The 241120-nt window shown below is 39.8% G+C and overlaps 4 protein-coding genes across 5 annotated transcripts; 1 reads left to right on the top strand and 3 right to left on the bottom strand.

Annotated features, from left to right (window-relative positions):
* Positions 1-4928: 4928 nt before the first annotated feature.
* On the bottom strand, positions 4929-118740 carry LOC311290789 (uncharacterized protein). The gene is made up of 43 exons (XM_084409497.1): positions 118561-118740; positions 118372-118486; positions 117664-117789; positions 115357-115461; positions 111205-111309; positions 102067-102171; positions 101770-101886; positions 100496-100574; positions 99617-99812; positions 97701-99525; positions 90896-91066; positions 57230-57403; positions 48608-48781; positions 48299-48460; positions 47067-47237; positions 46610-46783; positions 45201-45371; positions 41677-41850; positions 41280-41450; positions 40775-40948; positions 40463-40627; positions 37997-38167; positions 35372-35563; positions 35067-35237; positions 34686-34859; positions 34439-34609; positions 25761-25934; positions 25390-25560; positions 25051-25224; positions 24585-24758; positions 24127-24300; positions 23807-23977; positions 23552-23719; positions 23252-23425; positions 22676-22849; positions 22346-22513; positions 10698-10871; positions 10213-10389; positions 9895-10065; positions 9335-9508; positions 6283-6453; positions 5958-6131; positions 4929-5860 (listed from the first exon to the last, which is right to left on the bottom strand). Exons 3-43 carry the CDS (start codon positions 117720-117722, stop codon positions 5671-5673), a joined length of 8304 nt encoding a protein of 2767 aa, XP_084265623.1. The 5' UTR covers positions 117723-117789; positions 118372-118486; positions 118561-118740; the 3' UTR covers positions 4929-5670.
* Positions 118741-134040: 15300 nt separating this feature from the next.
* On the top strand, positions 134041-145183 carry LOC311290793 (SS18-like protein 2). 2 transcript variants are annotated; one of them, XM_084409502.1, is made up of 4 exons: positions 134041-134270; positions 140137-140151; positions 144434-144510; positions 144588-145183. In XM_084409502.1, the coding sequence occupies exons 1-4, from the start codon at positions 134217-134219 to the stop codon at positions 144697-144699; spliced, it is 258 nt and encodes an 85-aa protein (XP_084265628.1). In that variant the 5' UTR covers positions 134041-134216; the 3' UTR covers positions 144700-145183. The 2 variants fall into 2 exon arrangements, with proteins under 2 accessions (XP_084265628.1, XP_084265629.1); XM_084409503.1 differs by lacking the exon at positions 140137-140151 and having other exon boundaries at positions 134041-134273.
* A 15399-nt stretch (positions 145184-160582) lies between these two features.
* On the bottom strand, positions 160583-166371 carry LOC311290810 (ribonuclease inhibitor-like; the record flags this gene model as incomplete). Its single annotated transcript, XM_084409523.1, has 7 exons — positions 160583-161540; positions 163096-163269; positions 163594-163767; positions 165428-165598; positions 165790-165963; positions 166143-166313; positions 166364-166371. 7 exons carry the CDS (start codon positions 166369-166371, stop codon positions 161537-161539), a joined length of 876 nt encoding a protein of 291 aa, XP_084265649.1. The 3' UTR covers positions 160583-161536.
* Positions 166372-234184: 67813 nt separating this feature from the next.
* Positions 234185-240281, bottom strand: LOC311290791 (ribonuclease inhibitor-like). Its single transcript, XM_084409500.1, has 8 exons — positions 240001-240281; positions 239707-239877; positions 239354-239527; positions 238991-239161; positions 237163-237336; positions 236610-236783; positions 235815-235988; positions 234185-235665 (listed from the first exon to the last, which is right to left on the bottom strand). Coding segments are annotated over exons 1-8 (1215 nt in total). The 5' UTR covers positions 240003-240281; the 3' UTR covers positions 234185-235490.
* Between the last annotated feature and the right edge of the window lie 839 nt (positions 240282-241120).

The following is a 241120-nucleotide window of genomic DNA, read 5'->3' as shown; positions in this document are numbered from 1 at the left end:
TTATATTTATTTAAATTCCAGGGGATATGTGGAGGTCTTTATTCGCAGATGATGGTGGCTATATGGAAGAAAGGTAGAAATGTTGAGTATATTTTAAAGAAGATGCAAGAAGTAATTGATCAAGTTGAAAATGGGGAATAAAATGGGGATTCAAGTTCTCAGTGGAAAAATCTAAAGTAATGGTTTTTACAAATAAAAAGAAGGGCAAGAAAATTAAGTTTAGAGAAAGTAGAATGTTTTTGTTTTTTGGGATTATATTTTGACACAAAACTAACATGGAGAGAACATATAATGTATACAGTTAACCCTCTGGGGTCTGAGGTGTTTTCTGGCCCTGGAGGTGTTCTGACATGCGCTGACATTTGTGCTTATTTCTGTTACTTGTGACAATTTCATGGCTAAAGTCTGATTACACTGTATTCAGCACAAACTCTGCTACAATAATATGTCAGCAGCATGTATGTAAAAATTTGTAGTTTTGAGATAATGACATTTGTGCGTGGTTTGTGAAAATACAAAAAAAATTGTCACTGAAATAAGGCCATGAAACCCATACCGATTATTTTTTCACAAGACTTTTGAAAATTGTATCACGTAGCCTAGAATATTTGCTTCAAAACTATGTGAAAATCATCCTGACTGCTCATTCAGATAAGACAATATATTGAATTAAAATTTGTAAGACATGTTTTGTGTGAGAAAGCTTTATGCGGGTGTGTGATCACCTCATTAATATGTATGTTTTTCACACCTGAGAAAGACAAAGACCCTCCCTAATGGCCTATTAGGAGCTATCAGGCCCTATCATTCTGAGCAACCTTGCACAAAGAATGAGGAGATTTAAAAAAACAATGGCTTTTTGACTGTTTGGATTTATTTACAACACAACATAATCCAAAGATACACTACAAATGACAAAAAAGCACATTATTGAAAACAATAATCCAAAGACAGAGACCTTTGTGCCATTCCTAAAAACATTGTACATACCTTTCATTTCCAAGGTGTTTGATTTTCACTTTACCATGTTCATATACAGAGACTCATGTGAATGTTGAAGTCAGCAGGACTCATTAGTGCAGCATCTTGGCCCTGAAAAAAAAAAAAAGGTGAACATACTGATATCAGTATTTTCTGGTTAAAATTGCTTTTTAAAATTCACAGAACACACACACACAATAATAACAATAACCTATAGCAGCCTATAAATCTTCCAAAAGATTTCAGTAACAACTACGAGAAAAAATGTATTGATTATCATATGTTACTTCAAATGTTTCCATTCGTTATGATGATATGAAATGAGATCATAGTAAAAACATGAAGCCTTATGTTTGGTGCGTTTTGCTTTTCAAACAGGATCGCGCTCCAAAATATGAAACATTATGGTTACCATATACATATCTATGTTTGAGCAGATATCCACAAACACAGTAACAGTAAACACAGGTCTAAATATTATAATATTCACCATATATCTAGCAACAGTTCGACTGCAATGTGAAGTTTATGCAACAATAACATAAACTAATAAGAATTTCTTACCTTACATCTTTCTTGTCTTCAAATCACGTTCTTCTTCTGAGGTAAAGCCAAGCTCATGGCGTGTCTTCCAAACTCGACGAAAAGCAGAGACTTGAAGTTTTTTGGTGCTTTGTTTTTGAGGTAATGAGCGCGTTCGCGTTCCATGTGGAGATTTGCATGTGAATCTCTTTTGCGCGTGTGGGCGTGGTCAAATTAAAAATAATTAGCAAGCGTGTGAGAAGCTGGACATCTTGTTGGTTTTATACAAATTACTTAAACAGAGAATATTTGTTTTCAGTTTGAATCCGAGTTGAATTTAAAAGTACACACTTAAATAATTATAAAGGTATATGGCTCATAAATGTGTGACAAGTATTCGCTGAGTTTTGTTTCAGTTTATAGACGTGCTCAAGAAAAAAAAGTTCACCGCGACGGAGAGGCAGAACGCACACCCTGTTTATTTTCTTTATTTTACAAAAGCACAATGTTTTGATTTGATTGTAAGTGGACACATACAAAAGTAGAAATATCACAGATTAGTTTTTTATATTTCTTTTTTCTTTATGACCATAAATGACGGAGTAATTTAAGTTTATTGTGCTACAATGTGAAGAAAATCCAGCAAAACGCGTGAGCGCGTTTGTCGACCCCAGAGGGTTAATGTAAAAAAAGTGCTAAGTGGGATGAGGTGTCTTGCAGGGTTGGAATTGGGAAAAAGTGTTTCAGCTTTAAAGAATATCTACATTGCTCTAATAAGATTTAAATTAGACATTGGACATTGTGCAAGTGTGTGCTTTAAAGGAGAACTCCGGTCAATTTTAACATTGAGCTAATTTTTTTGTTAATTTGTGGTCGAAGTCCACAGTAGTCGATTGTCGAGTTCACGCGCGTGATCATAGGTAACTAAGCAACAGTGGAGAACTCGACAATCGACTACTGTGGACTTCGACCGAAAACAGGAAGTAAATAGTATGTGCACTGGCTGAATAAACATCACTTTTATTAATATCTTTCACATCTACTGCAGTCAGATTCACCGTGTTCACTCTGAAGGAATCACTCACATGGCTGGTGCACTTGTAATGACACATCAAGGATGTTAAGAGGCTAAAAGCAGGTTTAAAACTTGCCCCGTTTAAGTCAACAGGGTGCAAAAAAAAAAGAGGATAACACGTGTAGGCAACACCGATTTTTGTCGTTGTTCTCTGTACTGACAGCACTCCAAATTTACAAAAAAAATGAGCTCAATGTTAAAATTGACCGGAGTTCTCCTTTAAGAATATGCTTAGGGGCAATCAAAACTTCCCCAGTATGTGCACTTCAGGTTGAGGGACGTGAAATGCCATTATGGCTTCGACGGAAACAATTGGCAACAAACTATTGGCTAAATCTTAGAGGGCACGAGGATAGTAATCCAACAAAAAAGGTTTTACAGAAGTGTTGGGAAAAGGAGAGAAGAAAGAAAGAAAGAAAGAAAGAAAGAAAGAAAGAAAGAAAGAAAGAAAGAAAGAAAGAAAGAAAGAAAGAAAGAAAGAAAGAAAGAAAGAAAGAAAGAAAGAAAGAAAGAAAGAAAGAAAGAAAGAAAGAAAGAAAGAAAGAAAGAAAGAAAGAAAGTTTTGGCTGGACAGGCGATTTAAATCGCAAAAGAAATGGAAATGTATTATAAAAGATTTGCTAATACTGTGGTATGGCCTGTTAAACCAATTTGGACTTTGGAAATTTCTAAGGTTGATCTAGAGCTTTTATCAATTAAAGGATGAATAAAGTAGGCATTATAAGAGAGATGACAAATAGAAGGAAAGAAGTTGTAATGAATAGACTCAGGATGGAACTCTTTGTATGTTAGGAAAACATCCCACAGGTCGATGCGATGAATGTCAAGAGGAGGAAACAGTTAGGCACATTTTTATGTCATGCAGGAAATTTACACACGAAAGACAAAAGTTGAAACATTATTTAACAATGATGTTAAATCAAACGGCAAAAAAAAAAAGCTCTCTCTGGCTGCCCCACTTAGTATCACAAATTATACATGTCTGCCGGAGCCATTTTCTAAATTTTAATATATCCTGCTTACTTTACAACTTAAAACTGTCAAGAAAGTCCCCCAAAAAAAATTTGTTGCAGAATGCCAAACACATTTACAATTAAACGTACACTCGTACAGTATGGAATTTTTCGCCGCTAGGGGTCGCTAACCTCTTTACAATAACAAAGGCGTAGTTTGATGACGCAACATTTGCTAAGAATTATGGATCTTGTCGTCAAGCCGACCGATCTAATAATGTTTATGGATGACTGAATACATCGATGCTTTTATCATGACTGTGATATGAAGCAGTTCGGGATTGTTAAGAGACAGCTATCAGCTCCACACGCGACGCGGATATAAAAGGAATATGGACATTTCATTCTACCGAACTACACGCAAGTGCAGAATTACAACTCACAGGTCAGTTTATTAGACAAATTAAACTTGTGAGGTAACGCAGCGCTGTTTCATTTGGTCTAACATTACACTAGCACACTAAACTGCATTTGAATGCGTTGAAATTAATGTGTTAGTTTGTCTGTATGAGACTAGCAGTAAGCTAGATCAACATCAGAATAACATACAGATCATGTTCTAACTAGGGCTGTCAAAAGATTAATCGCGATTAATCGCATCCAAAATAAAAGTTTGTGTTTGCATAATATATGTGTGTGTACTGTGTATAATTATTTTGTATATATAAATACACACACTAGCTTGTATATATTTAAGAAAAATGTTGATTTTTGTATAATTTTTATATAAAAAAATTATATTTATATATAATATAAATTATATATAAATATATATGTATGCAAATATTTCTTAAATATATACAAGCATGTGTGTGTATTTATATATACAAAATAATTATACACAGTACACACACATATATTATGCAAACACAAACTTTTATTTTGGATGCGATTAATCGCGATTAATCTTTTGACAGCCCTAGTTCTAACATTTTATCATTGTTGAACTATATTTCATTGATTAGTTTTATGTAAATGTGCTCACCTGTTTAATAAAGTAGGCTACATGTAGGAGCGGTCGAAGTCTCGGACGTGGAGCTCTCGTTTATATACTGTCTATGGGAGCTCTCGACATCTCAAACACCACGCTGATATTGATTCTCGTTTTAGTTCTCCTTTTTTATCCAAAGTCTGCTTGCCATGGTCCATAATGTTTGAACGAAACAACAACAGCGTGCAGATAGACATTGCGAACTACACAGTTGTCCACGTCTGTCGCCTTGGTTACTATCAGAGGGCTCTGGTTCATAGCTCTGGTTGCTATGGCAGTACGAGCGGAAACCAGGGACAACGCGGATATGACGCCATTGACAGCGACAAAACGGAAATAAAGAAACGGTCCATGTCTTCGAATTAAATTACAAATTTCTCCTGGTTTGAAAGTTGTTGGAAACAGTCGGGATAATGTAAGTACACAACTAAAAAAAAATATATAACATAGATATAGTGATTTTTGCTATTTTTAAAGCAAAAAAGTTACATATTGTGCCTTTAAAGCTGCAGTCGGCAAGTCTGGCAGATTGAGGGGATTTAGCCACAATTTTTAATGTTTACAACTCTCATGCCCCTCCCCCACTACCACCAAGCACCCTCCCATCGAGTTCGTGCTCGTCAGTGCGTGTGCACCAGATTTTCTGTGAACGCACCTGTCTCTTCAGCATCGAAGCATCATTTTCTTTTGGACCTCCTAGCTCTGGTTGTTAACCGAGGAATTGGAAGCTTGTTAGTAGATTTTCTCTCCGCCATCACGCTTCGTACTTCAGGCGTGTGCATTTGATATTGTAACGTGCGCGAGAGGGGAGGGGGGATCTGTGGCGTGTGCACGAACTGTGATTGACAGTCAGATCTCACACAACCCTACGCTGATTAGACCAGAAGAACCGGGAGCGGTGGCTTTCTGCAAAGCAAATAACAGGCTCCAGGTGGAGGTAGAAGCGCTTTTTTGTAGGCCTGTGGTACTATTATTAAAAATGATTGTTTAGGTAAGATTTAGTACATTACCCCCTACTTGACGTATAGAGTGTAATTTCGGACCTGTTCACAGGCCAGTTTTGGCTATCATACTAATTTATGTTTAGATTAATCAAATTCAAACCTGAGTATCTGCAGTGTACACTGTGAAGTTCCTAGTAGAGTAGAGATTTCTGTTACTCCAGAGTTTCCTAGTTTATTCTCACTCAGATCCAGCTCTATCAGGTTTGAAGGGTTTGAATTAAACGCTGAAGTCAGAGCAGCACAACCTTCTGCTGTAATACTGATGCATTTAAACCTGTAGAAGAGAAAATATAGTTTCCATAATGATAAAGACAAATAATATCAGTTTTCTTGCAGAACTTGGCCTTTAACACATTGACTAAAATACTTGCATCAGCTTTTTCAGTTGACACTGTTCATTCTCAAACAGAGTCGAGAAGATCTTCATTCCTGAGTCTCTCAGTTCAGTCCCACTCAGATTCAGCTCTGTCAGATTTGACGGGTTTGAATTTAAAGCTTCAATCAGAACACGACAGTCTTCATCTGTGATTTTGCTGTTATTCAGACTACATAAACAGACAAATATTTACTTGAGGATGATGACATTACAAAAGCATCCAATGATTATTAAGTCAGCACTGTCTGGTAAAAGATACATAAAACAAACCAAGCAGCAAGTTCACAAGTATTAAAAGGTGTAATAATGATCTAACTTACGTCAGTGTATTTAGTTTGTAGTGTTTATCCTGCAGTAGAGCAGCGATCTGATTAACTCGTGTGTCTCTTAGTTCACTTTCACTCAGATTCAGTTCTCTCAGGAGTAATGGGTTTTTACCCACAATTCCTCTCACATACTCACAGGCTTTATCTGCAGTAGGACTCAAAAACCTGCAGAAGAGAAGATAAAGCAGGAATTAATTCAGTTCTGGACTAAACATGAGGGAAAAAAGCATATGACTTAGATGAGAAACAGTGTGACGTGGTTTATCTTGAATTTACTTTGATACATCAGCGGGGCTGAGTGATAAATCAATATCTATATTTATTGGAAATAATAAATCTATGATGTTGATAAACTTTTAATTTTCGATTTTTAGCCTACATCTATACAATCAGATGTATGATGCTAAAAAGTCTGCATGTTCTGCTTGTCTCTGTGTGAAGTAGTGAAATTAGAAAAAATAAAGGTAGCTTACTTTGTGGTGTTTGCTAGTTAATAAAGCAAACTATATTTAAATGTTTTGATGGTCAAACAAACGTGGAACATTTCCTTCCCCATTAATACTATGAACTAAATAGATATCAATATTGAATGCTATGGGAAAATATTGCCAAGCCCTATGCATTAGACTGAATTAGTAAAATAAATTATCTGTAAAAATAGCATTATATATAAACTGGCCTGTGAACAGGTCCAAAAATGCACTCTATACACCAAGTAAGGGGTTATGTACTTAATCTTACCTAAACAATTGTTTTTAATAATATTACCACAGGCCTACGATTAGTACTGAAGTCCTCTGGTTTCATTTGACAGTAAATGCACTCTATAACTAGGGTGAAGATGATAGCAGTTGGGTAATAAATAAACGAGAGAGCACGGTGGTGGGATACAGCTACGGTTTGTCTATGGGCAGGTGGGTCAGAGCCCCACCAAAATATTAATCCGGAACAAAGACCTCTATATAAACTGAATCAATAATAAATTGTAAATGTGTTTGGCATTCTGCAACAAATATTTTTTTGAACTTTCTCCACAATTTTAAGTCGTAAAGTAAGCAGGATATATTAAAATATAGAAAATGGCTCCGGCAGACATGTATAATTTGTGATACTAAGTGGGGCAGCCGGTCTCTGAGCCCTCCCCCAGCTCTACAGCACCCCACAATTTTCCAATGTAAATTTGTGGTGAAAAATGGAACTGCAGCAAGCTCTAATTGATTTTAATTGAGACAATTGAGAATTATCTGTGAATCAAACATTGGAATGTCACAATTTACCAATCAGAGTGAAGTATTCCAGAGAAGTCGTGTAATAAACAAACGGTAAATAAGGCTCAAGCAGTCAGTCTTGTAATTATTAATATGCATGTCATGAAGAACCTCTGTTAGTTAGTAATGTATTTTTATACAAAAATATATATACAGTCATGGTCAGAATTAATGGCACCCCTGGTAAATATGTTCAAATCTGGCTGTAAAAAATAAATCTACAATGTTTATTCTTTTGATCTTTCGTTCAAAAAATGTGCAAAATTCTAACCTTTCATTGAAGTAAAAGAATTGAAAGTGGGGAGGAAATCACATTATGAAATAAATGTTTTTCTCCTAAACACAATTATTGGCACCCTTTTATTAAATACTTTTTGCAATCTCCTTTTGACAAGATACCAGCTCTGAGTCTTCTCCTATAATGCCTGATGAGTTTGGAGAACACCTGACAAGAGATCAGAGACCATTCCTCCATACAGAATCTCTCCAGATCCTTCAGATTCCCAGATCCATGTTTGTGCTTCTTCTCTTCAGTTCAGCCCACTCATCAGGTCAGGGAACTGTGACGGCCATGGCAGAAGCTTCATTTTGTGCTCCGTAACACATTTTTGTGTTGATTTTGATGTTTATTTTGGATCATTGTCCTGATGGAAGATCCAACCACGGCCCATTATAAGATTTCTAGCAGAAGGCGTCAGGTTTTGATTTTTTATCTGTTGATATTTGATAGAATCCACGATGCCATGTATCTGAACAAGAAGTCCAGGACCTCCAGCAGAAAAATATGCCCACAACATTAAAGATCCAACGGTATATTAAATTGTAAACATGGGGTACTTTTTATCCTTGTGTTCACCAAACCCATCTAGTGTGTTTGCTGGCAAAAAGCTCTTTTTTTAGTTTTATCTGAACACAGAACCCTGTGCGGTTTGAAGTTCCAGTCGTGTCTGACAATTGAATTTGCTGGAGTTTGTTTTTGGATGAGCGAGGAGGATTTTTCTTGAAACCCTCCCAAACAACATGTGGGGATGTAGGTTTTTTTTTTTTTTTTTTTTTGGCTTTCTGACCCCAAGACTCAACTAATCTCTGCAATTCTCCATCTGTGATCCTTGAAGAGTCTTTGGCCACTCAAACTTTCCTCCTCACCGTGCATTAAGACAGTATAGACACACGTCCTCTTCCAGGCAGATTCGTAACATCTTTAGTTTATTGGAACTTCTTAATTATTGCCCTGATGGTCAAAATGGGGATTTTAAAATCTTTAGCTATTTTCTTACAGCCACTTTCTATTTTGTGAAGCTCAACAATCTTTTAATGCACATCAGAACTATATTCTTTGGTTTTACTCATTGTGATGAATGATTAAGGGGATTTGGCATTTGTGTTTCCTCATATTTAAACTCCTGTGAAACACGAAGTCATAGCTGAACAATTTCATGTTCCTAGTCACCCTGGTGTGCTAAAAAAAGTAAATATTAATGGGAATATACTTCAGAGATATTTTACTCGTAAAAAATTCTAGGGGTGCCAATAATTGTGGCCAACGTGTTTTGGAGAAAAACATTTATTTCATAATGTGATTTCCCCCCCACTTTCAATTCTTTTACTTCAATGAAAGGTTAGAATTTTGCAATTTTTTTTAATGAAAGATCAAAAAGATAAACAATGCAGATTTAATTTTTACAGGGGTTTATCATATTTACCAGGGGTGCCATTAATTCTGACAATGACTGTATATACAATTTTTATTTTTGTTGTATTATTTCACCATGTCTCACCTCATTGTTGTCAGTGAACACTTCTGATCCTGTAGTAAATCATCGAGCTCCTTCACTCCTGATTGTCCAGGATCATTTCCTCTGAGATCCAGCTCTATCAGGTGTGAAGGGTTTGATCTCAGAGCTGAAGCCAGAGCTTTATAACCTTCTTCACTGATACTGCAGTCTGAAAGTCTACAGAAGAGAAGAGAAAAATGTATTTCATCATCTGATAGAAACTTGTTTACTGGAGTAATTTAACTCTGGACAAAGAGTAAAGAGAAATGTTATTTTTAAAGCGGCACTATGTAACTTTTGGCACTTCAGGGGTTAATAAACAAAACTGCTTGCATCTGGCAGAAGAACATTGTAACTGAAGCTACTTCTCTCTTTTTATGTCTATGGTGATTCATGCAGGTAAAATAGTCCAAATATAAGCACTTATTATAGTGAATCAGGATAAGACAAAAACATGGTTTGGAAAAAGGATTCATGTTATACTCGCTCATTATATACATTTTGAACACAAAAAAAGTTACATAGTGCAGCTTTAAAATCAAATAATGGTTCATTGAACTCACCTGAGTCTCTCCAGTGTGCAGTTTGTATTTTCTAATCCGTTCTGGAGTTTCTTCACTCCTGAATCCTGCAGATTATTGTTGCTGATGTCAAGCTCTTTCAGACTGGAGTTTGATCTCAGGACTGTAGCGAGAGCTGAACAGCTTTCCTCTGTTAGACCACACTTACGCAGCCTAAAATGATGAACAGAAGAGGGAGAATTTACAAACACAAAGTACTTGATTCCCACATTAAATGATCACTGAGAATTACATTGTTTTGGTCACCTGATTTCAATAACATACTTAACATCTACAGTAACATATGAACACAATACTCACATCAGTGTGTTGAGTTTACAGTGTTTATCCTGCAGTAGAGCAGCGATCTGATTCACTCGTGTGTCTCCTAGTTCACGATCACTCAGATTCAGCTCTCTCAGGAGTAACGGGTTTTTATTGCAAAGAATTTCAGTCAGATATTTACAGGCTTTATCTGCATCAGGACTTTGTAACAACCTGGACAAAGGAGAAGTATGCTGACATTACTTGCTAAGTTGCTATATAGTGATTTATGCTCACAATGTTGTAAAAGGGCTTTAGACATTTCGAAGCTTTGATAAATGTCTTTTTGGCGGTTAAATTTTTTTGTAAAGATAGGACAGTATAGAATGGACAAGAAGTAAAGTGGCAGAGATGGGAGGACGGGATTCGGGAAAGGTCCACCAGCCATGACTCCAACTTAGGACGCCCGAAGTGCAACGGCACTATAACAGATTAATTATTTTCCAGCTAAAATTACACTTTATTACTTTAATAACACTCACCTCAGTGTCTTGAGTTGACAATTCTGATCCTTTAGTAAATCACTGAGCTCCTTCACTCCTGATTGTCCAGGATCATTTCCTCTGAGATCCAGCTCTATCAGGTGTGAAGGGTTTGATCTCAGAGCTGAAGCCAGAGCTTTATAACCTTCTTCTGTGATACTGCAGTCTGAAAGTCTACAGAAAATAAAACTATAAATTAATTTCACATTATGGTTTAAGTTACTTCATTACTGCACAATACGCTGAATACTTTATCAGATGTACAGCTAAGCCACTTCTGACTTTATTAATGTGTGGATTGATTAATAAATTATAATTCATTATTGGTCAGAAAGACTCCAAAATTTGATCATAAATGTAGGAAAAAATTAATTGTAAATTTGGTTTTTATTAGTTGGGTATCTAAAGACACAGATAATATGCATTTTCTGCATGTAGAAAAACAAATTATTCTATAGATGGATGAAATTTACACTCAATCTATTCATGCGTCTCAAGCAATCAGATTGTTATCTTAAGAGTTTATGTTCCATTCACAAAATGTGCCCTGGAAATTAATTCTTGTGCCTCATGGAAATTCAGTGGAGTTCACATCCCTAAAAGCAACAGAAATGTGCTGCATTTTATTTATCATCAGCTACCTTTAAAACCAAAACCTCAATAAGAAAGAGAGAGAGCGACATCAGCAATGGTAAGAGAATGATTGGGTGTCGAGTTTCAGGATGCAAAAGCAATCAAGTAGTTTGTTTTTTGTTGGACCCCACTGACTTCCATAGTATTTTCCTCCCTACTATGGAACTCACCGGGGACCAGCAACTGTTTGGTTTCCCACATTCTTCAAAATAACATGCTGTATAAGGTCAACAAAAGAAAGAACATTTTTGGCAAATTTAGAAAATGTTTGTCTAAAAACCTTTCTTGTTAAGGTTTGTATTTTGTGTGCACTGTATAGAACATAATGTCCTTTGTCAGTCCCATGCCTGTTTAAGTCACTGCTTGTGGTTGGTTTCATAGATGGTAAAGGATGTTTTATACTTGTGCTACAATTGTGTGGCCTGTGCAACAAAACTTTCAACCTCTGTAGCACCAGTGCTATGTGCAAAAAAAGTTAAAGCTGCAGTCGGCAGTTTTTCCTCTTTGTCAACATCTCTGTTCGAGTTATTTGCGGAATTATTAGCTTTACGTGGGTTGTGCTTCGGCACGGCACAGAGCGGATGAATCCAATGTTTTGAGGAGAATGTGTGGCTGTCAGTCGCCGCCGGTATGGATCCTGGCATTCACAATCACAGATTCTACTTTTTGGAAGTATGACCAACATAAGAATTTTCACCGGGAAATGTCGTCTGAACAAGTAACATCCACTTTTGTTCTGACCAACTAAGGTGAAAAAAGCATTGCAGTAAATCGTGCCGATTACAGTAAATCTAACGATTATCATATCACGTCAAACCGTGCAAATTATACTTTGTTCTCAAATTGTTAATGTTTACAACATCAGCATTGCGTGACTACATTTAATGCCTTTCCGATATTTATCCTTGTTTTCGCATGGGCCGGTTGCAGTCTCTTTTTTTCTCCGAAGTCTTTCGCGGTTTACGACGGGTAAATCTCCAGTTGTCACTGGTGATTGTCATTTGAACCTTTCTGGATCCACCATCAAATTGATAAGTTTAATTATATCAAGTGCTGTGAGAAAAGGCTATAAATCTCCACCTCCAGCATCCTCACACTCATAGCCGACTAGCCGAGACTCTTCTTTATGTGGACAGATGTGACGTAATGATGCAAAGACATGCTCTAATTTCAGTGTCATAACTAGACATCAGTGTAAAAACTATAAATGTCTTTTTTATATAGGCCTATAGTAACTCACCTACAATACTCACCCTACAATAAATCCATAAAACGCACCCTGGACAAAAGATAACAAAGACAGAGCACAGGGCACTCCTGTCCAAACGTTTTCCCATCCCCTATCTCTGCATCCCCCCTCCACAAGCCACTAAAAGGTCACTAAGAATGTCTTTATATGTATCTTGTGAATCTATTGTTTTTCCTTTTCATGTTTGGTATCATTTTAAGTATCTCTGCTCGATTTGTTAAAATGGTCTTAATTTTATTGCAGTCATTGGTTTAATGAGAAAGATTAAGAACTTAGGAGAATCCTGTGCTCCTCTCTGGGTGATGTCTCTGCAAGATATCTCTCGAAACCAGGTGCTACCCCCTGGGGTACATGAACTGACCCAAAACAACTCTAAACAATATTTGTATAACCCTTTTGTTCTGGTCTTTAAGGCTGGGTGACAGAGCAGTCTGTGGGATCCTATACCAGAGATATCCCCCATACAGAGGTGTTTCAGTGTTCTCCTGTTGGAAAGCGCTGACACACCACTGTATGTCTTTGTCAGGAATGCATTGCTTGCTTTTAGAGTCATCTTTGAGTAATTGATGTCATGTATTTATTATTTCTGAATTGGCTTTTAATCACTTCTGTAATTGGCATGATACATTTTACCTGACAAATAAATGTTACATCTTGATTTATTCTGCAATTTTCAGAAATCATTATTTTAGTAGATTAAAGTGCAGTCTGGTGTTTCCGCAAAATCCCTGTCCAGGATAGATCACACCTAAGGCACTAATGAATGGAGCATGGGGCACATCCTTAGACCTTCTGATTTCTGAATATCCCTGAGTTAGCATGGTGTACGCTGTAACTATTATAAAAAATGCTCGAAATAATCAAAGATCTAAATTAATTCATAATCAATATTTATGATTATTTTCTAATCAGAAACAGGATCTAAATTTGATTATTATTTGAAATTGGAGTCCGATTACGCATAGAGCTAAAGTAATATTGAAACTAAATTCCAATAAATTAAGTGAACCTCACTGGAGCGCTGAAAAGACATACACACATTATTCCTTCGCCCACCGTTGGATTCCGTCGTTGGGCCAATGGGTGATCTATTCTTACGTAATAATAAAAGTTAATGATAGTTGATGACAATAACAGTTTATTCCCCTAATATTGACATGGATGTTTACAGAGCAGAGGTCAACTTTCTATAATTCCAAGAGTATTTTATTATTTTGTAAAATTATTATTTTGTGCTGTACTATTTCAAAAGGCAGCAATAAATAACACTTTAAAATCTAAAAGTGTTCATGTGATTTTATACATTGCCGTGAAATGAATGAATGCATAATAATCGTGATAATCGTGAAACCATGATTATTCCTCAGACTATAACCGTACCAACAAAATCTATAATCATTGCATCTCTAATGGTAATAGAGATTGGCATGGTAATGGATATGGCAGTGTTAATGTATTTGGTCTTGGCGGAATAGATCTGCTATGCTGCTGCTGCTGCAGAGGAAGTATTGAGACTTGCTACTGCAAATACCTTCACAGACATTGCTGTGAGCATTTAAGACATGCTGCTGCTGCACATGTAACATACATTTATTAATCCCCCCAAAAATCAGGAGACAAATGGCATAGCACTCTTCAACACAAACTGATCATTTACAGGTTGTGCACCCAATGCCAATAAAGCTGTTGTGCAACAGCTGAAAAGAAGACTGTTGCAATACATTACACAGCAATGTTTTACCCTACACAGTTGCACAGGGTAATGGAGAAACAGACAATATAAGTTCTATACATGTGCTGATGAGTAATAAAAGAAGCGCTGCATTGGCAGATATGCATATAGCTGCACAACGATGACAAAGACAGGAAGGGATAGAGCCAAACTTTATATTATTTATATATTATTTACATATTTACATGATATTTTAATGGTTTTGTTTTGGTTCATCGACATCTACACTGATATGATAACGATACTATATTAACACAAGCATGTTTTTCACAATGTAAATTCAAAAGTAAAAAGTTAGGGGGGTTCGGGGGCATGCTCCCCTCAGAAAATGTGAATTTCTCTGACCTACATATGTGCAATTTAAAACTTTTGAAGGCCAAAAAATGGATAATATCTTTAAAACCATGTCAGAGGGCATTAGATTATTTGTCAATACCTGCTCTCTCCTCATCTTCATCTTTCTTTTTCTCTCAGTCTCCTTACCCTGCCCTATTTCTTCCTCTCCTAAAGCTGAACTTTGACTGATAGTCTTTTCATTTTCATCTGTGTCAGTGAAGAAAGTAAACATAGGCTTAACTGATATGTATATGTTTTATTAATAATTAATTTACTCAAGGCTACCAGGAAAGCTGTAGCCTAAGTCAGTATTACCAATAGGAACCTTCTACAAGCTTTGGAATTTGAAGACATCTGTTTTTAAATGTAATTAAATAATGTAGATTAGATTAGATTAGATTAGATTCAACTTTATTGTCATTACACAAGTACAGGTACAAGGCAACGAAATGCAGTTTAGGTCTAACCAGAAGTGCAATAGCAGCAAGTGCAGGATATACAGTGGTTCCATAAGTGCAGAACATGGATATGTACTGAATAAATATAGAGTTGAATACTATTATAAACAAAAATTTACAGATAGATTGTCCTATGAATATAATATACAGATAACTATTACTGTGAACAGAGTTTACAGCTAGATATGTACTGAATATAATAATATACAGATGGCTATTACTATAAACAGAATGTTTACAGATAGATATGTACTGAATATAATATACAGATGGCTGTTACTATAAACAGAATTTTACAGATAGATATGTACTATGAATATATATACAGATGGCTGTTACTATAAACAGAATGTGAGCATAATATACAGATGGCTATTACTATGAACAGAATTTAACAAATAGATATATGTATAAGTTAGGCTAATGAGCAGTATAACAATGGATTTAAAGTAGTGCAAATAAAGTTTGGACAGAAGCTATCCGAGTGAAAGTGCAGTGGAAAGTAATTGCATATTACAGTTAAGGTACGATATTGCAATGTATATATAAACAGTCGGTACTGTAATAAACAGTCGGCAGTGCAAATTGAGCATATTCCAGTCAAGGTAGTAGTGCAAGATGCATATGTAAACAGTTGTTACTGTAATAACAGTCAGCAGTGCAAATGAACATTATAGTATTGCAAATAACAAAATGGAGGCAGGTGTGAGGAGGGAGAGGAGAGTCAATCAGTATATGAGGGGAGTGGGATCAATGAGGGTTAGAGTTTAATAAAGAGACAGCTCTGGGGAAAAAACTGTTCTTTAGTCTGCTGGTCCTGGTCCGGAGGCACCTGAAACGCCTGCCGGAGGGCAGGAGAGAAAACAGTCTGTGGGCTGGGTGAGAGGAGTCCTTAAGGATGCTGCGAGCTCGATGCAGACAGCGTTTCCTCTGGATGTGCTCGATGGCAGGTAGTGGAGTCCCAGTGATGCGCTGGGCGGTTTTCACCACCCGCTGCAGTGCCTTGCGCTCTGCAACAGAACAGCTCCCATACCACACTGTAGCACAGTTGGTCAGGATGCTTTCTATTGCACAGCGATAGAAGTTCACCAGGATAGTGGAGGAAAGCTGATTCTTCCTCAGTGTCCTCAGGAAGAAAAGGCGCTGGTGAGCCTTCTTGACCAGGCTGGAGGTGTTGGTTGTCCAGGTCATGTCCGCCGAGATGTGGATCCCCAGGAACTTGAAACTGGAGACACGCTCAACAGCCATTCCATTGATGTGGATGGTGTCGTGTGTGCCTCTTGACACTTTCCTGAAGTCCACGATGAGCTCCTTCGTTTTGGTGGTGTTGAGGAGCTGGTTATTTTCGGTGCACCATGTGGCCAGGTGCTTGATCTCCTCCCTATAGGCAGTCTCATCGTTGTTGCTGATGAGACCAATCACCGTAGTGTCGTCCGCAAACTTGACGATGGAATTAGATCCGTACACAGGCTTGCAGTCGGAGGTGAAGAGGGAGTAGAGGAACGGGCTTAGCACACAGCCCTGTGGTACACCAGTGTTGAGTGTGATGGATGTGGAGCAGTTGGAGCCTGATCGAACATTCTGGGGTCTGTTGGTCAAGAAGTCCAAAATCCAGTTGCACATGGAGGTGTTGAAGCCCAGGTCTCCAAGTTTGGCTATTAACTTAGTTGGGATGACAGTGTTGAATGCTGAGCTGAAGTCAACAAACAGCATGCGTGCATAAGTGTTCTTATTGTCCAGATGTGTGAGCACAGAGTGCAGTGCCATGGAGACTGCATCCTCTGTGCTCCTATTGCTACGATAGGCAAACTGGTGTGAGTCCAATGTGGATGGTAGAGAGTCTTTTAGGTGTGCCAGGACCAGCCGCTCAAAGCACTTCATTACGATGGGTGTGAGTGCTACAGGGCGGTAGTCATTAAGGCACTTCGGGCTGGAGTGTTTTGGCACTGGCACAATGGAAGTGCATTTAAAGCATGTTGGTACAGCTGCTTGGGCAAGAGACAGGTTGAAAATGTCTGTAAAAACCCCAGCGAGCTGCTCCGCACATGCCCTGAGTACGCGTCCAGGGATGTTGTCTGGTCCAGCAGCCTTGTGCGCGCTGATCCTGCTCAGTGCATTGCAGACATCTGTGGAGGAGAGTGTGATCGGTGGGTGGTCAGCTGAGGATTTGAGCTTGGTGGCAGTTTCTCTGTTGTCTCTTTCAAAGCGAGCATAAAAGTCATTTAGCTCGTTCAGGAAGTTGACATCAGTGGCTGCGGGGGTGGAGTGAGAGGGTTTGTAGTCACTGATGGCCTGAATGCCCTGCCACATGCGCCGAGGGTCAGCGTTGGAAAAGTGTCCCTCTATCTTAAGCTTGTAGCAGTGCTTGGCCTCTTTGATGCCCCTTTTCAGATTTGCTCTGGATGTACTATAGGCTTGTGCATCTCCTGATCTGAAGGCAGTATTGCGTGTCTTCAATAGGAGTCGCACTTCCCTGTTCATCCATGGCTTCTGATTTGGGTATGTGGTGATCTGCTTCTGGGTTGTAACACTGTCAATGGTGGTATTAATATAATCCAGTACAGAGGAGGTGTAGCAGTCAATGTCCGTGTGAGAGCCACTGGTGGCTTGAGAAGCAAACATACTCCAGTCTGTGTGTAGAAACCTTTCCTGGAGTGAGAAATCTGCCCCCGCAGGCCACACCTTGATGGTCTTCACTGATGGCTTCACGCGATTGATCAGAGGTGCATATTTGGGGGTGAGGAACAAAGAAAGGTGATCTGACTGTCCCAAGTGGGGGAGGGGTGTCGCGACGTAAGCTTCAGCCATGTTTGTGTAAACATGGTCTAAGGTTTTGTTTCCTCTGGTGTGACAGGAAACATGCTGGTGAAATTTCGGTAGCACTGACTTTAAGTTTGAATGATTAAAATCACCCGCAACAATAAACGCAGCTTCCGGGTGAACGGTCTGTTGTTTACTGATGGCTGCGTGAAGTTCTTTCATAGCAAACTTGGCATCAGCATCCGGGGGAATATAGGCTGCAGTTATAATAGTGGAAGTGAACTCCCGCGGTAGATAAAACGGTCTACATTTAACCATGAGAAACTCAAGGTTAGCTGAACAATGTCTCCCAACAATAGCAGAGTTTGTGCACCAAGCTTTGTTAATGTAAATGCACAATCCACCACCTCTGGTCTTACCGGAGCCATCTAATGTTCTATCCGCCCGGAATGTATGGCGTCCCGCTAGCTCAATAGCGTTGTCCGGTATTCCGCTGTTTAACCATGTTTCCGTGAAAATTAGAACATTACAGTTCAAAAGTCTCTTGCTGTATGTGATGTTGAGTCGAATCTCCTCCATTTTGTTCAACAGCGACCGTACATTGGCAAGGAAAATGCTGGGTAAAGAGAGCCGGTGTGGTGTTAGCTTTAGCTTAGCTCTTAGTCCTCCGCGCTTCCCCCGCCTTTGTTTACGATCTCGCCGGCGCCTGCGAGCACTTCCGCCCGGCCGGGCAGAGTGCATAGCCTCGGGTGATCTGGCGATCTCAGGAAGGAGTCGAAGGTTGTCCATAAAACTGTCGGAAATTCGCAAACCAATATCCAAAAGCTCACCTTGGGTGTACGATGTTAAGGCACAACTGTTCTGGACGAACAGACCCGAAATGAGCAAGAAAAATACTGCTAAATTACAGAATCTGGAGAGACCGCGAGCCTCGCGATGTACTCGCGCCGCCATCTTTGGATCTTGGATCTTTTACAAATAATGTAATGTAAGTAATATTAAATAATACAAATTATAGGCTGTTTACTGCAGTTGGTGTAATTGGCAGACGTTCCCTTAGACATCATGCACTGTGGAAACGCATCAAAGCATTCTCAGGTATAAATATGCAAGCATTTACGCACATAGGTGATTTTGAATTAATATTTCATGTCGATATACAATGGTTAAATAATTTTAAAACGAATCCTGCTATTGATATCTTTGTACTCTATTAATTCAGAAATTCACTGAAAGTCCACCGAACAACAGTGCAACGTGCATGTTCACATTTTCAATTGTCCATAACAACCCAAAAACTTGCCTGCTTGCCTTGCACATCTAATTAAAGGGCAAAGTTTTCCGACTATTTTTCTTACCTTTTTTTTTTTTGCTCTGGATGTTATTGAGCTTGTAGAAGTTTAGCTCTTGCGTTCTTCTGAACATCTCACGCTGCCATTGCCCAATGTCATTTCTGAGTCATAATCTGTATCTCTTTTAAATGCCTAGTGGTAGGCTACAATGACTGGCTGTTTTAAAATATTAAATATTACTAATAAAATAAAACTAATATCGAAACAAAATAACCTAGGCAGTCTCATCTACGAGATGTTTAGGCCTCCTCCAATACTGACAGCTGGGTTCATAGCTTGCAGGTTTGCTTAGTGGCAAACTTTTTTCATTTGATTGGTTCAACCGCCACCCGCCCGAATTTAATTAAAATATTATTTTTCGTCACGTCATCCTCCCAATCCGTGATTTATCCGCGGAGTCCGTGGCTGTAACTGCCAGCTGTGCATCTCTAGACACACATTGATTGCCAGTTTTAAGAGGCTGGTTCCTCTAGTAAATTTCCTGCACCCTTGGGAAGCGCTACCAAACATCTCATATCCCATAGTTCCTGAGGTTTGCATTCGGGGGCGAAGCATACCAATACCAGGTTCTTATATTTGGCCTAGCACTGTCCCCACGCATCTTTACGAAATGTATGAAAGCAGCCTTGGCACCACTCAGACTCCAGGGTTTAAGAGTTCTCAAATATATAAGCGATTGGCTGATACTAGCTCTGTCTCAGGAGATGGCAGCACGGCATTGAGATGTCAAGCTCAACCACACGAGGCGCTTGGGGCTGAGGCTGAATGTGAAAAAAAAGAGCATGTCACGCTGCGGGCACAGCTTTCTCCTGCATGTATCGAGTCGATTTTGGCCATGTTGTCCAGAATAAAGCTAGGCCAACGCATCACTGTAAAACAGTTCCAGAGACTGTTAGGGCTCATGGCAGCAGCGTCCAACGTGATACATTTTGGCCTGCTACACATGACACAACTTCAGCGGTGGTTCAGGACCAAGTGGTTTTCCCAGAGGGGAAACCTGTTCCCCACTATCAAGGTTAAGCGCAAATGGCTTCTTTCCCTGATCATGTGGAAGAAACCTTGGTTCCTAGCTCAAGGCCCTGTGTTAGGAGCACCTTGTCACCGAAAGATACTGTCGACAGATACATCCTGCACAGGGTGCGGTGCGGCCATGGAAGGCCGCTCGACCCAGGGTCTGTGGAAAGAACATCAACTCTCTTGGCATATTAATTGCCTAGAGATGTTAACGGTACTGCTAGCCTTGAGGCATTTTCTCCCAGACCTCAGAGGTCATCATGTTCTAGTGAGAACCAGCAATATGTGGGTGGTCTCGTACATAAACCATTAGGGGGAACCCTCTGTGCAGAATGGCACAGCAGACCCTCCTATGGTCCCAAAAAAAGCTTCTCTCTCTGAGTACTTTACATCCCTGGGCACCTAAATGTGGGAGCAGACATCCTGTTGAGGCAGGGGCTGAGTTCAAATGAAGTTCAAATGAGAAATGTAACTCTTAACACATGCATCCCCAAACGTCTACAATCAACGTTACTCCAGCAAGTCTACTGTCGACTTAAGCCGAGTTACCTAACAATCCTCTAGCGAGTCTACCGTCGACTTCAGCCTAGTCTTCTAACTCTAACTTTTCTGTTTGCTGCACAGCAATAATAAACGGACAGACTCCAGAAAATGCCTTCGAATATGCTTTAATCACGGCCGGGAGAGTTCTTAGACAAATTTCAAAGAGAATCTCACCAGCAAAATTAATACAATAGTTTGTTATAAAATAAAAGCATGGCGAAAATTACATGATACATTACATACTTTCCCTACAATTGGATTGGTTCTTCATAGGCAAAGCCTTCTTTTACTAGGTAGAAGCAAACTCTGTTTTCTTGATTGCTTCACTTTGTTAATCACAAGTTTATAAACCTAGACATCTGTCTAGTTTAATTTCCCCTATTTGTTATTTTTGCACACAGAAACTCAAAGTCATGAGTTTTTGACCAAAGGGTTTGGAAACAAAAAAAATCTAAACACATTATAAATGTTAGAAATGTATTGCTAAAACACATTACAAAGACTGTCAACTGTGAAGTACTGAATTGTAGAGTTAGACCATTAAACACTTTTTCACCATTGCTGTGTTCAGGATTGTTTGGGCGGGGCTAAAACGGTGGCTTGATGACGCACTGAAGCCGCTGAGCTCCTGGCCCCGCCCCTACTGTCGACGACGCACTGAAGCTGCTGAGCTCCTGGCCCCGCCCCTACTGTCGATGACGCACTGAAGCCGCTGAGCTCCTGGCCCCGCCCCTACTGTCGACGACGCACTGAAGCCGCTGAGCTCCTGGCCGCGCCCCTACTGTCGACGACGCACTGAAGCTGCTGAGCTCCTGGCCCCGCCCCTACTGTCGATGACGCACTGGAGCCACCGAGGCTGGCCCCTCCCAGCGAACTGTCAGTACTATTAGTTACTACAGCCTACAGTTTGTTAACTAGCTATGCCTTCGTCATGGAAATGCGTATTACCTGGATGTGATCACTTACAAAACAGATCGGTGTCCTTATTTAAATTTCCGAAAAACTATCATATCAAGAAGAGGTGGATTTATTTTGTAAAGAACCACCTTGATGGAGAGCTGAGGATCACCACCAACAGCCACCTCTGTAGTGATCATTTTACACAGGATAGTTTTATAAACGCTCGTCAGAGACAACTGGGATTCACTGATAATCCGCTGTTACTGGTGGTGAATGGGGCCGAACCGACTATCTCCTGCCTCGGCCTTCATCCTCCCGTCTCACCGACAACTGGTGCCATCATCGGCAGTGCGTGCCCATGAGTCAACTTTCCCACGAGTCGGTGTGGTTTCAGCGCAGCCAGCGGACCCGCCCCCAGGGTTTGAGAGCAGAGAATACTGCTAATTTTTTCAAGATTTTGATAGCTTATTTTATTTACTTTGGCGGCTTTTTTATCATTCAAATTTAGCTGGGTGACTAATAACACATTTTTCTGTGGTGTGACAAACTGAGAACACATACTTAATTTTGAATTTGCAGGGACTTTAAGATTCAAAAGCATATGAATGTTGTTCCTGCAAGAAAAATAAATGTATGCTATGATTAATTAAAAAATCCATCACAGTACTCACTTGAGTATCTTTAGCTCACACACAGGATTCTTCAGTCTTTCACAGATCTCTTTGACTCCAGAGTCCAGCAGATGGCAATTTTTCAGGTTCAGCTCTTTCAGGATTGTTTTGGAGAGAACAGTAGCTAGAACTGAACAGCTTTTCTCTGTCTGCTCACAATTATTCAGCCTAAACACAAAAACAACATTAATTATAATTCTGCACATATTCAAAGCACATTAGATCAAAAGCTCTTCATATCTGCTCACACATGACTGACAGTAATTTAAAATGAAAGAACAAAACAAAAAAAACAGAGAAGTTATAATATATAAAATCATGTATACTTACTTGATTTTCTCCACTTTACTATGAGAGTCCATCAAAAGAGCAGAGAGCTTCTCCCAATCCAGATCTCCTAATTTATCTTCACTCAGATCCAGTTCTGTCAACAATAATGGACTTTTACCCAGAACTTTAGTGAGATACTCACACGCTTCCTGTGCAGCATAACTTTTCATAAACCTACAGGAAGGAGAAGAGAATTTATATTAGATAATCTTGTTATAATGTTTATGGTGTTCCCAACTCAATCTTTCTTATGGGTCTAGTGTAGTATTAAAGTTATAGTTATAATAACTGTCTCCAGTTTCCCTGATAAAAATATCTAATGTACATATCAGCAAGAAAATCTGAAAACAGTCATTTACAAAAATTATTAATATAATAATTTATATTTTTTCTTCATTATTTTTGTCACAAAACCCATGAAATTCAGTTGTGTAAGTGGTGGATTGCTTTGAACTGCAATTCTTTAAATTCCTCTTCGTCTTAATAATGCTGTACCGACTCGTTTATTCTCTCTACTTTCATATAGATTATATCATATCTATGTCTTATTTTTAAATATTTGAAGACAATTATGACCTGATGTGCTTTAATTTAAAAGAGTCATCATGTAGTAATTCATCGAGCTCCTTCACTCCTGATTGTCCAGGATCATTTCCTCTGAGATCCAGCTCTATCAGGTGTGAAGGGTTTGATTTCAGAGCTGAAGCCAGAGTTTTATAACCTTCTTCTGTGATACTGCAGTCTGAAAGTCTAGAACAGAATAATCAGTTACTCCACAAATGTCCTGAACAATATTAATCCATACAAAAAGGGATAGCTAAATATGGAAGGAAACAACAGGCCCAAAGACCTTCAATATATTAGTCATCAACTAACCTGAGTCTCTCCAGTTTACAATTCTCTTTCAGTCCATCAGAGAGCAGCTTCACTCCTGAATCCCGCAGATTATTATTGCTCAGGTGAAGATCCTCCAGGTTGCTGTCTGAAGAAAGAACTGAAGCCAGAGCTGAACAGCTTTCCTCTGTTAGATCACACTTACTGAGCCTACAAATAATGCAAAATATTATCAAATGCATCATATTCCTGTGATTTATGTAGTGTTGAATGTAGCTGATGGTGAAATGTACTTACTTGAGTATCTTCAGCTCACACACAGGATTCTTCAGTCCCTCACAGATCTCTTTGACTACAGAGTCCAGCAGACGGCTGTTGTTCAGGTTCAGCTCTTTCAGGATGGTTTTAGAGGAGAGAACAGTAGCTAGAACTGAACAGCTTTTCTTTGTCTGCTCACAATTATTAAGCCTAAACACAAAAACACCATAATTTATTATTCAGTACATATTCAACACACATCAGATTAACAGCTCTTCATATCTGCTCATATGTGACTGACAGTCTTTTATAATACACAACAAACAGAATTTATAATGAATAAGATCACATTGACTCACTTGATTTTCTCCACTTTGCTATGAGAGTCCATCAAAAGAGCAGAGAGCCTCTCTCCATCCAGATCTCCTAATTTATCTTCACTCAGATCCAGTTCTGTCAGTAATAATGGACTTTTACCCAGAACTTTAGTGAGATACTCACACGCTTCCTGTGCAGCAGCACTTTTCAAAAACCTACAGGAAGTAGAAGAGAATTTTAGATTAGTTAATTTTACAATTGTAAACATGCTGTTGATCCATACACATTATTTTTTTGGAACAGATAGTGTTTACTGTTTAAAGAAAAAGGAAACAATTTAAAAGTTTTGTGCGGTACATGTATCCCAATTGTTTGAAATGCTGTTAATACAATGCTTTTATCCGTTGATCTAACATATTATATATGATGTTTTATTGATTATTGACATTGCAGCATTGTTGGAGAGCCGTTAATTTTCAAAGTAACATTTTTAAATCACCTCATGGTCTTTAATGTACAGCGTTCATCCTGTAGTAAATCACTGAGCTCCTTCACTCCTGATTGTCCAGGATCATTTCCTGTGAGATCCAGCTCTATCAGGTGTGAAGGGTTTGATCTCAGAGCTGAAACCAGAGCTTTATAACCTTCTTCACTGATACTGCAGTCTGAGAGTCTATTTAAAAAAAAAAAAAAAAGTTTGTATATTCTTTGTTAGAACACAGATTATCATACTAGCACTTTATAATAACATCTGATAAACCACTTAAATCAACATGATTTAATTCTCATTTACATAATACTTTACAGTCAGTCACAGTATATAGTCAAATAAATAGTGATACATGTACTGAAATTGAAATTTCAGCCAATATAGAGAACTTCAGATAACTTTAAGTTCATCTATTCAAATAGGATATTAACAAATGTATATTAACATACAGAAATGTAGATTTAAATATACACACTTCAGTTTTTCCATTTTGCATTGTATATTTTCCAACAGAACACATATCTTCTTTATTCCAGAGTTTCCGAGTTTATTCTCACTCAGATCCAGCTCTATCAGGTTTGAAGGGTTTGAATTAAACACTGAAGTCAGAGCAGCACAACCTTCTGCTGTAATATTGTTATTATTCAGCCTGAAGAGAGAGAAAACAAAGACAGGAAACATTCTTCAGTTTCTCTCAAAACCTTTTTTAATGAACAACAATGATAATTTTAATCAAAAACAAGGTACTGAAAATATGACAACAAAATTATGTGAAATATTTTACACATTAAAGTATAAAACAGGAACTACTCACATCAGTGTGTTGAGTTTACAGTGTTTATCCTGCAGTAGAGCAGCGATCTGATTCACTCGTGTGTCTCCTAGTTCATGTTCACTCAGATTCAGTTCTTTCAGGAGTAACGGGTTTTTACCCACAATTCCAGTCACATATTGACAAGCTTCATCTGCAGCAGGACTCAAAAACCTGTAGAAGGGAAGATGAAGCAGGAATTAACTAAATTCTCAACATTTATAATGTAATGGAAAGTACAAAATACTGTTAAAAACCTATTTTTTTAGTTTTGAAATCTATAAGTTTGGTACAACAACGACATACTGTTTTATAAATCATAATATTTTTATAAATAATTTTCCTGCATATCATTTATTTTGATCATGTCTCACCTCAGTGTTTTCAAGGAACAGTTCTGATCCTGTAGTAAATCATTGAGCTCCTTCACTCCTGATTGTCCAGGATCATTTCCTGTGAGATCCAGCTCTATCAGGTGTGAAGGGTTTGATCTCAGAGCTGAAGCCAGAGCTTTATAACCTTCTTCTGTGATACTGCAATCTGAAAGTCTACAGAAAAGACAAAAACATGAATACAGTTATTACACAATATATACACAAGTGTATTATAAATAGGGGTGGGAATCTTCATTGGTCTCATGATTCGAATCGATTATGATTATCATGTCAACAATTCGATTCAATTCAATATCACAATGCGCTGCATCCTCAATTTTCAATATTACTGCACATGGCTACATTTTTGGCAATGAATACAAGCAGTCAGATATATGAACTCCCTTTTGGTTTATCTACTCCAAGAAAGTACACTTTCTGAATGTAGCAATCATCAAACAAAACTTAAGTCTGAACCAATGTTCCCTTTAATTTATTTTAATTAACTCTAATTAATTTATATAAGGAGCAGTCTTAAATTAGATGAATAAAGTCTTAAATGAACGTAAAGAGTTGTAAGAGCCCCTCCTTGAACTGCCACCTTAACGTGGTGGAGGGGTTTGAGTACCCGAATGAACCTAGGAGCTATGTTGTCCGGGGCTATATGCCCCTGGTAGGGTCTCCCAAGGCAAACAGGTCCTAGGTGACGGGTCAGACTAAGAGCGGTTCAAAAACCCCTTATGAAGAAAACTAAACAGAGGACCGTGACGTCGCCCGGTATGGCGCAGCCGGGGCCCCACCCTGGAGCCTGGCCCGGGGTTGGGGCTCGTATGCGAGCGCCTGGTGGCCGGGCCTCCCCCCACGGGGTCCGGCCGGGCTCAGCCCGAAGGAACGACGTGGGGCCGCCTTCCCGTGGGCTCACCATCTGCAGGAGGGACCGTAAGGGGCCGGTGCTAAGAGGATCGGGCGGCAGTCGAAGGCGGGGGCCTCGAAAACCCGATCCCTGGACACGGAAGCTAGCTCTAGGGACGTGGAACGTCACCTCGCTGGTGGGGAAGGAGCCTGAGATTGTGCGTGAGGTTGAGAGGTTCCGATTAGAGATAGTCGGGATCACCTCTACGCACGGCTTGGGCTCTGGAACCACACTCCTCGAGAGAGGATGGACTCTTCACCACTGCTGGAGTTGCCCATGGTGAGAGGCGGCGGGCTGGTGTGGGTTTGCTTATAGCCCCCCAGCTCAGCCGCCATGTGTTGGAGTTCACCCCGGTGAACGAGAGGGTCGTTTCCCTGCGCCTACGGGTCGGGGATAGGTCTCTCACTGTCGTGTGTGCCTACGGGCCAAACGGCAGTGCAGAGTACCCGGCCTTCTTGGGGTCTCTGGGAGGGGTGCTGGAAAGTGCTCCAACCGGGGACTCCGTCGTTCTACTGGGGGACTTCAATGCCCATGTGGGTAGCGACAGTGACACCTGGAGGGGTGTGATTGGGAGGAACGGCCCCCCTGATCTGAACCCGAGCGGTGTTTAGTTATTGGACTTCTGTGCTAGTTACAGTTTGTCCATAACAAACACCATGTTCAAGCATAAGGGTGTCCATCAGTGCACGTGGCACCAGGACACCCTAGGCCGTAGGTCGATGATCGACTTTGTGGTCGTTTCATCTGACCTGCGGCCGTATGTCTTGGACACTCGGGTAAAGAGAGGGGCGGAGCTGTCAACTGATCACCACCTGGTGGTGAGTTGGATCCGATGGCGGGGGAGGAAGCTGGACAGACTCGGCAGACCCAAGTGTACTGTGAGGGTCTGTTGGGAACGTTTGGCCGAATCTCCTGTCAGAGAGATCTTCAACTCCCACCTCCGGCGGAGCTTCGACCGGATCCCGAGGGAGGCTGGAGATATTGAGTCCGAGTGGACCATGTTCTCCACCTCCATTGTCGAAGCGGCCGCTCGGAGCTGTGGCCGTAAGGTCTCCGGTGCCTGTCGAGGCGGCAATCCCCGAACCCGGTGGTGGACACCGGAAGTAAGGGATGCCGTCAAGCTGAAGAAGGAGTCCTATCGGGCCTGGTTGGCTTGCTGGACTCCCGAGGCAGCTGACGGGTACCGACAGGCCAAGCGAACTGCAGCCCGGGTGGTTGTGGAGGCAAAAACTCGGGCCTGGGAGGAGTTCGGTGAGGCCATGGAGAAGGACTATCGGCTGGCCTCGAAGAGATTCTGGCAAACCGTCCGGCGCCTCAGGAGAGGGAAGCAGTGCCCTACCAACGCTGTTTACAGTAGAGGTGGGGAGCTGTTGACCTCAACTGGGGATGTCGTTGGACGGTGGAAGGAATACTTCGAGGATCTCCTCAATCCCGCCGTCACGTCTTCCATTGAGGAAGCAGAGGCTGGGGGCTCAGAGGTGGACTCGTCCATCACCCAAGCTGAAGTCACCGAGGTAGTCAAGAAACTCCTCGGTGGCAAGGCACCGGGGGTGGATGAGATCCGCCCTGAGTACCTCAAGTCTCTGGATGTTGTGGGGCTGTCTTGGCTGACACGCCTCTGCAGCATCGCGTGGCGGTCGGGGACAGTGCCTCTGGGGTGGCAGACCGGGGTGGTGGTCCCTCTTTTTAAGAAGGGGGACCGGAGGGTGTGTTCCAACTACAGGGGGATCACACTTCTCAGCCTCCCTGGGAAAGTCTATGCCAGGGTACTGGAGAGGAGAATCCGGCCGATAGTAGAACCTCGGATTTAGGAGGAACAGTGTGGTTTTCGTCCGGGCCGTGGAACACTGGACCAGCTCTATACCCTCTACAGGGTGCTGGAGGGTTCATGGGAGTTTGCCCATCCAGTCCACATGTGCTTTGTGGATTTGGAGAAGGCATTCGACTGTGTCCCTCGCGACGGCCTGTGGAGGGTGCTCCGGGAGTATGTGGTCCGGGGTCCTTTACTAAGGGCTGTCCGGTCCCTGTACGACCGAAGCAGGAGCTTGGTTCGCATTGCCGGCAGTAAGTCAGACTTGGACTCCGGCAGGGCTGCCCTTTGTCGCCGGTTCTGTTCATAATTTTTATGGACAGAATTTCTAGGCGCAGCCAGGGGCCGGAGGGTGTCAGATTTGGTGACCACACGATTTCGTCTCTGCTCTTTGCAAATGATGTTGTCGTGTTGGCCTCATCAAACCAGGACCTTCAGCATGCACTGGGACGGTTTGCAGCCGAGTGTGAAGCGGCTGGGATGAGAATCAGCAACTCCAAATCCGAGGCCATGGTCCTCAGTCGGAAAAGGGTGGCTTGCCCACTTCAGGTTGGTGGAGAGTTCCTGCCTCAAGTGGAGGAGTTTAAGTATCTTGGGGTTTTGTTCACGAGTGAGGGAAGGATGGAACGGGAGATTGACAGACGGATCGGTGCAGCTTCTGCAGTAATGCGGTCGATGTACCGGTCTGTCGTGGTGGAGAAAGAGCTGAGCCGCAAGGCGAAGCTCTCGATTTACCGGTCAATCTACGTTCCTACTCTCACCTATGGTCATGAGCTTTGGGTCATGACCGAAAGGACAAGATCCCGGATACAGGCGGCTGAAATGAGCTTTCTCCGCAGGGTGGCTGGGCGATCCCTTAGAGATAGGGTGAGAAGCTCGGTCACTCGGGAGGAGCTCAGAGTAGAGCCGCTGCTCCTCCACATCGAGAGGGGTCAGCTGAGGTGGCTCGGGCATCTGTTCCGGATGCCTCCTGGACGCCTTCCCGGGAAGGTGTTCCGGGCGCATCCCACTGGGAGGAGACCCCGGGGAAGACCTAGGACACGCTGGAGAGACTATGTCTCCCGGCTGGCCTGGGAACGCCTCGGTGTCCCCCCGGAAGAGCTGGAGAAAGTGTCTAGGGAGAGGGAAGTCTGGGCATCTCTGCTTAGACTGCTGCCCCCGCGACCCGGCCCCGGATAAGCGGAAGAAGATGGATGGATGGATGGAGTTGTAAGAGAATGAGGCGCGTGTGAGATCCGCGTCTCGGTCAGCAGCGACAGATCTTAAAGTGACAGCAGCCACTAATGCTGTGTGTCATTAGAGTTAATCAAAGAACAAAGGTAACAATGAAAATTACTCACTGCTCTTGATTAAAAAACTTTTGTAGCTTTAATAAGGATAATTTATTATTTATGCAGTGCAGACTGTTAGATAACTTTATTAAATTTCTGTATATTTCACAGGGCACAGGTAAATATTATATTTATTATGGGTTTATGTAATGATTGTTTTAAGTTCACTTAAATTAAAAGTTTTTATATTTTTTGAAGCCTAATAAATGTTTTAAAAAATAGAGAGCTTTCAATACACTTTAATGTTGAATGTGTAACATGTGTCCTGGGTCTGTGTTCATCAATAGACGCTTTCCGACCAAGTAGTTCTAGGAACTTAGTTCTAGGAACTGTCCACTTCTAAACAGTTCTAAGAACTACTCTCCCCCAAACTCGGTTTTGCTGTTTGCGTTCGCACTGGCCAAGTGGCCATAGGAACTGGTAGGAGGGGTAAGGGAGTGACGTAAGCACGGTGACTTTTATTTTGACGGCGCGACGGACCTTTATTTTGGCGGCGCTGAGAACGCCAGAGCAAACAATGCTCGCATTCTCTGTGTTTATTAGTTAGCAATCTGTCTAACAGTACTGTTTAATATCTTATTAGATAGAACTGTTATAGAAAGTAGACAGTATATGAAAAAAGGTTATTAGCCTATGCCGTGTGGTTGATGTCCAGTGTTGCAAGCTGGCCAGATAAACATAATCATGTTTGGCTGGGTAATCTGTGTGTTTACATATAGCTGTTTTAAAAATGGCGGGTGCTGGTGTTCCGCGTGCGTTCGGTCAATCAGCGTACACTAACGTCACAGATAGTTCCTATAGTGCTGGTTTAGACCCTACTCTGAAGTAGGACCTAAATGAGTTCCTACAAATGGAGTTCCTAGAACTAAAATCGTTCCTAGTTCCTGCGGTGCGAACACGCCAACATCCGGGTACTTTAGCCAATAGTTCTCGGAACCGTGAAAAGGTTCCTCCGGTCGGAAAGCGGCTTATGTCGTCTTATGGACTCCCACAATTTCCCACAATTCCCCATCTAGGTGATCTAATCACACACTCACACCTGTTTCCCATCAGTGACTCTTTATATTTATGTTCACATTCTGTGTTATTCTTGTTTCCTTGCTCTAAAGTTTGCTGGTGATTGGCCTACTGGCTGTTTGACTACGGTCTTCTTGTTAATAAAGCCTGCAAGTGGGGTCCACAACTTCGTTGTCACGCTCCCGAATGTAACAGAATGACTATAATTAATGTTTTAAATTGGGGGAGACATCATCAAGACATCAGTAGCAGTATTAGTATCAGTAATACTGGCCTTCATTCATAAAAATATGCCATTAAACTTAATTTAAATAGAGTGTCTTTATGTTGCTTCTACATTCATTTGGAGATTAACTGTGAAATTATTACATTATAAAATATATTAAAAACGTATAAAAACATGTTTTTAATTGTGATTAATCACGATTAATCACAGAAAAAAAATTGTGATTAATCTAGTTAATTTTTTTTATCAATTGACAGCACTTCTTTGAAACCCACTAAAAATTCTGAGGTACTATATGTACCTGATGTATTTTGAGTTTGCACACTAATACACCTGTGGTGCATGTGTAGTTGTAAATTCTCTAAGTTTTGTTACTTTGCTGTGCTCATCATACATTATTACCAGCAATCAAGCCACTCTTCTTTAAAACATGATGACGTTTTATTTCACGTCTTTGCATTTTACGTTGCCTCTCATATTGAGCTACTTGGTCTGAAAACATGAAAGTATGCCTAAAGAGACTGATTCGGATGATCGGATCTCTGCCGCTCACACACAACCACATCATTCTTTTTCTATGGAACCTGTAAACCGCATTCATCGATTCTAACTCTATAGCAAGACAAACTCTATGGTGGTTAACCAAAGCACTGCAATAATTTCCACACACCTTGTGCGTCTGTTCTCTGCGCAGCGTTTTATTTTTTCTTCTATGCGCGGCTAAGAGGGAACATTGGTCTGAACACAGCAGAAAACCACTATAAAACATTCCACCTTCTTGAGAAAAAAAAAAACAGAGTTTGCTTGAACTATCCTCGAAGTTAACCTGTGTAGATTTAGAAATTGGCTCTGTGCTACAGGCCTATGTACACATATGCATTTAAAATAAGCAATGTCCACACACAGACAAATCATTTAAACATAAATGGCCTACAGCAATTTATAGCGGAAGCTGTTTGTAGGAACTTCAAAAAGTAACCTAAAGACCCCCTGTGGTGAAAATCAAGTTTTTATATTTCAGTGTGGTGTTTTTAATATGCTTTGACACCACTGCTGATTATTTTCCCTTTAAAACTACACTTTACCAAAAACAAAAACGAGGTTTGAAACTGCCCTTGTTCTCTATGTCAGAAACATGCTGTAACCAATCCTGTCAGCGTATGGGGAGCTTTAGCATATCATTAACTATGCTACGGGGCAGGAGGTTTCAAGAGGATCCAGTTTATCCCACTGTATTTTTCTGTTGATAAGAAACATCGGTGACATATAGCGGATGACTTATGTATTTTAAGATGTTATGATGAACTTCATGCCTTTCTCCACTGACTTTCTATTAGGGATGCACCGAATATTCGGCCACCGAAAATTTTCGGCCGAAAATGGCCCAAAAGTGCATTTTCGGTTTTCGGCCGAAAGACTTTTATCACCGAAACAATACGGCCGAAATGTTGTGATGACGCAAACAGCAGACACCGCGACCTGCACGTGCTTGTCTGAAGCAACATTACATATCTGCGGTGTGGACGTATTTAAATATATCTAAGAGTGACCCACGGACAGCGATTTTCAAAACACAGACATCCCAAGTCTTCCGGAAGTTCCGGGAGTCTCCCGCGTATTGATACCGGCTCCCTAATGCCCGCAAATTAGTTTAAATCTCCCGGAATCGCGAGCGAGCATGAGCGCGCATACGTAGCGCGCGCGGCAGAGAGAGGGAGCGAGAGACCTTTGCGTGTGTGTGCAGAGCAGCCGTCATTTCTCAGAGGTTTACCTGAGCTGTTTATGGTTTTTGCAACTCACGTCCATGAGCATATAACTGCAGATATTATTTTGGGCTATGGCAGTATTGACCTAAATGCACTTTGTTTTTATGAGAGAACATTTCATTTTTAAACCTTTCTCCAGGCCAGTAGGCTTTTACATTATTATTTAATGTACACATGAGTGGGGTCAAGTTAAACATTTAATTTTATACTTTGCAAATGCTAAATAAATATTTGCATAAAATTTTAATGGATTTATTCTTTGAAACTTTAATATTAATTTATGCAATTGCAATGCCTTGATTTTAGTAAACTTAGTACACAGTCATAGCCATAAATGCAATGGTACTAACAATAATTGGCATAATTTCTTTCGGTGTTTCGGTTTTCGGTTTTCGGCCTTGGTTTCCTCTTTTTCGGTTTTCGGTTTCGGCCAAGAATTTTCATTTCGGTGCATCCCTACTTTCTATGGTATTCAAAGCGTTTGTTATTATGCTGATTTTAAGAAGAAAGCTGTCTGACTCTGAGATGGTGAACAGGAACATGGTTTGTGTAACATTAACAACACATTATTAGCTGTTTGATAACGTATTCAAGCCAAAGCCAAATCATAGCAATTACTGTTATGTGACCGACATTGCAGAGAGCGATACATAAAACACATTACCATTCTGAAACTACCACTGATACTAATACTACTGAACTAGTAGATGACCCTATGTAATTTGGTCTTCCTTTTCTTCTGAATCAGTTTCAGGATAAAATGTATATGGATTATTTAAACCAGTATTTACACTTGCCATTGTGTCACATTTACTACAGTAAAGTTGACCAAGTGAATCAGGTAGGTCTGAGCTTGTGTCACAGCGTGGAAGCGGGACTGATTAGCATATTCATGAATCCATGTATAGTAAATGAGGCAAGGGTGTATAATTACATTCAAGCTATTTTAAGACATGAAATTAATATCACAAAAAAATCCATATGTATATCTCCACAAAACTCCTTCGGGGAAGAATGTGGCTTCCGCAGCGTTCTCCTTCCTAATGGAAAGAGCACGCTTTCCCAGTGTTATCCAAAAATCTCACTGTATGGGTTACCACGGAACAACAGTGACAGACACTCTCTGTGTAAGCCCTCTCCTATCGTCCTTCCGGGCAAGAAGGGGCAGGAGGCTTGCACAAGGCACTGGAAGGGGGCAGCAGCTGTGGCGCTTTGGAAGGGATTCCTATTCATCGGTCACGACGTACGCCGAGAGTGACCAACTGATAGGGAACGTCTCTGTTACATATGGTCACCCTCTGCGAGGCAGAGCAGCTGCTTCAAATCATTGCATGCCAATGTTCATTGGCTCGTTTAGTTACACTCTAATTAGATTGGCCTCTCTAGTGAGATTCCTATTCGTCTGTCATGACGTACGATTCTGTTCCCTCCTTCAGGGAACGAGGATTACCATATGTAACCGAGACGTTCTCCTGTGGTTTATATTTGGATTAAAGGCTATTTGAATCTTCATCCATGTGCGCTTCCTACAAGCAGCAACCGTGACAGATAGTTTTAGTCCATACCAGTTAAATATATTTTACATGTTAAGTATTAAACCAAGGGAAATACTCACATCAGTGTGTTGAGTTTACAGTGTTTATCCTGCAGTAGAGCAACGATCTGATTCACTCCTGTGTCTTTAAGGTCACGTCCACTCAGATTCAGTTCTCTCAGGAGTAACAGGTTTTTACCCACAATTCTTCTTACATAATGACAGGATTCCTCTGCAGCAGGACTCAAAAACCTATAAAGCCATTAGTGAAATAGCATTTCTGTTAATTATTCATATAAATTTTTGGTATTATTTCATCACGTCTCACCTCAGTGTCTTGAGTTGACACTTCTGATCCTGTAGTAAATCATCGAGCTCCTTCACTCCTGATTGTCCAGGATCATTTCCTCTGAGATCCAGCTCTATCAGGTGTGAAGGGTTTGATCTCAGAGCTGAAGCCAGAGCTTTATAACCTTCTTCTGTGATACTGCAGTCTGAAAGTCTACAGAAAAGAGATTTAAAAAATAAAAAAGTTATACAATACAATTAAAATCACTTAAAAAAATTATATCATAAAAATCATCAAATGCCTTTTCTCTTGTAAGTAAAGAAAATAATTTGACAGAGGCATGTTTTTTTCCTGTTACTTTAATTCACTAGAGTAACTTAAGTTTAATATTTAAAACAAACAATGGTTCATTGAACTCACCTGAGTCTCTCCAGTGTGCAGTTTGTATTTTCTAATCCGTTCTGGAGTTTCTGCACTCCTGAATCCTGCAGATTATTGTTGCTGATGTCAAGCTCTTTCAGACTGGAGTTTGATCTCAGGACTGTAGCGAGAGCTGAACAGCTTTCCTCTGTTAGACCACACTTACGCAGCCTAAAATGATGAATAGAAAAGGGAGAATTTACAAACACAAAGTACTTGATTCCAACATAACTGAGAATTGTGTTTTTGTCACAAGATGTCTTTAACATAATTTAAATCTACAATACTAAATGTACAATACTCACATCAGTGTGTTGAGTTTACAGTGTTTATCCTTCAGTAGAGCAGCGATCTGATTCACTCGTGTGTCTCCTAGTTCACGTTCACTCAGATTCACCTCTCTCAGGAGTAACGGGTTTTCACCCACTATTCCACTCACATAAAGACAGGCTTCATCCGCAGCAGGACCCAAAAACTTGAAGACCAGTCTTGTAGTCCTAACAAAAAAGTGGTTTACTATTCTGTACCCTGCCTAAACCACCATTAAAAAAGTGTTTTCATGTTGTTGTTCACTGGTAACATATGTTTAATATTAAAATAAATAATTAAAAATAAAAATACAGTGCATTCTAAAAATTGATCGACAGATTATTTCTCAAGTAGCCTAGTGCATGGCTGAAGTAGTTCCGCATTAGGTTTGTTGTCTGCATTACAGTTCTATATGACTATAATTAAAATTTTGCTTTGGAATTACATTAAGTGTGAAAATACACTATATCAGTGATTATATCAGTGATTATATATATATCAGTGAGCGGCTATTTCTGCAAATCACGACTCCTGGAGGAGACAGACCGAGCCCTGGCTTTGCTCTGTCCCGTCCACGCTATGTGACTGTACGGGGACAGAACATAAAGCCTTCGGACCTCAGACCAGCTCTTGGTCTGGCCAGCAGAAGGGAAAGGCTGTCTCCAAGCAGAGGATGGCCCACTGGATAGTTGATGCCATCACCTTGGCTTACCAAGCACAAGGCGTGCCTTGCTCGCTCAGGATGCGAGCTCACTCTACAAGAAGTGTTGAATCCTCCTGGGCGCTGGCACGTGGCGCCTCGCTGACAGATATTTGTAGTGTTGCGGGCTGGGCGACACTCAACAGAGCCGGTATCCTCCTGTGTTCTCACCTCAAACGGGTAGAAGTACCGAGAGGTACTCTATGCTCAATATTGTCCTGCTGCACCAAAATTGCTCCAGAGAGTCCCCTATGGGCAGACCCTGTTGAGTCCCGTCACTCATGGTAGCCGGATGTGGCGGAGTGTCCGGCACCAGGCCTTTATTCCGCTGTAAACTTGAGAACCGGGTCTAGGCTGGGTGCCATATGTGTGACCCTGAGGGGATCCCATATGTGTACTTTTCCACGGTTGCTCCTAAACGGAAGCCTGTGTCTTTCCCTTGGGAGAACCCATCTCTAACGAGGTTATAGTCACCCTAGTAACTTCCATATGTAGTACAACCCTACAGGGTTAGTCCATATGTATATCTCCACATAACTCCTTCGGGAAAGGATGTGGCTTCCGCAGCGTTCCTTTTCCAGTGGAAAGGGCACGCTTTCCCAGTGTTATCCAGTAGTTTATGCGGAACAGCTGTGAATGACATTCTCTGTGTAAGCCCTGTCCCATCATCCTATTAGGGAAGAGAGATCAGGAGGCTTACACAGGGCACTGAAAGGGGGCAGCAGTCGTGGCGCTTTGGTAGGGATTCCTATTCGTCTGAAAGGGAACATCTCGGTTACGTATGTAACCCTCTTTCCTTGAAGGAGGGAACGGCGACGCCACGTCGCCACAACTGCTGTACCCCACTGCGTGGCCGGGTCACAGGCTCGGCTCCTCAGCGAAAAGCTGAAGATGCGATGCACCTGTTGCTCATTATATACCCCCGCTGTGAGGCAGAGCAGCTGATTTCAATTATCGCATGCCAATGTGCATAGGCTCGTTTTAGTTACACTCGAAGTAGATTGGCCTCTCTAGTGAGATTCCTATTCGTTGGTCACCAGAGTGACGTTTCCGTTCCCTCCTTCAGGGAACGAGGGTTACATACTGTACGTATCCGAGACGTTTTGCATCATGGCTGCAGTACCACTTGGGGGGTGCTTTTTATTCTGCTTTTCCTAATATATATTTATTTTTTTATTCATTTTACCTGGCAATGCATCAGAGTGTCTTCAATCACCACCATATTTCCTTATGTCGTTTTTAATGCAGAGAGAGAGGTGCACTCAAAGCATCGAGTGGAACTGACGGGAGTCTGAGACAGTTTCCCTTATGAAAATTAACTGTTTGGGGTATTGATTACCATTTGTATAACCATAATAATACCATAGTTAAACTATAGTTTTTGTAGCAAAACCATGGTTAATTTGTGGTTACCATGGAATAACTACAATAACATGTTTTTGCTTGTTTTTGTAGTAAAACTATGGTTAATTTTCATACGGCAGAGTTCTCTTGTGAGTCGATGATGGGCGGGAACAAGCAGAATGGCAGAAGTGCCAATGCACCAATTACAACAAACAATCGTGAGTTCACGCAACAGTTTTGGACACACAGTTAAAGGGGCAACTAAAATGACAACAGCTTATGGACTTTTGAAGGAACAAAACAAGTGGGTACATGCAAATATTAATCCTTAGAAGTCGTAATACGAAAACAGTCCTTGGCAAAAAGTAAGTATATATCGTATATATGCGTATGGCCCCGACTACACCACTGCTGAAGATAGAGGAAGTACACTGATATTACCTGCCATATAAAGATTTCTTTCATTGAAATGACTAAAGGACCTTTAAAATACTAAGCTTTTATAATTTTTTTGCTTTTTGACCGTTTAATTCTCTTCCAGCTAAAAACTATTGCATTTTATTGTCTTAACATTCACCTCAGTGTTTTCAGCTGATTCCACCAACTCTGTTGTACATCATCGAGCTCCTTCACTCCTGATTGTCCAGGATCATTTCCTCTGAGATCCAGCTCTATCAGGTGTGAGTTTGATCTCAGAGCTGAAGCCAGAGCTTTATAACCTTCTTCTGTGATACTGCAGTTTGAAAGTCTACAAAACATGAAACTTTAATTAAATGTAACATTGTGTTAAATTAAATTATCAGATGAATTATAACTTAAACTGAATCAGAATGATCAGTGCACATAGAAATGTTCATCAAATACAATATTTACAAATTGTCTGTTTTAGTTTTTTGAGTTTTGAAGTTTTCTTCCCAGTAGACATGTGACAGTATCAAAATTAAAACATTTAAATACTGTTTGACTTCCTTCTCTGTGTCAGGAAGATGTCAAACAAAAAGCAGAGTTTTGTTTACGGAGATGCTGTTCCGCCAGCGCAATCCACTGTCAGAGAGTGAATTTGCTAATTCATTCAGCCCATCTTCTTCATTCATTTATGCTTCTCCTCCATGTTGGGGTTGTTTACATCAGAGTGAGCATGCCTCTTTAATGCAGCAAATTTTAACCAGGAAATTAAAAAAATCTAAATTGATAATACAGAAACTCTCTTTAAAAAAGTTGCAAACATTTTGAAGAGCCTACAACAACAATTATGTGCATGTTCATTACCGTACACTTGCACATCTACTTCCCACTTCCCAGTACATTTTGTTTTTGCACTTTATGGTTAATATATTAACAGATAATGACATTTTTATTAAGGCTGTTACATGTAACACAGTAAACACGTTTACAGTGGGGGAAATATTTATTTGATCCCCTGCTGATTTTGTAAGTTCCCCCACTTACAAAGAAATGAAGGGTCTATAATTTTTATGGTAGGTTTATTTTAACGGATAGAGACAGAATATCAACCAAAAAATTCAGAAAAACACATAAATAAATAAAGGTTGTAAATTGATTAGCATTTGTTCGAGTGAAATAAGTATTTGATCCCCTACCAACCAGCAAGAATTCTGCCTCCCACAAATTGGTTATGTGCCCATGTGAAACACAGATTAGTCCTGTCACTTTAAGAAAGTACTACTAACACAGTGGACACCTGTCCACAGAATCTGTATCTTGATGACCAACTACAAGAAATGTCTTACCTCTGTGCTTGCCAACAAAGGTTTCTCCACCAAGTACTAAGGCATGTTTTGCTTGGGGATCAAATACTTATTTCACTTACTGAAATGCAAATCAATTTATAACCTTTATATAATGTGTTTTTTCTGGATATTTTGGTTGATATTTTGTCTCTATACGTTAAAATAAACCTACCATAAAAATTATAGACCCATTATCGTCCCTGTCAAGTCGTGACTCGTGAAGCTCTGTCAAGTCTAAGTTAGTCGTGGACGTGGAGCTCTCGGCATCTCGAAAACGCCACATCGATATTGATTTCCGTTTTATTTCTGCTTTTGTCCCAAAGTCTGCTTGCCATGGTCCATAATGTTCGAACTAAACAACAACAGCGTGAGCGTGCCGCTAGATATAACGCAGTTGTGCACGTCTGTCGCCATGGTTACTATGGCAGTACGAGCGGAAACCAGGGATAACACGGGTATTACCTCATTGACAGGCGACGAGTTACAAGGGACGGGCACTATTTAAAATTGTGAATATCTCTGAATTTACAAATTCTTGGAAACATTTAGGATAATGTAAGCACACAATTGAAAGAAATATATAACACTGTGCAAGTGGTTTTTGGATATTTAGATACTTAAAATTCTTACATATTGTATCTTTAAACACACTTTTGTGTATTCATGTTTGATATAATATATTGTTTATAAAATTAAACTATACACAATTTGACTTAACTTTAAACTTAATTTGTGCCGTTTTTGTGTCTACTTTTAAAGTCATAAAATATTTTTCAGTTTAATTCAGGTATTTTAGTTTTTTCCCCAATTTTTCTTACCAGTAACAAAAATCCTTTAAGTTTTCATTTTAGTTTTTGTTAGAGATAACACCACTGTTATGGGAAAAAGGTTAGTTCAGGGTAGTTTAGTATCCAATTCTCATTATTAACTAATAGCTAATTACTAGTTGCATATTACTAGGATATTGGCTGTTTAATAGTACTTATAAAGCACATATTATTGCCTTATTCTGCATGATCTCATTCTACATCCCATAATCCTACCCATACCTAAACTTAAATGCTACTGTCTACAACTACCTTACTAACTATTAATAAGAAGTAATTAGGAGTTTATTGAGGCAAAACTTGTAGCTAATAGTTAATAGTGAGAATTGGACTCTAAACTGCTTGACCAAAAAATTGGTATTCGTCCATTTTTTTGCACTTCAGGAGGCAAGCAGATTCAGTAAATATATAATATCCCTGTGATTACTGTGGTGTTGAGTGTATCTGATGGTGAACTGAACTCACTTAAGAATCTTCAGTGTTGATTTCTTCAGTCCCTCACAGATCTCTTTGACTCCAGAGTCCAGCAGACGGCTGTTGTTCAGGTTCAGCTCTTTCAGGATGGTTTTAGAGGAGAGAACAGTAGCTAGAACTGAACAGCTTTTCACTGTCAGATCACAATTATTCAGCCTAAACACAAAAACACCATAATTTATTATTCAGTACATATTCAACACACATCAGATTAACAGCTCTTCATATCTAATCACACAAGTGACTGACAGTCTTTAATAATGAATAAACAGAAGTTATAATGTATAAATTATGTTCCCTCACTTCATTTTCTCCACTTTACTATGAGAGTCCATCAAAAAAGTAGAGATCTTCTCCCAATCCAGATCTTTTAATTTATCTGCACTCAGATCCAGTTCTGTCAGTTTTATTGGACTTTTACCCAGAACTGTAGTGAGATAGTCACACGCTTTCTGTTCAGCAGCACTTTTCAAAAACCTACAGGAAATAGAAAATTTAGATTTGATAATTGAAAAAAAGAAAAGAAAAAAGGATAAAAGACAAAAGCTAATTTAGATAGTATAAAATATATATTTAAATGATGTTGTTAGAATGTCATGCCTTTTGCAGCTCCCATCCTCCTTATGGATCCAGTAAAGCAATAAAATATGGCAACGTGTAGAATGTGTTGAAGTCATAGTTTTGGTAATTTGTAAATTCCTTTTCATGCCATTCTAACTCTGCATTGGCCATTTGTCACATCTGCTTAGCTGCACACCTCTGACTCTATGTCTGTGGCTTATTTTGAAAAATCAAAGGCTTTTCTCACCTGATGTTCTTTAATTTACAGCTTTCAAGCCGCAGTAAATCATTGAGCTCCTTCACTCCTGATCGTCCAGGATCATTTCCTCTGAGATCCAGCTCTATCAGGTTTGAGTTTGATTTCAGAGATGAGGTCAAAGTTTTATATCCTTCTTCAGTGATACTGCAGCCTGAAAGACTATACATATACATACATGCAAAAACATATACATGTTAAGTACTGCAACCAATGCCTTACTGACAACGCCTGCTTCATTTGCATTTCTAAATGTTTCATAAAATATTTTAAAGTTTTCAAACTGAAATTGAAATGAATAACTGAAACATATTTTTTTAGTTAATCTAATCAAATGGACATATATAAATCTGTTATCATGCAGAAATGAGGATAAATTAATACACACTTCAGTTTCTCTAATCTGCATTGTGTATTTTCCAACAGAGGACAGATCTTCTTTATTCCAGAGTTTCCGAGTTTATTTCGACTCAGATCCAGCTCTATCAGGTTTGAAGGGTTTGAATTAAACGCTGAAGTCAGAGCAGCACAACCTTCTGCTGTAATACTGTTATTATTCAGCCTGAAGAGAGAGAAAAAAGAAAAAGACAGGAAGGTCTCTTCAGGGTTTTTTTCTGCCAAAAAACACGTCAACAGTAACGGAAGGGTTTTCATGGTCAAAGAGAGTGGGCCCACTTTCTTAAAGAACATGCATTTCAATAACAAAGCAAAACTAGCAAAATGTAAGTAAAACCTTCTTATGCAATTAAGTAAACAATCAGTGTAAAATCTAAAGCAAATCATGAGCAATGAGACAAACACACCAGAACAGAGACGTTTTTTTTTTCAGGTAGGAAATACTACATGTAAAAAATAAGGTAAAGAAATACTACAAAAATTTAATCAAATCATAAAATTAAAAAACAGCATAGTCTGCATGAATTAAATATTGCTACAAAAGTTTTTCAGTGAGTGATTTTTTTAATTTAGTTTGGTTAACATTAAGGACACAGAGAATTGTGAGATATAGAGTCAGAATTGCGTGATATAAAGTCACAATTGTGTTATAAAGTCAGAATTGTGAGATATAAACTCAATTCTGTCTGATTCCGCAATTCTGTCTTTATAGCACAGCAATTGCGAGTTTATATCTCGCAATTCTGACTTTATAAGACGCAATTGTGAATTTATTTTACGCAATTCTAACTTTATATGCAATTCTAACTTTGAACGCAAGTTTCTCTGGGAAACGCAAAGGTTTTGCGATGAAAACCAACATTTGCGAGAGAACACAAAAGCACTGACTTGTAATTTTTTTTCTCCCATCTCTTTTTTTTTTACCACCATGTCTCTTTAAGGGCTCCGTAGAAAGTAGTATTCATCTGGAGAGGTGGCACAGGAAAAAAAAAAGAGACAGACCTACTTTTTTTTTTGCTAAATACAAAAAAATAAATATAAAAAAATACAGTGTGTTGGGGTCTGTCTGCTGAATGTGACCCTCTGATTCTCCTCCGTGGCCATATGGGAAAGTGTACATTTACAGGTATATTAAGTTGTCATCTAATGCACAGATTCAATATATTGATTTACATCTGATTTTACAACTGTTTACGCTCACTTAAGACATAACCGACTAGGTTTACCTGGATTACCAAGTCATGCATTTAGACAAACAGTGTGTATTGTAAAACTATACGGTACTATTGTATTGTAAGTGTGTACTGAATGTTAATGATGGATGGATTTTGGGAATCTATGTTTTGATCATCATTCTTAATCTGATCCAGATGTAATCTTAGGGCCTGTTTACACCTGGTCAGTTCTCTGATGTTTTTACTGATCGGATATCTGATTTATCAAAACGATAAATAATATTTTGATGTTTTAAACATAAAATGCTGAATACTGATATTTAAAAAAAAAAAAAAAAAAAAAAAAGATACTTTAAATTGTGAACTGTTAATGAGTGATACATTGCAATTCAATCGATTCATTCAAACTGGTGATTCATTCAGACATACAGCGCACAGTATTTTTTTGTTATTTAAAGAGTGCGTTAGTAATGTGCGCCTATAGGCGGGTCCACAACGCGCGTACACTCTGCTTATTACACACACAGGGCACACAAACAGCAACAGCACACTAACATGCCAAATATTAAAAATAAAAGGATTACAATGTAAAATATTAATATTGTGTTCATAAAGATATGGTGGAATCTGACTTGTCCCGTAGATGGTCTGCTTGCGTGCTTTAACCTCATACACAAGCAGATCCGTTTGCTCTCTGGAGACGCATTCAGTCTTTCCGCTTGCAAATTCCGCCATTTAAATAGCGCATCCGCCATGATGCGAGCGCAACTGGCTTTTAAAGGAAATGGGAAATTGCACTCTGATTGTTTTTTTTTTGCACTTTGCGCCCAAAACACACCCATTACTCATTAATAGACTAGGGACAACCCTTTTAGACCATGCGCCGGGCACGCCGACCATTTTTCCCATCGTTAAACTAGCAAAAGTGGATTCGGACATGCCCTAAGTGTTCTTGCGTTGTGCGCTTTAGACCAGTGATTCTCAACCTAGTGAGCCTAGGAGCGCTGTCTGGTGGGCCGTGTAGACTACCCCAAAATAAATAATTCATTTTCTAATTGACAAATCTTGTTATTTTCTAATTATCTAATTGTTCTTATGATATGATCAAAAACACTGAAGTCAAGATGCATTATCCAAAAGCAAATTTATGTTTAAATATCGCAACACCAATCATGTCACAACGCTGAACATTTGTTCGATCAGATGCAGTAGCAAATTACGTTACTGTAATATGGATTGTTTTGTGAAAAGAAAAGCAGATGTGGGAGACAGACCTGTGCAAGCAAAAGCTTAGAAGTGTGTGGTGAGAAAATACGACACTGAATACATTAAATTTGGTTTTATAAGGGCAGTACTGAGAGTATAGGGGGTTGCACACTGGACGAGAAGCGCAGCATTGTGTCATGTCTGGAACAACTCGAGGTATCGCACACCAGACGCGCACTTTCTCAGTTTATGGCCAGCAATATTGTTACCGGTATGTTTAAGGACATTATGAAATTAAGATAATGTCTGTACTGTTATGATTGTACTATGCAAACTAAATACAATCGTTGCTGAGTCTGCAGTCTGAAAACTTTACCTCAGGATGTACATTAACTGAATTAATTGAGAATCACACCTGAAAATCCAATCATTTTCATCTACGCAGCTGATTTCTGTAAATGAATGTAAAACTAAATGTATCTTGCAGCACAGGGTGAAGTCAGTATACATTAACGACGATTTGAGACAAATATAATGTAATCTAAAACTACGTAAATGGCGCTCTGTGGTGCAACAGGATTTTGAACAAGGTCCTTCACCGTAGCTGGGCGCCGCTGACAGTTGGCGGATGGTGCTGCCGGTGTGTGTACACTCATAGAGAATAATGTGCTCAATTTTAAAGACGTAGTGCTGCGTGATGTGACGCGGCAAAAAGTTGAGAACCCCTGCTTTAGACGATTCTCTTAGATTATTAAAATAGGGCCCGATGAAAGTGTTTCTGTTGTGGCCCTGTGGCCAGTTGCATGAAAATAGCTGCTAAGTTAAAACTGTGTCTTAAAACTAGTCTGGTCAACCAGCAATTAGCTATGGCTAATCAGTCTTAATTTTCAGAATTAGACCAATCTGCCTTTTTATGTAACTCGCTTAAAAAAATGATCAGTCTTAAAGAAACAAATGAGATGACCAATTTGTAAAGCTAGTCTAAGCACTTTATGCAAGCGGCTGAGTCATCACTTTATGATGGCTCAGTTAATCTTAGATTAATCTACAATGTCAATATTTTGAAAATGTAATTTTAAATAGTATATTGTTTTAAAGATGCTTTGTTAAGTATAAAACAATGTAAAATACTCACATCAGTGTGTTGAGTTTACAGTGTTTATCCTGCAGTAGAGCAGCGATCTGATTCACTCCTGTGTCTCCTAGTTCACGTTTAGTCAGATTCAGTTCTCTCAGAAGTAACGGGTTTTCACCCACAATTCCTCTCACATACTGACAGGCTTCATCTGCGTCACGACTCAAAAACCTGTAGAATGGAAGATGAAGCAGGAATTAATTCAGTTTTTAACAAACCATTGTATTTTTTTTTTTAATAGTCTAATGTTAATCCTTGTTAACTTTGACAACAACAAAAAGTTATGCAGTTTACTGCATTTCTGAATTTACAGCCACTTTTCTACTTTTGGGCCAAACTGTTCTAAAAACAATAAGAAACCGTTCCAGTAATATTTCCAATTGATCCTGGTGTGGCACAGCAGAGAAACTGTTCTCAGGCTAGAATTCTCAGCACGATTGGCTAACTGTGCTGAACCATGCAGGTAGAATGTGGGTAGTGACGTCAGCACTCAGAATTAACGATTCGCAAAGACCCGCCCCCTTTAGTTACTGTTGCTGTATCCGACAAGCCATGCCACTCTTACGCCACACATTATGTTCTCAAGCAGTGAAAAATACATCATGGAGCAGAGAGGACACTGAAAACATACCAACAAGACAGGACAGACCAGGTTACTTTCTATATGAAACAAAGTCTCATCTTTCAAATTTAGTAATTTTTAAAGAAATTTAAACAATAAATACCATTTTATGGCTCTTTAATCTTTCGTGACAGATAGCAGTAGCGCCTCAGTTAAAGCTGCTCGTGAACCGATCATCTTTTCCTTCTAGTTATTTTATAGCATCAAATAAACATGAATGACCATCAGAAGGAATGTTGTTTCAACTGCGGAAAGCCGTCAGTACACACCATTTTTCAAGTTCGAATCCACAGACGTTAATCTATTAACTCTCCTGACTGCTTTTTTGGCGGACAAAATGGCGGATTCAGTGGATGGTGGATTATGATTGGTCAGATAGCCTGTCAATCAAACTCCCGGCGAAGGGTGAATTGGACACTTGTCTGTCGCATGGCTACCAGTTTCTCTGTGGTTGGCAAGGCGCGCTATTTGATTGAAGTAAACAAGTAAATAATCAAATTAAAATCCTCCATCCTCCATAAAGTGATCCCTATTTACATCTAATGTCATTTGTAAACTCTTGCATTACCAAGGAAATGACTACTGCAGTTGTATTACATTCGAAAGAGCTCTGCTATCAGCCCCACAATGGAAAATTAAATCACATTCGTACAAGCTGGGCCAGATCGGCAAGGAATAGAACGGTTAAGGCTAGGATAATGGATTGGCTAGATGGTGGAAAAGAGGCATACATTTCTCTTAATTCACCTGTATGTCATTTATTTTGTATTATTTCATCATGTCTCACCTCAGTGTCTTGAGTTGACAGTTCTGGTCCTGTAATATATCATCGAGCTCCTTCACTCCTGATTGTCCAGGATCATTTCCTGTGAGATCCAGCTCTATCAGGTGTGAAGGGTTTGATCTCAGAGCTGAAGCCAGAGCTTTATAACCTTCTTTTGTGATACTGCAGTTTGAAAGTCTAGAACAGGAATGAAAATGTAACTTGATTAATTTATTATTATAGAATTTCAAGAAAAGATAGTTTACTTGTAAGTCAGATTACTTTTTTTCATGCAATGAATAAAATAATGTTTTACTTTTTAAATTCAAAGCAAACTATCAGAGTTACTTTTTTCAAAAAGCACTTTACACTGTATTTTGTTATTTGTACAAATAATATGCAAACTAAACTTAGTTTCAGTCAAAAACTGATGACTAAATATGTAAACAAACTAAAGGCCCAGTGTTGCACATCATCTCACCTGAGTTTCTCCAGTTTACAGTTATTTTTCAGTCCATCAGAGAGCAGCTTCACTCCTGAATCCTGCAGATTATTATTACTCAGGTCAAGATCCTTCAGAATGCTGGAGTCTGAACTGAGAACTGAAGCCAGAGCTGAACAGCTTTCTTCTGTTAGATCACACTTGCTGAGCCTGATAATAATAATAATTGAACAACATCAATGATGAAGATACCATGAAGATAAAAAGACTACCATGAGAAGTTGACCAAAATGTATGGTGTTCCAGCCCTAAACAAATAAATCAGATGCTAAAATCCTGAAATGATTATGCACTTACAGCATCAACAGAATCACTGTTTTACACACAGCCACCATGCAGTAAATTCAGAGTTAAGATACAGATCCACACAAGGTGATCTGGATACTCAAATCTGCCTTATAAACTGTTACATGTATATCTTTTCCATAATTCAATTAATTAACTATTTACAGTGAGCTGTTACATATTTTTGTTTTCAAATAATGTGTCTCAGTCATTTCCAGTGATGTGATATTTTTCATGTGCTGTGGTTACCTAGTTCCTTAAATGCCACATAAAAATCTGAATTTTTTAGAGATAGGAGAGTTATTTATGGAGTACACAATTGTCCCAGCACAATGGAACATGTTTTAATTTAGTCCAAGCTGATTTGAGAAAGCAGTGGCTTGTAAACATTCGATAATATTTCAACTCAGGGCAGGGCTGTCGCTAGAGGGAAGAAAGGTGGTGATGATTCTTGATAAAGTCAAAACATTATTCGCTGTAAAAAAATCTGTCCTCATGAGTGACTGTAACATAAGTGCACTGAAAGGAAATGCTTGAGCCTTTCTGAAAGGAAATGAGCAGAACATGGAAGTACTTGAGCAAGTTGTCCATAACTTTTTCTTTAGGCCTTACTAGAAAAGGTATACAAGCATCTCTTTTACATAAACCTCTGTTTACCACCTTTCTGTGGACAACAATAATGCATTGTAAATTAAATCCAGCAAATAACACTGAAATTTGTACATCTGGCAGATTTTATATTTATATTTTTAAATACAAATATTTGTATTTATAATAGTAAATTAAATCAAATCTCAAAGTTGAATACAGGCTTTTGTAAAAAAATGTTTTGACAAAACAGAAAAGACGGGGAACAGAATACCCGGTGTGCCATATTCCTGTGATTTCTGTGGTGTTGAGTGTAACTGATGGTGAAATGTACTCACTTGAGTATCTTCAGCTCACACACAGGCTTCTTCAGTCCCTCTTTGACTCCAGAGTCCAGCAGACGGCTGTTGTTCAGGTTCAGCTCTTTCAGGATGGTTTTGGAGGAGAGAACAGTAGCTAGAACTGAACAGATTTTCTCTGTCAGCTCACAATTATTCAGCCTAAACACAGAAACACCATAATTTATTATTCCGCACATATTCATCACACACCATACCAACAGCTCTTCATATCTTCTGACACGTGACTGACAGTCATTTACAATCAATTAACAGAGAAGTTATAATATATAAATCACATTGACTCACTTGATTATCTCCACTTTGATATGAAAATCCATCAAAAGAGCAGAGAGCTTCCCTCCATCCAGATCTCCTAATTTATCTTCACTCAGATCCAGTTCTGTCAGTAATAATGGACTTTTACCCAGAACTTCAGTGAGATAGTCACACGCTTCCTGTGCAGCTGCACTTTTCAAAAACCTACAGGAAGTAGAAGAGAATTTATTGGACAAATTTTTGGACAAAGGACATTGTTTTGTTTCTGCTGCTTTGTTTGCAATCAGTTCATTTTAAACCAGTAAACTCCTGGAGATTTTTTAGTCCAAGAATCAACTAAGTGAAAGCATTCAAACAGTCAGTCCAAAACAGAGCTAAAGCAGAGAAAACCCAGACAATAGTGACTCGCGTCCAGATTTCAGCAAATCACTGTAACTGTGTATTTGGCTTCAGAGCAGCCCAAAACGTTTCACATTGTGCTGTGTGAAATACAAACTGCAAGCATTTTATAATAACACGGTCAGAAGTGGTACAGCAAAAGTGGCTAGGGGACTACGTCTCCGTTCCCTCCTTCAGGGAACGAGGGTTACTTACGTAACCGAGACTTTCCCTTTCGGTCGGGGAAGTTGACGTGTCGACTGACTGGGATCCTACTAAGTCGCCACTAATGCTGCCACCTTCCAGTGCCTGAAAAAAAAAAACACCTAATCCTTCTGCAGCTTTTTGGGACGGAAAGGAAAGGGCTTTGGACCATGAAGTCACTGCTGTTCAAAAAAAAAAAACATTCAGTAGACTTGGATAACACTGGGAAAGCGTGCCCTATCGAAGGAAGGAGGGACACTATGGAACCCACTACAGCACAAGTTCCACTAGCTTACAAGTGGTAGGCCTAGCATCAGACGCTCCGTCACGTCCAATGCCAATTTTAAGGGTTGTGGAGGAACTCACAGGTTTTTAATAAGAATTCAACTGGAGCAAGAATGGCCCACACATCCGGTTCAAGGAGGGGAATGGCGCAGCAAGCCGACATATCGAGCGTGTTTACTATGCTAACTGGCTTCTATGCGAAGAAAGCACACGGGAAGCAATTGGCTCGACACTTAGGCTATAGAATCTAGCGAACGTGTTAGGTGTTGCCCAGCCTGCAGCTCTACATACATCTGTCAGCGAGGCACCCTGGGCCAACGCCCAAGAAGCGGCTACACTTCTTGTGGAGTGAGCTCTCAGTCCCAGGGGGCAAGGTGCATCTTGGGATTCATACGCCAAGATGATAGCATCGACTATCCAGTGGGCAAACCTATGCTTGGAGACAGCCTTTCCCTTCTGATGACCTCCCTAACAGATGAAGAGCTGATCTGAGGTTCTGAGGCTTAGCGTTCTGTCCACAAATATCCGCAAGGAACGGACGGGACAGAGAAAAGCCAGGGCTGGGTCTGCCTCCTCCAGGGGCAGCGCTTGTAGGTTCACCACCTGGTCCTGAAAGGGAGTGGTAGGAACCTTGGGCACATATCCTGGTCGGGGTCTCAGGATAACGTGAAAGTTAGACGGCCCAAATTCCAGGCACGATTCGTCGACCAAAAAAGCATGCCGGTCCCCTACCCTCTTGATGGAGGCCAATGCAACCAGGAGAACTGTCTGAAACGACAGAGTTTTTAACTCAACTGACTGCAGAGGCACAAAGGGAGGTCTCTGAAGTGCGGTCAGCACCAGAGATAAGTCCCAAGAGGGTATGGAGGTGAGACGAGGCGGATTCAATCTCCTCGCTCCACTAAGGTACCTGATGACCAGATCGTGCCTTCCTACGGATTTCCCATCCACTGCATCGAGATGTGCGGCAATAGAGGCAACATACACTTTAAGGGTGGAGGGAGACAACCTTCGCTCCAACCCCTCTTGCAGGAAAGAGAGCACGGTCCTGATCGAACATCTTCGGGGTTCAATCGACCAATCAACAAACAGGTTCCACCTCAAAGCGTAAGCCTGCCTGGTAGAGGGGGCTCTCGCAGAAGTGATGGTGTCTATGACTGATTGTGGTAGATCACCTAGAACCTTCGCGTTCCGTCCAGGGACCAGACATGAAGTTTCCAGAGGTCTGGGTGCGGGTGTCATATGGTGCCCCATCCCTGAGAGAGAAGGTCCTCCCTCAGAGGAATGGGCCAGGGAGGGGCTGACGAGGGGAGCACAAGTTCCGGGAACCAGGTCCGGTTAGGACAATAAGGGGCAACTAGCAAGACCTGCTCCTCTTCCTCCCTGACCTTGCACAGTGTCTGTGCAAGAAGGCTCATTGGGGTAAACACATTTGCGAAAGCCACGGGGCCAGCTGTGTGCCAGTGCATCCGTGCCGAGAGTGCTCTCGGTCAGGGAATAAAACAACTGGCAATGGGACGAGTCCGGAGAGGCAAACAGATCGATCTGTGCAGCTCCGAAGTGGTCCCAGATCAGCTGAACCAACCTGAGGGTGATGTCTCCACTCTCCGGGGGCCACATGCTGTCGTGAGAGCTTGTCGGCGGCACAATTGAGTAGGCCGGGGCGAGTAGCACGAAGCGTCCTCAGATGCTTCTGACTCCATAAAAGGAGGTGGCTGTGTACGTCGCAGTGTTGTCCGTACGGACCAGTACATGCTTGCCGAGCAGCCGTGTTTTGAGACGTCTCAAAGCAAGGTGTACTGCCAACAACTCGAGGCAATTAATATGCCAATGCAGATGGGGGTCTGTCCAGAACCCAGCTACTGCATGTCCATTGTACGTGGCCCCCCAACCAGTGATGGAGGCATCTGTGAAGACCACAGAGTGCCTAGACACTTGTTCTAGGGGTACTCCGGCCCGGAGAAACGAAGGGTCCGACCACGGGCTGAAGGATCGGCGGCAGGCTCGAGTGATTGTCACCCTCAGCCAGTGCTGAAGTGGTCTCATATGAATCAAGCCGAGTGGCGTTACTGCAGCTGCCATATGCCCCAGGAGCCTCAGAAAAAGTTTTAGTGGGACTTTTGAACATGTTCAGGAAGTTCAGCACCGACTGGACAAGTTCCTCTGTGAGACGTGCCGTCTGACAGTTTTTTTCTTTTCACAGTTGACCTGAAGACCCAACTGGCTGATATGTTGGAGCAACAAGTCCCTGTGTTCGCACAACTGTCCCCGAGACTGAGCTAGTATCAGCCAATCGTCGAGGTAGTTGAGGACACGAAACCCACGCTCTCTCATGGAAGCAATGGCCACCTCTGCGATCTTCGTAAAGACGCGGGGTGACAGGGACAGCCCGAAGGGTAGGACCTTGTACTGATACGCTCGACCCTCGAACGAGAAACACAGGAATAGACAGGATGGAGACATGAAAGTTAGCATCCTTGAGGTCGATCGCTGCGAAACAATCTCCAGGACAAATGCATTCGAAAATGCATTTCTGCATTAGCATCTTGAACAAAATCTTGTAAAGGGCCCGATTCAAGACACGCAGGTCCAAGATTGGTCTTAACCAACCACCTTTCTTGGGAACAATGAAGTAGGGGCTGTAGAAGCCGTACTTCATTTCGGCTAGTAGAACCGGCTCTATTGCATCCTTTGCCAGAAGGACTGCAATTTCCGCACGCATGACATGGGCTCTTTAGCTCAACACCGAAGTGAAACGAATGTCTCTGAACATGGGCGGACGCCGGCTGAACTGAATCGTGTAGCCGAGTCTGAAGGTGCGGAGAATCCAGCTGGACGGATTGGAAAGCACTTTCCAGGCTTCCAAAAACCGCTCCAGGGGAACCAGAAAAACCACAGATGAACCAGTGTAGGGCAGCGAAGTGGAGAGCAGGGACCGGGCTCGGAGGGCCCGGGGGCGGTCCAGAGCGGGGTCTGAGTGTGCAATGCAGCACTGACCTGTTTCCACTGATCGGCATTGGGTACGGGAGAATGTGTAATCGGATCCTCGAACCGTACCCGTCTGCCAGCTGGCGACACAAGAGAGGATCGATGGTTGCAAGGCTTTACAGGGTCGCACACCATCAATCTGACCCTCTTGGAACCCAGGAATAGAGGAATTTGTTCTTCTGACAATTCGGGAACCACTGGACTCCGGAGAAGCCGGCGGTGGAACAGAAAGTATCTGAAAAATCCCTGGGTGGCCTGTATCAGGGACGCTTAGTCTTGCTCTTGCCACCTGGTTTGGCAGCGTCTGATACAGGCTGGGCGGCCTGTCTGTGGCTAGCTCTCCGATGAGGCCTGAGTGAAGGCTGCTACGGTGGCCCAGCGGGAGCTTGAGCGATGGCAGGGGGGGCGACCTCGGCGACGTGCAGGTGGATTTATACAATATAAATAACATCAGTAATACCCTCTTGTGATTTTTTTAAAGCTTTTACTTGTCTTGTAAAAAGCAGTTGCTAACAAGTGAACTACAGAGATTGGAACTACAGAGATTGTTGGGGAAATTAAACATCATCAGCCGAACAGGTAAACTCATCTACTCACTAGTCCATTTTCACAGCCTAGTTAATTGCACTCTTGCGAACTATTATAGATGTTAGACTTGTAGGAAGCTTAGTGATGGTGTCATTGAAGTCATGTGTTTAGTGTGGCCATGGTGTATTTAGTTTATAGCCCACATTTATCATTTGACTTCTGCAGATTGTATTTACGCTTCAAAATTCTTAATTTTTGAAGATTATTATGATGAAAAATCATAAGCTTTTGTTAGTCACAGACTTATTTAATCCAAAAGCCAAAGGAAAAAACTATTCGGTTTTTGACAAGTTAACCAAGGTGATGCTGACTTCTGGGTTGGCCTACAAAAATATGTCATCCCTGCAACACTCTATAGCGAGAGGTTTGGGTGTGCCATACTAAACTATCTGGCATTGGGTGCACCATACACTCAGTGTCGTAATCATACTTTGATCTAATATTGTCACATGGAATCAATGTTGATGCCGTTGAAATTCTGTAGCAGAGCGAAGACAACTCAGATCATTATCTAGTCTCGTGTATACTGCATTTAGCCAAGGCTACAAAGTTGACTCTGTGTTACAGATATGGTAGAACTATCACTTCTAACACTAAAGATTTCTTTACAAATAATCTTCATGATCAGTTTCATCTCCTTAGCATCCCAGATAGCTTAGAAGAACTCGATGTAGCAACAGAAACTATTGACTCTCTCTTTTCCAGCACTTTAGACACAGTTGCTCCTTTGCGCTTAAAGAAGATTAAAGAAAATAGTCCAACGCCGTGGTACAACGAGCACACTCAGGCCCTTAAGAGAGCTGCCAGAAAAATGGAGCATAGCTGGAAGAAAACAAAACTAGCCGTTTTTCGAATTTCGCGGAGAGAGACCATGATTTTGTACAGAAAGGCTTTAAAAAAAACTGCTAGATGTGCTTATTTTTCGACTCTCTTAGAAGAAAAACACAACCCTAGGTATTTATCTGATACAGTGGCAAAATTAACAAGAAATAAAGCTTCTACTTCTGAAGTTTCCAAAGAGCATTGCAGTAATGACTTTATGAACTTCTTTACTTACAAGACTGATAATATTAGAGAGAAAATTATAACTATGCAACCGCCTACTACAGTATCGCATCAGGCAGATCTGACATATCATATAATGTCCCTGAGGAAAAATGTAATTCATTCGTTGCAATAGGAGAAGAAGAATAGTCTAAACTCGTTAAATCATCTAAATTAGTGGTTCTCAAAGGGGGCGGTACACAAGTGTGTGTGTGTGTGTGTGTGTGTGTGTGTGTGTGTGTGTAACGCTGATGTTCTGCTCTGCAGTTTCTGGACACGGTGACGGGCACCTACAGGTATTACCACTCGCCCACCAACCGCGTGCACCTGTACCCTCCCGAGGTCAACGCGCCTCAGGGCCCGATCCAGCCCAGCTCAGCCGGAGCCCAGCCGGAGCCGGAGAGAGAGAGAGAGACGGAGCGAGAGAAGCAGAGAGAGAGGGAGAGAGAGAGAGATCAGTCTAAACTCAAGCGCTCGTACTCATCTCCAGACATCAGCCAGGAGCTCAACGAGACCAGCAGCCGTGCCCACTGTCAACAGAGAGAACAAGTACGAGCACACACACACACACACACACACACACACACACACACACACACACACACACACACACTCGTGCCCACTGTCAACAGAGAGAACAAGTACGAGCACACACACACACACACACACTCGTGCCCACTGTCAACAGAGAGAACAAGTACGAGCACGCACACACACACACACACACACACACACACACACACACACACACACACTCGTGCCCACTGTCAACAGAGAACAAGTACGAGCACGCACACACACACACACTCCTGCAGCCGTGCCCACTGTCAACAGAGAGAACAGGGGGGGGGGGGGTTGTTCAGGGACCTGGATATTGGATAGGGGGCGCTGGCCCAAAAAAGGTTGAGAACCACTGATCTAAATCGACAACATGCATGTTAGGCCCTATACCGATTAAGCTACTGAAAGAGATGCTTCCAGAGGTCATAGATCCTCTCCTTAATATCATTAATTCATCTTTGTCACTAGGGTATGTACCGAAAACTTTTAAGCTGGCTATTATTAAGCCTCTTATTAAAAACAAAACAAAAAAAAACTCTTATTGAACCAATCTCGAGTCTACCCTTTTTGTCAAAAATACTAGAAAAGGCAGTATCCTCTCAACTATGTTCCTTTTTAGAAAGAAATGATATCTGCGAGAATTTCCAGTAAGTATTTAGATCGTATCATATTGCTGAGACCGCTCTCATTAGTGTAATGATTTGCTCTTATCAAATGATTATCAAATGACAAATGATTTGCTCTTATCATCCGATCGTGGTTGTATCTCGCTATTAGTGCTGCATTTGACACTGTCGACCACAACATTCTTTTGAATAGACTCGAAAATTATGTTAGCATTAGTGGAATTGCTTTAAAGCATATTTATCTGACCATTATCAGTTTGTAGTAGTAAACGAAGATATGTCATTTTGATCACACGTTCAGAATGGAGTACCACAAGGCTCAGTACTAGGACCGTTGTTGTTCACTCTGTACATGCTACCCTTGGGAGATATCATTAGGAAGCATGGGATTAGTTTTCACTGTTATGCTGATGATCCTCAGCTCCATGCTGATGATCCTCAGCACCTAAACTTCAGAACAGTCCTCCTAACATTGTCCGGGAAGCAGACAAACTCTGTCAGTTTAAATCTAGATTAAAAACACATCTCTTCAACCTGGCATACACAAAGAACACTATACATTCCTATTATTAAAATCAGTTAAATGATTATTAGGCTGCATAGATTAGGTCAGCCAGAACCTGGAACACTTCTTATAACACTTATGTACTCGCTACATTATAAAAAGAATGGCATCTTCGCTAATGTTAGTCTATTTCGAGGTTAACTGTAATCAGCTGGAACCGGGCCGTATCCAGATCAGATGGTGGAACCTCGCCTAGACACGACCACAACGCATCCCTGAAGTGTCAGCAGAGGTTGTCAACTAGGCTCTCCCCTGTGAAGGCCTCATTGACACGACAGCCATCGGCACTGATCCTCAACAAACTCGTCTCTATACGCGCAAGATTACTCCGATCTTCAACCAGATGGAACTGGATAATATTCTGAATGTTCGAATCTGACTTCTGACCTGTAATGCTGCCTGAATCATAATCATACACTGTTCGTTCGTTGGCCAGAGGAGAACTGGCCTCCCGACTGAGCCTGGTTTCTCCCAAGGTTTTTTTCTCCATTCTGTCACCTGATGGAGTTTTTAGTTCCTTGCCACTGTCGCCTTTTTCGCCTTTCTTCGCCTTTGTTGCCATTGGTTTTTGGCTTGCTTAGTTGGGGACATTTAATTTATTATTCAAAAATATTATTGATCTGCCTGCATTGACACCATAATATCAGAACTGAATGAACTGAGCTTGACGATGACATGGCGGTTTTCTCCAGAGTGGCTATATTTATATATACACATACACACACACACATATATATAAATTAACTAAATTAATAACTTTTTGTTTCTTTTCTTTTCGTTTTTTTTACAACAAAAATGAATCTTCACTGAGCTTACTTAAGCTGGACTGTGACGCTATTTTCTTCTGGAAACAAACTTTGCTGCATTATTTTCCTGTTATCTCTGTAAAGCTGCTTTGAAACAATCTGTATTGTAAAAAGTGCTAGATAAAGAAAGGCGACTTGACTAAAACCATACTAAAGTTCAAACAACAACTTCCAGTTCAAACACTTTAAGGAAACATTAAAACTGTGTACGGCTTGCATCGGTCATTGGTGGACCATAAAGCTGAGTTTGCTAAGTGTGTTCCACACGCAGCCACTAGATGGCAACATTAGCTTGTGAAGTGGTGTCGGAAGTAATCTAAACACAAAATAAATGTAGCCCATTTAAAAATGCAGCATTTTGCAGATTGTTCAGTAACAGTTTAAAGTCAATTCGGAATTCATGTGGGAAGTACTTCTCAGAAAAACACAAGAATTACATCTTTGTGTTCTGTTAAGACAATGTAATACAATGTTCCAGACAATCATAACCTTCCATATTTTGTGATGTGATTAAATAAACAATAAATCAAAAGAAGACATATCTTCCCAACTGATTTAGCATTGCATTATGGTTGCAGAAAGTTAAAGTACAATGATATTTCTTCACCTGATGGTTTTCAATCTAGAGTGCACATCCTGTAGTAAATCACTGAGCTCCTTCACTCCTGATTGTCCAGGATCATTTCCTCTGAGATCCAGCTCTATCAGGTGTGAAGGGTTTGATCTCAGAGCTGAAGCCAGAGCTTTATAACCTTCTTCTCTGATACTGCAGTCTGAAAGTCTGAAAAAACAAAACAATATTATGAATTCTTTGTTGAGAGATAATTTATCATACAAGTACTGAGCTTTACAAATAATTCTGACAAACTAACAAAAATGTATGCTAAACTTGTGTGCTTTTCTCCAAAATGATCTATACTGTATATATACATTACCAAAACCTTGATAATAAATGTATTAATTGAATCAACTGTCCAAAATAACTGACTTATTCAATCAAAATGATTTTCTTCAGTTACACACAAAAGGAGATGTTAGGCAGAATATTAGGCTGTCACAGTAAAACTGAGGTGAAAAGAGTCAAATTATAGCCTTCATTTTCATCATGTTATCTAATCAAACATAAATGTATATAGAAATGTGCAATGATATAAATACACACTTCAGCTTTTCCAGACTGCATTGTGTATTTTCCAACAGAACACAGATATTCTTTATTCCAGAGTTTCCTAGTTTATTCTCACTCAGATCCAGCTCTATCAGGTTTGAAGGGTTTGAATTAAACGCTGAAGTCAGAGCAGCACAACCTTCTGCTGTAATACTGTTATTATTCAGCCTGAAGAGAGAGAAAAAGTCAGGACACATTCTTCAGTTTCACTCAAAACCTTTTTTAATGGAAAACAATGATAATTTTAATCGAAAACAAGGTACTGAAAATATGATTTATTATTTTCTGCCACCACAACAATAATAAAAAAGAATAATGGTTCTTATTCTGCAAACCCTTTAAAGAAACAGCAATGACAGTAAAATGTAAAAACTCACATCAGTGTGTTGAGTTTACAGTGTTTATCCTGCAGTAGAGCAGCGATCTGATTCACTCGTGTATCTCCTAGTTCACGTTCACTCAGATTCAGTTCTCTCAGGAGTAACGGGTTTTTACCCACAATTCCTCTCACATACTGACAGGCTTCATCTGCAGTAGGACCCAAAAACCTGAAAAAGGGAATATGAAGCAGAATTCAATTCAGTTCAAAACTAAACTTGATCTCATGAAAATAGCATCTGATTGTCTTGAATTTACTTTGATGCAACAGATCATTTAGTCAAGTTGTGGTGACCCACAAGGAAGTCTGAAAGAGACATTCACCAAGGGACTGTACCTTTAAGGAGAGGGGGGTTTAGACGATGACGAGTTCCGGTTTTGACGTTGTGTTTTGTTTTTGATATCACTCGCTGTACTGTGTGATAGATTATTGAAGTGGATAGTAAAGTTGACTCGACGCATCTCCGTCTCTTGTCTCCTCACTTACCGCACTCCACATTGGTGACCCCAACGCGAGTTGAACACGGCTGAATTATGTCACACAACGACGGTGGTGAAAACGCTGCGGCCGCGGGGCCGGCCGCTGCTAGCGGCGCGGCTAATGTCGGCGCGATCTACGCAGCCACCATCAAGTTACCGGACTTTTGGCAGCACAATCCACGGCCGTGGTTTCAGCACATCGAGGCACAGTTCCAGCTGAGAGGAATAACACAGGACGTTACAAAGTATTTCCACGTGGTGGCGGCCTTAGATGCCTCGACGACGGCCAGGGCTATGGCGCTGTTAGAGGCTCCTCCAGCTGACGGCAAGTACGACGCACTTAAAACGTTCCTGTTGAGCCTCTTTGAACTGTCAGAACTGGAGAAGGCAGACCGCCTGCTGTCCCTGAACGGCCTTGGCGACAGCAAGCCGTCCGAGTTAATGGAGAGGATGCTGGCGGTGCTGGGCGCGGCGGATCCCTCATTCCTTTTCGCCCACATATTCCTGCGGCAGCTTCCAGCACCCGTGCGTACCGCACTGGCTAGTTCCCCCCTCCCTTCCTCCAGAGACTACCGAGCACTGGCTGTGGAGGCAGACAGGATTTTCCTCGCCAACCGGCAGCAGTTTGTCCATGCACTGCTGCCCACCCAGCGCACGTCTGTTCCACCCTTGGAGGACGACCCAGACACTGCAGCTGCTGTGACGGCCCGCCGACAGCGTGAGGACGGGTGGTGTTATTACCATTCCAGGTTTGGGGCCAAAGCCAAGCAGTGTCGTCAGCCTTGCAGTTTTGGAGCCCAGGGAAAAGCCAGGGCCGGCGCTCATTAGCAGCTATGGGCGCTGGCCGTGACTGCAAGCTGTTGTTCATCACTGACACCTTGTCCGGCCGGCGGCTGCTGGTCGATTCTGGGGCTCAGCGCAGCATCCTGCCAGCGCAGCCTGTGGACACCATGCCTGGCGGGCACGGCCCCCCGATGGACGCCGCTAACGGCACACCCATTCGTACCTATGGCACGAGGCATGTGGAAGTGTGTTTCGGCGGGCGGCGTTTCGGCTGGGACTTCGTCATGGCTGCTGTGTCTACGTCGCTCCTGGGGGCGGATTTTCTCTGCGCTTATAGACTGTTGGTGGATGTTACAAACTGCCGCCTGATCGACGCCCTCTCTTTTGCTTCGTACCCCTGCACGCTGGGAGGGACAGGGGCGCTTTGTCTGTCAAACACGCTGGCCAACGGGGACCTGTATCAACGCCTACTTGCTGAGTTCCCTGACATCACCACGCCCACGTTTTCATCGGCGGTGGCTAAGCATGGCGTGGAGCACTACATCACCACGGTGGGCCCCCCAGTCTACGCACGAGCCCGTCGCCTCGACTCTGCCAAGCTCGCTATCGCCAGGGAGGAGTTCGCCACCATGGAGCACCTCGGCATCGTGCGCCGCTCTAACAGCCCGTGGGCTTCCCCCCTGCACATGGTGACCAAAGCTGATGGCGGATGGCGTCCCTGTGGAGATTTCCGTCGCCTGAACGACGCCACCACACCCGACCGTTACCCAGTGCCGCACATCCAGGACTTCTCCGCCCACCTAGCCGGCGCCACCATTTTCTCAAAGGTGGACCTGGTGCGCGGTTACCACCAGGTGCCTGTCCACCCGCAGGATGTCCCCAAAACAGCAGTCATCACACCCTTTGGCCTTTTCGAATTCCTACGGATGCCTTTCGGCCTCAAGGGGGCAGCGCAGACGTTTCAGCGTCTCATGGACTCGGTGCTGCGAGATATGCCGTTCATGTTTGTTTACTTGGACGACATTCTCGTGGCCAGCGCGTCCGCAGACGACCACCGGACGTATATCCGGCAGCTGTTCGGCCGGCTCAGTGAGCATGGCCTCATCATCAACCCGGCCAAGTGCGAGTTTGGCCGGTCATCCATCACTTTCCTCGGCCACCACGTCACCCCACAGGGGGCAGTCCCCCTCCCTGCTAAGGTGGAGGCCGTCGCCAGTTTTCCACGCCCACGCACTGTGAAGTCCCTGCAGGAGTTCCTGGGCATGGTGAACTTCTACAACCGTTTCCTCCCCCGTGCGGCCCAGCTCATGCGTCCATTGTATTACGCCTTGCGGGGTAGGAGACCGGCGGACGTGTTGGATTGGTCCCCAGAGATGACTGATGCGTTTGATGCTGCCAAAACTGCGCTGGCCAACGCTGCTCTGCTGGCGCACCCGTCTCCGACCGCCCCAGTTGCTCTTACTACGGACGCCTCTGATTATGCCGTGGGGGCTGTGTGTGAGCAGTGGGTGAGCGGAGCCTGGCAGCCGCTGGCCTTTTTCAGCAGGAAGCTCCGGGACAATGAGAGGAAGTACAGCGCCTTCGACAGGGAGCTCCTTGGTCTTTTCCTCGCCACCCGTCATTTCCGTTTCCTGTTGGAGGGTCGGCGGTTCACGGCTTTCGTTGACCACAAGCCGCTGACGTTTGCTATGGCCAAGTCTACGGAGCCATGGTCTGGTCGACAGCAGCGTCAGCTCTCGGCCATCTCCGAGTTTACCACTGACATTCAGCACGTGGCTGGCAAGGACAATTTCGTCGCCGACTGCCTCTCCCGGGCGGTCGCTGGTTCCGTCCACTTGGGCCTCGACTATGCGGCTATGGCTGCGGATCAAATGGCGGACTCTGAGGTGCAAGCCTACAGGACGGCCCCCACGGCGCTGCTCATGGAAGATGTGATGTTTGACACGGCGAACTCTACACTCCTCTGCGACGTCTCCACTGGGCAACCTCGCCCCATGGTACCTGCTGCCTGGAGGCATAAAGTTTTTGATGCCATCCATGGTCTTTCCCACCCGGGGGTGAAGGCCTCTACCAAGCTGGTGGGGGCCAAGTTCGTCTGGCCGGGCCTGCGGAGGGACGTCAGGGCCTGGGCGGCGGCCTGTGTGGCGTGCCAGCGCGCAAAGGTGACTCGTCATACCAAGGCTCCTTTGGCACCCTTCAAAGTGCCAGAGAGACGTTTTGATCATGTGAATGTGGACCTGGTGGGCCCACTTCCCCCCTCCCGTAGTTACACCTACCTCCTCACCATGGTGGACAGGACCACCAGGTGGCCAGAAGTAGTTCCCCTGTCCTCCACTACATCAGCGGAAGTGGCCCGGGCGTTCATTATGGCTTGGGTGGCCCGTTTCGGCACACCGTCCGACCTCTCCTCGGACCGGGGCCCGCAGTTCACATCGGAGCTTTGGTCTGCGGTCGCCGAGGTCCTTGGGGTGAAGGTCCATCGTACCACAGCCTATAACCCACAGAGCAACGGATTGTGCGAGCGGTTTCATCGTGACATGAAGGCCGCGCTCAGGGCCAGCCTTACGGGCAGCGACTGGGCTGACCGCCTCCCATGGGTTATGCTTGGCCTTCGCTCCGCCCCCAAGGACGATCTTCAAGCCTCATCGGCCGAGCTGGTGTATGGCCAGCCTCTGCGTGTCCCGGGGGAGTTTCTTCCAGATGCCACGGCCCTGTGGTCAGTTGCCTCACATCGGGCTGCGTCTCGGGACATTGCAGACGCTTTTGTTCCTATTCCAACGTCTCACCATGGCCTTCCCCGGTCCTACGTGCCCAAGGATTTACCATCAGCCAAGTATGTTTTCATCCGCCACGATGGCCATCGGACACCGCTGCAGCCCCCATACGATGGGCCCTTCCGTGTCCTGGTGGGGGGGTCTAAGAACTTTGTTGTGGATATGGGGGGCAGGCCTGAGCGGGTGGCTATTGACCGTCTCAAGCCTGCTCATGTGGATATTGGCGAACCGCTTCAGCTGGCCCTGCCCCCGCGGCGAGGGCGCCCACCTGCGGCAACCTCGCCCCCTGCCCCTGCCCCTGCCCCGCCCCTTGCCCCTGCCCCGCCCCTTGCCCTTGGCCCCTCTACTGTTAGGCGTAGCCGGTATGGCCGCCCAGTCCGCCCCCCTGTACGTTGACTTTGTTGAAGGGACTGTTATGTACTGGACTGTTCTGTTTTGCACTAGTGCATAGTGTCACATGTTCTATTTGGGGTACATGTTCGGCCTGGCCCTGTTATTATGGGTGAATTCTGGGGGGGCCTGTGTGGTGACCCACAAGGAAGTCTGAAAGAGACATTCACCAAGGGACTGTACCTTTAAGGAGAGGGGGGTTTAGACGATGACGAGTTCCGGTTTTGACGTTGTGTTTTGTTTTTGATATCACTCGCTGTACTGTGTGATAGATTATTGAAGTGGATAGTAAAGTTGACTCGACGCATCTCCGTCTCTTGTCTCCTCACTTACCGCACTCCACATAGTAATATTTATATTAATAATTCATCTGCGCTAGGGATGCCCTCGACTACAGAATTTTCTGATCATCTAGTTCAATTAGGGCAGGGGTGCCCAATCCTGCTCCTGCCGATTGACTGTCCTGCACAGTTCATCTCCAACCCTAATCAAACACACCTGTAGCAATCAATTAAGGTCTTCAGGATCACTTGAAAATTAAAGACAGGTGTGTTTGATTAGGGTTGGAGATGAACTGTGCTGGACAGTCGATCGGCAGGAGCAGGATTGGGCACCCCTGAATTAGGGTATTTAAGTAGCTTTCAAAAAGTTCTCCTAGAAAGAAAACATTACTGGTGTGCAGCTTGAGACAAAATAATGGCACTGACATATTTTAAGATATGTCAACGCAAGTTGCTTTCAGTTAAAACAGCTCAAACATGCATTTAGTCTAGGACTAACTTAAGCCTTGTCTGTGAAACTGGGGGGTAGTCTTTAATTTAAGCAAATAGTTGACTATTAATTAATAAACCATGACACATAATTATGGGCCTTAATAATTATAGTCTATAATTGTCAGGGTTCTCCTCTGGCAATTCTGTCAGTCTTGTCTTTGTTTAATGTGTCTCTGTTTGTGTTGTGTTGTGTTCTGTCCTTGTTTGTGTTGGCCATGTGCTCCTGTGTTCCTGCCTCCTTGTTTCCAATTACCACACCCTTTTGTTTAGTCATTGATTAGTCCTAGTTTGTCTGAATGTGCTCACCCTTTCCTCATGTTCTCAGCTCCTCGCTTGTGTGAGTTGCTCACCTGTTCCTTGTCTGAATATTGTCACCTGTTCCTTGTGTTCTCTGCTTCCCTTTATAATGTGTGCTCTTTCCCTCATGTTTCACCAATTTGTTAAACATTGTGCCTCTGTGTACTTTCCTAGTACTTTTCTTGTTGCTACATCTAGTCTTATTTGTACAAGTTAATTCATTTTGCAGTGCTTTTGTTTTGCCGTTGGTCCTGTCTGTCTTGTTTTTTCCCTGTGTCTTTAGATCCTATCCTGTCCGGCAAGCAGAGCTTCCCTAGCTGTTTACTCTCCTTGCATAACAGCAAGCCTGGTGTAGAGCATGAGATACTGGAGTGCATTGGCCGTTGTACTTGGGGTTCCTGCCTGACCATCGCTGGTATCCTCTGGTCTTATTCTGCCCTGCCAGAACTGCTCTCCAGGCTACCGTCCTCTTGAGCTAGTTACAGTGGTTGCTCTTTCTGTTTACCTGTCATCGTGCCCCGTTCCCTGCCTAGTGTTTGGACTGTTATGCCCTCCTCTTCCTCACTATCGTGTTTTTATTTTGTGCTTGCACAAATAAAATAAGCCCCTATACAGTTTTGAATGATGTATTAATCTTACCTGTATGACCAAAAGTGACAGACTATCTTAAGTTAAATGCAAGTGATTGCACCGGCACCTCCATGTTAAAGGGATAGAATATGCACCAAATAACATCACACAATTTTTCTATTTAGCATTTGAGCGAGCTGTACTATAAAGCTGCTAATACTTAATGTGATAAAAATGTGATGAGACATATGAGGACAGTAAATGATAGGCGAGCATTTGGATTTCCTGCCCAACTGTACAGCAGACTTGCCCTGAAGAAATTCCCCCCCCAGCGCGCACACGACAGCCCACCGCCAATGTACGCTCCACCGTTGCCCACCCACCAGTGAGAAACCTCTATAACCAATATTTTTGTCATTATTTTGAGAATGCGAGACGCACACAAACACATGCCTATCTTCATAATTCTAGTTTTGAATTCAAAGTTTCAATACTGCTCAACACCATTTTTTATTCATGAAGATATTGCATTGCATATAATCCTGGTCAACTAGTTTAAAATTTAGAAACCCCTAGAAAACAGTAAAAAAAAAAAAAAAAAAAACAGGAACTTTGTGTACTTGTGATTTATTTTAAATTGGCTACTTAATTTATTATTCCAATATCCAAATATGATACTAAATCCCACAGGGAAAAGAGGATTTTCTATTTGTGACGTGCTGACTTTACATTTGAACATTGCACATTTTAAACAGGACACGCATTAGCTGAATAAACGTTAGCCAATACAAACGTATTTATAGAAAACAGTTGACAATGAATAGGCAGGAGTCCTGTCACATGACCCAATAATAGCAAAACGAATCACTTATTCTAAAAAGAATATCAAGTATCCTATAAGTTCGAATAAGATGAATACGACATATGAGGGATGTGTTAACGGTAAAGCTTAAACTTAGCGGTAAAAATTTAAACTTAGCCCGTCAATTTTCATTTTACAATTATCTTCTCTCTCTGTGTGCGCGTGTCCGTGTTTGTGAGAGAGAGAGAGCGCAGCACTGAGACAGCGGTAGCCTACTTTTAAATCCATAACTAACGCTCTAGTTTTCATACAAAATAAATATGTAACATAAATAGGTATTTAGTTATTATTAACACAATAACGTAACATGCAGGCTACGTTTCTCAACACTGAGAATGAATAAATAAACACCTGTTTCTCGAGATTTGCACTTATCAGTCATCCACATATTACAGCACTTTCATAATCACTAAGCCATAGCGATTTCAATTTTATTTAGATTTATTGTTCAGGGTTACTTGAGCATTTTATCATTTGTATGGCTGATGATGTCTTCCTCTTATCTGAGTAATCATGATAATTGATAATTGAATCCAGATTAAGATAACTCATGCTGCCTTCACGTGCTATGGAAAAGATGATATTTTCCACTTGTGAACTGGTATTTACCAGTGTGTTGTGTTCAAGTGCTTTTGTTGTCGTAATGTAGTACCCGCAAGGTCTGTGTCAGTAGAGTATCTTTTTTATCTTTACAAAAAAAACAAAGACAAAAAAAAAACGTAAATGTGGTGCTTTCTGATGATTAAAACATAATTAATAATAAAAAATAAAAAAAACATGACATAAAATGATTAAATATGAACCAAGGAAATTGCGGCGAAGTTGAAAATTGAGTGTTAACGCATTATATTACAATCGTTAATGACACAACATTGTATAGGCTACAAAAACTATCTTCTAACAGTATTCATGACTCTTGCGTTGCTCTCCGCCATTTTGAAAAGGTCAAAGGTTATCTCATCTCGGCAACTCGTGCATCAAAATATTCTACGAGTTGCCCAGTGGAAAATACCACATGAGGGGGTGTTCATGTGAATTTTCCATGTCGGCTTTTGGTATTTACCATAATTACCATAGCACGTGAAGGCAACATCAGTACAATATTTCAACTTTCCACATCCACCCCCAGGCCGTTTACCTTCAGGACTCAGAAGTACCTTGACTACTGTACTGTCCTTTTAAATCAGTCAGACGGAGGGCCGTGGGAGTGGAAGGGGGATCTAGCGGGATTCTTTACTGCTGTCGATTTTCTAGTCTCTTTTTAATGATAGGCCTTACGAATCTGTCAATCATCACCGCTTGCTATTTGGGAAATGAACCCAGCGCTATGATTGGTCAAACTCTTCTTCTTTTGCTGTTGCTTTATTTGAGGACTCCGCATGCACAGAGGCGTCACCAGGTTTTTGCATAGAGTGAAAAATCGTACCAGCGTATTTTGAGGTCAAAATGCGTATCCGCTACGCAAAATGCGTTGGCAGGTCTGGTACAGTAATTACCACAAGGACCAGCCAATAATCATCTATCTGTTGTGGACTGCGTGACTTGCCACTTCCTGTGGAGTTTTTTTTTTCTTCTGCGATTTACTAACTAATACAATTTTGGTCAACTAAGACTCTTCTCGTTGACTAGGCTACTAGGGTGCAGCCCTAATCTGTACATTATTTTCATTTATTTTTCATCATGTCTCACCTCAGTGTCTTGAGTTGACACTTCTGATCCTGTTGTAGATCATCGAGCTCCTTCACTCCTGATTGTCCAGGATCATTTCCTCTGAGATCCAGCTCTATCAGGTGTGAAGGGTTTGATCTCAGAGCTGAAGCCAGAGCTTTATAACCTTCTTCTGTGATACTGCAGTCTGAAAGTCTAGAGAAAAGACATTTATAACCACTCAAAAAAAAAAAAATTATTTACATGGAAAAAAATCAAATCAGAGAATAAAAAATGTGATTAGTAAAATAAAATAATGGTTCATTGAACTCACCTGAGTTTCTCCAGTGTACAGTTTGTATTTTCTAATCCGTTCTGGAGTTTCTTCACTCCTGAATCCTGCAGATTATTGCTGCTGATGTCAAGCTCTTTCAGACTGGAGTTTGAGCTCAGGACTGTAGCGAGAGCTGAACAGCTTTCCTCTGTTAGACCACACTTACGCAGCCTAAAATGATGAACAGAAGAGGGAGAATTTACAAACACAAAGTACTTGATGCCAACATTTAATGATCACTGAAGATTAGTGCTTGTGACCTCTGTAGGGTTCACCCGATTTAAGATTATTTAAATGTCCAATAAAAATGTTAGAAAAGTTCAACTCACATCAGTGTGTTGAGTTTACAGTGTTTATCCTGCAGTAGAGCAGCGATCTGATTCACTCGTGTGTCTCCTAGTTCACGCTCACTCAGATTCAGTTCTCTCAGGAGTAACGGGTTTTTACTCACAATTCCTTTCACAAACTGACAGGCTTCATCTGCAGCAGGACTCAAAAACCTGGAAACAGAGTAATAAGTACATTACATGCCATTTCATTTGGGTATCTTCATAATCTTGTGAAAGGGCCTTTAGTCTTTACAAAATCTAATTTATAAATGTGTTTTTGACAGTTGAATTCTCTTTTGGCAAAAACGATATTAAGACTATTGAGTCTTGTTTTAATAGTACTCACCTCAGTGTCTTGAGTTGACACTTCTGATCCTGTAGTAAATCATCGAGCTCCTTCACTCCTGATTGTCCAGGATCATTTCCTCTGAGATCCAGCTCTATCAGGTGTGAAGGGTTTGATCTCAGAGCTGAAGCCAGAGCTTTATAACCTTCTTCACTGATACTGCAGTCTGAAAGTCTAGAACAAAGACATTTATAACCACTCAAAAAAAAAAAAAAATGTGATTAGTAAAATAAAATAATGGTTCATTGAACTCACCTGAGTCTCTCCAGTGTGCAGTTTGTATTTCCTAATCCATTCTGGAGTTTCTTCACTCCTGAATCCTGCAGATTATTGTTGCTGATGTCAAGCTCTTTCAGACTGGAGTTTGATCTCAGGACTGTAGCGAGAGCTGAACAGCTTTCCTCTGTTAGACCACACTTACACAGCCTAAAATGATGAATAGAAAAGGGAGATTTTACAAACACAAAGTACTTGACGCCAACATTTAGTGATCACTGGAGATTAGTGCTTGTGAGCTCTGTAGGGTTCACCCTAGGGTTTCAAGATTGTGAAAGGGCCTTTAGTCTTTTCAAAATCTAGTTAATAAATGTGTTTTTGACAGTTGAATTCTCTTTTGGCAAAAACTATATTAAGACTATTGAGTGCTGTTTTAATAGTACTCACCTCAGTGTCTTGAGTTGACACTTCTGATCCTGTAGTAAATCACTGAGCTCCTTCACTCCTGACTGTCCAGGATCATTTCCTGTAAGATCCAGCTCTATCAGGTGTGAAGATCTCAGAGCTGAAGCCAGAGCTTTATAACCTTCTTCTGTGATACTGCAATCTGAAAGTCTACAGAAAAATAAAATTTCATATTAAATTTTACTTTGTACAGTAGTTATGATTTATTAAAGCTGCCGTCGGCAAATTTTTTTTAATCATATTCAGTGAAATCGACACTATAATCCGACAGAACAACATAAATAAGGTGGTTTTAGATAAAAACCCGAGCTTCTAACTCCACCTGGAGCGTGTTATTTGTTTTGCAAAAATCCACCGCTCCCGGATCATCGGGTCCAATCAGCGCAGGGGGGTGTGAGATCTGACTGTCAATCACAGTTCGTGCACACGCCACAGATCCCCCCTCCCTCGCGGCTCGCGCACGTTACAATATCACATGCACACGACCTGAGGACCTTAGGTCACCTGATGGAGTTTAGGTCACCTGATGGAGTTTTAGGTCACCGTCAGGTCACTTGATGGAGTTTTTCGGTTCCTTGCCACTGTTGCCTTTGGCTTGCTCAGTTGGGGATATTTTGGGAATATTAATTTATTTTTATCAATCAATAAATTCCACTAGAAACAAACCTTGTTGTATTATTTTAATTTAATACTGTGAAGCTGCTTTGATACAATTTGTATTGTGAAAAGCGCTATACAAATATACTTGACTTGACTTGACACGACACGCCTGAAGTTCGCCTGAAGATTGTACGAAGCGTGATGGCGAAGAGAAAATCTACTAACAAGCTTCCAATTCCTCGGTTATTGCTGTCTATGGGTAGATTAGCCAGGGCAGCCTACCTCCGAGTCCATGGTGTCGATCGATGCTGAAGAGACGGACGCGTTCACAGAAAATCAGGTACACACACACTGACGAGCACGACCTCGATGGGAGGTGCTCGCTGGTAGTGGGGGAGGGGCATGGGAGTTGTAAACATTCAAAATTTTGGCTAAGTCGACGCAATCTACCAGACTTGCCGACTGCAGCTTTAATTATGAAACAATAGTCTGAAATCGCAAAATATGACAAAATCACACTATATCTGAACACCTAGATATGAGTAATTGTTTGCAGCAATGAGTAAAAATGTAACTGTAAAAGTTTACAGCATTTCACTACATTTGCAGAAGGAAGTATTTGTAACATGTTTGTAAACTTTAAAGAGAATATAAAAATCTACACGCTAAAATTAAAAGCTTGACAGTTTAGCTCTTGCAAGTGAAGAAATCAAGAGATTAGCAATTTTACTACTGTACTGTGAACCTCCATTTATATATATTTTTTTATTTTACAGTGCAAATGTATTAAAATAGTAACATACTTCTGTGTTTATTATTATTATTATTATTATATTTAAATGGTTTGGCTTACTAAAAACACCAGTGTGTGTTCAATTGTGTCAAGACACTAGAGACTTTTGGAGGTGACCTGGATCCTGAGCCTGTCCCCACATGATGAGAATGAGTTTAAGGTAGTCTTCCTGTGCAGCTGGTAAAAAAATTCAACCAGGTACCAATAGTACCCATCGCAAATTTTCCCGACATACCTCTGCCAAAGAAGGCTGAGCCAACTAAACCTGCCATTAAGCTTGCACAAGCCTAAAGCTATGCCATAGAGGTTGGCAAGAATGCACATGCCTTGTCCTGCTCAGTTAGTTCCATCACTAACGGGTAAGACGAAGCTTCGCTTAGAGAGGAATGTAAAGCCACAAGCATGTGGGGTAAAGAATTAGAAACACGGCCAAAGCATTGCTGTAAAATTGTACACACGGGACAGTAGCTCATCAGTGCATCTGTACTTGACATGGGGCATCGCACGTTTTCCCAAAGTGCCTCATTCAGGCAAATTTTCCATAGCTCCTGACGTTACCGGAGTAGCTGTAAAAAATAATAAAACTCGAGGTAGCTACTGACATCACATCTTGTATGCATCGTCGGCTACTACATTACTGGTGTGCATCTTGAGACAAAACAATGGTACTGACATTTTAAGATATGTCAGCGCAAGTTGCTTTCAGTTAAGCCTCGTCTGAGAAACCGGGGTATAGTGTTCTTGTTCTTTTTTTCCATTCTGAAATACTTTAATTAATAATTAAGTAACAAACATTCCGATCCCAAATTCTAGACCTGCCAGAAGCGATTGATGCACAGCGAGTGACATTATGGAGGATTCTGCTCTATACAACTCTATTTTTGGAACAAAATCACAAACCTAAAGATGAAGTAGAATTTCATTTTGAATGTGATAACACCAAACACAAATTTAAATCAACAAAGAATGCTTCAAGAAGCAGAAAAAGTTGAACAACATTTTGGTCCAGTCAGGGCCCAGACCTAAATCAGATCAATAACTTGTTGAATGACTTGAGGAGACCTACAGACAGGAGATCCCTCTGAAATTTGATTAGCTCTTAACAAACTACCTGGAGCTAACCTATGAAATGCTAATCTGATCTATATGATTTAAAAAGTCCAGTGAAGGGGAGATTCTCAGCTTTTCAGTGGTATCACATTTGTCTCGTTGGACATTCAGGGACTCGGTAGTGAGCGTGGTTGCATCATCAAGTTCTGCAGCATTGATTCATCAAGGAAACACATTAACTTAGTTCCTCTGGGTCAAACAGCAAGGTTTTGCTGAAGTTTTGGTATTTTAAACAACCAAATTAGCCAAAAGTAAAAGTAGTTGTGCGTGCATATTTGCGTGCATGAATACAAACACAAAATAAAAGATTTGCATAAGAGCACTCTGGCAAAGCACAGCAAACCATATGACACTTTGGCATTTGCCAAAATTAAATTTAAATTTAAGTCAGAGGGCTAAAATCAGGGTAGAATATGGCCATTTATTTCTAAATTATTTTCAATGTAAAAACCAAACTAACATTATAAGTGCACCACAGGAAACATTCTCTGAGCCCTATTTTAATGATCTAAGCTCATGGTCTAAAGCGCACGGCGCAAGTGCACTTACAACGTGTCTGAATCCACATTTGCTAGTTTAATGGTGGGTAAAATGGTTGGCGTGCCTGGCACATGGTCTAAAAGGTTGTCCCTATTCTCTTAAAGGTCACTAATTATGCCCCTTTTTATAAGATGTCAAATAAGTCTCTGATGTCCCCAGAGTGTGTATGTGAATTTTTAGCTCAAAATACCCAACAGATAATTTTTAAAAGCATGTAAAATTGCCTCTTTTGGGGGTGACCAAAAACGTGCCGTTTTTCTGTGTGTATCCCTTTGAATGCAAATGAGCTGCTGCCTCTGACCCCCTTTCAAGAAGAGGGTGGAGCTTCAAGAGCTTGCGCTTCGGTGTCAGGACCTTTTTTTACAGTCTATGGTCAGGACAATCTCATCTCACGGAATAATAACCTCAGAACAGAAACTGTCAGAAAGAGTCGGACAATAATGCCTACAGAGCCAGATAATATATGCTGTATGGAGATAGAAAAGGTATAGATTTGTTTATTACAGTTATAACTTATTTGTTATCTTGCTTATATCCACTAAATCTATACTGATTAGTTTTATGAAGTTTATTGTACTTCACACAAAGGATGAAGCATCCATTTCACTCCAGAAAATCACTGTAAGAGCTAAATAAAACAGTACAAAAAGTGTGCTTTAAAGTCTTATCCATAAACACTCTCTCCCTTGCATTATGATCAACATACACATCGAATTACACAAAAAAACTCGTTAAAACTAACAGTAAACAAATATGTACAGAACTTTTCAATTGAGTTACTTAATAAACTGGTAAACTTTATATCCATAAAACGACTTGAGCTGTGATAAAGTGCGCGCTCTCCCTTTCATTACTGCTGTGACCAGTATCGATCCGGAGACTGTGAGCTGGATAACGAACACAACAGTTGGTACTGATCCATCCTCGAGCAACAACTTTTTAGCAAAGCCTGCTTTGTACTGACAAAGTGCACAAAACAGTCTGGTGTAAAATGATATGCGCAAACATAAACGCATTAAGGTAGATTGAGGGGCGCATTCCCTTCAAAAACAAAAGTAATCCACTGCGTCTTCAGCAGTTCAGATGTCAGGAGTAAATGATGACTGCTACTGTATGTTCATTCTTACATCCAACAACAAATCACCTCAATCGCTAAGGAGACATTCTTGCCTACAGCTGCTCCGGGGTCGAAACAATGGCGGACTGTGCACAGCTCACTCAGGGCGGGTCTATGCTAAAACTGCAGTGTCAGTCAACAATTGTGGGCGGGGCTTGTGCAAATCTACGTAACTTTGCCAAGAAATCTGCGAACGGCTTATTCTGAGACAGTGCTTATGATTTAAGGGGATTTTTAAAAAGCACTGGGTGGATTTTTATTATTATAGGATGGTTGAGTACACACACACCATGTTCAATGTTTTACGTTCAAACACCATGTAAAAGTGAATTTTGCATAATGGGTGCCCTTTAATGAGTAATGGGTTTGTTTTGGGCATAACGTGCAATTAACAAATCAGAGTCTCATCTCCCATTCCCTTTAAAGGCCAGTCACGCTCGCGCCATGGCGGATTCACTATTTACATGGCGGAATTCGCAAGCAGAAAAACTGAACGTTTCTCTAGCGAGGAAACGGATCTGCTCGTGCGCGAGCAGACCATCTATGGGACAAAGTGGATGCAAGTCGTCTGTAGGCGCAAATTACTAACGCGCTCTTTTCAACTTCCAGCCAATCAGATTTGAATATTTAGACAGACCACTTGTATAATTAATAACAATAAACCTGTATACATTGGGTTGATTTTAATAACTTTAATGTAGTTGAAATGTGCACCTAGCACTAAGAAAATATTAGTATTAGATCAGCACAAAAAAGTTATCAAACATTCTTAAAATGTGGTGAAATGTACTCACTTGAGTATCTTCAGCTCACACACAGGATTCTTCAGTCCCTCACAGATCTCTTTGACTCCAGAGTCCAGCAGACGGCTGTTGTTCAGGTTCAGCTCTTTCAGTGTGGTTTTAGAGGAGAGAACAGTAGCTAGAACTGAACAGATTTTCTCTGTCTGCTCACAATTATTCAGCCTAAACACAGAAACAGCATTTATTATTATTCTGATTGTACTTCAGCACATATTTAACACACATCAGATGAGCAGGTCTTCAAATTTGATTGCATATGTGACTGATAGTCTCTTATAACCAATTAACAGAGAAGTTATAATGTATAAATCATGATGACTCACTTGATTTTCTCCACTTTGCTATGAGAGTCCATCAAAAGAGCAGAGAGCTTCTCTCCATTCAGATCTCCTAATTTATCTTCACTCAGATCCAGTTCTGTCAGCAATAATGGACTTTTACCCAGAACTTTAGTAAGACACTCGCATGCTTCCTGTGCAGCATCACTTTTCAAAAACCTACAGAACATAGAAGAGTATTTTAGATAATTCTGTCACAATGGAATTTTTTTGCACCTCCCACTCTTTCAAGCTAAGCAAATACATGATACACAATGCGAAAACAGTAAAAAAAAAAAAAAAAAAGTACTGTATGTTCAAATATATCAAAATTAAGTGAGGAACCTTGATTAAAAATAATTAACTGAATACAGTTAGAAATAATGATTTCAGTCAGTCACTTAGTTGACAATTACCAGTTTATTCCAAAATGCATTAATAGATTGGGTGGTAAAAAAGGAGTGGACTATGGCAGGGCATCAACCTCATCAAGTGGACCTGCTTGTACTATAACTAATCAAAATACGGTTCTGGTTGCATGTGTCTTCCAAATGAGCAGTAATGTTTCTGATGCAGTTACGGTGCATTTTTGTGAAACAGGATTTTTGGTGCTTATGGCCTTTTAAAGACAAGGTACAGCAATGTGGCGAATGTAAGAACCAGTCTCCACCTTAAATGGATATCTATACCTTAGGCTTGGTATCAAATCCGTTCAAGCAGATCATTTTCAGTTGACTGTGCTTTTCCAAGTCATTTCAATTCACACACAACATTTTTTAAAACATGACATTATTTTATAAAATTTTCATGGAGCTTTGTGGAAGCTTATTTCCCAGAATGCTATATCAACTTTTAGGGCCTTATTTTAACGATCTGAAACGCAAGTGTAGCCTTTTTTAAAATTCAGGGCTATAAAGAAAATAAAAATGCACACTGGCAAAATAGTGAGTTTTATGCTTGTAGTTTTTTTTTTCCTTTAGTATTTTTTTTATATTTTCTTAAAAAAAAAATGTTTGTTTAAAGGTTTTGCCAATGTAAGCTTTGTAACAAGAGTGTACCTTTAAGTTCTGTAAAAATGTTGCAATTGTATGTGTCTGTTGAACCAATGAGAGTTTGTGCTGCAGGGGTTTTGGGAAAAATTCCCTTTTTGACAGAGGGGGAGTTCGGTGAAGGAGAGAAGGGTGCGTGATCATTTTTTTGGTTGGATGAGCATTACGCTGGACAGAGACTAATTCTTCTCTGCTGTCTGAACTGAGTTGATGAACAGTTTTGTTTACGATTCGTTACGAAATCTCGAGCGGTGAGGAGAGGACTGGATCCGAAATCTCGAGGGAGAGTGGAGGACTCGTTTGGAGCTCCTGGCGGAAATTCACCCACGGCCTAATGGAGGACTGATTCATTGGGAATCGTTGATTTGAGATTGCTACCTTCTGATTTTTCTTTTTTTTTTCGGTTTGAAGACATTTGGGACCTTGGACCACCATCGCGCATTATAGCCTTCATGTTCATGCACATGCAGATGAGTGAGTAACTTACACTTGGACTGAGCTTTGTTGAATCTCAGATCGTTTGGAGGAAAAGTGCACCAACGGTTCATGGAAATTGTACATGTACTGGTTTAGTACATGAAATTGTTTATGTACTGACTAAGTTTGTGGGTTCTCATTTTTATTATTGAGGTATTGTTTAAAATCTGTTCTCTTACGAGAGGTTCTCTCGTATTGCGTAAGTTGCTTACGCTACGGGTAAAGTCATTTTTTCTCGAGATATGAAGCCAAAAAATTATCCTTAATTTTGTATTTATTGTCAACGCATTGCAGCAGCAAGCAGACCTAGAGCGGGCTAAGTAGCACGCTCATTGGCTGCCCTGCGGCAACTGAAGCACCCTGCGGGCTCGACATATTTTGTTCGACGCTGAAGCTGTTACTCCGCCTGTCTCTGCTGGGCCATGCAAGAAGAAGCACCGCTCCCAGAGGCCATCGGAGCCCGATGTCGCCTTGAAGTGCTCGCCGGAACCTTCCCCTCGAGCCTCGCTTTCTCCTTCCCCGCGCTCCCTCCTGGACGCGCAGTTGCCGGCCACCGCCCTCACTGCCGCCGCCTCAGGGGATGAAGCGGATGTGGACGCCATCGGTGACAGCTGTTCCCTCCTGGCTGTTCAGGCCCTGCTTCGCTCCAGGAGTCCGGCCAGACTCGGGCCAGTGTGGACGCGGAACTTCTTCGACTCCTCACCAAGGCCGTCGCCCAACTCGGCCTTGAGTGGTCACCGCCTGAGGAGCCCGCACACAACAGGCTCGATGGGTGCTTTCTGCCTAGCCGCCAAACGCCCGCCTCTAGGTCAGCACCCTTCCTGCCAGAGCTCCACGCTGAGCTCTCTAAATCGTGAAATGCTCCATTCTCCGCGAGACTTCGCTCCTCTGTCTCCTCAACGCTCTCCCAAGTGGACGGCGCCGCAGAGAAAGGATATAAGTCTATTCCTCCAGTCGAAGAGGCGGTAGCAGCTCACCTTTGTCCGCCCTCTGCGGGATGGTGTTCAAAGGCTGCCCTCCCGTCTAAAGCTTGCCGGGCCACATCAGCTCTCGTCGGCCACGCTTTCGCCGCTGCTGGACAGGCTGCTTCCGCCTTGCACTCGATGGCAGTTCTCCAAATCCTGAGAGTGGGACGAGAAAGGCTTGGACCAGACTGTCATCATGGATTTACGGAGCGCGACGGACCTTTTCCTTCGCGCTACTAAGTCCGCGGCCCAGGCTATCGGGAGATGTATGGCCTCGCTCACCATCACGGAGAGGCTCCTCTGGTTGACACTAACGCACATGAGGGAAGCTGAGCGTGCCGTGTTCCTCAACGCCCCGCTCTCCCCTTCAGGCCTCTTCGGACCAGCGGTAAGCGGAATCGTCGATCGTTTTTCTGAAGTGCAGAAAACGACGCAAGCCATGAAGCTCTTCCTGCCCCGACGCTCGAGCTCAGCTGCAGGCCGCTCTCGAGATCAGCCTCCTGCACGAAGCTCTGCACAGCGTTCACCCCAGCCTCCGCCGCGGCGACGGCGCCCGCCCTAGATCGCGCTCTTCAAGCCGTCACAGGCCGCCTCCTTCACGGGGACCCCGGCCCAAGATCTGCCGATCTCAGCTGAAACCTGAGCCTGCGAAGACCTCCTAGCAGTGTCAAGGAGGAAAAGATGGTTGAGTCCCGCCGCGGCACCCAAACGCCGTTTTCACGGCGACCCAGAGAAATCTCAAAAAGAGTGTAATGTCTGGTTATCCGGCTCACGACGATGGTGTTCTGAGGGTAGAAAATGTGCCCGCTTCCCAGTATTCACCCCTACACACAAGCACGGTTTCCCCTGTGTCACTCACTCTCACAGAGACCACTCTCATAAAGCAGGCAGGTGCCGCTCGAGTGTCAGATGTAGGAAATGTGCCCACGATACAGTGCCCACACCTACTCACTGCCCGCTCTGTTACATCCCAGGGGACAACACCCATAAAGCCGCCACACACCAGCTATGTTGTAAATGTAAGTCCTGTGTCCGCTCACGAGCGCCCACGCTTACTGATAAACACATCACTCCCGGCGCCGCACATGCGTCCCGGGTTTCTCACCACGAAATGTTCCCCGTCCAAGGCGACCGAGACATTACATGTAAACCGGCCAGCTGTCGCTTTCAGCGAGCCACTGCATAGAGAGCGCGCTCATCGCGCGGATACCACAGATTCAGGTTCACGAGCCCACGCAGTGCGGCGATCGGAACCAAGAAGCCATTCTACCCCTGGCTATGCATGCAAAAGTATGGGAAGCGATCCCAGGAGTGTCAGAATGGGTGCTGAATACAGTAAAGCAGGGCTATTCGCTGCAGTTCGCCCGCCGCCCTCCACGCTTTCTAGCACGGACTGAGACGAGAGTGAATCTGGAAGTAGCTCCTCTACTTCGCGCAGAAATAGCAAAGCTGCTCGTGCCCAAGGAGGATGGAGCTCTAAGACATATCTTAGATCTGAGATATTTGAACAAAGCTCTCATGAGGCGACCCTTCAAAATGCTCACGACCAGACAAATCCTCGCGCAAATTCGCCCGAGGGACTGGTTTATTTCTCTCAATCTGAAAGACGCATACTTTCAGATTCAGATAATACCCCGTCACAGGCCATTCTTGAGATTCGCCTTCGACGGTCAGGTATATCACTCCCGTTCGGCCTGTCTTTAGCGCCCCGTACATTTACGAAGTGCCTCCCCTGAGAGATCGGGGTATGCGAATTTTGAACTATTTGGACGACTGGTTGATTCTGGCGACTGATATCTCACAGAACGATGCTTCTCAGCCACCTGGAAAGCCTGGGTCTCACGGTCAACTGGACCAAGAGCTCATTACTGCCCAGTCAGACAGTCTCTTTTCGGGGAGTGACAATGGGAGCTGTCTCGCACCGGAAGGTTATCTCGACAGACGCCTCCAACCTAGGTTGGGGCGCTCTCTTCGAGGGCAGACCAGTCTTTGGCCAATGGTCAGACCGAGAGAAACGCCTTCACATAAACTGTCTGGAGATGATAGCGGTCGAGAACGCACTGAAGCTCTTCCTCCCTTACTTGCGGGGCCACCATGTACTGGTCCGCACGGACAACATGTCAGTGGTGGACTACGTGAACCGCCAGGGCAGTGTCAGATCCAGAAATCTCCATGCTTTGGCGGAACGCCTCCTCGTTTGGGCCCAGCACTCTCTGCGCTCGCTGAGAGCCGCGCATGTGCCTGGCCACCTGAACGATGGCCCAGACAGACTGTCCAGGGACAACGTTCCCCCGGGAGAATGGTCCCTGCATCCTCAGACAGTCCAGCGGCTGTGGCGCCTTTTTGGCAAAGCGGAAGTCGACCTATTTGCGTCAAGAGACAACGCTCATTGCCCAAGGTTCTTTTCGAAGAACGAGGACGCGCTGGCCCAAATCTGGCCCAGCGGCCCACTGTGAGATTTGGTTCCCAGAGCTGATGCGGCTGTCAGACTTAGCCCCATGACCGATTCCGGTAAGAAGGGATCTCCTCTCTCAAGCCGGCGGCTCGATTTGGCATCCTCATCCAGAGCGGTGGTCTCTGCATGTATGGATAATCAACGGGTACCAGTTACCTTGCCAGAAGGGGTCGTGAACACGATCACGCAGTCTAGAGCTCACTCTACGAGACGGCTCTCGAAATGGTCTGTGTTTGTTAAATGGTGTGCCGACAAAAATCTAGACCCACAATCTTGTGGGGTCTCGTGGGTGCTTTGCTTCCTTCAAGAGCTGCTGGACATGGGCAGGTCCCCCTCCACGCTCAAAGTATATGTTGCAGCTATTGCAGCGTTCGCTGAGTCGACGCGCGGCCAGTCAATAGGAAGGAACGAGCTCATCATCCGCTTCCTTAGAGGAGCCAGAAGGATGAATCCCCTGCGGCCCCTGTCGGTTCCTATTTGGGATCTTTCCTTGGTCCTGGAGGCCCTAAAAGCGCATCCCTTTGAACCCTTACAGACTGCGAATCTGAAAGACCTTTCGCTCAAAACCATTTTTCTGATAGCTCTGTCATCAGTCAAACGTGTGGGTGACTTACACGCATTATCTGTTAACTCCGCATGTCTCGAGTTCGGACCTAATGACTCTAAAGTCATTCTCAAACCGAGACATGGTTATGTCCCCAAGGTGATTGGCACTCCCTTCAGAGCGCAGGTCATTTCTTTATCGGCTTTACCGGCATCCGGTAGCGAGGTCGATGGTAATTTCCTCTGACAGGGCCTGACAGGGCGTTGAGGGTTTACGTCACGCGCTCCGCCGTTTTCAGGCGCTCGGAGCAGCTCTTTATTTCGTTTGGTGGGCGCACCAAGGGTCTCGCCGCCTCGAAACAGTCTGTCCAGATGGATAGTGGACGCTATTGCGGCAGCTTATGCGTCTAAAGACCTGCAGTGCCCTCTGGGCGTCAGGGCTCATTCCACCAGAGGCATGGCCTCATCGTGGGCTTGGGCCAGCGGGATTTCTATTCATGACATTTGTATGGCGGCAGGCTGGGCCTCCCCCTCTACATTTGTTAGGTTTTATAACCTGGAAGTTCCCGCCTTGCAGGCTAGACTTTTGTCAGTCTAAGTCGTGTGTATGTTCTGCCCAGATTGTTCGTGTGCAGGCTACTCTCACTTGATTTAGCTCTCCTGGTTGAGCGGCACTATAAGGGTTGATATTCTTTCTGTACGGACCGGCTGCGCCGCTCTGTATCCCCTACTGTGTGCTTATGTACATGTGCTGGCCCACTATGTTGGCCGCCTTATTCCCACTTATCTGTGTTCCCCGGGCGTTCCCCTGGGACCTATGTGGTGGATGCTTGGCGCGCACGGCGTTGACAAGGGGTTCCCGTAGCGCAAGCAACTTACGCAATACGAGAGAACCTCTCGTAAGAGAATGTACTCGGTTACCTAACGTAACCTCGGTTCTCTCTAGAAGAGGGAACGAGTATTGCGAAACCTGCCATGCTCGCGCCACGAGCTGATCTCGCTTCAGTCGATGAAAACCAGGTAAGCAGCCCCCGAGCCCGTCCTTTTATACGCTAAGCCACCCCCCATTCTGGCGGGCTGTGACGCGTGAGGGCGCGAAGCGTCATGCAGGGCTCGGTGGTAGGCTGCTGCAGTTGCCGCAGGGCAGCCTATGAGCGCGCTAGTTAGCCCGCTCTAGGTCTGCTTACTGCTGCAATGCGTTGACAATAAATACAAAATTAAGGATAATTTTTTGGCTTCATATCTCGAAAAAAGATGACTTTACCCGTAGCGTAAGCAACTTACGCAATACTCGTTCCCTCTTCTAGAGAGAACCGAGGTTACGTTAGGTAACCGAGTACGTTTTGACACATGTGAAGGGGATTTGAAATGAGTGAACGGATTATCAAAGAATCAATTCAAGAGTATTCTGATTACGAAGGAGTCAATTTAAGAGTCATTTGATTACGAACGAGTCAATTTAAGAATCATTTAGTTATGAACGAGTCAATTTAAGAGTAATTTAATTATAATTGAGTCATTTTAAGAAGGAAATTTGAGTTATTTTGGTTTTAAACGAGTAAACCAGTCCTATATGTTTAAATAAGTATTAATTGTTGTTAATAAGTCATTTGTATTTGAGGTAACTGTTTTTTTTGGGGGGTCTGACTATTTTAAGTCTCTGAAGTACTGAGTTTGGATCAGTTAAAGGGTTGCACTATTTAAATGTGGTAACTGCATTTTTGGTTTCCTGAACCAGTTAAGATTCCATCACTGTGTAAGCCAATTATTCAGTAGTTTCATATTCCTGTCATTTGTTTCTTTTTCTTTGTTTCTTTTTGTTTGTTTGTTTTGTTTTGGGATTATTCAATAAACCTCAGGGTTTATTATAACTTTCTTATGCTCAACCTTTTTATTTTTTATTTTCAAACCCCTGAGAATATATGTTTATTAATTGGAGGCACCGCACTATAGAACAAATTATTATTGTAGTATACTTGTAGCTAACTGTTCATTCTTCAGGGGAAGGACCAGACATTACCCTTTACTACTGCTGGGTAGATACCAGGGCTCCTGTAATAGTATTATCCGAGTGTACCCGGCTGGGGAGGGTTACACAAGTATAAAGCGCGAAACGCAAGTAACTTTGTGGGCGGGTCTTGGGCGCTGTTGCTATTATACCGGCGGGATAAATGACTGTTGCGCCCGACGCAAATCTAAAATGGGTTGGTCTGAAGTAGCTTCATTATTCATAGGTGTGGTTTGGGCGTAACGTGAAATAAACCAATCAGAGAGACATCTCACATTCCCTTTAAGAGCAGGCACGCTTGTTCCATGGTGGATTGCTATTATAACGGCGGATTTGCCAGACGCACGCCAGGAGCGGTTAAACAGGCGTATAAAAATTTGGGTAAATGTGTAAGCTAGATTTATGGCTATTTTTTCACATTTTCATGGACACAACAATGATTTCCCTCATGTGGAATTTTTGTCCTTGTAATAATGTATGGTTTTCTAAATATGAGAACTCCTGCGTCTGTGTTGATGAGAGAATCAAAGTGTATGTGCGTTGTGCACACGCTACATTATGGCCAAGCATACACCCTCAAAATAGCATTTGAATTTGTTTTTTAAACCTGCAAAATAGCACCAGGGAACGTTTGCACCGGAACAAGCCTCCTCTTTTCGCTGAACCGCCCCCGGGAGCGCAAGTTCATTCACTAATGGGGCCCATGGTGTTAACTGATTTTCATATTAGTTTGGGAGAAGTCTAATCAGAAAGTCAAAGTTATGCAATTATGTTTTGTCACAAGGTTCGTGTCACAAAATATAGTTGTGACTGTTGAATTTCAGTAATAGGTATGCTGTAAATTCCTCTACCTTTAATTGCAATTCCTCTCCAATTACCAATCCCCTTAGTTTCATATAGCAGATATCACATTTGTGGCTTATTTTGAAATATTTTAAGACATTAATCACCTGGTCTTTAATTTACATTGTTCATCCTGTAGTAAATCATCAAGCTCCTTCACTCCTGATTGTCCAGGATCATTTCCTCTGAGATCCAGCTCTATCAGGTGTGAAGGGTTTGATCTCAGAGCTGAAGCCAGAGCTTTATAACCTTCTTCTGTGATACTGCAGTCTGAAAGTCTAGAACAGAAAGGAAAATGTAACATTCAGACGATTATTCAGTCATTCTACAATTTATCAGTGCATGTTCTACACCAGGGGTGCCCAATCCTGCTCCTGCCAATCGACTGTCCTGCACAGTTCATCTCCAACCCTAATCAAACACACCTGAAGCAACCAATTAAGGTCTTCAGGATCACTTGAAAATTAAAGGCAGGTGTGTTTGATTAGGGTTGGAGATGAACTGTGCAGGACAGTCGATCGGCAGGAGCAGGATTGGGCACCCCTGTTCTACACTAAAAGAACAAGCAAACTAAATTTCACATTTTCATATTAAAATCATGAAATTTAACCAATAATAACTTAAAATAAACTTATTAAACTGAATTTCTTATTAATACAGATCTACATATTAATTCATTCATACAGTGCTTAGTACAATATAATATTTAATAATACTGCAACTAATATTTTAGCCTTAATAATCTTCATAATTTTCAAGACAGTTAATCTGATAACATAGTCATTTACAAATATTACACACATACATACATACATACACACATATACACACACATATATATATATATATATATATATATATATATATATATATATATATATATATATATATATATATACACACATACACATACATATATATATATATATATATAAATATATATATATATATATATATATATATATTGAAATGTGGATAAATAACAATACACACTTCAGTTTCGTCAATCTGCATTGTGTATTTTCCAACAGAGGACAGATCTTCTCAATTCCTGAGTTTCCTACTTTATTCTCACTCAGATCCAGCTCTATCAGGTTTGAAGGGTTTGAATTAAACGCTGAAGTCAGAGCAGCACAACCTTCTGCAGTAATACTGTTATTATTCAGCCTGAAGAGAGAGAAAAAGGAAACACTCTTCAGTTAATCTTAAAACTTTCTTTATGAATAATGACAATGTTATTTTTATAGATATTTTACATGTCAAGTATTAGACCAAGTAAAATACTCACTTTAGTCTGTTGACTTTACAGTGTTTATCCTCCAATAGAGAAGTGAGCTTCTTCACGTTTGTGTCTCCTAGTTCACATTCACTCAGATTCAGCTCTCTCAGGAGTAACGGGTTTTCACCCACAATTCCTCTCACATACTGACAGGCTTCATCTGCAGCAGAACTCAAAAACCTAGAGACAGAGGAAGAAAATTGACATTTCGTACCTGTTACAATATTATGTGACACTAAGTTGTGCGACTTTGGTGTTTCTAGTTTCTTTTGTATTGTTTCTGCCGCTGTCCGTTTTTTTTAACTTTCTCTCTCGCAGGCAATGTGCTGATCGGTCGCCTGATTGGCTGTCAACCATCTGAGAGGAGGGTTCTGGCGTGCTGACGTCTGCAAGTGAGATCCAGTCATATGGTTACCGGAAATCCGGGAACCATAAAAGGAGTCACGAACGCACTAGACGGCGGCGGCCTTTTTGTTTGTGAACTTGACTTTGTGCGCTCGGCATTTTTCTGTTAAGCTTGATTTGGTTTTGCTTGTTTTCAATTTTTGGAGAATTTCTCAAGCTCTGTTAATGTGCTTAAAATCGGTCATGTGAGATCTCGTTGTGTTGCCGTCCTATTCTTCTTATCTAAATGTTTGAGAGCGGTAACGCTGTTTTTGGAATGGTAAAGGAAAAGGGACAGGTAAGAGATGTCACGTGACGTACATTGCACTTAGGTTTATTTTCTCTTTAAATACACTAGGTTAAGGGGCATGTGCCATTCGTTATAATTTTGTTTGATAGTTAGAGTAGGGAAGTAACTTATACGACGTCTCGGACATCGAAGACTTTTCCTTTCTACATTTTTCTTTTGTATTAATTAGGCTAGTCTAAACTCTTTTCTTTGAGTTGGCACTGTCCAGTTATTCCCTTTTCCCCTCCCAGGTCTGGGATAATGATATAATTTGCTGGTTTGTTTGATTTACTTTTGATTGTAAACAACTTTAATTGTTTCTTTATCTATCTATCTATCTATCTATCTATCTATCTATCTATCTATCTATCTATCTATCTATCTATCTATCTATCTATCTATCTATCTATCTATCTATCTATCTATATATAAATCGCCTCCTTCCCTTCGCGAAGGTATTAACAACTACCCTCTTCTTCCTCTTTCCCCCTCCTCACACAATATCAGGCCCTAAAGGTGCTGGACCAATGATAACATTCCATTTGCTGACTGTCTGGCTTGGGTCTTTTGTTTGTGACCAATCAAAATGAAATTGTTTTGGCTAGAATATAGTGAAAAACAGCTCCCAGTAGCCTGTAGTAGTTGGCACTCTTAGCCTCCTTCAGTTAAATAAGTAGAACGTAGTCAGGCAGTTCCCCTAAAAAAAAAACTAAAAAAATTGTTTTCATATATACACAGTAGGGAGAACAAGTATTTGATTTGAAAAGTATTTGAAGTATTTGAAGTATTTGATCTATTGAAGATGCAATAAAATGCAAATTAATTACTTAAAAATCATACAATGTGATTTTCTGGATTTTTGTTTTAGATTCCGTCACTCACAGTTGAAGAGTACCTATGATAAAAATGACAGACTTCTACATGCTTTGTAAGTGGGAAAACCTGCAAAATCGGCAGTGTATCAAATACTTGTTCTCCCCACTGTATATATAAATATTTGTGGAGCTGCTACAGGAACTCTGCCACTACTTTATCCCAGTATATCTAGTGATGGCCTACAGTAGGGCTGTCAACTTTAGTCGTTTAGTCGACTAATTGGTCGATGCCGTCTTGGTCGACTGACATTCTCATTGGTCGACCAGTCGCATAATTTTTTTTTTTTTTTTTTCACCAAAAGACATTTTCATTGATTTACTCCTTGATATTTATTCATTTATAAGCAGTATATTACTGTATTCTAAATATAATTAGCCTATGTTTTATGCTCAACTTTAAATGCTTTAATTTAGGCTATTTTGTAACAGCGCCACAGTTTAGCGCACCACATAGAACACTCGGGAACCGCACCTGTGGCTGGCTGCACTGCTGCTTCGCGCTCAGTAAGGAATATAGGTAGTAATCTCTATGTGTCTGTCTATCCGTTTGCATTTTGATTATTTCGAGAACCGTTCATCCAATCAACTTTACAAGGGAGTGCAGTGTCGCATTTGGTGCAATATAGAGACGCGACACGTTCAGAATTAATAGTAAACTACAGGTAAAAATCCAGAAATCACAATGTATGATTTTTTAACTATTTATTTGTATGATACAGCTGCAAATAAGTATCTGAACACCTGAGAAAATCAATGTTAATATTTGGTACAGTGGCCTTTGTTTGCAATTACAGAGATCAAACGTTTCCTGTAGTTTTTCACCAGGTTTGCACACACTGCAGGAGGGATTTTGGCCCACTCCTCCACACAGATCTTCTCTAGATCAGTCAGGTTTCTGGGCTGTCGCTGAGAAACACGGAGTTTGAGCTCCCTCCAAAGATTCTCTATTGGGTTTAGGTCTGGAGACTGGCTAGGCCACGCCAGAACCTTGATATGCTTCTTACAGAGCCACTCCTTGGTTATCCTGGCTGTGTGCTTCAGGTCATTGTCATGTTGGAAGACCCAGCCTCGACCCATCTTCAATGCTCTAACTGAGGGAAGGAGGTTGTTCCCCAAAATCTCGCAATACATGGCCCCGGTCATCCTCTCCTTAATACAGTGCAGTCGCCCTGTCCCATGTGCAGAAAAACACCCCCAAAGCATGATGCTACCACCCCCATGCTTCACAGTAGGGATGGTGTTCTTGGGATGGTACTCATCATTCTTCTTCCTCCAAACACGTTTAGTGGAATTATGACCAAAAAGTTCTATTTTGGTCTCATCTGACCACATGACTTTCTCCCATGACTCCTCTGGATCATCCAAATGGTCATTGGCAAACTTAAGACGGGCCTTGACATGTGCTGGTTTAAGCAGGGGAACCTTCCGTGCCATGCATGATTTCAAACCATGACGTCTTAGTGTATTACCAACAGTAACCTTGGAAACGGTGGTCCCAGCTCTTTTCAGGTCATTGACCAGCTCCTCCCGTGTAGTTCTGGGCTGATTTCTCACCTTTCTTAGGATCATTGAGACCCCACGAGGTGAGATCTTGCATGGAGCCCCAGTCCGATGGAGATTGACAGTCATGTTTAGCTTCTTCCATTTTCTAATGATTGCTCCAACAGTGGACCTTTTTTCACCAAGCTGCTTAGCAATTTCCCCGTAGCCCTTTCCAGCCTTGTGGAGGTGTACAATTTTGTCTCTAGTGTCTTTGGACAGCTCTTTGGTCTTGGCCATGTTAGTAGTTGGATTCTTACTGATTGTATGGGGTGGACAGGTGTCTTTATGCAGCTAACGACCTCAAACAGGTGCATCTAATTTAGGATAATAAATGGAGTGGAAGTGGACATTTTAAAGGCAGACTAACAGGTCTTTGAGGGTTAGAATTCTAGCTGATAGACAGGTGTTCAAATACTTATTTGCAGCTGTATCATACAAATAAATAGTTAAAAAATCATATATTGTGATTTCTGGATTTTTTTTTTTTAGATTATGTCTCTCACAGTGGACCTGCACCTACGATGACAATTTCAGACCCCTCCATGATTTCCAAGTGATAGAACTTGCAAAATAGCAGGGTTTTCAAATACTTATTTTCCTCACTGTATTTACCCACTGTAAGGCTCGAAATTTTGGTCCTGAAATTGAATCTGTGCAACCTAAAAATATATTTGGGAGCATTTGTGTGAGTGCAAATAACGGTTGTGGTGCGACCTGTTTTCATTTCTCTACAAAACTTTCGCAAATTACTGCACAGTGTGTACCTAATGTGCGCTGATACGCGATGGCCGGACCATCATTCTATCCAACGTTACATAACCAATCAAACGTCATCCTTACGTTCTTAACTTTGAAGCAGATTTTAGATTGGTTAATATTAGCTGTCAATCCCTTTCACAGTGCTCTGTTGTCACGTGACCGGGAGCTGACTACCGCGCAAAATTTAAAAGGCTGATTTGACGTTTACTTGACTGACAGGACAGCTGTTTCGGTGGTTGCCTAGCAACATAAAAAATGCAGCGCACTAAAGAGGTGGAACATGCCAATGCTGATGGTGAGGATGTTTTTTTTTATATATATACTTTTTCATTAATATTAATACATAGCTTATTTAGTATTATATCAATATATGATTAATATGATAATAAATACTTTGCTTGTTTCATTAATGGATGAATCAGCGTTTTTTGAAAGAAACTCTTGAATGAATGATTCCATAACAAATACATTTAAGTCACTTGTCGCCACCTAGTGGTGTAACAATGTAATCGATACAATATGCTCTATGCACAAACACTGCTGACGTATTTCAGGTAGAATCTCAGCCAGCGTCTTTACTTCCGCAGCGAAGTGTACTAGCGGCAACATTTTCACAAAATTTATTTTCTCAGAAACGGTGACAACGATTTTAGAAACCGATTTGCTAGTTGGATTTCGCATAATATGAGAGAATACTTACCTGTAGCTCAAATATATAATTTAAAGCCCTTCTCTTTCTTACTCTTAGGTGTGACAGCTAACTACTGCCTCACAAAATTGTTAACATCATTCACGTTAACCGCTGGAAGTTCTTGTAAACAGAAAGTGTAATTTACCATTATCTCCACCTTATGCAAAAACGGCTTCTGACGCAGCACCGGATGTAACTGGGCGGGCTGAGAAAAAACGCGGAAGTGATCGTGCATAGAGCCTAATAGGTTATTAATTAAGCTTTAATTAAGTATTGATTCTAGTTCCAATTCAAGCTCTTCTGTGATAATAAGAATATCTGTAACACAAAAATAACAAAACTGTGTAGTTGAATATAGGCCTACTCTCTGGGTCCTTAATTTTTGGTGGGTGCTCCTAAATTTTTACTGGTGCTCCTAACTTTTTGAAGTTGGGGGCACCAGTGCTACCAAGTAAAAAAGTTAATTTCGAGCCCTGTATATATATATATATATATATATATATATATATATATACACACACACATATATATATATACAGTATATATATATACACACATATATATATATACAGTATATATATATATATATATATATATATATATATATATATATATATATATATATATATATATATATATATATATATACACACACACACACACACACACACATATATACATACATATATATATATATATATATACACATATTATATATATATATATATATATATATATATATATATATATATATATATATATATATATATATATATATATATATATATATATATATATATATATACACACACACAAACACATATTATATATATATATATATATATATATATATAAAATATATTATTTTTTAAATTGCAATTTTAACCATAAAAATCTAACATGTATTCCCAAAATCGTGCAGCCCTATAGTTTCTCTTGATATCAGCATGTTCACAGTTGTTGAAAAATCAAATACCATAGAAATGACAGGTATGTACTATGTTTCAGGAATGTCTCTGTCTTTAGATCAGTGTGTTCAATAATGTGCTTTTTTGTCCTATGTTGTGTATCTTTGGATTATTTTGTGTTGTAAATAAATTCAAACAATCAAAAAGCCATTCTTTTTTAACCTGTTAAGCGTTGCCAGTGCGTCGGCACACTGAAGCGTTATTTATTTATTTAATTCAAAATTACTATCAGATTTAATGTTATACCTTGACAAACTATACATAATTAAAAAGATATAATACTCAAGTTTCAGTATTTGACCACTATTGTATTCTGAGAAACTCATAGTGACAGTTATGTCTTAATTTGTGTCAGGAGTTATGAAATGAAAAAATTAGTTGATACCTTTAATATGAATTATGCGCGTCAGCCGCTTTCATTCATAAAAAACTCTGTGCTGTCGTCATGACAGCGATACACAAAACAACGTGCCTCAGGGCTTTAGCTCAAAAATGTGCAGATTTGGAGAAATATTGATAGATTCTCATAGATTTACATCATATTTCTATAGACAGGAATAATATTTATTGAATTTATACCCAAATGCGTCGATGTAATCTTTATGAGCGTTTGGTATTCTGATTTACTGTGTTTTTAATTCATACCAACAGCCTGAGGGCGCTATATGCACAATAATAGTCCATATATGGAACATGAAGAAGAGCCATGATCATGTGACATTCCAGGACGTTAAAAATAAAGTCATTTGACATGGTCTTGAAAAACATTGAACTAAATCCAGAGTTTTGGACTTATTATCTTCAGATTTTAAACATAAAATGTTTAGACATGTGGCTTTAGCTATAGTGCATTTCTAGATTGCTCCAGTGCCAACTTCAATTTTATTTTCATGAGGATGTTTCATAAAAAATAATTTCTAATAACTTTACAAAACTTTGAAGCTATTTATAACAATTTTTTTCATTATGACAATAATTAATTCTACATTTACAATAAACTGCCAGGTGTCAGCTTTCAAATGAGATCATATTTGTGCTTTTAGTACAAAGGGTTCATGAACTGTATGCGTTTCAGTTTGGGTATGTCATTTCTGGGGATTTTTCAAAAGTGGGGTTGCAGCTTAACAGGTTAAATCTCTCCTCATTCATTGTGCAAGGTTTCTCAATGATAGGGCCTGATAGCACCTGACAGGGCCATTATGGGAGGGTCTTTGTCTTTCTTAGGTATGAAACACAGCAATATTAATGATGATTCATGCCTCCTCACATACAACTTTCTTACACAAAACATGTCTTGTAAATTTTAAATCAATATATTGTTTTATCTGAATGAGTATGCAGGATGATTTTCACATAGTTTTGAAGGAAATATTCAAGGCTACGTGATACAATTGTCAAAAGGGCTGTCTGCACAGTACCTTCAGACAAAGAAGGGGATGACATGTTCTCTAGGCGCCCTTTTATACTTCCTGGTCGCACTATTAGTGATGTCATGGCTGACGCCAGCCAATACGATTGTCGTGATTATACAGTACTTCAGTCATCAGTAACGCTCAAAGTGTCTCAGGACGCAGTGTCTCGTTTCCTGTTCTCAGGGAACAAGTGTTACAGTCATAACCCGAGATGTTATTTTTAAATTGACGGATTAATAATATTTTTTAACTAACTTAAAACATTTTTATTTAAAACTACTGCAAATTATTTAAAAAAAAAGAATAACTCACCACAGCATCTTCAGTTGACAGTCTGGATCCTGTAATATATCATCAAGCTCCTTCACTCCTGATTCTCCAGGATCATTTCCTCTGAGATCCAGCTCTATCAGGTGTGAAGGGTTTGATCTCAGAGCTGAAGCCAGTGCTTTATAACCTTCTTCTGTGATACCACAGTTTGAAAGTCTACAACAGAAATGAAAATATAACATTCAATTTATTAATCAATTATTCTTAAATTTACCTGAACAATTTTAAGCCCTAAAAGGATATAGGAAAAAAATAGGATATAGAGGCAAACAAAAGACCCAGAGACCTTTAATATGTTAGAAATCATCTGACCTGAGTTTCTCCAGTTTACAGTTATTTTTCAGTCCTTCAGAGAGCAGCTTCACTCCTGAATCCTGCAGATTATTATTGCTCAGGTCAAGATCCTTCAGAATGCTGGAGTCTGAACTGAGAACTGAAGCCAGAGCTGAACAGCTTTCCTCTGTTAGATCACACTTACTGAGCCTAAATAAAATATTACAAAACATGATGAAGTTACACAACTGTACCATTAACTGTAGGAAGTAGAGAGAAGATTACAACCTGAAAAGACTATTTGATCGTTATGAATTTTACTTTCCAGCTATTAGTAATACTGCTGTTTAAAAGTCTATAAAAAAACTTTAATCTCATATAGTTGCTGTTTAAGTTTGTCCTGAATGAGCCAATTGTATTAAAATGAGTTGTCTAATCAGTGAGAAGTATTCAAACCTTATTTAAGACAATTTAGAGTGACTGTTAAAAGTTCCATTTTCTAGGTCAGGGGTCAACAACCTTTTTGTCATGAAATGTCATTTTTAATTTTCCTAGTTAATCACTGTGCGACAAACACATACTTGCTACGTACACACACACAACACACACTGCTGCAAGCATGTGAGTAATGCACGTTTCTTAGAATTTATAAATGATTACGAGGTCAACAAGGACCACATTGAGTGTGTGTGTGGCAGGCCTCCTCTTCTCGAGAGTCATTCTGCTGTGGCCTCCGCTCCCCATAGCCCTGTGGAGGCGCTATAGGTGTCTGTTTTGGAGACTGTGGTCAGATTCACTCTTGAGAGAGCGCTCATAGAGCTAAACGACATGCTTGCTGACACTGACATGCTCAGGTCGAGCTAACTTTACTCCAATCGTTCTAGAGAGCCATTTTGCAGAGTATGTTGCTCCCTAGAGACTCTACGCACAAGCCAGAGGATATGCCCTAGATATCCTTGGATGTTTGCTCTGAAGAAAAGAGCCTCCTGAGAATCAGGAGGAGAATCCTGAGAGCCATTTGTATTAAAATGAGTTGACTAATCAGTGAGAAGTATTCAAACCTTATTTGAGACAATTTAGAGTGACTGTTAAAAGTTAAATTTTCTAGGTCAACGGTGAAGGTGTGTTTATTAGTACCAAGGGTATACTCAAGTTTTTACTGAAGTAATTGCATTGAATTAACGTTACAAAGTGATGTTGCTTTAGAGTTTAGATCCATCTTTCAGAATCAACTTTAATGCAAATTATGTGTTTTACTCACCCTAATGTGCAAAGTAGTCTGGTGTAAAATGACTGTCACATACTGGTATATGAATTTACTTGGACACATTCCCTTCATAAATGAAATGGGAGTTTATGGAGACTCTTATGTTTATTATTACAGCCATCAACAGATCAGTTATAATGTTTACGTAGCTGAGACATATCACAGGCTCACGGATGGTCAGTCCTGAATGCTGCTGTCCTGCAGAGTTTTGCTCCGACCCAACTCACCTTCCCTTCAAGTAGCTTTAATAATCCTGAAGACATTCAGGTGTGTTTGATTAGGATTAAAGCTAAACTATGCAGAACAGCTGCACTCCAGGACCGATGTTGTCTATCCCTGCACTAGCTGCTCTAACAACAATATAACAATGGCGGACTCTGTGCTTCTCACTCAGGACTGTGTCTATGCTAATAGGAGATCGTCACCAGTGATTGGGGCTCTCAAAAACAAAAATAAAACATTCTCTCAAAACAAGCGATTCCAGATTTCATTGACATCATTGTACGGAGAAATCTGGAAGGATTGGGTGGATTTTAACCATTATAGGCTGGTTGTTTACACACACTGTGGACACACATTTGCATAATAGGTCCCCTTCAATGAACAATAGTTTAGCAACCAAATGTTACATTGCGAATATGGAATGGTTTGTATTCTTTCTGAGCTTAGGCTAATGCCGATTCGGTTTCACTGTAAATAAATTAATTTCGGCTTGTTTGCCTAATTTGTTTTTATTTATAATTTTATATAAATTTATAGCAATTTTTTTCCCAAAACATTCTTGTTTTGAATAGGCTACCATTTCATTTAAAGGGGACCTATTATGCAAAATTTACTTTTATTAGTTTGAACACAGGTGTTTCCACGTTGTGTGTAAACAACCAGCCTATAATGGTAAAAATACACCCACTCCTTGTTTTATAATCCCCATAAATCATAAACAGCATAGTTTATCTCCAACCCTAATCAAACACACCTCAATATCTTCAGGATTACTAAAGCTATGTGAAGGATGGTGAGTTGGGTCGGAGCTAAACTCTGCAGGACAGCACCACCTACAATCCGTGAGCTTGTGATATGTGTCAGCTACGTACACATTATGTAATAATAAACATAAGAATCTCCATAAACTCCAGCATCTGAGCCACTAAGTACGCAGTGGTGTAATTTTATTTATGAACGGAATGTGTCCAAGAAAACAGGTAAATTTTACATTATGTGCATGTAATTTTACACCAGACTGCTTTGCACACGAGGGTGAGTAAAACACAGGATTTGCACAGAAGGTGATGGAGATGTATGGAGAGAGAATTGTGTCTTTATTACATGCAAGAAAATAAATGATCTGAGAGAGAAAAAAAAGTTTGAGAGAAAAAGTTATCACACTGATAGCAAAAAAGCATTTTATGAGAGAAAAAAAAAATATTTGAGAGAAAAAGTTTTCATACCAATAGCAAAAAATAATAATATCTGAGACTAAAAAAAGTTTTGAGAGAAAGTATTTTCTCAGAACAAAAAAATATATAAATTTGATTTTTTTTTATTTATTATTTCTGAGAACAAAAAATCTCTCTCAAAATACTTTGAAAAAAACTCTCATATATATATTTTGCTATCAGTGTGAAAACATTTTCTCTAAAAAAAAAAAAGTGTTTCTCTCAAAACGCTTTTCTTTGCTCTCGATGCAATTTCTTGCTCTCGTGTCAGGATTCTGCTTTGACTGTGAGAATTGTGTCATGGGCGGGGCCACGATCCTATTGGCCAGTCGGGTGAGCATCGTCTTGTCTTGGGAGTCGAACTGAATCATTATACCATTGTTCGGTTCACCGGCATATATGCCGCCTCTGCCTTAGTAGTTGAGCACGGACACTCCAATGTTTGGGTAAGATGATGAAGTAACTACTAAATAATAACTGAAAGTAGCCTACTGTATTACTGCCTGATGAACGTTATTGTAAGCTCGTTCATTCTGGTGTCTGTGAACGTCACGCTCTCTCAGTTTAACTTCCTTCAACAGAGTGCCAGATTTCTATAGAGCTTTCCAGGCGAAACCCCGGCATAACGGTCCTTGCTCGGTTCCGGTGTCGTGGCGAATTTTGACTCCTGCCAAATTATTACCCCCCTAGTATTGGTAGGTTTAGGATTAGTTGTGGGGGTGGGGTTAGGATTAGGGGTGGGGTTAGGATTAGGCAATCAGGTACTGACTTCAACGAGGGGGTAATAATTTGGCAGGGGGTCGAAATTCGGCACAACACCTGGCGACGGGTTCCGCCAAGAGTCACTATGTGAGTCAGAGTGAGTGCAACAGCGAGTGTGTGTGTGTGTGTGTGTGTGTGTGTGTGTGTGTGTGTGTGTGTGTGTGTGTGAGTGAGCGACAGTGAGTGAGTGAGTGAGTGTGTGCGTGCGTGCGAGAGCATTTGTTTGTGTGCGAGTGAGCGATTGTGTGCGCGAGTGAGTGAGCGAGCTACAGTGTGTGTGAGTGTGTGTGCGCGAGTGAGTGAGCGAGCTACAGTGTGTGAGTGTGTGAGTGTGTGTGTGTGTGTGTGTGTGTGTGTGTGTGTGTGTGTGTGTGTGTGTGTGTGTGTGTGTGTGTGTGTGCGCGCGTGAGCGAGCACAGTGAGTGTCTGTGTGTATTTGAGTGAGTGCGTGTGTGTGTGTGAGACGGCTCGCGGTGACTGGTCGGAAAGCAACATGTAGTCTGACATATTTCTTGTCCATCCACGACATGACAAGATTTTTAGGAGTCAAAATCGTGTAATCTGACACCGTGACTATCGTAACAGACACAAAATTCTTGTAATCTGAACCAGGCGTATAATCACCGTGAATCATCTTACCCAAACATTGGAGTGTCCGTGCTCAACTAGCAGAGGCGGCATCTATGCCGGTGAACCGAACAATGGTATAATGATTCAGTTCGACTCCCAAGACAAGACGATGCTCACCCGACTGGCCAATAGGATCGTGGTCCCACCCATGACACAATTCTCACAGTCAAAGCAGAATCCTGACACCAGAGCAAGAAATTGCATCGAGAGCAAAGAAAAGCGTTTTGAGAGAAACACTTTTTTTTTTAGAGAAAATGTTTTCACACTGATAGCAAACATATATATATGAGAGTTTTTTTCAAAGTATTTTGAGAGAGATTTTTTTTTCTCAGAAATAATTTAAAAAAAAATAAAATTTATATATTTTTTGTTCTGAGAAAATACTTTCTCTCAAAACTTTTTTTAGTCTCAAATATTATTTTTTGCTATTGGTATGATAACTTTTTCTCTCAAATATTTTTTTTTCTCATAAAATGCTTTTTTGCTATCAGTGTGATCATTTTTTCTCTCAAACTTTTTTTTCTCTCTCAGATCATTTATTTTCTTGCATGTAATAAAGACAATTCTCTCTCCATAGAGATGGATCGATACCAACTGTTCATGATCCAATTTCATATTTATTTTGTGGTATTTGCAAATTGCCTTTCTGAAATTTGTGTTGCGTTAGCACATTGCCTGTTGTTTCTTACTGTATTCACGGAGACCAGAGCCATGCTGTTATTTTATTTTTTTACACCAAAATGCTCAGTCTGTATAAATCATAAATGCATCTTCATTCTTATTAAGTCTCTCAAACAGTGTGTAACTTCAGCCATGTTAACCGTGCAGTATGCCATCAAGCTAATTCAGAATCGAATGTTCAGCAAACATCAACAAAATATATGCCATACCTACATGATGTTTTGTAATGATCCATTTTGAGAGTTATATTTACTGTGTGAGCTTCTCCTGCACTGTTTATGTCAGTGTATAGACCCTTTTAATGCCGACATCACAATTACGTCACGGCACTAGCTGGAGGCAAAACATAAAGAGCTTAAAATGTAATCTGTGTCAGTGCCTTCTTCTTGCATAAGGATGTAGTGTAACAATGAATTATTATTTTTTCCGAAGTGTTGACAACTTAGTGTTAACTAATCATTGTTATAAACTGGTACTACCAACAAAATATTAGTGCATTGCTGGAACTGGGCGTCGTTACACTACATCCTTATGCATCGCTTTCTGTCAGGACTTTTACGTGCTTTTCCCTAATCACTGAAGTGACGTCGACGTCCGGGTTAGCAGTAGCATGAGTTGTCAGGCAAGTGTTATTTAAATAAACTCCTGATGTACTTCCAAACTTTCCAATGCCTTGTTTAATGAGTACAGAACCTATTTGTACTACTGTAGAAGTTTGGTGCCATTCCGGGCATTATTAGTGGGGTAATTTACGAGATACAAATTTGGAGCCAATAGCGCAAAATAAGCTCTAACTTTAAAAAATGTTCAACCAAGGGAAAAAAGGCTTCTGGGGGGTGTTTGGCTCGATGTCATGGTGCAAAGGACCCTAGGTTGATTTTACTCCGAACCATCCCTTTAATACTATCCAACCTCACATTTTAGCCATGAGACTGATTTTGAGTTGAGCCATAATTTGGTGGGTTGAATATAGGATTTTTTGACAAACCAAACACAGCCGTGAAAGTAAATGGCATTTTATCAGATTTATTATATTCATCCTCTGGCTCACTGCAGTGCTGTTTTCTCTCACCCTTACTTTATATTCTATACACTTATATGTGCCAAAGTAAGTACACAAATAGGACTATATTGAAATTTGCAGATGATGCAGTAATTGTGAGTACCAGTAACTGCTACACGACAATGAGTCTGGACATGGCCCTATTATTGAGGAGTTTGTCACCTGGTGTGATGAGTCTTTTAAACATAACCAAAACAAAGGACATGATTATAGATTTTAGAACTCATGCTTCATGTTATGACACTACGACCATTAAAGACCAGGTGGTGGATTGTGTAGAAGGCTACAAATATCTTGGGACAGTCATAGATTCTAAATTGAATTTTGAAAATAACTGTGAAACTGTATGTCAAAAGTATTTACTGTATGTTTTAATGTTATTACAATTTTTTTTTAAATATGGATTGCTAAATCTCCTGTCTGCACAACAAATTTACCCTCAGGTACTAATAAAAGACACCTTGACCTTGATTACACTGAATGTTCATTGGATGAACTGATTAGTCGATTCAGATATTAACTTTGCTATATCTGTTAATTCTTAATAATATTTAAAATTTACCACAATTAATTAACAATATTTCCCTTTGTTCTAATTGTTACATCACACAACTTAACAAAGTGTCTCCAATTTACACTTTACACTCTCCAGTCCAGTGAAGAGCAGCTTCACTCCTGTATCCTGCAGATTATTATTGTTCATGTGCAACTCTTTCAGATTGGAATCTGATCCAAGAACTGCAGCCAGAGCCGAACAGCTTTTGTATGTCAAGTTACAGTAATTTAGCCACCAAACGAATTACAGATTACAGAGTTTTCTACTAAATCCTTATATACTAAAATTATAATGAAATAGTCAAATTAGACTATTTCCACTGTATTCATTAATGGAAAAATATAAATAAAAAAAACTACTGATACAAATTAACTACATAGATGATATACATTCATAGATGGTATACGATTAAGAATTAATGCAGATAAAAACAAAAGTAAAAGACTTACAGAGCTCTTTTGGAGGCTTTGATGACCGCTGATAGTCTAATTAGACACTCGTCTGATTTCTTAAATTTCTCAAGCTCAAAGTCTTCCCGCTCCTCCTCTGATGTCAACAACACAAAGGCCACAGCAGACCACTGGGCAGGTGAAAGGTGACATGAGAGACTTCCTTCTCTAAGTTGTGTTTGAATGTCTTTAACCAGAGTTTGGTCATTCAGTTCATTCAGACAGTAGAACAGATTGATGGACCTTTCTGGAGATAAATTTTCTTCTAACTTTTGCTTGATGTACTGAACAATGACCTTGTTGCTCTCATCATTGCTGTCTGGCTGTGTCAACAGACCTCGTAAAAGTGGATAATTAGACTGAAGTGATAGACCAAGAAGGAATCGAAGGAAAAGATCCAGATGTCCAATGTCACTTGCGAGCGCCTTGTCCACTGCAGTTTTCAGCATATCAATCATGGCTTCATTTTTGTTTTCCTGCTCTGTAGACTCTTGAACAAACACACTTTTCTTGCTGCTGTCTAGAAAAAGATGTGCATAAAGGGCTGCAATAAACTCTTGAATGCTCATGTGAACAAAGCAGTACATGGTACCAATGATGATTCCCGTTTCCTCCTTAAAGATCTGTGTACACATGCCTGAAAACACTGATGCATTATCGGCATCAATACCACAGTCCTTCAGGTCTGTGTCATAGAAGATCAGGTTGTTTTTTTCCAGCTGATGAAATGCCAGTTTCCCCAGTGAAAGGATGGCATCTTTATCCCAGGAAACATCTGGTCTGTATTCTCCATCATACTTTTGAATGCTCTGATGAATCTGAAAGCGGAGAAAGTGTGTGTACATTTGTGTCAGAGTCTTGGGAATGTCTTCAGTATTTGATTCCTGCAGTGTAATAGAGGCGTCCTCAGTCTGATTTTTTGTATTATTTATTTTCTCCTCCAAAATGTTCTGGAGAACAGTGGCTGAAATCCAGCAGAAGACTGGGATGTGGCACATGATGAAGAGACTCTTTGACTGTTTAACGTGATCAATGATTCTGTTGGCCATTTCTTCATCAGTGAATCTTTTTCTGAAGTACTCTTCCTTTTGTGCATCATTGAACCCTCTGACCTCTGTCACACGGTCGATGCAGTCAGGAGGAATCTTAGTGGCAGCCGCTGGTCTGGTGGTGATCCAGATGAGAGCAGAAGGAAGAAGATTTCCCTTGATGAGGTTCGTTAGGAGAACATCCAGAGAGGCTTGTGATGATACATCACGCCACGTCTCATTGTCCTTAAAGTTTAAAGGAAGGCGACATTCATCCAATCCATCAAGAATGAACAGGACTTTGAATTTATCCTCTCTTGTAAGGTTCAGTCCTTTTATCTCTGGGAAAAACTGACTAACAAGGTTCATCAAGCTTTGTTTTTCTTTCTCCTTTAAGTTCATCTCTCTGAACGGAAGAGGAAATATGAAGCTGATATCTTGATTTTCGTTTCCTTCAGCCCAATCCAGAATAAACTTTTGCACCGAGATGGATTTACCGATGCCAGCAACTCCTTGTGTCAGTACAGTTCTGATCTTCTTGCCTTGTTCAGGTGATTCAAACAAACTTGTGCATTCAATCTGTATCTCTTGTAATTCAGCACGGCTGGAAATCTCAATCTGTCTCACCTCATGTTCAGTATTTACCTGTTTACTGCCACCCTGAGTGATATAGAGATCTGTGTAGATTTTATTCAGATCTGTGGAGTCACCTTGCTTTGCAATTCCTTCAAACACACATTGATACTTCTTCTTCAGGTTCGATTTAAGTTGTCGTTGATGAATAAAGACAAGCTCATCTAAACACACAAACAGAAATAAAAATACTTGATCCTACTTTTCTCTCCTGACTTTAAGTGACAGCATGACAGATGGTTATGAGCCTCTTACCTTTAAGAGTATCTACAAGTTCATCTTGCTTCATACTTTTTAGGAAGTGCAGTGTGATATCAAGAGCTGCTTCTTTGATGCTACACATGTCATCTATATAGTCCTGCACAAAGTATTGGGTGTTCTCCTTTTTTAGTATTTTCTTAAACTTTTCCAGCTCATTCTTTAGGAAAACAATTATTTTGTGCTCAAGGTCCTAAAAGCATAAAAACAAAGATGGGTACAACAACAAAATTTAACCAAATTCACATCCATATATGAAACATATGGTTAAACAAATTACAGACATCAGAAGTAAAAGCATTAATGAAGCTGTGGTAATGTGAAACTACAAATAGCATATAAAATAAAAATGAAAAAGGCAGAACACCAGTTAGCTTGAGCAAACTATTTATGCAATTATTGGTAAAATTACTGAAAGTACCTAGTTAATTGACAAACAAGTGTTTGCCTAAACACAATTTAACAGGTGCATTGCTGCTGCTGGATTATGCAGTTAACTTCTTAGACTAAGGCAGTAAATGTAACACACATACCAGAATTAAGGTAGGCAAATATTAACATTACAGAATGTCAATATGACTGTGCCCCAAATCATACATAAATCACAAATCATACAGAATTGTAGAGTTGCTAAATATTGTTTACATATAATTGCAAGTTTAATGAAGCTGCTTGTCTACCAACATGAAAATATATGAGTCTAGCATTGTTGACATGTGGATGTGTACACAACTGAAATGCTAGGGGAAATGCTAAATACATTAGTTAGTTGACTTTTTTAAAATAAATAGACACTATTTTACATTTGTTGAAAAACCCATTTGTTTATTATAATATAAATGTGAACAATAAATACAATACAATATTTTTCCATACCTGAAAGACCCAGATGAGATTTTCTCTGAACTTCTTGAAGCGGTCACTCTGAAAGTCAGTTTTTTTCTCGTACTGAATCCTGTTAGCAAAATAAATGTGGTCATTGTTTATAGTATATCTAATAAAATACAGCATATGCAATATTAGACAAACTAGAACTGGAAACAGCATTTTTTTGCAAACAAATGTCAAAATTTGGTTATGTTTCATGTTCTTGTTTCATGTCTGTCATGTGATCCCCTGTTCAAGTCATGCGATCCGGACATGTGTTCCCTTGTCAATGTTGTCATGTTGTCAATGTAATTGGTTCATCATTTCATTGTTCACAGGTGTCCCTTGTCTAGTCATTAGTCTTGTGTGTATTTAAGCCCTCATGTTTGCCGTGTGTCTTGGTCTAGTTTTGTTCCGCTGTAACTGCTGTCGGTAAGCGTCATGCCATGATCTTGATTCATGTCATGTTTTTGTTTTGTTTTCTTATGTTATTATAATCAAAGCTGCACTTGGGATCTATCTTCAAACTTGCCTGGATTCGTTACCACAAATCTACAGTATGTTGATAAGGAGCTTCAAATGTATTCAATATAAGATCATTCTCAAGATCAGTATGACCAGTGTTTTCTGTTTTTATTTCTTATGGGGTATTTTTTTATTTCATGAAGGTATATGCAAGCATCCTAGTGATTAATCTCTGTAAAAACTGACTGAAGACATCAATGTCACAGTCCAATAGCCAAAGAGTATTATCACACAACTCACGTGACAAAGCAAATAAACATTGTCTTTTTAAAGGGATAATTCACCCAAAAATGAAAATCCTGTCATTTACTCACCCTTAAGTTGTTCTAAACATGTATAAATTTCTTTGTTGTCCTCAACACAAGATATTTTGAAGAATGTTCATAACTAAAAAGTGCATGGTCCCAATTGACTCCCATAAAACTTTTCCCTACTATGGAAGTCAGTGGGGCTCAACAACGGTTTTCATCATTATTCAAAATATCATCTTTTTTGTTCAGCATAGAAACTTTTTTGTTCAGCAACTTGAGGGTGAGTAAATGATGACAGAATTTTCATTTTTGGGTGAACTATCCCTTCATGTATTTTAACACATATGCAAGGTGCTGAATTTTCTTCAAAAGGCACAATGTACAACATTTTAAAAGTCAGAAAAATTATAATAACAATAATTATAAATTCTAGCATGGTGAATTCTTTATGTTGTAAATTAAACTACAATGTGAACTGTGTTATTTAAAAGCTGTTTGTGTCCCCACCTGTTGAGAAGAAAAGATGCCAGCTCCACATCACTGTTCATTCCCTTTTGAACCTTAAGACTTTCCCACCGTGCAATTTCTGCACCAATATTTACTGTGGTCTTTTGTCCTTTGTTACTAAAATCACACAAAACAACAAATCACATGGAAACTAAAAGATTCACAGATGTCACAGATACCTCTATCCAACACTGATCATTTCAGAAAAAGGTTTTAATGTAAATAAAGTTTCATGATACTCACTGAAATACTTTCTAACACAGTAAATATGTGACCAACAAGAAACACAAGAAATACCTTTTGGTAGATGTTGTTTTCTCACTGAAGCTTGGCTGTCCACCATCTTTTGATTGGTCACTCCTCATAGACACTAAGCTGGACTCAGATGAGCCGGATCTTTCCCTAATACACAAAGAGCAAACAGAATCGATTTATTGCAGGAGGTCCCACTGTAACTGACATCTACATCTGCTATACACCTCCAACAATAAATTGATTTTTATAAACAAAAATAAATCCACAACATTGATAATAAACTTCAGTCGTTTTCAGTGTATGAATCAGAATGAGCTTTTATTTGCCAAGTGTGCGCAAACACACAAGGAATTTGTTGTGGTTTTACAGAAGCTCTTGGTACATACATATAAATAAACATACATTTATGACACGAAAACAGAAGAACATTTAAATAAGACTAAGAGAATAAATAAATAATAATGTATATATCTGGAACAGAAGATTTATATACAGAATTGTGCATTATGGACTGTGTATATACAACCATAAAAACTGTTTAATATGTATTGTGATGTTTGTATGTCTTGTAATAAAATAAAGAAGAAAGCACAGACACAAGTGTGTATTTCTTTCTTTTCCTTCCTTCCACTGTCATCTAGTGTCTACACAATAACTCTGCAGACACAACATTTTCCCTTTTCTTTAAAGAATTACTTTAAGAAACAATTTACTTCTTTATATAAAACAAGTTATATTAGCAAAACAAATGGTTTATTAATTCCTAGCACTTTCTTTAAGGAGTGCCTTAATAACTTTAAAACTAATCCAAGTAAACAACCAAAAACAACAATTGACTGGATTTGAATCATGGACTATTTCATTTTACGAAGTTGGGCTAAATGGATGCAGCTCTCCAATGCAGAAGAGAACTCAGAGACTGACAAAGCAAGTAAGTGAGAAACAGTGGCAACCATTTCTGGTTCATCTGTTGGTTCACTCTGTTGGTCTCAGGTAAGGTGAGTCGAGAGAGACTTCAAGTTCAAGTTCATTTTATTTATATAGCACATTTTACAACAGCCACTGGCTGTCCAAAGTGCTTTACAGAACAGCCAGATTAAAAGAAAATAATACCTACATAACACACAGAGCACAAATAAGAGCAGCAAAGCCAAGAGCACCTTAAAACAGGAGTAGCAAAACAGTATCAGACTCAAATATAAAATAGTAAAACAGAAGTGGCAAAACAGGAGGCCAATGCCACTATTTGGGAGGCAAATGCCACTATGCGCTCAGTACCATCAGTGTGTAGCTGAGAAAGGACTCGTCCCGAACCGTAATCAGAAGCATCAGTACTCACGCAAGTTGGCAGTCGGGGATCGAACAGAGCTAGAATGGGGCTCTTTGATAAGAGTGTCTTCAGGGTGGTAATACTTTGATCAGCCTTATCAGTCCAGAGAAAGTTCATGTCAGTGGAGGTTCTCAAAACTTCACGCAGGGGTTCAACCACTGTTGCGTAGTCAGGTAGAAATTTACTTTACCAAGACATAAGGGCCAGGAATGATCGCAGTGAGGCCGTGTCATGGGGAGCAGGTGCGTGCACGACAGCAACTATCAGGGTCTCTTTAGAAATCGTGTGCCCCAAAAATGTCAGGATTTGCAGCTTAAATTTACATTTATGCATATTTAGTTTCAGACCAGCCTTCTTCAGACAGTGAAGTACAGCTTTTAAGCGAGTGTCATGGATGTCCACTGTGTCGACGTAAACAATTAGGTCATCGAAGTAGGCTTGAACACCTAGCAATCTGTGCAGTATAGCCGTCATCATCTTCTGGAAAGCAGGCGCGGCTGAAGCCAGTCCATACGGGACACGTTTATAACGGAACAGCTCGTCCTGGGTAATAAATGCCATTCAATCTCGACTTTCAGGGTGCAAATGGAACCTGGTGATATATTGAAGCCAGGTTTATGGTTGAAAACACTGTCGCCCCACCCAGTTCTGCCAACATTTCCTCTATATGGGGCAAGGGGAGGCTATCTACAACTATAGACCTTATGTAGCCCCGCCCCTTTTCAGCGCTGCGCTCGTTGTCTTTTGACTTCCGGTCTGTATTTTCACAGCGATTTTGCGTGTTTATTAATGAACGGCTCGTTTTAAAATCTTCCCGGTCAACTGACATTTGTTAAGTCATCTGCTTTAAACATTACAGTCCTCATGATAACTTTCGTTAACTTTACATTAAGTAAACCCACTTCAAAAGCTAATTACTCCTGGACAGCAGCGCCATATAAATATACAGAGCGACCGCAAAAACGGAAGTTCAAAGACAATATTCTAAAGATGGCGGCGTATTCTAAGGTCTATAGCCTTATTAGGCTCCCTTAAATCAACGCACATGCGAATTCCACCTCCTTATTTTTGTGTCACTACAATTGGGGAGATCCATGGAGATGCATCCACCCGTTCAATTATGTCATGCTCCAACAGGTTTTTCAGTTCATCTGAAACCGCTTGCCTAACTGACAATGGCAGTCTTCTCAATTTTTGCTGAACAGGAATGAAACAAACCTTCTTTCACTTTGTATATGAATCCACTTGCGCATCCTACAGCATGCACTGGCAGTATTTCAGAATTCTCATTTGTAATCACAGTATCGACGTGAATCTCAAAAGGTGAGCCTGACTTTACTATGTAGAACGTGCCTGCTGCTGTACTACCATCATGGAAGACGTCTGTAGAAAAACAGCCCAGCACTGGAATAATCTCTTAGGAATAAGAAACTAATTTTACTGTTGATGGATTGAGGGTGCATGAAGCAAAATGTCTACGGTAAATGCTCTTGGGCAGTATTGATACTGATGAGCCCGTGTCCACAATTAACTCCACTGGTTGACAAAGTCCATAATTTTTTTAATTTGCACTGAACAGAGAATTTTGTCTGTCACCGTCTTAGGAACATTCATGTATAATACAGTGAACTCTGGTATAACAATCTCACGCACCTGTTTCTGTGATGATCGGCAAACTTTGGCAAAGTGCCCAATATTTCCACATGAACTGCATACTGCTTTGATGGCTGGACATGAAGGTTTTTTAGCCAGATGGTTGTTGGATTCGCAACAGTAACATAAACGCCGCTGTATCACGTTGGCAACTGACCGATCTGGTGAAGGGGAAGGTATTGTCTTTCTGTCCCTTTGTTTTACATTCCGGTGACTCTGTATGGCCCGTCGTTGTGAAGTACCTGAAAGAATCTCTGAGTTCTTTAATGCGGTTTCCATTTGCACTGCTATTGAGACAGCTTTGTTCAGCGTGAGGTCTGATTCAAGCAAAAGTCTGTCCCGAACGCGTGAATTAGCTGCTCGCTTCACGAGCTGGTCGCTTAACATTTGTTATTCCATTTCTCCGGAATTACATGCAACCGTAAGCTCCCATAAAGTAGCCAGGAACTGATTAATAGTTTCATCAGTCCGCTGTGTCCTTTGCCTAAATTTGTGTCTCTCTGCAACAACATTAACTGCAGGAACTAAATATCTTCAAACATATCACTGTTCATTCCCTTTTGAACCTTTAGACTTTCCCACCGTGCAATTTCTGCACCAATATTTACTGCCTTGGATCACTGATCGATTGCTCCTGTCTGCCTCGCTGCCTGCTGTGAGTTTGTTTGCTTCGGTGCTGTAAGCTCCGTCTTAGCCTTGTATTTCTTTCTGTTTTGAACCATCATTTACTATCATTTCTAGTTGTTTATACTACTAAATACAGCTTACCCAACATCTCAGATTAACCTGACTTTGCTAGCTTCCGTTATTATTAGCACAACACGCTAGTAATTCGCTAGCCTGTTACCACGCCACCCGTGCGCTCAGTTATTTTTTCATTTTTTTCTCTCGCGTGCCCACACCTTTGAGTTCATAAAAAGCCCAGGTAAGTAAGAATCAGTCAACAAACACGGTGAGTAATGTCTTGTCCTGTTATTGTCATCTGCACTTCATGTCACATGTTTAGCATTGCCTTCTCTGTCGGCAATATTGGATTTATATGTAATAAATGCAAGGAGACAGTCAGGCTGACGGAGAAGATTTCAGAACTAGAGACATGCATCCAAACTTTAATTGAGGATAGTAAGAGTGCTAGAGCTTTAGATATTATTTTGGATGCGCCTAGCATAGTGAACTCTTTACATGATTTGGTTCCGGCTGAATTAGTGCCTGTGCAGCAAGGCAAATGGGTGACAGTGAGGGATCGCTCTAGTCGCAGATACAAAAAAAAAAAAACACTCTTCCGTTCCGATTACCATAACAAATCGATTTGCCCCGCTCAGTAAAACACCTACTGAGAATTCTGTTGATTGTGCCCTAGTAATTGGTGATTCGATCACACGGAACGTGAAAATAGAGACACCAGCCACCATAGTCACATGTTTGCCGGGAGCCAGAGCGCCTGACATCAGAGCAAATTTAAAAGTGCTGGCTAATGCTAATCGTAAATTCTCTAAAATCATTATTCACGTCGGCACTAATGATGTTCGACTCCGCCAGTCGGAGATAAAAAAATTATAATATTAAAGAGGTGTGTGAACTCGCAAGTACGATGTCAAGCACTGTAATTTGCTCTGGCCCCCTTCCTATTCGCAGGAGTGATGAGATAGTTAGTAGATTGTGTTCACTCAATGGCTGGCTGTCGAGGTGGTGTCCGCTTAATAATATAGAATTCATAAACAATTGGAAAAGTTTTTGGGGCAAACCTGACCTGCTGAAAAGAGATGGTATTCATCTGTCCTGGGATGGTGCTGCTCTTCTCTCTAGTAATTAGGCTCATAGTCTTAGAGATAAAAAAAAAATGACAAATTGGGCACCAGGTCAGGAAGCAGACAGACTGGCTTAACCGACTCCCCAAAAAAATCCCATCACATAGAGCCTCTTTCACCTAGATATCACCATATAGAGACTGTGTCTGTTCCCCGAATTTGGAAATCCAAAAAACTTCCAAACCCATCTAAGGGTAAAAATGTAATTGATGTTCAACAAATAAAAAACAGCTATAATACAGATGAGCAAATGCTAAAGCTTGGGTTGCTGAATATTCGATCCCTTACTCCAAAAGCACTCATTGTTAATGATATGATTTCAGATAATAACCTAGATGTGCTGTGTTTGACAGAAACCTGGCTAAAACCAAACGATTACATTACTTTAAATGAGTCCACCCCACAAGATTACAGTTATAAACATGAACCTCGTCTGAAACACAAAGGGGGAGGTGTTGCTGTAATTTATAGTAATATTTTTCAAAACCACTAAGAAATCAAGTTTTAAATATAACTTCTTTTGAAGTATAAATATATAGTGTAAACAATAAATCACGTTTGAGATTTGTGCTGGCTGCTGTATACAGGCCACCAGGGCACCATACAGACTTTATCAAAGAATTTGCAGACTTTCTATCAGAATTAATATTGACTGCAGATAAAGTACTAATTGTTGTTGATTTTAATATACACATAGATAATGAAAAAGATGCATTGGGATTGGCAATTAAAGACATTGTAAACTCAATTGGAGTTAGACAACACATGTCAGGACCTACTCATTGTCGTAATCATACTCTAGGTCTAATATTATCACACGGAATAGATGTTGATGCCGTTGAAATTCTGCAGCAGAGCGATGACATCTCAGATCATTATCTAGTCTCATGTAAATTACATTTAGCCAAGGCTGCAAAGCCGACTCCGTGTTATAAATATGTTAGACCTATCACTTCTGCCACTAAAGATTGCTTTATCAATAATCTTCCTAATCAGTTTCATCATCTCAGCATCCCGAATAGCTTAGAAGAACTTGATATTGCAACAAACTTTTAACTCTCTCTTTTCCAGCACTTCAGACACAGTTGCTCCGTTGCGCTTAAAGAAGATTAAAGAAAATAGTCCAACGCCGTGGTACAACGAGCACATTCGGGCCCTTAAGAGAGCAGCCAGGAAAATGGAGCACAACTGGAAGAAAACAAAACTAGAGGTATTTCAGATTTCATGGAAGGAGAGCTCGATTACTTACAGAGAGGCCTTAAAAGCTGCTAGATCTGCTTATTTTTCAACCCTATTAGAAGAAAATAAACAAAACCCTAGGTATTTATTTGAAACAGTGGCTAAACTAACAAAAAAGAAAGCTTCAAGCCCAGAAGTTTCCAAGCAGCACAGCAGTAATGACTTTATGAACTTCTTCACTTATAAGATTGATAATATCAGGGACAAAATTACAACTATGCAATCGTCTACTACAGTATCGCATCAGGGAGTGCATTTTGGTCTCCCTGAGGAAAAACTTGATTCATTTATTGCTATAGGAGAGGAAGAATTTTGCAAACTCGTTAATTCATCTAAATCGACAACATGTATGTTAGACCCTATACCAACTAAGCTACTGAAAGAGAGGCTCCCAGAGGTCATAGATCCTCTTCTTAATATCGTTAATTTGTCTTTGTCTCTAGGATATGTACCAAAAACCTTTAAGCTGGCTATGATTAAACCGCTTGTTAAAAAAAACGCAACTTGATCCTACAGAATCAGTCAATTACAGGCCGATCTCGAATCTGCCTTTTCTGTCAAAGATGCTAGAAAAGGCGGTATCCTCACAACTGTGTTCCTTTCTTGAAAGAAATGATATCTGCAAGGATTTTCAGTCCGGATTTAGACCGTATCATAGTATCGAGACTTCATTAGAGTCACAAATGATTTGCTCTTATCATCTGATCGTGGTTGTATCTCTCTATTAGTGTTACTTGATCTTAGTGCTGCATTTGACACCATTGACCACAACATTCTTTTAAATAGACTAGAAAACTATGTTGGCATTAGTGGAATTGCACTAGCATGATTAGTGGAATTGCAAATCATACTTATCTGACCGTTATCAGTTTGTAGCAGTAAATTAAGAGATGTCTTATCGATCACAAGTTCAGTATGGCGTACCACAAGGCTCAGTACTAGGACCGCTGCTGTTCACTCTGTACATGCTACTATTAGGAGATATCATTAGGAAGCATGGCATTCGTTTTCACTGTTATGCTGACGATACTCAGCTGTATATTTCTTCAAAACCTAACAAAACCTACCAATTCACAAAATTAACAGAATGCATAGCTGATATAAAAAATTGGATGACTAGTAATTTCCTACTTCTAAATTCTGAAAAAACAGAGATTCTAATTATTGGACAAAAAACTCCCACACGTAATAACCTAGAATACTGTCTAACACTTGATGGCTGCTCTGTTAAAGGGATAGTTCACTTTAAAATGAAAATTCTAATGAAAATGTTGTTTCAAACCTGTATGAATTTCTTTCTTCTGCTGAACACAAAGGAAGATATTTAGAAGAATGTCAGTAACCAGGCAGTGTCTGGGTCCCATAGTATATTTTTTTCCTACTATGGAAGTCAATGGGACCCAGAAACTGCCTGGTTACTGACATTCTTCTAAATATCTTCCTTTCTGTTCAGCAGAAGAAAGAAATTCAGACAGGTTTGAAACAACATGAGGGTGAGTATATGATGACAGAATTTTCATTTTAAAGTGAACTATCCCTTTAAGTCTTCGTCATCGGTTAGGAACCGGGGTGTGCTCTTTGAAACCAATCTTTCATTTGAAAGTCACGTGTCTAGTATCTGTAAAACCGCATTTTTCCATCTTAAAAATATATCTAAATTACACCATATGCTCTCATTGACAAATGCGGAACAATTAGTTCATGCGTTCATGACATCAAGGCTAGATTATTGTAATGCTATTATGGGTGGTTGCCCTGCACGCTTAATAAACAAACTACAGCTGGTTCAAAACGCAGCAGCTTTAGTTCTTACCAGAACCAGGAAGTATGACCATATTAGCCCGGTTCTGTCAACACTGCATTGGCTCCCTATTAAACATTGCATAAATTGTAAAATATTGCTGATTACTTTCAAAGCACTAAATGGTTTAGCTCCGCAGTACTTGAGCGAGCTCTTAATGCATTATAGTCCTTCACGTCTATTGCGATCTCAAAATTCTGGCCATACCTAGAATATCAAAATCGACTGCTGGCGGTAGATCCTTTTACTATTTAGCACCAAAACTTTGGAACAGTCTTCCTACCATTGTCCGGGAAGCAGACACACTCGGTCAGTTCAAAGCTAGATTAAAGACACATCTCTTTGACCTAGCATTCACATAATACATTATAGACTTCTATAAATCAATGTTAGGCTGCACAGATTAGGTCAGCCGGAACTGGGAACACTTCCCATTAATCCTGATGTACTCGTTACAGCATAAGAAGAATGGCATCTACGCTAATTTCAGTGTCTTTGTTTATCCCGAGGTTTTCCCGCAGCCTGCCGGATCCAAGCTGTATCTAGATCTGACGAAGGACCTTCGCCTGGACCCGATGACAACGCAGTGCTGAAGTGCCAACTAGTCTCTTCCTATGGAGGATCCCTTTACGACTCGACAGATAAAGCGTTGTCGGGAAAACTCAATTCGCGTATCTACCCCGAAGTGACAAAATAAAATAAAATTCTGTATACAAATTTATAAGGAAAGACCAGTACTTTGTTTAGGCTTGGTTTGTAGGGAATTACAAACCTGCGCACATATATTCAAACGCACATAACTATAGAACCAATTCTTAATGCGCATGTGAACGCCATCAGCGTTTATCACAGGTTCGCGTTTAAAGTCTGTGTAGAGAGAATGGTGTCGTCTTAGTGGCCCCTAATTTAATAACAAATGATCATTGCGACGGTAGCGAATCAATCAAAACTTACTTTGTTAGTAATACTTTGTATTACTTTGTATAACTTTATTGAACCGCTATTAAGCCAAAACAATCTCTGTTACCTTAAATTATACATTTATCTCTGTAAAGCTGCTTTGAAACAATCTACATTGTTAAAAGCGCTATATAAATGAAGATGACTTGACTTGACTGTGGTCTTTTGTCCTTTGTAACTAAATCACACAAAACAACAAATCACATGGAAACTAAAAGGTTCACAGATGTCTTTATAATTTGGTCAAACAATTATCAAAGCAGCAGATTACCTCTATCCAACACTGATCATTTCAGAAAAAGGTTTTAATGTAAATAAAGTTTCATGATACTCTCTGAAATACTTTCTAACACAGTAAATATGTGACCAACAAGAAACACAAGAAATACCTTTTGGTAGACGTTGTTTTCTCACTAAAGCTTGGCTGTCCACCATCTTTTGAACGGTCACTCCTCATAGACACTAAGCTGGACTCAGGTGAGCCGGATCTTTCCCTAATACACAAAGAGCAAACAGAATCGATTTATTGCAGGAGGTCCCACTGTAACTGACATCTACTTCTGCTATACAGTTCTATTAGCTTACATAGCTACTGCTTTTTTAAGTTAAGTTTTTATAAACAAAAATAAATCCACAACATTGATAATAAACTTTTTCAGTGTATGAATCAGAATGAGCTTTTATTTTCCAAGTGTGCGCAAACACACAAGAAATTTGTTGTGGTTTTACAGGAGCACTTGGTACATACATATAAATAAACATACATATAGGACTCAAGAACAGAAGAATATTTAAATAAGACCAAGTGAATAAATAAATAATAATGTATACATCTGGAACAGAACAGAAGATTTATGTACAGAATTGTGCATTATGTACTGTGTATATACAACCATATAAAAAAATATGTATATGTATTGTGATGTTTGTACGTCTTGTAATAAAATAAAGAAGCAAGCACAGACACAAGTGTGTATTTCTTTCATCTCTTTTCTAATCTTTTCTTTTCCTTCCTTCCACTGTCATCTAGTGACTACACAACAACTCTGTAGACACAACATTTTCCCTTTTCTTTGAAGCATTTTGGTTAGGGTACTGTCTTGGAACATTACAACATGATACCATACTCTAATTCTGTATTACTTACAGTGTTTGGAATAAAGAATTACTTTAAGAAACAATTTACCTCTTTATATAAAACAAGTTATATTAGCAAAACAAATGGTGTATTAACTCCTAGCACTTTCTTTAAGGAGAGCCTTAATAACGTTAAAACTAATCCAAGTACACAACCAAAACAACAACTGACTGGATTTGAATCATGGACTATTTCAGCAACATTGCATCTATTTATTATCCTTCAACCAAGCTGGTTGTTTAAGAACTCTCACACTTCTTCTAGGACTCGTTTGCTGTTCTTTTACATGAGCATGAGGCTGTAAGCTTAGTTTCCCTTCTGGTGTTTTTCCCAAACTTATCAACACCTCATTTGGAACTCCAGTGAGACGAGACGTATTCCATTTCTTTGCATCTTCATACAGGAAGGTATTTGGACCAACTCTCCTTCTCACCAAACATGGAGCAGTGTACCTTGTTGAGCCTTTGTGAACATGCTCTGGTTTCTTAATACGCACCCAGTCCTTTTCCTTGAATTTGAGTACCTTAGCTCCTCTCTTTTTGTCAGTATAGTCTTTACATTTCTGCTGTTTACGTGTCACAGTGTGTTTGATCTCAGAATATGTCTTTACTTCCGTGCTGACAGACAGCACATCCAATTTTGTACGCATTTTGCGGCCACGCAGGAGTTCGAAAGGTGTAGCCCCTGTGGTAGCATGTGGCGTCACCCGGAAATTATGGAAGAACTGTGTCACAGCTGCCCTCCAGGGATTCTTTTCCTGAATTGCAGATTGGATTCATTGTTTCAACACTCTATTAAATCGTTTCTACTGCCCTGTTGGCCTGTGGATAATATACATGTATGGAGTACATATGTTGAATGTTACCCTCCTTCAGAAAGTCAGCAAAAGCAGTAGATGTTAGTTGTGGACCATTATCAGACACTAAGCATTGTAGATTACATTCTCTACTGAAGATGGTGTCCAGGAAGATTATTGTGACATCTGTTGTCACTTGCGATGCAAAAGCTACTTCTGGCCACTTATTGAAGTAGTCCTGCAGTGTTATGGAGTAGCGGCAATCCCATGTAGCAGACTCAAATGGTCCCACAATATCGATGGCTACCCTTTGCCATGGACCGTTTGGTAGTTCCACAGGTACGAGAGGTGCAGGTGCAGGCCGTTTTGTCGTTCAGCTGACATGTCAAACATGAGGCAATCAGAGTTTCTACACTTCTGCCCATTTTCGGCCACCAGTAGAGCTCGTGAATCCTTTGTTTTGTCCGTACATTGCCTTAGTGTCCTTCGTGAGCTAAATTCACCAGTCTTGTATGCAGAGACAATGGGACTAATAGGCAGTGATCCCCTCGCATAATTAGCGGACCCTCCACAGAAAGCTCATGTCTGATGTGAAAGTAAGGTTCTAGTTCTTGTTTCACTGACTTCTTGTTTTTAGGCCAGCCATTCTTGATCTGTGCACGAACTGGAGGCAGTTCTCCGATGCAGAAGAGAACTCAGAGACTGACAAAGCAAGTAAGTGAGAAACATTTCTGATTCATCTGTTGGTTCACTCATCTCAGGTAAGGGGAGTCGAGAGAGACAGTCTGCTGTTGTGTTGTATCTCCCAGGGCGGAATGCAAAATCATAGGAATAGCATAACAGACGGGCTGACCACCTAGCAATTCGCATGCCAGCTCTACCTGTGCCTTTTGATGTAAGAAGCGTTGTAAGGGCTTGGTGGTCAGTGCGCAGAACGAAATGTCTACCCCAGAAATATGTCCTCCATTTTTCAATACTCGACACACAAGCCAGTGCTTCCCTCTCCCCAGTCGAGTACTATCTTTCAGCTGATGAAAGAGTTTGAGAGGCAAATGCCACTATGCGCTCAGTACCATCAGCGTGTAGCTGAGAAAGGACTCCTCACAATGGCCCTCATTTATCAAAAGTGCGTACACCAAATTTCCAGCGTACACCTGGCGTACACCCAAAACCACGGTGACTTTGAGATTTATCAATATGGACGTTGGCGTACGGCACGCTCAAATACTACGCCAGCTCAGGAGGTGGTGTACGCACGTTTTGAGTGCGGGAATGCGCAGAAAAACTATTCCTAACACCACAAAAAGCACTGACAAACTAAAAGATATAATATATTATGACCCACTGTAAAAAAAAAACAACAACATAGTAATTATAAACTTCAGTGTTTCTTTTTGTGCAACATGGACTTCAATGTTTAATTTGTGTGAATTTACCAAAGCATTTGAATTGTAGGCATATGTATTCCTTAAGTTGCGAGCCTGTGCGCTTTACCTGACGTTTCAAGCCTGGTTTATACTTTCGCCTGGCTCCGCGAGTCTCCGCAGACTGCGCGCGCACCTCCCCAAACGGACGAGGCGTTTATACTCGACGCGCTCGCCGTACTATTCTTTGAAACGATGGTTAGGCCAGGGTTAGGCCCGGCAGGTGTGCACGGACTGGGTTTAGTAATGAAAGGCTTTCAATGACCAAAAACATAATTCAGACTGACAAAATAATAAAAATGCCATTCTTCTTATTTTAAATAATAATAATAATACAAATAATAATAATAACGAAATTCTTCTTCTAAATAACAATAAGCGTCATTAATAATAAAAATCCACTTCCCTTCTCTTTCTCAAAGAAGTTTCTCTTCTTTGCCGTCTTCCGTGTGTCCATGGCGTAAAATGAGGGCGTGGGGGGAGCGGAGACTTGAATATATAGGGGCGTGTTATTCTAATGACGATCGATTTCAGCCGCGGCATTTATCAAGGGCAGGTATTGCGTACACCAGAATTTCAAAGGTACGCACAGCTTCATAAATCAGGCGATGAGAAGAGTCTAAGCATAATCTTACGCCAATATATACGCCCATTTCTACGCAAGATTGATAAATGAGGGCCAATGAGCGCAGTGAGGCCGTGTCATGGGGAGCAGGTGCGTGCACGACAGCAGCTACATTATCAGGGTCTGGATGTAATCCCTCTTTAGAAATCGTGTGAATAGTTTCACACTATAGTTTATAGTTCAACTATAGTGAATAGTTTCATCAGTCTGCTGTGTCCTTTGCCTAAATTTGCCTTTGCGACAACATTAACTGCAGGAACGAAAAAATATCACTGTTCATTCCCTTTTGAACCTTTAGACTTTCCCATCTGCACCAATATTTACTGTGGTCTTTTGTCCTTTGTAACTAAATCACACAAAACAACAAATCACATGGAAACTAAAAGATTCACAGATGTCTTTATAATTTGGTCAAACAATTATCAAAGCAGCAGATTACCTCTATCCAACACTGATCATTTCAGAAAAAAGGTTTTAATGTAAATAAAGTTTCATGATACTCTCTGAAATACTTTCTAACACAGTAAATATGTGACCAACAAGAAACACAAGAAATACCTTTTGGTAGATGTTGTTTTCTCACTGAAGCTTGGCTGTCCACCATCTTTTGAACGGTCACTCCTCATAGACACTAAGCTGGACTCAGGTGAGCCGGATCTTTCCCTAATGCACAAAGAGCAAACAGAATTGATTTATTGCAGGAGGTTCCACTGTAACTGATATCTACATCTGCTATACAGTTCTGTTAGCTTACATAGCTACTGCTTTAAGTTAAAGGGATGGTTCGGAGTAAAATCAACCTAGGGTCCTTTGCACCATGACCTCGAGCCAAACACCCCCCAGAAGCCTTTTTTCCCTTGGTTGAACACTATTAAAGTTAGAGCTTATTTAGAGAAATCAACTGGATGGCTTAGTGCAGGTGCTAATGGATCCAAGGCTGTATCTCAGAACTCAGAACCATCCCTTTAAGGAGGTGACAGGATTTTGAGATTCTGTGTATGGGCATTTTACCCACCGAGCCGCTGTTATTAAACTATGCAAAGGTAAACTTGGTTTTGCATTCTATCACCCCTTTAAGAACTACTGTAATGCAGGGATCTAGAATACACTGATACACATAGAACCTTGTGTTTTTGACACTTTAAATGCAATAAGCCAATAAAAAGAATTTAGTTTAGTGCATGCGCTGTGACAGCTGCTGTCTGTGCATTGCGTTTAGGCGTGTGCGCTCATCAAATTTAAACTGGCAAGGCAAGCCGCGTCTCTCATACACAGTTTGAAAGCGGCTGAAATCACAGTAACAAGTATCATGTGGGTGTCGTCGATGGATATTGCTTATATTGGATAGCATCCTCTATGTCGGATTAATTTAGCAAGGTGATCTACGGTGAAGGTGAACATCACGATAACTACTAAGGGGTGAGTGAAACTTGTTTACAGGACCCGCCATGGTCACATTTATGCCACATTCATTGTGCAAACAGGTTATTCGGTCCTTGAAGGCATCGGAGGTGTTATATTCGTTTGTTGGACAGATCACAATTTTTGCAATGCAATAAGACCCCCCTTGTAACTACTTCAGCGGTTTTAAGTGTCCTACCACAAATAACAATGATAACACATCTGTTATTTCACCTTTACTTCCTATTTCGTTTCAGTTCCCCTTTAAAGACGGAGTTTGGTTTAGTGTTGATGGCAAACCTTGTTTCCCGAAACATTTCTTCAACCAATATGCTAAATTGATGCACGGGTTGGACCATGCATCAAAAGGGGGGATGGTAACTTTTGTTTAAAAAAAAAAAGAAAAGAAAAAAAAAAGATGTTTGCTTTGGATATTGTTTGGAAGACCCCATTTATGGGAATGGAAGGGGTTAAACAACGAGTGCCATCAACTGAGTTGTGTGAACATCACATGTTGACATCTAACATTTATGTTTAGGTAAAAACAACTCAAGGAAAGGCAGCTGATACCCCACTGCACGACATAAAACCGGGAGATTTATGAAGGTATAACGGGATTATGAAAATGTGACAGTTCTTGTTTAAATTATAACAATTTTAGTATAGTGATAGTTTTGGTGTTAGTGTACCTGCCATGTGTAATGCTATGTATTTCAGCTTTAGTGGAGAGAATGGTGAAAAGTACAGTTTCATACCAAATGCTTCAAATGTCTAATTATGAAGATCAATTTAATGATGCATATCCAAAACCAAAGAAATTTGATGATGACACGACCAGCGGAAGTTACAGCAAAACTTATTGAGTTAAGATATGTTTTTTTCCATTCTGAACATCTATAATATTTCTTGTTTTTACTATGTTGACTGAGGGTCTGATTTAATGTCAGGAGTGCAATAACAGTGTTTATTCATTCAGCCCGGCTTCAGATAAAAATCTTTACTTGCTTGCTAATAATTCAGATTAAGAGAGTGATCACCACCTTTTGAATAAGTCACAGTCTGATCTTTCACTAATGACAAAGAGCAGAAGGAAAAAACACTTTACTACAAGAGGTTCCCCTGCATTAATCAAGATATTTGATGTTCCAAATGGTAATTATATACAGTTAAAATTATACATAACTAAAACTATATGAATTATTATTTCTATCTTAACCGCAGACATTAACTTTGGACACACTAGTTATCTTTTGCGGTGTTTAACATTTGATTTGCCAAAAGTTCTTTTTTTTTCCACTCCACAGATTCGATTGGATGGAAACAAGCTGTTTGTTCTAGAATTCTAGTTTTGCGCACAACAATAGTGAGAGAAGCACTCCTTGTTAAGGTTTTGTTCCTCACAGGGAAAAACCTGAAACTCCAGTAGTGTTTAAAATGATAGTGTGAAAACAGCTGCAGTCTTACCTCTGTTTCTCTGACAGACTTATCTTAGAGAGAGAGTCCTTTCCTCGTTCCTCCGACATTACTGCAGCTAATCAACCACTGCAAACAGATCAGCACTGGTTTGTAAAACAGTCAGCTCAACATGACCTGGAGATGACAATATGTTAATGAGATGCTACAAACAAATATACTGCCATGTAGAGATCGTTAGGGATAATTCACGACTAGCTGTAAATTAAATTATTTTAAAGCAAGAAGAAATGGACATTATAATTAGGCTACTGTGTTTAAAACTTGAGGCGGCAAACTGAACTCATATAAAGTTCATAACGTTCTGTTTCTTTATTATTAATTATATTTGACATAAACGAACATTCACTCTGATTCAATCTGTCTTATCTCTGAAGATCTATTTTAAAATACTTTCGATTTCGCATTATCACAAAGCAACCGCCCGAAATGAAAAAGGAAAACCCTTCTGAAACGTGTTATTCGTTTACAATAACCCTTTCGAGTAAACTTCATGTGTTAACTTTCATCGCCTTCAAAATATTTATTCGTGTAAGTTAATTTCTAGCAGCTTCTGCGTCTGTTTGGAGTAACAGGTTATAATACTGCCGGGATAAAACAGGCCTACTTTAACTTCGAATTTTAAATTACAGTGATAAACAGTATAAAATCAATACTATATTTCCCAAAATAACTGTAATCAAGAAAGCTAATACTTACTTGAAGTCTGAAGAGAATTTAGACTTAGATTTCTTTTCTGTCCTTCAGAGTGTTCGCTTGTCACATGGTACGAGTCCAAAGCAAAGTCCAGTATCTGGTGGAAGAGATTTCTCGCCTGTGTATAAACTTTGTTAACGATTAACTGGTCAATATTGTAAGGACTGATTTTCCAGCTGAGACAAAACTCACCCTGCAATAAATCCATAAAATGCACCCTGGACAGAAGATAGCAAAGACAGAACACAGGTGTCACGGTGTGGGTTTTGTGTCTTGTTCTTGTCTGTCATGTGTTCCCCTGTCTTTTCATGTTTAGCTGTCTCCCGTTATGTTGATTAGTCTTCCCAGGTGTTTCTTATTTACCACGCCCCCTTGTTATCTTGTTTAGCTTGGTTGTCTGTTTATTTAAACCCTGTGTTTTAGTTTAGTCATTGTGAGTTATTGATGTTGTAAGGTTGCATGTTCTTTGTTCTGTTCTGAAGTCTGAGTTTATGTCAAAGTTCTAGTTTATTTAGTAAAAACACCGTTGCACTTGGATCCTGCTTCTTGCTTCCTGCTCTGCATCGTTACAACAGGACATCGCCTGTCCAAACTGTCCTTCTTCCTTATCTCTGCATCCCCCTCTCCCTCTACCCTCTCCCTTCTCTTCTCCCTCCTCAAGTCACTGAAAGTTCACTAAGAATGTCTATATATCACACATGATGCATCTTGTGAAAATATTGTTTTTTTCATGTTTGGTATCATTTTAAGTGTCTCAGTGCGATTGGTAAAATGGTCTTAATTTCATTGCAGTCATTGGTTTAATGAGAAAGATTGAGAACTTAGGAGAATCCTGTTCTCCTCTCTGGGTGATGTCTCTTCAAGATATCTCCCGAAACAAGGTGCTACCCCCTGGGGTACATGAATTGACCCAAAACAACTCTAAACAATATTTGTATAACCCTTCTCTTCTGGACTGGGTATTTAAGGCTAGGTGACAGCAGTCTTTGGGACCCTTTACCAGGATCATCCCCCATACAGTGCAGTTTCAGTGTTTTCCTGTTGGAAAACACTCACACACCACTGTGTGTCTCTGTCAGGAATGCATTGCTTACTTTTGGAGTCATCTTTGAGTAAATTATGTCATGTATTTATTATTTCTGAATTGGATTTTAATCATTTACTTGTGTAATTGGCATGATACATTTTTACCTGACAAATAAATGTTACATCTTGATTCATTCTGCATTTTTCAGAAATCATTATCTCCAGTAGATTAAAGTGCAGTCTGGTGTTTCTGCAAATCTCTGTCCAGGATAGATCAAACCGAAGGCACTATGAATGGAGCATGGGACACATAATAGGGAGACCTTCCGATTTCTGACTATCCCTGACTTAGCATGTTGTACGCTGCAACTATTACAAAAAATTACACCTATGGGTCAGTAGTGAGCGGCCGCTTAGGGTAAAATAGTTGCACTGCACCCTCTGACTATTTCAGGACTGGCTAGTTTGTGATCGTGAGCGCACATTCGCGACGTGATGTCTCAAAGTGGCACTGGGTCCTTAATGAACGAATATTTGAAATGATGAGATACTCAGAATAATCAAAGATCTAAATTAATTAATAATCAATATTTATGACTATTTTCTAATAAGAAATACGATCTAAATTTGATTATCATTTGAATTTGGAGTCAGATTAAGCGCAGAGCTAAAGTAATATTGAAACTAAATTCCAATAAATTAAGTGAACCTCACTGGAGCGCTGAAAAGACATACACACATTATTCCTTCGCCCACCGTTGGATTCCGTCGTTGGGCCAATGGGTGGTCCTTACAATATGACATCCTCCTTTTGCGGAAGCATAAAGCAAAGCTCGCACTGAGAAATGTGGTGAAGGAGGATGGCGCCAGGAGCACGGGAAGTGGGGGCACCCCGTTTTCACAGGATTGTAAATGCAACGCAAATTTTTGTTCATTACATTTATTCATTTTTAACATTTAGTCATTACATTACATTTGTAATAAACACTTTAGTGGGCTATTTAAAAAGTGTTATTTATATGTTACATTTTTAAATTTCTTTTTTTTTAAAACATACGCTCAGAGTGTGACGTCATAAACACCTCAATAACCATTTTATTTAAAGGCTTAATTTATGTCCCATTGACCGGTCCGTTGCATTACGATTAAAAGCAGTATCAATGTCAAAAATGTGATGTGCAGTCAAGTTCGGGTGTGTGTGCTGGTTAAACGAGTGTTCTCACTGATGCACTTGTAATTCGCGAGTTTTGACGAGTTTTATAGTGTAAATATTATTTCTTATTCAAAAGTGGTTTTCTTTTGTTTAACACTTTCGGTTTTGTTTCTATAAACTCATTTGCTCCTCATTCTGCCTGTCACGTGACCTGTTTTTTTTTTTGTAAATCCTCAAGTCTCGAAATCTACTGGTACTGTAATGGCATTTGGAGAAAACAAGGCAAGGGATGATCACACTAAATAGGCTATTGATTTGATTTAATATTAATTAATTAATTAATAAAATCTATTATTTATTTTGTAAATATCGTCACTTTTTTTCCCACAAGGTCCTGAAGCTATTCACAATTTCTTTGCATCATTTAGATGTCCCTTTAATAATTTTGTTATGTAGAAACCACTTTGAGATGATTTTTGCTTTGTGATATGATGCATTGCTGAAAGTTGCTGTTAACAAATAGGTAAATTGTGGACATGAAGGGATGCACATGGTCAGAAAATACACTTAGGGCCAAATTTACTAAACAGGGCGAGTGAGAGCGCAATCCCATAAAAGTGCAAATGGGAGTGGAAAGTTATGCGCATGATTCATTTAAATACTCTCCTCTCATAAAGTTTGTCTGAAAGGGAAACTCCTACAAATGGATATGCAATAAGGTCAGCCGCAAAAATAACCCTGTCCACGCCTTTTCAGTGCAAATTTTTCACTGCTTGTCTTTAGTAAATCCTGACAGTAGTTTTGTAACTCCAAAAGAGGGTTTGCGCTTGAGCAAGCTGTTAAATTTGGCCCTGGGCTGTAGCACTCAAACGATGATTGATTATAAACAGGCCCAAAGTGTGACAAGAAAACATCTCCAGTTACCTAGGGTGCTGATATCCCTCCTCGTCTCCTCGTTCCTCCGTCCTCCATCCTATGACCCGGAAACCGATTGAGCTCAGCCATCTTGAAGGACATCTCAATTCTCTAATTGCACCGCAAAGAGTCGAGGATCGAGGAGTGAGGAGGCTTCCTGAGGATTCCAATGTATAAAAAAAGTTACATTCCTTGTTAATAGAAATTAGAAAAAGTTACATTTTCTTTCCTTGCAGCCTTCCCTCGCATCCTACAGGGGTGGAGCTGAGACGCGAGGAAAGGAAGCGAGGAAAGGTAACGAGGATGCACAAATAAGAAATGAGAAGCACCACTAATGTAACCTCGGTTCCCTGAGAAGAGGGAACGAGACACTGCGTCACTGAAGGTGGCGCTATGGGGTGTTATCCCCTCCTTCCTCTAATCTACTGAAGCCGAACAGTGCGTGTCCACTGGTACTGAGCGAGCGTTTTCAATTCATTCCTACAGAAGTCGAGCTTTCACGCTCGCGCAGTGCATTGTGGGATTGACAGTGGACAGGAGAAAGCGTTGAGAGTGCCCGAAAGCGTCAAAAGGTTGGGCAGTTCTGACTGCATATAAAAATATGCAGATTGTGACGGAGTTAATGCTGGATTTAGTGCGTAAATCGTTTTGTTTACGAATTAGAGGTTTTGCAGTTATTATATATACAGTATGTTAAATATTTTATTTTGGATGTGTTCATTGTGATTATATTGGCAGGGTTTATAAGATTTACAGGATATCTTTGCTTGGGACATTTGGAAACAAAGCTTGTCTATTTCCAAATGTAATCGTGTGCATCTCTGATGATTATATTCTCTGTGTGTTGAAAAAAAATAGATCACACAAACTCGCAACCGACACACCCCAAAGCGGAGGCGTTAACGTTGCCAGCGGCACTGAGCAGAGTTTTGCCGCTGTAATGGACATGCACCATTACATTTAGAAATAGACTAGCTTTGTTTCCAAATGAACCCTTCTTCTCAGGGAACCGAGGTTACGTTAGGGGTGACGTTCCCTTTCGAGTCGGTCTCTCGACACTCGGGATCTAAAATCCCGCCGTGTTGACAGCGAAGGTCCAGATCGGCTGCAAGCCAAGCCGTTGACCTCAGCTAAAAGTACTTAATGCAACGAAGACCTCATAAGCTCAGCAGCATAGCGGCAATTAGAGCAAGTTGCACAAGCATTGACTACTGCAAACACATCGCAGAGTAAAGGACAGTGGTCTCGCCTGCATCCTGTATAACCATTACACTCACTGCCAGCAGACAGCAGTCATGCTGTGATTGTCTCCAGACTGCATTAACAGCCGCCATTCAGTACCCCAGGCACATGGATAGGCGACGGCACTATCGCCTAACAACGTTCATCCCGGGACATGAGACATCCACAGCGCGAGGCTGAGCACCACACCGTCACAGTATTTATGGTTAATGGCGGAGGTCGTGCCAAAGCCTAGTACTGATGTCCACTGCAGCGGCGATGCCGGTGCTGTCATGAACATGATAAACACCGTGCAGATGAAACACAAAGGCAGCAGTAGCACTGGTGCCGTCAGTCATATACAGGCGCGGAATAGGCCTAATGCACAGGCTTGCGTTGGCTGCAGCCTAGGGGCCCCATGTGTGCAGGGTACCCGAATTGACCAGACTATTTTTTATTTTATTTAAAATTTACTTCAGCATGAACAAAAAAGACCCTCTTTGGCCCATAAGAAATATAAAAAATAAAATAAAGAAAAATAAGCAGGTGATTGGATAGATGTGACATTTAGGTCACATCTGTCAAATCAGCTGCTGGTCAAATCATGTCAATCATTTTCATTTACGTCACTGCTATTTCTAGACGGCATAGCGGCAAAATGTCCGAAAGAAAGTACTATAGTGTGAAGCACATAAATGGAAAATACAAAGGTTAAAAAACAATGTGACCGAGATATACTGAAAGAATCCCTAAATTGACTGGATACTTCAAGGTAGGGGTGTGCTATATCACGAATTTGATTGTGGACGATTAAAATGTCTCCACGATCTGCTTTGTAGAAATATCGTAGTATTGTGCTACAGTGCATTCTATCAGTTCAGTAATGGTGCCTCAGAGAGAATCTGATTCATTCATTTGATTCTATTTGAGAGAAAATCGTATGCGTGTCTGTATGCGTGCAGGTCTTAAAGTGACAGCAGCCAATTAGTAAACATGCTTTCGCCTGTCCTTATCCAAAAATTTTAAATCACCCCATGGTTTACTCACCCTCAAGCCATCCTAGGTGTATATGACATTCTTCTTTCTGACGAATACAATCGGAGTTGTATTAAAAAAGTTGGGGGTAAATATCCATATGTAAAACTTTATCAACTAAAATAACTAGCTTCCAGGTTCCGTCAGACGGCCATATGCATCGATTTACGGTGGAAGAGTGACCCTTGACCTGACGCCAGGGTGGGAATTATACCGTGGCCACGCGGCCATGGCCGCCGTTGCCCTACACTTTGGCCTTCATGCCCCGTGAAAAAAAAATCATCGTACGGCCACAGTGGCCTGTGTGCCCTGGCCCTGTCCAAGTTCCATGTATAAAGCAGAGCATGTGAGCGGAGTGGAGCGGGAGCGAGCAGGGAGCGCGAGCGGGCGGATCTTGGACAGAGCGCAGAGCGGCAATTTCAAAAGGACGGAGCGTCGCCCTATTTCCCGCTCCAGTTTCGCTCCGCTCACACCACGAGTCTGAAGCATGCTCAGTCAAGCCTGACCCTGAATCCATCTGTCTTGCACAGTCATCAACAGTAGACTATTTTCAGTCAAAACTCAGCTCAATAATGGAGTTCAAAAAGTACTTCAAAAAGGAAAATGAGAAGTCATACAGGTGTAGCCTACTATTAATAAGTCGCTCCGGAGTATAAATCGCAACAGTCAAAAAATGCGCCATGAAGAAGAAAAAACACATATAGGCCTAAGTCGCACTGGACTATAAGTCGCATTTATTTAGAAATTTATTTCACAAAAAAAACAATGTTACAGACGGGACAGTTCTCCGTTAGGACGTGAGCGCTCTGAAAGCGGCACTAAAAGACTGCTTTATAAAACTTTCACAGAGACCTCAAACAGAAAGCACAAAGCCTGTCTTTAAATTTAATTTCGTTTTGTATTAATTGTATCTTAATTTTAATCAATGTTTCATCAACCAATTGTCTGGATTTAATAAATTAGAAGTGAATATATTAGAAAATAGATAATCACGACACGAAGGCGCCGGCGAAACTGGAGCTTGTCTCATAAATGAACCGAAACTCAGCGTATAGCCTACTTGCCTCACAGACCTGAGACATATATATAAAGCTTGAAATGTCTACTTTTAAACAGAACAATTCAAAACGAAAGAAAGCAGACTTCTCTCTTATGTAATCCGTATGAAATGTGCATTTCTCTCTGGCGCGTTCACTACTGCGAAGATCGCGAGTCAGCATCTTTCCAGCCGACACAGACATAAAAAAAACTGGTTTATTAGTAAACAATTAAAATGTCTCCTGCTATATTTTACATATTCATAATCATTAATTTTGCCGGTTCGTTGTGACAACTTTTAGGTGCTTTATTGGCAGCAGCGCCACCCTTACATCGCATCAGCACCGAAAACATAGAGATTCTTTTCTTTTGGGGGCATTTTGTTTGTGTTCAGACTTTCTCAGTTGTTTTTAGGCGCGATGTTAGAGGACGCTGCTAATAAAGTTGCTAGTAGGCCCACACATTGGATTCACGTTTATTATTATAGGCTAAAAAAAATACCCCAGTTTTTATGCCGTTCGTATCATTTTATTTTGTTGTATTTATCCGCCACACCTTGAAGGCCGGTCCGTGAAAATATTGTCTGATATTAAACCGATCTGTGGCGCAAAAAAAGCTTGGGACCGCTACAAGTGATAAACATGTAGATTTTTTTCCTTTTTTGGAGCGAGCGGGGGGCGATTTGAGTGGAGCGCGAAGCAAACTGCGTTGAGCGCTGAGTGATAATGATTGTGAGGGTGTATACCTTCTGGATGAAATGGTTCTCTCTCTCACACTCACATGATATAGAGGACTGAATGAATATTTTGAATGCTTTTATTGGCATTTGTGTTGTTTCTGAATGCTTTTATTGGCATTTATGTTGTTTCTATTGTTGTGTGAGGGTGTATACCTTCTGGATGTAATGGCGCTCTCTCTCTCATTAAATTTTTTTTTTTTTATTAAAAAAGTCATAATCCATGTCTTATTCCAAATTAGGATGTTATGGTATCAATCTGAATGGGAAAACCATCGAATTGTACTCAATGGCCTTTGTGCCCTGTCATATGGCCTTGGTGCCCCTAAAAAAAAAGAAAAGGTGGAGGCCAAATGGCCTTGGCCCCTAAAATTACGTAATTCCCACCCTGCCTGACGCATGACGTAATGACAAACGCGGAAGTGCAGAGGATAGAGCAAAACAAAACACCAGTCACGAATTAGAAGTCTAAAACAACCATTTTTAAAGAGAAATGTCGGAGGAGCTTGAGTTTGTTGCCTAGCGCTGTTTGTTTGAACCGCGAGAGGCGTCTAAACTTACGTTACTCCTACATGCTATCTACGTCATACATGCGTCACAAGTTACTCTTGTGGCGCAAGTCGACTTGCATAGTATGCGGTCATATGCCGAAAGCTAGTGCATACACATACATATTGTGTGAGTGCTGGGAGTTTTGTCATCCGTACATGCAGACCGCTGCACTGAGGCAGGGTGCTGTTTATTCTGTGCGAGAGCTTTTTTATACACAGAAGGCCTCGACTCTGAGGTGAGGGGCTGCTTTGATACTGGTCTGTCACTGTGTGTTAGAAGCGTGCAGATCTTACAGGGACAGCAGCCTATCGTAAACATGGATAGTTAAAGGGATAGTTCACCCAAAAATGAAAATTTTGTCATTATTTACTCACTCTCTATGTATCAATTTCTATCTTCTGCTGAACACAAAATAGTATATTTTGAAGAGTGTCGGTTACCAAACAGTTGATGGACCCCATTGACTTCCATAGGAGGAAAAATAATACTATGGAAATCAATGGGTCCATCAACTGTTACAGACATTCTTTAAAATATCTTCCTTTGTGTTCAGCAGAAGAAAGAAAATGATAAATGGAGAGTGAGTAAATAATGACAGAATTTTCATGAGTGAACTACCCCTTTAATGTTAATTAATACATTTATTATTGTTATCTTGTTACAGGTCCATCTGATCTGTTAATCTTAGGTCTTATTTTAAAGCTACAATATGTAGCCGATTTGCAATAAAATATCCAAAAATCACTTGCACAGTGTGAGATATTTCCTGCAGTTGTGTACTTACAAAACCATATAGTTCAGTTCAGTTCAGTTCAAGTTCTTTATTCAGTCATGATGTTATTACAGACACAATAATAATCACATCAACAAAATAATAACATTCAATGCTGAATAGGAGCATGAGGAAGACCTAGTCTTATAATTTCATGCCCCTTTTTTCAATAATCTCAACCGACACAAAACAAATGGCTCGCCGTTTTTTATTTATTTATTTGTTTATTTATTTTTATTCCCTCTATCGAGGTGCAATATTACTTCACATCTAAATAATTAATTTCAAATTTGTCAAACATTGGTTCTTATACTTCTCTACCTTCGTATTTTCTAAGTACATTTTTTTTATACATTTTATTGAACTGAACAATCGTGTTACATGATTTTTGCACAATGTCCAAAGAGTTCCATAAATTGATCCCAATTACAAGAAACCCTTTTTGTTTTTGTGAGGTGCGTGAATATGGTACACAAAAATTGCCTTTTCTTCTATTATTACTGTCAGTAATTAGCATGAATTTGTTTTGAATATGTATTGGCACCAAATTATTTTTCACTCTCCACATAATTTGTAGTATTTTAAATTTGACCAACTCTTTAAATTTCAAGGTCTGCAATTTTATAAACAGTTTATTTGTGTGGTCTCGTAAACCTTTGTAAGTCACAATTCTTATCGCTTTCTTCTGCAATAAGAACAGCCTTTCTGTATAACTGGTGCATGCATTACCCCACACTTCGATGCAATATGTTAAATATGGAACAATTAAGGTTAAATATAGAAGCTGTAATGAAGCTTCATCCAATATGTGTTTAACCTTATAAAGAATACCAATATTTTTACTAACTTTACCTTTGATATACTCAATATGAGGCTTCCAACTAAGTTTGCTGTCTAGGATAACTCCCAAAAATGTGATTTCTGAAACACGTTGAATATTTACATCCTCAATAACTAATTTTGGGCATCCCTGTTTTCCCTTATTTCCAAAAACCATATAATTTGTCTTCTCCCAATTTAAAAACAATTTATTACAATCAAACCATTTCTTTAATTCTGTCATTTCCCTTTCAATAATGACCATTAATTCATTTAAATCTGTCCCAGTCTTGAACACTGTTGTGTCATCAGCAAACAACAAAAAATTAATGTCTTTGGAAGCCTCAAATATATCATTAATAAATAATATAAAAAGTTTAGGGCCTATTACAGAACCCTGGGGAATTCCGCATACAACAGTTTTACAGTCCGAGTTATGATTTTTAAATTGAACATATTGGCTTCTATTACTTAAATAACTTTCAAGCCATTTATATGTCTGACCCCTTAATCCATAGTGTTGTAATTTTGTCAACAATAGGTTATGGTTGACGGTGTCAAACGCTTTCTGTAGGTCCAGAAATATACTTACAAAATACTGTTTTTTGTCCATTGCAGCAAGAATTTCTTCAGTTAAATGAATTAGTGCAGCAGCAGTTGATCTATTGGATCGAAATCCGTATTGATAATCAAAAAGTAAATCATTTTTTTCCAAAAATAAATCTAATTTATAAGTAAACCATTTTTCTATTATTTTAGAAAACTGTGAAAGTATTGAAACGGGTCGATAATTATTAAACTCGTGTTTATCTCCTTTTTTAAAAATAGGTATTATCTTCGCAATCTTCATCTTTTGAGGGAAAACACCTGAACTAAAAGAAAGATTGAAAATATAAGTTAAAGGTTGAAGTATGCAATCTATCGTTTTTTTTACAATACTCATATCTATTCCATCACCATCACAAGAAGTTTTAGTTTTACACTTTCTCACAATATCTAAAATTTCAGATTCGGTGACTTCATTGAGAAACATTGACTGTAAAATTCTACTACCTACTGTCGCACTACTACACCATGCAACATGATTGGATTTTTCAAGTCTTTTCGCGATATTAGGTCCGATATTGACAAAGAAGGAATTAAACTCATCTGCAATATCTGTTCCATTATTAATAACCTTTCCTTTGTGCTCAAAATACTCAGGTAAATTTTTACTCTGAGAATTTGGCTTCATAACCTTGTTTAAAATTTTCCAAGTTTCTTTAATATTAGTCTTGTTTTCATATAGTTTGTTTTTATAATAGTCTTTTTTGGCCTGTCGCATTATAGTTATTAACTTATTCTTATATCTTTTATATTTAATTTCATGATTACTAGACTTGTATTTTATAAAGTCTCGGTATAGTTTGTTTTTCTTTTTACAGGCCTTCATGTAACCCGTTGGTTATCCATGGTTTTTTATTGAATTTATTCACTTTACCCATTTTTAAGGGACAATTTTTATTATAAAGTGTTACAAATATATTCAGAAAGACCTCATAAGCATTATTAATATCATCTACAAAAACTTGACTCCAATCTTGGTTAATCAGATCCTTCCTAAATGAGCCTATTTCCTTCTCTGTCCGAATTCGAGTGTGTTTAACTTTATCAACATCACTAATTTTCTTACCAATTTTTAGGCCACAAACAATGAAAACTGGTAAGTGATCACTGCTATCACATAATAGCAGACCACTATGGAAAGTAATGTCAATATTATTGATAAAAATATTATCAATCAATGTTGAAGTTGTCCGTGTCACTCTACTGGGTTGTGATATCACTGGAAACATACCTCTACTGTACATTTCGTTTAAAAAATCATGGGTTACTGTTTTACCTTGTGGGTTCATTAAATCAACATTAACATCACCACATAACCACATGGTCTTATTTAACATTGTACAATCTACAAGTTCAGTGAGTTTATCTTTAAATACTTCTACATTTGAGCCTTGTGCTCTGTACACACAAGCTATAATTACTTTTTGCTTTGTTTCCAACTCAATCTCCACCGCCACACATTCTAGAAGACCTTCAATAGCCACAGACATTCCTTCAACAATCTTACAAGTATATGTTTCTTTAACACACAATGCCACACCTCCTCCTCGTTTTCCCTGTCTGTCAACATGATACAAACTATATCCATCAATTCCCAAATCATAACCTTTGGCCGCATTTAACCATGTTTCAGAAAAAGCGATTATATCAAACTGACTTTTTAATGTATTTAAATAATCTATAATTTTATTAAGGTTTGTATAAAGACTTCTACAATTAAAATGGACAAGTGAAAAATTATTGTCTAGTTTAACATTTAAATTGAATTCGTCTTCACTATAATATTTGCACGGAATTAAATTATGGTTGCGCACATGCCTTTCTGAATCCAAATCTACATCCAAATCATATATTTTATATTCCCCATTTTCTCTCATCTCCAGTGGGTTCAATTGTTCAGCCATAAATCGTTAATCAAATGTTCAAACATAAATACACAAGAACGAACCTCAATGCGCGACAATTCCATTTTTCTTGATGAACCAGCGCCTTTAAAGTAAAAACTGAAAGTCAGTACCTTGTACACGCGTTCCCCTCTTGGATTCATTGTCCCAACCATAATCTTGATCCGTAGCCAATACAAACCCCCCTGAGCCTTTAGCATGTAGCTCCAGTTAGATGCTTATTTTCCAACAATGATTTAACAGCGCCTACAAAGTCGCACATCGACGTTTTCCTTCTGCGCGGACTGACAGTTTGCCAACCAGCTGCACATAGCGTTGTCTCCAAGTCTGGTTCCTCCGCAGGTAGATCCATTGTGATGCCGAACTCAGGTAGGCCTCGCACAGCAGCCGCTGGGTTTTCAAAGATCTTGGCATTACCGTCTTCACAGAAGATTTTCAATTTGGCAGGGAATAATATGCGGTGTTTGATCTTCCTCTCGCGCAGCACTTTACGCACACCGTTGTATTTCACCCTTTCCTTGAAGACAGCTGGAGTAAAATCTTCGTCAAAGTAGATCCTGTTACCATTCACTTGTACGATTTTCTTCATCCACGCCGCCTTAAGCACACTCTGTTTTGTAGCAAAACTTTGAAATAACACCATAATAGACCGGGGACGCTCGTATTGCCCAGTCCGCTTTGGCACGAATATCCTGTGCGCACGCTCAATGCGAAGCTCTATGGTGACACCAAGTTGTTCCCGAATCAGATTCGACACAAAATCAATCATATTATTTCCCTCACTTTTCTCGGGCACTGAGTAAATCCTGATATTATTCCTTCTTGAGCGGCTTTCCAAATCTTCACATTTTTCTTTAAGTAAAGTCTGTTGCTGTAACATGTGAATCATTACTCGCGTAATGTTCCTCTCATTATCCTCGCTATCAGACAGCCTATCCTCAGCGGCGTCCATTCTTTTTTTAATATCTCCAAGTTCATTTCGTAAATCACTCACTTCTTTCCTCAGTGCCACAAAATTCCCCGACGTCTCATTACGAAATGCTCTTATTTCCTTAAGTATTTCAGCCATACCAAACGCGGCTGCGTTGCTTTCCTCAGTCCCATTGTCTGGGTCAATTTGTTTAGTTTTACTTTTTGGCTTTGTCATTCTCAGTTTTTCAGGTCAAAGCCCTTTAGTGGGATGTTCTTCTAGTGAAAGCACCACGATTTTTTTCCCAAAGAAAACAGTTATAGTCACAGTATTCACTTCAGTTTAAACAGAGTCATTTACCAACCATATGCTCCGACGGCCATTTTTATATGTGGTTTGAATTAAAGATTTTTAATTTCAGAGAAATTCCAATTTTAAATAATGGTTCGTCCATGTTCAATGACGTAATATCCGTGTTATCCCTGGTTTCCGTTCATACCGTCGTGGAGACGTGGACAACTGCGTTATGTCTAGCGGCGCGCTCACGCTGTTGCTGTTTCGTTCAAACATTATGGACCATGGCAAGCAGACTTTGGGACAAAAGCAGAAATAAAATGAAGATCAATACCGACAAGGCGTTTTCAAGATGCCGAGAGCTCCACGTCCATGACAAACTTAGACTTGACAGAGCTTCACGAGTCACGACTTGACAGAGTAGCCGCTCTTTCATGTACTTTATTAGACAGCTGAGCAAATGTACATAAAACTAATCAATGTTATATAGCTCAACATGATGAAATGTTAGAATATGATCAGTATGTTATTCTAATGTTGATCTAGCTCACTGCTAGCCTGGTCCTACCAGACTCTCATACATTTCATTTGTACAGAGAGTCTGGCCACTCTCCATTGACAAGCGTTAACTTCCTTGAAGGCGGGTACTCTGGTGAAGTTTAAAACTATTGGATCTGCCCAGAGCCACTCTGGATCTGCCATAACCAATCGCTAACGTTTGGTCGTGACGTAATCCCACAACTCAAACTAGCGCACGACCTCAACGTCATCGTTCTCAGCCACTCCCTCTGATCGCTGATTGGACCGCCAAAAATTTGGCTGGAGAAAATCCAAGAATATACCGCAAACCCAGACGGAGTACTGAAGGAAAATGAAAATTGAGGCTAGCTTACTGCTAGTCTCATACAGACAAACTAACGCATAGAATAACATTATAATTTTAACACACTCAAATGCAGTTTAGTGTAGACCAAGTGAAACAGCGCTGCGTTCCCTCACAAGTTTCATTCGTCTAATAAACTGCCCTGTGTGAGTAGTAATTCAGCACTTGTGGGTAAGTTAGTTCGGTAGAATGAAATGTCCTCATTCCTTTATATCCGCGGGACTCGAGTGTGGCGCTGATATCTGTCTCTCATTAGCACTCGCGCTCTGCTTCATTCCACAGTCATTTTAAAAACATCAATGTATTCACTCATCCATAAACATTATTAGATCCATCATGACGACAAATTCCATAATTCCGCTTATGCGTCATCAACATACGCCTTTGTTATTGTAAGAGGTTAGTGACCCCTAGCGGCAAAAAAATTACATATTGTAGCTTTAAGTATTTCATTTAATAATTTCGTTTTGTAATTAATTTTTTTTTTTTAGAAAAGATAATGTTTATCTAAGGTTAGCTTGGGTTTGCTACTGTTACAATGTAAAACCGTAGAAGGGTAAAAACATGCCAGACACACACTGATGTAAGCAACACAGCTACAACTAATAAAATTGATAATGGGTGTGTTTTGTACAGTAGTCTGTGAATAATCAAGTATTGACAATAGTCACTCATATTAGTGGCACCATGGGCCCTGCTGGGAGCCAGGGGACCTATCTGTGATGTCATATCATGGTGGTTGTCACATTACAAAAATAATAGCTTCCTACATAATGTTTATACCACAGCGACTCTCTGCGGCAACCCGGGAGGAAAAAAGTATACTTGAATGCACAAAAAAAATAAAAATAAAATACAAAGCAAGTACATTTTGTAGTAGGCTACATTCTTATTTTTGTGCTAAATAAAATTCATTATTATTATTTAATAATAATACAATTAATAAGTTATACACTATAAATACACAAATTAAAAGTATATTTCTACTTCAGTAGTACTTCAGTGCACTTGAAAAAGTATACTAAATACCACTAATACTTAAATTGATTTGTAGTGCATTGAAATAAAGTCTACTAGCGCAAAAATATACAGAGGAGTTTTATTACTGTATTTCTTAAAAGTGTGCTTTGAATGCTTTAAAAATAAGTTCAATCTAGACTTTTATATAGTAATCCTAAATTAAAATTAAAATTGACTTATTAAAAATATATTACTAATGTATACTACTAGTTATAAGTACATTTTGCCAAATGTGGTGCTTAAGTACACTAATATAAATGCCCTGATTAGCACTAACACTTAAACTGATTTTAAGTGTAGCCAAAGTAAACCCAAAATACATTTGTATATATATTTGTATACCTGTGCTGCATAGTAATTGTATTGTTTTAGGGCACTTGGCACTTGTGTGCTTTTGTTCCCCCCTCCCCCAGAAGGTCTATGTGGACTTGTGTGGTGTGTGAAGGGATTGTAATTGTACGTCACAATTTTTTTTTTAACAAACTTTCTTCAAAATATCTTCCTTTGTTTTCAACAGAACAACGAAATTTATACAGGTTTGGAACAACCTGAGGGTGAGTAAATTATAACTCTCGTGGCAACAAACTCCAACATTTCTATGCAATACATACATATGTAAAGTATTTTGTATCAACTTGGTGAGCTTGTTTTACATTTGTTCTCGGTATGATGATGATCTATAGCATATTGACTAAACTGCAGTGATTTGCAAGAGAAAAAGCGTCAGTGCTGCAGAATGACCCGCAGGGGTCAGTAATGAACCGAGTCACTAAAAGATCCGAACAACACAGAAGAAACGAGTCGCTCTGATGGAGATTATTGTTGGTCACATAATAAAATGTTGATATTCATCGATTTGTTTCTCAAGGTTTGGGATTTCTGGAGCGGTTTGTCATCTAAGCTCTTTGAGCTGAATATATCCGTGAGAGGCGCATCGGTGCTTTGAGTTTTCGAGCCCGTGAAAATGTCTGTTGTTTTTGTTCCCAAACGACAGCGCGGAAAAGCGCAAATCAACCAGAGGGTTGTTCCATAAAACAAGATTAGAATACAAGCCAGGCTTATTTTTGTTAGTCAGACTTATTGTCGGTGGATTCTGTTTCATAAAGCAAACTTAAAATAGTTCAAACTCAGTTACCCTGGCAACTTATGCTGGGAAACTAGCCTGGTCCAGGGCAGGCTAACTGTCAGGCTAAGCCTCAGCTGTTACACAGATCCTCTAACACTGACCGACAAGAACACAATGATATTACACTGACACTCTCTCATACCATTATTGGACTGTATTAACCACTATTAGTCCAAAAATAAATACACAGTATACAGAAAATCAACTTAAATAAGGCTACAATGATAAATTAGACAATATATGTATATATGTATATATATATATATATATATGGTAAATGGTAAATATATATATATATATATATATATACTGTATATTGATAGATAGGCCTAAATACAATATATATACTACAGGTTTTCTTTTTTTACTGGCTGAATGTTTTGTGCCCAAGATTTAATTAGATTGTTTTAAAGATTTATGAATACATTTCTCTCTGGTTTTGTTTGGCAGCTGTAGTACATGTTTATGATTATTAGAAGAACATTAGAACACAATCTAAAAAAAAAGCTTTTTAAAGCAGAAGTTAAAATCACAAAATAAATAATTACAAAAGCACAGTATAAATTTTAACTGTAAGATGAATCTGAGCTTAGTAATTGACAGTATATTAGCCTACATTTGATTTACCCCATTACAATAGTCCCTTTACAGTTATTGCTATCATAAAAATACACTTTTAGGTTTAAAATTCTAAATAAGGCACATCTAATGTCCAAATAACAAATATTTTAGCATATATATATATATATATATATATATATATATATATATATATATATATATATATATTATGTACTTTATTATGTCTTTCAATTCAAACACATTTAACACAATTATACAAATGGACAGTTCCTTTAAAGACATCATATTTTCCCCCAATAAATATTCCTTATTTTTCCTTCTACTTTTTTTCTTTTGTGATAATACCCACCAACACACATGATTAGAACAATAACCAAAAAGTACATAGTTAGACACGTTTACATATGATTTAAGGGGGAAAAGACAAAAAACAATAAATAAATATTAATACAAATGTAACATTCACATATTTATATCAAACTCTTATAATTACACATTATTCCTAATAGTTATTCAAGTAATATTATTTGAATATCAAATATTCAATATTAAATAAGTAAATAAATAAAATAACAAATAACTAGGCTAGAAATAAAAGGGAGGGTTATATAAAAATTAATGTATTCCTTTATTTTATGGAATATTCTTTGATTTTAGAGTTGCACATATCTTTTCAAAATGTATACATTTGCTCTTAATTTCATGTTATCCTCTCCATAATGTACTTTAGAAACTAAATCTAACCACTCATTTAAAACTGGGGATTCTTGCTTTCTCTAAAAAATTATTTCATTAAAAGCTGTAATACTCAGCATTCTAAATACTAGAAGTTCACTGCAACTTATCCAACATCCTAAAGATAAATGATTATAATTAGAAGATATTTCTAGTGTTATAAAATATCGCATATTAATTTTCCGAGCAAAATGTATATTTTAGTCAGAATTATTGCGCTCCTATATGGCGCGCATGCGCGCAGCAGCGCTCGTTCAATATGAAGATTAGCAGCAAAATGGATACATTTGCATGACTTTCTAACATTTACAGATGGAGAATATAACTGTAAAATGTAAGTTTTGCACTGAGGGGGAAAAATAAACATGTCACAAACGCATAAAACAGCACAAAATATACGCTGTTTGATGGTGGATCGATTTTTAGATTAGATTAGATTAGATTCAACTTTATTGTCATTACACAAGTACAGGTACAAGGCAACGAAATGCAGTTTAGGTCTAACCAGAAGTGCAATAGCAGCAAGTGCAGGATATACAGTGGTTCCATAAGTGCAGAACATGGATATGTACTGAATAAATATAGAGTTGAATACTATTATAAACAAAAATTTACAGATAGATTGTCCTATGAATATAATATACAGATAACTATTACTGTGAACAGAGTTTACAGCTAGATATGTACTGAATATCGTAATATACAGATGGCTATTACTATAAACAGAATGTTTACAGATAGATATGTACTGAATATAATATACAGATGGCTGTTACTATAAACAGAATTTTACAGATAGATATGTACTATGAATATATATACAGATGGCTGTTACTATAAACAGAATGTGAGCATAATATACAGATGGCTATTACTATAAACAGAATTTAACAAATAGATATATGTATAAGTTAGGCTAATGAGCAGTATAACAATGGATTTAAAGTAGTGCAAATAAAGTTTGGACAGAAGCTATCCGAGTGAAAGTGCAGTGGAAAGTAATTGCATATTACAGTTAAGGTACGATATTGCAATGTATATATAAACAGTCGGTACTGTAAATAAACAGTCGGCAGTGCAAATTGAGCATATTCCAGTCAAGGTAGTAGTGCAAGATGCATATGTAAACAGTTGTTACTGTAATAACAGTCAGCAGTGCAAATGAACATTATAGTATTGCAAATAACAAAATGGAGGCAGGTGTGAGGAGGGAGAGGAGAGTCAATCAGTATATGAGGGGAGTGGGATCAATGAGGGTTAGAGTTTAATAAAGAGACAGCTCTGGGGAAAAAACTGTTCTTTAGTCTGCTGGTCCTGGTCCGGAGGCACCTGAAACGCCTGCCGGAGGGCAGGAGAGAAAACAGTCTGTGGGCTGGGTGAGAGGAGTCCTTAAGGATGCTGCGAGCTCGATGCAGACAGCGTTTCCTCTGGATGTGCTCGATGGCAGGTAGTGGAGTCCCAGTGATGCGCTGGGCGGTTTTCACCACCCGCTGCAGTGCCTTGCGCTCTGCAACAGAACAGCTCCCATACCACACTGTAGCACAGTTGGTCAGGATGCTTTCTATTGCACAGCGATAGAAGTTCACCAGGATAGTGGAGGAAAGCTGATTCTTCCTCAGTGTCCTCAGGAAGAAAAGGCGCTGGTGAGCCTTCTTGACCAGGCTGGAGGTGTTGGTTGTCCAGGTCATGTCCGCCGAGATGTGGATCCCCAGGAACTTGAAACTGGAGACACGCTCAACAGCCATTCCATTGATGTGGATGGTGTCGTGTGTGCCTCTTGACACTTTCCTGAAGTCCACGATGAGCTCCTTCGTTTTGGTGGTGTTGAGGAGCTGGTTATTTTCGGTGCACCATGTGGCCAGGTGCTTGATCTCCTCCCTATAGGCAGTCTCATCGTTGTTGCTGATGAGACCAATCACCGTAGTGTCGTCCGCAAACTTGACGATGGAATTAGATCCGTACACAGGCTTGCAGTCGGAGGTGAAGAGGGAGTAGAGGAACGGATTTAGCACACAGCCCTGTGGTACACCAGTGTTGAGTGTGATGGATGTGGAGCAGTTGGAGCCTGATCGAACATTCTGGGGTCTGTTGGTCAAGAAGTCCAAAATCCAGTTGCACATGGAGGTGTTGAAGCCCAGGTCTCCAAGTTTGGCTATTAACTTAGTTGGGATGACAGTGTTGAATGCTGAGCTGAAGTCAACAAACAGCATGCGTGCATAAGTGTTCTTATTGTCCAGATGTGTGAGCACAGAGTGCAGTGCCATGGAGACTGCATCCTCTGTGCTCCTATTGCTACGGTAGGCAAACTGGTGTGAGTCCAATGTGGATGGTAGAGAGTCTTTTAGGTGTGCCAGGACCAGCCGCTCAAAGCACTTCATTACGATGGGTGTGAGTGCTACAGGGCGGTAGTCATTAAGGCACTTCGGGCTGGAGTGTTTTGGCACTGGCACAATGGAAGTGCATTTAAAGCATGTTGGTACAGCTGCTTGGGCAAGAGACAGGTTGAAAATGTCTGTAAAAACCCCAGCGAGCTGCTCCGCACATGCCCTGAGTACGCGTCCAGGGATGTTGTCTGGTCCAGCAGCCTTGTGCGCGCTGATCCTGCTCAGTGCATTGCAGACATCTGTGGAGGAGAGTGTGATCGGTGGGTGGTCAGCTGAGGATTTGAGCTTGGTGGCAGTTTCTCTGTTGTCTCTTTCAAAGCGAGCATAAAAGTCATTTAGCTCGTTCAGGAAGTTGGCATCAGTGGCTGCGGGGGTGGAGTGAGAGGGTTTGTAGTCACTGATGGCCTGAATGCCCTGCCACATGCGCCGAGGGTCAGCGTTGGAAAAGTGTCCCTCTATCTTAAGCTTGTAGCAGTGCTTGGCCTCTTTGATGCCCCTTTTCAGATTTGCTCTGGATGTGCTATAGGCTTGTGCATCTCCTGATCTGAAGGCAGTATTGCGTGTCTTCAATAGGAGTCGCACTTCCCTGTTCATCCATGGCTTCTGATTTGGGTATGTGGTGATCTGCTTCTGGGTTGTAACACTGTCAATGGTGGTATTAATATAATCCAGTACAGAGGAGGTGTAGCAGTCAATGTCCGTGTGAGAGCCACTGGTGGCTTGAGAAGCAAACATACTCCAGTCTGTGTGTAGAAACCTTTCCTGGAGTGAGAAATCTGCCCCCGCAGGCCACACCTTGATGGTCTTCACTGATGGCTTCACGCGATTGATCAGAGGTGCATATTTGGGGGTGAGGAACAAAGAAAGGTGATCTGACTGTCCCAAGTGGGGGAGGGGTGTCGCGACGTAAGCTTCAGCCATGTTTGTGTAAACATGGTCTAAGGTTTTGTTTCCTCTGGTGTGACAGGAAACATGCTGGTGAAATTTCGGTAGCACTGACTTTAAGTTTGAATGATTAAAATCACCCGCAACAATAAACGCAGCTTCCGGGTGAACGGTCTGTTGTTTACTGATGGCTGCGTGAAGTTCTTTCATAGCAAACTTGGCATCAGCATCCGGGGGAATATAGGCTGCAGTTATAATAGTGGAAGTGAACTCCCGCGGTAGATAAAACGGTCTACATTTAACCATGAGAAACTCAAGGTTAGCTGAACAATGTCTCCCAACAATAGCAGAGTTTGTGCACCAAGCTTTGTTAATGTAAATGCACAATCCACCACCTCTGGTCTTACCGGAGCCATCTAATGTTCTATCCGCCCGGAATGTATGGCGTCCCGCTAGCTCAATAGCGTTGTCCGGTATTCCGCTGTTTAACCATGTTTCCGTGAAAATTAGAACATTACAGTTCAAAAGTCTCTTGCTGTATGTGATGTTGAGTCGAATCTCCTCCATTTTGTTCAACAGCGACCGTACATTGGCAAGGAAAATGCTGGGTAAAGAGAGCCGGTGTGGTGTTAGCTTTAGCTTAGCTCTTAGTCCTCCGCGCTTCCCCCGCCTTTGTTTACGATCTCGCCGGCGCCTGCGAGCACTTCCGCCCGGCCGGGCAGAGTGCATAGCCTCGGGTGATCTGGCGATCTCAGGAAGGAGTCGAAGGTTGTCCATAAAACTGTCGGAAATTCGCAAACCAATATCCAAAAGCTCACCTTGGGTGTACGATGTTAAGGCACAACTGTTCTGGACGAACAGACCCGAAATGAGCAAGAAAAATACTGCTAAATTACAGAATCTGGAGAGACCGCGAGCCTCGCGATGTACTCGCGCCGCCATCTTGGATCTTTGGATTTGATCTATGATCGACCTCTAGGGCTGCTTCAGAAACGCGTGCACACGCAATTATCTAGACTTGATAAACCTGGATCAAATTAGTGAGATTGGGTGAACTTCAATTACCTTTTATGGAACCACTTTAGCCCCAACTTATTTGTTAGGCTCATTCAAGTCCGGTTTTGGAGTTTAATCCCCGCTTTTCTAAGCATCTTTTATGGAACAACCCTCAGGAGACAATTCAAAGAGTGAGTAAACATTTGAACTCAGTGCTTAATTCGTACACACACACACAGAGAGAGTTCGGTTATTTATGGGAGAAACGACCACTTAGTTTCTATACACGGGTTTCTTGTATACAAACAATACCGGATGCGCGCGCATCCAGGAGGCAGAAAACCGCTAGCTGTTATGCCGAGTTCTGTAAAAGAACATTGTAATTAACGTAGATTTCGCATTGTTTGTAATTTCTTGTTGACTCAATAATAAACTGCAATTTCAGAGTTGGATCTGTTTGTTTGTGTCTCATATTAATATAACATTATGTAAAACGTCCAACTGTTTACGAATCAAAATCCGGATACTGTGATGCATACGAATTATCATGTTAGACTAAGTTAGTAATGTAATAGCCAATGTTAGCAGTGCAGCATCTATTTTAGCCCGAATTTGCTTTTATATAAGTTAACCTTGTTTACGTTACTTTACGACCTGCAACATTTCATGACACATATAACGTTACTTTACTGTAAATCAAAGATTTGACGATGGATTATGTGGGAAGCCATTAGTACCTCCGACCGTGGCGATTATATTAAAAAACGTACTCTCAGCAATGGTGAGATCTTGCCGGATCCCTACGCAATACATGACGATCTTTGGATTGTGGATGACAAGAAGTGGCCAGAAATTGTATGGCCTGATATATATAATTATCTTATTCAGACACCAAGTGTGTATACAAGAGAAATAATTAGAGCGTACAAATCCCTTGATGCATATAACTATGCTATGTGGTCGGTCATGTGCAGCTCGTCAAATTATGAATAGAAAGAATATAACATACAACTTCCTCCTTCTGTCCCACTCTTCCATTCGCCTAGATTTGGAATTACTTACAACACGTATAATTTAAATGAGCAGATAAAACACAACAGATAGGCCTGCATGTAAATAAATTACGCAACAACTCCTTTGGCATTTCGACAACACCACCACTTTGTTACTAGCCTAAACCCTTTACTCCGGTACGAAGACCGCGGGTCTTTTGCCTCATGGTTGCGTGCGCAAGCAGTGATGACGTCGCCGAGAAATCCATGTATAAACGACCTCAGCCATATATGTTTTCAGGACTCACGGAAGTGACGGAACCGTACTGACAACTAACGTTAGTTACGTCATTTATGTGGGTCTCGTATGTGTTGTTGTGTGTTTTTGGTAACTTACGGAGATGCAGATATGAGATAAATTCAATATAAAGATTGATGATCCAGTCAGTTTCTTTCTTTCATCGGAGCTGCTCTCGTCAGTTGTCCGTTGTCCGCGTTCACGCAAGTTTAAAAACATGTTCGTTAAGAAATTTTAAACGATGAATTCGCGCCACTTCTGTTTGCTGCAGTGTGAACGCGAGAGTTCGAGAGTCGCACCTGTTATTAAATAAGTGTGAACGCTGCCGATTTAACATTTACTGATCAAAATTCTAAAGCGAGTAAACTCAATAGGTTTCAAACTATGGTATTGAAATCCCTAGTTTTGATTTTGTTCTCTAAAAAACTGCAATTAAATTAACAAGTTAAGTTAGACAAGGACTTTTTATTGTTGAGAAAAAACACTGCATTTGAAAGAGGAAAAGGGAAAATACAAACTGGTAAGCAAAAGCCTTAATCAGTAAGCCAGATCATATAATATGTTATTTTAAATTGAGTTTAAGAGATTTTATATTATGGGAAAATTAACATGAAAGAATCTAGAAAGTGTTTGAGACATTTGTTCTGGTGAATAAAATGAAATTTGCAATGCAAAACAAAAGAAAAATTCAGAAAAATAAAGAAATATATCTTTCAGTGAAAAGTTTAAATCACATATTATATATATAAAGAGATAGGTACAACCTAAAAGGTTTGTTCACTCAAAAATGAAAATTATCCCATAATTTACTCACCCTCTCAAGCCATCCTAGGTGTATATGACTTTCTTCGTTCAATCGAACACAATCAGAGTTATATTATTTAAAAATATCCTGACTTTCCAAGCTTTATAATGGGAGTGAATGGTACCTGAGATTTTGAAGCCTGAAAAAGCACATCTATCCATCATAAAAGTAATCCATTCGAGGGGTTAATAAAGGCCTTCTGAAGCAAAGCCATGCGTTTTTATAAGAAAAATATCCATCAGGGTTCCCACGGGTCCTTGAAATCCTTGAAAGTTTGTGAATCTGAAAAAAAAAAATCAAGGCCCTGGAAAGTTTTTGAAAATAAACATACATAGAGACAGGTGCTTGAAAGTGCTTGAATTTATTTTGTGCAATAAGTTTTCTGGAAAAAATTCCATATTCACTCCGGTCCCCTAATGTGTTATTTCGCCAACAGTTCATGGCCTATGCATACTACTGTAGCTTGCTTGATTTACACTAGTTAAGTGCATTTACGCGTTACGTTACCAGGGTTTTTCCTGCATAGAGAATTACGAGGCGGCCGCCTCCGTCAAATTTCGTGCCGCCTCCGGCTCTTGACAATAAAAAATAACTAGGGAATCACCGAAAACGTGAGGATGATTCTGTTTTATTTAATTTAATGTAAGTGGTGATTGATAGCCTATAGTTGATAATAATATAGGCCTACCTAACGGTAACAATGTTGCGCTGTTGAGGCTTGCGCAGTTATTTTTAACATATTATAGTTAAGAAACAATATATAGCCTAGGCTACACACGACTAGAGAGCTTTTTTCCTGAATGCCATCAAGATTGAAACCGAGACTGATTTCATAACAGTTCAATAAACAAAAACGTACATTTTAGACGCAATGACTGTTTTTGTTCTGTTTCAGCAGCGAAAAAGTTCCAAACAAAGATCACAGAACCATAGCGCATCTCACACAAACACTTGTTGCATTACTGAATGATTAAGCGTTTTGAACGAATCGGTTGAGTCAAAGATTCAATTACCCATTCTTAAACTGCCTCATTCTGAATAAATCAGCCGTTTGAACGAATCGTTTGAATGAATGACTCGCTCATTAAGACGGTCGCCTGCTGCCTCCTACTGGCGGTTTAGTTTCATAAAGTATCATTCTTTTCAACATTCCTTATTTGTATATTCAAAAATATTCAAAATAATCTAATTTAATACAGTTATAATTTTTCAATGTAAATTATTTAATTTAATTATAAACAGCCTAGTGTCTTATTATTTTAATTGAATATATTGATCAAATTTAAGAATTTGAAATGAAAGATGGAGCATACATTTAAAAAAATTAGGGGGAAAATGCCCTTTATAAAAGGTAAAAAAAAATTAGTGTTTTCAAACGTTTGAAGGGAGTAAAGCCTCTGTTTAGGCTATTAAGGAATTGTGTAATTTTGCCAAAAGAAGAACTTTTATTTTAAATAAATGTTCATTTTAAATCAGCCTACTTCAGTGTGATATGTTACCATATTATCATGCTTAACACTCATTTGAATAATTGTAATGTGATGATCAGATGCAGATATCTAAATCAAAGAATATGGGCGGTTTTGCGGGTGGATTATTTCTTTTTAACAGTGGACTCGGGTGACTCAAAGTGCACCAGATTAATGAATTTATCTTTAAAATGTACAAAATTTTCTTCTGGGGGGGCATGCCCCCAGACCCCCCTAGAGGTACCAAGCTCCACCCACAAAAACGATGTGGGAAACACATTAGGCTATATGATGATCTACAAAAAATACTAATTTAATTATCTTATTATTAAAATACATTATTAGGATTTTACCAAGTCCGCCTCATTTTAAGCCAGGGAAAACCCTGATTACGTTAAGTGTTTCCCGCATGAGGTACTTTGTGTTGTACGCGCGCATGAAACTACCATGGTACCTCATCGTTTGTTGTTGTACACAACAAATGTGTCCCCACATTAAGTCCTTGAATTTGAGGGTATTGGACCTGGAAAGTCCTTGAAAGGTCCTTGAATTTGAAGTTAACCAAGGTGTGGGAACCCTGATCCATATTTATAACTTTATAATGAACTATAATCACTGGCTTCCGGTAACATCCATATGCGAGTCTAGTTCCGGCGGGAGAGTGACCTCTGACCCGACGAATGATGTAGGATTTAGGAGTAGCATAAGCCAAGTAATTCATGTTCAGTGTTTTGCTTTACTTCATCTGCGCTTCTGTGTTCGTCAATAGGGTCAGCGGTTCAGAAAGATGCTTGAAATGGTCATGAACTAAATCACCTTTCTGGTGCAGACCTTTAAAAGTGTATAATATGTAAAGTTTATAAGTGTTTCCTGAAGTTAATCTACTAACTGATTGCCACTGTTTTGCAGCTGCTGGATGAGAACGATCAGCTGGTGAGATGCATCACAGAGTATCTGCAGAAGGGCCGAGCCACCGAGTGTGTTCAGTACGTGTGTTTCATGCACTGTTCTCTTCATATGCTTTAGTGCTTTTAATGAAGTATGTACTTCATCTTCTTCACAGATACCAGCAGATTTTGCACCGGAACATCGTATATTTGGGAACTATAGCTGATGCCGGCGCAGAGATCGTGCCAGAGGAGACGCAGACTTCTGCAAACGACTCAGTCAGTTAGATGTTCTGGTTACAGGAATATTGTAAACGCGTTATAATAAATGTATCATTAACTATTGTCTTGCTCAACAGCTCAGTTGTTTATGTACATTTGAATATGAGTGAATACAAGTGATGTATGTGCCAAATTTAGGTACCAAACGTTATTGCGAACGTTTTCCCACCTGGTTGTTGTTTGGTTATTTATATTATTTTTTTGATCAGAATCCTTAAGAAAACAGAATCCCATTGGCCGAAAGGAATCCCAGATGTCTTTGCTGGGAAACACTGTATTTATGTACATAATTTCATAATATTTATACTTTAATACTATGTATAATGAATATATGAAATGCCATAAATAAAATACCATGTTTAAATCCATTCTGCACAAAATGTAAATCAGATTCCTTTTGAATCCACATGTCATTGAACTACTTCTGGTGTTGTTGTACTGGCCTTCTGACTTTTAACTGCAATAAAGAAAATTGAGAACATGAATTAAAGCTACACTGTGTAGGATTTACTCCCATCTAGCGGTGAAATTGTTTATGACTACCAACTGAATATTACCAGAGAATGTCTAATAACGGGAGAGCTTCCACTCAGTAAACTTCTGGCTTCTGAACTGGTTGCAGTTCCACTCTGGCTCCACATGAGGGCGCTCACAGGCGAGTGCAGAATGAATGGAGGTCTATGGCGCTATATCCATAAAAATCCACTTTTCTCAGGATATAATTTTTTGTCTAGTAATTTGAATGTTGTATTCGAAAGGAGATGCAAAGAAATGACACATTGCTGGGTGTTAGATTTTTTAGAGTCACTTATTTGCTTTAAAGGGGACATATCATGCTAAATGCACTTTTTTAGCCCTTAAATGCATTTTGTTGTATATTTGGAGTGTTTAGAAGTACAGAAAAGATGAAATTATTCTCTTCAGGTGCTTCGTTGATATCTTTATATTCTGTTTTGGTCATATTTTTCAACCGGTTCAGATTTTTCTGTTATCTATGACGTTTTGCGAACTAATACGTCACAGTATTTGCAGCGGAACTGCCAAATAAGGACATTGACTTCCGGCCCAACACTTCGAGCAATCCGCCATTATTATTTATCACTGCAATTTTGTAGTCCAAGCTAAAGGATGCAGAAGTTACGAGAGGGTAAGTTAAAATGTTCGGTTGTTGGATGTAGTAACCCACACGCTTCATTACACCGTCTAATGTAGATGAACTGCCGCGCTTGTGGCGCATGTTTGACTGAAAGAACGAGCAAAGAGAGAGAGAGAGAGACCCGGTCGCGCGGGCGCTCTCTATATCTCTCGGAGCCCTACAGTCTATGGTGTAAACATGACTTCACCGTCTCCAAAAGACGCTGTCTTGCTCGCTCTCCCTCGCACATATTAATCAAAATAAATCGACACGGTGGTAAAAGGTCGGAAGACCAAAGTTTCATGTGTAAATACAGTAACATACCATTGCGATACATCCATATGAAGACGTTGTTCTGCAGGTTCGTCGTCTACATTTTTATCTCGCTCCGGCTCCGACTCTGGCTCGAACATGTAAGGCTGGCTGGACAAGTCTTCCGTTGTTGACATTTTGTTAATAACGTGTGAATAAAAAGTTTCTGTGCCGTTAGATAATCCTATCTCTGCTATCAGACTACAAAAATGGCCGAATGGGGTGGAGTTGAACCTCTGCAACCTGGAGAGGGGGCGGTGTATGAAGTGTCTCAATGTTTTTTAAAGAGACCGCATCAAAACGGGTTGCTCTGAGACGCACATCAGAAAAGGGGTAAAAAGGGGGTTTGTGGAGCTATAATAATGAGGAATTCAGACCCAAGCATTGCAGTTCCGCTTTATATAGACTACAAATGTATGATTTATATGTAAAAAGGAACAATTTAAAAGCATGATATGTCTCCTTTAAAAAGTCTTTTAAAATGTCAATGACGTCATACACATTGTACGACCATAGATACTGCTTTACGGTAATCCTTCAGTCACTCTGGTGCTTTCGCGCTCTGCACTTTGTAATAGTTTTCACGATTAATGCCGTTCCAAATTATTTTACATCCTAACCAGGATATATAAATAATCCCGCGGTAACTAAAGAGCCTATCCTTTAGTCGTGCTATTAAGAGTTAGGTGAACAGTCTCTACAAATTCGTATTTTATTATAAAGATAATTAAATTTCCCCTTCGTAGTATAAATCTACCTTTTTAGGTACTCTTCAACCGTGTTCGCTATACAACAATAACCCTGTCGTAAGCTGCCTCTTTGGCTAGGCTATCAATCAAAGTTCACACTGATTATTCTTATATCAGAAATAATGCTCACCCTCTGGTAGTTTTCCCCCTGGCTGTGATCGTCCCGATCCAGGAAGGAAGAAGGTGAAGCGTACTCAAAAATCCAAGTTCCAGACAGATGATTGTAATAAATGTTTAACAATATTTATTAAAAGAATCAAAATGAAAAGAATACTTGTTACAGATTATAATAGAGTACTGAACTAACAGAGAAATGCTAGCTAGGCTTAAAGCTTCTTGCATCCAGAAACTGCTGGGGTTCCGGATTGGAGATTGCAAGGAAGAGCCCTGAGTCCTGTCCAGGTCTCTTCTTTTATTGTCCGAATTGAGGTGTCTTCATCATATTTACTGTAAGGCACACATGATTTCAACATCACATGTACAACTGCTGGTCCCAGCTAGTGTAGTCTATTTCTGTACAGTCAGTGGCTGTCCCTCCGAAGACACAATAGCTCCTTTGTATGTGTGGACACAGACCCTTGTCACTGCTCTCTCATGTGATTTGAGAGAAACAGTGATGGACAGAAAACTCTTTATTCAAAACAATATTTTTAGACAGTCATATGTTTTAGTAAACCAGAAAGCACATCATTTGAGTCTTTGTGACAACTAGCCCCTCTCTCTCTCTCCCCCTCCCCCAAGGGCTTGGTGGCGGCTCGGCTTATAGAGCATGCCTATTATAAAATGGTAAATTGTGTAGAATCGTTCATGTACATTTGGGGGATAAATGAGGTCCTTTGCACCAGGCACGGCGTCATGGGTGGGCCTGACGGGCCTGGGCCCACCCACTTTTCAACAGGCCCACCCAAAAAAAAAAAAAAAAACGTAATATATTCAAATTTTGTCAAGAATTATAAAAAATCGTCAATAAGCTCATAATTTGTACTAAAATAGTCTAAATGTTTAGTTTTAAAAACAATTTAAAAAAGCTGGCTATGTCCATTTGGATGTTTCTGCGCAAGTTCAGCAGACAGTGGGGTTCGGGTTTGTTCCGATCAGAGCTCGAGCGGAGAGCGCATTTCTGAATATTCCGCTCCGCTCACTCATTCCGCAGGGTCGCTCGCTCAACCCAGAATGGCCTGCTGGTTCGAAAATATGTGGAATAAGGGCTGCCTCCGACTAATTTTTTTTTTTTTTTTTTTCTAGTCGACTAGTAGTTGTTCATTTAAGCCATTCGTGGACAAATCGCCCCTTTATATTAATTTAATTACTTAGGCTATCCTACAGGATGATCGTTATGACCGCACGCATAAAGCTTGCCACAAAGAACCGGTTAAAGTAATTATGAATGTGTCTAAATTAGCAAGGAGACATTTAATTGTTTAGTAATAAACTGGTGTTTTCTGTGTCACTGCAAAGATGAAGTTGACAATGCGGACTCTCCATGAACGCCAGAGAGAAATGCACATTTCATATGGATTAGGCTACATAATCAGAGAGTAGCCTATTTATTTTGGTTTGAATATTTTCGTTTAAAAGTAGACATTTCAAGCTTTCTGTAATAGATAACCCATATTTCTCAAATCTGTGAGGCACAAGCTGAGTTTCGGCGCCCTCCAGTTCACGTGCAATGCAAGTGATCGTGCCGGCGCCTTATTACATTGTCTGCTGTATAGTATATGCTTGTATATGCTTCTTATTTATTAAATACGGAAAATTGATTGATAAAACATTTATCAAAATTAAGATACAATTTATACAAAACGAAAATCTTTTAAAAAGAGTTTTCTATAAAACAAAACTTAATGAAGTCGTCAAAATCATTTTTTACCAAAAACAGCGCTGTTGCTAGGAGGGCGCCAGCGCCTCTGCCTCGCAAGTGGATGATAGCCCTGAAGACGCCTAGCAATGGTATACCTTTAGTGGTAGTATACCTTTAGTTAAGTTATACCTTAATAGTCTTCGTAGCGCGCTATGAGACAATGTTATCGGAAAATGCAGCCCAGTATGATGCGTATGATGCGTAATGGAGATTCCAAAGCGCTCTTCTTTGGTCAGAACCATGGAGAGCGATCGCGGATAGGTCTGTCCTATGCACCGAAACTTTTAACAATGCAACAAAATATTTAAAGAGCATCAAGCTATTATAATCTATATTATGTATACGCACAGATAATATAACAGTAGGCTATATTAGTCAATATTTTTTGCAGTATATATATCCAAGCAGTGATTGGATAACGTTTTTTTAACGTTTTTAATTTAAGGCCCACCCACAATTGGTCTGGCCCATCCAAAACTGGAATCCTGGCGCCGTGCCTGCTTTGCACAGTAGATGATGATGATGATTTATTGCTTGCTTTTTAAAATGTTTCTCATTTTAACATGAATATATATATTCTTGTTCTGTAAGTTTGTAATATTACTGTGAACACCTTATTGTTTTAAATAAAGGTGTATTTAAATTCAATTCTCTCTCTCTCTCTCTCTCTCTCTCTCTCTCTCTCTCTCTCTCTCTCTCTCACACACACACACACACACACAGCTGATATTATCTGGTATTTTTGCATCAACCTTTAGTTCCTTTGGTAATAAACAGAGGATGGTATTTGATATTATTCTGTTAGGTGTACAGAACCCCGCTGATACTGTGAGCGCTCCTCAGTCAAATAGCTTTATTATGTTATGATTTCCTTTTTATTTTATTTCTTTGGATCTGTTCTCTGTCTTTCGAAGCACTGACACCCAGTGTCGAGGCTGTGGAGTTCGTGTCCGAGCTCCGCCACCTAAACAAAACACACTTTCAGTTCGACTCGCTCATCGGTCTGTTAAACGCAGGTGCTTTGCTTCAGTTACTAGATTGACATGGTTTGTAGTACTAGGTTTTGTAATCACTTTTTTTAGTTCACTAGTTTATCGCAGCTGGATAATCTGGTCAAGCCGTTTGTTTTTTTGCTGCATTACCGTTAACGTCAGACACCATTGTCTAGCTGTAGGTCAACTCACAAAAACTGGTTTATGATTGAATGTATCGATGAATTCAACTCTTCCTTTTAAACGCTTTTGTCCTGAAGTCCTCTCTATGCAGGCGGTCACGTTCTCCCTGCTGGATCAGACTGCTGTTCCTGTCTTCAAAATGTATTTTTAATATTTGAGTGCCAGTTATTCTTGCCTTTTGATGTCAATTATGTACATTTCCAAAAGGGCTTTTTGATATAAACTCAACTCGAACCTCTTTAACGACGAGCCCCATCACCGTTTAATGCCGAGATCTTCTGGAAAGATCCTGAAACCCTTTAAGAATCCGATTGGATGTTTTGAAATCGCGTTCATGTGCTCTTTAAAGACGACGCCGCCAGAGAGTTTCACACGGCACACATGATGCGAAGGATAAATTCGATGTCATTTCATAATGCTCTTATACCAGATGAATCTCGTCTCGGAACGTAAACGTGATCGTTTGGATGAATTGTGGAGGGATTATTTTAGTTTAGTTTAAAATCAGGGACGTTCCCATTTTGCAGTATTCCAGCAACTTATAAACAGGATAAAACGCATCGTGTAAAAACCTTTACGACATGTTTCCATGCTCAGTCTGAACAGGCGGCGAGTTTCACCTGAAATAAGTGTCCATAATAAGTCCATAAACCCCTCTATTGTGAATAGTTCTGTTTCCTGTTTGATACACGTGTATGTTAATGTGTTATTTCAGGTACCAGCTGTTTATTGCTCTGTTAATGGAGTGAAGTTTGTTTACCCGGCGATCTCCTCTGAATGTCACTGAAGCACTAGTTCCTGCACTGTTAGATGGGAGGTCATTGTTGTTTTTGGTGTGCTTCATATTTTTAATTTGTGTTTCAGAGATCCAAAGACCGAATTACGGATAACATTTGGAGGAGAAGTGCTCTCTCTCAGCTGGTTCTGCATTATTTTTCTCATGTCTGTCCCCAGAGTCTGCCGTCTCTACTTGTGTTAGCTATAAACCGCTCCCTTTAAAAAGCACTACGAACTGCAGAGATGTCCCGCAGGCAGCTAGTGAAACGCAGTCTGACCGATCGCTCAGACCAGGGCATGATGGGAAACCTCTGAGCGAACCACAGATATTGGTGCTGAGATGTGAAACGAATCCTCAGGCCTGATATCGCCATGAAGTCGAGAGTTTAAACTGGACAGCCGTGCAGAAGCTTGATGTGATTACTGTGGTCAGTCCTCTGGAGGAATTTGATTGGCAAGTTTATGATTTTGTTTCTGTTTTTCTGAATTAAAGCAGTTGTTCATGGTGTGCTCGTAGAGGGCTTCAGACGGGGGCAAACTAAGGTTTTTAATCAAGAGAAATAAAGAAATAGTTGTTCAGTATCCTGTCAGTGTGTGTGTGTGTGTGTGTGTCCTTGTTTTTTATCAATAAACATTTCTGCAAACAATAATAATTAGTCGCATGTGCAATAATAGCATTTTTATTGTTAGATTATTTTAACCCTTGTGCATCAATTAAAAATAAGTTACACATGGTGTAATCACCTCCACTCTATACAAGGGCTACACAAAAGAAAGGTTTTACTATTGAAAATTGTCTGTTATAAATCACACCAGATTCTTCAGTATGAGGGAACCATCTGACATATTTTATATTGCCTAATTGCATAACCGAGTTATAACCCCCCCCCCCCCCCCCCCCCCCCCCCCATAAAAATAGCCATATGAATTAACAAAACATTGAAAACAAAACCCAAAAAGGAAACAAAATAAACTATACTTTGACAATGATAAGCAGCTTGTTTCAATCTCAGATAGACACAATAGCAGTATTCAAATATTACCCATTCGTTTAAATACCACTTAATTCCATAGATAACATCACTTAATCACATTAAAGCATAACTTATCTGTTAGGGTCCAAAGGTGCATGAGGGACAGAGGCCAAGTCTCTGAGGGAAATCGTGAGAGAAGTCTGAGTCCAAGCAACAGCATCAATCCACAATGATCCACGGAAAAAAAAAAAAAAAATCAGTATCCACTTTCCCCCACAGTTCTTTCAGTCATTTTTTCATGTATCCACCTTACTCATTCCTGCAGGCGTTTTCTACATTCTCTCTTACAAAGAGCATATTAATGCTCATTCAAAGTTTAGCAATATGTCAAAACATCACAAGTCAATCATAAAATAAACTCACTTAATATTGTATACAGGTCAGTAATGGAGGCCCAATCGTGACCTCTAGTGGCCGGAATGAAAATTACACCCTGTAATAGTGGAGCTGTTACAATAGGTCCATAGTAAGTAAAAAAAAAATTGAAACCAAATAAAAGTTATAGAGGTTTATGAACAGTATTTTATGAAACATGTTTAACTCTAAAACTGCTATAAAATCAAAGCCATAAATCAAAACAACTTGTGGTCCAAATTTGAAGTTGATATCTCATAAAATGAGCTTTCAGTAAGATTTTGTTTGGTGCAGTCCCACATTTTCCCTATTAGATGCCAGCAAAGCTCCACTGGTGTACAGTAATAAAGCAAGTATTCGATTTATAGGCCTAATCTGAAAAATTGGCAGCATCTGGTTAAAATGAGTAAAAATTTAAATTTTGAAGCCTTGCCAACAGAATGAAAGCCTCTTAACAAAGATTGCATCATTTTATAGTCAAATGGCCCTGGGATTAAAAATCGCAGTTTTAATGGGTTTCAATTGGGACATTTAAAGGTCCTGAGGGGAACTATTTTGTGTAGCTATAGCTTTAAGGAAATGGGGGTGAAATAGTAAAAATTCAATACAAAAATACACACCTGTGCCAAAATGTATATAATTGGCATTAACACTGGCAAAATGTAAAAAAAGACAAATTCCACAAGGGTTAATGCTCTTTTAAAAATTAATTTAAATGAAATACCCTGATTCAAAAACAGTTGCTGAGGAGTCAAACTAGAAATATGTTGCTTCACATAGTTGAGAAGCCTTAAATAACTTGCGTGCGCAGCAAGCACAAGTTCTGATGTTTGCTGTGCACATGCGCATTAGTGTCCTCTGATCGTGGGAAATTTGAACAACGGACGCATCTCCGATCCGAAGATACCGGCAAACGTTTTTTTCTTATGTAAGACGTTCACTTCGCATGCACTCTCCACAGTGAATAGCTTATTATTCCTATATGACTGTTAAACGTAACTGGTATCATCACAAACGTTATTCTGTGCACTAAAAACTGGCATATTTCATGGTATTGTGTCGTGCAAGGTCATTGCAAAATCTAGAGAAATGAGCGAGGTGAGCTGTTAAATGTCGTAATTAGACACGCAAATGAAAATAAAATTTGATATGTGATATTTAAACTGTGTATTATTAATGAATATATTAAAATCTTGTTGCTGTTTTATCAATTTTAACCAGTGCTAATTTAAATAAAATTAATGAATTTAAATGGATGAATAAACAAACATGTTGCCCAATTGTTATTTTCTTTTATTTGTCTTTATTTATTATATTTGCAATGAACGGTTACATTTACATCATTAAAAATGGGTGTCTCAACTGTACCATGGTACTGTCTCAACTGTACCATGGTACTGTCTCAACTGTACCATGGTACTGTCTCAACTGTACCATGGTACTGTCTCAACTGTACCATGGTACTGTCTCAACTGTACCATGGTACTGTCTCAACTGTACCATGGTACTGTCTCAAATGTACAGTGGAAATTGTGGAATTGTGGAAAATATAAACTATATATATATATATATATATATATATATATATATATATATATATATGAGTATTATTGATTGATAATATCTTAGTCTACAAGCTAATGTAATGTCATGTGGAAATTCACTTCTTCTCAGTATCTATTTTTGTGTGAAAAATCAAAATGCAAAAAGTGTCTCAACTGTACTCAGTCTACCTTATATTTGGGTCAATGACGTGACGGGTCATTTTTTTTGTCCAAAGGCCTTAATAATAATAAAAAAAAAACAAATATATAACATCCAAAGTATGTAAGGTAGTACAGCTTGATCTCTTTTACTGAATCCAAAAGGTTTTAATTATATTTTACTACATATAAAGATTACATTTTAAAGATTTTGAAGTGTCAAAAGGTCATTCAGTTTAACCGTTCGAAGGCCAATACAGCAATTTCATTTGATTAAAATATCTTAAAATTTAATACATTTATATATTTTATATATAATAGTCATTGCTTTGTTATGAGAAAGAATGTCCGGAAAAATTATTTTCATTGATGTCATTCAGAGTAACCAATATAAAGGGCTCCATTTTGGATCAAGTCATGTGGTCATTATTATTCGACAGGATGTGACATCATTCAGACACCTGCAAAGGACCACATGTTGTGAAGCAAATTAATTAACTCTCTCTTAACTATTAGAAAAATTCAGGTTTTCACTTGCTCATACACATGTCCCCAAATATCAGGTCATTCGGTACAACCGCTATAAAACATGGATAATGTTGTAATATTTTAAAAACTTTTACTAAATATAAAATGTTTGATTGTTCTTTTGGTAGCTAGCTAGCTAACTAACAAGCTAGGCAGCTAGATATCAGCCTGTTAGCATTGAATGAAGATTTTGTCATTCGTTATAACCAAAAGAGTCATTCAGTTAAACCGAAATTTTGGTTATAACGAATGACTTACTGGTTGTATCGAATGACAGCAATGTATGTTGCTCATATTTGTACATATCTGGAATAAATAAATACAACATTTTATTAAAAGAAAATGTGCAGAGTATATTATTATAAAATTTAAAATATCATTTTGACTGAATTTTTATAGATTTAATTATATCTATAAAATAAAATGTATATCCTGTTAAAAAAAGAACAGATGCTCGCCAAAAAAAGGGAAAGGTATCATTTGTTTTTATTATTTATATTATTATAATCAATAATATAGGTGCCTGAAAGTACCCCATAGACATGAAGGGATGGTGAAGGGAATGCCCAAAAAACCTGGATTGTGCATGTTTATCCTACTGTGGTAAATTGCATTAGCCTGGCTAACGTCAGACAAAGTCTCATTGAGACGTGGTCTGGGAACCACATGTTCATTTTCTCGTATTTGATGCGTGGTTTACGAATGCCCAGAGCCGTTTATTGGGCGCTATGAATGTCTATCAAATGCGCCTGTACGTAGCTCATAGCCAATCGCTTCAATTATACCAGATGACGTATATGTAGAGTGACAGAAATTCGACGAGGAAGACGACGTTGGGTCAGAGATTTATTTGTACACGATGCCGTTTGTGCAAGATAAACATGAGGGTAGAAGGTAACTTCGCGTCTGATGCCATGTTGGATTCATAGATATAAACAAACTGCTTCGGTGTCGTCATCGTCTTGCTACTCCCTCCCCATTCTGTGATTGGTTCCCTTTTTCAGGGGAAAATCTGGTCCATGGTGTCCAGACTGCCTAGCAGCGTGAATAAAATCGCGCTGCGAGCAAGGCAGTATGGGGAAACCCAGGCTAAAATTGCATAGGGATTTTGTATTGAACATGATTTTGCAGCACAGTGTCATAGAGACAAGGGGGTGGGCTCATTTTACTCTGGCAATCAATCAGTCTTTCAAGATCATCATGAAGCCATTAAGCCACACCCTAGCGACCATTAAGAGCACCCTAGCAACTGTTTACATAGACTGCCATTATAAAAGGCCCAGAAGGATATCTTTGCAGCACATTGTCATAGAGACAAGGAGGTGGGCTCATTTTACTCAGGCAACCAATCAGTCTCTCAGGATCATTGTGAAGCTATCAAGCCACGCAATAGCAACCATTAAGAGCACCCTAGCAACCCAAACAGAGAGGGATATCTTCAAATCCGAACATTTTTCATGAATTTATAGCCTAGCAGCTCATTGTTTAACAATTTAAACACTTGTTCCAAGACCAATTAAATGCTTTAATGTTTTAGGGCCCTATCTTGCACCCAGCGCAATTGACTTTGTACACCGACGCATGTATCATTCCTATTTTGCACCCTCACACAGCGGACTTTTCCCTTCACAGACACTCGGCGGTAAATTAGGGAATGAACTTGCGCTCCCGGGGGCGGTTCAGCGCAAAGAGGAGGCGTGTTCCGGCGCAAACGTTCCCTGGGGCTGTTTTGCAGTTTCAGAAAAAAATTCCGGAGAGACCAGGAGAAACCTCGTCTAAAGTCAGTGGCGCGTTGCGCATGTTATTCAGATGCTATTTTAAGGGTGCATGCTTGGCCATAATCAATGTAGTGTGTGCACAACACACACACACTTTGATTCTCTCATCTACACAGAAGAATCAGTTTTCATTTTTGCAAACCATACATTATTACAAGGAAAAATATTCCACATGAGGGAAATCGTTGTTGTGTCCATGAAGATGTGAAAAAATATAGGCATAAATCTAGCTTACACATTTACCCAAATTATTATATGCCTGTTTAACCGAAGCTAATCTGGGTGTGTTTCTCCATCCCCATACAATGTCACTTCTCTGTGTTTTACAGCCCTGACGAGAACGTCGGTCTCCTCGGCTGTGAACCGCTCCTGGCAAATCCGCCGTTATAATAGCAATCCGCCATGGTACAAGCGCACCTGCTCTTAAAGGGAATGTGAGATGTCGCTCTGATTGGTTTATTTCACGTTACGCCCAAACCACACCTATGAGTAATGAAGCGACTTCAGACCAACACATTTTAGATTTGCATCGGGTGCAAGAGTCAATTATACCGCCGGTATAATAGCAACAGCGCCCGAGACCCACCCACAAAGTTGCGTTTTGTGCTTGATACTTGCGTTTCAGATCGTTAAAATAGGGCCCCTAATGTTTTAATTAATATAATTTGCGATACGAGTTATATGTTCATTCCAATATCAAAATGTTGGATATCAAAATGTTTTAATGTTTGAAATACTTTTTTACTTCATATTACTTTACTTTTTTATTTTACATTAATAGCCTATTATATTAACAATATTGTTAATATACATTAACAATAAAATGTGCTTTTGAAGCTATTTGTGTCTGTTTATTGTCTTAAATATTCATAATGTCAAGGGCAGCAGACATGGTCATTCGGTATAACCGGCCTTGGTCATTCGGTAAAACCGATATAGTAAATATTTAAATGGAATAATACTGTTTTCAATAACTAAAGGAACTACAATAATACAAATATAAAGCAGATAAGCCTTTTTTATTTTATTTACCCTTTTCTCCTTTCCCTGTGCAATGTTTTACTTGAATATATTGGAGTGTTTAGAGTAGTCCAATAAATGATTACATTTATGAGATCAGTGATAATTTTATTTAATATTTCTTCTGTGGTACACACTATATACTATCTCAACATCAATGTCAAATCAGTTTTTTTCATGAATAATTATCTACAAATTAATAATTTTAGATATATTCATGGTTAAACCGAATTACTTTTTTTTGGTGACAAATTTTGTCCATCTTGTAAAAAATGACAAAAAACAGTGTTAATTGATTGTACAAACCACAAAATCTTATTGTTAACACCTAGGTAAACTAAAAAATGGTTTCAAATATAGTTATCTCTCCATTCTATTTTTTTTACACTTTTAAAAATCTAATTCGTCAATGACCCATTTGCATTTTAGAATTTGTAAAAAAAAAATTAGCAGACGCCTTTGTCCAAATGAGGACTAAATTAAGCGAGTCATCGTGAAGAGGCAAAAACAACGCAAGAAGTCTCAACGCAGTAACGTACAAAGTTCAGGCATTGCTTAGAGTATCGTAAACCAGACAAGGGAGGATTGAGGATTAAAGATTAAAGGAGGATTTTTTTTTTTTGTCTGAGTCTTCTGGACGACTCCAGGTGTCAGTCAAGCCCAAGATATTAAGAGTAGATTGAGATGCAAAGGCTGGAATAACGTCAGCTTTATTGACTGCTGACTGACAATCCCATAGACCCACAGAAAGAGAGAGAGGTGTGTGTGAGGATGAGAGAATGGGACGCAGATTAGGCTAAAGGTATTAACAGTATTGCGCTGCTTTCTGTGCTTGATGAAAGAGCGTTTGTTGAGAGACAACAGGAATGTTTTGAAAGCGCATGTTGAGTAAGGGAAATAAGATCAAAATGGGAAAGGAAAGGGGAGAAGAAGATAATTAAGTGCCTTACAGGTGTCCTTGCTCGGTGGAGTCGCACAGGTAGAGTCGAAGGTCTTTACCCGAGAGCTGAACGCTTCCGCGACAGCGCGCACACGACACACATATAGGCAAACGCTTGACTAAAGAACAAACTATTTTTATCATCTGAAATGCAGAATACAAATTCACAGAGGTCAGTGGAAAGTTTGTAGTTCAGTTGGATGTCAATGAATGGCAAAGAAAGTAAAACGAGGCATGTAGCCGCTTATTATTATTATTATTATTAGAGAGAGAGAGAGAGAGAGAGAGAGAGCACTTCTGTTGAATGCTCTTGATTGCTGATCGTTCACTCAGCACGTGTTATTTTGGATTAGCTGGATTAGCTGATCGCATCGCTCAGCTCCGTCCCTTTATCAGTATAAGAGATGCTGAAACTGTCATCCATGCATTTGTCACCTCACGTCTTGATTACTGCAATGCACTTTTCATTGGCCTATCAGCTAGCTCCATTTCCAAATTACAATACATTCAAAACTCTGCTGCCAGACTACTCACCCACACCAAGCGTTCTGCACATATTTCCCCAATTCTGCATGATCTTCACTGGCTTCCTGTGGCTTACCGTATCAAATTCAAAATTCTCCTTCTCACTTTTAGTCTCTGCACGACCTGGCTCCCCCTATCTCTGTAACCTGCTTCTCCCCTACACCCCTACTCGCTCTTTACGATCCGCTGATTCCAGCCTTCTCGTCGTCCCTCGGCATCGCCTTGCTTCAATGGGGGCCGATCATTCAGTGTTGTTGCGCCCAAAATGTGGAACTCTCTCCCCCGATCACTCTGTTCTGTTAACACTATCTCTGAATTCAAATCCATGCTCAAAACTCACCTATTTTCTGAATGTTATAATTCTTAATTTTCCAATTTTTTTTTTTTTCCAAAGTTCTATCTGTTTGTATTCTGCTGGTTGCCGCCCCATCTACCCAATTTTCACTTACTGTACTTGCACTCTCAACTGCCTACTGTTGTTCTGTCTGCTGTCTTTGTCAACTGCCTTTATTGTTGTTTGTTTCTTGTAAAGTGTCATTGAGCTATGGAAAGGCGCTATATAAATAAAACTTATTATTATTATTATTATTAAAACTAAATCGTATATGTAAGTAAAACATGAACTGTTACTGTAGGTCTACCTGATTTATGTATAACGAGTGAATCCCTACATTATCACTGGAGAGAAGCCGTGCACATGTGATCAGTCTGGAGAGTTTCAGAAAGACATAGCCTACAGTTTTAAATTACATCTCCGTTCTCATTCTGGAGAAAGACCGTTTACTGTGATATTTTAGGACAGATGCATTCTGCAGAATCATCTGAAAGTTCCTACAAAAGAGAAGACTCATATGTGTTCTTTGTGTGGAGAGAGTTATAAAAGTACTTTAAAATGACACCAGAAAAGACACAGCAGTGTGAAGGATCATCTGTGCTTTGATTGTGGGAAGACTTTTGTTTGAGATGCTGAGTCGCGACTGCAGTGAAGAAAAACTGTACAAGTGTTTACAGTGTGACGAGATTCAGTTGGTCAGAATCTCTGAGAAAACATGAGAATCCACAACTGAGAGAAGCCGTATCGCTGCCCTCCATGTGGGAATGTTATCTTCTTAACTCAGTCATGCAGAAACAAAATGTTTGATATCTCAGTATTCATCATCAGATCCAGAACATTCAAATACTATTCTGTGTCCTATAACATGAGCCAATAAAACACTGAGCAATAAAACCTGTGACTTCTATATGAATATGCAACAAGACAATGAAACATCGAGTTCTTCAAGACCCAGTGTCAAGTGTGAGATTCAGAACAACTCAAAGATGATCTCCTCCCAATGAACAATATCTAAATCTTTATGCTTGTATAAGATTTTACTTCACAATATTATTCAAATAATTATGCTTTATTAGGATTATTGTATTTTGTATCATTTTTATTTAAATGAATTTGTATGGAGTAATAGTAGTGAGTGATTAAAATAAATGTAGAATAGAGTGTGTGCATGGTTTGAGTTGTTTTTGACTCTCTTACTCCTTCTAGAAATGATGTAAGTTCCTTGCTGCACGGTCACACATTACAATAAGCTTATGACTAAAGTTAATTGATATTTACCAATAATGCTGAAAAAGAAATAAAAACATTGTTCAAATTTCTACTTTGTGTCTCTTCTGTTTTGGGAAAAGACAGACTTTCTGAAAGAAACTTTTGAGTTGTGTGTTTGCAAATGTAGGCTAATTAAGAGTTGAGCTGACTTCTGCTCTTCAACAAATTTCTTTTAAGTAAAATTGACTTTGATTGATTAAAACCTTAGTCTATAAGTCTTAACTGTACTTTCCCTATCCAAAATATATCACAATTAGTTAATTTATGTTTTTCATAAAGGAAAGTAGGACATTTCTCTAATACTTGTTGGTAAATGTTCACTATCAAAAACTACAAAAAAGATTGGTGCTATTTCTATTTGTAGGCTATTGATGTTTTATTATATATAACTTATTCTTCACATGATATTGTGTTGACCTCTAGTGGTGAGCTCGAGAAATTGCATAATCTCTCTGCATCTGCTGTTGCATCTTAATACCAGTTACACTCCAATTAAGGGAACTGAACTAATGAACTTTTCAAAATTATACATTTTAAACAAAACAAAAATAGCAAAGCTCTTTCTTATAGATGTTTTGTTCCTCACTATGCTTTTTAATAAATGCTTAAAACATTAAGTGTGGTATGTTTTTCTTTATAAACCACTTTCTCAATAAACTATTTTACAAAAACAATTGCAGTGTTTTTCTTTATAAACCATTTTCTTAATAAATCGCTTTACAACAATTTACAGTGTTTTTCTTCATAAATCAATTTCTTCATATACAATGATTATTACAAGTGCCTTTCTTGATATAACACTTCCATTATATAAGGTTACAATTAAGCATAAAAAACTTTTATTTTATTATGCTAACATATTGTGTAAATATACAATACAATGGCAAATGAGAAAATCATAATTGCTGATCAAAAAGCATTGGATAGAATATCTAGACTGGGGAATGCGAAAGCTACAACTTAAAATGTGGGTTATGGGTGATAACAGGCATTATCTGTATGTCAGTCAAAGCAGAGAGACAGAGTTTCATACAAATAAAATTGTATCAATAAAAATAAATATTCTGTATATAAAATGTAAGTGAAATATATTTGTAAAACAGATCAAAGATACATATGGTAGATTTGACAGATTAAAATCTTTGCATATGTATCACACAATGTAATTTTAATTTTAGACTTTGTTTATATCATTTCATTTGCTAAATTTGACAATTACAATAAGCAATGTTTTAATTGCTTAATTATGGAGGAGTTTCCCAATATCATTATGATGAAGGTCTAATACTGAAGACCCATATTCATGCTTATCCACCACTGAGCTGAGATCAGGCTTATCTCCCTCCATTTCACCTGTAAAAAAGCAAAACATCTTGTATGAACCTAAGCAAAACTATATACAAACATTTCTAAACAATATTTCAGGGTTTTTCCTAGGTCAAAAATGGTCTTCTGTGGTGGCTGATGAACACGGTCATCCACACACACACACACACACACACACACACACACACACACACACACACACACACACACACACACACACACACACACACACACACACACACACACACACACACACACACACACGTCTGGTTCACTATCTTTGTGGGGACTCTCCATAGACGTAATGGTTTTTATACCGTACAAACTGTATATTCTGTCCCCTTACACTAACCCTACCCCTAAACCTACCCATCACACACACACACACACACACACACACACTAACCCTACCCCTAAACCTACCCATCACACTTTTTTTTTTTTGCATTTTTGGTTTTCAAAAAATAATATTCTGTATGATTTATGAGCTTGTTTCCTCATGGGGACCAAAAAAAAAATGTCCCCACAAGGACAAGGATTTCAGATATTTCTATCTTTATGGGTACATTTTTCCCAATACCGTAGCGTTTACCTGAACACAACACACACACACTTGAATATGTGGTTTATGGGGACTCACCATAGGCATAATGTTTTTGTTTTTTTTACTGTACAAACCATATATTTTATCCCCCTACACTAACCCGGCTATACAGTTTTGCATCACACAAAACTTACTGCATTTTTTGGATTTCAAAAAAACAAAAACACAATATAGCCGCAAGCAGCAATTACTGGGTCCAAGCACAAAGAACACGACAAGTCATGCAAACATGGCTGGGAGCATCAGATCAACTGCAAAAACTTGCATTTAAAAACATTTTAAGATGATTTTAGGCAAAATGCCTGAAAAAATAAAATACAATCACTAGTAATGTGATTTAATGGTTTATCACTTTCGACCAATAGGTGGCACTGTTACGAAACTGATGTGGTCTGGTCAGGAGTAACGGGTTTTTACCCACAAGTTCTGTCAAATATTTACAGGCTTCCTCTGCAGCAGGACTTCTCAAAATCCCGCAGAAGGGAAGATGAAATGTAAATGTCTTTATGGCTTTAAGCAATATGTGAGAAACATCAGCACAGAGAAAACTGGCTTGTGAAACTGCATGTTCATCTGGAGACTCACAGAACTGCTGTAGAGAGATACAGTGATGCAGTAAACCTGGGCTTGATGGCATTAAACTACAGTTTCAGAAATATTTAATACCATACTACTGAATACTATCAGTACAATTCAACCCTCTACAATGCGAGTAAATCACTCACATCTGCGACTAAATTTTCACTCTGGGCACTAAATAATGTCTATCACGACCCTCAGTCTGGTGAGTAAACTAAAAATTGTACTAGCCAATGGCGATTCTATTGCCAAGTTGTGCGTAGAGGGTTGCAATTGTATCTAAACAAAACTCAGTAACCGCCACTACAAGACTTGTGGAGCTTATTGTATTACTGAAAGAATATTTTGTATGAATATTTAGCATGCATATTTATATTGTGTTATTTCATCATGTCTCACCTCAGTGTCTTGAGTTGACAGTTCTGATCCTGTAGTAAATCATCGAGCTCCTTCACTCCTGATTGTCCAGGATCATTTCCTCTGAGATCCAGCTCTATCAGGTGTGAAGGGTTTGATTTCAGAGCTGAAGCCAGAGCTTTATAACCTTCTTCTGTGATACTGCAGTCTGAAAGCCTGTGTATGAAAGAAGCTGTTAAGCACTTAATGATCTACACTACATAAGCAAAACACGTGTATAAAGTGAGATGACTATTTAAATCATAAATTTAATTTGAAAATTTGGTGTGAAAATTTACCAATATTTTTATTTTAATATTAGCAAAAATCTGACCCACAGATAAGCAACAGATGTCTTAATATAACATCTGCCTAATTTGAATATTTCAATTTCATAGAAACATAGCAATGTACAAAAATGGTAATTTCAATTAAATGGACATTTACACACACAGAAAAGTACATTATCACGCAGAAATGTAGATAAATGAAAATACACACTTAATTTTCTCCAATCTGCATTGTGTATTTTCCATCAGAACACAGATCTTCTTTATTCCAGAGTTTCCTAGTTTATTCTCACTCAGATCCAGCTCTATCAGGTTTGAAGGGTTTGAATTAAACGCTGAAGTCAGAGCAGCACAACCTTCTGCTGTAATACTGTTATTATTCAGACTGAAGAGAGAGAAAACAAAGACAGGAAATCATTCTTCAGTTTATTTTTAATTCCAAACCTTTTTTTTAATGAACAGCAATGACAGTCTTAGGGTACGCTTACACCAATATGCTTAAAACGATATGGTGAAAAATTTTCCCTTTGAGTTTTATCAAAACGATCCCCTTTCACACAGATCCGCAAAACTGACTGAAAACACTGTATTCTGCTGCCAGGCCACTAGATGGCGATGAAACACTGTATAGACTAAACATATAATGCACATGTGTGCGTGACGTCATCGTCTTTACAGATTGGAGATAACACGGAGACCGTTTTCAAAACTTCACGTTTTCAGGCACCCAAAACGCCGTTGTCGTGTAAATGAACAGTCAAATAGCAAAATATGGGGATCATTTTGACAGTGGTGTTGTCTGTACACGAAAACTCAAAGGAAAAACTTCTCCATTGTAAGCATATCGTTGTCGTGTAAATGTACCCTTAATTGCTTCTTCTTGTATTATTGTCATTTATAAGTTATAAGTGGCATAAATGCAGGTTTATGCACAACTGCCAGCCTGCAGGGTGAGTATACTCCATTTAATTTCATCATTTGATACAGTGCTCTTATAGCAGGAGTGGAGCTTGGCCACCCCGCTCACAATTGATGCTTCTGTCTCATTTTTCTTGACAAGAATATTGTTTAAGTAGATCTGTCTCTACTGGTCTCAAACTCAGTTCCTAGAGGGCCACAGCTCTGCACAGTTTTGCTCCAACCCTAATCAAACATCTTTCCTTCCTGCACCTGGATTGTCTCTGAAGTCCTTTAGACTGGCTAATGTCGGCAGGAGAAGAAAAGTATATATTGGTGCTAGAGCAGACATCTTTCTTCAAACACCTGTTTGCTGCTCAACAGTGGATTTTTTTTTTTATAGCTGGCCTTTTAATACAATTAATTTGTTTTACAGAAACTTTCCTTAATAAGCCTTTGTCTGACCGAGTTCTTCTGTGCTCACTAATTCACAAATCTTTTGACAATCTCTATTTAGTTTTCACCAAAATACAGTTTTCATGCCTTTTGTAAGACAATGCATTATTTCAAGCTTTTCATCTTCAGAAACATCTTTCTTCCTCTGCATATTGCATGAGGACTGCTTAATAATGTGGAACAACCTCTTTAAGAAATGTTACCATTTACCTAAGACGACGTGGCAAAATACTATACAACTTTATAGTATTTTTTAACTTTATAGTAACTTTATTTAAAAATCCACAGTACCCTCAAGACTATAACCAACAAAGGTCCAAGCAGGCTCCAAGATGTCTGCTCTAGCACCGATGTCAACTGCCGACATTAGCCTGTCTAATGGACTTCAGAGACAATCCAGGTGCAGGAAGGAAAGATGTTTGATTAGGGTTGGAGTAAAACTGTGCAGAGCTGTGGCCCTCTAGGAACTGAGTTTGAGACCAGTAGAGACAGATCTAAATAAACAATATTCTTGTCAAGAAAAATGAGACAGAAACATCAATTGTGAGCGGGGTGGCCAAGCTCCACTCCTGCAATAAGAGCACTGTATCAAATGATGAATTAAAATTTCAGTACATATTTTCTGATGACACTTAATATAATGTGGGATACTTCAATGCAAAGTATAACTTTGAAACTTGTAAAATACTCACATCAGTGTGTTGAGTTTACAGTGTTTATCCTTCAGTAGAGCAGCGATCTGATTCACTCCTGTGTCTCTTAGTTTACGTTCACTCAGATTCAGCTCTCTCAGGAGTAACGGGTTTTTACCCACAATTCCTCTCACATACTGACAGGCTTCATCTGCAGCAGGACCCAAAAACCTACAGAAGGGAAGATGAAACAGGTTTAAAATCAACTAAACTTAGTGTAATCAGTTTGTTTCATTCACCTTGAAATAATTTTAATATAATAACCTGCACAATTTGTTGTTGCATAAAAGTTAGTGAAATAATGTTTCTATGAATAATTCACCCGCACATAATTTATGTTATATTATTTCATCATGTCTCACCTCAGTGTTCTCAGTGAACAGGACGGATCCTGTAGTAAATCACTGAGCTCCTTCACTCCTGATTGTCCAGGATCATTTCCTGTGAGATCCAGCTCTATCAGGTGTGAAGGGTTTGATCTCAGAGCTGAAGCCAGAGCTTTATAACCTTCTTCTCTGATACTGCAGCCTGAAAGTCTACAGAAAAGACATTTATTACCACTCAAAAAAAAATACACAAAAAATTGTTTACATGAAAACCGGTCAAATTCACTTTATTTATTGGATTTTCTTTTACAGTATTACAACAGTAATATTTTAAATTTGAAAATTAAAAATGTGATTAGTAAAATAAAATAATGGTTCATTGAACTCACCTGAGTTTCTCCAGTGTGCAGTTTGTATTTCCTAATCCGGTCTGGAGTTTCTTCACTCCTGAATCCTGCAGATTATTGTTGCTGATGTCAAGCTCTTTCAGACTGGAGTTTGATCTCAGGACTGTAGCGAGAGCTGAACAGCTTTCCTCTGTTAGACCACACTTACGCAGCCTAAAATGATGAACAGAAGAGGGAGAATTTACAAACACAAAGTACTTCACGGCAACATGTTTTTGTCACCAAATGTCTTTAAATCTACAGTAACATATGAACACAATACTCACATCAGTGTGTTGAGTTTACAGTGTTTATCCTGCAGTAGAGCAGCGATCTGATTCACTCCTGTGTTTCCTAGTTCATGTCCACTCAGATTCAGTTCTCTCAGGAGTAACGGGTTTTTATTGCGAAGAATTTTAGTCAGATATTTACAGGCTTCATCTGCATCAGGACTCTGTAACAACCTGGACAAAGGAGAAGTATGCTGACATTACCTGCTACTAATGATGTGCAAGACTAGTCGACTAAACGGTACAGCTGCTACTAGTCGACACTGAAAACAACAGTCGATTACACAAAGAAAAAGAAAATACACAAGATTTTATCGTTCATATTACTGTCGTTTTAATGTTTCTGTGGTGAGTAGTGAAAACTGAGCTCTCGTCCCAGGAGCTCTGGAAGGATAAAGGAGTAACGACAGTGTAGGGCGAGAGAGGACCAGGCCTGGGACATTTAAGTTGCATGTTGTTTATGTATGTGCAGCAGTCGGCCATGATGCACCTGACGTTTACTTTCATTTTATTTATTTTGTCAATAAAACTTACATTTACAGTTCACCGGTTCCCCCTTCTTCCCTGAGCCCTGAACTTTGTTACATTTATATTTAAAGGCATTTTAAATTACACATTAAAATAAAACACTGGGGAAAATAATACCTTAAGATGTACTCTTTTAATTTAGCTCAGATCTCCCATGCGTTTTCTTCCTGTCAGTCGCGGCGAGCTCAGAAATGACGACTCGAAAGACAAGCAAGGCGCAGGAGAATTTTGAATTAAAAAAAAAAGTTTTATGGAGGAAAAAAAAGTTTTATGAAAGCTGTGACACGTCAAACTGGCATAATTCCACTGGAGCCATGTTCAACATATTCAACACATGCACATAGGTGTGATAGCTAAAGCAATCAAATGCCCATCGCATCATTCACTTCAACTCTGAAAAAAATATCTTATCTCTGAGACGACAGCAACACACATGTTCCCACTCAGTTTTGTTGAGGGAGAAGGCTTCCAAAAATCATAACGCAAGGCAAGCGTACTGCATATTTATGACCTTTTTAGCAGCATTAATTATGGGATTCGACTGTTTGATTTATTATTTGGATCATATGTACGCACAAGTCTTTACTTTAGACTAGTTGAGTCGGTTACAAATCTTCCATTTAAATGACTGTCAAATTAGTCGAAGCGCACATCCCTAACTAACCTGCTATAGAGATATATGCTCACAATGTTGTGAAAAAGACTTCAGTCATTTCATAGCTTTTATAATTATTTTTTGACAGTAAAATTCTCGTCCACCTAAAATGCTTTTAGGACTATTGAACGCTATTATTTTAATAGCACTTACCTCAGTGTTTTCAGTGAACAGTTCTGATCCAGTAGTAAATCATCGAGCTCCTTCACTCCTGATTGTCCAGGATCATTTCCTCTGAGATCCAGCTCTATCAGGTGTGAAGGGTTTGATCTCAGAGCTGAAGCCAGAGCTTTATAACCTTCTTCTGTGATACTGCAGTCTGAAAGTCTACAGAAAATACATAAGCACAAATTTTAATTAACATTGCACTGTATTATCAATAAATATGACTAAATCACACTACATCTTAACTGAATTAGATATGCCACAGTTTTATTCTGCTATTAATGTGCAAGATTAATTATTTAATGATCACCAGGAATCTGTTATTGTTGCATTTGGGTGAGTTTGTTCTAAATTTGATCTTAAATTTAGGTTATTATAGTTAGCCTATACATTAGTTTTAATTAGTTTTCATTAATATTGCATTTACTTAGGGATACAGATGATGCTGTAAAGTTATTATAAAGGCCTGCTCACGCAAAGACAAATGTTCCTAAAAAAAAAAAAAAAGCCCAACCCCAAACTAAAATAACACATTTTTAGGGGTGTAACAGTACACAGAAGTCACGGTTCGGTTAGTACCTCGGTTTTGTGGGGTCACGGTTGGATACGAGTTCGGTACAATAGGAAAAATGGTCACACTTTAGTTTAGGATCCAGTTCTCACTATTCACTACAACTTTGCCTCAATAAACCCCTAATTACTGCTTATTAATAATTAGCTATGTAATTGTTAAGTTTAGATATGTGGGGGGATTAAGGGATGTAGAATATGGTTATGCAGAATAACGCATTAATATGTGCTTTATAAACAGGGGTGCACATAAGTTTTTCAGTCTGGTTCTCATGAGAGCACCTGGAGATTCAGTCTGGTGCTCACACTGCACATAGTGTGACCCATTAAATAAAACTATAAAAAATAAAACAATTACTAATAGTATTATTGCACTTTTTTTAATAAAATAATAAACAAAATAATAAATAGTGTGATTATACTATTATATTTTAAAATAAGTTCGTATTAAGTAAAAATAATATTTTATACTAATATTTTGTATAGTATAATATTTATACTAATATTTAAAGTTTTTCTTTTTTACATGAATTTTCAATATTTTCAAACCTAAAACTCAGCAAGCTCTTATTTTGGCAGGTTGCCAGGAAGTAAGTATATGCACTGCCAGTTTTAGCCTTTTTTTTTTTTTTTACAGTCTATGGTTTTAGCACTGCAGAGTGAAGCGAGTTATTAGCCATGTTTCCATCCAAAGTTGTGAATTAAACTTATGTGCAAAACTGCAATATCACATAAAACATTTGCGAATAGAGCAGCGTTTCCATCCAGTGAGTCTCTAGGATAACAAAACTGTCACTTCCTGATAAACTGGCGCAAAATATAGAAAAGCAAGAAAAGCTACTGTATATAATAATTTTCACATTTTTATGGGACTAAAGTAAAAAAACTACTTTGGTCTCCATTTGTGTAAAAAAAACAAAAAAAAAAAACAATTTAGATGTTTAACTAAAACCACAATTGTAGGTGGTAATCAGCAAGAAATGCTTTCATTTTTAATAGTCTTCCCTATTTTTTCCAAAAATATGAATGTGACAATGTTGAGAATAGTATGACGTGGTTGAAGACTGTAACCGGTTTGAAGGGAGGCATTGGCTTCAATTTTATATTTTTTATTTTTTTTCTCTCATATTGTGCCCTTCTTTTTGGGTCAACATTTCTGCTTGCACAACACTGTCCTTCTGCTGCTGATGTGGCTGCCATTTCTGAGATAAGATGCTTGTCAGTGTTTAAGACACTGTTTCACCTGTTGTCTAATTTATTATCTACTTAGGGTATGTTTACATGGCAACGATGTAAAACACCCTACTAAAAACAGACGACAAGAACAGACGACACTAAAAACAGACGACAAGGTTGCGTCAAAGCGATCCCCGTTCTCACGAATCTGTGAAAACAACTAAAAAGGCTGTATAATAATAATAATAATAATAATAATAATAATAATAATAATAATAAATATAGCTGCAAGCAGCAATTATCGGGGCCAAGCGCAAGCAGATGACAGGATATGCCAACATGGCTGAAGGTGTCAGACCATCTGCAACAATGAGCAATTAAATACATTTAAAGAGGATTTTAGGCGAAATGGCTGAAAAATCATAAAAAGTCATTCAAAATATGATTTAATGGATTATCACTTTCGACCAATAGGTGGCGCAGTTACAAATGTGATGTGATGTGGTCAGAGTGAAGTGACAATGACACATACAAAGTTTGGTGTCAATATGTCAAGGCATTGCAGAGATAAAGCCTGAATAGTGCTTTTAGCATCATGCCTCAAGTTTGCTGCTACGCTATACGAAAACGGTTTCGTCTATAGACACGAAATCCATAACTTTTAGTCAGCACAGTCTGGAGATGATACGATTCGATTTTGGTGAAAATCGGACAAACGGTCTAGGAGGAGTTCGAAAAAGTAGGTTTTGAATGAAAATCAAGATGGCGGACAGGAAGTTTGGCCAAATAAGGAAAACTTGGTATCTATGTTCTCGGCTTGACCCAAGGAATCTATTAAGACCAGTGGCATTTCAGTAGCCAGATTTATTCAAAAGTTATTAGCCTTTTTGGAAATGTTGTTATAACTTTTGACCACTAGGTGGCACTGTCTTGAAATATTTTGGGTACCTTCAGGGAATGGTGCTGATGGCACATTTTGAGTTTTGTAATATTACACCAATGCATTTGTTTAGTATAGCATTTTATTTCACAAAACTGTATTGAAGTCAATGGGAATTTCATGTTTTGTTCTAATATAGCGCTACCAAGAGGCTGAGTCCCACCATTTTTTTTACATGTCCTCAGAGTGAGCTCGTACATATGTGTGTCGATTTTGGTGAAAATATATCAATTCGCTTCGGAGTTATAGACATTTATATGAAAAAACACGTAAAAAATGACTGACACATGACTTTGATTGGAATTTACTACCCCTAAACATCAATATTTTCGCATTTGGGCATTGGCGTATAGCTATCGACCTATGTTTCCAAACTTCTGAAGGTGGTTTCGTCTCGATCGGACTAGCGGTTTCGAAGATATAGCCAAATGTTTTTTAAGCGCTAAATCCCAACGCTACACAAACCGTAAGGCAAAACCTAGCATGTTTGGTATCGTGGGACTCGGCAACGATTCAGGACTCTAATGAGATGAGTCTCGTGAAAATAAGTCGACCACACCCAAAGTTATAAGCATTTGGAAGCATTTGGGAAAAAAAATTCACCACTAGGTGGCACTGTTTCGAAACTTCTCAGGCTCCTTCAGGGCATCGTGCTGATGATCCATTCCGAGTTTTGTAACGATACGTTCACGCGTTCATAAAATACAGCATTTTAGCACATAATTCAAAATGGCCGACAGCCAAAATGGCTGATCGGGGAAAATTGGATATCAGTCGACTCAGCATGATGCCCTGAATCTAACGAGACCACTTTTATGATTTTTGGACAAACCATTCAGAAGTTATAAGCAAAAATAGCCATTTTTCATATCTCCGGACCAGTAGGTGGCACTGTGCCGAAACGCAGCATGTTGCCTCAGGTCATGCTTGTGATGATATGTGCTTAGTTTGGTCTGAATACGATAAAGCGTTGCGGAGATACAGGCTTGTGTCTGTTTTCGCAAGCGCTACATAAAATTTGTTTGCGCGGTATTCGAGAACGGTTTGACGAATCAACACGAATTGCATAACTTTTTGTCGGCATGGTCTGAAGATGATCTGATTCAATTTTCGTGGAAATTGGAGCAACGGCCTAGGAGGAGTTTGAAAAAGTAGGTTTTTCGGAAAATTCAAAATGGCGGAAAAATTATTATGACGAAAAATGACGTCATAGGATGCAATCGAATCGCCCTGAGCTCAGAAATCAGAGGAAAAAAGAATTTTGTTTCTAGCCCTTGTGGTTCACAAGTTATTAGCATAAACATGAGTGAAACTTTGGACAGTTGGTGGCGCTAGAGGGAATGACTTAGACACACCAAAATTGGTGTATTTAATGTTGGGACTGTCCTCTATCAGAATGTCAAACCATTACAACTTTCCCGCGATCGGTTCTATGGGCTGCCATAGACTCCCAGTCGGAAGAAGGAAGAATAATAATAATAATAAATATAGCTGCAAGCAGCAATTACCGGGGCCAAGCAGAATAAGACGACAAGACATTTCGACATGTTTGAAAGTGTCAGACCAACTGCAACAATGAGCAATTAAAGACATTTAAAGAGGATTTTAGGCAAAATGGCTGAAAAATCATAGAAACAATAATTAAAAATAATTTGTAATGGATTATCACTTTCAACCAATAGGTGGTGCAGTTTCAAAACTGATGTGATGTGGTCAGAGTGAAGTGACAATGACACATGCAAAGTTTGGTGTCAATATGTCAAGGCATTGCAGACATAAAGCCTGAATAATGCTTTTAGCATCATGCCTCAAATTTGCTGCTGCGCTATACGAAAACGGTTTCGTCAATTGACACGAAATCCATAACTTTTAGTCGGCACAGTCTGGAGATGATACAATTCGATTTTGGTGAAAATCGGACAAACGGTGTGGGAGGAGTTCGAAAAAGTAGATTTTGAATGAAAATAGCATTTTATATCACAAAACTGTATTGAAGTCAATGGGAATTTCATGTTTTGTTCTATTATAGCGCCACCAAGAGGCTCAGTCCCACAATTTTTTTTACGTGTCCTCAGAGTGAGCCCATACATATGTGTGTCAGTTTTGGTGAAAATATCTCAATTTGCTTTAGAGTTATAGACATTTATATGAAAAAACACGTAAAAAATGACTGACACAAGACTTTGTTTGAATTTTACTACCCCTAAACATCAATATTTTCGCATTTGGGCATTGGCGTATAGCTATCGACCTATGTTTCCAAACTTCTGACGGAGGTTTCGTCTCGATCGGACAATCGGTTTCGAAGATATAGCCAAATGTTTTTTAAGCGCTAAATCACAACGCTACACAAACCGTAAGGCGAAACCTAGCATGTTTGGTATCGTAGGACTCGGCAAGGTTTCAGGATACTAATTAGATGAGTCTCGTGAAAATAAGTCGACCACACCCAAAGTTATAAGCGTTTGAAAAAAAAAATTCACCACTAGGTGGCGCTGTTTCGAAACTTCTCAGGCTCATTCAGGGCATTGTGCTGATGACCCATACCACGTTTCGTAACAATCTGTTCATGCGTTCATAAAATACAGAATTTTAGCACAAAATTCAAAATGGCCGACAGCCAAAATGACCGATATGGTCAAATTGGATATCAGTCGACTCGGCATGTTGCCCTGAATCTAACGAGACCAATTGTATGATTTTTGGACAAACTGTTCAGAAGTTATAAGCAAAAATAGCCATTTTTCATAACTCCGGACCAGTAGGTGGCGCTGCGCCGAAACACAGCATGTAGCCTCAGGTCATGCTTGTGAGTACAAGTACCAAGTTTGGTCTGAATACGATAAACCGTTGCGGAGATACGGCCTTACGACTGTTTTTGCTAGCGCTACGTAAAATGTATTTGTGCGTTTATTGAAAACGGTTTGACGAATCCATTTGAATTCCATAACTTTTTGTCAGCACTACCTGAAGATGATCTGGTTCAATTTTCGTGCAAATCGGACAAACCGTCTAGGACGAGTTCGAAAAAGTAGCTTTTTTTGAAAATTCAAGATGGCGGCCATATTTTTATGACGTCAAATGACGTCATAGGGTGCAATCGAATCGCCATGAGCTCAGGAATCAGAGGAAAAAAGAATTTCGCTGATTGGCCTTACGGTTCAAAAGTTATTAGCAAAATAAAAGTGAAACTTTGGACAGGTGGTGGCGCTAGAGGGAATGACTTAGAAACACCAAAATTGGTGTATTTAATGTTGAGACGGTCCTCTATCAGAATGTCAAACCAAAACAACTTTCCCGCAATCGGTTCTATGGGCTGCCATAGACTCCCATGGCGGAAGAATAATAATAATAATAAATATAGCTGCAAGCAGCAATTACCGGGGCCAAGCAGAATAAGACGACAAGACATTTCGACATGTTTGAAAGTGTCAGACCAACTGCAACAATGAGCAATTAAAGACATTTAAAGAGGATTTTAGGCAAAATGGCTGAAAAATCATAGAAACAATAATTAAAAATATGATGTAATGGATTATCACTTTCGACCAATAGGTGGTGCAGTTACAAAACTGATGTGATGTGGTCAGAGTGAAGTGACAATGACACATGCAAAGTTTGGTGTCAATATGTCAAGGCATTGCAGACATAAAGCCTGAATAATGCTTTTAGCATCATGCCTCAAATTTGCTGCTGCGCTATACGAAAACGGTTTCGTCAATCGACACGAAATCCATAACTTTCAGTCGGCACGGTCTGGAGATGATATGATTCGATTTTGGTGAAAATCGGACAAACGGTGTAGGAGGAGTTCGAAAAAGTAGGTTTTTAATGAAAATAGCATTTTATTTCACAAACTGTATTGAAGTCAATGGGAATTTTATGTTTTGTTCTATTATAGCGCCACCAAGAGGCTCAGTCTCACAATTTTTTTTACGTGTCCTCAGAGTGAGCCCATACATATGTGTGTCAGTTTTGGTGAAAAAATCTCAATTTGCTTCAGAGTTATAGGCATTTATATGAAAAAACACGTAAAAAATGACTGACACATGACTTTGTTTGGAATTTACTACCCCTAAACATCAATATTTTCGCATTTGGGCATTGGCGTTTAGCTATCGACCTATGTTTCCAAACTTCTGACGGTGGTTTCGTCTCGATCGGACTAGCGGTTTCGAAGATATAGCCAAATGTTTTTTAAGCGCTAAATCACAACGCTACACAAACCGTAAGGCAAAACCTAGCATGTTTGGTATCGTAGGACTCGGCAAGGTTTCAGGAGTCTAATTAGATGAGTCTCGTGAAAATAAGTTGACCACACCCAAAGTTATAAGCATTTGAAAAAAAAAATTCACCACTAGGTGGCGCTGTTTCGAAACTTCTCACGCTCCTTCAGGACAACGTGCTGATGACCCATACCAAGTTTCGTAACAATTCGTTCATGCATTCTTAAAATACAGTATTTTAGCACAAAATTCAAAATGGCCGACAGTCAAAAGGGCCGATATGGTAAAACTGGATATCATACGAATCGGCATATTGCCCTGAATGTAACGATACCAATTTTATGATTTTTGGACAAACTGTTCAGAAGTTATAAGCAAAAATAGCCATTTTTCATATCTCCGGACCAGTAGGTGGCGCTGCGCCGAAACGCAGCATGTAGCCTCAGGTCATGCTTGTGAGTACATGTACCAAGTTTGGTCTGAATACGATAAACCGTTGCGGAGATACAGCCTTACGACTGTTTTTGCTAGAGCTACGTAAAATGTATTCGTGCGTTTATCGAAAACGGTTTGACGAATCAATTTGAATTCCATAACTTTTGGTCAACACTGCCTGAAGATGATCTGGTTCAATTTTCGTGCAAATCGGACAAACCGTCTAGGACGAGTTCGAAAAAGTAGCTTTTTCAGAAAATTAAAAATGGCGGCCATATTTATATGACGGAAAATGACATCATAGGGTGCAATCGAATCGGCATGAGCTCAGAAATAAGAGGAAAAAAGAATTTTGTTGATTGGCCTTACGGTTCAAAAGTTATTAGCAAAATAAAAGTGAAACTTTGGACAGGTGGTGGCGCTAGAGGGAATGACTTAGAAACACAAAAATTGGTGTATTTAATGTTGGGACTGTCCTCTATCAGAATGTCAAACCAAAACAACTTTCCCGCAATCGGTTCTATGGGCTGCCATAGACGCCCAGTCGGAAGAAGAATAATAATAATAATAATAAGAACCGGAACAAACACAATAGGTGCCTCCGCACCTTCGGTGCTTGGCCCCTAAATATAGCTGCAAGCAGCAATTACCGGGGCCAAGCAGAATAAGACGACAAGACATTTCGACATGTTTGAAAGTGTCAGACCAACTGCAACAATGAGCAATTAAAGACATTTAAAGAGGATTTTAGGCAAAATGGCTGAAAAATCATAGAAACAATAATTAAAAATATGATGTAATGGATTATCACTTTCGACCAATAGGTGGTGCAGTTACAAAACTGATGTGATGTGGTCAGAGTGAAGTGACAATGACACATGCAAAGTTTGGTGTCAATATGTCAAGGCATTGCAGACATAAAGCCTGAATAATGCTTTTAGCATCATGCCTCAAATTTGCTGCTGCGCTATACGAAAACGGTTTCGTCAATCGACACGAAATCCATAACTTTCAGTCGGCACGGTCTGGAGATGATATGATTCGATTTTGGTGAAAATCGGACAAACGGTGTAGGAGGAGTTCGAAAAAGTAGGTTTTTAATGAAAATAGCATTTTATTTCACAAACTGTATTGAAGTCAATGGGAATTTTATGTTTTGTTCTATTATAGCGCCACCAAGAGGCTCAGTCTCACAATTTTTTTTACGTGTCCTCAGAGTGAGCCCATACATATGTGTGTCAGTTTTGGTGAAAAAATCTCAATTTGCTTCAGAGTTATAGGCATTTATATGAAAAAACACGTAAAAAATGACTGACACATGACTTTGTTTGGAATTTACTACCCCTAAACATCAATATTTTCGCATTTGGGCATTGGCGTTTAGCTATCGACCTATGTTTCCAAACTTCTGACGGTGGTTTCGTCTCGATCGGACTAGCGGTTTCGAAGATATAGCCAAATGTTTTTTAAGTGCTAAATCACAACGCTACACAAACCGTAAGGCAAAACCTAGCATGTTTGGTATCGTAGGACTCGGCAAGGTTTCAGGAGTCTAATTAGATGAGTCTCGTGAAAATAAGTTGACCACACCCAAAGTTATAAGCATTTGAAAAAAAAAATTCACCACTAGGTGGCGCTGTTTCGAAACTTCTCACGCTCCTTCAGGACAACGTGCTGATGACCCATACCAAGTTTCGTAACAATTCGTTCATGCATTCTTAAAATACAGTATTTTAGCACAAAATTCAAAATGGCCGACAGTCAAAAGGGCCGATATGGTAAAACTGGATATCATACGAATCGGCATATTGCCCTGAATGTAACGATACCAATTTTATGATTTTTGGACAAACTGTTCAGAAGTTATAAGCAAAAATAGCCATTTTTCATATCTCCGGACCAGTAGGTGGCGCTGCGCCGAAACGCAGCATGTAGCCTCAGGTCATGCTTGTGAGTACATGTACCAAGTTTGGTCTGAATACGATAAACCGTTGCGGAGATACAGCCTTACGACTGTTTTTGCTAGAGCTACGTAAAATGTATTCGTGCGTTTATCGAAAACGGTTTGACGAATCAATTTGAATTCCATAACTTTTGGTCAACACTGCCTGAAGATGATCTGGTTCAATTTTCGTGCAAATCGGACAAACCGTCTAGGACGAGTTCGAAAAAGTAGCTTTTTCAGAAAATTAAAAATGGCGGCCATATTTATATGACGGAAAATGACATCATAGGGTGCAATCGAATCGGCATGAGCTCAGAAATAAGAGGAAAAAAGAATTTTGTTGATTGGCCTTACGGTTCAAAAGTTATTAGCAAAATAAAAGTGAAACTTTGGACAGGTGGTGGCGCTAGAGGGAATGACTTAGAAACACAAAAATTGGTGTATTTAATGTTGGGACTGTCCTCTATCAGAATGTCAAACCAAAACAACTTTCCCGCAATCGGTTCTATGGGCTGCCATAGACGCCCAGTCGGAAGAAGAATAATAATAATAATAATAAGAACCGGAACAAACACAATAGGTGCCTCCGCACCTTCGGTGCTTGGCCCCTAATAATAAGAACGGGAACAGATACAATAGGTGCCTCCGCACCTTCGGTGCTTGGCCCCTAATAAGAACGGGAACAGATACAATAGGTGCCTCCGCACCTTCGGTGCTTGGCCCCTAATAATAATAAATATAGCTGCAAGCAGCCATTACCGGGGCCAAGCAGAATAAGACGACAAGACATGGCTGAAGGTGTCAGATCAACTGCAACAATGAGCAATTACAGACATTTAAAGAGGATTTTAGACGAAATGGCTGAAAAATCATAGAAACAGTAATTAAAAATATAATTTAATTGATTATCACTTTCGACAAGTAGGTGGTGCAGTTACAAAACTGATGTGGTCAGAGTGAAGTGACAATGTCACATACAAAGTTTGTTGTCAATATGTCAAGGCATTGCAGAGATAAAGCCTGAATAGTGCTATTGGCATCATGCCTCAACTTTGCTGCTGCGCTATACGAAAATGGTTTCGTCTATCGACAAGAAATCCATAACTTTTAGTCGGCACGGTCTGGAGATGATACGATTAGATTTTGGTGAAAATCGGACAAACGGTCTAGGAGGAGTTTGAAAAAGTAGGTTTTGACTGAAAATCAAGATGGCGGACAGGAAGTTTGGCGAAATAAGGAAAACTTGGTATCTATGTTCTCGGCTTGACCCAAGGAATCTATTAAGCATTTCAATAGCCAGATTTATTCAAAATTGATTAGCCTTTTTGGAAATTTTGTTACAACTTTTGACCACTAGGTGGCGCTGTCTCGAAATATTTTGAGTACCTTCAGGGGATGGTGCTGATGACACAATCTGAGTTTCGTAATATTAAACCAATGCATTTGTTTAGTATAGCATTTTATTTCACAAAATTGTATGGAAGTCAATGGGAATTTCATGTTTTGTTCTATTATAGCGCCACCAAGAGGCTCAGTCCCACCATTTTTTGTATGTGTCCTCAGAGTGAGCCCATACATATGTGTGTCGATTTTGGTGAAAATATCTCAATTATCTTCGGAGTTATAGACATTTATATGAAAAAACACGTAAAAAATGACTGACACATGACTTTAATTGGAATTTACTACCTCTAGACATCAATATTTTCGCATTTGGGCTTTAACGTTTAGTTAACAAGCTATGATTCCAAACTTCTGACGGTGGTTTCGTCTCGATCGGACAAACGGTTTCGAAGATATCGCCTAATGTTTTTTAAGTGCTAAATCACAACGCTACACAAACCGTAAGGCGAAACCTAGCATATTTGGTATCGTTGGACTCGGCAAGGATTCAGGAGTCTAATGAGATGAGTTTGGTGAAAATAAGTCGACCACACCCAAAGTTATAAGCATTTGAAAAATAAAATTCACCACTAGGTGGCGCTGTTTCGAAACTTCTCACGCTCCTTCAGAACATCGTGCTGATGACCCATACCGAGTTTCGTAACAATCCGTTCATGTGTTCTTAAAATACAGCATTTTAGCACAAAATTCAAAATGGCCGAAAGTCAAAATGGCCGATATGGTAAAATTTTATATCAGTCGACTCGGCACATTGCCCTGAATCTAACGAGACCAATTTTATGATTTTTGGACAAAATGTTCAGAAGTTATAAGCAAAAATAGCCATTTTTCATATCTCCGGACCAGTAGGTGGCGCTGCGCCGAAACGCAGCATGTAGCCTCAGGTCATGCTTGTGATGACATGTACCAATTTTGGTCTGAATCCGATAAAGCGTTGCGGAGATACAGCCCTACGACTGTTTTCGCAAGCGCTACGTAAAATGTGTTCGAGCGTTATTCGAAAACGGTTTGACGAATCAATTTGAATTCCATAACTTTTTGTCAGCACTGCCTGAAGATGATCTGGTTAAATTTTCGTGCAAATCGGACAAACCGTCTAGGACGAGTTCGAAAAAGTAGCTTTTTCAGCCCATTAAAATTGGCGGCCATATTTATAAGCCGGAAAATGACGTCATAGGGTGCAATCGAATCGGCATGAGCTCGGGAATCAGAGGAAAAAAGAATTTTGTTGATTGGCCAAACGGTTCAAAAGTTATTAGCAAAATAAAAGTGAAATTTTGGACAGGTGGTGGCGCTAGAGGGATTGGTTTTAAGACACCAAATTTGGTATGGTGACTTTTCGGACTGTCCTCTATCATTGTGCCAAATTTCATAACTTTCCCGCAATCGGTTCTATGGGCTGCCATAGACTCCCATGGCGGAAGAAGAATAATAATAATAAATATAGCTGCAAGCAGCAATTACCGGGGCCAAGCAGAATAAGACGACAAGACATGCCAACATGTCTGAAAGTGTCAGACCAACTGCAACAATGAGCAATTAAAGACATTTAAAGAGGATTTTAGGCGAAATGGCTGAAAAATCATGTAAAAAGTGATTCAAAATATGATTTAATGGATTGTCACTTTTGACCAAAAGGTGGCGCTGTTACGAAATTGATGTGGTGTGGTCAGAGTAAGGAGACAGTGACACATACAAAGTTTTGTGTCAATATGTCGAGGCATTGCAGATATAAAGCCTGAATAGTCATTTTGGCATCATGCCTCAACTTTGCTGCTGTGCTATACGAAAACGGTTTCATCAATCGACACGAAATCCATAACTTTTTGTCGGCACAGTCTGGAGATGATACGATTCGATTTTGGTGAAAATCGGACAAACGGTCTAGGAGGAGTTCGAAAAAGTAGGTTTTGAATGAAAATCAAGATGGCGGACAGGAAGTTTGGCCAAATAAGGAAAACTTGGTATCTATGTTCTCGGCTTGACCCAAGGAATCTACTAAGACCCGTGGCATTTCAATAGCCAGATTTATTCAAAAGTTATTAGCCTTTTTGGAAATTTTGTTATAACTTTTGACCACTAGGTGGCGCTGTCTTGAAATATTTTGGTTGCCTTCAGGGGATGGTGCTGATGACACAATCTGAGTTTCGTAATATTACACCAATGCATTTGTTTAGTATAGCATTTTATTTCACAAAACTGTATTGAAGTCAATGGGAATTTCATATTTTGTTCAATTATAGCGCCACCAAGAGGCTCAGTCCCACAATTTTTTTTTCGTGTCCTCAGAGTGAGCCCATACATATGTGTGTCAATTTTGGTGAAAATATCTCAATTCGCTTCGGAGTTATAGACATTTATATGAAAAAACACGAAAAAAATGACTGACACATGACTTTGATTGGAAATTAGTACCCCTAAACATCAATATTTTCGCATTTGGCCATTGGCGTATAGCTATCGACCTATGTTTCCAAACTTCTGACGGTGGTTTCGTCTCGATCGGACTAGCGGTTTCAAAGATATAGCCAAATGTTTTTTAAGCGCTAAATCACAACGCTACACAAACCGTAAGGCGAAACCTAGCATGTTTGGTATCGTAGGACTCGGCAAGGTTTCAGGAGACTAATTAGATGAGTCTCGTGAAAATAAGTCGACCACACCCAAAGTTATAAGCGTTTGGAAAAAAAAATTCACCACTAGGTGGCGCTGTTTCGAAACTTCTCACGCTCCTTCAGGACATTGTGCTGATGACCCATACCAAGTTTCATAACAATCCGTTCATGCGTTCTTAAAATACAGCATTTTAGCACAAAATTCAAAATGGCCGACAGTCAAAATGGCCGATATGGTAAAATTGGATATCAGTCAACTCGGCATGCCGCCCTGAATCTAACGAGACCAATTTTATGATTTTTGGACAAACCATTCAGAAGTTATAAGCAAAAATAGCCATTTTTCATATCTCCGGACCAGTAGGTGGCGCTGCGCCGAAACGCAGCATGTTGCCTCAGGTCATGCTTGTGAGTACATGTACCAAGTTTGGTCTGAATACGATAAACCGTTGCGGAGATACAGCCTTACAACTGTTTTTCCTAGCGCCACGTAAAATTTGTTTGTGCGTTTATTGAAAATGGTTAAGCGAATCAACTTGAATTCCATAACTTTTGGTCAGCACGGCCTGAAGATGATCTGGTTCAATTTTCATGCAAATCGGACAAACCGTCTAGGACGAGTTCGAAAAAGTAGGTTTTTCGAAAACTTCAAAATGGCAGCCATATTTTTATGACGGAAAATGACTTCATAGGGTGCAATCGAATCGGCATGAGCTCAGGAATAAGAGTAAAAAAGGATTTTACTGATTGGCCTTACGGTTCAAAAGTTATTAGCAAAATGAAAGTGAAATTTTGGACAGGTGGTGGCGCTAGAGGGAATGACTTAGAAACACCAAAATTGGTGTATTTAATGTTGGCACTGTCCTCTATCAGAATGTCAAATCAAAACAACTTTCCCGCAATCGGCTCTATGGGCTGCCATAGACGCCAAGTCGGAAGAAAAAGAAGAATAAATATAGCTGCAAGCAGCAATTATCGGGGCCAAGCGCAAGCAGATGACAGGATATGCCAACATGGCTGAAGGTGTCAGACCATCTGCAACAATGAGCAATTAAATACATTTAAAGAGGATTTTAGGCGAAATGGCTGAAAAATCATATAAAAAGTCATTCAAAATATAATTTAATGGATTATCACTTTCGACCAATAGGTGGCGCAGTTACAAATGTGATGTGATGTGGTCAGAGTGAAGTGACAATGACACATACAAAGTTTGGTGTCAATATGTCAAGGCATTGCAGAGATAAAGCCTGAATAGTGCTTTTAGCATCATGCCTCAAGTTTGCTGCTACGCTATACGAAAACGGTTTCGTCTATAGACACGAAATCCATAACTTTTAGTCAGCACAGTCTGGAGATGATACGATTCGATTTTGGTGAAAATCGGACAAACGGTCTAGGAGGAGTTCGAAAAAGTAGGTTTGGAATGAAAATCAAGATGGCGGACAGGAAGTTTGGCCAAATAAGGAAAACTTGGTATCTATGTTCTCGGCTTGACCCAAGGAATATATTAAGACCAGTGGCATTTCAGTAGTCAGATTTATTCAAAAGTTATTAGCCTTTATGGAAATGTTGTTATAACTTTTGACCACTAGGTGGCACTGTCTTGAAATATTTTGGGTACCTTCAGGGAATGGTGCTGATGGCACATTTTGAGTTTCGTAATATTACACCAATGCATTTGTTTAGTATAGCATTTTATTTCACAAAACTGTATTGAAGTCAATGGGAATTTCATGTTTTGTTCTATTATAGCGCTACCAAGAGGCTGAGTCCCACCATTTTTTTTTACATGTCCTCAGAGTGAGCTCGTACATATGTGTGTCGATTTTGGTGAAAATATCTCAATTCGCTTCGGAGTTATAGACATTTATATGAAAAAACACGTAAAAAATGACTGACACATGACTTTGATTGGAATTTACTACCCCTAAACATCAATATTTTCGCATTTGGGCATTGGCGTATAGCTATCGACCTATGTTTCCAAACTTCTGAAGGTGGTTTCGTCTCGATCGGACTAGCGGTTTCGAAGATATAGCCAAATGTTTTTTAAGCGCTAAATCACAACGCTACACAAACCGTAAGGCAAAACCTAGCATGTTTGGTATCGTGGGACTCGGCAACGATTCAGGACTCTAATGAGATGAGTCTCGTGAAAATAAGTCGACCACACCCAAAGTTATAAGCATTTGGAAGCATTTGGGAAAAAAAATTCACCACTAGGTGGCACTGTTTCGAAACTTCTCAGGCTCCTTCAGGGCATCGTGCTGATGATCCATTCCGAGTTTTGTAACGATACGTTCACGCGTTCATAAAATACAGCATTTTAGCACATAATTCAAAATGGCCGACAGCCAAAATGGCTGATCGGGGAAAATTGGATATCAGTCGACTCAGCATGATGCCCTGAATCTAACGAGACCACTTTTATGATTTTTGGACAAACCATTCAGAAGTTATAAGCAAAAATAGCCATTTTTCATATCTCCGGACCAGTAGGTGGCACTGTGCCGAAACGCAGCATGTTGCCTCAGGTCATGCTTGTGATGAGATGTACCAAGTTTGGTCTTAATATGATAAAGTGTTGAGGAGATACTGGCTTGTGTCTGTTTTCGCAAGCGCTACGTAAAATTTGTTTGCGCGGTATTCGAGAACGGTTTGATGAATCAACACGAATTCCATAACTTTTTGTCGGCATGGTCTGAAGATGATCTGATTCAATTTTCGTGGAAATTGGAGCAACGGCCTAGGAGGAGTTTGAAAAAGTAGGTTTTTGGGAAAATTCAAAATGGCGGAAAAATTATTATGACGAAAAATGACGTCATAGGGTGCAATCGAATCGCCCTGAGCTCAGAAATCAGAGGAAAAAAGAATTTTGTTTCTAGCCCTTGTGGTTCAAAAGTTATTAGCAGAAACATGAGTGAAACTTTGGACAGTTGGTGGCGCTAGAGGGAATGACTTAGACACACCAAAATTGGTGTATTTAATGTTGGGACTGTCCTCTATCAGAATGTCAAACCATTACAACTTTCCCGCGATCGGTTCTATGGGCTGCCATAGACTCCCAGTCGGAAGAAGGAAGAATAATAATAATAAATATAGCTGCAAGCAGCAATTACCGGGGCCAAGCGCAAGTAGATGACAGGATATGCCAACATGGCTGAAGGTGTCAGACCAACTGCAACAATGAGCAATTAAAGACATTTAAAGAGGATTTTAGACGAAATGGCTGAAAAATCATAGAAACAGTCAATAAAAATATGATTTAATGCATTATCACTTTCGACCAATAGGTGGCGCAGTTACAAAACTGATGTGATGTGGTCAGAGTGAAGTGACAATGACAAGCCGTAAAAAGTTTGGTGTCAATATTTCAAGGGATTGCAGAGATAAAGCCTGAATAGTGCTATTAGCATCATGCCTCAACTTTGCTGCTGCGCTATACGAAAACGGTTTGGTCTATCCACACGAAATCCATAACTTTTAGTCGGCACGGTCTGGAGATGATACGATTCGATTTTGGTGAAAATCGGACAAACGGTCTAGGAGGAGTTTGAAAAAGTAGGTTTTGAATGAAAATCAAGATGGCGGACAGGAAGTTTGGCCAAATAAGGTAAACTTGGTATCTATGTTCTCGGCTTGACCCAAGGAATCTATTAAGACCAGTGGCATTTCAGTAGCCAGATTTATTCAAAAGTTATTAGCCTTTTTGGAAATGTCGTTATAACTTTTGACCACTAGGTGACGCTGTTTCGAAACTTCTCACGCTCCTTCAGAACATCGTGCTGATGACCCATACCAAGTTTCGTAACAATCCGTTCATGCGTTCTTAAAATACAGCATTTTAGCACAAAATTCAAAATGGCCGACAGTCAAAATGGCCGATATGGTAAAATTTGATATCAGTCGACTCGGCATGTTGCCCTGAATCTAACGAGACCAATTTTATGATTTTTGGACAAATTGTTCAGAAGTTATAAGCAAAAATAGCCATTTTTCATATCTCCGGACCAGTAGGTGGCGCTGCGCCGAAACGCAGCATGTAGCCTCAGGTCATGCTTGTGATGACATGTACCAAGTTTGGTCTGAATACGATAAACCGTTGCAGAGATACAGCCTTACGACTGTTTTTGCAGGTGCTACGTAAAATTTGTTCGAGCGTTTATCGGAAACGGTTTGACGAATCAATTTGAATTCCATAACTTTTTGTCAGCACTGCCTGAAGATGATCTGGTTCAATTTTCGTGCAAATCGGACAAACCGTCTAGGACGAGTTCGAAAAAGTAGCTTTTTCAGCACATTCAAAATGGCGGCCATATTTATAAGCCGGAAAATGACGTCATAGGGTGCAATCGAATCAGCATGAGCTCAGGAATCAGATGAAAAAAGAATTTTGTTGATTGGCCTTACGCTTCAAAAGTTATTAGCAAAATAAAAGTGAAAATTTGGACAGGTGGTGGCGCTAGAGGGATTGGTTTTAAGACACCAAATTTGGTATGGTGACTTTTTGGACTGTCCTCTATCATTGTGCCAAATTTCATAACTTTCCCGCAAGCGGTTCTATGGGCTGCCATAGACTCCCATGGCGGAAGAAGAAGAAGAAGAATAATAATAATAATAAATATAGCTGCAAGCAGCCATTACCGGGGCCAAGCAGAATAAGACAACAAGACGTGTCAGACCAACTGCAACAATGAGAAATTAAAGACATTTAAAGAGGATTTTAGGCAAAATGCCTGAAAAATCATAGAAACAGTAATGAATAATATCATTTAATGGCTTATCACTTTTGACCAATAGGTGGCGCAGTTACAAAACTGATGTGATGTGGTCAGAGTGAAGTGACAATGACACATACAAAGTTTGGTGTCAATATGTCAAGGCATTGCAGAGATAAAGCCTGAATAGTCCTTTTGGCATCATGCCTTAAATTTGCTGCTGCGGTATAAGAAAATGGTTCCGTCAATCGACACGAAATCCATAACTTTTAGTCGGCACGGTCTGGAGATGATACGATTCGATTTTGGTGAAAATCGGACAAACGGTCTTGGAGGAGTTCGAAAAAGTAGGTTTTGAATGAAAATCAAGATGGCGGACAGGAAGTTAGGCCAAATAAGGTAAACTTGGTATCTATGTTCTCAGCTTGACCCAAGGAATCTACTAAGATGAGTTGCATTACAATAGGCCAATTTATTCAAAAGTTATTAGCAGTTTTGGAAATTTTGTTATAACTTTTGACCACTAGGTGGCGCTGTTTCTAAATATGTTGGGTACCTTCAGGGGATGGTGCAGATGGCACATTCTGAGTTTTGTAATATTACACCAATGCATTTGTTTAGTATAGCATTTTATTTCACAAAACTGTATTGAAGTCAATGGGAATTTCATGTTTTGTTCTATTATAGCGCCACCAAGAGGCTCAGTCACACAATTTTTTTTACGTGTCCTCAGAGTGAGCCGATACATATGTGTGTCAATTTTGGTGAAAATATCTCAATTCGCTTCAGAGTTATAGACATTTATATGAAAAAACACGTAAAAAATGACTGACACATGACTTTGATTGGAATTTACTACCCCTAAACATCAATATTTTCGCATTTGGGCATTGGCGTATAGCTATCGACCTATGTTTCCAAACTTCTGACGGTGGTTTCGTCTCGATCGGACAAACGGTTTCGAAGATATAGCCAAATGTTTTTTAAGCGCTAAATCACAACGCTACACAAACCGTAAGGCAAAACCTAGCATGTTTGGTATCGTAGGACTCGGCAAGGTTTCAGGAGTCTAATTAGATGAGTCTCGTGAAAATAAGTCGACCGCACCCAAAGTTAAAAGCATTTGAAAAAAAAAATTCACCACTAGGTGGCGCTGTTTCGAAACTTCTCACGCTCCTTCAGGATATCGTGCTGATGACCCATACCAAGTTTCGTAACAATCCGTTCATGCGTTCTTAAAATACAGCATTTTAGCACAAAATTCAAAATGGCCGACAGTCAAAATGTCCGATATGGTAAAATTGGATATCAGTCGACTCGGCATGTTGCCCTGAATCTATCGAGACCAATTTTATGATTTTTGGACAAACTGTTCAGAAGTTATAAGCAAAAATAGCCATTTTTCATATCTCCAGACCAGTAGGTGGCGCTGCGCCGAAACGCAGCATGTAGCCTCAAGTCATGCTTGTGAGTACATGTACCAAGTTTGGTCTGAATACGATAAACCGTTGCGGAGATACCGCCTTACGACTGTTTTTGCAGGCGCTACGTAAAATTTGTTCGAGCGTTTATCAAGAACGGTTTGACGAATCAATTTGAATTTCATAACTTTTTGTCAGCACTGCCTGAAGATGATCTGGTTCAATTTTTGTGCAAATCGGACAAACCGTCTAGGACGAGTTCGAAAAAGAAGGTTTTTAGAAAAATTCAAGATGGCGGCCATATTTTAATGACGTAAAATTACGTCATAGGGTGCAATCGAATTGCCATGAGCTCAGAAATCAGAGGAAACAAGAATTTAGCTGATTGGCCTTACGGTTCAAAAGTTATTAGCAAAATAAAAGTGAAATTTTGGACAGGTGGTGGCGCTAGAGGGAATGACTTAGAAACACCAAAATTGGTGTATTTAATGTTGGGACTGTCCTCTATCAGAATGTCAAACCAAAACAACTTTCCCGCGCTCGGTTCTATGGGCTGCCATAGACTCCCATGGCGGAAGAAGAATAATAATAATAATAATAAGAACGGGAACAGATACAATAGGTGCCTCCGCACCTTCGGTGCTTGGCCCCTAATAATAATAATAAGAACCGGAACAAAAACAATAGGTGCCTCCGCACCTTCGGTGCTTGGCCCCTAATAATAATAATAATAATAAGAACGGGAACGAAAACAATAGGTGCCTCCGCACCTTCGGTGCTTGGCCCCTAATAATAAGAACGGGAACAGATACAATAGGTGCCTCCGCACCTTCGGTGCTTGGCCCCTAAATATAGCTGCAAGCAGCAATTACCGGGGCCAAGCAGAATAAGACGACAAGACATTTCGACATGTTTGAAAGTGTCAGACCAACTGCAACAATGAGCAATTAAAGACATTTAAAGAGGATTTTAGGCAAAATGGCTGAAAAATCATAGAAACAATAATTAAAAATAATTTGTAATGGATTATCACTTTCAACCAATAGGTGGTGCAGTTTCAAAACTGATGTGATGTGGTCAGAGTGAAGTGACAATGACACATGCAAAGTTTGGTGTCAATATGTCAAGGCATTGCAGACATAAAGCCTGAATAATGCTTTTAGCATCATGCCTCAAATTTGCTGCTGCGCTATACGAAAACGGTTTCGTCAATTGACACGAAATCCATAACTTTTAGTCGGCACAGTCTGGAGATGATACAATTCGATTTTGGTGAAAATCGGACAAACGGTGTGGGAGGAGTTCGAAAAAGTAGATTTTGAATGAAAATAGCATTTTATATCACAAAACTGTATTGAAGTCAATGGGAATTTCATGTTTTGTTCTATTATAGCGCCACCAAGAGGCTCAGTCCCACAATTTTTTTTACGTGTCCTCAGAGTGAGCCCATACATATGTGTGTCAGTTTTGGTGAAAATATCTCAATTTGCTTTAGAGTTATAGACATTTATATGAAAAAACACGTAAAAAATGACTGACACAAGACTTTGTTTGAATTTTACTACCCCTAAACATCAATATTTTCGCATTTGGGCATTGGCGTATAGCTATCGACCTATGTTTCCAAACTTCTGACGGAGGTTTCGTCTCGATCGGACAATCGGTTTCGAAGATATAGCCAAATGTTTTTTAAGCGCTAAATCACAACGCTACACAAACCGTAAGGCGAAACCTAGCATGTTTGGTATCGTAGGACTCGGCAAGGTTTCAGGATACTAATTAGATGAGTCTCGTGAAAATAAGTCGACCACACCCAAAGTTATAAGCGTTTGAAAAAAAAAATTCACCACTAGGTGGCGCTGTTTCGAAACTTCTCAGGCTCATTCAGGGCATTGTGCTGATGACCCATACCACGTTTCGTAACAATCTGTTCATGCGTTCATAAAATACAGAATTTTAGCACAAAATTCAAAATGGCCGACAGCCAAAATGACCGATATGGTCAAATTGGATATCAGTCGACTCGGCATGTTGCCCTGAATCTAACGAGACCAATTGTATGATTTTTGGACAAACTGTTCAGAAGTTATAAGCAAAAATAGCCATTTTTCATAACTCCGGACCAGTAGGTGGCGCTGCGCCGAAACACAGCATGTAGCCTCAGGTCATGCTTGTGAGTACAAGTACCAAGTTTGGTCTGAATACGATAAACCGTTGCGGAGATACGGCCTTACGACTGTTTTTGCTAGCGCTACGTAAAATGTATTTGTGCGTTTATTGAAAACGGTTTGACGAATCCATTTGAATTCCATAACTTTTTGTCAGCACTACCTGAAGATGATCTGGTTCAATTTTCGTGCAAATCGGACAAACCGTCTAGGACGAGTTCGAAAAAGTAGCTTTTTTTGAAAATTCAAGATGGCGGCCATATTTTTATGACGTCAAATGACGTCATAGGGTGCAATCGAATCGCCATGAGCTCAGGAATCAGAGGAAAAAAGAATTTCGCTGATTGGCCTTACGGTTCAAAAGTTATTAGCAAAATAAAAGTGAAACTTTGGACAGGTGGTGGCGCTAGAGGGAATGACTTAGAAACACCAAAATTGGTGTATTTAATGTTGAGACGGTCCTCTATCAGAATGTCAAACCAAAACAACTTTCCCGCAATCGGTTCTATGGGCTGCCATAGACTCCCATGGCGGAAGAATAATAATAATAATAATAATAATAATAAATATAGCTGCAAGCAGCCATTACCGGGGCCAAGCAGAATAAGACGACAAGACATGGCTGAAGGTGTCAGATCAACTGCAACAATGAGCAATTACAGACATTTAAAGAGGATTTTAGACGAAATGGCTGAAAAATCATAGAAACAGTAATTAAAAATATAATTTAATTGATTATCACTTTCGACAAGTAGGTGGCGCAGTTACAAAACTGATGTGGTCAGAGTGAAGTGACAATGTCACATACAAAGTTTGTTGTCAATATGTCAAGGCATTGCAGAGATAAAGCCTGAATAGTGCTATTGGCATCATGCCTCAACTTTGCTGCTGCGCTATACGAAAATGGTTTCGTCTATCGACAAGAAATCCATAACTTTTAGTCGGCACGGTCTGGAGATGATACGATTAGATTTTGGTGAAAATCGGACAAACGGTCTAGGAGGAGTTTGAAAAAGTAGGTTTTGACTGAAAATCAAGATGGCGGACAGGAAGTTTGGCCAAATAAGGAAAACTTGGTATCTATGTTCTCGGCTTGACCCAAGGAATCTATTAAGCATTTCAATAGCCAGATTTATTCAAAAGTTATTAGCCTTTTTGGAAATTGTTAGAACTTTTGACCACTAGGTGGCGCTGTCTCGAAATATTTTGGGTACCTTCAGGGGATGGTGCTGATGACACAATCTGAGTTTCGTAATATTAAACCAATGCATTTGTTTAGTATAGCATTTTATTTCACAAAATTGTATGGAAGTCAATGGGAATTTCATGTTTTGTTCTATTATAGCGCCACCAAGAGGCTCAGTCCCACCATTTTTTGTATGTGTCCTCAGAGTGAGCCCATACATATGTGTGTCGATTTTGGTGAAAATATCTCAATTATCTTCGGAGTTATAGACATTTATATGAAAAAACACGTAAAAAATGACTGACACATGACTTTAATTGGAATTTACTACCTCTAGACATCAATATTTTCGCATTTGGGCTTTAACGTTTAGTTAACAAGCTATGATTCCAAACTTCTGACGGTGGTTTCGTCTCGATCGGACAAACGGTTTCGAAGATATCGCCTAATGTTTTTTAAGTGCTAAATCACAACGCTACACAAACCGTAAGGCGAAACCTAGCATATTTGGTATCGTTGGACTCGGCAAGGATTCAGGAGTCTAATGAGATGAGTTTGGTGAAAATAAGTCGACCACACCCAAAGTTATAAGCATTTGAAAAATAAAATTCACCACTAGGTGGCGCTGTTTCGAAACTTCTCACGCTCCTTCAGAACATCGTGCTGATGACCCATACCGAGTTTCGTAACAATCCGTTCATGCGTTCTTAAAATACAGCATTTTAGCACAAAATTCAAAATGGCCGAAAGTCAAAATGGCCGATATGGTAAAATTTTATATCAGTCGACTCGGCATGTTGCCCTGAATCTAACGAGACCAATTTTATGATTTTTGGACAAAATGTTCAGAAGTTATAAGCAAAAATAGCCATTTTTCATATCTCCGGACCACTAGGTGGCGCTGCGCCGAAACGCAGCATGTAGCCTCAGGTCATGCTTGTGATGACATGTACCAATTTTGGTCTGAATCCGATAAAGCGTTGCGGAGATACAGCCCTACGACTGTTTTCGCAAGCGCTACGTAAAATGTGTTCGAGCGTTATTCGAAAACGGTTTGACGAATCAATTTGAATTCCATAACTTTTTGTCAGCACTGCCTGAAGATGATCTGGTTCAATTTTCGTGCAAATCGGACAAACCGTCTAGGACGAGTTCGAAAAAGTAGCTTTTTCAGCCCATTCAAAATGGCGGCCATATTTATAAGCCGGAAAATGACGTCATAGGGTGCAATCGAATCGGCATGAGCTCGGGAATCAGAGGAAAAAAGAATTTTGTTGATTGGCCAAACGGTTCAAAAGTTATTAGCAAAATAAAAGTGAAATTTTGGACAGGTGGTGGCGCTAGAGGGATTGGTTTTAAGACACCAAATTTGGTATGGTGACTTTTCGGACTGTCCTCTATCATTGTGCCAAATTTCATAACTTTCCCGCAATCGGTTCTATGGGCTGCCATAGACTCCCATGGCGGAAGAAGAATAATAATAATAAATATAGCTGCAAGCAGCAATTACCGGGGCCAAGCAGAATAAGACGACAAGACGTGTCAGACGAACTGCAACAATGAGCAATTAAAGCTGCAAGCTGCATTTATCGGGGTTCAAGCAGTTAAGGCCTTTAAGCACACAAGCATCAAAAGACATTAAGTTTTATTTAGCAAGCATTTAACAACTGCCATCATAGATGAAAAAGTCAATTTACAGCCAATACAGGCAGTTTACCATAGGAAATATATGGTTTTAAAGCGTTTTTACAGTTATAGCACCTTTTGCCTAGTCTTCTTATAGTCTTGCCTGATCTCCACCACTTTTATTGGTAGTACTCAAAGTGTGCCCATATATATGTGTCAGATTTGTTGTAAATATTTAATTTTGATAAGGAGTTTAGACAATTATATCCAGTGGCGTAACGAGCCAACACCGGGCCCTTAAGTAGGATTATCAAGGCGGGCCCCTTGATGACGCAATTGATAACATTGATGACGCAATGTCCGCGAGTAGGCTACCATGAATAGGGCAGGATATGATCATACACAGCATATAAGAGATGAGATGACTAACAAAATCAGGAGTAGCCTACGCTCACCAAAAACAAAACAAAAAAACAATGGGGACAGCGCACCATAAAACATTGTTAGGCTTAAGTCCAAATACATGAAAAAGATGCTTTCTTACATTATAGCGGGATTTTCCCGGGCTTTCCTATGTGCAACTAGCCTGGGTTTCCCCATGCTGCCTTGAGCGCAGCGTGATTTTATTCACGCTGCTAGGCAGCCTGGATACCATGGACCAGATTTTCGCCTCAGCTAGGGAACCAATCACAGAACGGGGAGGGAGCAGCAAGACGATGACGACATAACCGCACGCGCGATCTGCTTGCAGTCGTCGAGATGGATGCTGTGGAGTTGAAGAAAATAATAGCTAGTGGAGATTGTAAAGTTGTCGACAATACGTCATCAAAAATCAAGTCCAGTGTGTGGGAGAAATTTGGAGTTATATGAAGAAAATATTGTGAAAGGCTTTGCTGCAAACATTTTCGTGTTGGATAGCCGCAAATGTGGAACTTCATCCCTGAGGAAGCACGCAGAAACTGTGGTAACAAAGCAGTTCTATCGAACGGTATTTTTCATATTTAACACTGTTAAGTATGTGTGGTGTGCAGGGCGTGTTTGAGGCCAAAATGGTCAGATGTAGGCTAGACGAAATTGCGTGGCATATAGTGTTGTAGCCGCATCTGTTCGATTGGTAAAATGTTATAAGGCTACTCAGTTTTGTGGTAACGTTAGCCTTGTTCTTCATGTATCGGCCTTTTGACAGCTTCGGCTGAAGTTGTCTTTGTGTTAATTGTCGTGTAATAACTTCTGTATGACCAGGCAATAAACATTTTTGTAAGTGTGTCTATAATGTGATAGTCTAAACTGATTTTATTTCGGGTGCGGGTCGGGTGTCAGTTCTATTTTAAGCGGGTCGGGTGCAAATTTTAATTAGAGCTGCTGTTGGGAAACGGGTCGGACTGCGGGTACGGGCGGGTGCGGATTTACAAAATCGGACCCGTGCAGGACTCTGGTGTACACATAAATCTCTGACCCATCGTCGTCTTCTTCGTTGAATATCTGTCGCTCTACATACATCATCTGGTATAATTGAAACGATTGGCTATGAGCTACGTACAGGCGCATTTGATAAACATTTGTAGCGCCCAATAAACGGCTCTGGGCATTCGTAAACCACGCCTCAAATACGAGAAAATGAACATGTGGTTCCCAGACCACGTCTCAAAGAGAAAGAGGTCTGACGTTAGCCAGGCTAATGTGCAACTGCAAAGTTGTTGATTAGATCAGGATTGTGCGCACAGGCATTCTCAATTGACCCCTCTCAGGGAGTTTGATTGACAGGCGATCTGACTAATCATAATCTGCCATTTTGTCCAACAAAGCAGTCAGGAGAGTTAGTAGATTAACATAGGAGGATTTAAATTTGAAAAACAAAGTGTACTGACGTCTTAGCACTTTAAAACAACATTCCTTTTATGTTCATTCTTGTTTATTTTAATGCTATAAATTAACTAGAAGGAAGAGATGATCGGTTCACAAGCAGCTTTAACTGAGCCTCGAGTCTACAGCTATCTGTCAGACAATTTAAAGAGTCACAAAATGGTATTTATTGTTTAAATGTCTCTAAAAAATGACTACATTTGAAAGGTGAGACTTGTTTCATATCAAAAGTACTTGTCTGTCAGCGCACAGTCTTTTTTCTGATCCGCAATGTATTTTTCACTGCGTGAGAACTTGGTGTGGTGTGAGAGTGGCGTCGCTTGTCAGACATAGCAACAGTAACTAAAGTGGGAGGGTCTTTGCGACCGGTCATTGACAGTATGGACGGGGATTCGCCAGTCCCAATTCAAAACAAATTTCATCACAATCCATCATTGTTCGTTTCAAACATGTGAGAGCATCAAAATGATCCATGGGTGAAATTGATTGGATTTAATTAATTTTTTTGTCAGTTCCTATCATAATTTTAACATTTTGGCATTATTGTTTAGCTATTTACCTATGGTTTCAAATTTCCTTTGTTTTGTTGTTGTTGTCTAGATCAGACTAACGGCTTTGAAGATAACCACACTTTTTTAAAGCTCTAAATGATACTTACAAAAACCATAAGGCGAAACCTGGCATGTTTGGTATTGTTGGACTCGGCAAGGATTCTTAGGAGGTCACTCCTGTGAAAAAAACACGGGCTTCCTTGAAATTTCTAAGGCTCCTTCAAGGCTTTGTGCCAATGACGTATACGTATACGAGTTTTTTGAGATACACCAATGTTCTCATAGACTATCATGGCACCTTGGACAAAGACACTGTGTGCCTTTTTTCACTGTTATAGCACCACCAAGTGGCCAATTGTCATGATTTTTTTCATGTCAACTCAAATTGAGCTTATGAACATGTGTCCCAAGTTTAGTGAAAATATCTCATTCCGTTCACAAGTTATAACCATTTTACAGCGCCATCAAGTGGCCAATTGACATGATTTTTTTTTCACGTGACCTCAGAATGAGCTCATGAACATGTGTCCCAAGTTTTGCGAAAATATCTCTTTCCGTTCACAAGTTATAACCGTTTTATAGTGCCACCTAGTGGCCAATTGTTACGATTTTTTTCAAGTGATCTCAGATTGAGCTCAGGAAGATGTGTCCCAAGTTTAGCAAAAAAATCTCTTTCCGTTCACAATTTATAACCATTTTAGTAAAAGTGGCTCTGGTGCCATCAAAGATTTTGGTTCCCCTTATCAACCGTTAATTGAAATTTTGAATTTTTTGGATGATTATTGATTGTCAGACTCCAGAGAATATTCTTGCAGTGGTTTGGTTCCGATCGGGCGAAAAACCAAGGAGAAGTTCGCAAAAATAGGTTTTTCAAAAAAAAGCAATTTACTCAAAATTGGTGCCTGAAGGGCGAGCAAATCGGAGATAGCCATTTTGTCCGCCTTGAGCCAAGGATTCCAACGATATAAGACACTTGATCCTGGGACAAACGGTCTAAGAGTTATGAGCAATTTTGAACTTTTGGTTGCTGTAGCGCCACCTATGGGCCATTCGGGGTCATACTCTGATAGGTTGTCCCCAAATTGAGGCCTACCATCTGGCCAGGTTTCACGTCTCTAGGCCTTACGGTTTGGCCTGCACGATGCGTTTTACGAATCCTTACAATTACAATAGGGTTTCAGCATTTCATGCTTGAACCCCTAATAAGAATGAAGGCTTTAGCCAGTTATAGCGCCACCTATGGTCCGATCTCCATGAAACTCTGCATGCTTCCTCACCATGTTCTGACACATATGCTCATCAATTTTGGTGAAGTTCTGAGTTTTCAATTGGGATTTATAGGCTTTTTAGTGTATTTTGCCACGCCCCTTTTCTAAATGACCCTGTTACAGCCACCCAAATGCAAAAGTTCAACTTTTTTTCGATAATTATTGATCTAGAGAGTCCAGAGAAATGTCCTAGACTGGTTTGGTTCCGATCTGGCGAAAAACCTAGGACTAGTTCGCAAAAGTAGGTTTCGGACAAAATTCGACATAGCAGACATTTTTTCTGGCCGACATTGAAATTGGAGATAGCCATTTTGTCCGCCTTGAGCCAGGGATCACAGTGGTGTAAGACACTTGAGTCTAGGGGCAAATGGTCTGGGAGTTATGGGCGATTTAGTACTTTTGCACTAAATCTGTAGCTGTGGCACAACGTAAAATTTGTTTGCGCGGTATTCGAGAACGGTTTGACGAATCAACACGAATTCCATAACTTTTTGTCGGTACAGTGTGGAGATGATACGATTCGATTTTGGTGAAAATCGGACAAACGGTCTAGGAGGAGTTCGAAAAAGTAGGTTTTGGTTGAAAATCAAGATGGCGGACAGGAAGTTCGGCCAAATATGGCAAACTTGGTATCTATGTTCTCAGCGTGACCCAGGGAATCTATTAAGACCAGTGGCATTTCAATAGGCAGATGTATTCAAAGGTTATTAGCCTTTTTGGAAATGTTGTTATAACTTTTGACCACAAGGTGGCGCTGTTTTGAAACTTCTCACGCTCCTTCAGGGCACCGTGCTGATGAGCCACACCATGTTTCGTAACAATCCATTCATGCGTTCTTAAAATACAGCATTTTAGCACAAAATTCAAAATGGCCGACAGCCAAAATGGCCGATATGGTAAAATTGGATATCAGTCGACTCAGCATGTTGGCCTGAATCTAACGAGACCAATTTGATGATTTTTGGGCAAACTATTCAGAAGTTATAAGCAAAAATAGCCATTTTTCATATCTCCGGACCAGTAGGTGGCGCTGCGCCGAAACGCAGCATGTAGCCTCAGGTCATGCTTGTGATGACATGTGCCAAGTTTGGTCTGAATCCGATAAAGCGTTGCGGAGATAAAGCCTTACGTCTGGTTTCGCAAGCGCTACGTAAAATTTGTTTGTGGGTTTTTTCAAAAATTGCTAAGCGAATCAACTTGAATTCCATAACTTTTTGTCGGCATGGTCTGTAGATGATCTGGGTCAATTTTCGTGAAAATCGGAGCAACGGCCTAGGAGGAGTTCGAAAAAGTAGATTTTTCGAAAAATTCAAAATGGCGGACAAATTTCCATGACGGAAAATGACATCATAGGGTGCGATCGAATCGTCTTGAGCTAGGGAATCAGAAGAAATGGGAATTTTGTTTCTAGCCCTTGTGGTTCAAAAGTTATTAGCATAAACATGAGTGCAAATTTGGACAGCTGGTGGCGCTAGAGGGAATGAGTTGGAGACTCCAAATTTGCTATGGTGACTGTTCAGTCTGCCCTCTATCAGTGTGCCAAATTTCATAACTTTCCCGCAAGCGGTTCTATGGGCTGCCATAGACTCCCAGAGCGGAAGAAAAAGAAGAATTATTTTTGGTACGCCAACAGATACAATAGGTGCCTACGCACATTCTGTGCTTGGCCCCTAATAAGAAACGGAACAGATACAATAGGTGCCTCCGCACCTTCGGTGCTTGGCCCCTAATAAGAACGGGAACAGATACAATAGGTGCCTCCGCACCTTCGGTGCTTGGCCCCTAATAAGAAACGGAACAGATACAATAGGTGCCTCCGCACCTTCGGTGCTTGGCCCCTAATAATAAGAACGCGAACGGATACAATAGGTGCCTCCGCACCTTCGGTGCTTGGCCCCTAATAATAATAATAAGAACCGGAACAAACACAATAGGTGCCTCCGCACCTTCGGTGCTTGGCCCCTAATAATAATAATAAGAACCGGAACAAACACAATAGGTGCCTCCGCACCTTCGGTGCTTGGCCCCTAATAATAAGAACCGGAACAAACACAATAGGTGCCTCCGCACCTTCGGTGCTTGGCCCCTAAATATAGCTGCAAGCAGCAATTATCGGGGCCAAGCGCAAGCAGATGACAGGATATGCCAACATGGCTGAAGGTGTCAGACCAACTGCAACAATGAGCAATCAAAGACATTTAAAGAGGATTTTAGGCGAAATGGCTGAAAAATCATATAAAAAGTCATTCAAAATATGATTTAATGGATTATCACTTTCAACCAATAGGTGGCGCAGTTACAAAACTGATGTGATGTGGTCAGAGTGAAGTGACAATGACACATACAAAGTTTGGTGTCAATATGTCAAGGCATTGCAGAGATAAAGCCTGAATAGTGCTTTTAGCATCATGCCTCAACTTTGCTGCTACACTATACGAAAACGGTTTCGTCTATTGACACGAAATCCATAACTTTTATTCAGCATAGTCTGGAGATGATACGATTCGATTTTGGTGAAAATTGGACAAACGGTCTAGGAGGAGTTCGAAAAAGTAGGTTTTGACTGAAAATCAAGATGGCGGACAGGAACCTAGGCCAAATAAGGAAAACTTGGTATCTATGTTCTCGGCTTGACCCAGGGAATCTATTAAGACCAGTGGCATTTCAGTAGCCAGATTTATTCAAAAGTTATTAGCCTATTTGGAAATTTTGTTATAACTTTTGACCACTAGGTGGCACTGTCTCGAAATATTTTGGGTACTTTCAGGGGATGGTGCTGATGGCACATTTTGAGTTTCGTAATATTACACCAATGCATTTGTTTAGTATAGCATTTTATTTCACAAAACTGTATTGAAGTCAATGGGAATTTCATGTTTTGTTCTATTATAGCGCCACCAAGAGGCTGAGTCCCACCATTTTTTTTACATGTCCTCAGAGTGAGCTCGTACATATGTGTGTCGATTTTGGTGAAAATATCTCAATTCGCTTCGGAGTTATAGACATTTATATGAAAAAACACGTAAAAAATGACTGACACATGACTTTGATTGGAATTTACTACCCCTAAACATCAATATTTTCGCATTTGGGCATTGGCGTATAGCTATCGACCTATGTTTCCAAACTTCTGACGGTGGTTTCGTCTCGATCGGACTAGCGGTTTCGAAGATATAGCCAAATGTTTTTTAAGCGCTAAATCACAACGCTACACAAACCGTAAGGCAAAACCTAGCATGTTTGGTATCGTGGGACTCGGCAACGATTCAGGACTCTAATGAGATGAGTCTCGTGAAAATAAGTCGACCACACCCAAAGTTAAAAGCATTTGGAAACATTTGGGAAAAAAAATTCACCACTAGGTGGCACTGTTTCGAAACTTCTCAGGCTCCTTCAGGGCATCGTGCTGATGATCCATTCCGAGTTTTGTAACGATACGTTCACGCGTTCATAAAATACAGCATTTTTGCACATAATTCAGAATGGCCGACAGCCAAAATGGCTGATTGGGGAAAAATGGATATCAGTCGACTCAGCATGTTGCCCTGAATCTAACAAGACCAATTTTATGATTTTTGGACAAACTGTTCAGAAGTTATAAGCAAAAATAGCCATTTTTCATATCTCCGGACCAGTAGGTAGCGCTGCGCCGAAACGCAGCATGTCGCCTCAGGTCATGCTTGTCATGACATGTACCAATTTTGGTCTGAATCCGATAAAGCGTTGCGGAGATACAGCCCTACGACTGTTTTTGCAAGCGCTACGTAAAATTTGTTCGAGCGTTATTCGAAAACGGTTTGACGAATCAATTTGAATTCCATAACTTTTTGTCAGCTCTACCTGAAGATTATCTGGTTCAATTTTCGTGCAAATCGGACAAACCGTCTAGGACGAGTTCGAAAAAGTAGCTTTTTCAGCACATTCAAAATGGCGGCCATATTTATATGCCGGACAATGACATCATATGGTGCAATCGAATCGGCATGAGCTCAGGAATCAGAGAAAAAAAGATTTTTGTTGATTGGCCTTACGCTTCAAAAGTTATTAGCAAAATAAAAGTGAAACTTTGGACAGCTGGTGGCGCTAGAGGGAATGACTTAGAAACACCAAAATTGGTGTATTTAATGTTGGGACTGTCCTCTATCAGAATGTCAAACCAAAACAACTTTCCCGCAATCGGTTCTATGGGCTGCCATAGACTCCCAGTTGGAAGAAGGAAGAATAATAATAAATATAGCTGCAAGCAGCAATTACCGGGGCCAAGCAGAATAAGACGACAAGACATTTCGACATGTTTGAAAGTGTCAGACCAACTGCAACAATGAGCAATTAAAGACATTTAAAGAGGATTTTAGGCAAAATGGCTGAAAAATCATAGAAACAATAATTAAAAATATGATGTAATGGATTATCACTTTCGACCAATAGGTGGTGCAGTTACAAAACTGATGTGATGTGGTCAGAGTGAAGTGACAATGACACATGCAAAGTTTGGTGTCAATATGTCAAGGCATTGCAGACATAAAGCCTGAATAATGCTTTTAGCATCATGCCTCAAATTTGCTGCTGCGCTATACGAAAACGGTTTCGTCAATCGACACGAAATCCATAACTTTCAGTCGGCACGGTCTGGAGATGATATGATTCGATTTTGGTGAAAATCGGACAAACGGTGTAGGAGCAGTTCGAAAAAGTAGGTTTTTAATGAAAATAGCATTTTATTTCACAAAACTGTATTGAAGTCAATGGGAATTTTATGTTTTGTTCTATTATAGCGCCACCAAGAGGCTCAGTCTCACAATTTTTTTTACGTGTCCTCAGAGTGAGCCCATACATATGTGTGTCAGTTTTGGTGAAAAAATCTCAATTTGCTTCAGAGTTATAGGCATTTATATGAAAAAACACGTAAAAAATGACTGACACATGACTTTGTTTGGAATTTACTACCCCTAAACATCAATATTTTCGCATTTGGGCATTGGCGTATAGCTATCGACCTATGTTTCCAAACTTCTGACGGTGGTTTCGTCTCGATCGGACTAGCGGTTTCGAAGATATAGCCAAATGTTTTTTAAGCGCTAAATCACAACGCTACACAAACCGTAAGGCAAAACCTAGCATGTTTGGTATCGTAGGACTCGGCAAGGTTTCAGGAGTCTAATTAGATGAGTCTCGTGAAAATAAGTTGACCACACCCAAAGTTATAAGCATTTGAAAAAAAAAATTCACCACTAGGTGGCGCTGTTTCGAAACTTCTCACGCTCCTTCAGGACAACGTGCTGATGACCCATACCAAGTTTCGTAACAATTCGTTCATGCATTCTTAAAATACAGTATTTTAGCACAAAATTCAAAATGGCCGACAGTCAAAAGGGCCGATATGGTAAAACTGGATATCATACGAATCGGCATATTGCCCTGAATGTAACGATACCAATTTTATGATTTTTGGACAAACTGTTCAGAAGTTATAAGCAAAAATAGCCATTTTTCATATCTCCGGACCAGTAGGTGGCGCTGCGCCGAAACGCAGCATGTTGCCTCAGGTCATGCTTGTGATGACATGTACCAAGTTTGGTCTGAATCCGATAAAGCGTTGCGGAGATACAGCCCTACGACTGTTTTCGCAAGCGCTACGTAAAATTTGTTCGTGCGCTTATTGAAAACGGTTTGACGAATCAATTTGAATTCCATAACTTTTTGTCAGCACTGCCTGAAGATGATCTGGTTCAATTTTCGTGCAAATCGGACAAACCGTCTAGGACGAGTTCGAAAAAGTAGCTTTTTCAGCACATTCAAAATGTCGGCCATATTTTTAAGCCGGAAAATGACGTCATAGGGTGCAATCGAATCGGCATGAGCTCAGGAATAACAGGAAAAAAGAATTTTGTTGATTGGCCTTACGGTTCAAAAGTTATTAGCAAAATAAAAGTGAAACTTTGGACAGGTGGTGGCGCTAGAGGGAATGACTTAGAAACACAAAAATTGGTGTATTTAATGTTGGGACTGTCCTCTATCAGAATGTCAAACCAAAACAACTTTCCCGCAATCGGTTCTATGGGCTGCCATAGACGCCCAGTCGGAAGAAGAATAATAATAATAAATATAGCTGCAAGCAGCAATTACCGGGGCCAAGCAGAATAAGACGACAAGACATTTCGACATGTTTGAAAGTGTCAGACCAACTGCAACAATGAGCAATTAAAGACATTTAAAGAGGATTTTAGGCAAAATGGCTGAAAAATCATAGAAACAATAATTAAAAATAATTTGTAATGGATTATCACTTTCAACCAATAGGTGGTGCAGTTTCAAAACTGATGTGATGTGGTCAGAGTGAAGTGACAATGACACATGCAAAGTTTGGTGTCAATATGTCAAGGCATTGCAGACATAAAGCCTGAATAATGCTTTTAGCATCATGCCTCAAATTTGCTGCTGCGCTATACGAAAACGGTTTCGTCAATTGACACGAAATCCATAACTTTTAGTCGGCACAGTCTGGAGATGATACAATTCGATTTTGGTGAAAATCGGACAAACGGTGTGGGAGGAGTTCGAAAAAGTAGATTTTGAATGAAAATAGCATTTTATATCACAAAACTGTATTGAAGTCAATGGGAATTTCATGTTTTGTTCTATTATAGCGCCACCAAGAGGCTCAGTCCCACAATTTTTTTTACGTGTCCTCAGAGTGAGCCCATACATATGTGTGTCAGTTTTGGTGAAAATATCTCAATTTGCTTTAGAGTTATAGACATTTATATGAAAAAACACGTAAAAAATGACTGACACAAGACTTTGTTTGAATTTTACTACCCCTAAACATCAATATTTTCGCATTTGGGCATTGGCGTATAGCTATCGACCTATGTTTCCAAACTTCTGACGGAGGTTTCGTCTCGATCGGACAATCGGTTTCGAAGATATAGCCAAATGTTTTTTAAGCGCTAAATCACAACGCTACACAAACCGTAAGGCGAAACCTAGCATGTTTGGTATCGTAGGACTCGGCAAGGTTTCAGGATACTAATTAGATGAGTCTCGTGAAAATAAGTCGACCACACCCAAAGTTATAAGCGTTTGAAAAAAAAAATTCACCACTAGGTGGCGCTGTTTCGAAACTTCTCAGGCTCATTCAGGGCATTGTGCTGATGACCCATACCACGTTTCGTAACAATCTGTTCATGCGTTCATAAAATACAGAATTTTAGCACAAAATTCAAAATGGCCGACAGCCAAAATGACCGATATGGTCAAATTGGATATCAGTCGACTCGGCATGTTGCCCTGAATCTAACGAGACCAATTGTATGATTTTTGGACAAACTGTTCAGAAGTTATAAGCAAAAATAGCCATTTTTCATAACTCCGGACCAGTAGGTGGCGCTGCGCCGAAACACAGCATGTAGCCTCAGGTCATGCTTGTGAGTACAAGTACCAAGTTTGGTCTGAATACGATAAACCGTTGCGGAGATACGGCCTTACGACTGTTTTTGCTAGCGCTACGTAAAATGTATTTGTGCGTTTATTGAAAACGGTTTGACGAATCCATTTGAATTCCATAACTTTTTGTCAGCACTACCTGAAGATGATCTGGTTCAATTTTCGTGCAAATCGGACAAACCGTCTAGGACGAGTTCGAAAAAGTAGCTTTTTTTGAAAATTCAAGATGGCGGCCATATTTTTATGACGTCTAATGACGTCATAGGGTGCAATCGAATCGCCATGAGCTCAGGAATCAGAGGAAAAAAGAATTTCGCTGATTGGCCTTACGGTTCAAAAGTTATTAGCAAAATAAAAGTGAAACTTTGGACAGGTGGTGGCGCTAGAGGGAATGACTTAGAAACACCAAAATTGGTGTATTTAATGTTGAGACGGTCCTCTATCAGAATGTCAAACCAAAACAACTTTCCCGCAATCGGTTCTATGGGCTGCCATAGACTCCCATGGCGGAAGAATAATAATAATAAATATAGCTGCAAGCAGCAATTACCGGGGCCAAGCAGAATAAGACGACAAGACATTTCGACATGTTTGAAAGTGTCAGACCAACTGCAACAATGAGCAATTAAAGACATTTAAAGAGGATTTTAGGCAAAATGGCTGAAAAATCATAGAAACAATAATTAAAAATATGATGTAATGGATTATCACTTTCGACCAATAGGTGGTGCAGTTACAAAACTGATGTGATGTGGTCAGAGTGAAGTGACAATGACACATGCAAAGTTTGGTGTCAATATGTCAAGGCATTGCAGACATAAAGCCTGAATAATGCTTTTAGCATCATGCCTCAAATTTGCTGCTGCGCTATACGAAAACGGTTTCGTCAATCGACACGAAATCCATAACTTTCAGTTGGCACGGTCTGGAGATGATATGATTCGATTTTGGTGAAAATCGGACAAACGGTGTAGGAGGAGTTCGAAAAAGTAGGTTTTGAATGAAAATAGCATTTTATTTCACAAAACTGTATTGAAGTCAATGGGAATTTTATGTTTTGTTCTATTATAGCGCCACCAAGAGGCTCAGTCTCACAATTTTTTTTACGTGTCCTCAGAGTGAGCCCATACATATGTGTGTCAGTTTTGGTGAAAAAATCTCAATTTGCTTCAGAGTTATAGGCATTTATATGAAAAAACACGTAAAAAATGACTGACACATGACTTTGTTTGGAATTTACTACCCCTAAACATCAATATTTTCGCATTTGGGCATTGGCGTATAGCTATCGACCTATGTTTCCAAACTTCTGACGGTGGTTTCGTCTCGATCGGACTAGCGGTTTCGAAGATATAGCCAAATGTTTTTTAAGCGCTAAATCACAACGCTACACAAACCGTAAGGCAAAACCTAGCATGTTTGGTATCGTAGGACTCGGCAAGGTTTCAGGAGTCTAATTAGATGAGTCTCGTGAAAATAAGTTGACCACACCCAAAGTTATAAGCATTTGAAAAAAAAAATTCACCACTAGGTGGCGCTGTTTCGAAACTTCTCACGCTCCTTCAGGACAACGTGCTGATGACCCATACCAAGTTTCGTAACAATTCGTTCATGCATTGTTAAAATACAGTATTTTAGCACAAAATTCAAAATGGCCGACAGTCAAAAGGGCCGATATGGTAAAACTGGATATCATACGAATCGGCATATTGCCCTGAATGTAACGATACCAATTTTATGATTTTTGGACAAACTGTTCAGAAGTTATAAGCAAAAATAGCCATTTTTCATATCTCCGGACCAGTAGGTGGCGCTGCGCCGAAACGCAGCATGTAGCCTCAGGTCATGCTTGTGAGCACATGTACCAAGTTTGGTCTGAATACGATAAACCGTTGCGGAGATACAGCCTTACGACTGTTTTTGCTAGAGCTACGTAAAATGTATTCGTGCGTTTATCGAAAACGGTTTGACGAATCAATTTGAATTCCATAACTTTTGGTCAACACTGCCTGAAGATGATCTGGTTCAATTTTCGTGCAAATCGGACAAACCGTCTAGGACGAGTTCGAAAAAGTAGCTTTTTCAGAAAATTAAAAATGGCGGCCATATTTATATGACGGAAAATGACATCATAGGGTGCAATCGAATCGGCATGAGCTCAGAAATAAGAGGAAAAAAGAATTTTGTTGATTGGCCTTACGGTTCAAAAGTTATTAGCAAAATAAAAGTGAAACTTTGGACAGGTGGTGGCGCTAGAGGGAATGACTTAGAAACACAAAAATTGGTGTATTTAATGTTGGGACTGTCCTCTATCAGAATGTCAAACCAAAACAACTTTCCCGCAATCGGTTCTATGGGCTGCCATAGACGCCCAGTCGGAAGAAGAATAATAATAATAATAATAATAATAAGAACGGGAACAGATACAATAGGTGCCTCCGCACCTTCGGTGCTTGGCCCCTAATAATAATAATAATAATAAGAAACGGAACAGATACAATAGGTGCCTCCGCACCTTCGGTGCTTGGCCCCTAAATATAGCTGCAAGCAGCAATTATCGGGGCCAAGCGCAAGCAGATGACAGGATATGCCAACATGGCTGAAGTTGTCAGACCAACTGGAACAATGAGCAGTTAAATACATTTAAAGAGGATTTTAGATGAAATGGCTGAAAAATCATATAAAAAGTCATTTAAAATATGATTTAATGGATTATCACTTTCGACCAATAGGTGGCGCAGTTACAAAAGTGATGTGATGTGGTCAGAGTGAAGTGACAATGACACATACAAAGTTTGGTGTCAATATGTCAAGGCATTGCAGAGATAAAGCCTGAATAGTGCTTTTAGCATCATGCCTCAACTTTGCTGCTACGCTATACGAAAACGGTTTCGTCTATTGACACGAAATCCATAACTTTTATTCAGCATAGTCTGGAGATGATACGATTCGATTTTGGTGAAAATTGGACAAACGGTCTAGGAGGAGTTCGAAAAAGTAGGTTTTGACTGAAAATCAAGATGGCGGACAGGAAGTTTGACCAAATAAGGAAAACTTGGTATCTATGTTCTCGGCTTGACCGAAGGAATCTATTAAGACCAGTGGCATTTCAAAAGCCAGATTTATTCAAAATTTATTAGCCTTTTTGGAAATTTTGTCATAACATTTGATCACTAGGTGGCGCTCTCTCGAAATATTTTGGGTACCTTCAGGGGATGGTGCTGATGGCACATTCTGAGTTTCGTAATATTACACCAATGCATTTGTTTACTATAGCATTTTAATTCACAAAACTATTGAAGTCAATGGGAATTTCATGTTTTGTTCTGTTATATCGCCACCAAGAGGCTCAGTCCCACCATTTTTTTAATGTGTCCTCAGAGTGAGCCCATGCATATTTGTGTCAATTTTGGTGAAAATATCTCAATTCGCTTCGGAGTTATAGACATTTTTATGAAAAAACATGTAAAAAATGACTGACACATGACTTTGATTGGATTTTACTACCCCTAAACATCAATATTTTCGCATTTGGGCATTAGCGTATAGCTATCGACCTATGTTTCCAAACTTGTGAAGGTGGTTTCGTCTCGATCGGACAAGCGGTTTCAAAGATATAGCCAAATGTTTTTAAGCGCTAAATCACAACGCTACACAAACCATAAGGCGAAACCTAACATGTTTGGTATCGTTGGACTCGGCAACGATTCAGGAGTCTAAAGAGATGAGTCCTGTGAAAATAAGTTGACCACACCCAAAGTTAGAAGCATTTGGAAGTATTTGGGGAAAAAAATTCACCACTAGATGGCACTGTTTCGAAACTTCTCAGGCTCCTTCAGGACATCATGCTGATGACCCATACCGAGTTTCGTAACGATACGTTCATGCATTCCTAAAATACAGCATTTTAGCACATAATTCAAAATGGCCGACAGCCAAAATGGCTGATCGGGGAAAATTGGATATCAGTCGACTCAGCATGACGCCCTGAATCTAACGAGACCACTTTTATGATTTTTGGACAAACTGTTCAGAAGTTATAAGCAAAAATAGCAATTTTTCATATCTCCGGACCAGTAGGTGGCGCTGCGCCGAAACGCAGCATGTAGCCTCAGGTCATGCTTGTGATGACATGTACCAAGTTTGGTCTGAATATGATAAAGTGTTGAGGAGATACTGGCTTGTGTCTATTTTCGCAAGCGCTACATAAAATTTGTTTGCGCGGTATTCGAGAACGGTTCGACGAATCAACACGAATTCCATAACTTTTTGTCGGCATGGTCTGAAGATGATCTGATTCAATTTTCGTGGAAATTGGAGCAACGGCCTAGGAGGAGTTCGAAAAAGTAGCTTTTTCGGAAAATTCAAAATGGCGGAAAAATTTTAATGACGGAAAATGACGTCATAGGGTGCAATCGAATCGACATGAGCTCAGGAATCAGAGGAAAAAAGAATTTTGTTTCTAGCCCTTGTGGTTCAAAAGTTATTAGCAGAAACATGAGTGAAACTTTGGACAGTTGGTGGCGCTAGAGGGAATGACTTAGACACACCAAAATTGGTGTATTTAATGTTGGGACTGTCCTCTATCAGAATGTCAAACCATTACAACTTTCCCGCGATCGGTTCTATGGGCTGCCATAGACTCCCAGTCGGAAGAAGGAAGAATAATAATAATAAATATAGCTGCAAGCAGCAATTATCGGGGCCAAGCGCAAGCAGATGACAGGATATGCCAACATGGCTGAAGGTGTCAGACCAACTGGAACAGTGAGCAATTAAATACATTTAAAGAGAATTTTAGGCAAAATGCCTGAAAAAGCATAGAAACAATAATTAAAAATATGATTTACTGGATTATCACTTTTGACCAATAGGTGGAGCAGTTACAAAACTGATGTGATGTGGTCAGAGTGAAGTGACAATGACACATACAAAGTTTGGTGTCAATATTTCAAGGGATTGCAGAGGTAAAGCCTTAATAGTGCTTTTGGCATCATGCCTCAAATTTGCTGCTGCGCTATACGAAAACGGTTTCGTCTATCGACACGAAATCCATAACTTTTAGTCGGCACAGTCTGGAGATGATACGATTCGATTTTGGTGAAAATCGGACAAACGGTCTAGGAGGAGTTCGAAAAAGTAGGTTTTGAATGAAAATCAAGATGGCGGACAGGAAGTTTGGCCAAATAAGGAAAACTTGGTATCTATGTTCTCGGCTTGACCCAGGGAATCTATTAAGACCAGTGGCATTTCAATAGCCAGATTTATTCAAAAGTTATTAGCCTTTTTGGAAATTTTGTTATAACTTTTGACCACTAGGTGGCGCTGTCTCGAAATATTTTGGGTACCTTCAGGGGATGGAGCTGATTGCACATTCTGAGTTTTGTAATATTACACCAATGCATTTGTTTAGTATAGCATTTTATTTCATAAAACTGTATTGAAGTCAATGGGAATTTCATGTTTTGTTCTGTTATAGCGCCACCAAGAGGCTCAGTCCCACAATTTTTTTTACGTGTCCTCAGAGTGAGCCCATACATATGTGTGTCAGTTTTGGTGAAAATATCTCAATTCGCTTCAGAGTTATAGGCATTTAAATGAAAAAACACGTAAAAAATGACTGACACATGACTTTGTTTGGATTTTACTACCCCTAAACATCAATATTTTCGCATTTGGGCATTGGCGTATAGCTATCGACCTATGTTTCCAAACTTCTGACGGTGGTTTCGTCTCGATCGGACTAGCGGTTTCGAAGATATAGCCAAATGTTTTTTAAGCGCTAAATCACAACGCTACACAAACCGTAAGGCGAAACCTAGTATGTTTGGTATCATAGGACTCTGCAACGATTCAGGAGTCTAAAAAGATGAGTTTCGTGAAAATAAGTCGACCACACCCAAAGTTATAAGCATTTGGAAAAAAAAATTCACCACTAGGTGGCGCTGTTTCGAAACTTCTCAGGCTCATTCAGGGCATTGTGCTGATGACCCATACCACGTTTCGTAACAATCCGTTCATGCGTTCATAAAATACAGCATTTTAGCACATAATTCAAAATGGCCGACAGTCAAAATGGCCGATATGGTAAAATTGGATATCAGTCGACTCGGCATGTTGCCCTGAATCTAACGAGACCAATTTTATGATTTTTGGACAAATTATTCAGAAGTTATAAGCAAAAATAGCCATTTTTCATATCTCCGGACCAGTAGGTGGCGCTGCGCCAAAACGCAGCATGTAGCCTCAGGTCATGCTTCTGATGACATGTAGCAATTTTGGTCTGAATCCGATAAAGCGTTGCGGAGATACAGCCCTACGACTGTTTTCGCAAGCGCTATGTAAAATTTGTTCGTGCGCTTATTGAAAACGGTTTGACGAATCAATTTGAATTCCATAACTTTTTGTCAGCACTGCCTGAAGATGATCTGGTTCAATTTTCGTGTGAATCGGACAAACCGTCTAGGACGAGTTCGAAGAAGTAGGTTTCACGAAAAATTCTAAATGGCGGCCATATTGTTATGACGGAAAATGAAGTCATAGGGTGCAATCGAATCGGCATGAGCTCAGGAATCAGAGGAAAAAAGAATTTTGTTGATTGACCTCACGGTTCAAAAGTTATTAGCAAAATAAAAGTGAAACTTTGGACAGGTGGTGGCGCTAGAGGGAATGACTTAGAAACACCAAAATTAGTGTATTTAATGTTGGGAGAGTCCTCTATCAGAATGTCAAACCAAAACAACTTTCCCGCAATCGGTTCTATGGGCTGCCATAGACACCCAGTCGGAAGAAACGGAAGAATAATAATAATAAGAACGGGAACAGATACAATAGGTGCCTACGCACCTTCGGTGCTTGGCCCCTAATAATAATAAATATAGCTGCAAGCAGCCATTACCGGGGCCAAGCAGAATAAGACGACAAGACATGGCTGAAGGTGTCAGATCAACTGCAACAATGAGCAATTACAGACATTTAAAGAGGATTTTAGACGAAATGGCTGAAAAATCATAGAAACAGTAATTAAAAATATAATTTAATTGATTATCACTTTCGACAAGTAGGTGGCGCAGTTACAAAACTGATGTGGTCAGAGTGAAGTGACACTGTCACATACAAAGTTTGTTGTCAATATGTCAAGGCATTGCAGAGATAAAGCCTGAATAGTGCTATTGGCATCATGCCTCAACTTTGCTGCTGCGCTATACGAAAATGGTTTCGTCTATCGACAAGAAATCCATAACTTTTAGTCGGCACGGTCTGGAGATGATACGATTAGATTTTGGTGAAAATCGGACAAACGGTCTAGGAGGAGTTTGAAAAAGTAGGTTTTGACTGAAAATCAAGATGGCGGACAGGAAGTTTGGCCAAATAAGGAAAACTTGGTATCTATGTTCTCGGCTTGACCCAAGGAATCTATTAAGCATTTCAATAGCCAGATTTATTCAAAAGTTATTAGCCTTTTTGGAAATTGTTAGAACTTTTGACCACTAGGTGGCGCTGTCTCGAAATATTTTGGGTACCTTCAGGGGATGGTGCTGATGACACAATCTGAGTTTCGTAATATTAAACCAATGCATTTGTTTAGTATAGCATTTTATTTCACAAAATTGTATGGAAGTCAATGGGAATTTCATGTTTTGTTCTATTATAGCGCCACCAAGAGGCTCAGTCCCACCATTTTTTGTATGTGTCCTCAGAGTGAGCCCATACATATGTGTGTCGATTTTGGTGAAAATATCTCAATTATCTTCGGAGTTATAGACATTTATATGAAAAAACACGTAAAAAATGACTGACACATGACTTTAATTGGAATTTACTACCTCTAGACATCAATATTTTCGCATTTGGGCTTTAACGTTTAGTTAACAAGCTATGATTCCAAACTTCTGACGGTGGTTTCGTCTCGATCGGACAAACGGTTTCGAAGATATCGCCTAATGTTTTTTAAGTGCTAAATCACAACGCTACACAAACCGTAAGGCGAAACCTAGCATATTTGGTATCGTTGGACTCGGCAAGGATTCAGGAGTCTAATGAGATGAGTTTGGTGAAAATAAGTCGACCACACCCAAAGTTATAAGCATTTGAAAAATAAAATTCACCACTAGGTGGCGCTGTTTCGAAACTTCTCACGCTCCTTCAGAACATCGTGCTGATGACCCATACCGAGTTTCGTAACAATCCATTCATGCGTTCTTAAAATACAGCATTTTAGCACAAAATTCAAAATGGCCGAAAGTCAAAATGGCCGATATGGTAAAATTTTATATCAGTCGACTCGGCATGTTGCCCTGAATCTAACGAGACCAATTTTATGATTTTTGGACAAAATGTTCAGAAGTTATAAGCAAAAATAGCCATTTTTCATATCTCCGGACCACTAGGTGGCGCTGCGCCGAAACGCAGCATGTAGCCTCAGGTCATGCTTGTGATGACATGTACCAATTTTGGTCTGAATCCGATAAAGCGTTGCGGAGATACAGCCCTACGACTGTTTTCGCAAGCGCTACGTAAAATGTGTTCGAGCGTTATTCGAAAACGGTTTGACGAATCAATTTGAATTCCATAACTTTTTGTCAGCACTGCCTGAAGATGATCTGGTTCAATTTTCGTGCAAATCGGACAAACCGTCTAGGACGAGTTCGAAAAAGTAGCTTTTTCAGCCCATTCAAAATGGCGGCCATATTTATAAGCCGGAAAATGACGTCATAGGGTGCAATCGAATCGGCATGAGCTCGGGAATCAGAGGAAAAAAGAATTTTGTTGATTGGCCAAACGGTTCAAAAGTTATTAGCAAAATAAAAGTGAAATTTTGGACAGGTGGTGGCGCTAGAGGGATTGGTTTTAAGACACCAAATTTGGTATGGTGACTTTTCGGACTGTCCTCTATCATTGTGCCAAATTTCATAACTTTCCCGCAATCGGTTCTATGGGCTGCCATAGACTCCCATGGCGGAAGAAGAATAATAATAATAAATATAGCTGCAAGCAGCAATTATCGGGGCCAAGCGCAAGCAGATGACAGGATATGCCAACATGGCTGAAGGTGTCAGACCAACTGGAACAATGAGCAATTAAATACATTTAAAGAGGATTTTAGATGAAATGGCTGAAAAATCATATAAAAAGTCATTCAAAATATGATTTAATGGATTATCACTTTCGACCAATAGGTGGCGCAGTTACAAATGTGATGTGATGTGGTCAGAGTGAAGTGACAATGACACATACAAAGTTTGGTGTCAATATGTCAAGGCATTGCAGAGATAAAGCCTGAATAGTGCTTTTAGCATCATGCCTCAAGTTTGCTGCTACGCTATACGAAAACGGTTTCGTCTATAGACACGAAATCCATAACTTTTAGTCAGCACAGTCTGGAGATGATACGATTCGATTTTGGTGAAAATCGGACAAACGGTCTAGGAGGAGTTCGAAAAAGTAGGTTTTGACTGAAAATCAAGATGGCGGACAGGAAGCTAGGCCAAATAAGGAAAACTTGGTATCTATGTTCTCGGCTTGACCCAAGGAATCTATTAAGACCAGTGGCATTTCAGTAGTCAGATTTATTCAAAAGTTATTAGCCTTTATGGAAATGTTGTTATAACTTTTGACCACTAGGTGGCACTGTCTTGAAATATTTTGGGTACCTTCAGGGAATGGTGCTGATGGCACATTTTGAGTTTCGTAATATTACACCAATGCATTTGTTTAGTATAGCATTTTATTTCACAAAACTGTATTGAAGTCAATGGGAATTTCATGTTTTGTTCTATTATAGCGCTACCAAGAGGCTGAGTCCCACCATTTTTTTTACATGTCCTCAGAGTGAGCTCGTACATATGTGTGTCGATTTTGGTGAAAATATCTCAATTCACTTCGGAGTTATAGACATTTATATGAAAAAACACGTAAAAAATGACTGACACATGACTTTGATTGGAATTTACTACCCCTAAACATCAATATTTTCGCATTTGGGCATTGGCGTATAGCTATCGACCTATGTTTCCAAACTTCTGAAGGTGGTTTCGTCTCGATCGGACTAGCGGTTTCGAAGATATAGCCAAATGTTTTTTAAGCGCTAAATCACAACGCTACACAAACCGTAAGGCGAAACCTAGCATGTTTGGTATCGTGGGACTCGGCAACGATTCAGGACTCTAATGAGATGAGTCTCGTGAAAATAAGTCGACCACACCCAAAGTTATAAGCATTTGGAAGCATTTGGGAAAAAAAATTCACCACTAGGTGGCACTGTTTCGAAACTTCTCAGGCTCCTTCAGGGCATCGTGCTGATGATCCATTCCGAGTTTTGTAACGATACGTTCACGCGTTCATAAAATACAGCATTTTAGCACATAATTCAAAATGGCCGACAGCCAAAATGGCTGATCGGGGAAAATTGGATATCAGTCGACTCAGCATGATGCCCTGAATCTAACGAGACCACTTTTATGATTTTTGGACAAACCATTCAGAAGTTATAAGCAAAAATAGCCATTTTTCATATCTCCGGACCAGTAGGTGGCACTGTGCCGAAACGCAGCATGTTGCCTCAGGTCATGCTTGTGATGAGATGTACCAAGTTTGGTCTTAATATGATAAAGTGTTGAGGAGATACTGGCTTGTGTCTGTTTTCGCAAGCGCTACGTAAAATTTGTTTGCGCGGTATTCGAGAACGGTTTGATGAATCAACACGAATTCCATAACTTTTTGTCGGCATGGTCTGAAGATGATCTGATTCAATTTTCGTGGAAATTGGAGCAACGGCCTAGGAGGAGTTTGAAAAAGTAGGTTTTTCGGAAAATTCAAAATGGCGGAAAAATTATTATGACGAAAAATGACGTCATAGGGTGCAATCGAATCGCCCTGAGCTCAGAAATCAGAGGAAAAAAGAATTTTGTTTCTAGCCCTTGTGGTTCAAAAGTTATTAGCATAAACATGAGTGAAACTTTGGACAGTTGGTGGCGCTAGAGGGAATGACTTAGACACACCAAAATTGGTGTATTTAATGTTGGGACTGTCCTCTATCAGAATGTCAAACCATTACAACTTTCCCGCGATCGGTTCTATGGGCTGCCATAGACTCCCAGTCGGAAGAAGGAAGAATAATAATAATAATAAATATAGCTGCAAGCAGCAATTATCGGGGCCAAGCGCAAGCAGATGACAGGATATGCCAACATGGCTGAAGGTGTCAGACCAACTGGAACAATGAGCAATTAAATACATTTAAAGAGGATTTTAGATGAAATGGCTGAAAAATCATATAAAAAGTCATTTAAAATATGATTTAATGGATTATCACTTTCGACCAATAGGTGGCGCAGTTACAAAAGTGATGTGATGTGGTCAGAGTGAAGTGACAATGACACATACAAAGTTTGGTGTCAATATGTCAAGGCATTGCAGAGATAAAGCCTGAATAGTGCTTTTAGCATCATGCCTCAACTTTGCTGCTGCGCTATACGAAAACGGTTTCGTCTATCGACACGAAATCCATAACTTTTAGTCGGCACGGTCTGGAGATGATACGATTCGATTTTGGTGAAAATCGGACAAACGGTCTAGGAGGAGTTCGAAAAAGTAGGTTTTGACTGAAAATCAAGATGGCGGACAGGAAGTTCTGCCAAATAAGGTAAACTTGGTATCTATGTTCTCGGCTTGACCCAAGGAATCTATTAAGACCAGTGGCATTTCAATAGCCAGATTTATTCAAAAGTTATTAGCCTTTTTGGAAATGTTGTTATAACTTTTGACCACTAGGTGGTGCTGTTTCGAAATATTTTGAATACCTTTAGGGGATGGTGCTGATGGCACATTCTGAGTTTTGTAATATTACACCAATGCATTTGTTTAGTATAGCATTTTATTTCACAAAACTGTATTGAAGTCAATGGGAATTTCATGTTTTGTTCTATTATAGCGCCACCAAGAGGCTGAGTCCCACCATTTTTTTTACGTGTTCTCAGAGTGATCCCATACATATGTGTGTCAATTTTGGTGAAAATATCTCAATTCGCTTCGGAGTTATAGACATTTATATGAAAAAACACGTAAAAAATGACTGACACATGACTTTGATTGGAATTTACTACCCCTAAACATCAATATTTTCGCATTTGGGCATTGGCGTATAGCTATCGACCTATGTTTCCAAACTTCTGACGGTGGTTTCGTCTCGATCGGACAAACGGTTTCGAAGATATAGCCAAATGTTTTTTAAGCGCTAAATCACAACGCTACACAAACCGTAAGGCGAAACCTAGCATGTTTGGTATCGTAGGACTCGGCAAGGTTTCAGGAGTCTAATTTGATGAGTCTCGTGAAAATAAGTAGAACACACCCAAAGTTATAAGCATTTGAAAAAAAAAAATCACCACTAGGTGGCGCTGTTCCGAAACTTCTCAGGCTCCTTCAGGACATCGTGCTGATGACCCATACCAAGTTTCGTAACAATCCGTTCATGAGTTCTTAAAATACAGCATTTTAGCACATAATTCAAAATGGCCGACAGCCAAAATGGCCGATTTGGTAAAATTGGATATCAGTCGACTCGGCATGTTGCCCTGAATCTAACAAGACCAATTTTATGATTTTTGGACAAACTGTTCAGAAGTTATAAGCAAAAATAGCCATTTTTCATATCTCCGGACCAGTAGGTGGCGCTGCGCCGAAACGCAGCATGTAGCCTCAGGTCATGTTTGTGATGACATGTACCAATTTTGGTCTGAATCCGATAAAGCGTTGCGGAGATACAGCCCTACGACTGTTTTCGCAAGAGCTACGTAAAATTTGTTCGAGCGTTATTCGAAAACGGTTTGACGAATCAATTTGAATTCCATAACTTTTTCTCAGCACTGCCTGAAGATGATCTGGTTCAATTTTCGTGCAAATCGGACAAACCGTCTAGGACGAGTTCGAAAAAGTAGCTTTTTCAGCACATTCAAAATGGCGGCCATATTTATATGCCGGAAAATGACGTCATATGGTGCAATCGAATCGGCATGAGCTCAGGAATCAGAGGAAAAAATAATTTCGCTGATTGGCCTTACGGTTCAAAAGTTATTAGCAAAATAAAAGTGAAATTTTGGACAGGTGGTGGCGCTAGAGGGAATGACTTAGACACACCAAAATTGGTGTATTTAATGATGGGACTGTCCTCTATCAGAATGTCAAACCATTACAACTTTCCCGCAATCGGTTCTATGGGCTGCCATAGACGCCCAGTCGGAAGAAGGAAGAATAATAATAAGAACGGGAACAGATACAATAGGTGCCTACGCACCTTCGGTGCTTGGCCCCTAATAATAAGAACGGGAACGAAAACAATAGGTGCCTCCGCACCTTCGGTGCTTGGCCCCTAATAAGAACGGGAACAGATACAATAGGTGCCTCCGCACCTTCGGTGCTTGGCCCCTAAATATAGCTGCAAGCAGCCATTACCGGGGCCAAGCAGAATAAGACGACAAGACATGGCTGAAGGTGTCAGATCAACTGCAACAATGAGCAATTACAGACATTTAAAGAGGATTTTAGACGAAATGGCTGAAAAATCATAGAAACAGTAATTAAAAATATAATTTAATTGATTATCACTTTCGACAAGTAGGTGGCGCAGTTACAAAACTGATGTGGTCAGAGTGAAGTGACACTGTCACATACAAAGTTTGTTGTCAATATGTCAAGGCATTGCAGAGATAAAGCCTGAATAGTGCTATTGGCATCATGCCTCAACTTTGCTGCTGCGCTATACGAAAATGGTTTCGTCTATCGACAAGAAATCCATAACTTTTAGTCGGCACGGTCTGGAGATGATACGATTAGATTTTGGTGAAAATCGGACAAACGGTCTAGGAGGAGTTTGAAAAAGTAGGTTTTGACTGAAAATCAAGATGGCGGACAGGAAGTTTGGCCAAATAAGGAAAACTTGGTATCTATGTTCTCGGCTTGACCCAAGGAATCTATTAAGCATTTCAATAGCCAGATTTATTCAAAAGTTATTAGCCTTTTTGGAAATTGTTAGAACTTTTGACCACTAGGTGGCGCTGTCTCGAAATATTTTGGGTACCTTCAGGGGATGGTGCTGATGACACAATCTGAGTTTCGTAATATTAAACCAATGCATTTGTTTAGTATAGCATTTTATTTCACAAAATTGTATGGAAGTCAATGGGAATTTCATGTTTTGTTCTATTATAGCGCCACCAAGAGGCTCAGTCCCACCATTTTTTGTATGTGTCCTCAGAGTGAGCCCATACATATGTGTGTCGATTTTGGTGAAAATATCTCAATTATCTTCGGAGTTATAGACATTTATATGAAAAAACACGTAAAAAATGACTGACACATGACTTTAATTGGAATTTACTACCTCTAGACATCAATATTTTCGCATTTGGGCTTTAACGTTTAGTTAACAAGCTATGATTCCAAACTTCTGACGGTGGTTTCGTCTCGATCGGACAAACGGTTTCGAAGATATCGCCTAATGTTTTTTAAGTGCTAAATCACAACGCTACACAAACCGTAAGGCGAAACCTAGCATATTTGGTATCGTTGGACTCGGCAAGGATTCAGGAGTCTAATGAGATGAGTTTGGTGAAAATAAGTCGACCACACCCAAAGTTATAAGCATTTGAAAAATAAAATTCACCACTAGGTGGCGCTGTTTCGAAACTTCTCACGCTCCTTCAGAACATCGTGCTGATGACCCATACCGAGTTTCGTAACAATCCATTCATGCGTTCTTAAAATACAGCATTTTAGCACAAAATTCAAAATGGCCGAAAGTCAAAATGGCCGATATGGTAAAATTTTATATCAGTCGACTCGGCATGTTGCCCTGAATCTAACGAGACCAATTTTATGATTTTTGGACAAAATGTTCAGAAGTTATAAGCAAAAATAGCCATTTTTCATATCTCCGGACCACTAGGTGGCGCTGCGCCGAAACGCAGCATGTAGCCTCAGGTCATGCTTGTGATGACATGTACCAATTTTGGTCTGAATCCGATAAAGCGTTGCGGAGATACAGCCCTACGACTGTTTTCGCAAGCGCTACGTAAAATGTGTTCGAGCGTTATTCGAAAACGGTTTGACGAATCAATTTGAATTCCATAACTTTTTGTCAGCACTGCCTGAAGATGATCTGGTTCAATTTTCGTGCAAATCGGACAAACCGTCTAGGACGAGTTCGAAAAAGTAGCTTTTTCAGCCCATTCAAAATGGCGGCCATATTTATAAGCCGGAAAATGACGTCATAGGGTGCAATCGAATCGGCATGAGCTCGGGAATCAGAGGAAAAAAGAATTTTGTTGATTGGCCAAACGGTTCAAAAGTTATTAGCAAAATAAAAGTGAAATTTTGGACAGGTGGTGGCGCTAGAGGGATTGGTTTTAAGACACCAAATTTGGTATGGTGACTTTTCGGACTGTCCTCTATCATTGTGCCAAATTTCATAACTTTCCCGCAATCGGTTCTATGGGCTGCCATAGACTCCCATGGCGGAAGAATAATAATAATAAATATAGCTGCAAGCAGCAATTATCGGGGCCAAGCGCAAGCAGATGACAGGATATGCCAACATGGCTGAAGGTGTCAGACCATCTGCAACAATGAGCAATTAAATACATTTAAAGAGGATTTTAGGCGAAATGGCTGAAAAATCATATAAAAAGTCATTCAAAATATGATTTGATGGATTATCACTTTCGACCAATAGGTGGCGCAGTTACAAATGTGATGTGATGTGGTCAGAGTGAAGTGACAATGACACATACAAAGTTTGGTGTCAATATGTCAAGGCATTGCAGAGATAAAGCCTGAATAGTGCTTTTAGCATCATGCCTCAAGTTTGCTGCTACGCTATACGAAAACGGTTTCGTCTATAGACACGAAATCCATAACTTTTAGTCAGCACAGTCTGGAGATGATACGATTCGATTTTGGTGAAAATCGGACAAACGGTCTAGGAGGAGTTCGAAAAAGTAGGTTTTGAATGAAAATCAAGATGGCGGACAGGAAGTTTGGCCAAATAAAGAAAACTTGGTATCTATGTTCTCGGCTTGACCCAAGGAATCTATTAAGACCAGTGGCATTTCAGTAGCCAGATTTATTCAAAAGTTATTAGCCTTTTTGGAAATGTTGTTATAACTTTTGACCACTAGGTGGCACTGTCTTGAAATATTTTGGGTACCTTCAGGGAATGGTGCTGATGGCACATTTTGAGTTTTGTAATATTACACCAATGCATTTGTTTAGTATAGCATTTTATTTCACAAAACTGTATTGAAGTCAATGGGAATTTCATGTTTTGTTCTATTATAGCGCTACCAAGAGGCTGAGTCCCACCATTTTTTTTACATGTCCTCAGAGTGAGCTCGTACATATGTGTGTCGATTTTGGTGAAAATATATCAATTCGCTTCGGAGTTATAGACATTTATATGAAAAAACACGTAAAAAATGACTGACACATGACTTTGATTGGAATTTACTACCCCTAAACATCAATATTTTCGCATTTGGGCATTGGCGTATAGCTATCGACCTATGTTTCCAAACTTCTGAAGGTGGTTTCGTCTCGATCGGACTAGCGGTTTCGAAGATATAGCCAAATGTTTTTTAAGCGCTAAATCACAACGCTACACAAACCGTAAGGCAAAACCTAGCATGTTTGGTATCGTGGGACTCGGCAACGATTCAGGACTCTAATGAGATGAGTCTCGTGAAAATAAGTCGACCACACCCAAAGTTATAAGCATTTGGAAGCATTTGGGAAAAAAAATTCACCACTAGGTGGCACTGTTTCGAAACTTCTCAGGCTCCTTCAGGGCATCGTGCTGATGATCCATTCCGAGTTTTGTAACGATACGTTCACGCGTTCATAAAATACAGCATTTTAGCACATAATTCAAAATGGCCGACAGCCAAAATGGCTGATCGGGGAAAATTGGATATCAGTCGACTCAGCATGATGCCCTGAATCTAACGAGACCACTTTTATGATTTTTGGACAAACCATTCAGAAGTTATAAGCAAAAATAGCCATTTTTCATATCTCCGGACCAGTAGGTGGCACTGTGCCGAAACGCAGCATGTTGCCTCAGGTCATGCTTGTGATGAGATGTACCAAGTTTGGTCTTAATATGATAAAGTGTTGAGGAGATACTGGCTTGTGTCTGTTTTCGCAAGCGCTACGTAAAATTTGTTTGCGCGGTATTCGAGAACGGTTTGATGAATCAACACGAATTCCATAACTTTTTGTCGGCATGGTCTGAAGATGATCTGATTCAATTTTCGTGGAAATTGGAGCAACGGCCTAGGAGGAGTTTGAAAAAGTAGGTTTTTCGGAAAATTCAAAATGGCGGAAAAATTATTATGACGAAAAATGACGTCATAGGGTGCAATCGAATCGCCCTGAGCTCAGAAATCAGAGGAAAAAAGAATTTTGTTTCTAGCCCTTGTGGTTCAAAAGTTATTAGCATAAACATGAGTGAAACTTTGGACAGTTGGTGGCGCTAGAGGGAATGACTTAGACACACCAAAATTGGTGTATTTAATGTTGGGACTGTCCTCTATCAGAATGTCAAACCATTACAACTTTCCCGCGATCGGTTCTATGGGCTGCCATAGACTCCCAGTCGGAAGAAGGAAGAATAATAATAATAATAATAATAAGAACGGGAACGAAAACAATAGGTGCCTCCGCACCTTCGGTGCTTGGCCCCTAATAATAAGAACGGGAACAGATACAATAGGTGCCTCCGCACCTTCGGTGCTTGGCCCCTAAATATAGCTGCAAGCAGCAATTACCGGGGCCAAGCAGAATAAGACGACAAGACATGCCAACATGTCTGAAAGTGTCAGACCAACTGCAACAATGAGCAATTAAAGACATTTAAAGAGGATTTTAGGCGAAATGGCTGAAAAATCATGTAAAAAGTGATTCAAAATATGATTTAATGGATTGTCACTTTTGACCAAAAGGTGGCGCTGTTACGAAATTGATGTGGTGTGGTCAGAGTAAGGAGACAGTGACACATACAAAGTTTTGTGTCAATATGTCGAGGCATTGCAGATATAAAGCCTGAATAGTCATTTTGGCATCATGCCTCAAATTTGCTGCTGTGCTATACGAAAACGGTTTCATCAATCGACACGAAATCCATAACTTTTTGTCGGCACAGTCTGGAGATGATACGATTCGATTTTGGTGAAAATCGGACAAACGGTCTAGGAGGAGTTCGAAAAAGTAGGTTTTGAATGAAAATCAAGATGGCGGACAGGAAGTTTGGCCAAATAAGGAAAACTTGGTATCTATGTTCTCGGCTTGACCCAAGGAATCTATTAAGAACCGTGGAATTTCAATAGCCAGATTTATTCAAAAGTTATTAGCCTTTTTGGAAATTTTGTTATAACTTTTGACCACTAGGTGGCGCTGTCTTGAAATATTTTGGTTGCCTTCAGGGGATGGTGCTGATGACACAATCTGAGTTTCGTAATATTACACCAATGCATTTGTTTAGTATAGCATTTTATTTCACAAAACTGTATTGAAGTCAATGGGAATTTCATATTTTGTTCAATTATAGCGCCACCAAGAGGCTCAGTCCCACAATTTTTTTTACGTGTCCTCAGAGTGAGCCCATACATATGTGTGTCAATTTTGGTGAAAATATCTCAATTTGCTTCGGAGTTATAGACATTTATATGAAAAAACACGAAAAAAATGACTGACACATGACTTTGATTGAATATTACTACCCCTAAACATCAATATTTTCGCATTTGGGCATTGGCGTATAGCTATCGACCTATGTTTCCAAACTTCTGACGGTGGTTTCGTCTCGATCGGACAAGCGGTTTCGAAGATATAGCCTAATGTTTTTTAAGCGCTAAATCACAACGCTACACAAACCGTTAGGCGAAACCTAACATGTTTGGTATCGTTGGACTCGGCAATGATTCAGGAGTCCAATGAGATGAGTTTCGTGAAAATAAGTCGATCACACCCAAAGTTATAAGCATTTGGAAAAAAAAATTCACCACTAGGTGGCGCTGTTACGAAACTTCTCACACTCCTTCAGGACATCGTGTTGATGACCCATACCAAGTTTCGTAACAATCCGTTCATGCGTTGTTAAAATACAGCATTTTAGCACAAAATTCAAAATGGCCGACAGTCAAAATGGCCGATATGGCAAAATTGGATATCAGTCGACTCGGCATGTCGTCCTGAATCTATCAAGACCAATTTTATGATTTTTGGACAAACTGTTCAGAAGTTATAAGCAAAAATAGCCATTTTTCATATCTCCGGACCAGTAGGTGGCGCTGCGCCGAAACGCAGCATGTAGCCTCAGGTCATGCTTGTGAGTACATGTACCAAGTTTGGTCTGAATACGATAAACCGTTGCGGAGATACAGCCTTACAACTGTTTTTCCTAGCGCTACGTAAAATTTGTTTGTGCGTTTATTGAAAATGGTTAAGCGAATCAACTTGAATTCCATAACTTTTGGTCAGCACGGCCTGAAGATGATCTGGTTCAATTTTCATGCAAATCGGACAAACCGTCTAGGACGAGTTCGAAAAAGTAGGTTTTTCGAAAACTTCAAAATGGCAGCCATATTTTTATGACGGAAAATGACTTCATAGGGTGCAATCGAATCGTCATGAGCTCAGGAATAAGAGTAAAAAAGGATTTTACTGATTGGCCTTACGGTTCAAAAGTTATTAGCAAAATGAAAGTGAAATTTTGGACAGGTGGTGGCGCTAGAGGGAATGACTTAGAAACACCAAAATTGGTGTATTTAATGTTGGCACTGTCCTCTATCAGAATGTCAAATCAAAACAACTTTCCCGCAATCGGCTCTATGGGCTGCCATAGACGCCAAGTCGGAAGAAAAAGAAGAATAAATATAGCTGCAAGCAGCAATTATCGGGGCCAAGCGCAAGCAGATGACAGGATATGCCAACATGGCTGAAGGTGTCAGACCATCTGCAACAATGAGCAATTAAATACATTTAAAGAGGATTTTAGGCGAAATGGCTGAAAAATCATATAAAAAGTCATTCAAAATATGATTTGATGGATTATCACTTTCGACCAATAGGTGGCGCAGTTACAAATGTGATGTGATGTGGTCAGAGTGAAGTGACAATGACACATACAAAGTTTGGTGTCAATATGTCAAGGCATTGCAGAGATAAAGCCTGAATAGTGCTTTTAGCATCATGCCTCAAGTTTGCTGCTACGCTATACGAAAACGGTTTCGTCTATAGACACGAAATCCATAACTTTTAGTCAGCACAGTCTGGAGATGATACGATTCGATTTTGGTGAAAATCGGACAAACGGTCTAGGAGGAGTTCGAAAAAGTAGGTTTTGAATGAAAATCAAGATGGCGGACAGGAAGTTTGGCCAATTAAGGAAAACTTGGTATCTATGTTCTCGGCTTGACCCAAGGAATCTATTAAGACCAGTGGCATTTCAGTAGCCAGATTTATTCAAAAGTTATTAGCCTTTTTGGAAATGTTGTTATAACTTTTGACCACTAGGTGGCACTGTCTTGAAATATTTTGGGTACCTTCAGGGAATGGTGCTGATGGCACATTTTGAGTTTTGTAATATTACACCAATGCATTTGTTTAGTATAGCATTTTATTTCACAAAACTGTATTGAAGTCAATGGGAATTTCATGTTTTGTTCTATTATAGCGCTACCAAGAGGCTGAGTCCCACCATTTTTTTTACATGTCCTCAGAGTGAGCTCGTACATATGTGTGTCGATTTTGGTGAAAATATATCAATTCGCTTCGGAGTTATAGACATTTATATGAAAAAACACGTAAAAAATGACTGACACATGACTTTGATTGGAATTTACTACCCCTAAACATCAATATTTTCGCATTTGGGCATTGGTGTATAGCTATCGACCTATGTTTCCAAACTTCTGAAGGTGGTTTCGTCTCGATCGGACTAGCGGTTTCGAAGATATAGCCAAATGTTTTTTAAGCGCTAAATCACAACGCTACACAAACCGTAAGGCAAAACCTAGCATGTTTGGTATCGTGGGACTCGGCAACGATTCAGGACTCTAATGAGATGAGTCTCGTGAAAATAAGTCGACCACACCCAAAGTTATAAGCATTTGGAAGCATTTGGGAAAAAAAATTCACCACTAGGTGGCACTGTTTCGAAACTTCTCAGGCTCCTTCAGGGCATCGTGCTGATGATCCATTCCGAGTTTTGTAACGATACGTTCACGCGTTCATAAAATACAGCATTTTAGCACATAATTCAAAATGGCCGACAGCCAAAATGGCTGATCGGGGAAAATTGGATATCAGTCGACTCAGCATGATGCCCTGAATCTAACGAGACCACTTTTATGATTTTTGGACAAACCATTCAGAAGTTATAAGCAAAAATAGCCATTTTTCATATCTCCGGACCAGTAGGTGGCACTGTGCCGAAACGCAGCATGTTGCCTCAGGTCATGCTTGTGATGAGATGTACCAAGTTTGGTCTTAATATGATAAAGTGTTGAGGAGATACTGGCTTGTGTCTGTTTTCGCAAGCGCTACGTAAAATTTGTTTGCGCGGTATTCGAGAACGGTTTGATGAATCAACACGAATTCCATAACTTTTTGTCGGCATGGTCTGAAGATGATCTGATTCAATTTTCGTGGAAATTGGAGCAACGGCCTAGGAGGAGTTTGAAAAAGTAGGTTTTTCGGAAAATTCAAAATGGCGGAAAAATTATTATGACGAAAAATGACGTCATAGGGTGCAATCGAATCGCCCTGAGCTCAGAAATCAGAGGAAAAAAGAATTTTGTTTCTAGCCCTTGTGGTTCAAAAGTTATTAGCATAAACATGAGTGAAACTTTGGACAGTTGGTGGCGCTAGAGGGAATGACTTAGACACACCAAAATTGGTGTATTTAATGTTGGGACTGTCCTCTATCAGAATGTCAAACCATTACAACTTTCCCGCGATCGGTTCTATGGGCTGCCATAGACTCCCAGTCGGAAGAAGGAAGAATAATAATAATAAATATAGCTGCAAGCAGCAATTATCGGGGCCAAGCGCAAGCAGATGACAGGATATGCCAACATGGCTGAAGGTGTCAGACCATCTGCAACAATGAGCAATTAAATACATTTAAAGAGGATTTTAGGCGAAATGGCTGAAAAATCATATAAAAAGTCATTCAAAATATGATTTGATGGATTATCACTTTCGACCAATAGGTGGCGCAGTTACAAATGTGATGTGATGTGGTCAGAGTGAAGTGACAATGACACATACAAAGTTTGGTGTCAATATGTCAAGGCATTGCAGAGATAAAGCCTGAATAGTGCTTTTAGCATCATGCCTCAAGTTTGCTGCTACGCTATACGAAAACGGTTTCGTCTATAGACACGAAATCCATAACTTTTAGTCAGCACAGTCTGGAGATGATACGATTCGATTTTGGTGAAAATCGGACAAACGGTCTAGGAGGAGTTCGAAAAAGTAGGTTTTGACTGAAAATCAAGATGGCGGACAGGAAGCTAGGCCAAATAAGGAAAACTTGGTATCTATGTTCTCGGCTTGACCCAAGGAATCTATTAAGACCAGTGGCATTTCAGTAGTCAGATTTATTCAAAAGTTATTAGCCTTTATGGAAATGTTGTTATAACTTTTGACCACTAGGTGGCACTGTCTTGAAATATTTTGGGTACCTTCAGGGAATGGTGCTGATGGCACATTTTGAGTTTCGTAATATTACACCAATGCATTTGTTTAGTATAGCATTTTATTTCACAAAACTGTATTGAAGTCAATGGGAATTTCATGTTTTGTTCTATTATAGCGCTACCAAGAGGCTGAGTCCCACCATTTTTTTTACATGTCCTCAGAGTGAGCTCGTACATATGTGTGTCGATTTTGGTGAAAATATCTCAATTCACTTCGGAGTTATAGACATTTATATGAAAAAACACGTAAAAAATGACTGACACATGACTTTGATTGGAATTTACTACCCCTAAACATCAATATTTTCGCATTTGGGCATTGGCGTATAGCTATCGACCTATGTTTCCAAACTTCTGAAGGTGGTTTCGTCTCGATCGGACTAGCGGTTTCGAAGATATAGCCAAATGTTTTTTAAGCGCTAAATCACAACGCTACACAAACCGTAAGGCGAAACCTAGCATGTTTGGTATCGTGGGACTCGGCAACGATTCAGGACTCTAATGAGATGAGTCTCGTGAAAATAAGTCGACCACACCCAAAGTTATAAGCATTTGGAAGCATTTGGGAAAAAAAATTCACCACTAGGTGGCACTGTTTCGAAACTTCTCAGGCTCCTTCAGGGCATCGTGCTGATGATCCATTCCGAGTTTTGTAACGATACGTTCACGCGTTCATAAAATACAGCATTTTAGCACATAATTCAAAATGGCCGACAGCCAAAATGGCTGATCGGGGAAAATTGGATATCAGTCGACTCAGCATGATGCCCTGAATCTAACGAGACCACTTTTATGATTTTTGGACAAACCATTCAGAAGTTATAAGCAAAAATAGCCATTTTTCATATCTCCGGACCAGTAGGTGGCACTGTGCCGAAACGCAGCATGTTGCCTCAGGTCATGCTTGTGATGAGATGTACCAAGTTTGGTCTTAATATGATAAAGTGTTGAGGAGATACTGGCTTGTGTCTGTTTTCGCAAGCGCTACGTAAAATTTGTTTGCGCGGTATTCGAGAACGGTTTGATGAATCAACACGAATTCCATAACTTTTTGTCGGCATGGTCTGAAGATGATCTGATTCAATTTTCGTGGAAATTGGAGCAACGGCCTAGGAGGAGTTTGAAAAAGTAGGTTTTTCGGAAAATTCAAAATGGCGGAAAAATTATTATGACGAAAAATGACGTCATAGGGTGCAATCGAATCGCCCTGAGCTCAGAAATCAGAGGAAAAAAGAATTTTGTTTCTAGCCCTTGTGGTTCAAAAGTTATTAGCATAAACATGAGTGAAACTTTGGACAGTTGGTGGCGCTAGAGGGAATGACTTAGACACACCAAAATTGGTGTATTTAATGTTGGGACTGTCCTCTATCAGAATGTCAAACCATTACAACTTTCCCGCGATCGGTTCTATGGGCTGCCATAGACTCCCAGTCGGAAGAAGGAAGAATAATAATAATAAATATAGCTGCAAGCAGCAATTATCGGGGCCAAGCGCAAGCAGATGACAGGATATGCCAACATGGCTGAAGGTGTCAGACCATCTGCAACAATGAGCAATTAAATACATTTAAAGAGGATTTTAGGCGAAATGGCTGAAAAATCATATAAAAAGTCATTCAAAATATGATTTAATGGATTATCACTTTCGACCAATAGGTGGCGCAGTTACAAATGTGATGTGATGTGGTCAGAGTGAAGTGACAATGACACATACAAAATTTGGTGTCAATATGTCAAGGCATTGCAGAGATAAAGCCTGAATAGTGCTTTTAGCATCATGCCTCAAGTTTGCTGCTACGCTATACGAAAACGGTTTCGTCTATAGACACGAAATCCATAACTTTTAGTCAGCACAGTCTGGAGATGATACGATTCGATTTTGGTGAAAATCGGACAAACGGTCTAGGAGGAGTTCGAAAAAGTAGGTTTTGAATGAAAATCAAGATGGCTGACAGGAAGTTTGGCCAAATAAGGAAAACTTGGTATCTATGTTCTCGGCTTGACCCAAGGAATCTATTAAGACCAGTGGCATTTCAGTAGCCAGATTTATTCAAAAGTTATTATTCTTTTTGGAAATGTTGTTATAACTTTTGACCACTAGGTGGCACTGTCTTGAAATATTTTGGGTACCTTCAGGGAATGGTGCTGATGGCACATTTTGAGTTTTGTAATATTACACCAATGCATTTGTTTAGTATAGCATTTTATTTCACAAAACTGTATTGAAGTCAATGGGAATTTCATGTTTTGTTCTATTATAGCGCTACCAAGAGGCTGAGTCCCACCATTTTTTTTACATGTCCTCAGAGTGAGCTCGTACATATGTGTGTCGATTTTGGTGAAGATATCTCAATTCGCTTCGGAGTTATAGACATTTATATGAAAAAACACGTAAAAAATGACTGACACATGACTTTGATTGGAATTTACTACCCCTAAACATCAATATTTTCGCATTTGGGCATTGGCGTATAGCTATCGACCTATGTTTCCAAACTTCTGAAGGTGGTTTCGTCTCGATCGGACTAGCGGTTTCAAAGATATAGCCAAATGTTTTTTAAGCGCTAAATCACAACGCTACACAAACCGTAAGGCAAAACCTAGCATGTTTGGTATCGTGGGACTCGGCAACGATTCAGGACTCTAATGAGATGAGTCTCGTGAAAATAAGTCGACCACACCCAAAGTTATAAGCATTTGGAAGCATTTGGGAAAAAAAATTCACCACTAGGTGGCACTGTTTCGAAACTTCTCAGGCTCCTTCAGGGCATCGTGCTGATGATCCATTCCGAGTTTTGTAACGATACGTTCACGCGTTCATAAAATACAGCATTTTAGCACATAATTCAAAATGGCCGACAGCCAAAATGGCTGATCGGGGAAAATTGGATATCAGTCGACTCAGCATGATGCCCTGAATCTAACGAGACCACTTTTATGATTTTTGGACAAACCATTCAGAAGTTATAAGCAAAAATAGCCATTTTTCATATCTCCGGACCAGTAGGTGGCACTGTGCCGAAACGCAGCATGTTGCCTCAGGTCATGCTTGTGATGAGATGTACCAAGTTTGGTCTGAATATGATAAAGTGTTGAGGAGATACTGGCTTGTGTCTGTTTTCGCAAGCGCTACGTAAAATTTGTTTGCGCGGTATTCGAGAACGGTTTGATGAATCAATACGAATTCCATAACTTTTTGTCGGCATGGTCTGAAGATGATCTGATTCAATTTTCGTGGAAATTGGAGCAACGGCCTAGGAGGAGTTTGAAAAAGTAGGTTTTTCGGAAAATTCAAAATGGCGGAAAAATTATTATGACGAAAAATGACGTCATAGGGTGCAATCAAATCGCCCTGAGCTCAGAAATCAGAGGAAAAAAGAATTTTGTTTCTAGCCCGTGTGGTTCAAAAGTTATTAGCATAAACATGAGTGAAACTTTGGACAGTTGGTGGCGCTAGAGGGAATGACTTAGACACACCAAAATTGGTGTATTTAATGTTGGGACTGTCCTCTATCAGAATGTCAAACCATTACAACTTTCCCGCGATCGGTTCTATGGGCTGCCATAGACTCCCAGTCGGAAGAAGGAAGAATAATAATAATAAATATAGCTGCAAGCAGCAATTATCGGGGCCAAGCGCAAGCAGATGACAGGATATGCCAACATGGCTGAAGGTGTCAGACCAACTGCAACAATGAGAAATTAAAGACATTTAGAGAGGATTTTAGGCGAAATGGCTGAAAAATCATATATAAAGTCATTCAAAATATGATTTAATGGATTATCACTTTCAACCAATAGGTGGCGCAGTTAGAAAACTGATGTGATGTGGTCAGAGTGAAGTGACAATGACACATACAAAGTTTGGTGTCAATATGTCAAGGCATTGCAGAGATAAAGCCTGAATAGTGCTTTTAGCATCATGCCTCATCTTTGCTGCTACGCTATACGAAAACAGTTTTGTCTATAGACACGAAATCAATAACTTTTAGTCAGCACAGTCTGGAGATGATACGATTCGATTTTGGTGAAAATCGGACAAACGGTCTAGGAGGAGTTCGAAAAAGTAGGTTTTGACTGAAAATCAAGATGGCGGACAGGAATCTAGGCCAAATAAGGAAAACTTGGTATCTATGTTCTCGGCTTGACCCAATGAATCTATTAAGACCAGTTGCATTACAATAGGCCAACTTATTCAAAAGTTATTAGCAGTTTTGTAAATTTTGTTATAACTTTTGACCACTAGGTGGCACTGTCTCGAAATATTTTGGATACCTTCAGGGGATGGTGCTGATGGCACATTATGAGTTTCCTAATATTACACCAATGCATTTGTTTAGTATAGCATTTTATTTCACAAAACTGTATTGAAGTCAATGGGAATTTCATGTTTTGTTCTATTATAGCGCCACCAAGAGGCTGAGTCCCACCATTTTTTTTACATGTCCTCAGAGTGAGCTCATACATATGTGTGTCGATTTTGGTGAAAATATCTCAATTCGCTTCGGAGTTATAGACATTTAAATGAAAAAACACGTAAAAAATGACTGACACATGACTTTGATTGGAATTTACTACCCCTAAACATCAATATTTTCGCATTTGGGCATTGGCGTATAGCTATCGACCTATGTTTCCAAACTTCTGGCGGTGGTTTCGTCTCGATCGGACTAGCGGTTTCGAAGATATAGCCAAATGTTTTTTAAGCACTAAATCACAACGCTACACAAACCGTAAGGCAAAACCTAGCATGTTTGGTATCGTGGGACTCGGCAACGATTCAGGACTCTAATGAGATGAGTCTCGTGAAAATAAGTCGACCACACCCAAAGTTATAAGCATTTGAAAGCATTTGGTGAAAAAAATTCACCACTAGGTGGCACTGTTTCGAAACTTCTCAGGCTCCTTCAGGGCATCGTGCTGATGATCCATTCCAAGTTTTGTAACGATACGTTCACACGCTCATAAAATACAGCATTTTAGCACATAATTCAAAATGGCCGACAGTCAAAATGGCTGATCGGGGAAAATTGGATATCAGTCGACTCAGCATGACGCCCTGAATCTAACGAGACCACTTTTATGATTTTTGGACAAACCATTCAGAAGTTATAAGCAAAAATAGCCATTTTTCATATCTCCGGACCAGTAGGTGGCACTGCGCCGAAACGCAGCATGCTGCCTCAGGTCATGCTTGTGATGAGATGTACCAAGTTTGGTCTGAATACGATAAACCGTTGCGGAGATACAGCCCTACGACTGTTTTCACAAGCGCTACGTAAAATTTGTTTGCGCGGTATTCGAGAACGGTTTGATGAATCAACACGAATTCCATAACTTTTTTTCGGCATGGTCTGAAGATGATCTGATTCAATTTTTGTGGAAATTGGACCAACGGCCTAGGAGGAGTTCGAAAAAGTAGGTTTTTCGGAAAATTCAAAATGGCGGAAAATTTTTATGACGAAAAATTACGTCATAGGGTGCAATCGAATCGCCATGAGCTCACGAATCAGAGGGGAAAAGAATTTTGTTTCTAGCCCTTGTGGTTCAAAAGTTATTAGCAGAAACATGAGTGAAAGTTTGGACAGTTGGTGGCGCTAGAGGGAATGACTTAGACACACCAAAATTGGTGTATTTAATGTTGGGACTGTCCTCTATCAGAATGTCAAACCATTACAACTTTCCCGCAATCGGTTCTATGGGCTGCCATAGACTCCCAGTCGGAACAATGAAGAATAATAATAATAAATATAGCTGCAAGCAGCAATTACCGGGGCCAAGCGCAAGTAGATGACAGGATATGCCAACATGGCTGAAGGTGTCAGACCAACTGCAACAATGAGCAATTAAAGACATTTAAAGAGGATTTTAGACGAAATGGCTGAAAAATCATAGAAACAGTCAATAAAAATATGATTTAATGCATTATCACTTTCGACCAATAGGTGGCGCAGTTACAAAACTGATGTGATGTGGTCAGAGTGAAGTGACAATGACAAGCCGTAAAAAGTTTGGTGTCAATATTTCAAGGGATTGCAGAGATAAAGCCTGAATAGTGCTATTAGCATCATGCCTCAACTTTGCTGCTGCGCTATACGAAAACGGTTTGGTCTATCCACACGAAATCCATAACTTTTAGTCGGCACGGTCTGGAGATGATACGATTCGATTTTGGTGAAAATCGGACAAACGGTCTAGGAGGAGTTTGAAAAAGTAGGTTTTGAATGAAAATCAAGATGGCGGACAGGAAGTTTGGCCAAATAAGGTAAACTTGGTATCTATGTTCTCGGCTTGACCCAAGGAATCTATTAAGACCAGTGGCATTTCAGTAGCCAGATTTATTCAAAAGTTATTAGCCTTTTTGGAAATGTCGTTATAACTTTTGACCACTAGGTGACGCTGTTTCGAAACTTCTCACGCTCCTTCAGAACATCGTGCTGATGACCCATACCAAGTTTCGTAACAATCCGTTCATGCGTTCTTAAAATACAGCATTTTAGCACAAAATTCAAAATGGCCGACAGTCAAAATGGCCGATATGGTAAAATTTGATATCAGTCGACTCGGCATGTTGCCCTGAATCTAACGAGACCAATTTTATGATTTTTGGACAAATTGTTCAGAAGTTATAAGCAAAAATAGCCATTTTTCATATCTCCGGACCAGTAGGTGGCGCTGCGCCGAAACGCAGCATGTAGCCTCAGGTCATGCTTGTGATGACATGTACCAAGTTTGGTCTGAATACGATAAACCGTTGCAGAGATACAGCCTTACGACTGTTTTTGCAGGTGCTACGTAAAATTTGTTCGAGCGTTTATCGGAAACGGTTTGACGAATCAATTTGAATTCCATAACTTTTTGTCAGCACTGCCTGAAGATGATCTGGTTCAATTTTCGTGCAAATCGGACAAACCGTCTAGGACGAGTTCGAAAAAGTAGCTTTTTCAGCACATTCAAAATGGCGGCCATATTTATAAGCCGGAAAATGACGTCATAGGGTGCAATCGAATCAGCATGAGCTCAGGAATCAGATGAAAAAAGAATTTTGTTGATTGGCCTTACGCTTCAAAAGTTATTAGCAAAATAAAAGTGAAAATTTGGACAGGTGGTGGCGCTAGAGGGATTGGTTTTAAGACACCAAATTTGGTATGGTGACTTTTTGGACTGTCCTCTATCATTGTGCCAAATTTCATAACTTTCCCGCAAGCGGTTCTATGGGCTGCCATAGACTCCCATGGCGGAAGAAGAAGAAGAAGAATAATAATAATAATAATAATAATAATAAGAACCGGAACAAAAACAATAGGTGCCTCCGCACCTTCGGTGCTTGGCCCCTAATAATAAGAACGCGAACGAAAACAATAGGTGCCTCCGCACCTTCGGTGCTTGGCCCCTAATAATAATAATAATAATAAGAACGGGAACGAAAACAATAGGTGCCTCCGCACCTTCGGTGCTTGGCCCCTAATAATAATAAGAACGGGAACGAAAACAATAGGTGCCTCCGCACCTTCGGTGCTTGGCCCCTAATAATAATAATAAGAACGGGAACAAAAACAATAGGTGCCTCCGCACCTTCGGTGCTTGGCCCCTAATAATAAGAACGGGAACAGATACAATAGGTGCCTCCGCACCTTCGGTGCTTGGCCCCTAATAATAAGAAACGGAACAGATACAATAGGTGCCTCCGCACCTTCGGTGCTTGGCCCCTAATAATAATAATAATAAGAACGGGAACGAAAACAATAGGTGCCTCCGCACCTTCGGTGCTTGGCCCCTAATAATAATGGTGCATGGCACCATTATCATGATCCTGGCTCTCTCTCTCTCTTTTTCCTCCTTCTGGTTTTTCCCTTTCCCTCTTACACGCACTTACACTTACACTTACACACACACACACACACACACACACACACACACACACACACACACACACACACACACACACACACACACACACACACACACATACACACACTCCCTTCCGCCCACACCTGTCTACGCACACACTCATTACTACACGTGCTCATTCATTACGACACGCACTCATTCATGTTTCCCATCTTTCTATCATTAGTCTTTCTATTTCTAGTCCCCTTTTTCTCTTCTCTGTCGGATTATTGCTGACTGTCACGTATGTTACTGATCGCTATCTCTGTCTACAGAGGTCCTGACCCCAGTCTTGCCCTGTCCTGTCGAGTGTTTCACGTTGTGGCATCTACCTCCTGTTATTTTGTTCTCTCTTTGTGCTCAACCAATTATCCCTGCTGAGGAGAGTTGCTGCGGGTTCGTGGTCTCGCCAGTATTCCCCGCTTACACCAACCTGACCAGACGTTGCAGATCAGCGCTGTTTTCTATCTGAGATTTAAGTAGAGACCTGCTGTTATATTGTCTCTCGTATTTTTTCTGATGGACATGATATTAAGAAGAGACTTGGTTTCTGTCTGCCTATTCGGCCTGCCTTGTTTCTATTAAAAGAGAACTGTACCTGCTTTACGCCATCGGGTCCTATTTATCTCCACATACCTGACAACCATTTTCACAAATTTGTGTTTTTGTTGTTTACATGAAGCATCGTTTTCAAAACCTAGCAATTTGTAACCAGTTGATAAAAGTTTGCATTTTTCAGGCCTTCAAAACACCATTGCTGTGTAAATGAACAGCCAAAATGCATACAAATTTTCTCGGTTTCAGTTGAAAAGGTTGTCGTGTAAACAGCCCTTCAGTTCTTCTGTGTATTAATGCACCCTGTTTGGTTCAGTTCTTTGTCCAGTCTTGTCTTGTTTGAGTGGATGTGTTTCCCCTGTGATTCTCATCTTTATTCTGTGTGGATAATTGTATTAAAGACAGGCACGCTATGTACACAGCCACGCATAACAGCCTGTAAGTTCTGCATCAGTTAAGGCTTCCACATATTTTGAAGCTTAAATTAACAAATGAACTTGAAACATACCTTATCTCTTATTTGGAAGCACATTTTTTAAACAAATTAGTACAACATTTTAATTTTTTTTCCGCATGTCATGTATGGGGCCCCATAGAAAAACTCCACCTAGGCTGTGACAAAAGAGTATTTACATGTTTTCAAACAGTTCATCCTATTTAACCAATCCTATTCAGATTAACAATAAATAAATAAAATAAAAACAGAGCCAATATCCAAAACCTGTTCTAGATTCTTCCCCTGCTATTCAATGTCACTTAGCAAAAGAGTCAGTGAGCCACCAAGGCAGTGTGTTATATATAACGGCAATAGCTCTGGGCATTTTGACAAAGTGTGAATCTTATTGGTTGGTCAGTTTTCTTTATAGTGCAATGGAAAAAATAACAGCTCTCCATAAAAGAAAAAAAATTCACGTCAGTCTGAATGAACAGCAGTTTATAGTGAAATATACTCACTCAAGTATCTTCAGCTCACACACAGGATTCTTCAGTCCCTTACAGATCTCTTTGACTCCAGAGTCCAGCAGACGGCTGTTGTTCAGGTTCAGCTCTTTCAGGATGGTTTTAGAGGAGAGAACAGTAGCTAGAACTGAACAGCTTTTCTCTGTCTGCTCACACCTATTCAGCCTGAACACAGAAACACCATAATTTATTATTCAGTACATATTTAACACACATCAGATTAACAACTCTTAGTATCTGCTCACACAAGTGCCTGACAGTCTTTTATAATCAATTAACAGAGAAGTTATAATGTATAAATTATGTTAACTCACTTTATTTTCTCCACTTTGCAATGAGAGTCCATCAAAAGAGCAGAGAGCTTCTCTACATCCAGATCTCCTAATTTATCTTCACTCAGATCCAGTTCAGTCAGTATTAATGGACTTTTACCCAGAACTTTAGTGAGACACTCACACGCTTCCTGTGCAGCAGCACTTTTCAAAAACCTACAGGAAGTAGAATTACAAATCAGATAATATTCCAATTTGATGCCTTTTGCAGCTTCATCCTGAATGAGTCTCTAAACAGAGTAGAATGATTTACTACAAGCATTTGTATCAATGAATTAAACCAAAATGAAATTTACAGCATGTAATAAACATAAAATATACATAAACATACAGAACGCAAACAAACAATATGCCATTTTCATGTATAAGCAAACACCAGTGAGAGAAAATACAGAAATGTATTTTCATTGGTTTCACTTATTACTTCTTTACACATAAAACAGTATATCTATAATTACAGTAGCTGATCAAAACTAAAACATGCCCAAAACTAATACTAACAGAAAATGATAATGTGATATGATAATTTGTCCAAACACACATGACACCGCCAGACAAATACACTGAATCATTATCAGAAATTATATGCTGAACACAAATATAACAAAACTATTTATTAATGGAAATAATAGTGGAAATTCTATTGTCCCAGTGATCAGCCAATAATATTTCGGCCACTGATATATTAATGCACCTCTAGTCCAGTGTAGTATTAATGTATAGTGTTGTGTAATATCTGGTTAAAATCATAGTTATGATAATTGTCTCGTTTATCACCTGATGGTCTTTAATGTACAGCGTTCATCCTGTAGTAAATCACTGAGCTCCTTCACTCCTGATTGTCCAGGATCATTTCCTCTGAGATCCAGCTCTATCAGGTGTGAAGGGTTTGATCTCAGAGCTGAAGCCAGAGCTTTATAACCTTCTTCTGTGATACTGCAGTCTGAAAGCCTGTGTATGAAAGAAGCTGTTAAGCACTAATGATCTAAACTACATAAGCAAAACACGTGTATAAAGTGAGATGACTATTTTTAAATCATAAAAAAAAAAACACTATTAATTATAATTATTATTATAAAAAGCATTGCTTAATTCTTGGCAATTTGAAAATTTGGTGTGAAAATTTACCAATATTTTTATTTTAATATTAGCAAAAATCTGACCCACAGACAAGCAAAAGATGTCTTAATATAACATCTGCCTAATTTGAATATTTCAATTTCATAGAAACATAGCAATGTACAAAAATGGTAATTTCAATTAAATGGACATTTACACACACAGAAAAGTACATTATCACGCAGAAATGTAGATAAATGAAAATACACACTTAATTTTCTCCAATATGCATTCAGGATTTTCCATCAGAACACAGATCTTCTTTATTCCACAGTTTCCTAGTTTATTCTCACTCAGATCCAGCTCTATCAGGTTTGAAGGGTTTGAATTAAACGCTGAAGTCAGAGCAGCACAACCTTCTGCTGTAATACTGTTATTATTCAGACTGAAAGAAAACAAAGACAGGAAATCATTCTTCAGTTTATTTTTAATTCCAAACCTTTTTTTTAATGAACAGCAATGACAGTCTTAGGGTACGCTTACACCAATATGCTTAAAACGATATGGTGAAAAATTTTCCCTTTGAGTTTTATCAAAACGATCCCCTTTCACACAGATCCGCAAAACTGACTGAAAACACTGTATTCTGCTGCCAGGCCACTAGATGGCGATGAAACACTGTATAGACTAAACATATAATGCACATGTGTGCGTGACGTCATCATCTTTACAGATTGGAGATTACACGGAGACCGTTTTCAAAACTTCACGTTTTCAGGCACCCAAAACGCCGTTGTCGTGTAAATGAACAGTCAAATAGCAAAATATGGGGATCATTTTGACAGTGGTGTTGTCTGTACACGAAAACTCAAAGGAAAATCTTCTCCATTGTAAGCATATCGTTGTCGTGTAAATGTACCCTTAATTGCTTCTTCTTGTATTATTGTCATTTGTAAGTTATAAGTGGCATAAATGCAGGTTTATGCACAACTGCCAGCCTGCAGGGTGAGTATACTCCATTTAAATTCATCATTTAATACAGTGCTCTTATTGCAGGAGTGGAGCTTGGCCACCCCGCTCACAATTGATGCTTCTGTCTCATTTTTCTTGATAAGAATATTGTTTAAGTAGATCTGTCTCTACTGGTCTCAAACTCAGTTCCTAGAGGGCCACAGCTCTGCACAGTTTTACTCCAACCCTAATCAAACATCTTTCCTTCCTGCACCTGGATTGTCTCTGAAGTCCTTTAGACTGGCTAATGTCGGCAGGAGAAGAAAAGTAGATATTGGTGCTAGAGCAGACATCTTTCTTCAAACACCTGTTTGCTGCTCAACAGTGGATTTTTTTTTTTTTATAGCTGGCCTTTTAATACAATTAATTTGTTTTACAGAAACTTTCCTTAATAAGCCTTTGTCTGACCGAGTTCTTCTGTGCTCACTAATTCACAAATCTTTTGACAATCTCTATTTAGTTTTCACCAAAATACAGTTTTCATGCCTTTTGTAAGACAATGCATTATTTCAAGCTTTTCATCTTCAGAAACATCTTTCTTCCTCTGCATATTGCATGAGGACTGCTTAATAATGTGGAACAACCTCTTTAAGACGACGTGGCAAACTACTATACAACTTTATAGTATTTTTAACTTTATAGTAACTTTATTTAAAAATCCACAGTACCCTCAAGACTATAACCAACAAAGGTCCAAGCAGGCTCCAAGATGTCTGCTCTAGCACCGATATCTACTTTTCTTCTCCTGCCGACATTAGCCAGTCTAATGGACTTCAGAGACAGTCCAGGTGCAGGAATGAAAGATGTTTGATTAGGGTTGGAGCAAAACTGTGCAGAGCTGTGGCCCTCCAGGAACTGAGTTTGAGACCAGTAGAGACAGATCTACTTCTATATAAACAATATTCTTGTCAAGAAAAATGAGACAGAAACATAAATTGTGAGCGGGGTGGCCAAGCTCCACTCCTGCAATAAGAGCACTGTATCAAATGATGAATTTAAATGTCAGTACATATTTGCTGATGACACTTAATATAATGTGGGATACTTCAATGCAAAGGATAACTTTGAAACTGGTGTAAATTACTCACATCAGTGTGTTGAGTTTACAGTGTTTATCCTGCAGTAGAGCAGTGATCTGATTCACTCGTGTGTCTCTTAGTTTACGTTCACTCAGATTCAGCTCTCTCAGGAGTAATGGGTTTTTACCCACAATTCCTCTCACATACTGACAGGCTTCATCTGCAGCAGGACTCAAAAACCTGCAGAAGGGAAGATGAAAAAGGTTTAAAAATCAACTAAACTTAGTGTAATCAGTTTGTTTCATTCACCTTGAAATAATTTTAATATAATAACCTGCACAATTTGTTGTTGCATAAAAGTTAGTGAAATAATGTTTCTATGAATAATTCACCCGCACATAATTTATGTTATATTATTTCATCATGTCTCACCTCAGTGTTCTCAGTGAACAGGACGGATCCTGTAGTAAATCATCGAGCTCCTTCACTCCTGATTGTCCAGGATCATTTCCTCTGAGATCCAGCTCTATCAGGTGTGAAGGGTTTGATCTCAGAGCTGAAGCCAGAGCTTTATAACCTTCTTCTGTGATACTGCAGTCTGAAAGTCTACAGAAAAGACATTTATTACCACTCAAAAAAAAATACACAAAAAATTGTTTACATGAAAACCGGTCAAATTCACTTTATTTATTGGATTTTCTTTTACAGTATTACAACAGTAATATTTTAAATTTGAAAATTAAAAATGTGATTAGTAAAATAAAATAATGGTTCATTGAACTCACCTGAGTTTCTCCAGTGTACAGTTTGTATTTCCTAATCCGGTCTGGAGTTTCTTCACTCCTGAATCCTGCAGATTATTGTTGCTGATGTCAAGCTCTTTCAGACTGGAGTTTGATCTCAGGACTGTAGCGAGAGCTAAACAGCTTTCCTCTGTTAGACCACACTTACACAGCCTAAAATGATGAACAGAAGAGGGAGAATTTACAAACACAAAGTACTTGATGCCAACATGTTTTTGTCACCAAATGTCTTTAAAATGCTTTAAATCTACAGTAACATATGAACACAATACTCACATCAGTGTGTTGAGTTTACAGTGTTTATCCTGCAGTAGAGCAGCGATCTGATTCACTCGTGTGTCTCCTAGTTCACGCTCACTCAGATTCAGTTCTCTCAGGAGTAACGGGTTTTTATTGCGAAGAATTTTAGTCAGATATTTACAGGCTTCATCTGCATCAGGACTCTGTAACAACCTGGACAAAGGAGAAGTATGCTGACATTACCTGCTACTAATGATGTGCAAGACTAGTCGACTAAACGGTACAGCTGCTACTAGTCGACACTGAAAACAACAGTCGATTACACAAAGAAAAAGAAAATACACAAGATTTTATCATTCAAATTACTGTCGTTTTAATGTTTCTGTGACGAGCAGTGAAAACTGAGCTCGCGTCCCATGAGCTCTGGAAGGATTAAAGGAGTAACGACAGTGTAGGGCGAGAGAGGACCAGGCCTGGGACATTTAAGTTGCATGTTGTTTATGTATGTGCAGCAGTCGGCCATGATGCACCTGCCGTTTACCTTCGTTTTATTTATTTTGTCAATAAAACTTACGTTTACAGTTCGCCGGTTCCCCCTTCTTCCCTGAGCCCTGAACTTTGTTACATTTATATGTAAAGGCATTTTAAATAACACATTAAAATAAAATAATGTGTAATTCGAGGCAAGCTCAGAAATGACTGTGCGAAAAGACAAGCAAGGCGTGAGAGAATTTAGAATTAGAAAAAAGTTTTATGAAAGCTGACACGTCAAACTTGCCTAATCTTTGGAGCCATGTTCAACATATTCAACACATGCACATAGGTGTGATAGCCAAAGCAATCAAATGCCCATCGCGTCATTCACTTCAACTCTGAAAAAACTATCTTATCTCTGAGACGACAGCAACAGACACGTTCCCACTCAGTTCTGTTGAGGGAGAAGGCTTCCGAAAAGTCATAACGCAAGGCAAGCGTACTGCATATTTATGACCTTTTTAGCAGCATTAATTATGGGATTCGACTGTTTGATTTATTGTTTTTACATGGATCATATGTACGCACAATTCTTTACGGCGTTTCTTACTTAAGACTAGTCGAGTCGGTTAAAAAACTTCCATTTAAATGACTGTCAAATTAGTCAAAATGCACATCCCTA

The sequence above is a fragment of the Rutilus rutilus genome (genome assembly GCF_951802725.1).
Source record: "Rutilus rutilus genome assembly, chromosome: 5".
Taxonomy (NCBI): Eukaryota; Metazoa; Chordata; class Actinopteri; order Cypriniformes; family Leuciscidae; genus Rutilus; species Rutilus rutilus.
The sequence above is the reverse complement of the archived record's forward strand: the minus strand, read 5'-3'. Positions and strand labels throughout refer to the sequence as shown.

Excerpts from the sequence above, each read along its gene's own strand:
- LOC311290789 (XM_084409497.1), bottom strand. The coding sequence starts at position 117,722 with ATGTCGGAGGAACGAGGAAAGGACTCTCTCTCTAAGATAAGTCTGTCA. Across the intron at positions 115,462-117,663 it reads AGTCTGTCAGAGAAACAGAG|GGAAAGATCCGGCTCACCTG; the intron begins GTAAGACTGCAG and ends TTTGTGCATTAG. Across the intron at positions 22,850-23,251 it reads TTTAAATTAAAGCACATCAG|GTTTATGAAAAGTTATGCTG; the intron begins GTCATAATTGTC and ends TCCTTCCTGTAG.
- LOC311290793 (XM_084409502.1), top strand. The coding sequence starts at position 134,217 with ATGTCTGTTGTTTTTGTTCCCAAACGACAGCGCGGAAAAGCGCAAATC. Across the intron at positions 144,511-144,587 it reads CGAGCCACCGAGTGTGTTCA|ATACCAGCAGATTTTGCACC; the intron begins GTACGTGTGTTT and ends TCTTCTTCACAG.
- LOC311290791 (XM_084409500.1), bottom strand. Across the intron at positions 239,162-239,353 it reads TGTTCACTGAGAACACTGAG|GTTTTTGAGTCCTGCTGCAG; the intron begins GTGAGACATGAT and ends TCCCTTCTGCAG. Across the intron at positions 235,989-236,609 it reads TGTACATTAAAGACCATCAG|GTTTTTGAAAAGTGCTGCTG; the intron begins GTGATAAACGAG and ends TACTTCCTGTAG.